This window comes from Antechinus flavipes, chromosome 1, assembly GCF_016432865.1.
Source record: "Antechinus flavipes isolate AdamAnt ecotype Samford, QLD, Australia chromosome 1, AdamAnt_v2, whole genome shotgun sequence".
NCBI lineage: Eukaryota > Metazoa > Chordata > Mammalia > Dasyuromorphia > Dasyuridae > Antechinus > Antechinus flavipes.
The window spans coordinates 117,952,526-118,240,883 of record NC_067398.1 but is presented as its reverse complement, the minus strand read 5'-3'; the positions used below and the strand labels follow the sequence as shown (position 1 = coordinate 118,240,883).

General features: G+C 36.2%; 3 protein-coding genes and 1 pseudogene across 5 annotated transcripts; 3 read left to right on the top strand and 1 right to left on the bottom strand.

Annotated features, from left to right (window-relative positions):
* The first annotated feature begins 153,435 nt into the window (after positions 1 to 153,435).
* C1QTNF3 (C1q and TNF related 3) lies at positions 153,436 to 182,949 on the top strand. 2 transcript variants are annotated; one of them, XM_051989545.1, is made up of 6 exons: positions 153,436 to 153,841; positions 158,678 to 158,783; positions 165,427 to 165,581; positions 171,288 to 171,417; positions 175,186 to 175,285; positions 178,602 to 182,949. In XM_051989545.1, the coding sequence occupies exons 1-6, from the start codon at positions 153,551 to 153,553 to the stop codon at positions 178,759 to 178,761; spliced, it is 942 nt and encodes a 313-aa protein (XP_051845505.1). In that variant the 5' UTR covers positions 153,436 to 153,550; the 3' UTR covers positions 178,762 to 182,949. The 2 variants fall into 2 exon arrangements, with proteins under 2 accessions (XP_051845505.1, XP_051845512.1); XM_051989552.1 differs by having other exon boundaries at positions 153,438 to 153,634.
* A 12,715-nt stretch (positions 182,950 to 195,664) lies between these two features.
* On the top strand, positions 195,665 to 211,618 carry AMACR (alpha-methylacyl-CoA racemase). 2 transcript variants are annotated; one of them, XM_051989521.1, is made up of 6 exons: positions 195,665 to 195,786; positions 199,031 to 199,304; positions 200,225 to 200,368; positions 202,446 to 202,606; positions 205,747 to 205,933; positions 210,848 to 211,618. In XM_051989521.1, the coding sequence occupies exons 2-6, from the start codon at positions 199,061 to 199,063 to the stop codon at positions 211,255 to 211,257; spliced, it is 1,146 nt and encodes a 381-aa protein (XP_051845481.1). In that variant the 5' UTR covers positions 195,665 to 195,786; positions 199,031 to 199,060; the 3' UTR covers positions 211,258 to 211,618. The 2 variants fall into 2 exon arrangements, with proteins under 2 accessions (XP_051845481.1, XP_051845472.1); XM_051989512.1 differs by lacking the exon at positions 195,665 to 195,786 and having other exon boundaries at positions 198,638 to 199,304.
* Positions 211,619 to 211,724: 106 nt separating this feature from the next.
* Positions 211,725 to 276,041, top strand: SLC45A2 (solute carrier family 45 member 2). Its single transcript, XM_051989499.1, has 7 exons — positions 211,725 to 213,444; positions 214,264 to 214,443; positions 243,301 to 243,641; positions 251,305 to 251,448; positions 263,196 to 263,319; positions 269,876 to 270,081; positions 275,794 to 276,041. Exons 1-7 carry the CDS (start codon positions 213,060 to 213,062, stop codon positions 276,013 to 276,015), a joined length of 1,602 nt encoding a protein of 533 aa, XP_051845459.1. The 5' UTR covers positions 211,725 to 213,059; the 3' UTR covers positions 276,016 to 276,041.
* Positions 276,031 to 287,237, bottom strand: LOC127544346 (relaxin-3 receptor 1-like; annotated as a pseudogene).
* Between the last annotated feature and the right edge of the window lie 1,121 nt (positions 287,238 to 288,358).

Here is a 288,358-nt window from a genome sequence, read left to right as displayed (position 1 = left end):
TTCCCTTGTATGTGTTATGTGTGCCGTACTCTGTTGCAAGGTCAATGACAGCTCTGCCCTTGACAATACCTTCTATTACTAGAAAGAAGGGACGTAAAGCTAAACTGTTAATAGCCCACTTGTTCATTGGAGATAGATCTGAAATGAAGATAAACTATCTCTCAGATTCCCTTATTCTCTTGAGTGTCCCTGTATTAGAAATTATGGGGACTATGACAATCAGAAAGTCCCAAAGTCCTTGGCACTGTCAAATCATACAGCAGAAACTGATATGGCTTTATAGTGGAAAGGACACAAAAGAAAGTATATTATCATTGACTTTGCCAATGTACCTGAGGACCATGGGGCTTTTCCATGTTATTTGTTGGCTGAAATCACTTGTATGTGTTGTCTCTATTAGAAAGTGAACTTCTGGAGAACAGAGATTACCTTGCTTTTTCTATTTGTTTCCCCGTCACTTGGCACAGTGCTTGGCACAAAGAAAATGTTTGATAAGTTCTTTTTCATTCATTCATTTATTCATACTCCTACATTATTATAAAAGTTTCCTAATTGATACTATTATCATCTATATTTTCCCCTTTCTAATACATTCTGCACACAATAGCATTTCCTTGTATCATTGTTTAAAAAAGGAAAAAAAATCTTAAAAGGGCTCCCCATTGTCCACAACATAAAATCTAAATTTCTAGGGGCTAAGAAACTAATCAATTGTATGAAAGTGAAAGCATTCAATATAGATTCATTTTAAATTGGTTTTTCATTTATTTTTTCTTGTCTTATTGTTTGCATTTCTAATATAACATTTTTAATTGCATTTTATTTTTCCTAATTATGTGTAAGGGCAATTTAAACATTATTTTAAAAAATGTTTCTCCCTCCTTCCCTCTTCTCCCTCTCTCTAAATAGTAAACTATTTGACAAAGGTTATATATATGCAATCATGTAAAACATATTTCCATATTAGTCACATCATGAAAGAAAAAACAGAATAAAAGAAAAAAACTTTAAAAATAAAGTTAAAATAGTATTCTCTGATTTGCATTTAGACACCATCAGTTTTTTCTTTGGATGTGAATAGCATTTTCTTTCTTGAGTCTTTTGGATTTATTCTTTGCTCTATTCATTCTTTAAGATTAGATTATTTAGTTTTTAATTAATTTTTAATCTGTGCTTCCAAGACCCTTTATTGAATACATTATATATTGTGGTCTGAAAAGTTCATTCAATTTTTTTCCATTTTTATGTCCTAATACATAGTCAATTTTTGTTTGTTCTATTTCTTTTTCTGAAATGGGACTATTCAAGCAATTTACTTCCTCCTCTGTTAATCTGGGAAGCCTATATTTTTGGAGGTAGTCATCCATTTCACTTAGGTTATCAAATTTATTGGCATAAAGTTGGGCAAAGTAACTCCTTATTATTTCTCTAATTTCCTCTTCATTAGTGGAAAGTTCTCCCTTTTCATTTTTAAGACTACTAATTTGATTTTTCTCCCTCCTTTTTCTAATCAGATTTACCAAAGGCTTATCTATTTTATTGGTTTTTTTCACAGAACCAACTCTTAGTTTATATATATATATATATATATATATATATATATATATATACATATAATTATAATTATATTATATATAATTATATATATACATATAATTATATATATACATATATATAATTATATTATAATTATTATATATTGTTATATTATATTATTATATATTATTATAAATATATAATTATATATTAGTTCAATAGTTTTTTTAACTTTCAATATTATTAATTTCTCCTTTTAATTTTAGAATTTCAAATTTAGTAGTTGATTGGGGGTTTTTAATTTGGTCTCTTTCTAGCTTTTTAAGTTGCAAGCCCAATTCATTGATCTTCTCTTTCTCTATTTTATTCAAGTAAGCCTCTAAGGATATAAAATTTCCTCTTATCACCGCTTTGGCTGCATCCCACAAATTTTGGTATGATGTCTCAGCATTGTCATTATCTTGAGTGAAATTATTAATTGTGTCTATAATTTGCTGTTTCACCCAATCATTCATTCTTTAAGATGAGATTGTTTAGTTTCCAGTTACTTTTTGGTCTATTTACCCCTAATGTTTTGTTGGATGTAGTTTTTATTGCATCGTGATCTGAAAAGAAAGCATTTACTATTTCTGCCTTCTTGCATTTAATTTTGAAGTCTTTATGTCCTAATATATGGTCAATTTTTGAATAGGTTCCATGAACTGCTGAGAAGAAAGTATATTCCTTTCTGTCTCCATTCAGTTTTCTCCAAAGATCTATCATACCTAATTTTTCTAGTATTCTATTTACCTCTTTAATTTCTTTCTTATTTGTTTTGTGGTTTGATTTGTCTAATTCTGAGAGTGTAAGGTTGAGATCTCCCACTATTACAGTTTTGCTGACTATTTCTTCTTGCAACTCTCTAAACTTCTCCTTTAGGAAGATAGATACTATACCACTTGGTACATATATGTTTAGTATTGATTTTGCTTCATTGTCTATGTGAAAGTGCCATGAACAATTGAGAAAAATGTATGTTCTTTTCAATTCTCATTCAGTCTTCTCCAGAGGTCTAATTTTTCTAAAATTTCACTCATTTTCTTAACTTCTTTTTTTATTTGTTTTATGTTTAGATTTATTTGTTCTGAAAGGGAAAAATTGCTAGTAAGAGTTTTGCTGTCTATTTTGTCATGTAACTCATTTAACTTTTACTCAGAGAATTTTCATGCTATGCCTTTTGATACATATATGTTTACTATTAATATTACTTCATTGCCTAAGGTACCTTTAAGCAAGATATAGTTTCCCTTCTTATCTACTTTATTTAGGTCTATTTAGGTTTTGCTTTTCTGATATGACTGCAACATCTGCCTTTCTAAGTTCAACTGAAGAATAATAGAACCTGCTCTAATCCTTTATTTTAACATTATGTATATCTTAATGTTTCAAATGTATTTCTTATAAATAACATGTTTTTGATTTCTGATTTCTAATCTATTCTTTTATCCCCTTCTATTTTATGAGTGAGTTTGCATGATTCAACTTAACTGTATTTCCCTCCATTCTATTTTCTTGTTTATTCTCCCCTTTCTCTTTTCCTCCCCTTCCTCCTCCTCTCTCCTCTTCTCATAGTGAGTATAGATTTCTATACCCAACTGAGTTTTTAATTATGTGTGTGTGTGTGTGTGTTCTCCCTCATTGAATCAGTTCAAATGAGAGTTGCCTATTATGTTTTCATTTTCCCCTCTTCTGTAAAAATTTTACTTGTGCATCTGTTTTATGTGAGTTAATTTCCCCAATTCTTTCTCTTCCTTCCCCTTTCTCTCAGGGCATCCTTCTTTTTCAATTCCATTTATATGAGATCATTGGTACATAATTAACTTATACCTATGTTTTCTGTCATTGTAAGATCCTTTTAAGTGCCCTAATAATAAAATTATGATTTCTTTTTCATGTCTGCTTTTTTTATGCTTTTCTAGAGTCTTATGTTTGAATGTCCAATTTTCTATTGAGGAAGATTTGATGTTCTTTTTTTAAAAAATACTTTTCTAGAGTCTTATGTTTGAATGTCCATTTTTCTATTCAGCTCTGGTCTTTTCATCAGGAATATTTGATGTCCTCTATTTCTTAACTGGTTTTTTTCCCCCTACAACTTTATACTCAGTTTTGAGGATGGGTTACTCTTGGTTGTATTCTTAGCTTCTTTGCCTTCTAGAATATCATATTCCAAGCTTTCCACTCCTTTGATGTGTAATTGATAAATTTTGCATGATTCTGACTAATATTTGAATTGGTTCTTTGTGGCTACTTTCAGTAGTCTCTACTTGACCTGGAAGTTCTGAAATTTATATTTCTTGTATTTATAATATTTCTTGTAGTTTTTATTTTGGGATCTGTTTCAGGAGATAATCAGGGAATTCTTTCAAGTTCTATTTTGTCCTCTAGTTCTAAGATATCAGGACAGTTTTCCTTTATAATTCCTTGAAAAATAATGTATAGGCTCTTTTTTCAGTCATGGCTTTCATTCTAAAATCCTCTTTCCTTGATCTGTTTTCCATATCAGTTGTTTTTCTGGTAAGATGTTTCATATCTTCTTATACTTTTTCGTTCATTTTACTTTTATTTTATATATTTTTAAAATATCTCATTATCTTTCACTTGCCCAATTCTAATTTTTACAGAATTGTTCTTCAGTGAACTTTTGTACCTCTTTTTCCATTTGTCCAATTCTACTTTTTTAAGGAGCTATTTCCAACATTGTTAATTCTCTTTTCATAAATTTCTTCCCTTGCTCTCATTTCTTTTCCCAATTTTTCCTTTATCACTCATTTGATTTTTATCATGTTTGTGTTCTTTCTTTAGTTCTTTAACTTTTAGTTGATGGAACGAGATCCTGAAGAGCATTCGAGGGTATAAAATCAAGATCACAATTGAGGAGTTTTTCTTGGAAAAGAAAAGCAACATAACCTTAAAGAGAAGTTGGTTAGAGATACAGAAAAAGTTTGGGAAGGAAGAAGAGTAACATGGAACTGTTGGAACTAGCTGCTTGCTTTTTTTTCTCTCAGTAAAACTAAGATGGTCTCATTTTATTGGGATAAAGGAGGAAGGCATGAGGTCTTTCTAGCTTTCTTTGCATTGAAAGGAAACCTTTATAAGATGCCGCTACTTATTGTAAAACAGAAAAAAAAACCAGATTATCACTAGTGCTGCCTTTTGTTGACTTTACATTAGAATTTTTCTATATCCTCTGGAATTCTTCAAAAGCTAGATCCTTTGAATTTCCCTCCAGGGTGACAAACACCATGTGATCACACCATTTTCTTTGGAGAGGAAGGAGCTGATAAAACTATTACCCTGTGTCCTAAATTTGGAAGTCTTTGCCAGAGATATAGAGTTGTCATCTTGGGGCTGTCTCAAATTTCTGGATTTAAAGTTTAGAGTGAAATCTCTTTAGTAGTTAGATGGTGGAACTATAAAAGATATACCTTGTTTATGTAATTACTGTGCAACTAGGGATAAATCTCATGACCTGTTTGAGTTTCAGTTTTCTCATCTGTAAGAGAGGAATAATAATACTTGTACCTCCTACCTCTAGATCAACTAGGTGTTACAATGGATACAGTACTGTGTCTTAAGTCAGAAAGACATCTTCTTGAGTTCAAACCTGGCCTCAGACGCTAGCTATGTGACCCTGTTCGCCTCAGTTTCCTCATCTGTAAAATTAGTTGGAGAAGGAAATGGTAAATAATTCACTACCTTTGCCAGGATAACCTCAAATGGGGTCAAAAAGACTTGGACACAAATGAAAAATGACTGGAAAACAACAAAAACCTTTGATTTCAGAAGATTGTTAAAAGGAAAGACCTTGGTAAATGTTAGTGAACAATATTAGTACTTTAATCTTCCCCTTAAAATTGTATATAAATTAAATTTCATTTTAAATGTAATAGGAAAGTTCTGTATTAAAAGATGTTCCCTCTGGTCATATAATACCTAGAGTATTGTGTTCAATTCATAGCATTTTTTATAGAAATACTTTTTAAACTGGAGCAATTTCAGAAGGGACAAAGAGGACAGTGAAGAATCTCTAATCAATGTCACATAAGGAACAATTGAAATAGGTAAGAATTTTTAGATTGGAGAAGACTCAGGAATACATAATATCTTTAAATATTTAAACAGTTATAATGTGAAGGAGATGATAGATTTATTCTGTATTATAAGCTTAGAACCAATGGATGAAAATTACAGGAGGCAGATTTTGGCTTAGTATAAGGAAAAACTTTACACTGAACAAGGGAATAAGTTGTATAACAAGATAGTAAAAAAAAAAAAAAAAAAAGCTACTTGTCAGGGAAATTTTAGAAGATACTTTTGTATTGGGTGGGAAGTTGAATTATCTGACCCCTGAAGCTCCTCCTATCTTTTAAGTTGCTATGATTCCATTTATTTTATCATGAATTCTTTTGTAAAATAAAATGAAAACCCATAAAAACCTAATAATCATTCACTAACATACATGCATATTGTATATACATGCATATATGTAGGTGGTATATTAGTAAATAATAGATTTTTTTCACATATTGAGCTTTTTTTTTTAAGGGTATACCTGTGGAAGCATACCAATTTAAATATACCATTAAATCTGACTGAAAGTAATTTAATTTTTAAAAAATACACAAAATTCTGTTCATGTTTGGAGTTACATTTGGAAATTAGTAATAAGACCTTGCATTGGCATAGTCAAGAGAGAGAAGACTTAAGAAAGATATCATTATTGTCTTCAAATATCTGTTATACAGAACAATTCTGTGACATCTATAGAGCCAAATATCATTGTTCCTATTTTCTAGATGAAGAAATTGACGCTCAGAAAAGAAGTGTTTTGCCCAGGGCCACAAAGCTCTCTGCTGCCAGACTCTTCCATGACTGACATGGGAATGAGGTACTTTACATCTTTAATAGGTCACATTTAGGGCTACCTTTTCCAAACCTAAGAAATAGAAATGGCAGCACCATTCTCTGGTATATATTAAGGACATTGCCTAAAAGAGTTTGGGAGCTCCTTAGGGAAGATGCTAAATTAACAAAATAGTAATCATGCAAAAGACATCTTGGGGTCATATGATGATCAATTCTGATGGATGTAACTCTTTTCAATAATGAGATGATTCAGGATAATTCCAATGGTCTTGTGATAAAAGAGCCATCTATACCCAGAGAGAGAACTGCGGAGACTGAGGAGGATCACAATGTAGTATTTTTACTCTTTTTATTGTTGTTTTCTTTCTCATTGTTTTCCTTTGTGATCTGATTTTTCTTGTGTAGCATAATAGTTGTGGAAATAAGTATAGAAGAATTGCACATGTTTAACATATATTGGATTACTTGCCGTCTAGGGGAGGGGGTGGGAGGAAGGAAGGGAAAAATTAGAATACAAGGTTTTGAAAGGGTAAATGTTGAAAATTATCCATGTATATATTTTGAAAATAAAAAGCTTTAATTTAAAAAAAATTGGGGTCCATGGCACAAAGTTGGTATGAGATCGTTCTGGTGCCGCCAATGTGATAAAGCACCAAGTGAGTGAATGCAGACTCCCCTTGGACCAAACTGCTGAGCTAGTGAGGACTAGAGAAAGACTTGAATATCATATAACCAATGAAAAATTCATCTCCTATTCAAGCTGAGCAGTATGACAGGCTGCCAAAAAAAAAAAGCAACTTCTTTTCCTTCGTGGTGGGAAACCTTCTGGTGCCTGATGAGGTCCCTGTGGTTACATTAATGCTCCATCTGCTCAAGTGGAGACCTGAGAGCTCCTCTGGCAGGATTTGTTTCCCTTAGGTGGAGCACCTTTCTCCCACTTGGCAACCATCCTTATAGTTTCCGAAACAAATCTGTGCAGAAGCACGCTAAAGCTGAAGGTTTTCTGGACAATTCTGGACAATCAGGACCCCAGGTCTGGGCCAGACAAGTGAAATAGAGACCCTGGCCTTGGGGACGGGGTGTGGGGAGGGAGCAGATGGACAACAAGGGATGCTGCCAGAAGGAAACACCTGTCTGAGATTTCAGCTGTGGGATTCCCTACAGTCTGATTTTCAGCCAAAAACTGTGTCAGACATGATGATGAGGCACACCCATACACAAATGTGCCTTGTTCAAGAAAACCTAATCTGGACAATTTTTCTTGAGGCCATATTAGTGATTCGGTCACCAGACAACTCATTCCCAATCCCCCAAGCTTCATCTGGAGTCCCCTATCTTTTAAGTTCCTTGTCTCCTCTTACACTAGTACCTAGACTTAGTCAAGGAACCGTTAATAGAGATAAGTGACCTTAATGGTCTCCTAGTCCAACTCCCTTATTTAACAGATGAAAAAATCAAGGCCTGAAGATATTAAGTGAGTTGCCCAATATTACACATGTATCAAGTGGAAAAGCTGGGGGGTCAGACTCCATTCCTGCAACTCCAAGTTCAATGTTGTTTCCATGACCTCGTGCTACCTTGGTGATTGATTCCAAAAGCTGTTGCTTGATTTTCCTAGTCCCTTCACACTTTAGCATCATGGAAAGTATGTTACTAAAACTATGTTAAGCCATTACATAGTAAAGAATCAATAAATTTCATTGCTAAGTATTAGGGAATGTTTTTTCTTTAAGTGGGGAGAGGGATATAAATCAGAGATTGTCAGTCTTTTTTCCTCTTGAAGATTCTTCCAACCGGTGGATAGGTGAAGTAGTAGTTCTGGTGATCAAGATGCCTGTGAACTATAATAGTAAGATAGGGTAAGGTAGGTTTGTGGGGTGAAGGGAAAGACAAGGATGGAGATAATCTAGTTACTGCCAGCCCAGGGAATGACCACATCCAGATTCACAAGTTTCTAGTTACTATTAGAAGTTAGAGAGTTTTTTCATTTCAATTTGGAATCCATGACTCTTATATAGGGTAGAGTCTACCATGAACATCCTGTGTGAGCTTGGACAAGTCATTTTTCTTTTCCAAGTTTCAGTTTTAAACAAAAAGAATTGGAGTTGGTATCTTTCACTCTGAAATGTTTGTGCCTATGTTTTGTTTTTGTTTTGGCACATATCTTCCTCGTAAGCCGGATGTCAAGAAAAGGCTCATCATAGGGCCACTAATTGATGCAGTGGATACAGCCCCAGTCCTGAAGTCAGGAGGACCCGAGTTCAAATCTGATCTCAGACACTTAATTCTTCCTAGCTGTGTGACCTTGGGCAAAGTCACTTAACCTCAATTGCCTCAAGGGAAAAAAAAGCTAATCATAGGATTCAGAAAATATCTTCAAAACTTAGACTTTACAATATAAAACCTTTTCTTCTGATAGTTTCAAAAGTATCCCCAAGATGTGAATGGTAATAAAACCAAACATTCAGGTGACATAAGGTATTATAAAATGCTGCTTAAGTGTCTGGGTTTTTTTAATCTTAGTCTCTTAAATAGAATTCGTTTTATTTTATTTGAGAAACTACTGTGGGATGTCTCCTTGGTGAGAGACATCTGGCAACTACAATAGATTTCATGTATAGGCAGAATAGGTGGTTTCCTAGGTGATATCATTTGAAGATAGCTCTGGAAGATTTCATGCCCAAGAATATGTCTTCTACCATCCTGATATTGTGCCTAAAATATTAGAGATTCATTTCTTTGGCTTAGGATTTAGCTGCTCCAAAAGGGCCCTTTCAAAATGTAAACATTCCTGGGAATGGTAACATATTAAACAACTATCAGTCATAAATACCTGAATATTTTATTTATATATTTATAATTTGCTAAATATAATCAATCATTATTAACTAGTTTAATTTTTATTGGAAATATTAAAAATCAATTTATTGAATTAGCCTAGCAAAGTGAAGAGGGAATGGGAGGTTGGATAGGTAAGGAGAAAGATTAGAGAAGATGAGACCCTTTGAGAAAAGACAAGATGTGGGTGGGTAACTATGGTAGGGGATCCAAGGGGCAAATGAAGTCATTGAAGAATGAGGGGGCACTCAAGACAAATGATGTACTTCAAAAACAGAGAGAAGTATGAACTTTCATACAGTAGAAACCATGGATACTTGCTGAATCATATATGCTCATGTATAATTGCTCCTAAGCATTGTTAGTCATCTTGGGAGATCTCCATATACTCTTTTTCAGATTATATTTAGTGCTATTCAGTGCATGAAAAAAAAAAAAAAAGACAGATAACTGTTGGTCTTTGACACAATTTTTCATTATACATATGTGTGTTTCAATTAAACACTTACTTATTAGGCATCCATTGTGTGCAAGACATTGGTTAAAATAATAACATTTACATACTTTTTTACCTTCGTGACTTGATGGCCCACTGTACAATTTGGGGTTTTTTCTCACAAAATCTCTTTGGCTCATGTCTCCATTTTGGGAGCATCTGCCTCTGACATGTCTCATGAAAAATTTATGACTCATTTTTCTCTCCAAAAATGGGTATTCCCTTTTAATCATTCAGTCAACTGAGACACTGAACATAAGTACCAAGCTTTATTTAGCTTGATACTATCACCATCATCAACAACCCATTTAACAGAGTCATATCACAGCCTCTTGATGGTCAGGAAAAGTTTCTCCCCATTCCCACAGGGAGTATACCATTCTTCTGACTTACAATATCAGCTTTTGTAACTCAGCATTGCTAAAGAATCAACCAACAATTCCATCCTGGGTGGGGTTCTACTCTCCCCATGGGAAATATAGCCAGAATTGGATTTTGAGGGTCATCCTCCCCTAAAGACTTACATTAACTACAAATTATTCAGTAATTTTCAGTTGTGTCTCATTCTTTGTGATCCCATTTTGAGGTTGTTGTTGTTGGGATTTTGGGGGGAGGGTTAGGGATTTTTTTGAAAGGCACCAGAGCACTTTTTCATTTCCTTCTTCAACTCTTTTTCCTGATGAGAAAACTGAGGCAAACGGGTTAAGTGACTTGCCCAGGGTCACACAACTATTAAGTATCTGAAACTAGATTTGAACTTTTCAATGTCAGACAGACATCTCTCTGTCTCTTTCTCTGTCTCACTCTCTGTTTCTCTGTCTCTGTCTCTAATTGTCTTTGTCTCTCTTTGTCTCCCTCATCTCTCTGTCTCCGTTTCTGTCTGTCTCTCTCTGTCTCTTTTTTTCTCTCTGACTTCCTTTTATCTTTGCTGTGATGCTCCTTGTCAAAACTGTCTCTTTTGCCTCTTTATATTGTTGAGATTCCACTTCTCTTGCCATTTTTTCCTTATGAAAACTGTCTTCTTCCCTTCATTCTCTTGTCAAAATTCCATCTCTATTCACAGTTGCTTAGATACAATGGCCTGAAGCCTCTCCTCCTCTCCCTGGACCATCATTTTCCCTTAGTATGAATAGAGTGCCAGCCCCGGGAGAGTCTCTGCCACCATTTTCTCTACTTTATCTTGGCTCCTTTGTGCATACTTTCCCCTGCAGGGGCCACATAGATATTCAAAGCTCTTTCCATGCACATGTGTAACACAGCACTTCTATTTTTTCTCCTCACAGAACAGAGGTTCTCTCTGATTTAGAAGCAGATTCCTACCTGTGTGTTTGCTTTAGGTATCTTTATGAATATAGTAGGAGACTTACCTTTCTCCTGCTTACATATGCACTATTTCATTTGAAAGTTCTATCAATCCCATGATGTATCTACTAAAATATTATTATGTTCACTTTGCAGATATAAAAATCAAGACTTAACTTGCCCAAAGATATACAGCTAGTAAGTGGCAGAACTGGTACTCAGATACATATCTTTTAACCCCAAATCCATTTGCTCCTAAATTTGGTTTGTATTGCTGGATCTAGAATCAGGAAGCTCTAAGTTCAAATCCAGCCTCAGACATTACTAGCTATATGATTCTGGGCAAATCATTTAACCTCTGTTTTAGTTTGCTCACCTGCAAAATAGGGATCATAATAGCACCTAGTGCACAGAGTTGTTTTGAGGATCAAATGAAATAATATTGGTAAAACATTTTGCAGACCAGCAGGCAGCATATAAATGTTTATTATTATTCACTATTAGTGTTATTTTTAATGGAGGTAACCTTGGGCAGTTGAAGACTATGGCTATGGAGCACAAATTCCAGTAGATTTTATCATTGTGGAAAGATTGTGCAGAAGCCTAGGAATTGATGGTGTCTTATGTCTTAGTCTTATTCTAGCTAAATTGAGAAACACTCATGGGAAGCAGGTGAGTTATTAAGTGAGATAGTGTTTGATTATGGTAACTCGTGATACCATACGAGTTTATTAATTATTGCATTTATTAAATTATGCAATCTCCATCGATGGATGACCTCATTAATAAAAGAAGCAGATTATTGAAGTATCAGTGCCAATTTACATCAAATTTCTTAATCTTTTCTGTGGCATGGACCAATTTGGCTGTCCAATGAAACTTAGCTTGAATAATGTTTTTAAATGCATAAAATAAAACATGTAAGGTTCTATAGGAAACCCATTAATATGGAAAATAGTTAGCAAAATATTTTTAAAAGTTCATGAAGCCCAAATTAAGACTCCTGATTTCCAAATCAGGATATGCATGGATATGCACTTTGATCTCTTCTCTAGGGATTTCTAAATGTACTTGGGACTGCAACAATCTCCGTTTGATTTTATTCTCATGATTTAAAAAAATTGAGATAAATTAAAAAGAATTCTCCTTTGGAAAAGATGTTGGAAAATTTCCCAACACCTCTTGACATCGGTAGAAACACCCTTGGATATTGCAAAACCCAGGGTGGTAATTACCACTATGAAATATGCCATAAAACTTCAGCTAAAGTGCTTGACTGAGTTCCCTTAAAATTGGAGAATCAAAGTAAAATGGCTACTCATTCAGCAGAACCATGAAACCTAACAATTTCCTGGCCAAGCTATCCCCTACTTAAACAGTCTTGGAAGCAGCCATCTCTTTCTTCTGATCACCAGGGAATCAATCCAGTAAGTACTGGATTCAGTCCCTCATATTAACATCTGCCTGAAGCAAATTCACTCAGAACTTCTCCACTGACCCAGATTTCCTCTGAAAGTCAAACAAGAAAAGTACAGAAAATTGTAGGATAAGAAAAATTTCCTCAAGTTCATTGCCTAATTTTTCAGGAGACCAGCTCCTGTCTTTTGGGCCCTCAGTCCATGGACCACTGAGCTAGCAGATAAATAAAATCCGGTATGATTCTTTGACTTCAAAGTCAATTTCTTCCATGTGTGGAAAAGATAGGGTAGGGTGTGGGAAGGGGATGGGAATTGGGGATAGAGAATAATTTTTTTTGCTGGCAAGGGAGAGACTATATGACCTAATGGATTTTTTTTTTCCATTCCTAACTTCAGGGATTCCATGATTAATTCAGACATCTGGTTTACCTCTCCAGTGAGATACCATTTTATTAACTACCGTGTAGGAAACTGTCTTGTTATCCCAGACAGAGAAATAGTCACTCCCTGCTTCCTCAAAATGTTCAATTCAGCCAAGCTAATAACTTTCTATAATTTTTTCTAACTGGCCTAATTCTGACTTCTTTGTAAAGAAACTCAAAAGGACCTGTCAAAAAAGACCTGGAAAATGGTGTGTGTGTTTTAAACAAGAGCAGAAATTTATGTGGAAAACTCTTCTTGTAGATACTGGAAATTTCTGGGCATACAACCAAGCACATATCCATGCTTGTAAACAGTATTGTTTTACTATTATTGATATAACAAACAAGCACTTTCATGTTTGCCACAGGCTGTGTGTCATTTGTCTGTTTTTTGGGACAGCTTGTTCTGATAGGTCTGAGGATGCTAAGGGGTGGGGAGGAGTAATTGAATATTCAAGTCAATTTAGTTTAAATCAATCCAACCTACATCTATTAAGTGCCTAAAATGTATTATTATGCTAAACACTAGGGATATAAATACAAAGATGGAAAAAAAAAACCAGTCCCTGCCCACAAGGAATTTGTATCTTTACTGAGAATAACTCTGTTCTGGAAATAATGATGGAGACTGTGACCACGGAAGTCCGGTCCTCTACAGATACTATTATTTCCAGGGAATGGGGGTGGGATTAAAGCAGGGGATGATCTAAGTGCTGACAGCCTTCTTCCTAGCAGAGATGGTTTGCAAAATCTTGAAAAACCCTAGAGCATAATGGGGCTCTAGGGATAAGCTTAACCCCCCAAATTGCCTCATTTTCCTTGCTTCTAGGAAGTGAAGTTGTATAACTCAGGAGATAATTGTTTCTGAATCAGGAACAAACTATTCTTTGGCTTCGGGATGTAGAGGGAGGGAGTGGCTATCAGATCTTTGAGGGTATAATAGGGAATGTGTGGTGGTGTGGTGTGAGTCTTGCAAAAACTGTATCAGGAATGGACTTTTCAGGAGCAAAATAGAGTGATTTGGGTACTAGGTTGCTACTTCAATGCACCTCAGACACCTAGATCAGTCCAACCAAAGATCTAGGCAAGGGAGAGAGAAGGAATAGGATAACTTCTTCCTCTATCCCTATAATGACCTTGGTCACATTCTCCATATGGCGCCAGGATTTGAAAGCTAGAGTCCTAGACTATACACTGACTGGTTTGGAGAAACAACCTGAGAAGAGAAACTAAACTCTTTTTTTAAAATGATATTTCCCCCAGTTACATGTAAAGATCATTTTAAACAATCATTTAAAAAAAAATTTAGTTGCAATTTTTTTCTCCCTCCCTCACCTCTTCCCTTTCCTGACACAGTAAGCAATTTGATATAGGTTATACATGTTCAATCATGCAAAAAATATTATCATATTAGTCATATTATGAAAGACTGTCTGACTTCTTATAAGCAGATGCAATAGGTTGTCATCCAAATACAAAGAAGAGATGCATGGACTATATACTTAGCTGTCTACTCTTTTCACCACTTAATCTCTCTCCTTCCTAACTCTTATTTAAGATTTTTGAATTCCACTCAGTCAAGTTGACTGATATTTGTTGAGTATATTCTTAGCTATGAAGCCCTGTATAAGCTATTACAGGGTGGGGAGGGATCAAAAATTTAGCTTTAGACTGCGCTTTCTACCAACTTCCCTTGTAATAGGGTTTGCATATTTGCAGTCTTCAAATATTTGAAGTACTATCTTGTAGAAGGGGGATTGGGCACATCCTCTTTGATTCCAGAGGTCAAAAACTAGAAGCAATGGGTGGAAATGCTGTGGAAGACAATTTAGGCTTGATGTCAAAATTAGCCCTGTCCATTAAGTAGAACAGACTGTCACAGGAGATTTCCCTCAATGAAGTCTTGAAATTAATGCAGGATGATTGTTTGTCAAGTAAAGTTTTTGTTGTTATTGTTGCTGTTGACAAGTTGTGTCCAAGTCCTTTTGATCCCATTTAGGGTTTTCTTGGTGAAGATACTGGAATGATTGCTATTTAGTTCATTGACAGATGAGGAAACTGAGGCAAACAAACAGGGTTAAGTGACTTGTTCAAGGTCACACAGCTAAGAATCTGAGGCTGGATTTGTATTCAAAGAGATGACTTTTTCCAATGCTAGCCCCAAGTCTCCCTCGACTGTATCACTTAACTGAAAGGACTTAATGTTGTACCTAATGGCTATTGTTTTCCCTTATTATTCTGAACCTGTCATTCTGTCACTTAGTAGAACTGAGTTTAAATCTTGATTCTGAAAATGGCTAGTTATGTAACTAGGAAAGTTAGTCCCTCTGACTTTAACTTTTCTTTTCTGTAAATGTGAATAATTCATATTATAGAATTCATATGGAAGAGAGACTTCCTGTAAATGAGAGAGTCCTCCAGATGCTTTAGTTTGTGGCTGACGTTGCACGGATTACATCAGGGCATGGCACATTGCAGAACCACTTAGATGACATCTGTAAGTATTTAAAAGAATTTGATATCACCATCTACATATCAAAAACCAAGTGGATGAAGAATACCTTTTGTCTATATCAGGGGTTCTATGTGAGGTTGAATCCAGTCCTATTTTATTTAAAAAATGTAAAAATCATTTATTTAGCCCTTGGGTAGTACAAAGACAGGTTGTAGTGCATAGTTTACAGATCCTTGGTTTAGACAATGATATAAAGGAAAGGAATAAGCATTTATAAAGTTCCTACTTATGTCAGGCACTGAGCTGAGTGTTTTACAAATATGATCTTATTATCTAACATAGTGATATCATTTTTATCCTCTTCAAGAATAAAGAGAAACAACTAACCAAACAAAAAATATCAAAATACCCAGGTTTTCCTCAATATAAAAGTTTTGGAAAGAATACTGCACTGGGATTCATAAAATCTGGATTCTAATCAATTGTAGCCACTTGCTAATTATGTGATATTGGGCCAATTACTTAACATTCTGGACCTCAATTTTCTCATCCATAAAATAGGAACTAATAATACCTGCCCTATTTACCTCCAAGATATATTATGAGGATCAAGTGAGATAATATATGAAAGTACTATAAATTAGAAATTATAGGAACATCTTATACCATATTCTATAATAAATTAAAAATAGATATGTAATCTGAATATTAAGGGTCATATCATTTTTTAAAATTAGAAGAAAATAGATTGTACACTTATCACAGCTATGTGTGGGAGATGAATTTTTTACCAAATAAAAGATAAAAGGCAATTAAAAGATAAACTAGATAATTTAATTACACAAAATTGGAAATTTTTCATATAAACAAAATAGATACATCTAGAATTAGTCAAATGGGAGAAAAATCTTTATATTGTATATCTCTAAGAAGAGTTTGAGATCAATAGGCAACTAGGTACACATACATGTATCTATACAAAGATACATGTATGTATACATGAATAAATATGGGTATGGATACGTGTAACTATTCCTACATATATGTATCTACACACATATGTATATAAATTCATAGAGAAATGGATTTGTATATACACAGATGTATGTTTATATTAGCATATCCATAATGCATATATGTATACAAACACATGCATGTAAACACATGCATGTAAAAACCAAATGTCATACATACTCTAATAGAGAAGTGGTCACAAAATATAAACTAACAGTTTTCAAAAGAAAAATTGAAAACTAACAATAGCTATATGAAAAAAATAATATAAATCATAAAAAGTAAGAAAAATGCAAATTAATGCAATTCTAAAGTTTTACTTCATATTCAATTAATTGACAAAGATTGATAAAAGTTGGGAATCATTAAATGAGAGTGTTGTGGGGAGACAGGCAAGCTAATCCTTGTGGCTAGAGCTGTGATGAAATACAATTCTTCTGAAAAGAAAATTAGCATTATGTAAATAGAAAACTAGAATTTTTTTAACTTCTGATTCAGTATTTACACTATTAAACATGTATGAAAGGTTCCATATTCACTAATATATTTATAAAAGCACTTTTCCTAGTAGTAAAGAAATTGATTTTCTCTTAGTAGGGAATGACTAAACAGATTGTGGTTCATGAATGTTATAGAATATTTTTGACTGGTTATTTCTGGAGGCAATCCGGTTAAGTGAGTTGGCCAGAATCGTGCAACTAGTAAGTATCTGAGGCAGGATCTGAATTGAGTTCTGACTGATTACAAGCCCAGAACTCTATTCACTGAGCCACCTACCTGCCCTGATGTTATAGATTATTAATGTACTGTAAGAAAAAATAAGCATAATGAATTACTAAAAGCATAGAAAGACTTAGATGAATTGATGCAAAGTGAATTAAACTGAACCAGGAATACAATATGGATCAGTACAACAATGTCAATGGAAAGTATCATGACCACAAAACAATATAAACTGAATATTTACAAAAGCACAAAAAGAAAAGCATAGTCACAAAGAAGAAATGTGAGAAAATATCTTCTTTAAACCCTACTGCTTTGTAGAGATGAGATTCCTTTGGTGTAGAACGTTGCATATAATGTTGCATTTTTTTCAATATTGATGAGTTTTGATGAATTTTTGTTTTTCTTCTCTTTAAAAATTTGTTATTAGGCAGGGGCATCTTAGGCATTCCTGAGCTAAGGATGATTTTTATGTTTTTAAATAAAGTTTTATTGAATTTCATAGTTTATTTAAAATGTTTGCCCCTTATAACAAGGGATATATCTTTGGAATAAGGGATTCTTTGAGCAGAGGGTACTATATAGGGTGAAATTTGAGTTATTATAAAACAAAACATTCAAACTGGGTAATTTTTTAAAAAGTACTATATGCATGTTGTTGTTTGTTTGTCCTCTTGACATCTGGGAGGTAATGCAGTGGCATGCAAATGAATTGGGAGAGTAGTGCAAAGTCACCAGTCTCATTTTCTCCTCCAGAGCCTTCTGGGTCCATTGGCAAGATATAGATCAGGACAATTGTAGATGGCCCTAGAAGCAGGGGGGAGATGTTGACCTTTTAAAACTAAAGTCTTTAACAGGTCTCATTTTGACAATCCCAGTCAGTGAGTAATTCTAGATAAGAAAGGAGGCAGAGAATGGCCTCTTTTACCTAGTCCAAAAAAAAAAAAAAAATTCATCTGGGAGGGAGAGACCTTCAGGATTTCTGGCCAAAACAAAATAATTGCTATTACATTCACTCTGAGCCAATCTGGACCCAAACAACACCAAATGGGACTTGGCCTAGAACCTATTTTTTGATCAATTAATGAGAGCCAGAGCTATTTGGGTTTAGAGTATGGTCCTAGCCTGTAAATCCCAAGATATTATGGGAGGTTTCAGCGATCAAAATTTACATTTCTTTGGGCAGAGCACTTGTAGATAAGGATATGATACCTTATGTGGACAGAGGGAAGGAAAGACAAAGAAGAAAGAAAAAAAAGGAAAAAAAATATTTTCCTTTCTTTTTTTTTAAATTTTATTTACACATAAATTCATTTTATACCATCTAAACATCTTGCTTCCATTAATTTATTTAAATCTTTCTTGAGCTTGTTATTTTCACTCTGTATAGTGTTTCAGTTCTCCAGCTGAGAAACTTTCTTAAATAATGATGGCCTTAGAAGAGTGAGGGAGTGGTTGTCTAAGTGGTGTGATTTAAGGGAATATTGGGGATGGGCCAAGGGGCAAGAGCTGAGAGAGAATAGAGAGAGAGAGGGAGAGGGAGAGAAAGAGAAAGGGGGAGAGGGACAGCCAGCCAGCCAAAGAGACAGACAGAAAGAGACAGAGAGGGAGGAAAGGAAGGAGGGAGGGAGGGAGAGACAGATAGAGACAGAGACAAAGCCAGAGAGGCAGAGACAGAGAGATAGAAACAAAGACAGAGACAGATTCAGAGAGAGACAGAGATAGGGAGACAAAGAGACACAGATAGAGACAAAGACAGAAAGACAGAAACAAAGAGACAGAAAGAGCAGGACTAGATAGTAAAATTTACGTAGGTGAATTCTTGGAATGTTGATTTCTTTTAAAATTCTGTAAGCAAAGTTGAATTTATATAAATCCAGAATTGTCTGTAATAAGAAAGCAATATGAAAAAATGTGTTGAAGCTTCATTATAAAGAGCTTTTAATTGCAGAATAGAGTAATTTGCATTTTATCCCTGAAGCAGTATGGAGCCACAGAAGCTTTTTGATTATTGGAAAAGACTGATCATTCCCGTGTTGAGGAATATGAGTTTGGCAGGCATGTGAAGGATGGATGGGAGAGTGAGTGGACTGGATGCAAGGAGATTAATTAGCATTTTGCAGTAGTCAAGGTAAAAGGTAATGAGGACCTGAGAAAGCCTGGGGCCTCTGAGAGTAAAGATAAAAGGGATGAATGTAAGACATATTGTGGGGGCAAAACTGATAAGACTTGGCAAATGATTAAATATGTCTGGAGTAGGGAAAGAAGAGAATCAAGGATACTGCAGACTGCAAACCTGGATGTGTGGAAGAATGATGTAGGGGTTGGATTTAGGGGGAAAGCAATTAATCAATCTCTCAACCAGTATTTGTTAATCATCTACTGTCAAACTCCTTTGTAATTTAGTTTCCTCCTACCTTTCCAGTCTTCTTGCATCTTACTATTAAGGGTCTGTTCTTTGACTCAGTGAATCTGGCCTCCTGGTTATTGCACAAACAAGACATTCCATCTCCTAGCTCTGAGCATTCTCTTTAGTTTATCCCCAGTGTCTCTGCCCCAGGAATGCTCTTACTCCATCATTCAGACTTCTGACCTCCCTGGCTTCCTTTAAATCACAGTTAAAAATCCCACTTTCTACAGGAATTCTACCCTAATCCCTCCAAACCCCAGTGCCTTCCCTCCATTAATTATCTCCTATTTACTCAGTATATAACTTACTTTGAATATATTTGTTTGCATGATGTACTCCTCCTCCCTTAGATTAAGTGCAGGGAATTTCTTTTGCCTCTTTTTTGTGTTCCTTAGCATTGTGCACTGTGCCTGACAGTTGGAAGGCATTCAATAAACATTAATTGAATAAATGAATGAATGAATGAATGTGTCAGGTACTGTGCTAGGTGCTGGGGTTATAAAGACTAAAATGGAACCCCTTCTGCCTTTAAGGGGATTATATTCAATCATAATACATAAATAAATATATACAAATTAAACCCAAGATAAATTTTAGGGAAGAGGCAGTTAAGATATCAGAAAAAGTAATGAGCTCCATTTTTGGCATATTGAATATGAGATGCCTTATGGGGTATCCAGATGGAGAAATAAGGCAGTAGGTGATGGGGATCTAGACAGAAATGATGGCTGGGTATACAGATTTGGGAGTCATATGCCTAGAGATCAGAACTGAACTCATGGCACCTGATGAGATCATTAGAGAAAGGACAGAGAAAAGCAGAGGTTTCAAGAGAGAAATCTGGGATATGCACACACATGGGGGCAGGAAATAGTTGGTGATTCAGCAAAAGATACTGAGAAGGATTAATCCAACAGATAAAAGAAGAATTAAGAATGAATTGTCATAAAGATGTACAGAGGAGAAAGTATATAGGAAAAATGGATAGTCCACAATGTCAAACAATAAATGAAAGTCAAGAAAACTGAGAACTGAGAAAAAGTCATTCAATATAGAAATTAAGATTGTTGTAAACTTTATAAAGAACAATTTTGGTTGAATTGTGGGATTTCAAAGGCAGATTGCAGGTGGTTGAGAAGTGAAGAAACAGAAACTTCAATGGTTTAGATGGTCTAGGTGTGGCTAGGAAAGGTAGAAGAGATACAAAATGACATTTTTCAGAGGAGGTGGCAAGATTAAATGAAAGCTTTTTAAGGATGGGGAGATCTGGGCATGTTTGTAGGCATCAGAATAGAGTTATAGAAATTGGACATGGAAGGAAAATGATTGATTCAGGATGGGATGGAATCAAGGGCAAAAGGAAAGGGTTTGGCTATGATGAGAAGAAAGATCACCTTCTCAGGGATTGTTAAAAAGAAGAGAATGGGGAGTTTTGTTAAGATGTAGAATTGGATCCAAAAAGGAGCTTATAATGGATGGTCTTGATTTCCCTTAGTAATGTGTAATATGACATCCTTTGTTTGGATGGGGGTCGTGGTATTAGTTGTCTGAAGAAAAAAAGAGAAGGTTTGGAACAGATGGTACGGAGAGTTAATAGAGCCTATTAGGGAGGAGTGAAGGAATCACACAATACAGCTGTGAGGGCCCAACTGAGATTAAATAACATAAATTTGTAGTTGATCCAGTCAGCATGGTTATGTGACTTTCTCCAGCTGTGTTTAGCAGCAGAGGAGAGAAGAAGGTGAATGATGACCATAATTGTTGCTTGGGGGTTGAAAAAGATTGAGCAGTGACTGGAAAAAAGGGCAAAAAAAATCTAGATCATAGGACAGTGTAAAGGTTAACAGGCTAACTATAAGAATCAACATGGCAAGCAGAGGAAAGTGAGATCAGAATAGAGATAATGCACTGGACAAGCATGGAGAGGTCAGGGATGAGAGGTTGGAAGCGGAGGAAGTCTAAGTTTTTTGGAGGATTGAGACCCAGGGAGACATACCAGACAGGAGGCTATGACCAGACAAAGGAATATAACTTTTGTGGAGGCTGACCTGATCAAAAAAATGACTGCCTTTGGATGTGGCTGAAGAATGAAGGTGAAGGTCGGGATAGTTAAGGAGGTTGATGAATTGGGAGGTCAGAGGATTTTTTGCTGGTCCCACCATGCATTCACAGTGTGGGTTCAACCCTTTCCACTGACTGCTCCATAAGGGCAGTTTTCCTCAAGCTGGGAGGGGAAACTGAACTGGGGGAATGTAGAGCTTGTCCAAATTCAGCTCAAAAGTATTTTGCATTTTAACAGGATGTATATTAACCTAAATGAAATGCTAAGTGGTGGCATTTCAGGAAGAATTTGAGTTATTTGGAAGTCTGGGGAACTACCACTGTAGCCCTGCAAACTCACCAAGGAATTTAACCCTCAATCATTCCTGTACCTCAATTATTCCTGCATTTTACAGTTTTTTTTCCTCCCTTCCTCCCCATTTCTGAAGCTAGAGATTCTCTAAGAACTCTGAGTATTTTTTTTTAAGAGTCATGACCTTTGAAAATAATAATAATAGATATTTACAAAGTACTTTAGGGTGTTCTAAGTGCTTAACACTGTCTTTAGGGAGCATCAAATGATTCCTGAGTGGTAGGTATTAAAGTAATCAATTCCTTTTGATTCAATAAACATTCATTAAGGTATGTAAGATGTTATGCCAGAAAGGAGGATGGACTGATATAATCTGGCTGAACTCAGATAAGTAATTGTAAATTAATTTGAAGAAGAAGTGAGTACCAGGAGAAGCAGGAAAGATTTCCTTTATGAGGGGAGGACTGAATTGCGCCTTAAAGGTATATAAACTAAGAGAAAGCTGAGTAGGGAACATATTAATCAATTTGCATTTATTAAGAAAGCATCTAGGTAGTAAGTAGAGCACTAAGTCTGAAGTCAGTCAGAACTGTGTTCAAATATGTCCTCAGACATTTATTAACTGTGTGATTTCAGGAAAGTCAAGCTTTATTTGTCTTAATCCCCTAAAGAAGGAAATAACAAACTACTCTATTATCTTTGTTAAGGAAAACCTTATGGATAGTGTGGTCCATGAGGTCACAAAGACATGAATGAACAACAATAATAAATATTCCAGGATACTGGTAAGATAAAAAAATTAAAATAAAAAAAAAAAGTAAAATAGTCCCTGTCTTCAAAGAACTTACATTCTAATATAGGGTAATATCACCTCTAGGGAATGATGGCCAGAAAAGGGAATCTGGTTTAAGTTGTTGCAAGGAGCGTGTAGATTTGTAGGATGTTTGATCAGATTAGGGAGTCTAAGAACAATAGGTAGAAAGTAGGAGAGGTGAAATGAATATGGTGACAAGGTAGATGGAAAGATGCCCAAGACAGTGAATGGATGGCATGTGCTGCATGGTCTAATCTTGGTGGGGATGAGGGAGAACCAGAACTGGGACTTGATATAATGGACTTTGTACCCACACTCTAACTGATCAGGACAGCTGAAAATCAGGATGGGAATTCCAAAACTAGGTGGCATAATTTCCCCAGGTGATAGAGTGAATAAAACTCCAACAAAAAAGACCCCAGTTTTTTAAAAACTAGGTTGGTCAAAAGAAGGGGAGACAAGTAGGGAGGAACACCGACAGGATTATCTGTCTTAAATAGGCCTTTTATTGTCTTAAATTTATTTGCAGTAGTCCCTTTGAATTCCTTGTCCAATTTCTGGCGTACCCTCGCAGTTACTGTATCCAGTTAGAAGAAAGTATTATGATGTTACTCTTTTAGTTATTTTTCTCTTATAAAAGAACCTACTTGTATCCCACTTCTCTGTGGATTCATTAGGAACCACCCACTTTATGGCAATATATTCTCTAGGGACTTGACATGCCTTATGGCATCTTCCTCCTATTCTGATCTTTTTCCTTTTTAATTGTTAAAAATCCCATATGGAAATTAGTCCACTATCAGCAGCATAAATAAAATCTTTGTCTCTTGATTTGGAGATGGTTTCAGGCTACAAATTCTTTAGCTACACTTCTTGACACTGGCCCCAAACCCCAATATTTTGAGGATCCCCAACATTTGGTAGACCATACAATGCAAGTTCTGAAACACCAATATATTTTTGAGAGTCCAGCACTTCTACATCCCTATACCCCATCATTTGGTGACCCATACTGATGAAGTTAATGGCAGAGAATTGTGGAAATCCCCTTTGGGTCGGAGGCACAGGTTCTTCATGAAAGAATTCATGAATCCCAAAACATTAATTGGCAAAAATGGAAATTTATTGTTGGATAGAAAGCCAGTTTTGCTAAGAGACTGATTTCTTTAGTGGCAAAGTCCCATTAGGGAAATGGAGGCTGGCACTGAGAAGAGGATGCTTCTCAGTGGGCAGGGTCCTTTGGAAATTCTTCAAAGAATGAGTTCAGAAATTGCCCTTTAAAAAGGAATCTTTGAGGTTCAGGTTTCAGGTTGAAAAGAAAGCCAAAGTCCCCAGATCTAGGTGCTTATCAATATCCAGCCCAGATCTCCAATTGGAATTTAAAAAGGTCTAGCATCCCCAAAAGATCAATGGAATGTTTTTTGATCAAGATTTCTGATTGAATAACGACAATTAACTTGTCTGGGGATAAGGAGGGCCTGAGATTCCAATCTCCCTTCTTTAAGATCAAAAGGGAACACAGTTTCAAAATGTGAATTTTAAAGCAAACATAGTTTCACTTCCCTTTCAATATGAGGAGACCTCTGAAACCCTAGCGTTTTGGGGAGGTTCAGTGTTTGGCATCCCATACTCCATCACAGGGACTTCAGGCATAATCTCCAGAAGATTTTGTCTAGAGTTATCCAAGATGAGGAAAAATATGGCAGATAAGGCAGAGAAGGAAAAATGGCAAAAGACTAAGGGTAGAAACCTGACTAGGATGTGAAGCATGGTGTTTTGGGTATCATCTTGAATATCTCACTGTTTTGTTCTCCAAGGGGTAAAATATATATGAATCCTGTGGCCTGTCCCTTTTTTTTCTTCAAGGAGCATACTGCATCAGGAAATTTTTCAGGGGAGACGTAGTGTCTAAAGTCTTGACTTCAGAAACTCTTGAAACTAGGGTTGCCCATGAAGCAGTTCTCAAAGGTTGTATTGCTCATTATATTTCCATTTGCTTCCAAAAAGCCATATTCCAGAATCACGCTACCTGAGGAATTCACAATTCTTGCTCCTCTGTATAAGAGATGGAGATTCAGGACCAGTGTCCTTGAAATCCCCTCTCAGACCTTGAATAAACAATGTCTCCTAGAACTATGTGGAGAGCCATTTTATTGGTGAAGAGACTGAGACCTAGATAAGTAAATGATTTTCACATATTTCTGTAGTTGAACAGTGCTAAAGGGAAGATTCTAACTTACCACAAATGATTTTCACATATTTCTGGAGTTGCAGTGTTGAAGGGAAGACTCTTACTCACACCACTTCTCTAGACTCTTATACAACCTGCTTTTTGCCAACTTTCTCATGGTGAGCACCTCTGAACTTGCCTAATCTGGTCTTCAAACAAACATAGTTCATTGTGGAGCTTTCCACCTTGAGAGAATTTGCAAGAGGGAAACTGCTCCCAGAATATCCTTTGTAGGCCCAGGGACCCTTCCCCATCATCTCACTTTAAAAACAACTTAAAAACATTACTATTTACTTGATAATTATAATCATCCATCATTTAATTCATACCCTGATATCATTTTGGAGTCTGGTGTGTGTGTGGTGGGGTCTATCAAACTGGAAAGATTTTGAGTATGATTAGTAATGGAGCCTTCTTGTTTTGTTGTTAAAGTCCAGGCAGGCCACAGGGTGATTTATTATTTGACCATAGCATTTAAGAAGACATTGAACTATAAAATAGAGAAATTGAAATCTATAGGATATAAAAGTAATCTAAATTAAGGAAATTCTAGCATTATAGGGTATAGAGCTGGAAAGAACCTCAGAACCAGTAAGACCCTTTATGTTACAGATGAGGAATTAAGGGAATTAAGTGACTTGTTCAAGGTCAGAGATAGAATTTGAACCAATTTTAAAGCCAATATTCTTTCCACTATTTATTGTACTATTTCACTTTCAGATCTTTAAAGTGCTGAAAATTTTGTAATTATAAAGGGTTTGGATAAATAGGTTTTTTTTTAAATGTCCTTGATTTTCCAAGTCTGAACTCCATAGTTGGAAAAAAGTGGGAGTCAAGAATAAATGATGTCATATATTGGAATCACTAAAGAGAAAAGGTAAAGTATTTGATCCCTTTCATTTCTCATTTTGGCCAAGTGCTGAAATATAATCACAAGGATATTTTCTGGCAAGGCACCTATAATTTAGGTTCTGTTTTCCAGAGCCCCAGAGACTCCTCCCTCCCAGCACATCAATGTTTCTGTCCTATCAGTTTTCCTCAAATAGACTCCTGCTTGCTAGCTCTCGGCATCTGACACATATCCCAGTTCATTCACACTTCGGAGATGCCATATGTTAACTCACAGTCATGCTGTAGCATGAGGTTAAAAAAAAAGCTTACTCTGCCTCCACTGTTACACCCATGATGTCTCTTCCAGCGGAACTGTTTAGGATTGAGAACAGCTTGCTTAATACAAATGTGTCTCCCATCTTTTATGGAGCTGACATTTTCTCTTGATATGGTGTACTCTCTACCGACATTGCAGATAAATTTTTTCCTATTTAGAATTGGCTGTTCTTGACGCTAAGTGAAATGAGCAGGACCAGGAGATCATTATATACTTCAACAACGATACTGTGTGAGGATGTTTTCTGATGGAAGTGGATTTCATTCAGTTCCCATTGATCAATGATGGACAGAAGCAGCTATATCCAAAGAAAAAACACTGGGAAATGAATGCAAACTGTTTACATTTTTGTTTTTCCTCCCAGGTTATTTCTACCTTCTGAATCCAAGTCTCCCTGTGCAACAAGAGAACTGTTCGATTCTGCACACATATATTGTATCTAGGATATACTGCAACATATTTAACATATATAGGACTGCTTGCTATCTAGGGGAGGGAGTGGAGGGAGAGAGGGGAAAAATCAGAACAGAAATGAGTGCAAAGGATAATGTTGTTAAAAAATTACTCTGGCATGGGTTCTGCCAATAAAAAGTTATTATAAATAAAAATAGAATAAAAAATAGAATTGGCTGTTCTGATGATAACAGAGCTAGTCCCTTTTAAGAGCATGGCATCCATCATCTCAGTTAATTTTCAGCTAATTGCCTTGCAGATTCTTACACATCACCTGTAGGATTATAGAATGTCCTGTGTTCCTCTTAGCTTTTGAAGGCCAACAGGGAACAGCAGTTGAGAACAATCTATCTTGAAGAATTAATTTCTAAAGTCTGGAGATCTCTCTCATTCCCATGTATTTAATTGGTCACCAGACTTATTTCTAGCCCTCAGTTACAGATTGGAATACAACTCACATAAACAGGTAGAGCAATTGATTGGGGTCTCACTCTTCCAGAGTGTAAATTAGCCAAATCTCTCCCTCTGGGTACTAGGGGAATCCCTGAAGGGTTAGGATATCTCTTTCTCTATCTTTGAGTCCCCATTCCAATGCCTTCCCTCACTCTTTTTTTTTTTTTAATCATTTGTGACTAGTGTCTCAAGTTCCATTTAACCAATTAATCTGACTTCATATTGACTTCATAGATTCAATACGAATAGAAATATAAAGATTTCACTCTAATACCTAGGACACATATTCTCACCCATATCACTTCAATTCCTGGAGAGACTTCCAACTTAAAGTAGTTTCTAGATAATTGTTCCCACTAAGGTCATACTCAGATGTGTAATAGTATTAGCTAGATGAGTAGTTATTCTGGACTGGACTCTGAAAGACATTACTCTGGAAGGTGGACAGTCTGACTATCCCAGACCTGCAGGTGGCCTAATGTTCTAAAGGTAATAGCCATTTCCAGTGTCCTTGACCTTGAAATGAAACAAGAAGCCCATATTCTTGGCATTTATGTTGGCCTTGAATGGGGAAGACTCAAAGCTTCTCCTTTTACACTACTTATGCTCTTTTCATCAGAATACAACCAGGCATGGAGTTAGACAAAAAAAAAAAAAAAAGGAAGGGTTGATCTAACTAGTGCTTTTGTAATGTATCCCAATTTCAACTCCATAGCTAATCAAAGAAGCTTCTCTTCACTATGTGGTGAATAGATCAAAAATATGTAGAGAATATCTGTCCATCTTCCAGGTAGGATGTTCATTAACTGGGCACTCTGAACCTGTTCATAAATGCTGGGTATATTGGTCAGTCTCTTGTTAAACAAAAACCCAGCTTCAAGAAAACACAACCAAAGGAAGTAAATATTTCTATTTGGAGTCCTATAGTTTTGGAGTTTTTTAATCTCATGGAGGAAGATTTTGCAAGAACACCTTATAAAGATGTAAAGTATTAGAGGGAAAAACACATGTATAGATAATTTAGTAAGAAAACCAGTTAAGACAGATTGTCCCAATGCATTTAAGGATAAAACTAGGAGCAAAAGCAATACCCTCAAATGAAAAATATCTGCAAATATTTCTAAAATAGACTCTTTTTTCCATCAGTGACATTGAAGCCAGTCAGGAAATGAGAGATTATATGACTTATCCATGGTAACATATCTAGTAGACATTAAAGACAAGACTCAGAAATTCCTGGATCTTTCTGCCCAACTCTCTATCCACTATGCCATGCTTCTTCAACCCTTCTCCTTTCAAGAACTTTATCCCATTTAAACTCATAATATGTCTCCAACATTTCCTTTGCAAGTCTGGAATCTGAAGTAGAATACCATATTAGTAGATTATAATGGGAAGGAGAGTAATGTTGGACTCTGTTTGATTGAAGTTTTCCTATCTTAGTACTCCTCTACTTCCTTTTCTTCTTTCCAAATCAATTTAATTTCCCCCAGTTATTGGAATTCCTAGTTATAGCTCTGCAACCCCCTTCCCACTTTTGAATGCATCCACTACCCCCATATGCAGTACATTTTAATTTCTATTATGGCAGGCTGCATAGCTTATATTTTAGTTATATTTTAGTTATATTTTAGGTGGCTAACTGTAGGGCACTTTTGAATTTTTTTTAATAAAGGGCAAAGGTTAAACAATTGACATCCAAATCATTGTAGATTGTGCTATTAATTAGTGATATTAATAGTATTAATTAATTAATATTATAGGGGGCAACAAGATGGTGTAGTGGATAGAGCACTGGATTGGAAAAGATCTTGATGTTAGGAAAACTTGAAGGCAAAAGGAAAGGAAGATGGTAGAAGATAAGATGGTTAGATAGTGTTACAGAAACAATGAACATGAACTTGAACAGACTTTTGGAGATAGTGGAGGATGGAAGGGTTTGGCACACTGTAGTTCATGGGGTCACAAAGAGCTGGACATGACTGAACAAAAATTATATTATTTACTTAGCATTTCTTGATAACGAGGATGTATTTCAAAGTCTGAGAGTTGAGTCAACATAATGATATAGAAAAACCTAGACTGAGAATTGAGAAATCTAAGATGTAGACCTAGTTCTGTGGCTAACTACGTGTATGATCTTCAATAAGTTAAAAGTTTGGGCCTCAGTTTCCTTATCTATAACATTTAGAGAGATGTACAAATTTATCTCTTAAGGTACCTTGCAACTCTAAAAGATTGTGATTGTTCTTAGCTATTACCTTTCACAATATGTAATACAAGTCTTCTTAATCAGTCTCACAGTGTCTAAGGGATTTGGATTTTTAAAAATATCTTTAGAACTAGATTTCAATACAATTCATTTCCTTTAGATTCCTATGTATTTTTTCTTTTATTCATTTCAAAACATTCTTCTGAGAAGGATCTCTCATTGATGCCAAATTGCCAAAAAATGGGTCTATGACACCAAAAAGTTTAACAGCCTCTGATCTAATGGCATGCCTGTGCCTACAGATAATATTTTGCAGATGTCATTGATTTATTCTCTGATAGATATTTGAATGAATGTTATATCTGGAGCTAGGGGACTTGAATTTAAATTCTTCTTTACATACTCTATCTATATAATCTTGAGCAAATCAGTTTATTTCTCTGGGTCTTAGATCGCCCTTCTTTAAAATACAAACACATGATGGTCTCAAATCTCCCTTCTACCTCTAAATCTATGGTTCTAGAGTCCTACAAACTGGTTTAAAATATTTTTAAAGCAAAGGATTAAATTTTAGGACTCTACAGTATCTTTAAACATATTAAACCTTAAACACATTAAGCAGGTATCTAATTCATTTTGGGGGGAGGTGAGTCAATTGAGGTTAAGTGACATGCCCAGAGTCACACAGCTACTAAGTATGCCCTGGGGCATCTACCTTCCTCTACTTAATAAATTTTTAAACAAATTAGACTGGGGTAAGGTAATTCTCTTTACATGTAGCCATTTTCAATTCTAATAAGGAGGGAAGAGTGCACTTTAAGGGCCCAGTCAGAAAAGTCAGTACAAGAACTCTTAGTATAACAATCTCCAACTTAATGCTGCACTGGGCCATCACAGACTTTAATTCTTACTTTCAACAGATGACCACTTTTTTTTCAGACTTATAAGAAAGCAACATCTTAATAATCTAAAGTAGTGACTAGAAATGCAACTTCCTTTCTAGAGATTTCTTTGGCAAATATCTATTCTGAGCTCCACATATATTGTTGCTAACACCTGCAGTCCTATTTCTCTCCATCCCACTCACAGATGGCTTTCATGGGTGATCCAGATGGTAAGAATCAATTTCCCTTGCTTTCCTGAGAAAGTAGAAAATATTTTTTAAAAAAACAGATAGATAGATAGATAGATAGATAGATAGATAGATAGATAGATGATAGAGAGGTAGAGATGGACGGATAGATAGGTAGCTAAGTGGATGGATAGGTAAATAGGCAGATAGATATGTAGGTAAGTGATTGACATTCAGATAGGTTATGTAGTGAGGTAGATATATGTGTGGATAGATAGGCAAATAGATATATGGATAGATAGGTAGATGATAGTCAATTATATAGATACATAGAAAGATGGATGGATATGTAGATAGGTAGGTAGAATGTGAGGCAGGAATTGTCTTTTGTCATTCTTGATATATAGCACTTAGATACCTAGTAGGTGCTTAATAAATATTCATTGAGTATTGACTTACTGAGAAACATTCCTATTGTCCTTTGGCATAATTAAGCTTCTAATACTTCATTTAATACTTCAATATTAAATTCCATAATTTATAGATATAGAACTTCAGTGAGAGAATATTGGTGTTAAAAAAAAAAAGTGGGTTTCATGAGAAGTTTGTGTACTAATGAAGATGAAGAGGTCAGAAAAATAATATATACAATGACTACAAAATATAAATGGAAAAAAGGGGGGTAAAGGGTAACTAAGCGCTATAAAATTATTATTATTTCTCTCCCTCCTTTGCAAAGATGGGGGAGTATAGGTGTGAAACATTGCATATACTGTCCTACATAATTGATACAACAGTTCATTTGGTTGAAATTATATTTTTCTTTTTCTTTCAATCTTTATTATATTGGATAAATTTCTAAAGAAAGGAGGGGAGAGACTATATTTAGAAATGAAGTTGCTACAATAACAAAATATGTAAATAAAAATAGATTTGGGAGGGTTAGAGTTGGAAGGGTTAGGGTTAGAGTTAGGTTATGGACAATTTAATATCAATTTAATATCATTTTCTAAAATTTGAATCAACTATCTTACTACCTCTTATTCAATTTGGGGCCCAATTTATTCTTCTTCTGTTAGAATAAGAGACATTCAATTCAACCATGTTAACCACCTTCTTTTTGCCAGGCATTGTGTGAGGTGCTGGGATTTCAAAGACAAAAATCAAACAGTCCTTTCCCTTCTGAGAAAACAAAAAATCCACATATCTGTGAATACAGATCAACACAGTCAACACAGAACTACATGAAGTAAACACAAAATAATTTGTGGAGGTGGAGAATAGCACTAAAGCTGAATAGATGAAAAAGAAAGAGTCTCATGTAGGAGGTAACAGTTGAAAAGAGCTATAAAATCTAAGAGGGATAGGTGAGGAGTGAGATCATTTCATGTACATATTTCAATGCAAAGTTGGGGAGACACAAAATGGAATGTCAAGTCTAGGAATGAGCAAATACTGTACATTAGTGCAGCTAAAACATAGACTAGATGAGAGGGAATAACTTGCAATAGACCAGGAAAGAGAAACTTGGGTCAGGATATGAAGGCCTTTAAATGTCACACTGAGAAATTTGCATTTTATTACAAAGACAGTAGGGAGAGCCTGGAACTAATTTTTGAGGAGACTGATATGGTTAGGTAGTCCCATGCTTTAAGAATATATATATATAGCTAAGTGGTGAATAAACTGCAAAGAAGAATGACTCGAAGACTTGAAAAATGCTGAGGAGGTAGATTTGATAAGATTTTGAACCTCAGTGGATGGTATAGAAGAGACAAAGGAAGGCATCAGGATGATTCTGGAGTTGTGAACCTTGGTGAATTGAAAGATGGTGATACCCTTAACAGAAATAGGAAAAGTGGGTTACAGAAGAAAGGTAACGAGTTCTGTCATGGATATATTGAGTTTTTGATGTCTTGGGGACATCCAGGTAGAGATATCTCTTCAACAATTAATGATACAAAATTATTGGTTAGAGGAAAAATGAAAGATGGCTGAGTAGAGCTGAGAGTCATTTGCATAGAGCTACATGAGGCAATTAGGGGACACAGTAGATTGAGTGCTGGAGCTGAAGTCAGAAAGACCTGAATTCAAATTCAAATTTTACTATTTGTGTGATCTTGGACATGTTACTTAACCTCTGGCTGCCTCAGTTTCCTCATTTCTAAAATGGGGATAATAATAATCTCTTATCTTTCAAGATTACTGTGAGAATACAATGAAAATATTTTTATGATGCTTCTCAAACTTTAAATCTAGATGCTATAAGAATAATTACTATTGTTTTGAAAATAAAAATAATAATTATTATCATAAATGATAATTGAACTTAATGAATATGATGAGGTCATTGAGAGTGTGGAGACAGAAGACCCAGGAGAGACATGACTAAATCACTGAACAAACTGTCCTTTCAGTAACCTGTCACAATCTGGGCAGCAAGCATTCTTCACTGATTCGGTTTTTGTATGTGGCTTGCTAGACTGATGATGTAAGTCACTGTGGGTCTTGTTAAATAGGCATTGTAGCATTCTAGAGTTCAAAGTAATCAGCACCAAGTTGCCCACAAACAGAATTATCTGCATAATCTCACCATCTACAGCTAATCCCTCTTTTTCTCTGGTCTCAGCATAGGATATTTTCTGGTCTGGTTAAAACCCTTGACAAACATATCTTCCCTGTGTTTGATAACTAGGTGATAGTCATCAGAGGATCCTTAAATAAAATTATCTTTATGATTGTATTTATTGTAGACTTTTTGTAATATACGCCTTTCTGGAGAAGAACTTTTTAAATCTGTGTTTTCCTATTCTACAACAAACAGATTTAGGGGGCTTTTGTTTTTTGTTTGGGGTTTTTTGTTGTTTTTGTTGTGGTTGTTGTTTTCGTAATAAGCAAAAAAAAAAAAAAATAAACACATTAGGTTCTCATAGGCTTTAAACATAGCTGCCAATTATGTGACTCTGAGTCTCTTTTGAATCATTCACAAGAAAATGCTTGCTCACTTCACATATCTGAATCAACAATACCTTCAATGAACCCATTTCTATAAGGACTTTTTTAGAACTGAGTTTAGTAAAGGCATATAGATTGGTAATTAGTAATGACTTCTTGGTCATTTGGGAGGGGGTAATAATACTGCCTTTGATCTTTTCCATTCTTTTGGAATTTAATCTTGGAGACATCTGGAAAATTGATCCTGGACTGCCTTTAAAATGTATTGTTTCTTATTTCTAGGAAAGTAATTGTTGTTGGTTCTTCATTTTCAAAGAGGATCAATGCCATTATGGGGTGATACCTTGATTTGCTTGTGAATTGGATTTAAGTGAGGCAGACTTACACAAAGTCAACAGCCTTCTTCTCTTTTCCTAAGTCATAGAAGTTCAGTGGTAGGGCAAAAGTCATAACTGTTGCCAGGGTTGTTGTAAATGAAATTGGTGTCTTCAATGTCTGACCAAGCTGTTAAGTGTTCCACAATACCTGCTTCAGCTGACTTCATGGTTATTGGAACAAATTGTTCTCATCCACCCATTCCAGCCAAGGGAAGTCATCACATGCTTAGGGTAGATGCTTCCCTAACTCACCAATAGGTTTGAGGTCTATAGAGATATAGATCAGGAGAAGCTGGAGTTTAAAACTCTAAATCTGAATTCCAGCTCTGCTGCTTATTGTCAACTCTGAGTCTCCCATTTATTTTTCCCTATTTAATAGTATTTTATATTTTTCAATTACACATAAGAACAGTTTTCAACATTTACTTTTATAAGATTTTGATTTGCATTTTTCTCCTTCCTTCTCTTTCCTCCTCCTACTCCAAGATGGCAAGCCATCTGATATAGGTTATAAATGTGCAATCATATTAAATATATGTCCACATTAGTTATGTTGTAAAAAAAAAAGAATCAGAGCAAAAGGGGAAAAGCCACAAGAAAGAAAAAAATGAAAACAGTATGCTTTAATCTGCATTCAGATTTCATAGTTTTTTTCTGGCCATAGATAGCATTTTCCATCATGAGTCTTTTAGAGTTGCCTTAAATTATTGCTGAGAAGAGCTAAGTCTATTAAAGTTGATCACTACACAGTGCTGTGTTTCAATGTTCTTTTGGTTCTGCTCTCTTCACTCAGAATAAGTTCATGTAAGTCTTTCCAGGTTTTTCTGAAATTTGCCTGCTCGACATTTTTTATAGCACTACATTCATATATGACAATTTGTTCAAGTGATTCCCCAATTGATGGTCATTTCCTCAATTTCCAGTTTATTGCCACCACAAAAAAAGCTGATGGCATTTATGATCATATATAAAATTAAGGTCTTAGACTAGATTATCTCTATTTCATCTTACATGAAAATTCATCTAATTGTCCCCATGACAGGTGATGTTTGTACTTTTATCAAGTTTACAAACCTTTCCTATGTCAAGATGAAATAGAATCTATGAAGAATTCAAAAAGTTCCTCCAAACTAAATTAGCACACTTCTTGTTATGTAGTAATCTGAATGTGAAGGTTGGCACAAGGAAGGTGAAAAAATAAGAAAGGTGATCGGACAAAACTAAATGACATGGAGTAGAATCAATAGACATAAATTTGGAGCTGTAAGACCCAAAGAGACTATCAGATCTGAGACTTTCACAGGTTCAGCTGCCTAATGTCTTTTGGAACAAATTCTTCTCATCTACCCATTCTGAAGAGGGAAGACTTCTTATCCTCCGTGACAATGGCCAACATCTTTGATTAACATGTACAGAGATGAACATAAAAGAGAAGATAATAAAAATGTACGGTATAGATAATAATTGTTATGTGGGAGCGGTCATGGAAGAGAAAGATCTGGATCATTTGAATCAACAAAGCAAAGGCTCACACTGAAGGTCCTGATAAACCATGGTTTGTATGGAGTTGGACGACTAAGATGCTGAAGTGACACAGGTTGAAAATGGAAGAGTGAAACACCTGTGTGCCAAAAATGTAAAAGACACTCTAACAACATGTATGATCAGAAAAGGAGAAGAGTTGGTCATCAAATGATCATAGAAGATAATTGATAGATAGTCTGAAAGTATTCATAAGGTAGTAAATCACCCAGAGGAATGTTTCCAGCATCTTAGGTTGATATTCTAGGAAGGATGTAGTAACTTGTATTGGGGAGGGAAAGGCATTGGGTGATTTCATCGACAGGAGAGACTCTCAGTAAAGAGATTTATTTATAAATAGGTATTTATTAAATGCCTATTATGTGTTGGGCAATATTCTAATCCTCTGGGGATATTTTTTTAAGAAAAAATTATCTCTGTCCTCAAAAAACTGACGACTAGTGGAAGAGACAACATGCAAACAATGCATTACTTCAGTATGTATACCATGTATATGGAAGGCAATCTCAAAGGAGAAGACACTAGCAGCTAGGAGTTGCAGGAAGGACTTCCTGAAGAAGGTGGGTTTTAAACTGAATATTCAAAAAAGTGTGGGATATTAAGAGAGGAAAATGAGGGAACAGAAAGTTTTAGGCCTGAGGATAGGACAAATTTTTATAATTTGTAGTCTTAAAGAGTCACTTCAGGGAACTGAGCGGTTAAGTAATTTGTCCAGGACCATAAAGTCAATATGTATCAGAAGTGGAACTGGACCAGAGTTCTAATACTCCATATACCACTCTCATGGAGGATTCATGAATGAGAATCACATAGGAGGAGGCTGTATTCTGAGACAGGAGAGGAAATATTCATAAGTATGTTACTGAAAATCCACCAATATGTTTTACATTGGTCTCTGACAATTTTATGTATGTAATTTTTATCTCTCCTATTAGTCTCAGATTTCAATTTCAGTCAGGGATTGTTTTATGTATTTTAAATAAATACTTGTTGAATTGAATTGAGTGAATTTTCCAATCTGATCAGTTAGTATTTTAAAAATGAAAAATAACCCATAACCTAAATTATTATCATCCCTGATTTTTTGTTGCTGTTGTTATACCATAGGCTATTACATGATTTCTGTCTAAAGAGCACCCCCAGGAGTATTTTGGGAAAAACCAAAATTACTGATGCCATATGATTTTTGCTAGTGGCCCCTATTACATAGTACTGGAATGTTCAGTCAACACACATTCCAGAATTCCGTGCCTACACACTCTGGCTCCATTTCAGAATGGCTGGTATACTTGAAGATGGGTGTGCTGGTAAATAGCCTCATTTTCAAGTCTTTATATAACCAGCTTATTGTAGGATTTTCTTTTCTCCACCCACCTAAAGCTCACTGCTGTCTCAGTTTCCAGCATGTGCTAACACGAGCTTTGGCTCAATAGCTTTGAGAACTTCAGTGTCTTTTGAATCTCTTCTGAATAGTAAATTTGCTGTCTCCCCCAAGATCTTGGTCCACTTCTGGGGTCCCTGTTTGTGGTATCATTTCCTTGGCTACAGATGGAGGAAAGCAAAATAAAAAAGACTCAGTCATTTTAACAAGAGCAATACACTGTATTCAATCTACATAGTGTGTGTTTGCATGTGTGTAAAAAGAGAGGGAGAAACTCTAGGTTTCGGGTTTCAGTTCAAATGTGAAATTCAGTTCCAGTTTATCCAAAGGTTTCCTGAGGTTTATAAGTCTGTCCAAGAAATCTGGCCCCAGTTTATTACTTCATACTGAAATCATGCAAAACTCATGATCTCATGAGCTTGGATGTGAAACCAGGTGAAACTCAAATAGCTTAGAGTGCACTTTTCATAGAAGCTGGGGTCATCTACTCTTGACTTGGGGAACACGGAGCAACCAATGTAACTGGTAACCAAACTGAAGATTCTGGGGAAACCTGGGCACAAGACTTACAGAAAAGTGAAATGGTTCATTTTCTCTCCGTTTTCTTAATGCTGTGCTTTGAAGAATGCTTTAGGAAGCTCTTGAAGATCTCTCTTTACCTTTTCCTGGCTGAAGCAATTACCAATTAATTTTTTGCAATTGTAGTCATTTACTGAGGTGACCAAACATAAATAAATACTATTTAAATTAATTTTCCTTCTCTGTGATATTGTACCCTGGTCCTGATCTGTGTTGTTATTGTATTATCATCAGAAAGCACTCTTGGACATATATTCATTTTTTTTTTAATCTGGCACTGCATGAAAGGAATCTGTTCTTTAGGACAAGGGTACCAAGTCAGGAGATCAGGACTTATAGATAGATCCCAAACTATTACCCAGCGGCCATTGTCCCATTCCTTTATTTACTCAGGGACTTTGTTGTCAACTGTCTACCAATCTCAGTTCTGCCATTGTCAAACTTTCAAAATCAAAAACAATTCTTCTAACACCCCAACCTCAAACTGTGGCCCCTGGGTCTAATAATTTATAGATAAGTTAGACTAGATTCCACCGGGATTCTTAACTTTTCCTATGTCACAGAGCATTTTGACAGTCAAATGAAAACCGTGGAGTCTTTCTCAGAATGTTTTTCAAATATACAAAATAATAGGATTACAAAGGAAACCACTTACATTGAAACATATTTATCTTTCTACCTATCATCTCATTGTGTCTGTCTTTTGCTGTCAATCTCTATGTATCTATCTTTCTATCAAACAAGTTCATTTACCCCAGATTTAACTCCTGGATTGCTTTTTAGGCAACTCCCTACACTGGTCTTGATATGCAAAGGTTAAGGATGAGTAGCTTAAGCCTACTCCCAAGATATAAATGTTATCCAGTTTGTGCTTGATAAGAAAGCAGCAGAATCAACAATCCTAATTTCTTTGGCCCTTTGTCTGAGCTTGCTACCCATCCTTTACCTGGACAAGTATTTGTTTCTTATATCCTTTATCCTGATTCCAGCATGGTAATCTCTGATTCTACAATTCAATCCTTCTTTTTCCTAGAAAGCAACCTTGCAAACTACCAGACGTGTCTGTTTGGACTCTAGGACCAAGATGTATACATATGTTTCTAGCATATCTAAATGAGTATATGTTAATCTTTATATATAGCTACATCTAGATACATTTCTTCTTCCCTTGTCTCTTCTTTTTAATCATACTCCCCTTCATAAATGTATTCTCTTATTTCTGTTCTTTCTTTCCTCCATATATATTTCCTCCTTATACCTTTTATCCATCCTGATTATAAAGAACACTGTAGTTTGCTCAGTGCTCATCTTGCTCTGCCAGAGATGTTTCAAATAGACACAGGGAGACCCATATGTGGAAGAAAGGGAGAGCTGAATTTCTGAGTAAGTAGGAACCTATTTTCTCTTCTTATCATGAGCAGCTAGCTAAAGGGGCATGAAAAATATCCCCACATTTCACCGAAGAACAGGTTCTAATGAATTTTGAGATGTGTTAGCAGCTACTTTCAACTTTCAACTCTGTTCTTTTGGAATGACCTTATCTTCTCACAGATCATGAAATGTAGGCAGAATTATGATGGGAGCAAAGTTCTTGGTTGATGCTCTCTTCTACCTCTTTGTTTGGTAGTAGCAGTATTCTTTTTAGCATTCCCAATTTCCCTCTCTCTCTCATCTCTCCTTTTTCAGAATTTCTTTTTCTTCAGACCCTCTTCTAAGATAGCCCAATGGCCAGGTCAGTTCCCCACACTTTCAATTACTTCCTATCCCTCTTCTTGACCCCTTCCCTCACCCTCATAAAAATTACTGGGTTTGTTTCCCTCTCCCTTTGAATCCTGCTTTCAACTAGATTATCAAGGGTACAATTCTCTGCTTTTGTGTTATCAAACTAATAGATCACCCCCTCCTAAATAAATCAATACCTTAATCTATTTCAAAAGTAAACAGTAGGAATTTCAAAACTGATGGCAAGTCAGTGGGGAAAAAATTTTCTTGTTAAGTTAGTCATTCAAGAACTTCCTATCATGCTACGGCTCTGATTATCTACTGTTCCTACAATGTAATTCTGACTATTCTTCCCTAAACATCTTTTCCCCCCAAAGATAATGGAGTCTCTTGGTTGGCTAGACACCAAGAAGTCAGGCTCTTAGAAGGAATACATCACCCATTCATTGTTCACTCCCCAGTCTTCACCATCCACTGGATGCTTGCTTTCCCATTTTCCATTTCCCAGGCCTAGCAAGTTTCACCTGAAACAGGACAATAACTCCTTCAGGCTCACGGGGAATTGAGACACAGCTGCAGATCTCAGATGTTTCCATTATCTGAGGGTCAAGGAATGAGACTAAAGTCCATAGAGACTCAAAGCTATTCAGGATTTTTAAAAGGTAAGTTGGGGAAAGGACCTGTGAAAGATGGTTGGCTTCCTACAACAAGGTCACCTTGTGTTTATAAAGTACTTCCTCAAGGCTTAAATTGTAACTCCATGTGTTTACTCTTTCTAGAGTTGTTCAAACTCAGGTTCCTAACCAAAAGGATTTCAGTATTTATGTAAGAAGAAATGATTAAGGGAGAAGTCATTTCATCTCTGTGAGCTAACTTAATTTTCTCATTTGAAAAAGGGTACAGCAGAGTTATTGTGAGGCCCAAGGGTAAAATGTAATTAAATGTCAGTTATTAACAATAATAATAGATAATAGGAAATGGTTTCCTTGGACATACAGAGACTCACTAAAATGCATTCCCTCAGATAGCAATTGAGCCCAATATGTGGCTTTTTAAAAATTTTCATCAATTTTTTAATAGCTTCAATAATTTAATTGTTTTTATAATAAAGCAAAAGAAAAGCGATGCTTAAAACTGATTACTTGGCCTATTCTCACCTCTTTTTGGCTTACATCTCTTGACAGGCAGCATCTCTTTGATCCACAGTTGGGTTTAATAAACCTTCTTTTGTGGTCTTGGTCTTTCCCTTTTAATTGGCTTTGTAGGATGGCTGCTGTCCCTTTGCTTCCCATCACAAGACCTTTTCTCTCAAGTGATCCATGAGTTGTTTTTCTTTTTTTACTGAAGCACTTTTCAAGTCTGGTACTTGCCACAGTCTCTTCAGCCGGTTCTGCAGATTTGGGGGCCATTCTTCATGTTGGTGGCAGCATTACCAGCAAGAAGAGCCTGGGCTCCTCTTCTGATCAGTCATGTAACAATGTTGATCGATTAAAAGTCACAGTGTTGAACTAGATGTGAAGGCTTACCAAGGAAATATTCTCTGTCATCTAGGACATGGAATTCAGTATCTAGAACTAGAACAGACTTCTGAGCCATCTAATCCAATCCCCACCACCATTTTACAGTGGAAGAAGCTGAGACCTACAGAGCTAACATGACTTAGAGAGCTAACATGACCCAGAGAGCTCAGGATCAAAGTTCAAAAAGTTAGGCTTCAAATCCTGTTCATCCAACATTCCAAACATCCAAATCCAACATTCTCTTTCAAGCCTCCACTGGAGTGTGGTTCTATATCATCAGATGTTGTTGTTGTTGTTGTTGTTTTAAATATCCTAGGCTCGGCATGTTTAAATGAGGACTTCTCCAATCTTTTTTTAAATAGTATTTTATTTTCCCAAATACATGCAAATATAGTTCTCAACATTAACCTTTGCAAAATGATGTGTTCCAGATTTTTCTCCCTCCCTCCCATCAACTCTTCCCATAGACAGCAAGCAATACACTAGCAGGGGTCCTCAAACTACGGTCCATTGGTCAGATTCGGCAGCTGAGACATTTATCGCCCTCACTCAGGGCTATGAAGTTTCTTTATTTAAAGGCCCACAAAACAAAGTTTTTATTTTTACTGCCCTCCAACAGTCTGAGGGACAGTGACCTGGCCCCCGATTTTAAAAGTTTGAGGACCCCTGGGAGAGGTTAAACATGTAATTCATGTAATTTGTATTTCCATATTCATCATGTTGGTCAAGAAAAATTGGATTAAAGGGGGGGGAAATACAAAAAGAAAAAAAAAGCAAACAAACAACAGCAACAGCAACAACAAAAATAAAAATAAAAATCTCTCTTGTATTCTACATTCAGTTTCCATGTTCTCTCTCTGGATGCGATGGCACTTTCCAAAACAAGTCTATTGGAAATGCCTTGAATCACTTCATTGTTGAAAAGAGCCAAGACTTCCCCAATCTTAACTCCCAAACCCTTACCTCTTCTGAACTTTCTTTTTACTGTTGAAGGTATTATCATCCACCCAGTCACCCTCAGTTCACTAGCTAGCTGGCACAACAGACAAAAGGATCTAAAGTCAGAAAGATGTCTTTTCCTGAGTTCAAATATAGTCTCAGACACTACTAGCTGGGCAAGTCATTTTACTTTGTTGGCCTCCATTTCCTCATTTATTGAATGAGCTGAAGAAGGAAATGACAAACCACTTCAGTATTTCTACTAAGAAATCCTCAAAGGGGGTCATGAAGAGTCAGAAACTACTGATTAACAAGAAAAACTTCATAACAGCTTTCCTATGTGTCCCTTTCTCTCTACTTACATAGCCACCATTTTGGTTCAGGATTCTCATCACCTTTTACCTAGGTTATTGGAAAAATCTCCTGACTGGTCTCCCCACCTCAGGCTTCCTATTCCAATGCATTTAACACATGGCTATTAAAGTAATTTTCCTAAAACGTAGGTCTGACTATATCAACCCCTTACTCAGTAAACTCAAGTGGCTTTTTATTACTCCCAGAATCAAAAATAAACTCCTTCATGGCATTTAATACTATTCATAAATTAGTTTATTTTTACCTTTAAAATCTTTTTAAGCTTGACTCCCTCCTACTTCATGATCCAGCTATGTTGGTTTGTCCAATTTTCATTGCTTGCTTGTAACCCTCCATCCCTCATCTCTGGGCTTTTGCTCGCTCTGTCTCTAATGTCTGGAATGCTCTCTACCATCCCTCTTTGTTTCCCTGACTTTTCAAAAGTTTCTTCTTAAATTCTACCTTTTCTAGGAAACCTTTTCCCAATTCAAAATATTTATAACTCTGATAGGTGATATTTTCAGAGTATGAAATAAGACATATTTCTTTTTTGGAAGGGACAAAGCCAAAGTGGGAATTTGGTTTGCTTTACTTTACATGCTTGTAATAGGGGTTTTGTTTTTCTTTCTTACTCGTTTTGGAGTGGGAGAATGAGAAGATGGATTTAAAAATAAAAATTTAATTTAAAAAGGAATGCACTAATGTACTTGATGACAGGAAATACTATTACCCTTCTTCATATACCCAGAGTTTAGTAGCGCAGTATCTGGGACATGATGTTAATAAATACTTTTTTGGTAGATTGATTAAATAATCTCTCACATTTATTCAGTGTTGTTTCACCTATCATATCTCACAGACCGTCCAGAGGAATCTTCAAGATTTGTAAGAAAGGACAGGGATTATTTTACAGATGAAGAAACTGAGTCTTGATGACTTCTGGTCAAAGTTACTTGACTCCCTATTTTAAGACCAGGATCGGCTACAATAGATATGTCAAAAAAAAATACAGGATCATAGATGATAACATTAAGATCTGGGATGGAACTAATCCAGAATTCTTATTTTTACAGGAAGACTATGAGATCCAGAGAAGTGATGTTTAAGTAAAATGAAAAGTATATGTGGCAGGGCAGTGAGAGATTGTAGTGAGAACAGGCCAGTTCTTGTAGTCAAAATACTCAGGTTATTAAACTGTTTTTGCACCTCTAGAGAGGCTCCTCTATAAAAAATGTTTTTTTCTTTTATGGAAAACACATAAAAATAATTGCACTCAGACACCACTAGGTGGCGGAGTGGATAGAGCCCAGTCCCTGGAGCCAGGAGGACCTAAATTCAAATTTGGACTCAGTTACTGATTGCATGATCCTGGACAAGTCACTTAAATCTGATTGCCTCCTCCCTAATAATATAATATTATATAATTATAACTTCATTATAATAATATATAACATATTATATATTATTGTATATAATATAATATATAATTATGATTTTATTATTATATAATAATAATAATTGCATTCCTTTTCTTACAGCAGAGTTCTGAGAAAATTGATTCTTGAATCTGAAAGCCTCCTAGAAATGTGTATTATTATATATAATACAGTCCTTTTTGATCCAGAACTGGAATTTCCTTCATTAATGCTGATTGACAACTATTTTGCCATTTATAGTCTTAAAAAGTTGCTTAGAGCACTTAACAATTCATAACATAACATAAATGTTAGCATTTATATAGTGCTTACTATGTGTCACAGACTGTGCTAATTAGCTTTATAAATATCTTATTTAATAATAATAACAGCTAACATTTACATAGCACTCACTATGTGTCACGGACTATTCTAAGAGCTTTACAATTATCATCTCACTTTATTCTCACAAAGTCCTGGGAGACAGGATAATAATACGCCCATTTTACTGGTGAAGAAAAAGAGGCAGAGGTTAAATGACTTGACTAGGATCATACAGCTGGGAAATGTCAGAGATGAGACTTAAAGACAAGCCTTGCTTTCCATTCATGATGCGGCTTTGTCTTTCATTGTATAGCTATACATATATAACATATATGTATAAAACACGTACAGAGCTTAAAAAAAAAGAAAGAAAAGAAGAGAAACTTGTTTCTGGCACTGTAACTTAAAAGTCACAAAGGTAATGACAGCTTTGACACTTTTGGAAAAAAGTTATTATAAATTATCATAGGAGCTGAAGAAAACAAGAAAAATGTGTTATTTTATGACTCAGAGCAATTAACTATGGAATTCTGGGAAAAGAAAAACTGAAATAAACTTCTAGTACTGAAGTCTCTGCTGCTTATTATCTGTGTGAGCTTTGATAAATCACTGAATTTCTCTGAGTCTTAAGGTCTTCCTCATATGTAACCTAGAAGGTCCCTTCTAACTCTCAGTTCATAATGTTGGATTGGTGAACATATAATCTGTCCTCATATTACCAAATTTGAATTGACTAGTCATCTGAACATGTTCAGAACTAAAAGAAATGGCAGGCAGGATAATCCAAGTTATATTTTGTAATAAAATCAAAAAAAGGAAAATGTGTATGAGTATGAGTTTTTTGAGAAATTACTGGGTAATGGATAGAAATTACTGAAAGGCATATTTAAGGTTGAGGTAAGGAAGAACTTCCTAACAATAATCATTATTGTTGTTTCGGTCATATCTGACCCTTTATGACCTAATTTGGGGCTTTCTTGGCAAAGATACTAGAGTGCTTTGTCATTTCCTTTTCCGGTTCATTTTAGAGATGAGGAAACTGAGGCAAGCAGGGTTAAGGGACTTGTCAAAAATCATATGGTTAGCAAGTACCTGAGTTTGAAATTGAACTCAGGAAAATGAGCCTCCCTGACTCTAGATCTGGTGCTCTGTGCCCTGGGGACTATCCAAAATTGGAAGGCACTGCCTTGAGGGGTAGTTAGTCCTCTTCTCCTCTACCTGTTTAAGATTTTTAAGAACAGGTTTGACCAAAGCAGATTCTTGTTCTGACTGAGGTTGAACTCTAGAGACTTCCAAGATCATTTCTATCTCTGACAATCTTGGATTCAATGATGCCCAATGCTGCCCTAAATATGATTTTGGGCCAAGTTCTTCCCATTTTTGGGACTTAGTTTCCTTACTTTCTTTCCTATAAAACAAGAGAGTTAGTCTCAATAATCCAGTGGACTGAACATTGACACTGGAATCGGAAGCCCTAGGTTCAGATCTTGTCTCTCTTACTTTTTATTTGATGTTGGTCAAATCAAATTATGGTCTTCAATTTCCTCATGTATAAAATAAGGAAGCTGAACTAGTTGGTTTCTGAAGCCCTCTCTATCTCTTGATCTTTTATGATCTTAGGAATTCTAAAATTGCTTTCAGCTCTGAAATAATTATATTATGAGATTATTATTTTATGTTATATATTGTATAATATTATAATGTAATTATATAATATTACATATTAATGTTATATTATAAGTAGCTAGGCAGTACAGTGGATAAATACAGTGCAAGGTCTGGAATCAACTTTCTAAATTCAAATCTGGCCCCAAACATTTACTAGCTGTACGACCTTGGGCAAGTCACTTAACTCTGCTTCAGTTTCCTCATCTGTAAAATGAGCTGCAGAAAGAAATGACAAACCCCTCCAAGATCTTTGCCAAGAAAATCCCAACTGAGGTTGCAGAGTCAGAAAAGACTGACCCACAATAGATGTTATATGCTATATAAAATATATATAAATTTTATGCTGTGTAATATATTATCATGTTATTTTGATCTGCAATGATTATTATCTGTGTTCACAAAGGCCCTTAATAATAATCATCAAATCACAGGATCCTAAACCAGAGGTCATCTTATCTAACTCCTTTCTTTTACAGATTACTCATCTGTGATGAAGCTTTGGGAAGTTTATTGAGTTGCCTTAAGTAAATGCATACCACTAGGTCTGTGCCAGGGGAGGTTGTCTCAAGAGGCTTAGCAATTTAGAAATTTGTAAAAGGGTCTCGGGCATGTCATGGCATTTCACTATAATATTTTTTCTTATGGAGTTTAAAGGTTGGGTGTGGGAGAGGTGCAGGCTGGAAGAGGCTGATTCACCCCACTCATATTTCTAATTGCTATGTAAAGTGCCACTTCCCTTGCCTCTCTAGGTTTTAGCCAGGGTGATAAAACTCCTTGTGTGTGAAACACTGACAAATCATTCCAGAAATATGGATGGATGTTTAAAAATTGAATGTCAGTTGCAGGCTCCAAGCAAGTTGTGTCCAGTTCTATCTGTGGGTCTGAAAGCACCCACTCCCTCATTTCTGGCCACAATCTTCATTCTATGTGCAGCCAGCACTGGGCATAATGAGCTTCATAAATACTTAAGCACAAAAACCAGAGCTAGACTTTAATGTTTGTATAATTCTTGAGTCCTTTCCAAAATGCTTTCACATATGTTCTCTAACTGAGGGCTATGAATGAATCCTCTCCATCAGCCCTAGGGAGGAGGAGAAGTATGTCCCTGATTAGAATCTTCTACCTTTCTCACATTGCCGAAGGTTGCCTTGCCCAGCTTCAAGCTTTGGTGAATAATTGGAAGAGCAGAACATAAAGCATTGTTTTAAAGTTCATTATTAATAAACAAAGTAAAACCCCCCCATATTATATTATGTGAAAAGCAATTGCCCAGCTTCGAGCTTTGGTGAATGATCCGAAGGGCAGAACATAAAGCATTGTTTTAAAAGTTTATTGTTAAAAACCTCACTATACTATATGAAAAGTAGTTGCCCAACTTCAAGCTTTGGTGAATGATTGGAAGAGCAGAACATAAAGCATTGTTTTAAAGTTCATTGTTAATAAACAAAGTAAACCCTCCCCCCTATATTATATTATGTGAAAAGCAATTGCCCAGCTTCGAGCTTTGGTGAATGATTGGAAGAACAAAACATAAAGCATTGTTTTAAAGCTCATTGTGAAAAACAAAGCAAAATCCCACCATTCTATGTGAAAAGTAGTTGGCCAGCTGGTGTTGGAGTAAAGATTCTAGATTTCTTCCCTCTGGGAGGGAATCATGGTTAGAAACCCCATTGCTAGAAATTATTGCAGGAGTGATGTTGAGTTTCTAAGGTATTTTAAAGAGAGATATGTCACAAAGTGTAAATTTCTAGATGCTCTAAGAAAAGCCGAGCACTAATGGCTTGAATCATCATAACTCCTGGGTCGATCCATGACATGGTTTTCACATTTTCTGTCTGATGGTAATTATTTTGGACAAATTATACCATAGAAGCAGGCCTCCAGGCAAAAATATGAAACCGGAATGGGAACAGGACCCTGCAGAGGGTTACACTCTCCTGCAATGAGGGCTGGTCCATGTGCTTGACAGATGTTTAAAGCTCATCTAGACCCATGATCTCCATCTGGCGGATCATGCTAGCTCACGCCTGGACTTGGCTATAAATAAAGTAACTTCAACCTGTGTCTTTCATTGCTTTTGATACTTCTGAGGAGCCCCTTTGGCTTACTCTAGCTGAGTGTGACTGGTATTCTGTTCCAATTATGTCCTTTAAAAAATTCAGTTGAATACTGCATTTGATATAACTAATCTTATTTTTTCTCATGAATACTTGTGATGGTCTCTCTGTCCTAAAAGGGATAACTTGGGCCACATATAGCAAGTGACCTTTCCTCTCACAAGACCCAGACCTCAAAAATTCCCCATCTCACAGCCCATTTTTAGAGAGACCTTGCTCTCTAGCTGGAGGCAAAATAATCACCAGTTACTCCATGGCTATGTTTTCAAGGGCAGAATTCCTACTATCTTGGGTCATTTAAAAATCCTCCTCCTCAGACACCAGCCTAATAGTGATCTAGGGCCATAGAAGAAAGGTCGATTTCTTCTGCTCCCACCACAGTCAGCACACAGGTGGTTAATAAATGCTTCATGTTGTAAATGAGAAGTCAAAGCCTTTCCTGGAAGGAAGTTGTATTCTCTTAAAATGTATCCCAATACTTGTTTAAAAAAAAGTCCAGGATTGGCATGGATTCTGTCAATACAAAGTTATTATTAAATAAAATAAAATTTAAATTAAAAAAAAATAAAAAAAGTCCAGGATTTATTAAAATAAGGTCAGGTGCAAAGTCAGCCTGGAAGAACTTTTGGATTCTTCATGAAGATGACTTGTCTGTAGGGCCATGGGTTTCTAGAGAGAGGAAATATTAGTACCCTACACTCCTCTTTTTGTTTTAGTAATTATCACCAATTTATAGGGAAGATGGATAGTATAGCAGATAGAGAGCACTGGATCCAGAATCAGGAAGACCTGAATTCAAATCTGATCTGAGATACTTATTATCTGGGCAAGTCACTTTATCTCTGCCTCAGTTTTCTTATTTGTAAAATGATACTAAGTGACACTTAGTAGTACAATGCTAAGTGATACAGTAGATAAATTACCTGGCTGGAGTCAGGAAGAACCATCTTCCTGAGTTCATGTCTTACCTCAGACACTAGCTGTGTAAACTTGGGCAAATCACTTACCTCAGTTTCCTCATCTGTAAAATGATCTGGAGAAAGAAATGGCAAATCAATTTAGTATCTTTGCCAAGAAAAACCCAAATAAAGTCATGAAAAATTGGACATGACTGAAACTACTCAACAACAACAAAATGGAATAATAATAGCACTTACCTCCCATGAGTTGTTGTGAGGGTAAAATAAGATAATATATGTAAAGTACTTAGCACGGTGCCTGGCAAATAGTAGGCACTATATAAATGTTATTATTGTTATTTAAAAATGATTAGGTGACTTCAGCTTGTACACTCAATTCAACCTTGATATAAGTGATCTTTAAGTAGTTTCAGAAAGACCTTAAAAATCCTTGAGATGATTGTAGATTCTCATTGGGAATCAATTCTATGTCTTTGAATCTTCACCATAAAGATTTTTTCTAGTTCTGATCTGAAGTAGCTTAATAGATGTTCCTTCACTTTCAAGTTCTTTTTCATAACTCCTCTAATTAAACTGAGACATACTTTCTTGAATGATTTTATTTATTTATGTTGTCTTGTCCTCTAATTGGAAAATGGGCATTTTCATTTCCACAGGTATCATGGTGGTGTCTTTGAATGCCATGGTTCCAGTGTGACTTTCTAATTGACTTTTCTCAATGAAAATGAACAGAACTGACCAAGGAGAAGGAACAACAGGAAATACTGGCTCCATGAGGTGGCAAAGATGGAACCTTGTCCAAAGATCCATCACTGCCTTTTCACCAGTCTGCAGAAAGTTTCATAAAACCTGACTGGAAAAGCATTATGGATAGCATCCTAAAATTGCCTCCATAAGCCAAATCCAATGTTGTGTCTGTTTGCTGCAGAGCGTGGGGTACAAGCAAGGCTGCTTAGTCCTTCAAGGTTGGAGATAGCAGTGAGACCAAACTCTCAAAAAATAAAAGTACCCATAAGACTTTTTAAAGCTTAATATACAGTATTGTTGTGCCACAGTTCTCTTGTATTGTCCTGACTCAGTTTCCCTAAATTGGTTCTGCCTCAGTTTCCCTAATTGTTCTGCCTCAATCCCCTTAGTTGCAAAACCCCACTCTGATTCACGAAGACTGATATAATTCAGGGCTATTTGCTCTAAGGTTATAAATTATCAATGTGTAAACTCAAAAAGGGGGAACCTAGACTTTCTGTCTGTAGTCAGACACTTTCTTAACCCCCAGCTTGTGTCCTACTCCCCAACCTGTCAGAGCCGAGTTGATGTTTCTGCCTGGAGATTCCTGCTCACCAGAGTTTGGACTCCACCCTCACCCCCTCCCCAGCCTTTGTTTAGCTACTGTGTGTAAATATGTCATTGAAAACTCACATTGGCAGCTAGATACTAGGTGGATGCTAGAGGCTGGCTGAATGCTGGTTGGATGCTGGCTGGATGCTGGATTCTTGGAGATGATAGTCTCATTCAGCCCTGGGACCAAACCATGGATCCATTTGGTCCCAGTACATCTCTCCCTTTTAAATAAATTATTAAAAACTCTCTAATCTCTATCTTGCCTCAGTTTTTCAGGCATTACAGTATTAACATTTTCTCCCTCACTCTCTCAAGTTTAGAAAATCAACAAGACAATAAATCAAGCCCTAATTTGTAACGTTTGCTGATCCTAAGCTATAAAACTAGCACTGAAAGTTTAATAATCAGCTCTTTAATCTTAAGAGCTTTAAGAGCTGACTCCATCATGCCCCTAGCTGTCTCTCTGGGTTCTAGGGGAACATTCAACAAGTTGCTATGTTTTTGTGTAACACTGTCAGCTCGAGCCTCTATTCTAGTGTGTTCTCCCCCAAATCATTTGCCAATTATTATTTTCTCTCTTATATCATTGATACTGTTGAGGTTGGGAAGGGGGACCCCAAAAATCCCAGACTGGTTTTACAAGGTGTCTCAAAAGAATTTGCAGGCTTGAACATTTCCTAGTCAAGGGGTGAAGTTTTATTGAAAGTAATGTACACCATTACAAAGCAGACTGAATCCTAAGGGAATCCAGTAAAGAAACAGAATCAAGGAGAATCATTTTATCCAACTTCTACCATAGATATACTAATTCTATGGCTTAAAGGCTAGGGAGTCTATCATTGCCATGTTAATTCTACAGTCCAAGGGTAGTGCTAGGGAGTACTCTCCAGATGAATTAAGGGTGGTCTCTGAAATTTGATTATCACTGACCAGATCATCAGTCAGCAATGAACTGAGTAGTCTATTCAAAACTGATTAGGTGTAGGAATTTCCTGAGGCAGACTCCAAAACCAAAAGTTTTAGGGTTTCCTATTACATCAATACCTTTGTTGATTATTACCCTAGTATCATTTAACCAATTAACATCAATGAGCTTTTTAAAAGGATATTTACTTAGAAAATATAACCAAAAAAGGAGTATAATTATTTCTCAACACTCAGGAGTACATTATCTCTTATATTATCTCACTCCCTGGGGACACTGGACTCATACTTAATATGATTGCTACAAGGACATTACCCTGCCAAATTCACTTCTGAATACATCATGAACAAAGGACAGACTCAATTCCTTATTTGTGGGACTCGGCATCATTGGTTTGGGGATTTATCCCCTGCTGGGCGGAGTCCCAGGGATGTCCTGGCATATTTGGCTTGACTTTCTGAAGATTCTAGCATTAAACACAGTATTAAATCTCTGGCAACTCACTATGCTAACCTTTTGAAGCTCACAAAGTTGTATCCTGGCCCTCATGTATTCAACATTTGTTCAACTCTCTCAGCAATAGCAGCACTTGATTTAGACTTCCATGCTTGCTTTGGGCAAAAGAGTACCAAGAGATCACCTTACCTGGACATCACAACAGCTTGAGAGACAGAAAGGTCCCTGTAGAAGTCTCCTCTTTGGGTTTTTAGATCTGGCTTATCAGCTAAACAAAAGTTATAGCACAACTATGCATACTCTGAAGTAGAGAGGAGGATCCCTCATTGGATGTCATTGTGAATGTCCAGAAGCAGGCTCACCAAGACTTCCCAAATGGTTCAGCAGCGAGCAGAGTATGCTATATACATCCTCGAGGATAGGGTCTTTATTGTCTAGTGATCTGTTAAAATTATATATAGAGATAAATAAAGATATAGATAGAGATATAGATAGATACACATATATAAATGTATGAATATGTATTTATGATTTTAGAACATGTGACCCAAGGCTTCTGATTAATGAATATTCATCTCATCTTGCCCCTTCCCAGTTATCTCCATTCCACCACATACACCTTCTCTCCCCAGTTTCTTCACTAAAGAAAAACAATAAAACTCTAGCTCTGAGACGAATAATCATATCATTTCTATCATTCTTGTGAAGAGATGTGTCAATCAATTATCCTGTGATCCCCAAACATTCCCTCCTTCTTCCCCATACAAAATACTTCTCCCTGGTCACCACTTCCTTTTATGTATTATATAGTAAGCACATTATAAATGCTTTTTCATTCATTCATTCATTCTGGCATTAATTCATTCATGGAGCAAGCAGAACAATATGAAGGGAAGAAGGAGTCATTAGAAAGAATTTCTAGCAGGAAGTAAGTTCAAATCCAGAAGATGAAGAGAATTATAGGTATAGATGGTGGAAAGGATTGAGATGAACACTGGGGAGCCCAAAGATCTGTGGACAGGAAAGATCAGGTTGTACTAGAAGGGATTTAGAGTAGAAAGATCATTCATGTTGGGGAAGAAAAGACACTGTGGGAAGAGAATTTGTTGGATTTTGAATACCAAACTGAAGCATTGAGATTTTAAGCAAGAGTCTGTATGGAACCACTTTGAATCTTTAAGCAAAAAGGACCAGGATGGAAAAGGTGAAAATAATTATTTTGGGAAGCTCTGGGTAGGATACCTACTATCACAAAAAGACTACACATAGTTCAGCTGCCTGGTTTAACTGTAGCATTGAAAGCCTATACTAGAGTAGTAAGAGAAGAAATAGAGGGGAAGGACCCACCTGAAAAATGTCTTAAAATAAAAACCAGAGCCACTCTGTGATCATTCAGACAGTAGACATTAAGTGCTTGCTGTATGCAAGGCAGTATTCTTATTTCTGAGTGTATTAAAGGTAAATATGACATAGACCTTCCTCTCAAGATATTTATGATCTGATAAAATAAAAATGATGTTTACAGTCTATTAAGATATGAAAAGAGATGCACGTTAAATATAATTCCTAGGTTTGTGAATTTCAATTGTGAAATTATCAGCTAATTATAATAAAGTATTTCCTATGTGCTAGAGCAGAAAGGTGACATAGTGGATAAAGCTCTGAGCCTGGAGTTAGAAAGACTTATCTTCATGAGTTCAAATCTGGACTGATTCTAGCTGTGTGACCCTGGACAAGTCCCTTAATTCTATTTGCCTTAGTTTCCTCATTTGTAAAAAGAACTAGAGAAGGAAATAGCAAACAACTCCATATTTTTGCCAAAACAAAATAAAAAACCCTCAAATAGGGTCATGATGAAACAGACAAAGCTGAGAGAGACTGAACAATAATAAACATGCTGGACTTTGGAGACTTTATTTTTCTAACTGGACCTGTATTTTCATTTGTGTAGATAGGAATCGCTCTGTTAAAAATTCCTTTACCAATATGGATCAACACCTTCTCTACAACTTAAGAGTCTTAGAAAATTATCTGGTGATCCATTCTAATAGGCATGTCTCTCTTCAACAATGAGATGATTCAGACCAGTTCCAATGATCTTTGATGAAGAGAGCCATCTACACCCAGAGAGAAGGCTGTGGGAACTGACTATGATTTACAACATAGTATTTTCACTCTTTTTGTTGTTGTTTGCTTGCATTTTGTTTTCTTTCTCATTTTTTCCTGTTTGATTTGATTTTTCTTGTGAAGATAATTGTATAAATATGCATTGATATGTTGAATTTAACATTTCTATCATGTTTAACATATATTAGATTACTTGCCATCTAGGGGAGGGGATGGGGGAAGGAGAGGGAAAATTGAAACACAAGGTTTTGCAAGGGTTAATGTTGAAAAATTACCCATGCCTATGTTTTGAAAATAAAAAGCTTTAATAAAATAAAAACAAAAAAAGTTATCTGGGACTCTGAAAGATTAAGTGACCTGTCTAGTCAGGGTCATATAGTCAATATATGTCAAAGATGGGACTTGAATCCAGGCTTTCTTGACTCTGAAACCAACTCTTTATCTATCTTTATCACAGTTACTACCTCTTCATAAAGACAAAAATGAAACAATCTCTGCCTTTAATTCAACCAATTTGATTAATGATATTTGGTGTCTTTCCCTATCTCTAGGAAGTTTCGTCTCCACACCTCTATTGTGGAATAAGATTTTTTAGTTCTTTTTGGGGGGAGGGGAAGAAGAGAGGCAATGAGGGCTATGAGTAGCCCAGAGTCACATAGCTAGTGATTGTTTGAGGCTGGATTTGAATGCAGGTCCTTACTGATTCCAGAATGGGCACTCTAGCCACTTTGCCATTTAACTGCCCAAGATTTCCTTAGCTCTAAAGCATTTGGCAATCCTTAGGTAATGTGCCAAGAGCAATACTCCTAAATGCAACCTGAAACAGATTTTTTAAATGCTGTTGGGAAATATTTAATAAAGCAAATAAAAATATAGTAGAACATAGATAATGTTAAAATGTGGTTTTCTAAGTCAGTATGTGAACTTGCAAGAATCCTTATGTATGGTTTAGTGATTGTTTCTATTTGAGTTTGGCACTACTGCCCTAGAGCACATATTTTCCCCATTATCACACACACAAAAAAGAGTTCTTTCAACAGCCATACTCAAGGGCACAAGAATTCTTGTTCCTGGCATTGTTTTCATTCTTCAACTTGACCCAAAATGTTGTTTCTGGGATGAAATTTCATGATCCCTGTTCAGCCAAAGAATGCATTTTTTCTAAGGAATTTGAAAAACAAACCATCTTATCATTTCTACATTCTTAGAGAGTGGCCCAAAATGGAAGTAGATGCTTTATCATGATGACTGCTGTTTAGTTAGTGTGCGTGTCAGTGCCACTTTTTAATCAATACAAGACAAAAGGAAGCACTGCAATCCCTGGAAATCCATTTAGATGCAAAGAAATGCATTTAAAATTAACCATTAATTTAGTGTTAAAGTCTCCTAAACATGTACACATACACACTACCAACCAAAACAGGACGAATTTTTAAAAGGCAAAATTTTAAATGCCTACATATTATTCTTATTTGCAGATGTAGGGGGCTGTAAGTAAAGAACACTATAATAATGCTCTTGGTTGATATTTTGTTTAGTTTTATTGTATACATACATACAGGAAAATAGTTCAATAAAACTAAATATATGCATATATAAACATACACAACATATATATATATATATACACATATATATACACTATTGTATAAGAGGACCCTCTTTTGAGAAGAGGATTTATGTTGGATAATGAAGATGATAGAACAAAAGACAATAATTAAAAATAAAATACATGCATGATGTTTGAAAATACTCATAAAATACTATTAATAATAGTATTTATAAGAAGAATATTCATATAATACTTTAAGGCTGGCAAAGCACTTTACATACATTATCTCATTTATGTATCATAAAATGTTGATATGGCTCCGCTTTTTAAATGAAGCTATTTCTGCACACTGGGGAAACTTTAGAGAAAAACCCCATCATTGTGCATTATAGTGGAGAGACTACTGAACAATCAGAAGACCCTAGTGTGGGACTTGGCTCTCCCAGTTCACTACCTGCATGATCCCTGACAAACCACTCAAGCAATGTGATCCCCAGTTTCTTCATCTGTAACAGAGCAATAGCTATATTTGTATTATTTATCTCACAAGACTATCGTGAGAAAAGTGCCTTATAAAATTTGTAAGTGTTACAAAAATGAAAACTATTATTAGCATTATCACCATTGTCTATGTTATTGCGCATAGAAATATGTTTAACTTGGATATGGTTTAAATGTTGCACCAACTTTAATAATTCCTTTGGTCCCCACTAAAGTCAAGCCTTCATTTGCACTTCAAACATCCTGAAGCCCTGGCACTAGGGGCAACAGTAAGTTGTAGCTTCTGGGTAGTAATCTCTTGGAAAGATCAAACAATCAAAAAATACATTCCAGAAAACTTGACCAAACCAGAAACCTCCAGCCTCCTTGAGACAACAGACTCCCTAAGGCTCCCCTTTGATATATTCTGAGCACCCATTACATTGGTGATCATGCAGATTTCTCTGTTAATCAGCACTCCCAACCTGGCTTCCCTGACTCCAATGAGACTGAACATGAATCCACACAGGTTTGAAAGGCATCCTCAGGTGATTCCTTTATTTCCTGGTTCTAAAAGATGATGCTTCTGCAATTCAAAAGGCATCAACCCCTCCACACTCTGCTGGGTCTGCTGCAAACCAGCCTCAGCAGGAAAATAGCACGATTGCCTCTGCTTTGACTGAGAGTCCAGTGAAGGATTTCAGGAGCAAACTGCACATTCATTTCTGGATTTGATCTTCCAGTTTTACATGTTTTTCTACCAATATAGATTGGCTCTGATTCTCCAGCTGATCTTTTTAGAGAACTGCCTGGGGTGTATAGAGGGGAATTGAATGGGCATTCAGATGTATTACTGAATCCAAGGTCGGTCCTTTGAACACATTATGACGCTTCCTTGCAGCCCACTCATGCTGCAAACCAAAGAGTACAGATGTTATCCTATTGCCTGAGATAATGCACATATTTTTTCAAGTGTGTTTATTTTATATTATTTTATTTTTATCATTATTATAAGAAAGAGAAACAAGAGGCTGGTAGATGGCACAGTAGACAGAACAACTAGCTTTGGAGTTAGGAGGACCCACATTCTAATCTGGCTTTAGATTGGCGACCCTGGTCAAGTCCCTTAACTCTGCCTCCAAAAAGGAAATGGAAACAAGGAGAACACTACTTGTAAGAAACTTTTTTAAAATAACTTTTTATTGATAGAACTCATGACAGGGTAATTTTTTTACATTATCCCTTGCACTCGCTTCTGTTCCGATTTTTCCCCTCCCTCCCTCCACCCCCTCCCCCAGATGGCAAGCAGTCCTTTACATGTTGAATAGGTTACAGTATATCCTAGATACAATATATGTGTGCAGAACCGAACAGTTTTCTTGTTGCACAGGGAGAATTGGATTCAGAAGGTATAAATAACCCGGGAAGAAAAACAAAAATGCAAGCAGTTTATATTCATTTCCTGTAATGACCGCGTATTTAAAATCAGCCGGAGTCAGGAATTCAGGTTAAGGGAAAAATCTTCAATATTTATTGAAGTGAAGAGGTGAATAAAGATTGCAATAGCAAATATAGGCAAGAAAGATTGCGATAGCAAATATAGGCAGTTGCGACAGGAAGCCAGCTAAGAGAGAGCGACGCGAGCCGAGCCAACTGTGGCAATGGCAATCTCAAAAGCCTCTCCTCCCCTTCCTTTTCCACTCCCCTGCCTCCACCCACCAAAATCGTCATTTCCTATACAACACATCAGGACTTGCACAAAGAGTGGGTGGGGGCCATTCTTTCTCCAAGCTTATGTATTAATAGAGTATGGTCCAATTACATTTAGCCTCATGTGCTTGGGACCTCAGTGCATCAACTCAAGCCTCAGCCCATTACAATTTCCCAGTGTTCTTTCTTTGGGTGTAGCTGCTTCTGTCCATCCTTGATCAAATGAAACTGAATTAGCTCTCTTTATCGAAGAGATCTACTTCCATCAGAATACATCCTCAAACAGTATCGTTGTTGAGGTATATAATGATCTCCTGGTTCTGCTCATTTCACTCCGCATCAGTTCATGTAAGTCTCGCCAGTCCTCTCTCTATTCATCCTGCTGGTCATTCCTTACAGAACAATAATATTCCATAACATTCATATACCACAATTTACCCAGCCATTCTCCAATTGATAGGCATCCATTCATTTTCCAGCTTCTAGCCACTACAAACAGGGCTGCCACAAACATTTTGGCACATACAGGTCCCTTTCTCTTCTTTAGTATCTCTTTGGAGTATAAGCCTAGTAGAGACACTGCTGGATCAAAGGGTATGCACGTAAGAAACTTTTTGTAGCGTGGGACATTTGCATGTGGAAATTCATTTCTGTGAAGAAATCTTTTTCTATTTCTAGGGTAGAAAAATAGTTTATTTTTCTATGGAGCATAAAAGCTCATACATATACAAAGTATTTGTGTGCTTTTTGGACACACAAACACACACATACACAGAGTCTATGAAGTCTGTGCCATTCACTATGTTGAGCATTGGCTGATCTCTCCAGGGATTCTGACTTAGACCAAGGAGCTGACAAAGATGAGTTTGAAGTGTTTTTCGTGGCTTTCACTTTTTTTTTTTTTTTTTGAAGATTACAAACTAGAAACTTACATTTTACTTTTTAGAACAAAGGACAATTTCAGCTTTAATTTAGCCAGGTGAGACCTCATGAAAGTAAGTGGTAGCCATTCAACTTGTAAAGAGCCAAAAGATAAGGTTACCTAAAGCAAACAGTTCAGGGTCTGGAAAGGAGGCTCAGTCTAGATGCTCCTGAATAGAGCAACACCTGATCACAGATGGAGTGCTGGAAGGGAATTCAATGGTCTAACCCCTTTGTTTCGTTTGACTGTTGTACAGTCATTGTCCAACTCTTCACGACTCCATTTGGGGTTCTCTCGGCAAAGATACTGATGTGAACTATCTTCCCCTGTCAGAAAGAAGCCCATCTGGCTATTATCAGATATAACCAATTCCAATAACAATATCCTGTTTGAATAGAGTGACTGTGGTGATGAAACTCCTTTGTCTATCCCTCAAACCTCTCCAAGTCTTTAAACAACTTTTAAGATAATGATTAGCATAATTTTCGACAAGAATGGGGGTTGCCAGGGGCATTCCATCTAGCTCTTTGACCCTCCCTCTTGAGTTCTTGCCTTTACACCTGGGATACCTCAAACTACAGCCAGTGGGCCAGATGCAGCAGCTGAGGACGTTTATCCCCCTCATTCAGGACTATGAAGTTTCTTTTTTTAAAGGCCCACAAAACAAAGTTTGTTTTTACTATAGTCTGGCCCTCCAACAGTCTGAGGGACAGTGAACTGGCCCCCGACTTTAATATTCAGGATGCATATGACCTGTGAGCAAGTATTTTCTGACCTTCAGTTCCTTTATCTGCAAAATGGAAATAATAATATTGCATAACCTGTAGGCTATAACTGTTTTATAAACTTTCAAATGCTATTTGTGAGCAATTATTATCTCAATAATCTGAGCTTAATTAGCTTAAATGCCATTATGTTTCTTTCCCCCCCTCCCCAGAAAGTAAAACAAAAGGGGGGAAGCAGAGGGGTAATTATGAATACTCAGGAGAGATGTATGTCCTAAACCTCAGAGTCAGAAGGGAACTCAAGGTTCTAATCCATCCTATACTTGAACTGGAATCTTCTTTAAAACAGTCTCCCAATATGGTCATCAAGGGCCCCTTTGAAGATCTCCTGGAATGAGAAACTCATTGCTTCCAAAAGCCAGTCACTCAACTTTGGGACAGTTTTAATTATTAGGAAGCTTCCCTTTACACCTAGTTGAAATTCTGCCCATTGTTTTTAGTTTGGTCTTCTGAACCCAGCAAGCAAATTTAATCTCTCTTCCTTATGTCACAGTTTCTAATATTTCAAAATAGATATCTGTCTTTTCTTCTCCAAACTAAACATTCCCAATTCCTTCAATTGATCCCTTCTGGTACAGTTTCTAATCTCCTCATCACCTTATTAATCCTAGCCCAGATAAGTTTTGATCCCCTTTGATGTTCCCATAATGTGATCGCCAGAATTTAATACAAGACCCCAGAAATATCCTGTCCTGGAAAGAGGACAACCAGAACACCTTCCTCAATCTGGACAGTGGACTCATATTAACATAGTCCTGGAAACTGGGCATTGGAAATAAAGTATAAAACCTAGCCAGAACAACAAGGGAATGGGAAGCTGAGAAAGGATGCTTTGATTCCCTCAGGAAAAAAAATATTTGGTTCCAGGAGGCCACAGTTATCCTTAACCACAGGGACTACAGTACTTGGAATGAAGAATAAGACAATCTTTAGAATTCCCCTTTTTAATTTGAAGAGAGGAAAAAAAAGACAAAAATCTAATCATTTGACTCCCCCCTAAGGTTTCTAAGCTACCACCCTCTTCCAGGAACAGATGGTTCAAATTCGTTTTGGATCAGTAGGGCAGATCCTTCTGAGATGGTCACCAAGACCACAGTGACCTTCTCTGAGCCTTTCCTTCAGCCAAGTTGTATGCTTGTGTATTTATTTGAGTTGTGCCAAGAGATAGGGGCTTTCAGGCAACATCTGGTTCCCTAAGAGTTTTTGATTGTTATCCTCAGCTGAATCATTTCAATCATATGTTTGAAATACAAAACAACCTTTCTTACCTTTTACATTTGTTAAAAAAAAAATGTAAAAACACATTCTTTTTTTCAAAATTCTTTCATGTACCTGAATGTATGTGAGCTTCACCCCAATACTATGAGGGACATTTTGCAGATCATCACTTTGGAGGATACAAATATTAAATGATTTCCCTAAAGTCCCATAGATAGAACTTTAGCTAGGGCAGAGCCACAGGAGTTGGGATCTAAAGCATTAACCTTTTAGAGGATCAGAATTCAAGGAAGTGAGGGAAAGACAAGTGGGCGGTTTTAGGGATGTTGGTTAGGGTTTCAAATATGCTGGAGCTACAATTAGAATTTCACAGAACCTATCAACGGCTACAATAAAAAGCCATGGATCCTGGAATACTATATACTGACAATCAAAAGGACTACGGTTAAGCTGAAAATATATACAGCAAAATTAAGGATAATATTGAATGAAAAAATGAACATTCAACATACTGTCAGACTTTCAGGATTTTGTCAGAAACTAACCTGAACTCAATAGAAAATTTAGTGTATAAGAGCCACTATCAAAGACTAATTTCAAGGAACTCAATAAGGAAATTTGAAAACTGTTTTTATTCTGTATGTTGAAATGTATTGGGTAGTCCAGAAAAAAGATTGGAGTAGAGCTGAGTATGATGGGACTTTGAAAAACAAAATCATGCAGAAAAACAGAAAAAAAACCCAATAATCGTGAGATTCATTAATAATGAGGTTTATTTTTCAAAACATATACATGGATAATGCTGCAATATTAGCCCTTGCAAAACCTTGTGCCCAGTTTTTACCCTCCTTCTTCCACTCCTCTCCCCTAGATGGCAAGTAGTCCAATATATGTTAAATATGATAGAAATATATGTTAAATCCAATATGTGTTTACATAGTTATACTATTAGCTTATTGTACAAGAAAAATCAAATCAAACCAGAAAAGAAAATTATGAAGAAAATAAAATGCAAGCAAACGACAACAAAAAGAGTGAAAATGCGATATTGTGAACCACATTCAGTTCCCACAGTCCTCTCTCTGGGTGTAGATGGGTCTTTCTAGGGTGTTAGATTTTATCAAATGCTTTTTCTGCATCTATTGAGATAATCATATGGTTTTTGTTAGTTTGGTTATTGATATAGTCAATTATGCTAATAGTTTTCTTAATATTACACCAGCCCAGCATTCCTGGCATAAATTCCATTTGGTCATGCTGTATTATCTTGAGGATGACTTTCTGTAATCTTTGCTAATAATTTTGTTTAAGATTTTTGCATCTATTCATTAGGGAAATTGGTCTATAATTTTATTTCTCTGTTTTCATCTACCTGGTTTAGCTATCAGTACATGTCTATGTCACAAAAAGAATTTGGTGGGAGTCCTTCTTGCCCTATTTTTTCAAATAGTTTGTGTAGTATTGGAGTTAATTGTTCTTTAAATATTTGGTAGAATTCACATGTAAATCCATTTGGCCCTGGAGATTTTTTCTTAGGGAGTTTATTAATAGTTCTATTTCTTTTTCTAAAATGGGACTATTTAAGTAATTTATTTCCTCTTCTGTTAATCTGGGCAATCTATATTTTTATAAGTATTCCTTCATTTCACTTAAGTTATTAAATTTATTGGCATAAAGTTGGGTAAAATAAGTGCTTATTATTGCTCTAATTTCCTCTTCATTGGTGGAAAGTTTTCCCTTTTCATTTTTGAGACTAACAATTTGATTTTCCTCTTCCTTTTTCTAATCAAATTAAGATTTTTAGTGAATTATCTAAGATTTATTTGTTAGTTTTTTCATAAAATCAATTCTTAGCTTTATTTATTAATTCAATAGTTTTTATTTTCAATTTTATTAATCTCCCCTTTTATTTCAAATTTGGTATTTAACTGGGAGGTTTTAAGTTTGTTTTTTTCCCCCTAGCTTTTTTAGTTGCAAGCCCAATTCATTGATCTTCTCTTTCTCTATTTTATGCAAGTACACATCTAGAGAAACAAAATTTCTCCCAATAACTGCTCTGGCTGCATCCTACAAATTCTGGTACATTGTCTCATTATTGTCATTCTCTTGTATGAAATTATTGTGTCTATGATTTGCTGTTTCACCCATCTGTTCTTTAGGATTAGTTTATTTAGTTCCCAATTGATTTTTGGTCTATTTTTTCCTGGCCTTTTATCAAATATAATTTTTATTGCATTGTGATCTGAAAAAAAATGCATTTACTATTTCTGCCTTTCTGCATTTGATTTTGAAGTCTTTATGCTCTAATGTATGATCAGTTTTTGTATAGGTTCCATAAAGTACCAAGAAAAAATGTACTCCTTTCTATCTCCATTCAGTTTTCTCCAAAGATCTATCATATCTAACTTTTCTAGTATTCTATTTACTTTTTTTTTTTAAATTTTTTATTTAATAATTACATTATATTGACACTCGTTTCTGTTCCGATTTTTTCCCCCTCCCTCCCTCCACCCCCTCCCCTAGATGGCAAGCAGTCCTTTATATGTTGTATATGTTGCAGTATATCCTAGATACAATATATGTTTGCAGAACCGAACAGTTCTCTTGTTGCGTAGGGAGAATTGGATTCAGAAGGTATAAATAATCCGGGAAGAAAAACAAAAATGCAGATAGTTTACATTCGTTTCCCAGTGTTCTTTCTTTGGGTGTAGCTGCTTTTGTCCGTCATTTATCAATTGAAACTCAGGTCTCTTTGTCAAAGAAATCCACTTCCATCAAAATATGTCCTCATACAATATCGTTGTCGAAGTGTATAATGATCTCCTGGTTCTGCTCATTTCACTTAGCATCAGTTCATGTAAGTCTCGCCAGTCCTCTCTGTATTCATCCTGCTGGTCATTTCTTACAGAACAATAATATTCCATAACATTCATATACCACAATTTACCCAGCCATTCTCCAATTGATGGGCATCCATTCATTTTCCAGTTTCTAGCCACTACAAACAGGGCTGCTACAAACATTTTGGCACATACAGGTCCCTTTCCCTTCTTTAGTATTTCTTTGGGATATAAGCCCAATAGAAACACTGCTGGATCAAAGGGTATGCACAATTTGATAATTTTTTGGGCATAATTCCAGATTGCTCTCCAGAATGGTTGGATTCGTTCACAACTCCACCAACAATGCATTAGTGTCCCAGTTTTCCCGCATCCCCTCCAACATTCATCATTATTTTTTCCTGTCATCTTAGCCAATCTGACAGGTGTGTAGTGGTATCTCAGAGTTGTCTTAATTTGCATTTCTCTGATCAATAATGATTTGGAACACTCTTTCATATGAGTGGTAATAGTTTCAATCTCATCCTCTGAAAATTGTCTGTTCATATCCTTTGACCATTTATCAATTGGAGAATGGCTTGATTTCTTATAAATTTGAGTCAGTTCTCTATATATTTTGGAAATGAGGCCTTTATCAGAACCTTTAACTGTGAAAATGTTTTCCCAGTTTGTTGCTTCCCTTCTAATCTTGTTTGCATTAATTTTATTTGTACAAAAGCTTTTTAATTTGATGTAATCGAAATTTTCTATTCTGTGATCAGTAATGGTCTCTAGTTCATCTTTGGTCACAAATTTCTTTCTCCTCCACAAGTCTGAGAGATAAACTATTCTATGTTCCTCTAATTTATTTATAGTCTCGTTCTTTATGCCTAGGTCATAGACCCATTTTGATCTTATCTTGGTATATGGTGTTAAGTGTGGGTCCATGCCTAATTTCTGCCATACTAATTTCCAATTATCCCAGCAGTTTTTATCAAATAATGAATTCTTTTCCCAGAAGTTAGGGGCTTTGGGTTTGTCAAACACTAGATTGCTATAATTGACTATTCTGTCTTGTGAGCCTAGCCTTTTCCACTGATCCACTAATCTATTTCTTAGCCAATACCAAATGGTTTTGGTGACTGCTGCTTTATAATATAATTTTAGATCAGGTACAGCTAGGCCACCTTCATTTGATTTTTTTTTCATTAATTCCCTTGAGATTCTCGACTTTTTATTGTTCCATATGAATTTTGTTGTTATTTTTTCTAGATCAATAAAATATTTTCTTGGAAGTCTGATTGGTATAGCACTAAATAAATAGATTAGTTTAGGGAGTATTGTCATCTTTATTATGTTCGCTCGGCCGATCCAGGAGCACTTAATATTTTTCCAATTATTTAAGTCTGACTTTATTTGTGTGGAGACTTTTTTATAATTTTGCTCATATAATTCCTGACTTTCCTTTGGTAGATAGATTCCCAAATATTTTATGGTATCAACAGTTATTCTGAATGGAATTTCTCTTTGTATCTCTTGCTGTTGGGTTTTGTTGGTGATGTATAAAAATGCTGAGGATTTATGGGGATTTATTTTGTAGCCAGCTACTTTGCTAAAATTATGAATTATTTCCAATAGCTTTTTGGTAGAATCTCTGGGGTTCTCTAGGTATACCATCATATCATCTGCAAAGAGTGATAGTTTGGTTTCCTCATTGCCTACTCTAATTCCTTTTATATCTTTCTCGACTCTTATTGCTATTTACTTTTTAAAATTTATTTATTATTTATTTTGTGGTTCAATTTACTTAATTCTGAAATAGCAAGGTTGAGATTCCCCACAATTATAGTTTTGCTATTTATTTCATCTTGCAGCTCTCTTAACTTCTTCTGTAGAAATTTAGATGCTATGCCACTTGGTGCCTATATGTTTAGTATTGATATTTCATTATCTGTAGTATCCTTTAGCAAGATAAAGTTTCCTTCCTTATCTCTTTTAATTAGTTCTATTTTTGCTTTTGCTTGATCTGAGATTATGATGGCTACCTCTGCTTTTTTTTTACTTTGCCTGAAGCATAATAGTTTCTGTTCTAGCTTTTTAGTTTGTGCTGAATGTATCACTCTGTTTTAAATGTGTTTCTTGTAAATAACATATTGTAGGATTCTGGCTTTTAATCCAGTCTGCTATCTACTTCCATTTTATGGGAGAATTCACCCCATTCACATTCACAGTTAAAATGACTAATTCTGTATTTCTCACCATCTTATTTTCCCCAAATTATGCTTTTCTCTTTCATTTCTCCATTTCCTTTCTCCCCAGTATTTTGCTTATGAGCTCCATTTGCCTCAACGAGCTCTCCCCCTTTATAGTCCCCTCCTCCTTTCTTACATCTTTCCCCTACTATTTCTCTCTTCCCTTCTATTAGCCTCTCCCTTTCCTTTTCTTTTTCCCCTTCAACTTCCTTATAAAGTGAGAGAAATTTCTCTGTGAAACCAAATATGTCTGATGAGAGTAAATTCACACAATGTTCATTCCCCTCCTTTTTTTCCTTCAGTTACAATAGGTTTTTTTTTGCCTCTTTGTGAGATATAATTTCCCTCATTTGCCCCTCCTTTCCCCTTTCCACCTCACTTTTTATATTATAATAGTAAAATCAAATTATACATGCACTCTCTATGTATACCCATAACAGAGATAGAATTTTCAAGAGTTCTTTTCTTTTTACCTTTTTATGCTTCTCTTGAGTTCTATGTTTGGAGGTCAAATATTTTGTTCAGCTCTGGTCTTTTCATTAGAAATATATGAAATTCACCTGTTTCATTGAATGTCCATCTTCTTTCCTGAAAGAAAATGCTCAGTTTAGAGGGGTAGTTTATTCTTGGCTGCGTTCCACATTCCTTTGCCTTTCAGAATATCAGATTCCAGGCCCTTCTATCCTTTAAAGTGGAAGCTGCTAGGTCCTGGATAATCCTTATCGTGGCTCCTTGGTATTTGAATGGTTTCTTTCTGGCTATTTGTAATATTTTTTCCTTGGTCCAATAGTTCTGAAATTTAGCCACAATATTTCTTGGTTTGGGTTCTCTTTCAGGAGGTTATTGGTGAATTCTTTCAATGGCTATTTTACCTTCTGATTCTAAGACATTGGGATAGTTCTCTTTGATGATTTCCTGTAAGATAATGCCTAGGTTCTTTTTTTCATTATGGTTTTCAGGAAATCCAATCCTTAGATTGTCTCTCCTAGATCTATTTTCCAAATCAGTTGTTTTCCCAAATAGGTATTTTACATTTTCTTCTATTTTTTAATATATTTTTATTTGATTTGATTGATTCCTGATCTCATTGAGTCATTCATTTCCATTGTTCAGTTGTGATTTTTAGTGAATTATTTTCTTCATTGCCTTTTGTAATTCTTTTTGTATTTGGCCAATTGAATTTTTAGATAAGTTGTTTTGTTCAATAATTTTTTTCCCCATTTCGCAAATTCTGTTTTTCAGGGAGTTGGGTTTTTTTTTTCCATTTCACAAATTCTGTTTTTCAGGGAGTTGTTTTTCTCTTTCCATTTTCATTTTCCAATAGTCAAATCTATTTTTTAAGGTGTTATATACTTTTTCCATTTCAATAAATCTATTTGTAAGGAGTTTTCTTCAGATAATTTCTGTGTTTCCTTTTTCAAACCATTGTGCAAAGTTCTCATTTTTCCCCCCATTTTTCTTCTAGCTCTCTTTTAAGATCCTTTTTAATTTCTTCCAAGAGAGCCTTGTGAGATGAGGACTGATTTATATCACCCTTTGGGGCTTCATATGGAGACAATTTCCTTTTAGTGACCTCAGAGTTTGAAATCTGTTCTTCTCTTTCACCATAAAAACTATCTATGGTCAGATTTCTTTTTTTGCTCATTTTTAAAAAAAGTTGAAGTCTGCTTTTAGGGCAAGAGAAAGAGATTGTCCAAGCTTCCTTTACAATTAGCAGTGGCTGCACTGAGTCAGTGCTGACTGACTTCTGGTGCATGGCTAGGATCCATGAAATTCTGGTGTTTTGGGGTTCACTATTTACCTTTTGTGTTTGTTTTGGATGTTTTATAACTTCTCTGCTGATCCACTGCTAGCAACCAGGGCAGAGTAACCAACACTGCTGTAGATTCTTTCCTGTAGATTCTCCAGCATGCAGAGCCCACACCACCCCGGATTATGAGCTGTCTACACTCAGTGTATGTGCTCAATGTGCTTGCACTTGGTCAGCCTCCCTCCGTGCCTGATTGAAACAGACCTTTTCTGGAGATCTTCAATATTATCTTCTTCTGGTAATTTGTTACACTCCCAATATTTGTGGGTTCTGTCAGTCCAGAAGTAATCCAGAGGCTGGATTTGCTAGTTAGTCTGAGTGTCGTGAGAAGAGCTTAGAAAAAGACATGTGTCTTCTCTGCCATCTTGGCTCTGCCCCAGCTAGTATGTCTAGTATTATTTTCTGTATTATTGTGTTAAGGTTCTCTTTTTGGTCACAACTAGGTTTTTTTTTTCCTTTTCCAAGTCTTCAGTAGTTGAGGTTTCTGAAGAGAATATAGAGATAATAATACTATGGGCTAGTCCTTTAACTCAGTTTCCTCATTTGTCAAATGATCTGGAGAAGAAAATGGCAGACTACTCCAGTAGTTATGCAAAGGAAACTCCAAATGATGTCAAAATAGAGTTGAATATAACTGAAAATGACTGAACAAAAAAAGTAATTGGGATAAGAACTCTGTTTAATAAAGATAGCTGGGAAAACTGAAAAGCAGTCTAGCAGAAAACAGGTTTAGAACTCCAAAGAGCTATTTGGCAGCTTTGAAAGGTTATATCATAGACATATTAGAAGAACAAAGAAATATCTTTTACAACTATGGATAGGAAAGAGTACATGAACAAAAAAGAAACAGATTACAAATAATAATAGAGGTGATTTTAATAACTCAAATTTAAAACATTTTCTACAAATAAAATCAAGGCAATTAAAATTAGAAGTGAAAAGATTAATTTGAAAAAAATATTTGTGGTAAATTTCTCCCCCAAAGATTTGATATCCAAGATATTTAAATCCATAATAAAAAATATTCCCCAATAGATAAATAGTAAAAGAATATGACCAGAAAGTTACCAAAAGAAGACATACAAGTTATCAACAGCTATATGAAAATACTATCAAATCACAAACAATTAGAGAAATTCAAATTAAAATAATTTTGAGGCTCCCTTTTATTTCTATTAGATTTTTAAAGACTAAAAGAGAGGAAAATGACATTTGCTGGAACGAGGGAAAACCTGCATACTAATACACTTCTGATAGAGTTGTGAATTTCTTCAATCATCCTGAAAGCTTCTAAATTCACCAAACAGTATATATCCTTTAATTCAGTAAAAATGTTACTATTCCTATGTCCTAAGGAAGTCAAAAAAAGAATAAAGAGACCTATTCCTAAAAGAGTATTTGAAATTATTCTTTTTGTTATATCAAAGGACTGAAGACTAAGAGTTGTCCATCAACTGGGGTGGTGGTGGTGGCTGAATAAGTTTTGAAATGAATGTAAGGAGATAAATGGATCTAACTAGTTTATCCTAAGAAATAATGAAAAGAGTGGGTTTAAAGAAACCTTGAAGAATCTATGTGAGCTATTACAAAGTGAAATGATTAAGGGAAGCATAACAATTTATATAATAAGAACATTCCAAATAAAAACAACTTTGAAAGATTTAAAGAACTATGTTCTATGTAGTGAACAGCCTTGATTCATTCCAAAAGACCGATCCTATAGATTCAAAATGAAAAAATGAAATACACTTTTAGACATGGACAATGTGGGAAGTTTGTTTTTCCCGATTTCATATATATATATGTTTTTTTTTTCAAAATTAGAAGAGGAGTTGAAGGGAGAAGGTGGGTAAGTGATAGTATTGTCTCTTCACCAAAAAGGAGGAAAAAGAAGAAGAGGAAGAGGATGGAGAGAAGAAAAAGGAGGAGGGAGAGGAGGATGAGGAAGAGAAGGAGGAGAAAGAGGAGGAGGAAGAAGAAGAAGAAGAAGAAGAAGAAGAAAGAAAGAAAGAAGAAAGAAAAGAAGAAGAAAGAAGAGAAAAAGGAAAAGATCATCAAAGCACCTTTTCAAAAATGTATAGAACAGAAGGAAGACCAGAAGGAAACATAGAGAAAGATGATTGTTTTACAAATCACATGTTGAATTTGTATAGTTTCTGAAGGAAAACCAAGCTGCTCTTAACACAGATTTGTAGTTTCATAAGCACTTCTTTTGTTTTTGTTCTGGTTTGTATATGGAATTGACTGACTGAATGAATGAAAGTACACTTATTAAGGACTTATTACATGCCAAGTACTGTAAGGTATAAGTATTTGGGATACAAATAGAAAAGCAAGACAGTTTCTGCTCTCAAAGATCTCACTTTTACGTGGTTTTAGCTGCAAGTCATGATCCTTAGAATGCATTGGCAAAGCAGATGGTAATGATTCTCTTTTAATGTAATTTCCTGTATCAGACTATATCCATTTCTTTTTAAAAAGTAGTATTTTATTTTTTTAAAAGCTGGTTTTCAACATTCACCTTTGCAAAGATAGTTTTCAAGACTCACCTTTACAAAGCCTTGAGGTCCAAATTTTTCTTGAATACAAATGAGAATAGAAAGGAAAAAGAAATTACCATGTACACAAAAGATCATAAATTTCTATTTCAAGAAAATCTGTATAAAAATACTACACAGTGTTTTCAAAGCTTTTCAGCTTTTCTTTGTTTTCATATTGGTTTTCTTTCATTCTGTGCTATGCAGTTTTTATTTTATTGCCCCGCCTCCATCCCACTGCCATCCTGAGAAAGGCTACAATTAAAATAGATAAGTAGACATAAATATTGATATTATAAAAATACACATATGCATTCATACACATATGTTAGATGGAACTATGCTGTATTTTCTTCTATCTGTTTCTATGAAAGTAGATAGCATCTTCCTTCATAAGTTCAAATCTTTCCATATTTTTCTAAATGAATCAGTTTATCATTTCCTACACTATAGCAATATTCCAACTTGATTACATTCTATCTGAGAGTTTATCTATGAAAGTTTCCCCCCAATTTTTTGCATTCCTTCTATTCTTGGCTACACAGGTTTTATTTATACAAGAAATTTTAAATTTAAAATAATTGAAATTATCCTTTTTACACTTCAATAATACTCTCACCTTATAATATAGTTTAAAGTCTGATACTCTTAAATGTATTTCCTTTTTACTTTTCTCCCAGTTTCTTGGAAGTTCTTAACCTTTTATTTTTCCAAATGAACTTTGTTATTATTTTTCCTAACTCAATAAAATAATTTATGGCCTGACTTCTTAAAATGCATAGATACTTCTGAGAATTTCGTGATTACCCAACAAAAAAAAAAAATGTTTTAAACCAAATCAAATAGATTTCTTCATCCAAAACAAAAGGAAACAAAAACCCAAGCAAGCATTACATATAAGAGGGCAAAAAGATTAAAATGGCTGTTTTTTGGTACATATTATAAAAAACTCTCAGAGATTATTTGGCAATAAGAATCCAATGGCTAATCTAAAATTTGAATCTGTAGCTCCAGCGGCCTTATTCATTTCACAATAAAGTCTCCCTAACTATTTCCTCATATAATTATTTACAAAAACACTTTTTTTTTTCTAGATTGACTACAAGAAGTTTTTTGTTTTTTTTTTTACTTTAAAAGAAAACAGGACTTGGGAGCTAGAGGATCTGAGTTTCAGTTTTGTTACTTATTAACTATGTGATCGTGAGCAAATCACTTTACTTCTCTGGTTCTCAATTTCTCATCTGTAAAATAAGGTCATTGAAGGTTTTGAACATGGGAGGCAAAAGGAGTTAGTGGGATATAGTTAGAAAAAGCGAAATTTGAAGAATGAGCTGATTTAGGGGAACGATAAAGTGATTTGAAATCACATTGAATTTGAGGTGCTGCATCTACCTAGAAGTATCCTGTAGATGGCTGGTAGTGACTCTGTAGCTTAGAATGGTCGGGCCACTTAGGTGGCACAGAGGGGTAAAGCATTGAGCTAGGAATCAGTAAGACTTGACTTCCTGAATTAAAGATCCTGTATCAGACACAGCTGTATGACCCTGGGCAAGTCACTTAACTCTGCCTCAGTTTTCTCATCTGTAAAATGAGCTGGAGAAGGAAATGGTAAACCACTCTAATAAAAATTTCAAATGGGGTCATGAAGAGTTGGCCATGACTGAAATGACTGAACAAAACCAAAATCGATTTTAAAAAAATTAGACTAGAAATGAGGGTGGAGACATAGATTTGTTAGTCATTCACTAGAAGTGAGAGGAATTGGGAAAAGGTACTTATCATTCCCAGTGGATTGAGTCAAAAAAGAAAAAGGAGATTAGTCAAGGATTAGAATTTTAGGAAATAACCATTTCAAGAAATTGGAAAGAATGAGGAGCCAGAGGAAGACACAGAGAAGGGCTATTTAAAAGGCCCTTTTAATTAAGATTAATTTTAATTTTAATTAATTAAGAAAGTATGGTTCCTATAAAGCTAAAGGACATTTTTTTTTTGGTTGCCATCTACAAGTAAAACTCATTTGTTTTCATCTATGGGTCAACAGGACGAGTGCTGGATTTGGAGTCATAGAACCTAGTTCAGCCATTTACTACTGTGTTCTTGGCAAGTCATCTCATCTCCTTAGAAGCTGGTTTTCACATTGTAAAATGATAGGATTGGAAAGAGCAAGAGAAAGTTTTCTTTCAGTTCTAAATCTATGATCTTAGGATCTCCTACATTCCTCACATGTATAAGCCATCTTTATTGGTAATTTCATTTTTTTCGTATCTTATCTTAGAATAGTCATTGATCCAAAGTGTTAATTCTGTATAAACTTAATGATCTGATTCCTTAATCTTATAAGCAAGAAAGTTGAGATTTGAGGAAAATTCAGTAGATGTTCCAAACACAGCAAAAACAATATAGGGTCTCCATAAATATTAAATAATTGAAATGTTTCTCTTTGGAAATATAATTTTTTTTCTATCTTACTAAGTTTTTTGAAGAAATAGTGCTATATGAATTACATAGAGAGATAAATATTTTTTCAACATTTCTGTGGAAATGAGATCCCACTGATATAGGTACTCCCTCTGCTGGTGGAGAATGCAACCTGTTCACACCTCATCCCAATATGAATTCTTCTTCAAAGACCTAACAAACATGCTGGCAGGACTATTCCTTAGATATTTTAATAATTTGTGCATGTGCTTGGCATAATGTGCCCATCTTTTACCTCTCATTCTCCTTTTAAACTCATACATTCCCTGATTTGCCTTATTTGACTCCATCAGTCAGTAAATATTTATTAAACATCTAATATATGCTAGTCACTATACTAAGTTCTGGAGACACAAAAGAAAGCAAAAAAAAAAATAATCCCTGACCTTAAGGAAATAATAATCTAATGTCAGAGACCATAAGCAACACAAATATATATAAACAAGTTATAGAGAGGATAAGTTGGAAATAACTAAAAGAGGGAAAGCATTGGAATTAAAAAGGGTTGGATAAGGCGTCCTGTAAAGACTGAGACTTTAGCTGAGACTTAAAGGAAGTCAGGGAAGCTAAGAGGAGGAAATGAGTAAAAATATTCTAGACTTGGGAACAGCCTGAGAAAATGCCCTTGTGCTACTTCTTGCAAATGCATTGTCATTGGCGATATATAATATACAATTTTCATTCAAATCTACATGCATTTATTGATATCTATACTGCCTTCCACAATACTTTATGCATTGGTATATGAAGACAACAATGAAATTGTCCTTGCTTTAAGGGAGCCTACCATTCTGCTGGAGAAAACCAATATGTGGATTTATGGAAATATATTTTTGAAACATATTTTTAAAAATAGATTTAAAAATTTATATTTAAAATAGAAAAATCTAAAGATGTATTTAAATATATTTTAAAACCAATATATATAAAGTATATCTTTAAATTTATATTTTAAAATATAAAAATTTAAAATTAACATAAAATATAAATTTATATTTAAAATATTTTAAAAAAACAAATCTATTTGAGGTTGCCATGAGAGAATGAAAACAGCTAGAGTTCAGGAAAAGCAAACTGTAAGAGATGGCATACAGGCATTTTGAAGGAAACTAAGGATCTAAAAGATAGAGGTGAAGAGGAAAAGCATTTCTAATAAGCACAAAATTACAGATATGAGACAGGGAATGCTACGTACAGAGAAGAATCATCTGGTCAGTTTGTCTAGAACATAGATTATATGAAGGAGAGTAATGTCCAGCAAGCTTAGAAAAGTAGACTGGAAATAGACTGTGAAAGGAATTAAATGTCAGGGAGAACAATTTCACATAGACAATAGCGAGCCAAGGCAGTTACTTTCAAAATGGATGGTCAGATCTTTGCTTCAAAAAGGTTATTTGGAGGCAGGATATCAATTAAAAGTCTATTGCAATAATTCAGGTGAGAGTTCCTGTACAAGGTTAAAGACCATGATAACAGAGGAAAAGGAAGGCTCTAGAGATCCTTGAAGATGGAAATAAAAGGATTTAGCAACTAATTGTGCATGGGAGTTGGTAGTAGTGGTACTTTGAGAACAAAAACAGTCCAGGATGATTCTCATGTTTCAAAGCTGGAAATATAGAGCATCCAATAGAATTAGGGAGGTACATATTGTGGTGGGAGTTATTGAGTTCCTTTTTGGACGTGTTGAATTTAAGATGCCTATAGACATCCAGGAAGAAATTTCCAACAATCAGTTGGTGCTATAGGACTAGAGCTCAGAATAGAAGATGAGGACTGGATCTGGAGATGTGGGAATTACTCACACAGTAATGAGTGAAGAGAAAGGACCACATATAGAGCCCTGGAATACAGTTCAACAAAGCAATCTGGGACATATTTATAAACCAGAAAAAGAATGTGAAAAGTAGTAGTCACAAATGAAGAGAGAACCAAGAGAAGCCAGTGCTATAAAAATCAAGAGATTCTCTAGGAGGAGAATATTGGATTGCCAATATTGTCAAAGGCTAAAGAGAGATCAAGGACTAAGAAAATAATATCATTTTTTTCAGAGATTATTGATAATCTTAGAGAGGGCAGTTTCAGCTGAGTGATATGGTTGGAAGCCAGAGTGATGTGGGAAAATGGAGCTTTTGAGGACAGAAAGATTTTTCCAGGACTTTGATGTCAGGGAATGACTGAATGGAAAAAATAAAATCTTATTGCTATCTTTTGTTTTGATATAGCCTAAATTTCCTCTTATATCTCTTCCAGAGATCTATTTCATATAAAAAAATTTTTTTGAGGGAAAGAAGTCATCAATTCAATTAATAAAATGGAATAAAATATGACAGTATAAGGAAATAATCATTTGTGAAGTGACTACCATATACTGCACCTTGTGTTATTTTTGAAATATTATTTCATTTGATCCTCACAAAATTCTCAGAGTTTTATTATTAATCCCCATTTTACATATGAAGGAACTAAGGCAGACAGAGGTTAAGTGAGAAGCATCACATAGCTAGTGTCTGAGGCTATATTTGATCTTCCTGACTCTAAGTCCACTGCTTTATCCACTGTTCAATCTAGCTATCTCTGTATCTATATATCTATCCACAATCATATGTACAATACATACATGCCATTATCTATGTACACATATTCTATCATAGGTATATATACACATGTATGCATATGTACATTTAATATTCTACACATGTGGACATGCCCATATACACACCTCTACAATGGAGTGAGGAGAGATAGCTTCTCATACTCATCTTTGGCACCATGCTATCCCTTTATAGTTTTGTAATCTCCATTATAAAAAAAATTTTGGTAGTTTTCTTTCATTGTGTAGTTTTATTATATATTTTATATTTTATTTTCCTGAATTCGGCTTTTTTATTTTACATCAGTAATCATTATGATTTTCAGTTTATTACAACATAGTAATATTCCATTACATTCAAGTAACACAATTTGTTTAACCATTCCCCAATTTTTGGACTTTATTTCCAATTTTCTGCTACCACAAAAGTGCCATCGCAAATATTTTGTCATGTAAGAGACCTTTTTTTTTTGTGACCTTCTTGGGATCAAAAGTAGAATCTCTGGGTCAAAGGATATGATATTTTAGGTACTTTATTTGCATAATTACAAATCGTTTTCCAAAATGATCGTGCTAATTCACAGCACCAGAATGCATTAGTGTGTCTATCTTTCCATAACTCTTCCAATGTTGACTGTTCCTGCTTTTCTTCTTTTATCTTTGCCAATTCTGGCAAAGATGTACATGTCCCCAAACATAACCTTATCTGGGTGTAAGGTAAGATTTCAAGCTTATCTTGCTTTGTATTTCTTATTATTAGTGACTTGGAACATTCTTTCATATGGTAGTTAATAATCTGCAGTTTTTAGAGAACTAATTATTCACATCCTTTGACTACTTACTTTCTATTGATCTCAAATATTTCTGTTAGTCCTCTATATATCTTGATGTAAAATTCTTTTCAGAGGAATTTGATACAGAAAGAAAAGCATTTATGTACATTTAGTAAATATGAAACATTGAGAATACAAACACAAAGTCAGAGATGTCCTTGTCTTCAAGAAGCTTACACTCTAATAGGAAGAAACAACACATTTTGGGGGAATAGAGGCCAGAGAAGGGAATTTTGGTCTAGGAGGTCCCAGAATAGGTAAGTGGAACAAAAGGAGAGTAGATTAACATACATCTTCTGATAACAATGACAGTATTGATTTCTAAAAAAAAAAAAAAAAAAAAAAAAAAAAAAGGGAACATCTAAGATGTTGGGACATGGGTTTTTCTAATAGAGTTTTTAAAATGTAAAATAAATTAAATATAAGAAAGGAAGGAGGTTGGACCACATGATCCTTCCCAACTCTGTAGCTGTTCTATTTTGACTTCTCTCTAACTTAAAAATCCCTGGAGCTCTGATCTTAGCTTAATAAACTGCAATGAGTTATCTCCAGGCTTAGGAAAGTAATACACATGCTTCCCTTCCACACAACAATGCTTGGCTTTGAGGTATGACTAGAAGACTTGCTTGTAAAGTCCTTCCACATGCTCCACCACCCTTTGAAAGCTGAGCTCTGCTCCCCATGGGGTGTCTGGCCAGCAGCTAATTTAGATTGCCTTTCTGATCATCTCTGAACTGGGTATTGCAAATACACTTTAGTTCAGCCAACCACAAATGAATCTGACATCACAGGCCAGCTGTGCCACAGACCTACTTCTCCCATAGACAAAGCAAGCCTTTAAATCATTTGAAAAATGCTGCTGAACAGCACCCCAACCAAATGATTTGTTTTTCTATTGATCTTTAGTCAATTTTGCCTTTTCTCAAAGAATGACCTAGTGAAATCATACTCCATTCCCCCTGGATGCTTTCCATCAATCCAAGAAATTTTCTATCCAAGAAATGTATATGGAACACCTTATTAATTAAGGTGCATTAAGAGGTTGGGGGCCAGCAAACAAAAACTACTGGAACGTCTGAAGATCAGACCTTTCTTGCCAGACTTTTCTGTTCTGCCTGGTCCCCACACTTAGGGTACTGATGAAGTATTTTCCTATCTGTCCCAACTTACATTGAAAGTTTTTTTTTTTAATTATATTTCAGGATCACATGGTAGTTTACCAAATTTTCTGCTACTGCCTAGATAGGAAGTGGCCTGAGAACCCAGAGGGCAGTAGTCTAGTGGAAGCTCTTCCCCCTGAAAGCATCTTCTGATTTCCCTGTTTCAACCAAGGCTAATCGTACCAGTCAAACTGGTCTTTTCCTTCTGCCTTACACATGGGACACCATCTCTCCTTCTCTTCATAGACCTTTTAGTCAATGACTTCTTCCTTACTCTTTTTTACTTACACCCCCTTACTTCCTTCAAGCTCAAGCTCCACATCCTATATAATGCCATTTTTGATCTCTCCAACCATTGGTACCGACCCAGCTTAAATACTAAACCATTAAGGGTCTGGATGTCTCATCATGGATAGAACATTTATGCTAATTGGTTCCACTTAAAAAAGAGTACTTCTAGATGACCTTACATATTTAATCACACATACATACATATTTATTTAAAAACAAAAATTATACAACATAACATGGCTCAAAGGTTATTTGCATAAAACTATCTTCATTAATAGGGATTGTTTATTGAATGATTCACATGGGGAGAGGGGGAGAGTTGGTGAGTGTCTGGTCTTCTTGCTTTCAGCTTCTAGAGAGAAGGCATGATGTTCCAGCAAGAAGTCAACATGTAGATGAGTTGGAATCTTCTCTGAATTGTGTTTTGTTATTGACTTGGATGAATGTATTTGTTCATAATTTACTATGTGTGTTCCTTATGGAACTGGCATTTGGCATGTAGGGAGTCAAATTCTGGAATTCTCTTTGTTTATTAAAGGATTAAAGGATGAATTTAAAAATAATTTCTCCTAGACTAGTAATATTTAAAGGAGTAAACATAATACTACCCTCTCTGTGAGGAGAGCAAAGTAGACAGTCTCTGGCCACAATCTCCTATTTACTTAAATTGCTGGAATCAAAGTCTCTCTTGGAAAAGCATGGAGGAAGATGCTTTATAGATACCCATTCATTCCTCCTTATAAGCCAAATGTAAATAGTCCCATGTGAACACACATAACCTACATGGAGAAGAATATAACAATCACACCCTTTACACTATTAAACCCTTTGGTCCTGTAACCACAGCTTCTGATTTTGTGCAAAGTAAACACAACATTCAAAAAATAAAGAAAAGGGTACAATGTCAAGTAATATAATAGACTAGTTGTCAGTGTTCCCACAATTAAATAACATGGCAAAGTGGGAAGACACAAAAAAATCAGGATAGGACTGGGCCACACAACTGGTTGTTATGGTGCCCGCCAAAATATATGTGAATAGATGCCATCTTTCTGTTCTTATAAAAAGGTAGCTTAGCTCTGCCAGTATATCAGTATATCTGTGGCACAGAACCAACAGCTGCTGTTGGGGATGTATGCTGCTCCAGATGGTGAAGATTACCTGCCAACTTGAGACTAAATCAATGCTAAATGAGTTGTAGGAATCCTGGGTAGTACTGGTACTGAGATTTTTTCAGTGACCCACACTTGAACTCTTGAAGTAATTTTTGACTCTCCTTTACAAATCCTGGCAATTCTTCTGCCATTTTTCTTGGGTCTTCTCTTTCCTTTCTATTCACATTGCTACTTTCCTACTCTAGGATTATAATGCTTGCCAAATTTTCCTGCCTCTAATCTAGCCTGTTTCTTTCCAGATATAACTTTTAATCTTTTAACAATATAGTTGACAAATTTAATTTTCATAAAAAACATTTTATAATATCAATTCTCTTTTCATCACTCACTGTCCATTGTAAAATAGGACCATAACCTTAGGAAGGTGATGTCATGACTTGCAAGCGAATTGGATTTAAGGGAGGGAGAGCTGTACAAAGTTACCATCCTGAATACAGAGAGGACTGGCAAGACTTACATGAACTAATGCTAAGTGAAATGAGCAGAACCAGGAGATCATTATATACCTCAACAACCATACTGTTTGAGGATGTATTCTGATGGAAGTGGATCTTTTAGAGAAAGAGAGTTAATTCAGTTTCAATTGATCAAAGATGGGCAAAAGCAGCTACACCCAAAGAAAGAACACTGGGAGATGAATATAAACTGCTTGCATTTTTGTTTTTCTTCCAGGGTTATTTTTACCTTCTGAATTCAATTCTCCCAGTGCAACAAGAAAACTGTTCGGTTCTGCACACATACATTGTATCCAGGATATACTGTAACCTATTCAACATGTAAAGGATTGCTTGCCATCTGGGGGAAGGGGTGGAGGGAGGGAGGGGAAAAATCGGAACAGAAGTGAATGCAAGGGATAATGCTGTAAAAAATTACCCTGGCATGAGTTCTATCAATAAAAAGTTATTAAAAAAAAAAGTTACCATCCTTACTCTCTCTTCTAGAGTCACCTGGATCTGTCTAGTGTCAAGATATAATGAGGACAACTGGAGATGTAAGATGCAGTGGGAGACCTTGGCCTATTTAAGGTAAGATCTTTCACAGGTTTCAGTTTGTCTTAGTCACTTTATGATGTTAAAGTGACTAAGATTGGATAAGAAATGAAGTAATGAATGGCCTATTTGATCTAGTCAAAAAAAAACCAATCTGGGAGAAGGGAAAACCCTTAGGGTTTCTGGCCAAAACAGAAACAACTGCTATTTACATTCACTCTAAGCCATTAGAGCCCAAACAATTACTAAAAGACTTTTGATGACTCTACCTTATTTACTAAATGAAGTCAAAACTTGTCTGCCTGAATTCCTGGTTTTATAGAATCATAGAATCTCAGGAGTAAAATGGACTTAGAGACAATTTAACTCAACTATGTATCATTAAAAATCTTCCCTATAATATTCCCAACAAATAGCCATCTGGTCATCAAAGGAAGGTCATTTCAATTTTGATCAGCCCTAAATGTTAGGCAGTTTTTCCTTATATCATAAGGTTAGTTTGAGGACATGTACAGAGCTGTCCTCATGTTTCTGGCCATGTGTGATTCAATACTTGGGATCACTGAGTATGGGCCCCTTACTAATTATGACTATATATGAAAAGCGTACTTTTTCAAGAAAACTTCTTCTCCATTTAGAAGCCAACTCTTCCACTTAGAGGTCAGTTCCCCCAGGACTGAACATGGTCCAAACTTGTGTGGGTCCAGAATTGAGAGGTGCCAAATAGTAGAGGAGAGGATGAGTAGTTCAATGCCTTCTATCCCAGTGGTAATTATATTGTCACAGATGTATCTGTGCTCCAGAATCGAGAGATACGTAGTTCTAGTTTCTTCCCTATTTCTTTTTCTTCTTATTCCATATTTCTCATATGTAATGGCCTCATGTATCTACCCCTTATTGAACCATTTTCCATTTTGTCTTTCTTGTATCCAGGGGCTTTTCCAATCTTCTCTCCACAGGGCCTGGTGTCCGTTATTTTGAAGTTTTTTAGCTACCAGAAATTTTACTTGACACAACTGGTTGTCTCTCCAGTGGTTCTACCACTGTCTCATATCAAGGTAAGTAAGACCAACAGATTGATGTTTGGCAGCCAGTTATCCATAGAACTACAGCACTGACAGGGTCCGGTGGCCTCAAGGCCATTATCCCATCATTCCCACCTCAAGCAGTCCAGACCCAAATTCATCTGGGACAAAGGGACGAAGGTCTCATCTTCTGGAGCTGCTTTAAGCTGATAAGGGGTGTAGAGCAGGCCCGGCCTAGTGGAGTCCAGATTAAGGAGGGGAGACAAGTGATTTATAGGTGGTGTGCTGAATGTCAGAAGCAGGTATCAGGTGATTTCAGGTTGATCAAGCAGTTGGAATTTCACAGCTTGGAATCTGGAAGAAACAATTCTTAAAAGTAGATCAAAAATTCAAGGACCAAATATGAGCAAAATAAATAAATGAATGAAGAAAAGTAGAGTTAGTATGGAGCTTACTAGGGAGTAACCAGGAACCCCACCCCAAAAAAGACTGGGAGGAAGGAGATGAGATTATCATGAATGACTCTCATCCAGACTGCTTTTCCTAGAATAAATGCCAAAGAATTTTCCTCCAAATTCCTGCTTTTGTTTCCTCAAAGGAGATGGGGCAATGGGTGGAATAGTGTGGCCTTAAGTGAGTAGGATCTCCTTTGGCAAAATCTCTTGAGCCTTTTCGGTCTTACAAGGGCAAACTTTTACCCAATTAGTACAGTGTCAATAAAAACCAAAAGTAGTTTGAAGCCCCTGCCAAGGAGCATATGTGCAAAATCTATCTGCCAATCCTTCCCTGAATATGTACCCTTCTCCAGATAGGCCTTTTTAACAGTCCTTTCAGAATATACTTGGGCAAAAACTGGGCAGACCTGACATATCTGTTTAATTGTTTCTCCCAGCTTGTGACCAGTAAAAATAGGTTTCTCAAGGGTTTGGAGTAGCTTGATATAGGCCAAATAGAAGTTTCCACTGGTTCATCTCTGGGATTAGAAGTTGACTTGAAGGTGTTTGAAACTACTCAGAAGGAAAAAGGGTGTACCCCTTTTCGTTCCATATAACCCCCTGAGTATGCACAACATGAAAGGCATATTTAGAGTCAATATAGCTGTTCATTCTCATTCCTTTCCCCAATTCTAAAGCCCTGGTATAGGCAAAAATACTTTGAACCTGATGAGGAGTTCCAATGACTGACCTAGGATGAGCTTAGAGGCTTCCTTAGTTAGAAAGACTACGGCAGCCATTGCTCTGGGCAGGAGGATCACCCCAAAGACATTAAGTTTTTTTGAGAAGTAAGCAAGGAGTCTGGGATCAGGTCCCAGGAACTGAGTCAAGACTCTAGGAACTGACCCCACCTTTCATTAACACACAAAGTAAAAGGTTTTAGGTAGGGCTAAGGTGGGGGAGAGGTCAATTTAGTTTGCAAGGTCCCAAAAAGCCTTGGTCTGATCAGAATGTGATAAGATTGCCTGCTTCATCTGCAGTAAACAAAAGGAAGGTGGGAGTTAATTCATGGTCCAAATACTTAATGGACTGATAGGCAATGTGGGCCTTCAAACAAAGACACTCTCATCCCAGGAAGCCAGAAAGTTAAGGGTTTTTTATGAAAGTTAAGGGTTTTTTATGACTGTAGCCAGAGAAGCCACCATGCTCTAATTACAGAAATTTGCTATAAGAGGAACAAGCAAGGATATGATTGTAATAGTGTCAAAACTGATTCTTCAAAAACTCAGCCCAAGAGCACATGCATGACAGGATAAAGCTTTCTTAGTTCTGAAAAGCAATCATGTAGTAATAACTCCACCTCATAGCCAGACTCAGGAATAATCAGATGGGAAACAAAGAAACAGAACTGCAAAACTGAGTCAGAATGATCCCACCTTAAGCAGAGGTTAAGATTGTCCTCCCAGCTCTTGCCCAAATAAAACATCCTAACAGTTCAGGAAGGCATCTCTTTGAGTAACTTAGGGCATTTCTTCCAAATGGTGGGTTACTGACTTAATGATCCATCAAACAATCATATTCAAATTTGAAACTCATAATAATATTGGTCGCAGTCCCAAAAGATTTCATCTCAATAGCAAATTTTATCATCAGATTTTAGATCCTAAACTATCTATCCCATGTGCCTGTAGAGCACAGCCGAAGCTAGATTGTCAGGTTGGAATCCTGCTCTAAATACTTCAAGAAAGCTATAGTTAATATTTGTTATCATAGTCATTAAACAAGGAGACTATTATGCACTTAAATAAATATTAAGTAATTTGCTGAAGACAGATGGAAATCTTGGTTGAAATAATCATTTTCAGAGAACTTACAGTTCTAACAAATCTCTTAAAAGTTTTTTGCATTGCTAAGCAGTAAAATCTTGGATACAACATCAAAAATGACCTTACCTTCATGCAAATATCTAGTATGTCATTTTTGATTCTAAATTTTAGATTAACTGAAAATCCCAATCAAAAACCTCCAGAAACCTAATGATGAAGAGACTGGAACCCTACACCCAGAATGAAACTTTTCCAAACCCAGAAAGTTCACAAAGCGGAGGTTGAAGTCTACTTCCCTTGCCTGTATAATCCCACTTTAGAATGCCTGAGGCCGGCAAAGAGAACAACCTTGTAAGGTGGGTGCCTTTCAAAGCCAACTTAACTTGTCCAGGGCTATACAACTAGGACACAGATAGAGATCAGTTCATGGTCCCATCCTTTGGAGAGGTAGTCTGGTCTGAAATCCAAATTATGTCAAACTCTTGAGACTTACCCTCTGCAGAGGAGCAGTCTCACCTTACCTGCCTCACTAGAACTCCCAGTCATGTTCCTGGGGCCAAAATCCTCCCCACAAAATTAGTGGTTTCTCTCCTAACTCTGCTATGTTTCTCAACCCACTTCTCCTTAGAGCTAACTCTCCCCCTCAGGATTCAGCCCCACCAGCTAAGGACATGCCCCAACCTCATGGGGGTGTTTCCTTTTTTCTGGCAAAAAAGAAGTCCCTTCCACTAAAGAACTAAATTGTTCTAATTCTGTTTGTCAATGATCCTAAAGTCCCCTAGCCTAAGGAATATTAAAGTCCTAGAAACTTTTCTGACTGCCAGATAACAATCTGTTGGTCAGAGATAACAGGGTTTCTGAGACAAATGGTGCATACCAGACTACTCCTCAGTAGCATGTCAGTGACATGAAGAACATATTTCTCTATCTTTTCTTATAAATTTATCTTCTTGCTCCTGTTCTTTGCTAAGTCCTTTTGGAACTTAACCTGCTTCAATTGATGTTATAATTATAATAAATTTTGCCCCTTGACTTGAAGATGGTTTCAAGCCTCATGACACTGGTATGTAACCCAGGGATCTCCTTTTGAACCTGAACACTGGCCTTATTAATAAAATGACTAAATTACTCAGAACCTATGTCTCTCTTTTTTTTTTTTTTGAATTTTTTTTATTATGGCTTTTTATTGACAGAACACATGCATGGATAATTTTTCAACATTGACCCTTGCAAACACTTTTGATCTAACTTTTCCCTTTCTTCCTTCCACCCCCTCCCCTAGATGGCATAGTCCCATACATGTTAAATGTGTTAAAGGATATCTTAAATTCAATATATGTGTGCATTTTTATACAGTTCTCTTGTTGCAGAAGAAAAATCGGATTTAGAAATGTAAAAATAAGCTGGAAGAAAAACAAAAATGCAAGCAAACAACAACAAAAAGAGTGTAAATGTTATGTTGTGCTCCACACTCATTTCCCATTGTTCTTTCACTGGGTATAGCTGATTCTAGAACCTATATCTTTTGAGCCTTTTTAATTATCACATTGGTAACATCTCTTCCACTTATATCATTATTCCTAAAAAACTATTGCTGTCTCTTCCCACACTACCCTCCACCCTCATTTTGTTGCCTTATCCTCCACATAGCTTCTGTTGAGGTTTTTTAATTAGTGACTTGAAAATGGATTTTCTAGGACACTGGCTTATAATCAAGAATATAGTGGTGTAATTTGGAATTTCCTTATTATTAGGTCAGAGAGTTGTGTAGGACTGACCTTCAAATCAGCTTCAGACAAGGGAAAATTTACTCTTAATCTATGTGTAGGGGCTTCCAGACATAGTCATGGAGAAATATTTTGACACACAAATTGAATCTTTGTGTGTAGAAACAAGAGTTCTGAAGATGGCCCTAATGAGCAGAAACCTAGAAGATAATAAGCAGAGAATAGTTTTGTGACCAGAAAAGAAATGGAAATGTCCAGCAGACAATGGAGACACTATAGCCAGTAGACTATTAAGTGCTCAGCAATAGATAGAACAATGGATTCAAAGGAGAATGTCAGTAATTCTGCCTCATCAGAGGTATGAGTTTCTCCAGCTGCCCATGCAACCTGGCCAGGTTCCTGATGTCTATCTTGCATTTGTCTGGATATTTGGGTTCCTGATATATGCCCCTTCATCCAGTTGTCCTGGCCATACTTGACTTACATGTATCAAGTCTCCATGTGTCTTTTCTGGTCTTATATGTTCTTTATGTATCCTTATCCAATAGATATATGAAAACTTATGGAAGATTACAATCCATAAATATATAAACAGTCTTTTCTTATCACTTTGTTTGATAGTATTGTTGATTAAATATATCATATTCTGAACTAATGTGTTCTTTGGCTGACTGGTAAAAATAAACATATCAGAGCTTTTGAACTATGTATAATTGTGATTAAGATTGAAAAGAAGTGGCAAGAATACATAAAAGAACCATACAAGAAAGATCTTAACATTACTGATAACCAGTGTGTAATTACTGATATAGAACCAACATCCTAGAGAATGAAGTCATATGGACCTTAGAAAGCATTACTATTAGCAAGGATAATGGAAGCAATAAGATTCCAGCTGAGCTATCTAAAATCCTAAAATACACTGCTACTAAAGTGCTGTGCTTCAATTGCCAAAAAATTTGGAAGACATAACAGTGGTCACGTGTTTGAAAAAGATCCATTTATATCCCAATCCTATAAAGGGACAATGCCAAATAATGTCCAAATTACTGAACAATTGTGCTCATTTTACATGGCAGCAAGGTTATGCTTGATATCCTGCAAGTCTAGCATCAGCATTTTTTGAAGTGAAAATTTCCAGGAGAGAAAGAAGACTGATTTTTTAAGAAGCAGAAGAACTAGAAACCAAATTGACAACATTCAACTGGTTTATAAGGAAAAAAAAGGAATTCCAGGGGAAAAATCTACTTTAGCTCCATTGTCTATGCTAAAGCCTTTAATTATATGGATCCCACAAAATATTGCAAATTCTCAAAGAGATGGCAGTACTGAATAATTTTACCTGTCTCCTGAGGAATTTGTTTGTGATCCAAGAAGCATGGAATAATTAATTGGTTTAAGATTGGAAAAGGAAGTATTGAGGGATGATTCTGGGAAGATAAAAGAGTAGATTAGAAAATTCCAAGCATTTCAGATTTCTCCCACAAACAAAACAAAATTGCACCTCAGGGCAAACATAGACCAATGAAAAACAAATAAGACTTGGAATAGGGATTCTACTGGAACAACCAGATTGAAGAAAGATCCCAGGTCTGTGATTTAACCAGTATGAAGTGCAAATACCTCCAAGCTAACTCCACACAAACATTTTTGCTCATGTGGGTCCTCTTCCCTCCTTTAAGATTTCTTTGAGATATAAGCCCAGTAGAAACATTGCTAGATCAAAGGGTATGCAAGGTTTGATAACTCTTTGGGCATAGTTCCAAATTGCTCCCCAAAACGGTTGGATCCATTCACAATTCCACCAACAATTTATTAGTTTCCCAGTTTTCCCACATCCTCTCCAACATTCATCATTATCTTTTGCTGTCATCTTAGCCAATTGAAGGGGTGTGTAGTGATATCTCAAAGTTGTCTTAATTTGCATTTCTCTGATCAATAATCATTTAAAACACTTTTTCATATGACTGGAAATGGTTTTAATTTCTTCATCTGGAAGTTGTTCATACCTTTGACCATTTATCAATTGAAGAATAGCTTGAATTCTTATAAATTTAAGTCAGTTCTCTATTTTAGAAATGAAGCCTTTATTAGTACTCTTGAATGTAAAAATGTTTTTTCCAGTTTATTGCTTCCCTTATAATCTTGTTTGCATTAGTTTTGTTTGTACAAAAACTTTTCAACTTAATATAATCAAAATGATCTATTTTGTATTCAGTAATGATCTCCAGTTCTTCTTTGGTCACAAATTCTTTCCTTCTCCACAGATCTGCGAAGTAAGGTACTCTACATTCTTCTAGTTTGCTTATATCACTCCTTATGTCTAAATCATGAGCCCGTTTTGACCTTATTTTGGTATATGGTGTTAGGGATGGGTCAATCCCTAGTTTCTGCCATACTAGTTTCCAATTTTTCCAGAAGTTTTTGTCAAGTAGTAAGTTCTTATACCCAAAGCTGGGGTCTTTGGGTTTGTCAAACATTACTTTACTATAGCCATTGACTTCTTTGTCCTGTGAACCTAACCTCCTCCACTGATCAACAACTCTATTTCTTAGCCAGTACCAAATAGTTTTGATGACTGCTGCAATTTGGTACAGCTAAGCAACCTTCATTAGCATTTTTCATTAATTTCCTTGAAATTCTTGATCTGTTGTTATTCTAGAAGAACTTTGTTATTATTTTTTCTAGATCTGTAGAATAATTTCTTGGGAGTTTGATTGGTATGGCACTGAATAAATAGTATGTTTTTATTATATTATTATATAATATATGTTATATTATATATACATATTTTTTATTATATTGTCTTGGCTTACTTGCTATAGCACTTGCTATTTTTCCAATTGGTTAGATCTGACTTTATTTGTATGGAAAGTGTTTTGTAATTGTATTTGTCATAAAGCTCCTGATTTTGCCTTGGCAGGTAGACTCCCAAATATTTTATATTGTCTATAGTTTTAAAATAACTGTAGATTTCTCTTTGTATCTCTTGTAGCTGGGATTTTTTTTTGGTTTTTTTTTTTTGCATTTTATAAAAATGCTGATGATTTATGTGAATTTATTTTGTATCCTAAAACTTTGCTAAAGTTGTAAATTGTTTCTAGTAGTTTTTTAGTTGATTCTTGAGAATTTTCTAAATATACCATCATATCATCTGCAAAAAAAGTGATAATTTGGTTTCCTCATTATCTATTCTATTCCTTTAATCTCTTTTTCTTCTCTTATTGCCAATGTTAACATTTCTAATGCAATTCTGAATAGTAATGGTGATAGTGGGCAACCTTGTTTCACGCCTGATCTCATTGGGAATGGTTCTTGTTTATCCCCATTACATAATGATACTTGACAATGATTTTAAATAGATGCTACTGATCATTTTAAGGAAAATTCTATTTATTCCTATACTCTCCAGTGTTTTTAATGGGAATGGGTGTTGGATTTTATCAAATGCTCTTTCTGTATCTATTGAGATAATCATGTGATTTTTCTAAGTTTGCCTATTAATATAGTTAATTATGCTAATAGTTTTCCTAATATTGAATCAGCTCTGCATTCCTAGTATAAATCCTACTTGGTCATGGTATATTATCCTGGGTGTAACTTGCTGTAATCTCTTTGCTAATATTTTATTTAAGATTCTTGCATTAATATTCATTAGGAAAATTGGTCTATAATTTTCTTCCTCTGTTTTGACCCTACCTGGTTTCAGTATCAATACCTTATCTTTTCATAATAGGAATTTTGTAGGACTCTTCTTTTCCCTATTTTTTGAAATAGTTTGCATAGTAGTGGAGTTAATTGTTCTTTAAATGTTTGGTACAATTCACATTAAATCCATCTGGCCTTGGAGATTTTTTCTTAGGGAGTTGATTAATAGCTTGTTCCATTTTTTTTTCTAAAATGGAACTATTTAAGTAATTTATTTCCTCTTCTGTTAGTCTAGGCAATCTATATTTTTGTAAATATTCCTCCATTTCATATAGATTATCAGATTTATTGCCATATAGGTAAGCAAAATAAGTGCTCATTATTGCTCTAATTTCCTCTTCATTGGTGGAAAGTTGTCCCTTTTCATTTTTGATACCAACAATCTGATTTTCCTTTTTCCTTTTTTCTAATCAAATTAACTAAAGGTTTATCTATTTTGTTGGGTTTTTCATAAAACCAACTCCTGCTTTTGTTTATTAATTCAATAGTTTTCTTACTTTCAATTTTATTAATCTCTCCTTTTATTTTCAGAATTAAAAATTTGATATTTGATTGGGGGGCTTTTAATTTTTTTTCTAGCTTTTTTAGTTGCATTCCCAATTCATTCATCTTTTTTTTTCTCTATTTTTTGCAAGTAAACATCTAGCGATACTAAACTTCCCCTAAGAACAGCTTTGGGTGCATCCCATAAATTTTGGTATGTTGTCTCTTTGTTGTCATTTTCTTAGATGAAATTATCAATTGTGTCTATGATTTGTTGTTTCACCCACTCATTCTTTAGGATCAGATTATTTAGTTTCCAATTAATTTTTGTTTTATTTTCCCCTGGGCTTTTATTGCATGTAATTTTTATTGCATCATGATTTGAAAAAAAAATACATTTACTATTTCTGCTTTGCTGCATTTGATTTTCAGGTTTTTATGCCCTAATACATAGTCAATTTTTGTATAGGTTCCATGTAGTGCTGATAAAAAAAATTATTCCTGCTTGTCTTCATTCAATTTTCTCCAAAGGTCTATCATACCTAACTTTTCTAGAATTCTATTTATCTCCTTAGCATCTTATTTCTTTTGTGGTTCAATTTATCTAGTTCTGAGAGAGCAAGATTGAGATCCCCAACTAGTATAATTTTGCTGTCTAATTCTTCTTGCAGCCCTCTTAACTTCTTCTCTAGGATTGGATGCTATACCATTTGATGCATATATGTTTAGTACTGATTTTACTTCATTATCTATGGTACCCTTAAGCAAGATGTAGCTTCCTTCCTTATATTTTTAATTAGATATATTTTTTGCTTTTGTTTGATATGAAATCAGGATTGCTGAATTTCAACTGAAGCATAATAGATTCTGTTCCAGCCTTTTACCTTTACTCTGAATGTATCACTATGCTTTAAATGTGTTTCTTGTAAATAACATATTGTAGGATTCTGGCTTTTAATCCAGTTTTCTATCCATTTCCATTCATCCCATTCAAATTCACAGTTAAAATAACTAATTCTGTATTTCCTGCCACCTTATTTTTTTCAAGTTATACTTTTCTCTTTCTTTTCCCCCTTTCCTTCCTCCCCAGTATTTTGCTTTTGACCAGCACTTCCCTCAAACAGCCCTTCTCTTTTACAGCTCCTCCCCTTTTCTTATACCTTTCCTGTACTATTTCTGTTTTCCCTTCTATTAGCCTCCTCCTTCCTTTCCTCTTTCCCCTCTTACTTTCCCATAAGAGGAGAGAAATTTCTCTATGAAGCTAAGTATGTCTGATATTTTCTCTTTGAGCCAAATTTGATGAGAGTAAGATTCACTCAATGTTCATCCCTTTCCCTTCTTTCCCTCATTTATATTAAGCCTTTTTTGCCTCTTCATAAGATGTAATCTACCTCATTGTGCCTCCACTTTACTCTTCTTCCAGTATAATCCCCTTTCCACCTCTAGTTTCTTTTTTTTATTACCACAATAAAATCAAATTATACCTGCACCCTCTAAGTATATCCATAACAGAGATACAGTTCTCAAGAGTTTTTTTCCTTTTTACCTTTTCTATGCTTCTTCTGAGTTCTGTATTTGGACATCAAATTTTCTGTTCAACTCTGGTCTTTTCATAAGAATTAAATGAAATTCACCTGTATCATTGAATGTCTATCTTTTTTCCTGAAAGATAATGATCAATTTTGCTGAATAGTTGATTTTTGTCTGCAATCCAAGTTCCTTTGTGTTTTGGAATGTCATCTTCCAGGCCCTTTCATCCTTTAAAGTGGATGATAAAGTGCTAGGTCCTGGGTAATCCTGATTGTGGTTCCCCAATATTTGAATTGTTTCTTTTTGGCTGCTTGCAGCATTTTCTCCTTGATCTGATAATTCTGAAATTTAGCTATGAGATTCCTTGGAGTTTTCATTTTGGGATCTCTTGCAGGAAGTGGTGGGTGAATTCTTTTAATGGCTATTTTACTCTCTGGTTTCAAGACAGTAGTTTTCCTTGATGATTTCTGGAAAGATGATGTCTAGACTCTTTTTTCATCTTGGTTTTCAATAATTCATAGATTACCTCTCCTAGATCTATTTTCCAGGTCAGTTGTTTTTCCAGTGAGATATTTTACATTTTCTTCTATTTTTTTTTTCATTTTTCTTGTTTTGTTTGACTGATTCTTGAAGTCTCATTGTATCATTCACTTCCATTTGTTCAATTCTGATTTTTACTGAATTATTTTCTTCAATTAGCTTATTTATCTCCTTTTGCATTTGGCCAATTGAACTTGTAATTGAGGTGTTTTATTCATTGAGTTTTTTTTCCTTTTAACAAATTATGTTTTTCAAGGAGTTTTCTTTTTCCATTTCATTAAATTTATTTTGTAAGGAGTTATATGCTTTTCTCTTTCCTCAAATCTGTTTTGTAAGATGTTATATGATTTTTCCATTTTACTAAATTTATTTTTAAGGAGTTTTCTTTAGATAATTTCTATTTTTCTTTTTTAAAACTCTCTTGCAAAGTTCTCATTTCCTTTCCCCATTTTTCTTCTAATTCTCTTTTAACATTCTTTTTGAATTCTTCAAAGAGAGCCTTGTGAGATGGGGACCAATTTATGTCACCCTTTGGGCCTTCATTGAGAGATGATTCCTTTAAGATCCTCAGAGTTTGAGGTATGTTCTTCTCCTTCTCCATAAAAACTATCTATGGTCCGAGTTATTTATGATTTTTTGCTCATTTTTTTTAAAGGTTAAGGTTTGATATTAGGGCAAAGGGGAAATTGTCCCAATTTTCCTCTATAGGCTACAGCTATTTTAAGCTGGGCCAGTGCTGACTGACTTCTGGTGCTGGATGGGTGTGGCCTGGTTCTGTGTTATTCTGGGGTTCCGAAGCTTACTATTTGCCTTTTGTATTTGTGTTGGATGTTTCACAGCTAATCTGCTGATCCACTGGCTTATAACCAGGACAGAGTAGCCAGAGTAGCCAATGCTGCTGTATTTTGACTAAGAGCCTCTGAATGAATTCCTCAGCCCATGGATGCTACATCACCCTGGCTCTTTGCACTGGGTTTGTGCTAGGCTGCTTCCCACGTGCCTGATTGTAATAGACCTTTTCTGAAGTTCTTCCAAAATATCTTCTGCTGGAAATTTGTTGTACTACAAATATTTATGGGTTCTGTCACTCCAAAACCAGTTCAGAAGCTTGATCTGTTTTTGATCTGAAGGATGCCAGAAAGAGCTCAGATAAAGACCTGTGTATTCTCTGCCATCTTGGCTCCATCCCCTTGAGATACAGAGTCTTAAAGAAAACAATTCTTTGAAAATTAAAATTGGTCAAGGAGAAGACAGTAAAGCAATAAGAGACTAATAAATAACAAAACAAAATATAAAGATTGTAAAAATAGAAGAGAATGTGAAATATCTTATAAGAAAAATATCAGATCTGGAGAACAAATTAAGAAGAAGAAACATAAGAATAACCTGAAAGCTGTGGCCAAAAAAAAAAAAAAAAAAAAAAAAAAAAAAAAAAAAAAAAAAAAAAAAAAGAACCTTGATACTGTAATAGAAGAAATAATAAAAGAAAAATGTTTTGAAGTAATAGAACAAAAGAGGAAAGGAAAAAAAAGAAAAAAATCCACCAATCACCACCTTAAAGAAATCTTACAAGGAAAATATATAAGAATATTACTGCTAAATTTCAAAAAGCCCAGATCAAAGAGAAAATTCTACAAGAAGCAAATAAACAAAAAATTCAAACATGCTGGAGCTACAATTAGAATTGTACAGGATTTATCATTAGCTACAATAAAAATAACTTCAGGTCTTGGAAGAATATATATATATATATATATATATATATATATATATATTCTAAAAAACTAAACCTACAACCCAGACTATCATATTTAGCAAAACTAACCATAATATTGAATAACAAAAAAAGGACATTCAGCAAACTTGAATATTTAACTTCCTTAAACCTGAACCAAAAAAATTTTAACATATAAGAGCCAACATAAAATATTAATTTCAAGCGACTCAACAAGGACACATTGTTTGCATTTTTACATGTAAATGTAAACCATATGTTTAAGATTGGCATCAGTAATTGGGTAGTTCAAAAGAAAGATTGGGACAGAGCTGAATATAATCTGACTATAAAAAGCAACATTTTCTAGGAAAAGATAAAAATAGTAGTTATACAAATGATATGCAGAGGAAAAAATCAACACGGAAGCATTAGAGGGGGAAGTAATTCTGAAAACCTACTCATATCAGGAAAGATTTAAATATGGAATAATATATACATACATACACACATATATGCCCCCCATACATATATATTATATTATACACCCACACACACACACACACATATCAGATACATATACATATATAGATATAGATATATACCATAAAAAGTATAGTATCCTCCAAAATGTATAAAGAAATTTGCGTAGGAGAAATAAAAAAGGTGGGATATAGGGAGGTGTGCAAGATTTATGACAGTGGAACAAGGTGTATAGATTAATGGGAAAGAAATAAAGAGGGAGGGAAAGGATAACATGAGTTAAAGTAGAGTATAGAAGGGTGTTTAAATTAATGGAGTGGGGAAAATGTGTAGATGAATGGGAATAGGATAAAGAAAGAGAGAAAAGTTGGGGGAGAAGATAAGGGAGGGATCCATAGGTGAAGTTATGACAAGGCAAGTTAAAGAGTAGAATTAAAGTAGAAGAGTTAGAATGGATAGGAAATAAAAGATATACAGAAACAATATAACAAGAATCAGGACTATATTTTATTAGAAAAGAAGAGTGTGGCTAGTAATTATTGCTCTTAGACAAGTCAAACTTTAAGATTCAATCAAGAGAGAAATCTACATTATATATCAGCCATTTTAATATCATTTTAGATGCATGTCTACATGTGTATAAATATGTATATATGTGTGTGTATGCCTGTAACTGTACACATGTGTGTATATAGTTATATATTATATGAGTGTGAATATATTTGCATATATACATGTATGGGGGGGTGGTCCATCTTTGACTGTAGCCTGCTTGGAAAAGGTAGTGGGGATGAAAGGGGAGAAAATAAAATTTAAAAGTGCACAGCAGAGAAGAAAGCTACAAGGAAGCAAAGAAAAGATGGACAGACAAGAATATATTTTCTCCTATTATTATATATGCTTTCTTGAAATGGAAATTTATTATTACATATTTTTAATCTTCCTTAATATTCTTCTGGGCACATGACAATGTTTTGTTTTGTATTATTATTTTCCTTTTCTGTCTTTCTTTTTCTATTTTGTTTTTTCTTATTTGATATTTAGTTTTAAATAAATATTTTTTTAAAAAAAGGAAAAGGAGTGTGACGATACTATATATTATACTTTTATTTATTTAACTTATATGCAGAATACATCATGCAAAATGTCAAGCTGGATGAATCAAAAGCCAGAATTAAGGTTGTCAGAAGACATAACATTCAGATATTACTTTGAGGGTAGAAAGTGAAGAAGAATTAGTAAGCTTCTTGACAACTGGTTCCATCACTTCCTGGTAAATAGAGAGAGAAGAAATGGAAAGTGTGTCAGATTTTATATTCTGGAACTCAAAGATCACTGCAGTTGGCAGCTACAGCCATGAAATTAAAAGATATTTTTTCCTTGGAAGGAGAGTTATGACAAATCTGTATAGCATAATAAAAAACAGAGATATCACTGAAGAAGGTTCATATAGTCAAAGCTATGTTTTCTCCATTAGTAATGTATGGTTGTGAGAACTATAAGGAAAGATGATCTCCACAGAATTGAATTATGGTTCTGGAGAAGACTTTTGAGAGATCCTGGGACAACAAGGAGATCAAATCAGTTAATACATGGTAAAATTAATTCAGATTAATCACTGAAAGGCAAACTATTCAAGCTGAAGTTATAATACTTCAGCCTCATAATGAAAGGATGAGACTGACATTGGGAAAGATTGAATACAAAAAAGAAGACACAATAGGATGAAATGGGTAGGTAGTGTCATAAAAACAACAAACTTGAGCTTGTTCAAACTTTAGAGATAATCGAGGTAGAAGGGGCTGGGGAGTTATGTTCATGGGGTCATGAATGACTGAATAACAAACAGCAAAATTGTTTTAAATGAGATAATTTTTCTGAGAAGTGAGAGGTGCAGGAGCTGTATTAACAGCTAGACAAATGATTGAGATATTAACAACCACTGACATATCTACTTGGTCATTTTTATGAGAATAATTTATACTTGTGAAAGGTATCCTTGATGACATTGATGAAACTATAAAATGGAATGAGTCATTCTTTTTCATTCAGTTTCTTACAGAAGATCATATAGTTTCAAAGAATACAAGATAGTACTGTATTAATTATTTTTGGTTGCAAAAGAACATTTAACTAGGGAGAGTAAAGCATAGTTATAAAGGCTCTCCTCCAACAAGGAATGATTTCCTGCATATGCCAAGGTTATTTCAGATTGTGTATTCCAAATAAGACACAAAACAAGGAGATACAAGTTTACCATAAGTCTTCACTTAATGAATGTGAACTCCTTGAGAGAAGGCATTATTTTTCTTTTCTAAGTGTATCTTCAGCTCTTAGCACAGTGCTTTGCACACAGCAAGTTCTTAATATATGCTTTTCCTCTTATTAATTCACTTACTCATCCTTTTACTAATCTCACAGACGCTATTCTGAGCAAGATCTAAATGAAATAAGAATTCCAAATAGTGAGGTCCTTTAGTTTCTCCTTTTTGCAATGGATATAATTATTCCATCAAGCCCCAAAAGATAATGCAGATTCTTCCTTGAAATTTGTTATTATTTAAAAGGGATTAGCCTAATGATCCATATAAAGAAATCCTAAAAACCATATGAAGATGTCCACTGGTCACACAATGCCATACAATTGGCAGTCCAGTACACTGAATTAGCACATCAGTATATATAGAATATATCAGGGATAGACATTACATAGGAACATTATTGAATAGGAAAAGGAAAAGTTGGGTGAATTGTATTTTAGAAATTGCATTTGTGTTTATATATACATATATATATGCATATGTGTATTTATATATACACACATTATATATATACATATACATAAACATATGTATGGATGTGCATGTGTATATATACACGCAAACATGGTTTTGTGCTAGGGAACAATTTAGTATTGTTAAAAATACTGTGATCTTCTGTATTATATTCATGTACATATTCTTTATATAGATATTTGCCTTGGGTTTTGTGCTATGGAACACAGTATAGGGTTTTTTATATTTGCAGATCTTAAAACAGTACAGTTTCTGAATAATCACTGTTTCATGTGACCCAAAATATGACAGAAAGGTACATGGCAGGTGCAAATTTGCTGCAACATATTTTCAATGAGAAACTGAAAGAAGTAAAGTAAAGCATAAGTAAAGTGGCCCAATCATGGAGTAAAAGTGAAAAGAGACCCTAGATGAACAATTCTAGTAATGTACTCCTCAAGAAAGGTGGAAAAACCTAGAAAGGCTCTAGCACTTAGGGAAGGATCCTCTCTGAAGGATCTATCTAGAGCTTGGACAAGAATTGCATAGACCTTCAGCAGGATGAATACAGAGAGGCTTGGAGAGACCTACATGGACTGATGCTAAGTGAGATGAGCAGAACCAGGAGATCATTATACACTTCGACAACGATATTGTATGAGGATGTATTCTGATGGAAGTGGATTTCTCTGACAAAGAGACTTAACTGAGTTTCATTGGAGAAATGATGGACAGAAACAGCTACACCCAAAGAAGGAATACTGGGAAAGGAATGTGAACTATTTGCATTTTTGATTTTCTTCCCGAGTTATTTTTACCTTCTGAATCCAATTTTCCCTGTGCAACAAGAGAACTGTTCGGTTCTGCAAATATGTATTGTATCTAGGATATACTGCAACATATTTAACATATATAGGACTGCTTGCCATCTAGGGGAGGGGGTGGAGGGAGGGAGGGGAAAAAACGAAACATAAGTGATTGCAAGGGATAATGTCGTGTAAAAATTATCCTGGCATGGATTCTGTCAATACAAAGTTATTATTAAATAAAATAAAATTAAAAAAAAAAAAAAAGAATTGCATAGACCTTAAAATCTGGGATGGGTTATGATTTTTACCAGTCGAGGAAATGTCTATATTGTTGAGATCATTCATCTATTGGACTAGTGAAATATAGCTAAATTCAAATTGACCGATCTATCATGCTGGAGACTGTTGAAAAGATCCAGGAGACTTGGTTTACTCTCATGGCTATCTTAAGAGAAGTATCTATGGGGTTCTATCAGTCAATATTAGTGCTAGTGTTAAACAAAAAATTTTAGTGTAGGTATATTTCATGGCAAGGCCCTCCCTTTCCCCATGGACCTTGTTTGAGTTTTTGTCCCCAGATATTTTTTGGAAAATGTTTTTGTGACTTTACCATATTAGCAGATATTTTTGTTAAAATATTGCCTGGCTTTTTGTTAGTGGGAAACACATCCCTGGGACTGACAGTAAAAACTATGGGTTACCCATAGTATCCTAAAAGTAAGTCTACTATTGAATAGTCTGTTAGTGGATAAAAAGTCCCAGCGAGAGAGCCACAATTAGAAGGAGAAGCACATAAGGTAGGAGAATATCCATGAGCTGAGGAAAGATTGTTGATGTAGCAAAAAATGAGATTCTGCTTTTTACTACTTGTCTTGAATTTCAGCAAATTATCTTATCTCTCGTCTTATTTGAGTTATCTGTAAAAATGAAGTTTTCTTAAAAGATCTTTTAAATTCCCCTTAAAATCATCCTGATAATTTAATCCTTCCTGATACTGAGGAAAAAAGATGCTAGCCAAATTATATATATTCATTATCCTTTACCACAAGATGGCAGTATTTTAAAACACTCAAGTGGTTTCCAAACTTTCCCCTTTGGAGACAATCTGTTTTAACCAGTTGAATTCAGATCTCCCTTTAGAGCTCATTCTTGGGTTTCTACTATAATGATATTTCTTAGTTCCTCTTAGTCAATAAAAAAGATGCATATCATGTACAAATCCCTATGCCAGCTGTTCAGGGGCTTCCTATAATTTACAGTCTAATTAAGGAGATAAGCTACAGAGTCATAATAATATAATCAACAATTTATTTACATAAATTACACAACATAAATATATTTAATTTATTCTTCATTGTTACTAGTACCTGATTCACAACTTTTTGTTTTAGAGTTGCCTGATTTGCCTAGGTCAAATAACCAGGATGTGTCAGGGGCAAGAGTTGAACCCATTTTCTCTTGATTTTCTTTTGGGAGCTGTTAGACTATGTGAGCATGGGACTGGAGAAAAGGGAAAGGAGGAAAAAGTAAGAAGACAGAGGCAGATGAGAGTAAACTTCTCTTTGTAGGATGCCTCAGCATCTAACTCATCTTCTGATTAGACTAGAAACTAACACTGGGACCCCACGGTGGGGGAAAAAACATTGCTTTTTGGTGATTTTTTTGTTGGTTGGTTGGTTAGTTGGTTGGTTTTTTGGTTTTCCAGAAGTCACAGTGGAGAAAGTCAGGTCTAGTTTTGACTAATGACCTTTTTTTTTTTTTTTTTTTGAATCTGTAGTTGTGAAGGAATAAGAAGAAGCAGGAACTATTCCAGGACATCCAGAACTAGGATTCAGAGGGCCCTTGACACTATGAGTTACCCATAACCTTGGGCTAATCACTGTCTTCAACTCAGTGTCTTCAACCGTAAAATATAGATCCTTATTTTACAACAAAGAGTTGTTCTACTTTATCTCCAGGATTTATGAAAGGCTCAAACAACAACAACAACAGTTCTTTCACCATCTTCCCTCATCCCCTAACATTTCCCTATTCTATCCTCTCCCTCTGCTATTCAAACTCCCAGTATTGTCCCTTCAGAGCTCAAGACCTAGATGGGGATTCATGAGAACAGGAATACAAGCCTATGATCCAACCACTGATGCTAGAGATCAAAGTTGGTTAATTTTGTGAAGACCTACAACAACTTTTAGAAATAACATCAAAAAGATGTCACATTCTTCATAAGGAATTGGAAGCTAAAATAAGAAATCAAAAGATAATTAGAAAAACAGTCAAATTTGACCTTGGAATACAGAAGGAAGCGGGGCAAACTCTAATAGGGTTTTATCAAGATAATTCACTGGTTTCAACAATCTAAAAGATGACTCTCTTGTTCAGTCATTTCAGCCATATTCAATTCTTCATGACCCCATTTGGCATTTTCTTGGCAAAGATGCTAGAGTGCTTTGCCATTTCCTTCTTCAGCTCATTTTACATATGATGAAACTGAGGCGAACAGGATTAAGTAGGCCCAGGGTCCAACAGGGTCTGGACAGCATACTAAAAAGCAGAGACATCACTTTGCTGACAAAGATCCATCTAGTCAAAGCAATGGTTTTTCTAATATTTGCCTGTGAGAGTTGGACTATATGGAAAGCTGAGTGCCACAGAATCAAGCTTTAGAATTATAGTGCTAGAGAATTATGGATTTTTGATAGTCCCTTGGACAGCAAGGTGATTAAAGACTAAAGCTGGAACAAGTATTTTAACTGCATAATAACAATACAGGACTTGTTGGAAAAGATTGATGCTGGGAAAAATTGAAGACAATAAGAAAAGGGGATGACAAGGGATGAAATGATTAGCTAATGTCATGGAAGCAACAAACATGAATTTGAACAGACTTTGAGAGATATTAGAAAATAGTCATACAAGACTGAATGAATGAACAACAACACCTGTAGCCATAGCTGTGTAAATGACATTGGGAATGACCTTCCAGGATTTCTACCTTCTGCCTCCCAGATTACTTTATGGCTATGGCAGAAATCCCCCCTCTCCTCCCACATTAAGCATGATCTATGTTCCATGGCAGAGAATAATGAGCAAGACCTCTCTTTTTCCTCCCCGCCACCTTTTTGCTTTGGGAGGGTCAGATGAGCAGACATGGATACATTATGATTATTATATTATCTTTCCCTGCAAACCCATCCTTCTTCCAAACCTCTCTCCTACTGTTGAAGGAAACACCATGTTTTTTGTCACCTAACAACCGTAGAGTTGCCTCTGAGTCCTTACTCCGTCACCCAACACATTCAATCATTTTCCAAATCTTATTTTTCTATCTAATACCACATCTGTCAAGCAGTTCCCTTCTTTTTACTTATGTAGTCACTAGTATAATTCATGCTTTCATGATATGATTGAACTATTGAAATCTTATTAATCAAGTCTCTCTGATTCAAGTCACTTCCACTCCAGTTCTTTTAGCTACCAAAGTGTAGGTCCAACCATGTAATTTCCTTGCAGAGTGAACTTTATTAGCGCCCTATCAATTCTAGGATTATATATTCTCTCATCTTTATCTCTTCCTTCTTTAATTTATATTCTTACATAAGGCATCTAACATGTATAACTATTAACATATTAGTAAATGTAAATTATTTATCAATAAATATAGTGTGTGCTAATTCTTTTTTCTAATAGGAATGCATGATCAAAAAGGTTTGGAAGCCACTATATAGCAATCTTGTTTCCCAAGGTATAATTCTTTGAATGCAAGTCAAAAGCCACAAAACTGCATGACTGAAAACAAATATAAGATCCCCTTTCATTCCATCTAAGGGAATGCATTGTACTTCACAAAAATGACGTGACTGTGCCATGTGCAGTGGGACGTACACTTTGATTCATCTTTGTACTGAGCTGACCTCACTCTTTTGCCAGCTTTGTGGGTTAAGAAGCTGTAATTTGAAGCTCTGGAAGTTCATTGATCTGTACCAGGACTCCAGCGCCCCAGGTCTTATTGGCAAATACTTTCAGCTTCACCATTGCCATCTATTTCACCCCCATTAAATCAAGAATAAGTAGAGATTCTCCAGGTGGAAATAGATACTCCAAAAGCTATTTTCCTTTGCTCACTTAAGAAAGAAATGGGGAAAGTAAATTTTGAAACCAAAGAGGAAGTTTAACTGAACTTTCATGTGTTATGGAGTGAATGGTTCTGCACAGGATCAGAGCCGTGGGGGTGGCAGGCTTGCCCTGACCCCTAAGGCACTCCTTCTGGTGCATCATTGTGCTCTGGGACAGAATGCCATTCCTAGAGAGTAGTCAGAACAACACGCCTTGTTTCTATGGGCAGATTTTGTGTTTTGCTTATTGTGTGGGCCCTAAATGCTTGCTGATCAATGGGCCACTGTCTGGCAATTAATTGACCAAAAAGGACCTGGGCAAAGTTGTCTTGAGAAAGCAAGGTTTTGCTAAGAACATGAAAGTAAGCTTCCCTTTGGGAATCTGGACTAGCCTGTTCTCAGGCATCTCTGAAGAGTCCAGTATTCTGCTTGGCCAAACAAACAATTGCTGGAAGCTTTCTTCTTTCTGATCTAATTCCTCTATTTACCCCACGACCCCAACCCCATTGATCTCTCCAAAAAGCAATGGAAATGAGAGAGTAGATAGAGCAATCTACCCTCAAATTACTGATCTGTAAATCTTGACTATATGTACAAAGTGCCCAGAAGGGAGGGAACAAAAGTAATCAGGATGGTCTGGAAAAGAGCTATACCCTTTTTTGATTTTCAACCTTAAATACAAATTGTTCCCTTAATCAGCACCAACATAAGAGATGGTAGTGAATCAAGGAAATAGAAAGAGCATAGGTAAGCATAAAGCACCATCCTAGCATGCTTTGGAGGCATTTAAAAAGTATCAAGAACTAAGTTAGACCCTCAGCATTCTCTCACTCTGATTATGCCTTCACTCCAAAGACCTGAGTCTCTACCATTTCATGAAATGCCAGATGATGCTTACTTCACTCCTGGCTTCATTTTTCATTTTCTGGATGTCTTTATTTCCTCACTTTATCCTTCTCCATTCAGTGTCCTTTTTTGTACTATCTTCCCCTCTTAGAATGTAGATTCTCTGAGGAAAGAGACTGTTTTTTGGTTTATATTTTTATTCCCAGTGTTAAGCCATCTCTCTCTCTCTCTCTCTCTCTCTCTCTCTCTCTCTCTCTCTCTCTCTCTCTCTCTTTCTTTCTTTCTTTCTTTCATCTCAGAAGTTATAGTAGGGCATCTGATATATCATTTTCTTTCCTCCCAGTATCAGCTAGACTTAACAGTCACAAGCTGCTTCTCAGTTTAGACTGTGTCTGGAGATGAAGCCTGGGGGGGAAAGGAACTTTTTAAATTAAAATGTCAGATTCAGTAATTCTCTTCTTCTACAAAGTGTACAATGTAGATCAGTACAAACCCCAAAGTCAGTTGATTGTGCATCTTGAATAATTGCAATTTCCATTTGAACCAGTCAATTCAACAAACATTTGCTACAAACATAAAATTTGTAGGGCAATGAGAATATGAATATCAAGATGAAATAATCTTTATCCTCAAGGAACTTATCTTCTACTGAAGAGATACAGTGTTTGCACAAATAAACACAGGACAAAAATTGAGGAGGTAAAGAGCTCTTATACCTGGGGTGACCAGAGAAGTCTTTCCAAAGGACTCTCCATAAGCTATGACTTGATTCTGAGTGATGCTGACAAAAAGAAAGCACATTTCAGGCATGAAAAAATTGTTTGTGAAAATACTTGGATATGGGATTAGAAGTGAGTTCAAGAAAGAGCTTAATAGTTTGGCTGGAATGTAGAAATCATGAAAGGAAAAAGGAATCAAGTTTAGAAAGATAGGTAGAAGCCAGACTATGAAGGGTCTGATATGCCAACTTGAGAAGTTTGCATTTTATATTCGTGGATGTAGCTTTTGAGTGGAAGAGTAACAAATCCAGATCTGTACATTAGGAAGGTCATCTCAGCAGCTGTATAGAGTGTAGACTGGAAAAGGCAGAGACTGGAGGTGTGAAATCCAATAATGAAGCTATTGCAATGTTCCAAGCAAACAGTGATGAGAGCCTAAACTATAGCAGTATATGTGACAGAATTAGGTAAATCCAAGAGATGCAGAAATGGGATCAGCAAGACAAAAACTGATTGGTTAAATAAGGCAGTGTGATGAAACTTCTTCTGAAAACATACAGACTTTTTTAGGCTAAGAAAAGAATGTAAATGGTGATGGTTATCCTTGAGAATTGGCAGGGCATAGAGGTAAGACAAAGGAATGGGCAGCTAAAGGTGGATGACAACTGAATTTCTTCACTTTAGGGTCAAGAAATTAAAGGGGAAAAGTGAGATCACCCAAACAGTCCTGAAGGAAAGAAAGCATACAAAGACCAAAAGTTGTGGTGCTGACAAAGATAGGTTTAAGAGTAGTGGAGCAGAGACAGAAATTGAGGAGAGGAAATTGAGATCAAAGAAGATAATTTCAAAATTCAAAATTCTGGAGGCAACAGTTATGAGTGATGATGAGAGCTAAATGATGACTAGCCCTACCAATGATTGAAGTAGAATAAAGTTAAGGAAGTTGATGGATTGGCTTGTTTGAGAGAAAACCCCGAGTGTGAAAGTAAGGTTTGAATTGGGCAGAAAGTCTATAAGTCAATTCCTGAACTCCTTTGGAAAAGAGAGACAAACCTAGAAGTTGTCAGGTGTGTTATCTGTAACAAGTATCTGGAGCAGGTAGTATGCATGGATGAGTGAAATTCAAAGGAGAAGAGATTGCTAAATGATGGTGGCAAATGTGGCACTTGGGAGCAAGGGATAGTTGATTCATCCTGGTCCTGTGTAGGTGCTCAGCATGACAAGATAAACTGAAGATAGCCAATGATGAACCATCTTCAGGAGAGAGACAAGATTCTGTGAGTAAAGAAAGATAGAAGAGTATGAAAAGTAGAGAATAAGAATAAAGGAAATTTCCTAAGGATTGAGTGAGGCTTTTTGAAGTGACACTGGAAAGGAAGAGTCCAGGATGAAAGGAATAGAGAAAAATTGTATTGAGGTAGATGGAAATGAGAATGTGAGGAGAGGAAGCAAAGGAAGATATTCCTCTTCCAAGGTAATTTTTTTTAAGCTTTTTATTTTCAAAACGTGCATAGTTTTCACCATTCACTCTTGCAAAACCTTGTGCTCCAAATTTTTTTCTCTCTCTCTTTCTCCCACTCTCTCCCTTAGGTGCCAAGTAATCTATGTTAAATATGTGCAATACTTCTATACACATTTACATAATTATCATGCTGAACAAAAAAATCAGATCAAAAAGGAAAAAAATGAGAAAGAAAATAAAATGCAAGCAAACATAGCAAAAATAGTGAAAATACTATGTTGTGATCCACACTCAGTGTCCAGAGTCCTCTCTCTGAGTGCAGATGGCTCTCTCCATCACAAAACCATTGGAAATGACCTGAACAACCTCACTGTTGAAAAGAACCACGTCCATAAGAACTGATTGTCATATTATCTTGTTGTTTCTGTATACAAGGTTCTCTTGGTTCTACTCACTTCCCTTAGCATCAGTTTGTGTAACTCTCTCCAGGCCTCTCTGAAATCATCTTGCTGATTCTTTCTGATACAACAATAATGTTCTAGAACATTCATATACCAGGTAAAGTGCCAGGTGGTTGGGGCTTCTACCTTCCAAGGTTTGGTGATGATGATGGATGGCATTAGTGTGGAGTTCCATCTCTAAACACTGGGGAACCAGCATTGGCAATGGTGGAGAGTTTAGTAGATTGTCTTAGTTTCTTAAGAGCTACACTAAACTCACACATGGTATGAACTCAGTAATTACAGCTCAAGATGGCTGGTTATAAGATACCTCCATATGACATCCCATTTGTCTAACACACAATTAGCTCTGTGTGAGATCCAACATCCAAAGATCCCTGATCTCAATTATCCCTGCATCAAGACTACAATCATTACAGTCTGATATTTGAGACTCTGAATCAAGTGGTATAAGACCTTATCAATAAGATTGATAAGAATCAAGTGTGAGAGACCTCACAGAATTGAATTGTGGTGCTGGAGAAGACTTCTGATCGACCCTTGGACAGCAAGGAGATCAGTCAATACTTGGTGAAATTAATTCAGGCTAATTACTGGAAAGTCAAATACTCAGGCTAAAGTTTAAATAGTTTGGCCACATAACGAAAGTATGAGACTCGTTGGAAAAGCCCCTGATGTTGAATGTAAAAAGAAAAGGAGACACCAAAGGATGAGATGGATAGATAGTATCATGAAAACAAATGAACTTGGACAGACTTAGTAGAGGATAGAAGATCTTGAGGGCTATGGTCCATGGGGTCATGAAGAGTTGGATATAACTGAACAACAACAAATTTATGACTATATAGAGCAAGGATAAAAGTTCCACAAACTAAGTATACTGTCTCCTGTATATGTGAAGGATGTAGAAGATCCTTACCCAAAATGACTACTCAGAGATCACTTAGTAGAAAGCAGAAAGGTTGTTTATTAAAACCTCTGGAGGATGAGCTGTCCTATCACAAGATAAGAAAGAGAAAGCTAATAGGGCTAAAGAAGTAGTAAAGATGCACAGCTTTTATACAAGATATTACATCACAAGTAAGAGAACACTGAGAAGGGGAGGGGGAGGCATCTCATTGGTTGTTGCTATTTGGAGAGGTTGGAATGGAAGGTTTCTGTTTCCCCCAAATCACCTGATTTCTAGGAAACAGAAAATCAGGCCTTCAGGCTTAATCAAGCAGATAATGGTCAAACTAATAGATTAAATATCGATAAATGTCAAATACTGATAAATGTCATCAGCTCAGATTAAATAAAATATGTTTATAGCTGGCCAAGGCTCAAGTAAATATGGGACTGCACATATTATACAGGTCATAGGGGAAACACAGAAATAATGAAAATAAAATACAGAAAAAGAATTCATACCTTCCTGTAAGTTCTTCACCTTATCTCTCTATTCCACATATAAAGATACTTGATACCTGGAGATAATGGTTTCAGACATTACACACATGCTAAACTTGGGTAATGCTCTCTCCTGCATGTAAATTAAGTTTCTTGGCGAGAGTTCACTCACCCTTGAGGCAGAAAATATTGAAACATACATTGGGGAATATAGTTGACCAAAGCATAACTCTTGACAATGGGAATCCTTTTCTGCCTTTGCAAAGTACTCATCAAGTTCACTCTGTGCCAACTGGGCATAGCATAGCATAGCGGATGGACAAATTTCTCCCATAATAGCTTAGCAGCCACGATGATTCACAATGGGCTGAATCAAGGAGGTTCCTCCTCATGAATTCAGCTACTGCTGCCATTCAGTTTGGGGACCTTTGATGGCATTTCCAACATTCTGAAGCTCATGAAACCAAATCCACTTCATCTTTGATACTCATTCACCTATTATCAGGAAAGAATAAACACAAAGAAATAAAAGAAACAGAAATGTCAGCTATTCATAATCACAGCAATGGCTTCCACCTGGAAGCTCACTGCGAACAGTTCTATTCACTTGAAGACAGCCAGAGAGAGATTATAAACTCAAAGCATTTATATACATACTCAGTTCGGACTCAGTAGCAAATTAAAAGACTTTATCACCACTTTATATATTGTCCTCCTTCCAGCTTTATCTATATTTTATTTTGAAAAAATTTGGTTTAGTTGCATTTCACACCCAGGGTTTTTGAAGATTCATTTTCCATTTTCTCCTTCACTGCTTTTTGTTACTTATGAAGCTTTACTATATTCCTACAGGGTTTTTTTGGTGGGATGCTTCTCTGAGTATATACAGGCTTCTAGTTGCCTTTTTTGTTAAGGTGTTTACAAGAGATTGCATTTGGATTCCTTAATCATCACTCAGCACATGTGAGAGCTGGGCTCCTTAGCAACTATTCACAGGGTCGTCTTAACAAGAAGTGCTACATTTTTTTTTTTAACATTCTGTTTATACTATTACTCCCCTGCACATACCAAACACTCCAGATACACTGAATTACTTGTGACTACTTCTGTGCCTTGGAAAGTGTATCTTCCCTTTGTTCACTCTTTGAATTGCTGCTGTTTTTCAGTCATGCCAGGCTCTTCTGTTCACCACTATCATCCAAAAAGAAAATTGAGGTAGAGTGAGTTTAAATGACTAACTCAGAGTTACAGAGCTAGAAAATATTTGAAGGTAGATTTGAACTCGGATCACCCAGTGCTCTATCCATTGTTCAATAATAAGTAATGACATTAAAGTAAATTATCTTTGTGATCCCTTCCAATTCAGAGTCTGTTATACTGTGATTAGATATTCTCTAACAACTTTTACTACTCTAATATTTGGTGACTCTACGATTTTGTGATTTATGGATACAAAAGTAGCTTTTATCCCTTCAGCAGTCTTAAGATGTCTCAAGCAAGGAGACAGATATGCCTGAAATGTTTCATGTTCTCCATCCATCAAGGAGGAACAGATGTTCTTGGACTTGGCACAAAGGATGAGGAATCATTTGGAAAATAGGAAATATTTACCAATAGATCATGAATATTCTTGATCTTCAATTCTAAATACAGGCTTAACTCATTCTATTGGGAGTTTGTCCAACAGCAGAACTGCATATTAGAGTCAAGGATTTTATTGAATAAAATATTTGCCAATATATCATTAATATTCTTGATCTTCAGTTCTAAATGCAGGCTTAACTCATTCTATTGGGAGTTTGTCCAATAGCAGAACTGTATATTGGAGTCAAGGATTTTATTCATTAAAAAGAAAATTTGTGCAAATCGATTGTAGAGTAATCATGGAAACAACTTCATTTTTTAAGGTGCAATGAACTCACTTATCATGAACTACTATGTAGATTATAGGAAAGATAATTATCTCACCGCATGTCATTGTCAGACCTGATTGATGTGAGCACTGGTTTTGCTGAATTGCTTCCTCCCTACCCCTTTTTAAAAATCCTTATTCCAAGTAAAAGAAGTAGAGGACAATGAATACATTTGTAAATGAAGGTGATCCAACAACAAAAAGGTAAGAACAAATTATATTTTTTAAAGATGATACTGTGGTATTCTAATTAATTCTTTTCTAAAACATGACTAGCATGGTTAAGGGTCTGCCATATTGGGAAAGCCTGCCATAGGAGGATTGTTAGGGTGCAAGAAAAGAAGGTAATTAATCTAGAGAAGAGAAGATAGCAGTGACATGAGGACAGTCATTTGAAAGAAACTTGTCTGGCTGTGGCTCAGGAGAACAGAATTAAGACCAGTGGATGAAAGGAATGGGAAGCAGATTTAGGTCTACTGTAAAGAAAACCAGGTCCAGCATAGAGTGGAGCTGCTTTTGATGGAAGAGAGAAGTCATTAAATAGAAACCTCCAAGTGGATGTCCACTTACCTGGAATTTTACAGAGGCATTCTTTTCGTTTATGACTCAGGTTCCCGGCCTCTGCAGTCCTGTCTCATGCTCAGATTCTGTGATTCTGAACTACTCCTAACCAGCCTCAAGCCCTGTAATCAAAGTAGGGGGCTTCCTGAAAGAATGTACCATTAGCCTGATGTAATCTAAAATATCTTCTGCATCTGGCAAGTCAAATTAAGAAAGCAGATGGATGGAAGCTAATTATGGGACTGGCCTTAAGGGAAATTGTAGATCAGGTGAAATTTGTCTTCAGCATCCCCTCCATCACAGCAACTTCCACTTGAGAAGCTATTAGGGAATTAGGGAGATTCATCTTCATGAGTTCAAAGTCAATGTCAGGTACTTACTATCTGTATAACTAGCAAAGTCACTTAACCCTGTTTGCCTCAGTTTCTCATCAAAAAAAAAAAGGAAATAGCAAACCATTTTAGTATATTAGCCAAGAAAACCTCAAAATTGGGTCAGAAAGACATGGCTGAACAACAACAATCTCATAGAGTTGTTATAAAGAGAAAATAAGATACATGTAAAGTTTAAGGCTGATCTGGAGGCACAGAAAAAAAAAAAAAAAAGAGAAAACTGATGGTGGTTTTAAATAGAAGCACCAGAGGGCACTCTCACCATTCTGAAAGAGAACAAGTCTTTGTAATAGCTAAAAAATTTGCATTTTGGAGATGGTTTTATCTTGATTTTTTTTTTTTAATCTAGACATATTTTTTAAACTGTCTTTAAAAAACCATTCTTTGGTTTTTTAAACTATCCATCTTTTTGAGCTCTCCTAATTTAGCTTTTTGACCAGCTGAGATGCAGATGTTTGTTTAGGAGTAGACTCTAGTGGAGCATGTACTATATAAATGTGCTAATTCCACATCTTGGCTGATCATGCTGAATCCACCAGGGCTTGATTATTTGTTGCTGCAGACAATGCATGTGATTCCTATTTCCAACAGACTAAATCTGTAAGCTTATAGAAAGATGAAAGAGAAAAATGTGTATGAACTGGGGGATTGGAAAATAGAAGAGAGAAGGGGGGAGAGGAGTGGTTAAGTAAAAACTATCTCCATTGGGTTAACAGCTATAATCCCTACTACCTGGAAGCTGAGTTTGACAAATCTCTTGAGTTTGCGAAGTCTTGAGACAAACAGACATCTGCACTAAGTATAGAATTGATAAAATGAGCTGCTGGTAGCCTGAAGCCATGGAGCTACTTAACTGGGCACAAACCTGTTTAGGTCAAAAGTAGAGTAAGTCAGTAAAGCTTTCCTGCATGTGTGAGACATTGGCCCTTACCTAAATTAAAATCAGAGACCCTCAAGTTAAAAAGCCAAACAGATTTATTACAGTCTCGATCCCAATAAGGTGTCCTCAGTAGAGCAGTGCAAAACACAAGGTGCAAACACAGGATTAAATAGACCCTAACCTAAAAGCCCTCATACCCTTTCTGACTTTTCTCCCATTGATTGAGGAGTCCAGGTTTACATCCTAATGTGGAAATATACTTAGATACTAAAAATCTACCCCAGAAACAAATACTAGCCAATGATATGATCTTTACCAATAATGCTAATGAAAAGGTCAGTTTTTAGCTATAGTTCAAATTGTTTTTGCAAAGTCTCAAATCACAATTAGGGCATATTCTTATGAGAGGTCTCCACTCAGTTTATCCTATTCATGCTGATCAGTGCTGGGGTTGAGTCTGTGAAGGTGATTTCCATAGATAGGCAGATCTAGGCTCAAAAACAAAGACAACTCTACTGAGCCAATGTTTTTCCCCAGCCGGCTTTCTTTCCTCTTTCCACACTAAATAAGCCTGAAGGGGAATTTAGAACTGACTTACTGAAATGGTGTCTTCTAAATTCCCCAAAAATGAATTAAAAAGGAGGATATCTCAGAGTCATTTTTTTATCTTAAAAATTTCCATTTACATAGCATTGAGTCTCCAGTGTGATGGACATTGAATGAACTAATTCATTGTGTAGACAGTGTGAAACTCAATGTTGATCAAAGTTTTTCCACTTTCACCTCCATTCTATACAATCCCCTCATTTTTCCTCCTCAGTTAAAATTTCCTTTTACATGTATCGCTAGACACAAGCCCCATTGCAACTATAGCCAAAACCAATGTTTTCATTCCAGCTTTAGATAAAAAGGCTTATACTGAGGTACTGAAATTTTTCCCTTTGGTCTTTGAATTGCTGCATTAGAGTCTAAATTAATTCACCTTCTTCTCTCATCCCCAGGGTATATCTAACCATAGGGTAAGGAGCCTATAGTGGTGAGATTAAGAATTTCTAAAAAAAATTTCCTCTCTCTTGAATATATTTTCCCAAACCTGTCTAAATTTTTTTATTTCTCTTTTTTAGAAATTTAAACCTTTACCAATTGGGAAATTCACAAATATCCCCTTTTAAAATGTAAACAAATTTGAGGGAACTAAGGATGATCAGTTATCTGCATCTAAGTCTAAATTAGTTTAATCAGTTGAGGGAGTTGTGGTTTGAGAAAATCAATGAGTAGGAAGGGAAAGGAACCAATTTTGAATCATTAGACTATGGGGATTAGAGAATAGGTGGAGGGACTCAGTGGTTAGCTTTGAACAACCAGATGGCTGATTAAAGGCATTGAGTACCTAGAAGATGGAGAGTGAAAGGTAATAGAAAGAAAATGAGAAAGGTTTGAAGAAAAAATAACAAAAACTATAAACAAAAACATGTGAAATGTAACATTAGCTGTTTGGAATTGTATTTCTAAATGACCTTTAGAAAGCCCTTCACCCTTCCTAAACCCCACCTTTTAAAAATTTAACATTTTATTTTCCCTTCAATTACAGATAAAAATTTAACATTTTATTTTTTAAAAATTTGAGTTCCAAAGTCTTCCCCTTACTCATTGAGAAGGCAAGCAATTTGATGTAGTTCTTATATATGTGCAGTCATGCAAAATATAATTCTGAGGAGACTATTTCTAAGAACCAAGTTGGTAGAGTAAGCAGTAAATTGCTGTAAATCTCCTATGTTTACTTTCAGGCAGCCAAAAAATAATGTCCCAAGATAGTCCTGGAACAGTAGAATCAGCAAGAAGATGAGATAAAACAATCTGTTAGCCCAGGAAACTTTGGAGATCAGCATGAGGGCTTTGTCTCACTTTGGTAAAGGGGAGGACAAAGTCCAGGAGAGGAAGCTTCCCAGTGAGCCCCACCACAACAAACAGGAAATCCTGAGTCTCACTGGTGTAAGAGGCTTACACCAATACCAGACTCCCATCTACCTTAGCATAGCCAGGGAGCCAGTCAACTCCAGCTCTGGAAACCAACACATGCTTCTGTGTATTGTAGAGCAAACAGGGAGTCTCCAGAGGCCAGGAAGGCACATGCTTCATTGTAGTGCCCCTATTTTAACAAGGGGAAATGCAGAAATACCCACTAGGTCTCAGACATGCCAGATATGACCACTAGGACCCAAATTTAGTACCAAGTAAGCTGCCAGATATCCCTACAGCCTCCAGCAGCTCCTCCTCATACCCTCAGCTCAACACCAGACATGAGTGTCTCTCATGAGTCTCAGGACCACATCAGTTCAACACCCAAGTAAACAGCCAAGTTCTGCAGCCATTGGCACAAGAACCCTGAGACAGTACTCCTTTCCTGGGAGCAGAGCTCACATTTTAAATAAAGGGAAAGGGGAAGAAAAGGGGGGAAGATGAGCAGAAGACATTTAAAAAAAAAGAAAAGAAAAGAATCTGATCATAGAAAGTTATTATGGTGACAGAGAAGATCAAGACACAAACTCAGAAGATAACCATGTCAAAGAGCCTATGGACAAAACCCTCAAGAGAAATTGGAAGTGGACTCAAGCACAAAAAGAACTCATGGAAGAGTTCAAAAAAGGAGCTTAAATCATATAAAGAGAAGTAGAAGACAAATTAGAAAAAGAGAGAATTATGAAAAAAAAGAGTTAATGGCTTGGAAAGCTGCTTAAAAAATAGACTTAGCCAAATGGAAAAAGAGATATGAAAATCCATTGAAGAAAACAACTCCTTAAAAGTTAGAATTGGGTAAATGAGAGCTAATAATTCTATAAGGCAGCAAGAATCAATGAAATTCAAAAGAATGAAAAAATTGAAGAAAATGTAAAATGCCTCATGGGAAAAACAACTGACTAGGAGAGATAGTATCAGAACCACTAGATAATCTAAAAGCCAAAATCAAAAGAATGACCTGTACAACTTCTTTAAAGAAATTATCAAGGAAAATTGTCCTGAGGTCCTAGAACCAGAAGAGGAAATAGACATTGAAACATTAAAGGAATGGAGGTCATGGAACATGATATTCTAAAAGGCAAAGAAGCTAGGACTACAACAACACTAATCAATTACCTAGCCAAATTTAGCATAATACATTAAGAGAAAAAAAATGGGCATTTCATGAAATAGAAGGATTTCAAGACTACATAAGAAGAAGACAAGAACTAAACCAAAAATTTGACCTCCAATATCAAGTCCCAAGAGAAACAAAAACTGGTAAAAAAAAAAAAAGGGGGGGGGGAAGGGGGACAATCAATAAAGGATTCAATAGAGCTAAACTGTTTATATCTCTATCATACTTGCATTTCTTAAAAATTGTATCACTAATAGTTCAGTTAGAAGGAGTATACATAGATACAGGGTACTTTCTTTTTTTTTTTTTTACAGTAAAAACCTCATTTCTCAAATCTCTAAAAATCTGAGTCAAATTTATAATATAAGACATCCACCAATTGATAAATAGCCAAATAATATGAACATGTAGTTTTGAGATGCAGAAATCAAATGTATAGACATATGAAGAAGTGTTCTAAATCCTAGCTTCTTTTTTTAATATTTAATTTAATTTTATTTAATAATAACTTTATGTTGACAGAATCCATGCCAGGGTAATTTATTTACAACATTATCCCTTGCACTTGCTTCTGTTCCGTAAATCTTAGCTTCTTAAACTATGGTTTGTGACTTCCATATGGGTTCTCATAATTGAATGTGAGGGTTGTAAAATTGTGGTTTATTATCAGTAAATGTTTGATTTGTATACCTATTTTATATACTTACATCCAGGGTCACATAAAAATTTCTTGGACAAAAAGTATGAGTGGAAAAAATTTAAGAAGACCTGCTCTAAATCACTTTTGATTAAAGAAATGCAAATTAAAACAACTATGGGGTAGCACCTCATACATCTCAGATTGGCTAATATGATAAAAAGAAGCGTGATCAATGCTGGAGGGATGTGAGAAAATTGGGACACTAATGCATTACTGATAGAGTTGTGAACTGATCCAACCATTCTGGATACCAATTTGAGACTATGCCCAAAGGGCATACCTTTTGATCCTGAACGTTGGTTCATTAGTTGTTGTCTTTCGTTCTTGAAAAGGATCAAAATGATATCACTATGTTAAAGTCTAGTTACAATGCATCTAGCTGTGGCTAATCAGACCATTATGTACTTGGAATCCACAGGTTGGATACAAAGAGTCCATAAGAACATTTGAAATGGCTTCTTTAATTTTGTGCATCTTCTGTTTCTTCTGAGCTAATCCAATTCTGTTTGCTCATAAAACATAGCACCTTCTCTGATGAGGGCACGCCATGCTGAGCAGTCCTGTGCCAGTGTCTCCCATATCATACAATCGATTCTAAGCTCATGGTACAATGGTAGTGTGACTGACTCCAGATCAGAAGGCAATGTCATGTCACTGTCAGAAGGTATATGAATGTAGTGGAATACTGTTGTACAATAAGAAATTATAACAGGCAGACTTCAAAAAAAGACTTAATGAAGTGATGCAAAGTGAAATGAGTAGAATCAGGAAAATGTTGTACATGGTATATAGCAACATTTTGTGATGATCAACTATGAAGAACTCACTTCTTCTTACCAACACATTGATCCAAGATATATACAAAGAATCATGAAAGAAAATACTATCCATATCCAGATAAAGAATGGATGAACTCTGAATACAGATTGAAGCATATATTTTTCACTTTATTCTTTCTTGTGGTTTTTTCCCCCTTTTGATCTGTTTCTTCTTTCACAACTGTGACTAATATGAAAACAGGTTTTTTACATAATAGCATATATAATAAAGTATATCAAACTGTTTACCATTTTCAAAAGAAAGAAGGGAAGAAAGAGAAGAAGAAAAATTTGGAATTCAAAATCTTGTAAAAATTAATGCTAAATTTTCTTGACAAATAATTGGGAAAAAATAAAATACTAATAAGAAGTAAACACACACATATTTCCATATTAGTCATGCTGTGAAAGAAAACAAAATACAAAAATAAACCCAAAAATAATAATAATAAGCATAAAGAAAAAGTATGCTTTGATCTACATTCAGACTCCATTTGTTCATTCTCTGGAAAGAAATATGATGGAGTTGGATAGAATTTTCATCATAAGTCCTTCAAAATTGTCTTAGCTCATCATATTGCCGAAAATAGTTAAGTCCTTCATAGTTGATCCTCACACAATATTGCTTTTACTATATACAGTGTTCTCCTGGTTCTGTTCATTTCACTTTGCATTAGTTCATGTAAGTTAAAGCCCTTTCTTCATAACAACCAATGAAGTGCAAGAATTATTATTCCCATTTTATAGATAAAATTTGTCCAGTTTAAATTTAAACAACAACAACAACAAAAACTTTAGCTACTTCACAAAATGTCCTGTGTCAGCCTGGGCTTTGGGGATGAATGCCTAAAATTCCTGCTACCAGGGAGGCTTCAGCTGCGTGATTTTTTGAGTTCTGGAGTTCTGAGCTATAGTTGACTGATCGGATAGGATAGCTGCAATAGGGCTGGCATCAATGTGATAAGCTCCCAGATCGAGCTGACCTTAAGACTGCTTAAAGAAGAGGTACATTGTCCCACATCAAAAGCAGAAGAAGCCAAATGTCTGATGCAGATCAGTAGGTAGGATCAGTTTGTGAGTAGAAACTGTACTTCCAAAGTGAGCAAGATAAGGAGATGTAATCTTATAGAAAAAAGCACTCTGTCCTCAAGAAAGAAGTCATCACATTTCTTTCTACCTTGGAGTTCACTCCAGTCCCTACTTCTGTTACTGTTCCCTTCCAGACTTCATTGCTCTAATCCTTCCCACAGCTTCTTGAAATGAATACTTGGACTGTGAGTTCTTACATTTGATTCATTCGACTAATAGTACAAAATGCCAAGCAAACTCAATTTGTTGGCTCTCTATCACTAAAGATGCAGCTTTAGCTCTCCAAATCATTCCTCTTCTTAAATACCCTCTTTGAGAGTACCACAGCAGAAGCATGGAAGTGACCTAAACAGTTCAAAACATAACCTGCTCCTGAATGAGGTTAACAGCATTTGGATGATTTAAATGAGCTTTCGTAAATGCAGAAGAAGAGGAAATTATGGACCAGTTGTTGTACTTTATCAGGCTCTCAACTATCAAGAAATATTCTTTTGGGTAAATCATATCCATCTCTATTATCAGAAGGGTTCTGTCATAGGTCCAAATCAAATGAGACTTCAAACGCCATTTAGCTTAACCACTTCATTTTACAGATGAAGAAACTGAGGTCTTGAGAGATGAAATTTTTCTCCCAAGATCATATAGTTATGAGATAGCCAAGTTGAATTTTAAATCTGATGTATGGTTGTCCTATCCATATGGAGAGTTTTAGGCAGAGAAATGGAGGGAGAAAAAAGGCCCCAAGAAAAAGATCCAAAAATTGAAAGTATGACATTATTAAAGGTGATGATAAAAAATTTCCTTCTGTTTAAATTTTAATAAAATAGAGCACTGGGTTAGATGTGTTGCTAGAGTCATTAGCTCTTTGTGTTAAATTTTAGATAAGTTAATATCAACTAGTATATAACTGGCATATAGTCAGGAATATCCTGCTGGCCACCAAAAGATGGTAGTTCTCCTAATAAGCCCAGATGATGTCATAAAAGGCCTGTAGCTTTGGCTAGAGGACATAACAAAAGAAAACTGCATCTGGAGACATGAAAGATAAGAAACAGAGGAAGAAAATTCTCAGCCCATACCAGAGCAAGGTTCATAGTTCATAGTCTAATTCTGTGCATTCAGAAGTGACCTGGGGGCAGGAATCTAGGCTGATGAACCATGAAGTGCCCAGAATGGGAGAAAGCTGAGATGCTTTGAGAAGTAGCCCCAAGAAAAACACAGAGAAGAAAGAGTCAGAAAGTGAATGATAAAGAAAACAAGTGGGGAAGAAGAAAACTCAAAGACCTTGAAAGTAAGCTGATAAATCAACAGGAAAAAAACCGAAAGAAATAAGGGTTCCAGATCTAACAAACAAGTACAAGCCTTTATGAATGCATACAGCAAAACAAAGAAAACACTTGAGGAAACAGAGGGTCCTGTGGGATGTGAGAACATGGAACCATAACAAACTTTCCTAAGTGTTTTAAAAGAGAAATGAAAATTGTGAGAGCAGAATTTATGTCTTTCCCAGTGAAAATAATGACAGAATAGAATAATAAAATCTTCAAGAATAAGTCTCACCAAAACATGTAAACACCTTGGGAGTTGCTTCTATTAGTATCCCTGGTGCTTAGCACAGAGTAAGTACTTAATAAATGCTTGTTCCATTTTTACATTCAAAGGTTCTGATAAAGGTCTCTTTTCTAAAATATATAGAGAACCGACTCAAATTTATAAGAATCCAGGCCACTCTCCAATTGATACATGTCAAAGGATATGAACAAACAATTTTTAGATGAAGAAATTAAAATCATTTCTAGTCATATGAAAAAGTGCCCTAAATCATTATTGATCAAAGAAATGCAAATTAAGACAACTCTGAGGTACCATTACACACCTCTCAGATTGACTAAGATGACAGGAAAAGATAATGACAAATGTTGGCGGGGATATGGGAAAACTGGGACACTGATACATTGTTGGTGGAGTTGTGAAGTGATCCAGCCATTTTGGAGAGCAATGTGGAACTATGTCCTAAGGACTATCAAATTATGCATACCCTTTGATCCAGCAGTGTTACTACTGGGCTTAGATTCCAAAGAGATCTTAAAGGAGGGAAAGGGATCCACATGTGCAAAAATGTTTGTGGTAGCCCTGTTTGTAGTGGCCAGAAACTGGAAACTAAGTGGATAACCATCAATTGGGGAGTGGCTGAGTAAATGGTGGTATATGAATGTTATGGAATATTATTGTTCTGTAAGGAATGACCAGCAGGATGAATACAGAGAGGACTGGCGAGACTTACATGAACTGATGCTAAGTGAAATGAGCAGAACCAGGAGATCATTGTACACAGCAACAAGATCATACAGTGATCAAATTGGATAGATGTGGCCCTCTTCAACAATGAAATGATCCAAGTCAGTTCCAGTGATGTTGTGATGAAGAGAGACTGTGGGAACTGAGTATGAACCACAACATAGGATTTTCATTCTTTTTGTTGTTGTTTGCTTGCATTTTGTTTTCTTTCTCATTTGTTTCCTTTTTGGTTTGATTTTTCTTGTGTAGTAAAATAATTGCTAAATATATATGTATATAGAGGCAGCTAGGTGGCACAGTGGATAGAGCACCAGCCCTGAAGTCAGGAGGACCTGAGTTCAAATCTGGCCTCAAACACTTAAGACTTCCTAGCTGTGTGAAACTGGGAAAGTCACTTAATCTCAAATGCCTGAATATATATATGTATGCAGATATTAAATTTAACATATATTTTAACATGTTTAACATATTGGATTACTTGCCATCTTAGGGGAGCGAGTGAGGGGAAGGGAGAAAAATTAGAACAAAAGGTTTTATAAGGGTTAATACTGAAAAATTATCCATGCATATGTTTTGAAAATTAAGAAGCTTTAATAAAATAAATAAATAAATAAATGCTTGCTCTTTTCTTACCTCCTTCCATATAAGAATTTTTCTCTCTCACTGCGTCTAAACTAGATCATGGCAATAGCTTCTGAGTTAGTATTCCTGCCTCAAGCCTCTTCTCTTCCTATATATTGCTTACCAGAAAGATTTTCCTTCAACATAAATATGACCATGTTGACCCTCAATCAACTTCAAAGCCTCTCTATTGCTTGAAAAATAAAATAATATTTCACTTTTTACCTTTACCTTTCACAACCTGTTTTTCTGTTCTGATTGTACAATGATCAAACTATCCACCTCTCTGTTTCTTATAGGAAGTTTGGTGATACAATAGATAGAACATTGAGCATAGAAAAACCTGAGCTCAAATCTGACTTTAGAAACTTCCTACCTATATAATTTTGGGCATGTCACTTAAACTCTGCTTACCTCAGTTTCCTCATTTGTAAAATGGGAATGATAATAATAATGGCATCTACCTCCCAGGATTGTTGTGAAGATCAAATGAAATGATTGTAAAGCACTTTGCACAGTACCTGGCACATAATAAGCACTATATGAATGCTAGCTATTATTATCTCTTATCTTTGCTGCAGCCATCTTCCATGTTGGAACATCTTTCTCCCTCACAGAATTCCTCTCTTTCTTCAAGATACAATTTAGAGACCTTTTCCTGATTCCCCTTTCTAAATTGCTAAGTATTCTATCCCCCAAACAAAGCTACTCTGTGTTATTATCTTTATTATTCTATATTTATTTATGTGTGCATTTTTGTCTCTCCAATTAGAATGTAATCTCCTTGAAAGGAGGGATTGTTAATTCTTTATACTTATATCTTTCATACCTGGCACTAAGGAACCTGTTGATTGTTGCTGAATATGTGCCACTCTTTGATTTTCTTTTTTTTTTTTTACAATAGTTTGTTTGATATATCATATAATGCTTGCAAGTATAATATTGACTCTAGTGTGCTAAGTTATCCAATTAATTTTTCCAGGGGTTCTGGGTGGGGGTTAAGCTAGGAGTATGTACAAAGACACACTCCTTCCACCCCTCTTAACTGGACTTCTTAAACTTTTCCCACTCACTATCCTTTTTGCCCAAGAAATTTTCATGCAACTCCACATCTACAGGTATAAAAAATAGGCATGTATACAAATCAAACATTTATTGATAATGAATCATAATTTCACAACCTCCACATTCATTTACACAACCCCATATGGGGTCACAACCCACAGTTTATGAAACTGTTCTACAAAATACAACATAATTTTCTCCTATCAGCATCTCTGACATGACTAAGTTTTTAAACAAGGAAGTCTCTTGATGAAGCGGCTGTTCAGGAAGAGCTGAACTCTATGAGGTTCAGTTTGGATTGAAAAGGGAAGAGGATGGAGATATGGAGAAGAATATTAGAAGTTTCTGTGGTCAATGAAGTCCTAGTCTAGGATAATGACAATAAAGCTGGAAAAGAAAGGGTAAATAGGAAGCACATTTTAAAGAACAAATCTAGGTATCTCTTTCCTGCATTTAATATTGCATTAGGCAAACAAATAATGAAAGCTTTAAAAAAAAAAAAAAGGTCAGATATAGGAAGTTAACCTATGGATTTCAGAAATATCCTATGGTTCTTAGACTTTCCTAACCTAGCGGTAGTGTGCATAGTAGACAGAGTACCTGGCTTGTAGTCAGGCAGAAGGAAGGAATACCAAATCTGCTGTCAGACACTACCTGTGTAGCTCTGGGAAAATCACTTAACTTCTCCAGGTCTCAGTTTCCTCATCTGTTAAAATAAAGGAGTTGGACTTGCCCTCTAAGGCTTATTTTAGCTGTAAATCTATGCTCCTTTGGGAACACCTGACAGCCTTCTAGGAAAGGTGGTTTGTTTACTCAGAATGACAGCTTGTTGACCATCATTCTTCCAAGACCCATCTGTGCTTGTTATTCAATATTCCTCTCCAGTAAAACATGTTGTTTTGTTAAAAATTAATAGAAAAAGTTGGCTATCGGTCCTTATCCTAGAGTGGCAGATGGTGCTGATCAACTATCTCTACCCGGGGCCATTCCAGACTGAGCTTCTCAGCTGATGGGAGCAGCTGTGTGATGTGCTACAGCTGGAACGTTTTCTTTTTCTGTATGGGAAGGGTCTTGTACCCAGGACAAGGCAGATATGGGAGCCAAGTGATTTTTATGGAATCTTAGGGATCATATACAGGCACAGATGGTGCCCTGGAACTTAGAAAAGACTCTCCCAAAGGTCTATATTTCTCTTTCCCCCTTTCCCATCCAGGGAAAGATTCTAAATTCTTGATGGCTCCCCTAAGATGGTGAGAATTTCCAATTCCTAGGAAAAGGACAAATTGAGGAAGAATGAATAGTAATATGAGTGTTATTTGAAAGTCTGCCTTCTGTTTATCACAAAGCAAATAGATCACTGCAAGAAAAGAAGGGAAGAAGGAGGGAAGTTATCTGCAATTCAAGAACTAATTGCACATATACATACACATATAAATGCATACACACATATACACAAAGCTGTCACATATACATATATATGTATATCTATTTGTTCATACATATATACACACATCTAAATAGGGAAAAAAAAACAGACAAGATTCATAGTTGTTTATCCTTTTCTTGAAAAGGGATAGAAAATCCCTTCTTTACTTGTAAAAGGGGTTTGTATCCCCGTCAGCTCAAAATCCTTCCTGATGTTCAATTGCTATCTTCTTTAATTTCAGTTCATTTCCTCTTGTCCAGTCTTCCATGGATAATTCTTCATCAACATCCTCATAAAAACTTTTCCTGACATAGGGCTAGGAAGTAGACAGTCTGTTTGGTTATTTGAAAATAAGTTTCCTATTGCTAGTGGATCCAGCTGCAAAATGATTTGTCTTACATTAGCAGGTAGAAGCCAACTCCCTCACCCAATGGAAAGTCTCAAATTTCTAGCAAGTAACCCAGTATGCTGCATATTTGCCCTTTATGTGCAAGGCAAAACGATTTTTCCAGATGCTTCTGCAAAAGCTGGAGTCATCTCAAAGCAAGCAGTTCTCTGAAAGGGACGAGAGTTTTTAGGTACTGAAACTCATGCTAATTAGCATTTGACCTATGATTAATCACTCAACAAACATTTATTAAGTGCCTACTATGTGCCAGGCACTGTGCTAGGTTCTGGGGGATTCAAAGACAAAGGAAAAAAATCAATCCCTACTTCAAGGAGCTATGAGGGAGCCTAAGGGAATAGCTTGATGTAAGTAGAGATGCCCCAAAATTAAACTCAGAAAAATCATATTTCTGGCTATAATTCAAGAGTTTTGGCCATTAGTATATCACTTTAATACAACTTATTACAACACAATACAACTGAATAAAAAGAGTTTAATTCCGTTTAATTCCCACATGGCTGGGACCTAGAACCATATTGTGGCTCATTCAGAAAATCATATTTTATAATTCCACTGAGCAAATGTTATATACGGCATAGTGCTTGGAGTGGGTGTACAAAGAAAAAAATAAAAACATGGTCCTTGCCTTCAAGGAAAGCTCCTGTAGGAGTTTATATGTAATTGAAGGATATAGCATGTATACAAATAAGTAGGCTACAAGGCAAATTGAAGCAGTAACGAATAGATGGGGGCAAAGGCATGATAATAAAAAACTGAGATGAGATGGGAGTAAATTTTTTTTGAGGCAATCAGGAACTTGTGCAGGGTTGAACAAGTATTTGAACTCAATCCTCTTGACTTCAGAGCACTACCTAGCTGACTTGAGAAAGGAGGAAATTTTCAGGCAGAGGTGATGCCTTTGAGGAAGGCATAGAGGCAGGGAATTTATGGAGCCAGAGACTTGAAGCTAGAATGACAAAGCTAAAAAGAGGAATAGTATACAATAAGTTGGAAAGATAGGTGGGCCAGATTGTGACTAGTTCATTGTAGTCTTTGATCCTAGCATTTTTATTTTTATAAAAAACTTACAACCTTACTGATGTCACTGTCTACCATCTATCCTGTGTCACAGAATTACCTACTGGGAACATAGAATCTGAATATTGCACAGAATTTCAGCAACCGCTTTGGTACAATATAAAAAAGACCCTGAAGCTAGAGTCAGAGACATGAATTCTAATTCTGATATCATCTGTGTAACATCAAACAAGTCACTTAAACTCCCCCTCTCCCTCCCATATAATACTCTGGTCTTGTTTTCTTATCTATAAAATGAAGGATTAGAGTAGATAGTCTTTGAGGCTCCTTCTAAAGTTATGATCTATGATCTCATGATTCTATGATTTGGTTCAATTAATTTTGCAAAAAGAATTCTCATCATAAAATACTTACTAGATAACGACTACCTCACAAGTTCAGCCTATATTTTCCTATCTGTCAATCCAACCATATATGTATACATATGATCTAATATGTACATATATGTGTATATAGCTAGTACACTAATCATATTAAACTAATATGTATTAGTAATTACTCATATAATATTATATATTAATGTAATAATATTATACTAGTTTTATATATAGTTAGTTGTGAAATCTGAATTGGGGGGGATAAGACCCATCAGACAATTGCTTGCTTCTTAGCTGATGCTGTGTTCCCAATGAAGACTCTTACTGAGAATAATCATGAAATGGACTATGACTCTTGACACCTATTTTAATATTTTTTCTTATCCTTTAGGAGTTTTCTGAATGATCTAGATTATAAGCACCATCTCTCATATGAGGTACTAAAAGATAGATTGGCTTTGTCAAGCAATCCTTTTATAAGATTCCTAACACATCTATCTAGAACTTAAAGATGAATGAACAAGAATTTATTAAGGGTGTACTATGCACTAGAAACTGTGATAAGTGTTTGAAGAGTCACTCTAATCATATTTCTTCATTTTTTAAAGCTTAAGAAATGGACCCAAAGAGATTGAATGTCATGGATAAATCAAGTATGTGGTATCAGAAGCAGTATTTTAAATTAGACCTCTAATTCCAGATCCATTGTTCTTTCTATTGTGTAGCACTGCCTTACTATACAATAATTTGAAGTTGCATGAAAATTCCATTCTTAAAGAATAAAATGGGATGCATTAGGTCAAGACCTGCAGCTGAAGAGCTAGACACAATGATCACTAATCCTATGGAGCAGAAGTAAGCTGCAGAGACAGTTTAGACAATTCCTACCAACTGTTCAGATCCACTAAATAGATTGCCTTGTTATATCATGTCTTTAAGACAGGTTAGACAATTCTCACCAACTGCTCAGATCCACTGAATAGATTGCCTTGTCTTTGGCTGGAAAAAACCCTTAATCATCAATTTTACCCTTTCTTCATCCATCCCATGGGAGTGTCCCTGAAATATTTCAGTTTCAGTAAATTATCCCATGTGTGTGAACAACTGCAAGGACAAGAAACAGCTGGAAGCAGCAATGATAAATCTTTATGTTTGAATTATTTGATTTGAGAAGCTCTGTGTTTCTCAGGAATTAAGTCATAAGCCTGTCTAGCATCCCACAGCCTTTGTCAATAAAATGCCAAACCCAAACCATAAAACCCATTAGGTTGATTTAAAACAACCAACAACTTGAGCAATTCAACAACAACAACAATGAAATCAGGTAATCTTGCTGAATATATAATATAATAGGTAATTGCTTAACTCCATTTCTTATTTCTCAATATAGCATCATTTATTATCTCAGAGACTATAGGATCCCAGATTTAAAATTGGAAAGAGGACCTGAAAGGCTATATAATTCAACCCTTTCATTTCATAAGTGAGTAAACTGAGGCCCTTAACCAAGTACAAAGGTAATAGATGGCAGTCAGGATTTACACCCAAATTCCCTGATTTCAAATAGAGGGCACTTTTTATTATACTATGAAGTTTTTTTTTACATAAAAATAGCATACACTAGATGTTCAGGTATGGTTCACACTCACACTGATAAGAGGGTTAGGTCTTTATTATCTATTCACCCAGGAGGTCAGGTCTTCAATACATGTGAAGGGTACAAGCTATCATTTCCCTATCCCAATTTTTTAATTGTAACCAGCGGCCAGACTTGGACAGGAGACAAATAGGAGATCTTGTTCCTCTCATGGCTTCATAGAGACATTGTCATGTGGTGAAAAGAGAGAGGGCTTTTGAGTCAGAAATCTGAGGATAGAATAAAGAATCTTACTTCTTTGATGACTTTTTTAAGAAGTTAATTGGTTAGATGGTGACTTTTTAGAAGTTAATTCACTTCTTTGGAATGGTTTCCTCATTCTTAAAATGGTGGAGTTGGACTAATGCCTTCAAAGATCTTTTCCAGCTGTAAATTTATCATCCTATGATTTCTGTGCAGCAGTAGAAACCACAGCAAACTGGGAATCAAAAGATCCAAATTCTTGCCTTAGTGGATCACAGTTGGAATGGATCTCAAATGTCATCCCTTCCAACCTATACCTGAAATGGAAAAAAACCCAATTTTTTAAACAGTTGAGCAAAACAAATTCATCATAACTATCACATCTGTCAGGATATTCAGCATTTCACATCCATAATCCCTTACCACTGCAATAGAAAATGTAATTTTAGAAGCCTTTAAAAAATAAAGATTATTAAGTACATTTTTAAAATTCTGGGAGAATGTTGGTTAAACAGATGTCTCGGATAAGTCATGAGAGTTGTGATGGTAAAGGATTCTTCTTAATCTCCTAAATACAATTTTGATTACTTTGATTTGGGTAGACAAACTTAAGTGACAATTTTGATAAGGAGAAGACTTAAGAAAAACATGAGGGCAGGAAGAAGTTTACTAGTTTTGCAAAATAAAGACCAATACCAACCAGAACGTTGCTGAAAAATTTCTATTTATGGAAATTTGTTAATGATTTATGCTATCCAAAAAAATGGAATGATCTACTCTAAGAGGTCATGGAGTTTTCAAAATTGAAAAGATTGAAAGATGGAAAAAACAAACAAACAAAAATACAGGAACAAAAGCAACCTTTTATATAACACCACACCCCAAAATCTGGCAAGATACACAATATTCTGCATCTATAATCCCTCACTTCTGCAATGCACAGTTTTTTAAAGCCTTTTAACAATACAGATTACCTCATTTTTTACCTCATTTTTTCTATTTTAAAATATTATTCAATATTTCATTTTCCCAAATTACATGTAAAAATAAATTTTAACATTCATTTTTAAAATTTGAGTTTCAAGTTCTATTCCTTTCTTTCTTTCCTCCCATCTAATTGAGAAAGCAAGCAATTTGACATAGGTTATGCATGTGCAGTCTTACAAAACATTTCTATATTACTCATGTTGTGAAAGAAAATAAAAAACAAGAAAAATAGGTTTTTTTTTTTAAAAAGTATTCTCTTTGCTACTTACTTTTTTGTGTTTTTCTTGAGTCTTGTATTTGGAAATCAAATTTTCTATTCAACTCTGGTCTTTTTATCAAGAATGCTTGAAAGTTTCTATTTCGTTGAATATCTATTTTTTCCTCTGAAGGATTACACTCAGCTGTGCTGGGTAGGTAATTCTTGATTATAATTCTAAGCTTTTTGCCCTCCATAAACATATACAAAGCCCTTTGATTATTTAATGTAGAAGCTATTAAATCGTGTGCTATCCGGACTGTGGATCCATGATATATGGATTGTTTCTTTCCGGCTATTTTACATTTGTTCTACTTGACCTGGGAGTTCTGGAATTTGCTAAAATATTCTTTGGAATTTTTACTTGGAAATCTCTTTTACGAGGTGATCAGTGGATTTTTAGAATTTCTATTTTACCCTCTGGTTCTAGATTATCAGGGCAGTTTTCCATGATAATTTCTTGAAAGATGATGTCTAGTTCTTTTTTCTTTAATCATACCTTCAGACCATCCAATAATTTTTAAATTACCTTTCCTGGTTCTATTTTCCAGGTCAATTGTTTTTCCAGTGAAATATTTTACATTTTCTTCTATGTTTTTCATTCTTTTGATCTGATTTGATTGTTTTTAAACATCTTACAAAATCATTAGCTTCCACTCACCCAGTTCTAATTTTTTTTACTTTAGTTTCTTTATTTTTCTTGCTTTTTTGTTTTCTTTTACAATATTACTAATAAAGAAATATATTTTCTTTTAAAAATTTTTTTATTATAACTTTTTATTAACAAAACATATGCATGGGTAATTTTTTACGACATTATCCCTTGCACTCACTTCTGTTCTGACTTTTCCCTTCCCTCCCTCCACCCCTTCTCCTAGATGGCAGTCTTATACATGTTAAATATGTTATAGTATATCCTAGATACCATATATGTGTGCAGAACCGAACAATTCTCTTGTTGCACAGGAAGAATTGGATTCAGAAGGTAAAAATAACCTGGGAAGAAAAACAAAAATGCAAACAGTTTACATTCATTTCCCAGTGTTCCTTCTCTGGGTGTATCTGATTCTGTCCATCACTGATCAACTGGAACTGAATTAGATCTTCTCTTTGTCAAAGAAATCCACTTCCATCGAATACATCCTCATACGGTATTGTTGTTGAAGTATATAATGATCTTTTGGTTCTGCTCATTTCACTCAGCATCAGTTCATGTAAATCTCTCCAGGCCTTTCTGAAATCATCCTGCTGGTCATTTCTTACAAAACAATAATATTCCATAACATTCACATACCACAATTTATCCAACCATTCTCCAATTGATGGGCATCCATTAATTTTCCAGTTTCTAGCCACTACAAAAAGGGCTGCCAAAAACATTTTAGCACATACAGGTCCCCTTCTCTTCTTATTTCTTTGGGATATAAGCCCAGTAATGACACTGCTAGATCAAAGGGTATGCACAGTTTGATACCAGTTCTAATTTTTAAAGAATATTTTATTAATTAAACTTTTGTACCTCCTTTTCCATTTGACCAATTCTACTTTTTAAGGAATTATTTTCTTCATTAAGCTTTTATGCTTCTTTTTCCATCTGGCCAATTCTTCTTCTTAATGAGTTCTTCTCTTCATTGGACTTTTGTAACTTCTACCATTTTGCCTGTTCTGTTTTTTAGCATTTTTTCCTTTGCTTTTTTTTTTAAGCTTTTTTAACCTCCTTTACCAAGCTGTTGACTTTTTTTCCCCATTGACTTTCTTGCCTCACTGTCTTTTTTCCCCCAATTTTTTCCTCCACTTCTTTCCTTTGATTTTTAAAAATCCTTTTTGAGTCTTTCCAGGACCTGAAATTATTTTACATTTTTCTTTGGAGTTCTGGATATAACAGTTTTGAGTTTGTTGTCTTCTGAGTTTGTGTATTGATCTTCCCTGTCACCACAGTAACTTTTTGGTGGGTTTTTTTTTTTTTTTGGTTACCGTTTGCTAATTTTCCCAGTCTATTTCTTAATTTTAACTTTATGTTAAAGTTTGGTTCTGTTCCTGAGGGGAGGGGGCACTGTCCCAAACTTGAGGATTTTTTGTGAAGCTGTTTTCAGAGCTAGTTCTGAGAGTAAGTTTTCGGTTTTCCAGAGTAGTATAATCTAAGAAAAAATGTGTTTCTTACTATCCTGGTCTATGCTCTAGTCTGTGAGTAACCACAAGCTCTCTTTATCACCCTGAAAATGTAACTAGGACCCCTGCTCCCTTAAAGCCACAAGCTCTGATGTATTAATGCTCTTTCTTGCACTGGGATTATAACCCAGGACTGTACCCCTACTCTGAGTATGGATAATACAACAGGGTCCTGTACCCAGTGCCAGGAACAAAACACAAAAAAACCCCTGTAATCACCTTCTGACCATTTCTCTATCCACTTTACTATCTGTGGGATGAAATCTCCAGGAGCAGCTACTGTCCCAGCCACCAATGATTCAGTTGTCCCCAAGGCCCACTGCTGTTTTGTGGCCAGTACTGGGTCGGTCCTGGTCAGGAATCAATTCCAGTGAGTCCCTTACAAGAGTTTGCAGCATCAGGTTTAATATTCTCTCTGACAAAAGTCACATCTGTTAATATGTGCAGAATGCATCGTAGGACTGTTCCTTCCCAACCTCACTTGAGTTAGAGCTGAATTACATTAAAAACATGAAAGATTTCACAACCTGTAATAGAAATATGCTCCACTTTCACCCCCTGCAACAGACCTTTTCTGCTGATCTTTAATTGTCTTGGGATGGAAAACTTTTTCATTCTGTCCTTTTATGGATTCTGTCATTCCAGAATTTGTTTTGAGGCATTGTTTAAAGTTGTTTGGGGGGATTTTGGAGTCCCTGTTTTTTCTCCACCATCTTGGCTCTGTCCCTATATTAACTGCATTTTCAAAACTCTGGAAACATATCAATGTCAAAGTGTGTATTCTACAACAACAAACAGCTTGAGATCATTAAAAGCATTACCCTATTCTGCAAACATATATTGTATCTAGGATATACTGCAACATATCCAACATATATAGGACTGCTTGCCATCTAGGGGAGGGAGTGGAGGAAGAGAGGGGAAAAATCGGAACAGAAATGAGTGCAAAGGATAATGTTGTAAAAAAAAATTACCCCGGCATGGATTCTGTCAATATAAAGTAATTATTAAATAAAAATTAAAAAAAAAAGCATTACCCTATTTCTCAAATTCTAAGTAGATTACTTTCTACTTCCAATTCAGTTCCCATTCAGCTCACTGTCCAACTGCAGTGCTAGTCCATTATACATTTACTGATGACCTGATTCATTGGCTCTCAGTTTAACTACATGTCACAATCATGTGTTAGGTATTCTGTATCCACTGCTCTCCCCCCCACCCCCCCCCCGCAGTGTTTGAAAAAAAATTTGGTGGGCCTTAGAGTTAAATTAAGAAGGTCCTATTGTTTTCTGAAGCTTGAAGAAATCAACACAGTGTGGTTTCTAAACAGGGGGAATCTGTTGAAACTCTCTCAGTGCTGATGCTTTCTTATATTTGGATTTTGTCTAGGACAACCTCCATGATAGTGACAAGTACCTTTTGTGAGCTTATATCTCCTTATTTTATGCTTCACTTAATGCTGATGTTCATTGGGCCATTTAAGAAAGTTATCTCTGGGGTCCCATTTGTGGTGAAGTCTTTCATGATTTTAATGTAACTTAACCCTAAGTGAAGTGAGGTTGGGAAGGGACAACCCTACGATGCATGCTGCACATGTTAACAGATGTGACTTTTGTCAGAGAGAATATTAAACCTGATGCTGCAAACTCTTGTAAGGGACTCACTGGAATTGATTCTTGACACACTGAAATAAACACCTGAAAAAAGGGCTTTAGGAAAGTGGTATAGAGAAAAAAAAACTTTAAATGACAGATACACATGGGAAAGCATTCCATTATGTTCTTGGATTTGCTTGAAAATCTCTGAGGAAGATTATTTCCTCTCTCCTTGGTTGAGTTGGGGTCTTATTTCACTTCTTGCTTATTAAGTCATTATTCTGTTTTTTAATTTGTAGAACACTTTTTTGCTTGCTATTTTGCTTTGATAAATGAATTCACCTATTAGTTGTTGTGATGGTCTTTTGTGTAATCAACATTAGGTAAATCCACCTCTTCTTCCCCTTAAATAAAGTATAAATCCTTTAGGAAAGATGGGAACTCATTTTTGCCCTGGATCTGATTGTTCCATTGATGAGGCACTACTTCAAGTTTATAGCCAAATTATATGCTTGAGTTGTCCTTCACAAAAAGAATTTGGATGGAGAGAAAAGTAGCTGGAAATGAGAGGGAAAGGAAGGAGACAAGGGGAAGGATGGAGGGGATGAACTTGTTTCCCTGGATAGAGAAGACTGTGCCTCTACCCAGCCACTGTGGAGGATTGTTATATGTCAAGAAACTGATGCTGGATGAAGACATTCCCTAAGTCATGGAAGACAGGTACTATTATTGTCTCTAATTTATATGAGTAAATTCAAGATGAGGGATATTAGTTGATTTTTTCCCAGCTTTGCACAGCTATTGTGTCTGAAATAAGATTCAAGTTCTCTCCCACTTTCTCTTTCCTTTACAGTTTCAATTCTCTTTCTGTGTCTTTCTTATATCATATTGCTTCTGTACTTAATATTTTGTTAGCCTAAATATTTGCCTGATAGCTAAGAGCTATTTTATATATTGGGTTTTTTGTTTTTGTTTTTGTGAGGCAATTGGGGTTAAGTGACTTGCCCCAAGCCGCACAGTTAGGAAGTGTTAATGTCAGTTCCTCCTGATTCTGGAGTTAGTGCTCAATCCACAGCATCATCTAGCTACATATTCTTCTTTAAATAAATATGAACTATATCCTAACATTCTCAAAGGAGAATACAAGTGGGGGCCTGGTTGAAACATGGGTTACAATGAAATGACTCCCACAGTAATAACCAGCAATGTTTCTTAGGAAAAAGCAAAAGTTTTTATGTTATTGAATAACTTCCAGTTTACTTTTTTTTTTCCTGAAGCAATTGGGGTTTAGTGACTTGCCCCGGGCCACACAGCTAGGAAGTATTAAATGTCTGAGGTCAAATTTGAACTCAGGTCCTCCTGACTTCAGAGCTGATGCTCTACCCACTGCACCACTTAGCTGCCCCCCAAGCTTACTTCTTTAAAACCACATTCATGATATGAAATAGTGAGGAACTGAGATTTCTGAAGTTTTCAATCTTCAGTCTCTCACTTTTTGATCCTGAAGCACATTTTTTCCATAGTTTTAAATCCTATCGATTCTTCTCCTACCTCTATACAGATGTGCACGCATATACATACAGAGATAAACACATAGACATACACAGAGAGACATCCATATCCACATTGAAGATATTATTGATCAATGAAAGAGATAAAAATAAAAAAATAAAATATATTGTTATAGAATGCCCAGAGTTGAATAATGTCTTAAGAAAAATTTAATATATATCATTCTGCCACTAAAAGGTGGCCACTATTTTTATATCCAAGACTGGAGCATGTATTCATAGACCCCTTTCTCTGACTTGAGCCCAAATGTTGTGGTTGTGGTAGAATTAGAAACAACCAAATGTGCAGAGTAGAATAGGCTAATAGAGCTAGCTATCTGAGACAAAGCCAAATAATAAATATCTGCCAAAGCCCCCATTATTGAGCGCTACAGGGTCCCTCTGCAAAAAAGGAGTGGCGACCTTGTTCTCAGCCACATAAAAGATTTGTCAACATATCCCTAGTTATCTTTGTGAGCTCTTTTGTTGATGAAGTAGACCCTAAATCCCTTCTACTTTTTTTTTAATAGTGTAGCCAGTCAGGCAATGAAAATTTCGTCTTCTAGACAGTTGTCTTGTACACATTTTTATGTCTCTCCTTTAATTTCCTGGCAGAAAAAGAATTGGGGCCAGTGCTTGGCTGAAAGGGTGTGTCTAATATGGAGACTGTGAGCTACAGAAAGGCAGAGCACATGCTGTGGTTGCTGTGGTTTCTTCAGTGGGTTATGAAAGTTTGTACTTTCTAAAGTTAAACTCACTCTCTCAGACTTTAAGTTGGACCAATATAATGGGGGGTTTGGGGAGGTGGGCCAGGAAGACAGCTTGCTTGCCAGGTGAGATTTCCAGCTTCTCACTGCTCTAGTATGCATTTATGACCAGTCAAGCCTCATTGCTTTTCCTCATCCCTTTCATTTTGTAGACTTTTTTCTTAAGTTGTAATGTACTAAATTCTACCAAAAATGTTATTTGAGTTCCACTGGGAGTTTGGAAATTTACTTAGGGTAGGCTGTAAAGACAAGATGCCATGAAGACTTGGCCTTAGCCCTTTATGGAATAATATAGGTAGATATTTCTCTCCTTCTCCTCCTCCCTAATAGTAATGTCCAAAATTGACAGATTCCAGATTCCAAGTACAGAGAGCAACAAGATCTTACAATATTTCTGAGAAGACGAATTATGGACTTGAAAATTAAGAGGGAAAACAACAAATGTTAAGCTGAAGAAAACACCAAACAGTGTCTAACAGGGAAAGTAATATTATGGGAAATAAAAATCAGAGGCAATCCAAAAATCAGAGGTAAAACATAGACAACACGTTCTCTGTGAACTAATAGCATGCCTTAACTGCACAAGGTTCTACATTCAAGAAAACTGGACACATGCATAGAACAGTCCAAGTCACTCAAATTCAGCTTCATGTCTGGCTCAGATTCAGAGCTTGGAGGCCAGAACAGAAGGTGAGAACAGGAAGCTTAAAGAGAGGTAGGAGAGAGGAGTACTGAAGTCTTTCACAGAAGCGCTAAGGGTTTTGCCCAAAGAACTTTAAACTAAAAGCCACCATTAACACTGTCTTGTGTGGAAAGAGAAGGACTGTTCTGGTTGTAGTTAAGGAAATCTTACTTGCCCCTAATGAGCCAGTTTCCTAAGGACAGTGATAGCTTGTGTCTAGTAGTTCCTAAACTGAACAGTGATACTTGCCTTGCTAAATGTTATAATCTTCTGATAAACCTCCCACCGTTGCCCCCACCTCCCACCCCCTGCTAAAAACATCTTCAATTCATCTGAACAAAATTTTAAAAAATATTTTATTTCTTCCCAAATATAGGTAAAGATAATTTTAAATGTTCTTTTTTTTTTTTAATTTTTGAGTTCCAAATTTTCTCACTCCTTCCTTCACGTCTATTTTCCCTAAGATGATAGCAATTTGATATGGGTTATACATGTGCAATCATGTAAAACATATTTCCAAATTAGTCATGTTTGAACAAAACTTTTCTGTGTGAACTGATTTATTGAGCAAGTCAAAATCTGTTTTAGGGGGATGTGTAGATACAATCTTGAATTCACTATTGTTGCTAAACTTTTATGATTTTATCTTTCGTACCCCCCAAATTTTATTTTTTCTCCAGACAATTAGAAGACCTTCTTCCAGAAGGTCATCTCCAGTCTGAGAATCAATAACATTCTTTTTATGAGATCTGCTTTTTTGCTTTGCTCCATAAAAGATGAGATACAATTACATCTTAAGAGGTTGGAGCCAAGAACCCTGTTCATTCTAATCCAGATTACTCTACCCTCTATCCATTTTTGAGGAGATAGTGTGTGAGGTACCAAGAAGAAATGCACATAAGGATGATACATCAAGCACTTTCTTATTCATAAACATACGAGTGTGCAGCTCGCTGTCCCATCAGTCCTATAGGAAAGGACAGGGCAGTGGTGGTGGTGCTGGCATATGGTGAGATATGTGTTTGATGGAAATGACAGAGCTTTGGATTTCTGTCCATTGTTGTTACTTGGTATTTTCACAAAGACTTAGAAGAGGGCAGTTAATAATTGGATGGCCTGGGCTGAAAACTCTTAACTTACCAATCACAAGAACAATATGATTAACAAAGTTTGCTAATGTTGCATCCATGAGATGAAGTTTACTAAACTAATTATAACCAGGAGGTCCTGATTTGAATTCCTTGCCTAAATAAAGTTGACTAAACCATTTATGGGGTACATAGGAACTTTTTGTTCAACTTTGTTATACAGAGACAGGTCAATCAGTGCTCAAATATGGACTCACTTCTGTCAGCTAGGAACTAGAAATAAGTTGATTCTTATATTATTCCTGTTGTGCATTCTTCTTGGTATTTCATAATTAATTTCTTTTAAATAGCTTTTAATAAGTCAGTGTGTTGTTAAGGAGCAGAGAAAAGAATTGGATGAAGAGGACCCTTCTTCCCTGATAATTTCTAGGTTTGTAAGAACCCTAAGAAAGAGAAAAGTAGCAAGAGTAAGTATCAGTAAACCATGACCTGGCCTGCTTGGCAGAAAAACAATGGTGTCATGAGATGAACTGACTAAAACCACAGGTATTTCTTATTAATAATATCAGTTGACAAGAATTTATTATATATCTATTCTTTACCAGACATTGTAGAAATGAAGTAAAAAATGAAGTAATTTCTGAACATAAAGAATTTATATTCTAAATACTACTTCAGATCTTCAAAAGATCAATGATGTATTTGCATGGGCATTTCTTCCACCAATGAAGATTGTTACCCTGCCTCATTTTAGTAAACTGTCTCGTGAACTTCAGTGGCCAAAAAGTCATCTGGCGACCAACCTCCTTATGGTGAGTTTCTCCAGACTTTGTCAGTCTGGTCTTTGTGGAATAGGCATGAATCTGTCTATGGGTAGAGTTTGCTAGGGCTCTTGCTATGACATCCCTAGTTCAGTTCCTCCCTGGTTGGAGCTATTGAGCTATTTGTATAATTTAAATTTGTGTGTGTGTGTGTCTGTCTGTCTGTCTGTTTATGAATCCTGTTGAGTCATGTCTATTTTCTACTGCATGGAGTTGCATAAAGTTTTGTCCTTGCTATACTAGTCCTTTGAGTGTCTGTATGGGAAGCAGAGAACCTCCTCTTCTTCCTCCCACTTTTTACTCACATCTGAGAAATCTTAAACTCTTTACATATGTGCTAGATGAGTTCCTAAAGAAGTTTCAGATGGGTTAACAAGTCAAAAACAAAAGCTGATCCTCTTAGTCTGTCCTCACGATTGAATCCTATATAGCTCTGAATCTTTGGGGAGGAGGTAAATTGATCCATAGGTTACATTTATGGTGTGCAAAGTACTGTACTAGGACTGGAGAAGATACAAAGATAAATATGATCTCCTGTAGAACAAAAAAATATGAAACTCAACAGATGAACCTTCAAACTCAATAAATGAGTTAATGAAAATAGTTTACCTTTAAAGAGCTATTTATAATTTTCAAAATATTTTCTCCATTTACCCACATAATAGCATCATGAAAAGGATAAATATTACTAACCCTAGTATTACATTATAAAACTCAGAAACAAAGGGGTTGATTATTCAAAGCCACACAGCTAATTAATAATGGACCATGGATTACAACTCAGAGCTCTTGTCACCTAATTTAGTTTTCTTGCTGGGAAATAATATACCTTACTGAAAATGGAGTGAAAGGGAAAAAGCATATTGGGCCCCTTTTGATTTTTTTCAGTCATAGCTGGATGCCAATAAAATACTTTTCAATTCTTATGGTAATTCTCATGACCATAATGGTTAGGCCATGATGATTACACCATGGTCTAGGAACTACCCCACTACTGTCAGAGGAAGAAGGAATGATAAGTATGGTCCTGGTTGTTCATGGAGCAGTGCACATAACCATCAGGGCTTTGCAGCTGTTGTCCAGCTGCTATGGTTCAGGGGTGAGAAAATATTTATGTAGTGTTGACTTCATAAGTTATTACATTTGGGAAATATGAGATTTTTGTGGAGATTATTGCCAGGGAGCTACATCTGCAACAGGAGCTTTCTAGCTCAGGCTATCTATCATAGTAGAGGTGTGGATTACTGTCAAAGGATTAACAAATAGTTCTAAGGCCTTTCATAAGAGACTGAGAGTCCTTTCCCACTCAAGGAACATGAAGGAAAGAAGGAAGGAAGGAGGAAGGAAGGGAGGGAAGAAAGTAAGGAGGTAGAAAGGAGGGAAGTAGGGAGGGAGAAAAGGAGGAAGGAGGGAGGAAAAGAAGGAGAAAGGAGGGAAGAAAGAAAAAAAGGAAAGAAGGAAGGAAGGAAGGAAGGAAGAAAGGAAGGAAGGAAGAAGAGAGGGAGGGAGAGAGGGAAGGATGGAGGGAGGGAAGAAAGGAGGAGAGAACGAAGGACAAAAGGAAATAAGAAAGGAGGGAGAAAGGAGGGAGGGAGGGAGGAAAATAATAGGAAAGGAGGGAAGGAGGAAGAAAAGAAGGAAGAAAGAAAAAAGGAAAGAAGAAAGGAAGGAGGGAGGGAAAAAAGAAAGGAGAGAAGAAGGAAAGAAGTTGTGAGCACTGGAGAGAAGGCTTGAGAGATGCAAAATCTTCATTCAGGAAATATAACAGAGAATAGCCCATTTAGAGTGAATCCCTTGCCAATCAATTAAACAATAACTTAACACTATTTGTAGTGCATTGCTAGGTGTTAGTGATACAAAGATGGTGTAGAGTAATTTGATTCTAATCACATATATATAATAAAGATGTGGATAGGGGCAACTAGGTGGTGCAGTGAATAGAGCATCAGCCCAGAAGTCAGGAGGATCTGAGTTCAAGTCTGGCCTCAGACACTTAACCCTTCCTAGCTGTGTGACCTTGGGAAAGTCACTTAACCCCAATTGCTTCAAGCACAGAGAGGAGGCGGGGGGGGGGGGGAGGGAGGAAGAGGGAGAAGATGTGGCTAAGCAAGTAGAAGATAATGACCTTATTTCCTGGACTTAGCATTTATTTCTTTTTTTTGTCTTTTCATCCTCATTTGCATTGGAAACCTGAAGAATTGGGAGGTAAAAAAATTGTGGGAGTCCAGAACCAGAGAATTCTTAGCAGTTATTGAAAAAACATATTCGAAACTACTTAATAGACACACTTGATGTGAAACTAAGCAAGGACGCACAAGAAATTTTTAATCCTTAATCAAAGGGAGGTTTCTGGCAGACACCAAGCCTTAGTGAGGAAGAAGAGGTTAGAAAAATGTCTGAGCCTGTCGGCATTAGCTACCTAGCAGGGTTTTGGATGCCAAAGAGTTTTGCACCCAAAAATTTCATTTTGGAAAGGAAATGCCTTTTTTCAGACAAGGTTCTGAAAGGCAGGCTTTCTTTGGGGACTGACGTGAGCAACTATTAAGTGTCATGCTAAGTGCTTTCATGTTCTCTAATTTGAACCTCACAACAATCCTGTGTGCCAAGTATTGTTGTTATTATTCCCATTTTATAGTTGAGGAAACTGAGGTAAAGATCATATTAACAAACAAATCAATCAATTAACATTTGTTAAGCAACACTATGTGCCAGGATAAATTGGCTAAATGTTATTTTAACAAATATTATCTCATTTGATCCTCATAACAACTGTGGGAGTTACTGTTTACATTTCCATTTGGAGAAATTGAAGCAAACAGAAATTAAGTCAATTAACCAATAAACATTTATCAAGTAATTACTATGTCCCAAGCACTGTGCTAATTTGATTCTCAAAACAAACCTATGAGGTAGGTCCCAGTTTACAGTTGAGGAAACTGAAGCAGACAAAGTTTAAGGGATTTGTCCAGAACCTAGATTTGAGTTCACATCTCCTTCATTCCATGTTATGAGCCAGAACTCTGTACTTGAAACAAGGATTCTTACAAGATGCTAACTCAATGGAATTGATAAGACAATGGTTGTCTAGTTTAGCATGAGGATTAATAGTTCTCTAGTTCAGTATAACTGATTTAATCTTACCACAAATAATGGTTCCCTAGTGACATAATGATTGGTTTATACTCAGTATGCTGTAAATTATCTAATTATAATAGAGCATCTAAACTGGGACAAACAGCCAGGGGTCAGATTCAGAGAAGATAGAGGACTGGAGGTGGGAGCTCAAGCTCTGGGAGCCAAGAAGAGAGATTCACTCCATCTCCCATCACCATGGTAGCTGGCCTGTTCTCCTGCATTTCCTTCATTGAGACCAAGCTAGCCCTGTCCAAAGGCAAGGAGACAATAAAATATTTGGACTTAACACCTGGCTATTCTCGTAGTGATTATTCTACTGAAAAGAAGGTTGGTCCAGAGACCTCCAGAAAACCAACCGGAACATTACAATTTCAGGCCTAGAACTCTATCCACAATGCCACCTAAATGCTTCAAAACTGACTATAGCTAATCCATAGGTTTTAAGCCAAAAGAGAAATAGCAAACTCCATTCTTCTGGGTAAAATGTGGGACTTCCACTGATATGTGAGCTCTTCCACATATGTATTCTCTTCACACATACTTCCTTTATAGGTTTTCCCTTTATATATTCTCTATTTCCAATCATAGTGTAGGAATTTCCAGAAGAATATGGTCCAAGTTTAAGAGGGAAGGTATTTTACTACAAGGTGATGCCATAGTGCATAGAGTGCCAGGGCTAGAGATAGGAAGACTCATTTTCCTGAGTTCAAATCTAACCTCAGACATTTACTAGCTTTGTGACTCTGGGCAATTCACTTCATCTTTATCTGCCTCAGTTTCCTCAACTGTAAAATGAGCTTAAGGAATTGGCAAACCATTCCAATATCTTTGTCAAGAAAATCTCAAATAGAATTATGAAGAGTTGGGCATGACTGAACAATTTTATTGATACTTTTCCAATTATAGTATTTAATTCAATGACTGCTGTGAATTAACAAGAAAAAAAACCCCATCAGTGGAAGCTTATGAACTGTTGTTTTGAGAGGCTACAGATATACAGAATGAACACCCCTACAAGTGTAAATGTAAGTAGAGAGCAAAGTCTTTGAGCACAGGGTCTATTTCACTTTGAATCTGCATCCCCACTCTTTAGCATATTGACTGACACATAGTAAATACTCAATAATGTTGATTGGTTGGAGTACCTCAAGTGCTGGAACCAAAAATCAAGTCTCGGTCCCCAGGGTTACTCCATTCATCTATTTAGAACTTGGACCCAGTGTTAAGTCCTGACTATCTCTTCTTACCCTTCTGACTATGAATTCTCTGAGGATTACTTTTCTTATCTTTAAAATGGGCTTAGTAACATTCATCATACTTTCGTAGTGAGTTGGGAAGAGGGCATTCTGTCAGTCTTAAAGCACACCAGAGCTGAGAGTTATCTTTCCTCCAACATTCTCTGGCTGTGTAACCCTGAGCAAGTCACTCAAATTGTCAATACCCTAGGGAAACCTTCAAGACTACAAGAAAAGATAAGTTGCTAATCAGCATTGATGAGGAAGAGATCACATCCAGGAGCTCTCCATAGTGATGAAATTATTTAAAAGGGCCCCTGGGAACTATATTTCTGCTATAAAGATGAATTAAGTATACATGTATACCTTGTTCTAGAAACTAGATGTGGAAAGGACATTGTACTAGAAAAAGGGTAAAGTGGGGGTACTACATCTCATGAAGAGGCAAAGGAAACCTATTATATCTGAGAGAAAGAATGGAGGGGGATGAATATAGTAGGTATATTACTGCCTTCAGAATTGGCTTTAAGAGAAAAATTTTAGACATATTCAATTTATGGTGAAACTTCTCCCACCTCATTGAAAAGTGAGAAGGGAAAAGTGAAAAGGGAAGGAATAAGCTAAGCGGAAGGGAATATGGAAACTGGAAGGGAAAGGGGTAAGATAGGGGGAGGAACTCTAAGGGGAAGGGAGAGATACTAAAAAGGGAGGGCTATGAGAAGCAAGTGGTGCTCACAAGCTTAATACTGGGAAGGGGAGTAAGGGGAAAGAAGGGAGAAAAGCATAAACAGGGGTTAACAAGATGGCAAGCAATACAGAATTGGTCATTCTAACCATAAATGTGAATGGGGTAAACTCCCCCATAAAGAGGAAGCAGTTAGCAGAATGGATTAAAAGCCAGAATCCTACAATATGTTGTTTACAGGAAACACACCTGAAGTAGGGAGATACATGCAGGTTAAAGGTAAAAGGTTGGAGCAAAATCTACTATGCTTCAGGTGAAGTCAAAAAAGCAGGGGTAGCCATCCTGATCTCAGATCAAGCTAAAGCAAAAATTGATCTAATTAAAAGAGATAAGGAAGGGCACTATATCTTGCTAAAGGGTAGCATGGATAATGAAGCAATATCAATATTAAACATATATGCACCAAGTGGTGTAGCATCTAAATTCTTAAAAGAGAAATTAAGAGAGCTGCAAGAAGAAATAGACAGCAAAACTATAATAGTGGGAGATCTCAACCTTGCACTCTCAGAATTAGATAAATCAAACCACAAAATAAGAAAGAAGTCAAAGAGGTAAATAGAATACTAGGAAAAATTAGATATGATAGATCTCTGGAGAAAATGTAATGGAGACAGAAAGGAATACACTTTCTTTTCAGCAGTTCATGGAACCTATACAAAAATTGACCATATATTAGGACATAAAAACCTCAAACTCAAATGCAGTAAGGCAAAAATAGTAAATGCATCCTTTTCAGACCACGATGCAATGAAAATTATATTCAATAAAAGGGTCCCTGGGGCAGCTAGGTGGTGCAGTGATTAGCATACCAGCTCTGAAGTCAGGAGGACCTGAGTTCAAATTTGGTCTCAGACACTTAACGCTTCCTAGCTGGGCAAGTCATTTAATCCCAATTGCTTCAGCAAAAGAACAAAAAAGAAAGAAAAAAAGAAAGGCCCTTGATTCCTTCTCCTTCCCAGTTTCTTTTACAAGATAATGGATGTTGGTTAATTGTTTGTAACTCTTTTAAGCATAATACAATTTTCTTTTGCCTCTCTTGATATCGTGAATTTCTAATTTTGCTTTGTTCATTAACATGATTGCAATTCTTGCTTTTTTTTTCAGATCCACTTGATGCAAAGTAAATTTCTAGCCTTTGATTTTCCATCAGTCATTAAGTTTTTCAATCATGTCTGATTCTTCATAACCTCGTTTAGGATTTTCTTGGCAAAAACACTGGAGTAGTTTGTCATTACCTTCCTCAGTCTAAAGAGGAGGATTCTGAAACAAACAGGATTAAATGACTTGCACAGGATGACACAGCTCATATGTGAATTCAGAAAGATGAATCTTTCTGACTCTAGGTCACCACTTAGCTGCCCCTTTCTTTCTGTGTGTATTTTTCAGAAGCATTGCATATTGACAATGGATGGTTCATAATTTAGGGAAAAGGTTACTTGTCTTTGAGTTAAGAATAAGTTAAGAAATCTGGGTTCTAAAAGGTGAAGAATTTCAAGGGAATTAATGAGAAAAAAAAAAAAGCAAATGAAGATAGTCTAGCTGCACAGATCTAAAGCCATATTATAAAGCAGTGATCATCAAAAACATTTGATATTGGCTAAGAAATAGATTAGTTGATTGTAGTATTCTCTTCTCTAAATTATAATGTTCTCGGTGAGCAGGTTTCTTGGGGGGCTTCTGGGAGCAGCCTTCGTTTCAGTTCAGCATAATAATCACATCAAATGCAGCCAGGAGTGAAAGTCTTTATTTTCTCTTTCAAAATAGCCCAGTTAGCTTTCTTAGAGGCCTATCTCTCTCCTTGGTTCCAATAGCTCTTGCTGCTAGTCCTTTGGCTCTTCCAGCTTCAGCCTCTAGCTCCCTCTGAATCCAAAGCCTCCAGCCAGCACAAAGGTGGAAAATGGAATAAATTGATTCCACCTCCAAGAGAGTGGGCTTGTGAGCTTCTGACTTGTGAATCTCCCGAAGTCAATCCTAGTTGAGGCTCCTAGCTTATATATGCTCTCTAAAGGTGTGAACTCTAGTGTGTGAACTAATGTGTGAACTCTCTTAAAGGTGTGAACTCTAAAGGTGTGAACTAAGTACATAAGCATTGTCTCTATCAATTCCAATGACTTAGCACCTTATTTCAAGTTCTGGCCCATAACAGTTAATTAGTGGAATAGGTTAGGTTCACAGGGCAAAATAATCAATGACTATATTAATCTAGTGTTTGACAAACCCAAAGACCCCAGTTTTGGGGATAAGAATTCACTATTTGACAAAAACTGCTGGGAAAATTGGAAACTAGTATGGCAGAAACTAGGCATTGACTCACACCTAACACTATACACCAAGATAAGGTAGAAATGGATTCATGATCTAGACATAAAGAATATTATAAACAAATTAGAAAAACATAGGATAGTTTATCTCTCAGATTTATGGAAGAGGAAGGAATTTGTGACCAAAGAAGAACTAGAGATTGTTATTGATCACAAAAGAGATAATTTTGATTATATTAAGTTAAAAAAAATTTTGTACAAACAAAACTAATGCAGACAAGTTTAGAAGGGAAGCAATAAACTAGGAAAACATTTTTACATTCAAAGGTTCTGATAAAGACCTCGTTTCTAAAATATATAGAGAATTGACTCAAATTTATAAGAATTCAAGTTATTCTCCAATTGATACATGATCAAAAGATATGAACAGAGAATTTTAAGATGAAGAAATTGAAACTATTTGTAGTCATATGAAAAGGTGCTCCAAATCACTAATGATCACAGAAATGCAAATTAAGACAACTCTGAGATACCACTATACACCTCTCAACTTAGTTAAGATGACAGGAAAAGATAATGATGAATATTGGAAGGGATATGGGGAAACTGGGACACTGATATATTATTGATGGAACTGTGAACAAATCCAACCAGTCTGGAGAGCAATTTGGAACTATGTTCAAAAAGTTATGAAATGGGGCATTCCCTTTGACTCAGCAGTGTTTCTACTGGGATTATATCCCAAAGAGATCTTAAAGAAGGGAAAGAAACCCACATGTGCAAAAATGTTTGTGGCAGCCCTTTTTGTATTGGCAAGAAACTGGAAAATGAGTGGATGCCCATCAATTGGAGAATGGCTGAATAAGTTATGGATGATCATCCATATCAAGTATGAATGATATGGAATAGTATTGTTCTGTAAGAAACAATCATCAGGGTGGTTTCAGAGAGGCCTAGAGAGACTTACATGAACTGATTCTAGGTGAAATGAGCAAGCAGAACCAGGAGGTCATTATACATAACAACAAGACCATACAATGATCCGATGATCAATTCTGATGGATGTGGCTCTCTTCAACAATGAGATGATTCAAACCAGTTCCAATTGTTCAGTTCTTCTTTTTCTTCTTTTCTTTCTTCTTTCTTCTTCTTCTTCTTTTCTTTCTTCTTTCTTCTTCTTCTTTTCTTTTTTCTTCTTCTTTCTTTGTCTTCTTCTTTTCTTCTTCCTTCTTCTTCTTCTTCGTCTTCTTCTTCTTTCTTCTTCCTTCTTCTTCTTCTTTTCTTTCTTCTTTTCTTCTTTCTTCTTCTTTTTTTCTTCTTTCTTCTTCTTCTTCTTCTTTTCTTCTTCTTCTCTTCTTCTTCTTCTTTCTTTTCTTCTTTCTTTTCTTCTTTTCTTTCTTCTTTCTTCTTCTTCTTCTTTTCTTTCTTCTTTCTTCTTCTTCTTTTCTTTTTTCTTCTTCTTTCTTTGTCTTCTTCTTTTCTTCTTCCTTCTTCTTCTTCTTCGTCTTCTTCTTCTTTTCTTCTTCCTTCTTCTTCTTCTTTTCTTCTTCTTCTTTTCTTCTTTCTTCTTCTTTTTTTCTTCTTTCTTCTTCTTCTTCTTCTTTTCTTCTTCCTTCTTCTTCTTCTTTTCTTCTTTCTTCTTCTTCTTCTTTCTTCTTTTCTTCTTCCTTCTTCTTCTTCTTTTCTTCTTCCTTCTTCTTCTTTTCTTCTTTCTTCTTCTTCTTCTTCTTCTTCTTTTCTTCTTCCTTCTTCTCTTTCTTCTTTTCTTCTTCCTTCTTCTCTTTCTTCTTTTCTTCTTCCTTCTTCTTCTCTTTCTTCTTTTCTTCTTCCTTCTTCTCTTTCTTCTTTTCTTCTTCCTTCTTCTCTTTCTTCTTTTCTTCTTTCTTCTTCTTCTTCTTCTTCTTCTTCTTTTCTTCTTCCTTCTCCTCTTTCTTCTTTCTTCTTCTTCTTCTCTTTCTTCCTTCTTCTTCTTCTTTTTCTTTCTTCTTTCTTCTTCTTCTTCTTCTTCTTCTTCTTCTTCTTCTTCTTCTTCTTCTTCTCTTCTTCTTCTTCTTCTTCTTCTTCTTCTTCCTCTTCCTCTTCTTCCTGGTTTGATTTGATTTTTCTTGTGCAGCACAATAATTGTATAAATATGTATGCATATATTGGATTTAACATATTTCTACCATGTTTAATATATATTGGACTACTTGCCATTTAGGGGAGAAAGTGGGAGGAAAGAAGGGAAAATTGGAATGCAAAGTTTTGCAAGGGCTAATGTTAAATATTTGTCCATGCAAATGTTTTGAAAAATAAAAAGCTTTAATAAAAAAAGAAATCTGAGTTCTAAGACTAGCTCTGCTGTGTGTTCTAGAGCAACTCATTTAAACTCAAAACTTCAGTCTCGTCATCTTTCAAATGAAAGGTATTGTGGGCTAGCATAGTAGTAGCACTGGAATGGTCACCAATCCTCCCCATCAACTAAACACAATCACACACACACACACACACACACACACACACACACACACACACACTTCTATACCACCAGCCAAAACTATTGTGAGAAATCATAGTGCAGACCTAGGGCAGATTAAGTTAACTTTGTTAGTAATTATATTAATCTAGGTCTTAGCACTGTCCTTTGAGCAAAAAGAGACTTTGCTAGGGAGCTTCTGAAACTCTATCTGACCTCCATAGGAGCTTTTATCTTCCTTGTCAGGGGACATTTGTTTTTTAGCTTTTTTTTTTTAACTATCTTGAGAATTTCTTTTACCTGAGGGCACTGAAATGAAACAATCTGTTTAAACCAGAGATTCTTAACTTGGGGTCCATGGCTAGATTTCAGTGGTTCCAGGAGCTTAGATAAGAAAAAAAAATTTTTCACTAACCTCTAAATGAAAGTTAGCATTTTTCCAATTATGAGTTTTTAAAAATTATTCTGTGAAGAAGTTCATAGTTCTCGCCAGATTGTCACAAAACACAAAAAGTTTAAAAACCCCTGGTTTCAATCTTCAAGATTTGAGTGATGGATTAAATCAGATGAGAGTAAGACTGAAGGAAATGATTACATGTTCCCTTCCAGTTTTGACATTCTATGATTTTACAAAAGAAGTATCTTCCCTCTCTTCACACATCCCTATTCAGTTCCTAGAATTTCTGGGAAATTTTCTTTCCCAGAATGGAAGCATTTTACCCTAATGATGCCTGGTGTGGCTCTTTCCCTTAGACTTCTTTGATCCATGATTGTTATACTTAGAAGTTGTCCCTGCTTAGAGCAGATGCTTCCACCGGACATCATTTCAAACAGACAAATCAACCAATAGAACCCCAGTGGAATAAACTCAAGAAGGGCATAAAGAATTCTTCCTGAACTGAACTACCATGGAATACAGTGCCTTATTTTCCTTACTTTGAAGTTCCAAAATGAATACTTTTCTTTTGAGAATTAGCTTTAAATTTTATGAAAAAAGGTTGAGTGGGGAGCAACCCCCTTCCCACTCTGCCCTCCTTGTGTGGTTTTGGGCAAGGAGCCCTGAATCAGCATTACTCATGTGGAAACATTTTGTTACTTAAGTTTTCAAGCAGCCCCTGGAACAGACTGTGGCAAACCATGAAAGCAGGCATGGAAGCTGGAAAGGTCAAGTCTGTCCTCCAATTTGCTGAATCAAATGGTTAAGTTGCATGAGGGATGAATAGTTTTTCAAGGAGCCACTCCTAAGCTTAAAGAGTCCAATAGCTCCAAGATGTTCTTCTGGGTTTTTTTCTCTTTTGAAAAAAATATATATATATCACTGCAAAAATCTTCATACCATTCTAGCAGAGGCCATGCTCATTTCTGTGATATTCTCATTTTAGTATTTATGCTTCTGAAATAAACACAAGCTGCTTTGATATTGGGGCACTTTATCTCTGATATTAAAAAAAAAATTAGGAGGCAACAATGATATATAAAAGTTGAAGGAAAGAAAAGGATGGAAATAGCACATTTTTTCATTGACTCATGTAGAGGAAGAAAAGTTGTTTTTCATTCACTTGGAATCTTGATATATTGAAAATATCTACTACTAATTTTGTACAATAATTAATGGCAAGGAATGTGGGAGGTTTTAGGGCAGCCAGTTATTCTCTTCCATCTCAGGAAGCTTTGGGGAACAAGGAGAAAAGTAAAAAAGAAGTAAGCACCTCTTTGGCACAGTGAATAGGATGCCAAACTTATATTCAGAGAGAATAAAATCCAAATCCTGCCTTAGCTATTTATTAGCCATATAATTTTAATTTACCTTGATCTCCTTTTCCTCATCTGCAAAATGAAGGAATTGAACTCAATGGCCTCTCATCTCTGTAATTTCAACTCTAAATCTGTAATTCTAAGATTCTATCACTTCTTTGGGGCAGCCAGGTAGGGCAGTGGATGGAATGTCAGGCCTGGAGACAAGAAAACTCTCAGTTTTCCAGTCTCAGATACTCATCAGTTGTGTGATTCTGGATAAGTCCCTTAACCCTGTTTGCTTCAGTTTCCTTATCTATAAAATGAGCTAGAGAAGGGAATAGTAAACCACTTCGGTATTTTTGCCAAGAAAACCTCAAACAAGCATTACAAAGAGTTGGACATGATTGAAAAATGACTAAATGATCCCTTTTTCCTGTCTCTCCTTCCTCTTGTCTTCTGGTATGTTTCATTAAGCTCAGGGTAGAATCATTCAATGATCAAAACATCTATTCATTCACCCAAAGAATGATTGACTGATTGACCAAATGTCACTGACCACTTTTCAAGTAATTTACACTTTCAAGTAACTGTACTAAATTAATGGAGTATACAAAGTGGTATAACATAGCACTTGTCCCCAAGGAGTTAACAATCTAGTATGATGGTGTGGTTGCCAGTTTAGGGGATTTTAAACAACAAAATCAAAGTTTCACATTACGTTCATCTAATTGCAGGTTTTGTGGAGAGCACATAAACAGATTTAATATACATACTTACCATACAAAAAAAAAGATAAAAGATATGTAATATCTTTCACCTATTTGACAACCTTTGCATGGAAGGGAGTAATGAAGATGTAGAGAGTTTGCTGGTTTAATCCTTTAAAACCAGCTTGGTCCAGGCAATCAAGTAGTTCTGGGTGGCTCTGAAGTATTAGAGCTATGAAGTTTTATATTGGGTAACCAAAGAAAGATAGATCCTTCAATGTCTGATGAGAAAATTCTAGCTGGTTTTGAATGTTTTAAATCATGAATAGGTCAGATTAGCCTTAAAAAAAGAGTGAGTAAAATTCCCCTGGAGTAGGAGCTTTTGCTTTCATGGACATTCCTTAATCACCCCAGTTGTCTTTGTTCTTTAGGTAAAAAGGATGATCTAATGGATTTCATTGGCAGGTGGGATTTGTACACATAAAAAGTAATGATATGATTAAGTAGACCATGCCAAGTATCAAAAAGGGAGCTTAAATATCAAGAAGTGCCCTTGGGGCAGCTAGATAGTGCAGTAGATAGAGTACCAGGCCTGAATTCAGGAGGACCTGAGTTCAAATGTGACTTCAGACACTTAATATTTCCTGGGTGTGTGACCTCAGGAGAAAAAAAGTGCTCCAGGAGTTCAGAAGAAAATGTGATTACTTAATTCTGTAATGATCTGATAAGGAAGGCTTATGAAACAGGGAGTAGGTAGGTATTTATTTCAACATGTCAAATCTGAAGTATTTATATCACTGACAAACAGTACCACATATACAATTTTCAATGAAGGGAGAAATATAATTTTCAAACCTTTCCTAAAGGGGAAAAGTCTTGTGTGGTTTCTGTACTCTGTTACATAGGAGTAGAGATCATTTGACGTCCTCATGTAAAATAATTTTTCTGTATTGACTTTATAACAACCATTTTATTAAAATAGGTGTCAGAATCTTCATGCTCAAACTAAGACATTATAGTTCTAGTGCTATTTGATTAATTCCTGTTATATCTCTGCAAAATTCCTTTTATCAATTTTAGTCCTAATGTTTGCTGAGCAGTTTAGTAGTTTGCCTGATACAGATCTTTCTCTATTCTGTCTGTCCTTTGATATATAAATCTTTGCTTTCCCATTTTCTTTTCTTTAAAATTCCAATTGTATCTACCTGCCTTATTCTATGTAAGGTTTTTGAAAATGTTACTTGTTGCCAATTTGGTTTTTGTGTATCATATTCCAAGCACATAATAAACTGGTTACTATAATGTCTTTGTGTGTTGATAAATATGATTGGTAGCTGTATTTTTCAATTTGTCTTTGAATATTTTATATTATCTTTTACTTTTCAGTTTTGCCACTTGAAAAAAAATGGGAATGAGCATAACTGTTCCACTATTGAAATGCAAATTCCTTTCTAAATTCCTCTGTCGTTCTCCTTCTTATCCTCCAAATTTACTTATTAGACTCGTATTCCCATTCTCCCTCCCTCCTTGCAAAATTTACTTTACTCAGGAACCAAGAAGTTTACTTTCAGAATAAAATCTGATAAACTAATTTTCACTAAAGTATTAACAACTCAGAAGCCTTTAAAATGTTGATCCTCCTAGGGAAATTTCATAGTCTCCTAAGAATTCCCCAAACTGTAATCCAACCTATTTTACAGAGTTGGTATGAGGAAAGTCTTTTGTAGACCTTAAAGTACCAGGCAAATGTGAGGTGTAGTTATTGTCAATATTACTGTAAGACATTATCAAATCTAATGCATAAATCAATCTTTACATCATTCCTGACAAGTGGTTGTCCAATCTTTATTTGAATACCTTCAGTGATGGGGAACTTTTTACTTACAAATCAGCCTATTCCATTTTCAGACAGGTCAAACTTAGAAAGCTCTTCCTTTTATCAAGCTGAAATCTGCTTCCTTACAAGTTCTACCCACCGACTTTTGTTCTGCCCTCTGAAATAAAATAACATAAACCAACAATCTCTAATTCCTATTTCATAAACTATCAGTTATGCCAATGCTATATAAAGGTGGGAGATGCAAAATGACAGGGACAATGGATAGAAAGAACCAAGAAATGCAGGTTCTAGTCCCAACTCCACTGCTAATTAACTATATGAATTTAGTTAATGAATTTAAATTCTCTCTGCTTTAGTTTCCTTATTGGAAAACTAAGAAGTGCACTAGATGAGCCCTTCAATAAACATCTTAAGAGGCTGTGAACTTCAGAACAAATTTTAGTCAGAGGATTTAGTTTATATCCTCCCTTCTGATGCTTACTATTTGTGTAACATTGGGGAATTCATTTTATTTTCCTAAGCCTCAGTTTCCTCACCTGTAGAATGAGGGGATTGGACTCATTGACCCAGAGGTCCCTTCTAAACTGAGATCTATGATCTTATAATTAATCTAGACTCAAGTAGGGAGAGTGATAGATTTGGAGTCAAAAAGATCCAAATTCAAATACAGTCTCAAATACTTAGCCTTGTGATGCTGGTGTACAAGTGAATTCATGCTAGAGTTACCCAAGTATTCAGATAACCAAGAAGAGCTGGCTATATTAACTAAGATGGGGCTTGACATACCAATAATCCTTTGAGGTGACTGAGAGTAAACCCTTCTAGAGATGCAGAAAATCAGCAACTCTGAAGCCAATTAAGCTTATACCAACCTTGATGGTTTATGAACCTTCAAGAAATATCCTTATCTTCAGAACTGCCCTTAACTTAGGTTACAGGGCTCTCTGACACATCCCTATTTTATGATTTTTGAAGATATCCCCTTATCTTATTGTTTGTATTCAATTTTTTCCCCTATATTCCAGATCCATTACTGGGGTAGGCTGTTTAATATAGGCCGTCAGATCCCATGCACATGTTTTACTTCCCGGCTTGATAAAAATCTTCTTTAATTTCACAGTATTATCCTCCTCTTATTTTCTTCCTTTTGGTGGAAAAAGGACATTTAGATCTTGAGAATTGCCTTTTGCATTATGCAGGTATCTTCCCCCTCTGAGAAAAAAGAGATCTAAATTCCCTAAAGAGAGCTTATGCCTCAGTTTACACTGGGCTAGTCATTTAATTTCTGTCTACCTCAGTTGGGTCATAATAGTATCTACCTGCCAGGATTGTTCTGAGGATTAAATTAAATAATATTTGTAAAGTGCTTTGCATAATGCCTGACATGTAGTAGATGATTAATAAATATTTATTTCCTTTCTCAGATGCTGCAGATCTGCCAATGTCTTCTAGTGATATTATTGGTTTCTCCAAGTGCATTATCTGTCAGATTCTTGCCCTGTGTGTACATTATTTCCACTGGACACTGCTGCTGAAGTTTTTTCTGGCTGCTGTGGATATGTGATAGTGGAGCTCCTCCTTATTTTCAGCTTCAATCACAGTTCTTATCTATAGTATTATATTATGAGAAGTGTGAGTTCTATCCAGCTTTTTCATTTTAAAGTTCTAAGCATTTTAGAAAAAACAGCAACCTCTGCATTCAGCCAAAAGATTAGAAAATTCCTCCCTAGGCAACAGCATGGGTCTTGCCTTAGAGCTGATTGATTGACTGTTTTCTAAAGGGCTTGATGTCTGAGACAAAGAATCTGTTGGAGAAGAAAAGCCCTTCCTAGTGAGGTTCTTTTAAAAAAAAACCAGACTATTTTGGGGATAAAGAGGGTTGGAGGGAGAAAGCCAGGAAAGTTTTCTTCAAACCAGTAGTATATTGGCAAATATTGAACAACCAGCTTTCGAGGGGAAAAAAAAAAGTATGATGTAGAGAGGATTTTTTTTCTCCAGTATGGGCTGGACTAGGTAGCTTCTAAGTTTAATTTACAGAATAAGAGAATGAAGAGCTGAAAAGAAGGAACCTCCAGAGACATCTAGTTCAACCCATCCTCATCCCAAAGGAATCCTCACTGTAACATACTAGACCAGTAGTCATCCATCCTCTGCTTGTGAATCTATGAGGAAAGGGACTCCACTCCCTTCCCACAATGCTTTGCAACTTCCCCATTAGTCCTTATTCTGCTTTCTGGCATTAACAAGAATAAGTCTAATCCTTTCTTCATAGGAGAGTTCTTCAAATCCTTGAACAATAGTTATCATTTCTCCCTCTGAATCATATATTCTTTAAGCTAAACACACCCTATTCCTTCAAACAATCCTTATATGACCACTCAATTCAATGAACATTATTTTTAAAAACTATTTTTAAAGATTAGATTTTTCTAGATGAAGCGCCAGGTCTGGAATCAGGAAGACATCTTCCTGAGTCCAAATCTGGTCTCCACTACTTACTAGTTGTGTGTCCCTGGGCCAGTCCCTTAACCCTGCTTGCCTCAGTTTCCTCATCCATAAAGGGAACTGGAGAAGGAAATGGCAAACCACTTGGGTATCTCTGCCAAGAAAACCCCGATTAGGGACATGGAGAGTCAGACATGACTGAAAAAAAATGACTGAATTGAATCTTCAATCTTCTTACCCAGACTGGGAAAGACAGCGGCCACTTTGCTCCCTTTCTGACCTGAGCTGATTTTTTTTATTCTCACAAAACCTGGTGGCTCCCTTCTTCTAGGGGGCTTATCATATTCATTCCAATCAGCTTAGCTCATTGTAGCTCAGAAGTCAAGTCTCCCCAGTAACAGGACTTATAGGAGTGTATTACCACACCCAATTGAATAAGCGTTAAGCACCTACTTTGTGTGGCACTTACTAGGCAATGGGAAATCAAAGACAAAACTGAAATCATCTCTGTACTCAAGGAGTTTCCATTTTCCTAAAAGAGCTTGCCTCATTTGGTAATCTCAATAGCTCCCATAATGATTTTCATTTCTATATATCCACCCTAGCTTGTTTCTTCCCCTTTATGGTCCAGAACCAACAACTGCCTTTTGGTCCATTTCAACTGGTATCTCATAGGCATCTCAAACTTAATGTGTCCATAACATAATGCACTATTTTTTTTTAAATTTTATTTTATTTAATAATAACTTTGTATTGACAGAATCCATGCCAGGATAATTTTTACACGACATTATCCCTTGCAATCACTTATGTTTCGTTTTTTCCCCTCCCTCCCTCCTTCCCCACCCCAGGATGGCAAGCAGTCCTATATATGTTAAATATGTTGCAGTATATCCTAGATACAATACATATTTGCAGAACCGAACAGTTCTCTTGTTGCACAGGGAGAATTGGATTCAGAAGGTAAAAATAACTCGGGAAGAAAATCAAAAATGCAAATAGTTCACATTCATTTCCCAGTATTCCTTCTTTGGGTGTAGCTGTTTCTGTCCATCATTTCTCCAATGAAACTCAGTTAAGTCTCTTTGTCAGAGAAATCCACTTCCATCAGAATACATCCTCATACAATATCATTGTCGAAGTGTATAATGATCTCCTGGTTCTGCTCATCTCACTCAGCATCAGTCCATGTAGGTCTCTCCAAGCCTCTCTGTATTCATCCTGCTGGTCATTCCCTACAGAGCAACAACATTCCATAACATTCACATACCACAATTTACCCAGCCATTCTCCAATTGATGGGCATCCACCCATTCTCCAGTCTCCAGCCACCACAAACAGGGCTGCCACAAACATTCTGGCACATACAGGTCCCCCTCTCTTTTTTAGTATCTCTTTGGGGTATAAGCCCAATAGAAACACTGCTGGATCAAAGGGTATGCACAGTTTGATAACCTTTTGGGAATAATTCCAGATCGCTCTCCAGAATGGCTGGATTCGTTCACAACTCCACCAACAATGCATCAGTGTCCCCGTTTTCCCGCATCCCCTCCAACATTCATCACCATCCTTTCCTGTCATCTCAGCCAATCCGACAGGTGTGCAGTGATATCTCAGAGTTGTCTTAATTTGCATTTCTCTGATCAACAGTGACCCGGAACACTCATGTGAGTGGTAATAGTTTCAATTTCTTCATCTGAAAATTGTCTGTTCATATCCTTTGACCATTTATCAATTGGAGAATGGCTTGATTTTTTATAAATTTGAGTCAGTTCTCTATATATTTTGGAAATGAGGCCTTTATCAGAACCTTTAATTGTAAAGATGTTTTCCCAGTTTGTTACTTCCCTACTAATCTTGTTTGCATTCGTTCTGTTTGTACAAAGGCTTTTTAATTTGATATAATCAAAACATAATGCACTATTTTTAAAACCTCTCCTTTTAAACCTTTTAAACCTCTCCTCGTGCTAACTGCAGTGTTATTGTTATAGTGTTATCGCCATTCTCCCAGTCACCCAGGTTGACAACTTTGGTATCATTCTGGACTCTACTCTTTAACTCACCCCACATATCCAACCCATTGTAAAATGTTTTCATTTCTATCTTTATACCTCTCATATATATTGCCTTTTCCTCATGCATGTAGCCACAATTTACTTGTCCCTCTTCTCCATTTATCGGGATTATTAAAATAACCTTCTAAGCAAGTGATCTCTCTTACAATACACTCAATTCTCATCTGCCAAAATGATTTTTTCTCCCTTAGTTGTTAAATTGCATTTCAGTTGGGTCTTACTCTTTGTGACTCCATTTGGGGTTTTCTTGGCAGAGATACTGGTATAGTCTATCATTTCCTTCTCCAATCCAATTTACAGATGAGGAATTGAGGCAGACAGAGCTAAGTGACTGATCTAGGATCATATAGATAGTAAATATCCAAAGCCAGATTTAAACTCAGAAAGATGATCCTTTCTGACCTTTAGGCCCAATCAATGCTCTATTCACTGTACCATCTATTGGCCCCTTTTCTACATTTGTTTAGATCTATATCACTTTCCTGCTTAATGAATTTGAATAGTTCTCTATTACTTTTATTATAAAAACATAGACTCCTATATGCTTTTTAGAGCTCTTCATAAGTCAGCCTCCTTCCCTACTTTTACTGTCTTCTTGAACATTTCACTCTCCTTCAGAAATCTATGAACCAACAATGTTGACATATTTTCAATTCATTGTGATTCCTCTTAACTGAAATGCTCTGTCCCCTCCCTGGTTTTGCTTAAGATTTAACTCAAATCTTAGCTTTTACAGAAGGCTTTTCCCAGTCCTCTCAGGTGTGAACACTTTTCCTTTTCAGATTCCTTCAATTCTGTATATATCTTGATTATTTAGATGCTATTACCCACCATTAGAAGTCGAGCTCCTTGAAAGCTGGAGCAAATTTTTACCTTTCTTTATATCCTAGCATTTAGTATAACATCTGGCACATGGTAAAAACACTTAGCAAACACTGGTTTACTGACTCAGTAAGGGATTCTACATCAGAAACACCTTCTAAGCAAAAAGAGCTCTCTTTTCATCTTTCCCCCTGATTTCTGTTAAATATATTTAACAGGTTAAGAAGGCAGATTTTTTTCAGAAAGCAGCATGGCTCTGTGTCTTCATTTGACAGTTAGAGAGTGTCGGTTTGGGCTTGGCTTAGAAATCTGGAAATCTGTGGGGGAAAGAGAAAAAAAACAGACTGTGTCTGTCATAGAAAAACCGACACTGAACACAGAGGCTCAGCCCGAGTCTGAATTCAAGTCAGTGTTTAGCGCTTGCCTGCCTGCCATTGCTGGGGTCTAGTGAAGGGATACTAAATTCTCACAAAGGGTGGAAAGTGTAGTAGAACTTGAGGTGGAGTCAGGACTCTGCCCAGGCCAAAGATTCCTTAGACTTCTGTTCCTGGATTGCTCTTGGTGCAATCCCCTTCTTTCTGATTGAATCGACACAGTTGTGTCTGATTTTCCTGGCAAGAAACTGGGTGGCTTTTTCCAAAAGATGTTTCAGACAGTTAATTCTCAGACTCTCCGTGTCTAATCAAGAAAAGCAATCCATTAGATACGTATTCTCCATTTCCCGCCTGGCTCTGTGTGTGTATGTGTGTGTGTTTTCACACTTACATTGAACCACATACTCACGAATGAGAGCTGTATGTACAAATCCCTTCTGCCAGCCTGTGTGGGAAAGTAATGAATGGGGGCCGTTCTGTGTCAGGAGACATGACCGATGCTGGAGGAAGGATGCTGTCACTCTGGCATCCTCGCAGCTTTATTTACGATACGCCAAAGTATAAAACCACAGGGCTGGCTGGAGCCTGGCTCTCCAGCCTAGGATCGCCTGCAGGGACCACGCAAACTGAAACCTCCAGAGAGGTCGTCTTCTCAAGAGTGCTTGGGCTCTAATTTTGAGAACTATGACAGAGAAAGACCTCCTCCATTGGCACCTGCTGGCTTTGTTTCTCCTCCCTTTTTGCCTGGGTCAAGATGAATACATGGAGGTGAGCGGAAGAGCTAATAAAGCGGTGGCAAGAATAGTGCAAAGCCACCACCAGACTGGCAGGAGGGAAAAAGTGAGAGAGCGGAGCCATCCTATAGCGGGGACTGTGGATAATAACACGTCTCCAGATCCAAAGTCCCTGAGGCCAGAGGTTCTGTCGCACCCCGAGTTAAATGACCTGGCCCAGATCACCTCATACAGGGTCCAGGTACTCTGAATTCCTCTTCTAAAGCCTAACTTTGAAGTTTAATGAGGTTAATAATTTTATGTTAATAACTTTAATATCTTTTTAAAAAAATATATGTATTATTTTACCAGAGGCTGCTAGGTATTCTAATTTAAAAGTGTTTCCTAAACTGCTTATGGGGATGGGAAGTGGCTCAGTGGGGAGGCCGGTATCTGTTAGAGCACCAGCAAGGTGATAATGATGTGGTTTGATAAGAAGGGGACAAATGGTTTATTCACTGGGGTGGGAAGAATTTAATACAGAAGAGCCTCCTTTAGTAGAAAGTGGCCAGCTCTTAGCTCTGTAGTTTCTCTCAATCTATTTATCTATCTATGTCTATCTAATCTCTCTGTCCCTCTGGCTCTATCTCTGTCTCTGTCTCTCTGTGCTCTTTCTTGTCTCTTTCTGTCTCTGTTTCTGTCTGTCTCTGTCTCTCTGTCTCTGTCTCTCTCTCTTTTTCCACCCTCCCCCACTTTTCTCTCTCCCTTCTCCCATCAGTCCTGCATCTGATCTGGTTGTTTGTGTAGAAAAGGAAGATTGTCAATACCTGCAAATAGATAAAATATTCAAGATAATTCTAAAAAAGTAGTGAGGGAAAACTCTCCTCTCTGAGTTTATTAAAGAATAATTGCATGTAATACCATGGATCTCATAGTGACTACTTTTCTATGTAATTTGATATGTATGCAGATCACTAAAACCTCAGTACTTGTTTGGAAAGCACCAAATTTAAAATGAGGGCTAGTAATGTCCATGTCCCAAGTACAGCCTTAGAGACCTGAGGTGGTATCTGACTCAGTCTGATAATTAAGGAGATTTCTCTTTTTTAGAATCCCTGGCCCTCAGAAAACCGCATATTGCCCCTCTTTTGGGGGGATAGAACTTCAGTAGATGGGACTCAGATGACACTGACAATGTAATTTGGAACCTAGATGATGGGAATAATGATTTTTGAATTAACTGGGAAATGTACTATTTTCATTAAAGAACAACTAGTCAATGGCTCTTTTTATATTCTCAGTGCATAGCTAGTGTTTTTTGTTTGGTTTTTGTTTTTAGTGTCTGACACATAATAGGTATTTTAAAAAGCATTTTTGATTAATTTATTACAGGTAGTAGGTTATGGTATGAGGGCTGAGGATTAAAGGTCAAGAATAATTATTCCCGTTTATGAGACATTTTAAATAAAACAGCTAACTTTACTAGAAAAATGCCCTGTTTCTATTCATTTAATAGCATCAGATAAGAAGAAAATACAAATTTATTAAGCACCTACTATGTACCAGGCATTATATTAAGAGCTTTACACATTTCTCATTTGATCTTCACCACAAGCTAGGGGATGGCAAAGAGGATTATAGTTATTTTTGGTTTTTAAATTCAGGGATAAGAGAGACTGCTGCTTACTAACCTGTCTCCAGTTAAGAAATTAGCTGTGTATGTTCCAGATCTCCATGGTTATGTAGTACAGTGAAACAGAACTGGATTTGAGATTTCACCAACCTAACTTGTTGCAGTTTGTCATATAGTAATTAGAGTTGTCAACCCACATCTGCCTCACTTTGTCTCTAGAAGCTCAAGTATTGTTGACAAACCAGAACTAATAGAGAGGACCCTGCCACCTCAAGGGCAAAGTCTGCATCAAGCCACTGAGAAAGAATAGAACTAGAAAATAGAACTAGCAGATGTTAAACGTCAGAAATGAAATTTTAGTTTTCTGTATTCTTGGCAGATTATATATAACACATAAAGCTCTGGGTTTGAAATTCATGAGGTTATACAAATAGAGCTGAGAGGGAAGCTTAGAGGGCTTTCTAGTTCCAACCTTTAACTCATCAAATGAGGAAATTCAGGCTTGGCTGAGTTAAATGACTATGTCACATAGGTAGTAAGTATCAGAAGATACTAATATTTTGACTCCCAAACCAATAATATTTCAATTACTGGAGAATCTAGATTTGATTACCACGTCTTACAACTAGTGTGGTTCAGACAAGTGGCTTCATTTGGGGCTCCATTTTCCTCACTTGTAAAATGAAAGGGTTGAACTAGATGATCTTTGAGATTTCTTCAAATCCCATTATTTATGTGGCTAAGCCAGTTGTAGTTAATTAGCAGGAAAATCCCCTATTTTCCTGAATGACGCAAAAAAGTAGCCAGAAAAGATTTAAAAATAAGTGTAGTGATTGAAAATGTGAATTGTTGGTTCCTCCCTCTCTAGATTTCTAGGAATAAAGTTGTTACTATTTATTTTACATTTATTTTTAAAATTTTGAGTTCCATATTCCCATGTGGGAACTTAATCTTAAAGGGTTGCTTTGTAATTCTGGACATATAATCCATACTTCTTTGCCTGAAGCAGTTAGGCTGAAGCCTACTGGAAAGTCCATGCTTAGACCAGCTAGATCTCCTGAGATTCCATTTAGCTCTATGGTCATTCAAAAGTCCCTTAAACGCTTTTGTAATTAGCCAGAATTTTGAAGGAAAAGACTACCAAGGAGAAAACTTCTGCATGTAGATGGCATAAGATCATAGGTTTAAAGCTGAAGGAGAGAGTAGAGCAATTGAGTACAACCTCCTCATTTTACAGATGAGGAGACTGAGGGCTATTTAAGACCTAGACCCAAGGTCACAGAAATATTAAGTGTCAGGGGAAAAATTTGAACACAACTCCTCTTACCCTAAATTCAATATTCCTTCCTTGAGCATTCCCACAAGGTTGTGTTTCAAAACTATAACAGAACTATGTTGACCTGCTTAGCCTGTTTTCTCAGTATAATGCTGTTCCCATTATTCCTGCTTTGTGGGACAACTTTTGTCATTACTGGGTCTGGGTACATTTAAAATGCCTCCAGTTTATTACCTGAGGCTCATTTAAAACTTTTGTACATGTATCTCTCTTCCCCTACAATTTGTTTTTGACACAAACCTGAATTACTGATGGCTAAGAAAGCTGGTAAAATCCCTCCAGGGAAATCTGGATAATTACTTTTCAAATTACAGTAAGCTTTGCCCTCACATGTGGGATGACTTAGTTGACATCTTTGGCTCCCTAAGCTGCCCAAAATCTCCCTACTGCTCCTTAACCAATCGAGTGGGGCTAATTCTTTTCCCACTGACTTGACAACTGGGGGCCTGGCAAGTGGCCACCTCTACACAGGGTTGATGCTGGCTGGAATAGTAGAAATTTTCTCTGGCTGCTGCAGGGCCTGGAAATAATGTTCTATTCTCTCTTGGGGCAGCTTAATAACAATCTTTTACGCAACAGGGGGGAAAAGATGAAGGAGATAGGAAAAGTTTGTCTCCATTTCTGAATAAAGGCATGATGAAATTAAAGACACTAAATGGCCTTCACTTTTATTTCTAGCTCAGAATGCTTTTCTGAAGCATCTTTAGCTATCATAAGGAAAAAAGGCTATGAGAAATTTTGAGCTCATTCTCAATGGAGAGACGACTTTCTTTTTGTTATTCTTGATGGGAAATTCCTTAGCAACAAACATTATTTTAGAGAAACCATTGTAGTATTAAAACACACATAGGAAGTCTTTCATATAACAATTTTTCATATTTTACAGCTGATGTGGGTTTGGGGCTCCTTCCTAATGATTTGGCAAGGAGCACTAAGCCTCCAGCTTTTCAAATGCCTTCTTGGAATCACTCTACTCATTTGTAAATCAAAATAGAAAGATGGAAAGGATCATAGGATGGTCAGCCCTTCAAGATCATCTGTCTCATCCAGTCCATTTATTACTACTAGAAAAAATTGAACCTCAGAGAGGGAAGAGTCTCTTCCAAAGAAAACATCCCAGCTCATTGGATTAAGACTGACATTTATAAGAAAAATTACCAAACAAAAATTAGAAAGCCAAAGTGGTCTCAATGTGAAATTAAAAGTGTTTTAGAATTTTTATTTTATTTATTTTTATTTTCTTCCCCTGGAGCAATAAATGCTATTTATTTAGCATGGGACAGCGGTTACAAAACAGGTGTTTTTGTTATCATTGGGCAGTTTATTCCAAATAGCTAAGATGTAAGAAAGGAGATGTTTCTATAACTGAATAATATTTTGATAAGTATCTGTTGATATTAATGGCTCTTACATCCAGGAGAGTCATTTCTTCAGGCTGGTTGACCATCTGATGGCCTAGATCCTGGGGTCTAGGATTCTACATGTAGCTATGGAAAGGACAGCTAGTTCAAACTCCCCTTCCTCCATCTCACCTCACCTAGAGATGAGGAAAATGAAGTTCAACCAGAGAGATTGTCACTTGCCAAGATCACATACTTAGCAAAAAACAAGGCTAAAATTTGAATTCAAGTCTTCCGCTTCAAATTCAATGCTCTTAAAGATCTCATCAGACTTTAACTATGCAAAATTATTTCTTGTTACTGCTGATGTCAGTAGTAAAAGGAATACTTTTTCCTGGAGTGTCTTCCCAGCTACTTTTTTATGAGTTCCTTTATAGGATCACAGGATGTAGAGCTAGAAGAGACCTAAAAGGTTATCATATAGATAAGGCAGGGAATGTGACTTGCAAACCATACCCTCCCCCAAAAAAATCTAAAACTAGTAAATAACTGAGTTGGAATTCAGTCTCAGATCTCTAACTTAAAATCCAGTTCTCTTTCTACTACGTATTGGTTATCTTGTTCACTTTTGTTTTCTTAGGGCCACAGAGTCACTAAAATTGCTGCCTCCTTCCCATTTGCTTTATTAACCTAGAATTAGACTTCAACACATTTAGATGCCAAGGCCAGATAGAAATCAAGAATGAATAAGTAACTTCAACTGAAGTTCTGTTCTGTATCTTTTTAAAGACATCTCAAACTGGAGCACCTGACTGCAGCAAGTGTTGTCATGGAGATTTTGGTTACCGAGGCTATCAAGGCCCTCCTGGACCACCTGGCCCCCCTGGAATTCCAGGTAAGGATAAAAAATGGAAAGCACTGTGTTTTATGAGTCTCATCATTGCCAGAGATAGAGGCTGAGACCTACCCTTTATTCTAAGAGGTGTAGAAGTTAAAAAGTACAGTAGAGGGGCGGCTAGGTGGTGCAGTGGATAGAGCACCAGCTCTGCAGTCAGGAGGATCTGAGTTCAAATCTATTTTCAGACACTTAACGCTTCCTTGATGTGTGACCCTGGGCAAGTCACTTAACCCCAATTGCCACAGCCAAAAAAACAAAACAAACAAACAAACAAAAAAAAAACCAGTAATACAAAAAGTACAGTAGAAAATAGGTTGGGCAGAAGGAATAGCATTTAAAGTAGAGAAAACTGCAGCCCCTACTATCAGTACTATCCCTGTGCCACTTATAATTATTTTTTGTGACTAGTCACATATGTGGCTTATTTCCTCACGTACATGAGATGATCTTAGAAGAGACCACATCTTATGTTCATTGTATCTTCTAGAATTTTTAGCAATATGCCTTTTGTATAGCAGGTACCGAATGAATAAACTAATGTTTTTTATTTTAAAAAATTATTTATTGACATTTTATTTTTATATAACATTTTGCTCTATCACTCATTTATACTTAGACCGGAGAGCCATGTCTTGTGACAAAAATTAAAAAGAAAAAAAAAAGCAGTTCAACAAATTCAAACTTTACAACTTCTGTGCCTAATAAAAGTAGCCAGCATTTATAAAGTACTTTACAAATATAACTTCACTTTATCCTCACAATAACCCTGGAAAATAGGTGTTATTAGTGTTCCCCTTTTACAGAAAAGGAAACTAAGGCAGATAGTGCTTAATATGGGTCTACTGGTTCTCAGAGGTCTTTCAGACTCAGTAGAGTGCTCTATTCACTGTGCCACCTTGTTGCCGCTAATAGCTGCCTTCTAGTAAGTTTCATATCCAGAGTCCTTAGCATATTGACTTCTCATTTCTTGCCAGCTTCTACATATTATTTTGTGATCTTGTTCAAGTCATCTCCTCCCCTCTGGATCTGAGTTTCCTCATTTGAAATGAAGATTGGACTAGATAATCTCTTAGGGCTTTCCATCTCCAATATTTTCTGTCTCCATCCTGAGTTTAAAATTAACCCACTCATCCTTTTTTTAAATAAGATTTTTATTTTCAAAATATATGCATAATTAATTTTCAACATTTACTCTTGCACAACCTTGTATTTCAAACTTTTCTCCTTCCCTTCCTCTTATCTCCTGCCCTAGAGAGCAAGTAATCTATGTTAAATATATGCAATTCTTTTATACATATTTCCACAATTATTATGATGTACAATAAAAATCAGATTAAAAAGGAGTTGTTATCCACATTCAGTTCCCATAGCTCTCTTTCTGAATGCAGATGGCTCTCCATCACAAGTCTATTGCAACCGGCCTGAATCACCCCATCTATCACATCTATCAGAATTGATCATCATATAATCTTGTTGTTGCTGTGTACTCACCTCACTTAGTATCAGTTCATGTAAGTCTCTCCAGATCCTTCTGAAATCATACTTTAGATCATTTCTATAATGTCCAGGCTAGCTCTCTGGAGGGCCTCAGAATCAATCAGAGTCAGGATCAAAGTCTTTGGTCTTTAGGAGGAGAAGTGAAGGAATCTGGCAAGTGGCTCATTAAAGATGAATCCTGGACTCTGGAGTCTGGACCCTGAAGGCTTCCCTCTGCAACGTGCTGCGGTAGAGAGACTCTGACCCTCTCCCTAAGCCCTCCAATCCTTGCTTCTGATTACCTCACCACATCACATTCAGCAAGCCAATTATGAGAAGAGCCATTATATCACCATATCATTTATATGCTTATAGAACCATTATCTCAAATTGAATATGTACTTAGCCCTAAGTACTCTGCTATCTTAGATTCAAATACATTTTTTCAGAGTTCTACCCCTCTACAATTTCTTATAGAACAATAATATTCCATAGCATTCATATATCATAACTTATTCAGCCATTCTCCAACTGATGGGCCTCCACTCAATTTCTAGTTTCTTGCCACTACAAAAAGGACTGCCAAAAATATTTTTGCACATGTGGGTCCTTTTCCCTTTTTATGATCTCTTTGGGATATAAGCCCAGTAGAGACTGCTAGATCAAAAGGTGTGCACAGTTTGATAGCCCTTTGGATATAATTCCAAATTGTTCTCCAGAATGGTTGGATCAGTTCACAACTCCACCAACAATGTATTAGTGTCCCAGTTTTCCCACATTCTCTCCAACATTTATCATTATATTTCTTCCTGTCATCTTAGTTAATCTGAGAGGTGTATAGTTAATCCACTAGTCCCAATGATGCAGGAGAACATCACCACTTAGGACATCAAAGCTACAACACATTGACTCATTCGAAAGCTGAAGCACCATCTAGATCTGTGATTACTTTACATGCACACTGTGCTCAGAATGGAATAGTTTAAGTGTGTCAACAATATCTAATCTAATCAATATTTATTAAGTGCTTAGTATATTCCAAGGACTGCGCTAAACACTGGGAATGCAATTAATAAAAAAGAAAGAGAGTCTCTGCCCATGAGGAGCTTTCAATCTAGTGGGGGAAGTGAACAAAGAGTCAGGAAAAGAAATGGCTAAATAAAATAAGAACTCCAGGACAATATCTTTTTGTTTTTTAGAGCTAAAACCAGGTTGGGCAGCAGATACAGAGAAGAGTAGTACTATTTAAAGTATTACATTTCCTTAACATTTGAGAATACTCTTTTAGTTTATGTTCTTGTCTAGACACTGGTTATCTAGAGATTTCAGTCTATTGCATGAGCTACATAGGTTCTGTGCTACTTTGGATATTTAATGTATTACTTACTGTTAGATTCCTGTGCTTTTAAATGTCTCTCCTGCCAAAGGGAAAGAGGGTTGAAATTTCATAATCAAAAAGACATTGGGGGTAGGGGTGGGAGTTGGGAGGCTTTTTTCAAGAGGCTGCCATTAAAAGAGACAGCCCTTGAGAAGTCAGATATCATCAGCCAACACTTTGTAGGCTTTGAGAACTGCAAGATTTTTGAGCTGAAAAAGACCTTAGAAGTCATTTTAGTCCAGCTCCATTACTTAGCTAGGTGGGACACTGGGTAAGAGCATGGGTCTTAGAAGCAGGAAGATCTGAATTCAAATCCAGTCTCACACAATTAATTAGCTGTGTGATTCCAGACATGTCATTTAACCACTATCATCTTTGTTTTACTCATCTGTAAAATGGGGATAATGATATACCTACCTCACAGGTGGTAAACCTTAAAATACTATATAAATATTGATTGTAATTATTATTATTATACACACATAAAATACACATAATGCAGGTTTTCTGATGCCAGTTTCAGTAACCAGTCTACTATAACAAATATCCCAAGTTGTTTAATTGGGTCTGACTCTTCATGACCCCATTTGGATTTTCTTGGCAAAGAATATGGGAACAGTTTTCAAGTTATTCAGGGAACAGATTAATTAGAAGAAAATAGAGGCAAAAGAGACCTGAATATATAATGTATACTGAAGATACACTTCAGTGTGTCATGGGGCAAGATTCGACTGAGCTCCTCCAAAGCTATACCATATTGACTTCTCTAGGACTTTTCCATTTTAACATTCTGTGTTTCTATGATGTACCAAGAATTTGGTTTACAATCCATGAGAGACAATAAGCATGCATACAAATAGCTAAACTTAGGCAGAATGGGAGTTATATTTAAGAAAAGTTCAAAATGCCTCAATACTTGAGAAGAGATAAAAATCATTAAGAGGTGAAATAATATTCACATTTCCATGACATTTTAAGAGTCCTAAAGTGCTTTCCTCTTAAAAATTATTCAATGATATAGGTCCTAAAAGAATTCTTATTCTATTTCAGTGCCTAGCACAATGTTTGGCACAGTTACTAAGTTACTTAAAGCAGTTACTAAGTATTTAATTGACACCCACTTTACAGATAAGGAAACTAAGGCTCAAATAGATTAAATTACCCAGAGTCCCACAATGAATAAATGTTAAAGACAGATCTTCTGACTCCAACTATAGAACTAAAATAAAATTCTTTTTTTCTCTTTTAATTTAGTATTTTATTTTTCTCTAGTTACGGGTAAAATAATTTTAACACTCATTTTTAAAACTTTAAGTTCCAGATTCTTTCTCTTCCTCCCTCCCTACCCCATGTCTTTGAGAATGCAAGCAATTCAATATAGATTATACATTTATAGTCATGCAAAACATTTTCATAATAGTCATGTGTGAAAACAAACCAAAAAAAAACCCTTCACCAAAAATAAAGAATATAAATACAAAAAGTATGGATAGTATTTTTCATCATAAATCTTTCAGAGTTGTATTAGATCATTATATTGCTGAGAATAGTTATATCTTTTATAGCTGATCATCTTACAATATTACTGTTTCTTTGTACATAGTACATTTCCCTTTGCATAAGCTCATAGAAGTCTTTCCAGGTTTTCCCAAGAGCATCCTGCTCATCATTTCTTTGCACAATAGTATTCCATCACAAATACATATCACACGTAGTTGGTGGAATTGTGAATACATCCAGCCATTCTGGAGAGCAATTTGGAACTATGCTCAAAAAGTTATCAAACTGTGCATACCCTTTGATCCAGCAGTGTTTTTACTGGGCTTATATCCCAAAGAGATACTAAAGAAGGGAAAGGGACCTGTATGTGCCAAAATATTTGTGGCAGCCCTGTTTGTAGTGGCTAGAAGCTGGAAAATGAATGGATGCCCATCAATTGGAGAATGGTTGAGTAAATTGTGGTATATGAATGTTATGGAATATTATTGTTCTGTAAGAAATGACCAGCAGGAGGATTTCAAAAAGGCCTGCAGTGACTTACATGAACTGATGCTGAGCAAAATGAGGAGAACCAGGAAATCATTATACACTTCAGCAACAATACTATACGATGATCAATTCTGATGGATGTGGCCCTCTTCAACAATGAGATAAACCAAATCAGTTCCAATAGAGCAGTAATGAACTGAACTAGCTACACCCAGGAAAAGAACTCTGGGAGATGACTATGAACCACTACATAGAATTCCCAATCCCTCTATTTTTGTCCGCCTACATTTTTGATTTCCTTCACAGGCTAATTGTACAATATTTCAAAGTCGGATTCTTTTTGTACAGCAAAATAACTGTTTGGACATGTATACATATATTGTATTTAATTTATACTTTAACATATTTAACATGTATTGGTCAACCTGCATTCTAGGGGAAGGGGTAGAAGGAAGGAGGGAAAAAGTTGAAACAAAAGGATTTGCAGCTGTCAATGCTGAAAAATTACCTATGCATATAGCTTGTAAATAAAAAGGTATAATAAAAAAATAAATTTAAAAAACCAATTACATATCACAACATATTTGGCCATTTCTCAGTTGATGGACAATCCCTCAATTTTCAATTCTTTACCCCCATAAATGTAAATATGCATGGTCATATAGATCTTTTTCCTTTTTGTTTTTATCTCTTTCGGGGTACACAGAGACCCAGAAGTGGTATTTCCATGTCAAAAATGTATGAATAGTTTTATAGTCCTTTGAGCACAACTCCAGATTACTCTATAGAATGGCTGAATCAGTTCATAATTCCACCAAAAGTACATTAATGTCTTATTTTTCCCACATCTCCTCCAACATTTGTCATTTCCCTTTTTCTGTCCTATTAGCCAATTTAATAGGTATCTAGTAGTACTTTTGATTTGTTTTAATTTGCATTTCTCCAATTAAAAATGAGTTAGAGAATTTTTTTCATATGGCTAATAGATAGCTATGTTTACTTCATCTGAAAACTATTCTTATCTTTTAATCATTTATCAATTAGGAAATGACTTATTTTTTTTTTTTACAAATTTGACTCAATTCTCTTTGTTTGAGAAATGAGGCCTTTCTCAAAGAAATTTACTTCAACCTTTTTTTCCCCAGTTATTCTTGCTAGCTATATTTACCCCTTTTCATTCTATTCTCTCTCTCCTTTTACCTTGTACCTCCTCAAAAGTGTTTTGCCTCTGAGTACTTCTTCCCTCAATCTGCCCTCCCTTCCATCACATCCTTCCCCTCATTTATCCCTTCCCCTGCTATTATCCTGTAGGGTAAGATATATTTCTATATCCAATTAAAACAAAATTCTTAGTATAGAAAATACAATCCATATTAAATTGTTACTGTGTCTATAAGTGGAATGAAGAAGAAATCTCAAGCAATTTTATAAACTGGTTTTTAGAAATTGTATGAACTCTTGGATTGACTGTTCATAGTGTTTGCTTTTTTTTTCCTCAACAGTAAACTCAATTCTTATCCCCTGATGGCTTTTAGACGTTTTAGTACTTGGTGAGGTCTAGGCAACACAGAATTGAAGAGGAACAACATTTGTAATAGAAAGATCTATTTTAAGATATTAACATGATCTTCATGGAGCTGTTTTGATTATCTCTTGGTATTTTCAATTTCTGACATTTTGGTGGAAAAGTTCCACCTTGCCTGTTGGTTTCATTAAGGAAAGAAAACCCATGAGCCTGAAAATGAGTGCCAACTTGGCAAGTACAAATATTCTCAAAAGTCTTCTGGTTATTTTAAGGAAATCATGGAAACAATGGCAACAATGGAGCCACTGGGCATGATGGAGCTAAAGGTGAGAAAGGAGACAAGGGAGATCTAGGCCCCCGAGGAGAGAGAGGACAGCATGGCCCTAAAGGAGAGAAGGGGTATCCTGGCATTCCTCCTGAACTGCAGGTAGGTGGCTTGTAAGAACTGAATAAGATCGAGGCACTATTCAGTCTAGGGGAAGAGTTCTAGAGGAGGACTCTCTCATTTGGTCTACCCTAGTTCTCAGGAAGCTGGGTACATGGGACTTTTCCTCTTCAAGGGTCAGAACTTTTCTGAGATTCTGATTCATATGTCTATAGTGCGCATTTAATATATGCTTGTTGATTGAGGAATTAATGTAATATGGCTCCCAGGACAAAATACTCAAAATGTGCTTCCCCTTTTTAATGCAAGTAATTACATAAGTTTTTTGTTATTATTGTGTCTCACTCTTGATTCGTATTGTGTTTGTGATGCATTATAAACTGAGGCTAGATGACAAGCCTAAGAAGATAATATTTTATGGGAATACAGGCAAAATCAAGCACAATTTTAAAAACTCCTCTGTTTGGGTAGAGGATAGAAAAGATATGGAAATATGTTAACCAGCTGGTAAAGCTGGATGAGAATTAACAGTGCCCTTCTTGAGTTCTGGACTCGGCTGAGGAGTGCACGGTGGGAAATGATTTAGAACCCTGCTAAGCTTGCTAAGTTGGTAATTTTCAACTCATCTTATTAGCCAAGGAGCCAGGGGTGGAGTTGGAGGGAAAAGTTGAGGGAAGAAAGGAAGACATCACTGGGGGTGACAGAGCAGGGGACATGGAGCAGAAACAGCTGTGGAAACCTGGCTGGGAGTGGGGGGGGGGGAGGAGGGGAGACAGGCACAGCTGTGTAGAACTGGAGCTGATGTGGCACTGTTGAGTAGCCCAAGACACTGTTTTCTCTTTCCAGGCTATGGGGAAAGAAAGGTAGTCAAAATGAGGGGAAAGGCTAAAGAGGTGATGGCAAAGCCAACAATTTGTAATCTCCCCAGCAGTTCCGTGCCAACTGTACTCTTTCTACACATGTTTCTTTATTCTGTATAACTTGATTGAGGAATTAATGTAATATGGCTCCCAGGACAAAATACTCAAAATGTGCTTCCCCTTTTTAATGCAAGTAATAACAATTTATAACTGTACTCTGGAATTAGTTTTACTTCTTAAACTTCTAGAGAGATCCAGACATGTGTATTTCTTTATTTCCATTAGTGTGTGGCGTGAGTGTTCAGGGGACAGATCTGGAAACAACAAGGAAAGTCATAACTTTTCCTAGTACAGGGCTGAGATCCCAACTTTTGTTAGACCCAAGCCAGTCTTTTGTTAGAGAATTTCTTCTAACTAGGAGCATAATTAGGAGCCATTCATTTGCTTCACGGCTATAGTCCCAAGGACAGAATTAATATGAACCCAGACCTTTCAAGGACTCATAGTGACAATTAGCATTAGAGTTGCATTAAGGAAGGCAACATTTTCAGAACTTAGGTGGTGATAGTCCTGCTCTACTCTTCATCATATTCTTTACCTTTGGTTAATAGATCATTGCTTATAAGTCTATATAGATATAGTCATTATCAGAAGCACAAATATAGTATACAATCTACAATTGACTATACAGTTCATTCTCCCTCCCTTCCTTCTTTCCTTCCTTCCTTCCTGCCTCCCTCCTCCCCTTCCTTCTTTATGAAGACTGAATTAGTACCCTGGATACTTCAGAATCAGTCAGAGTCAGGATCAGCAAAAGCCCTTGATCTTTATTCTTTGTAGACATGAACACAATGGCAATATGAAGCCAGGAGTGACTCTGCTTTCTTACTCCATCCCCTCACTCATCTTACCCCATCCAATCTCTTGATCAAGCTTGCACAGCATAGTGGGCAAGGCCATTTTTTCTCCAAGCATATACTAATAGAGTATTGTCCAATTGGTAATTGACCTTAAGTGCTTTGACCACAGTGCATCTGCTCAGAGTTTTCAGCCCCATTATACTTCCTCCCTTCCTTTTTTCTTCCCTCTTTAATCTCCCTCCCTCCCTTCCTCCTTCCCATCTTTCCTTCCTTCTTTTTTCTTCTTTCCATTTTTCTTCCTTCCTTCCATTTTTCCTCCCTCTCTCCTTTCCTCTATCTTCCTTTCCTTCCTCCCTCCTTTCTTCACTCCCTTCTTTCCTCCCTCTCTCCTTTCCTCTATCTTCCTTTCCTTCCTCCCTCCTTTCTTCACTCCCTTCTTTCTTCCCTCCCTCCTTTCTTCCCTTCCTCCTTCTCTCCTTCCTTCCCTCTTTCTTCTTTCCTTCCTACCTGCCTGACTTTTTTGAAGTATGATGTTAACAGACTTGATTATTTTTTCTTTTACCTGAGATTTCAAACTCTTTCTGCTAATGCATTTTGGCGATTTCTAGTCTTTGGGAGCAGAGTTAAATTACTCTGTTAGATGACCAGAGCACAGCTAGTCTGTGTCAGAGGTGGGATTTGAACTCAGATCTTCCTTACTCCAAATATATTAAACTCTCTTTCCACTGATCCACACTGCTTCATCACCTTGACTAAACTGCCTTTGCTTATTAGCATATTCTTTCCATAGCTCCAACTAAAAGTAGAATGTCTCAGCAGTTGGCTGTGAGAGAATCTCAGGCAGAAATCCAACTAATGGTTACTTTACCATTCTGCCTATCTCTTTTCTCTTATTTTCTACTGATCATACTTCAGACACTACCTCCCATCTTGTTTACTACCTGGAATCCTCTAATTCCAGGTCTTTTCATTTCAAGCCCAGTGCTTATTCATTGAGCAACATTGCCTCAGTCAAGTGTATTCTATTCATCAGAATATCTTTTGAAAATTATTTAATTCTATGAAACAAGAAATTCATTACCTTTTTGTAGGTCACAGACATACACATAGGTGAAGCCTGTGGATCTCTTTTCACAATAATGTTTTAAAATGCATTAAAAATATCTACTATAAAGGAAATCAATGATATGGTAATAAAGTTACATTCATCAGGGTAATAATCTCTGATCTAAGAGGTATCTTTTTAAAATTCATTTTAGGAAAACTCTTTTAATGTCATAATATTTGCAGAAATATATATTAAAACTTCTTAAACAAAGCTGAAATATTAACTATATAAATTATTTTCTAGCCTTTATTCTGGCTTAGAGATTGATTTACATGGTCATATTAGTAAAACCGACCAAGAAATTCACTTTAGTTTGTTTTAGTTCACAATGTAGTAGGATAATACCACTGATGGATTAAAATTATTCCTTATAATTTCCTCTGACTGAGTTATCAATAACTTTCATATATCCATAAATATTTCATTTATACATTGTGGGGATCTTCTTCTTTAAAATATTATATAATATATGATGGTTCTCTCTGGGGGAGACCAGGTTTCTTGGGGAGGTTTTCTGGAGGCAGCCTTAGTTGCAGTTGAAAGTAATAATCACCTCAAAACACAGCCAGTTGATAAAAGTTCAGATCTTTTATTGTCTCCAATATAGCCTGATTAGTTTTCTTAGAGGCCTATCTCTCTGCTTGGTTCCAAGAGCTCTTGCAGCTTTGTCCTTTGCTTCTGTCTCTGCTCTCTTCAGCCGCCAGCCAGTCAAGTGGAAAATGGAATAGATCTCTCTTGCCTCGGAGAGAGGGCTTCTGGCTCTCAATCTCCCAGAGTACTCTGCTTCTGTCCCAGTGTGCATCTAATTCAGCTGAACTCCTGGCTCACAGCTTCTTCACTCTGAAAACTTTCTTGATTCGCCCACTGAAGCTCTATTTATGCTCCTTCAAGAGAGAGGGATTGTGGGATGCGAGAGAGAGATTATGGGTTTTCTCCCATAGTGCTCTCTGGCCCTAAGAGCTTCAAGGGAGGTGTGAATTCACAAAGTCACACAGTTAACTTTGTGAATCTCCATACTTGTGAATTCCAAAGAGTAAAGGTGTGAACACAAGCATTGTATCAATTAGTTCTATTTAGTACCTTGTTTCAGGTTTTGGCCCAAAATATCAACTCTAATGAGTTAGCAATTTGTAAAGATTCCAACAATACATGATTATAATCTATTATGGCAATCAATGTTGGCATGTAAATGACATCTCTGATGCTGATATAATTTACAAACAAAAACCGAATATATGTAATTCTATGATTTGTATTGGTAGGAGTGACCACTGATGAAATCAGTGCTAAGGGTTGGAGATACAAAGATAAAAAAGACACATCCTACCTCAAGGAGCTAATTCTGTTTATGTTTGTATAAAGTTTTAAAATTTTCAGGGGACTTTCTTATATATTATTACATTTGGCTCTTAAAACAACCCCCTGCTATAGAAAGGGTAGATATTATTCACATTTTATACATGGAAAAACTGAGACTGAGCAAGAATAACTTGTCTATAATCACACAGCTGGTTAGTATGGGAGTCAGGTTTTGAAACTAGTTATCTTGCATCCAAATATACCTTTTTTCATAATACCATACTCAGAAGATCTTGATTATCTTTCTTATCTGCCATCCCTTCTCTCTTCCCATTGCTGCCACTCTAGCAAAAGAAGTCATCACGATCTACCTATATTGCCTCAATGGTTTTCTAACAGTTCTTCACACAGAATGTCTCCTTGCTCTCATCCATCATTCCTATTGTTACCATACTAATTTCTATGCACAGATCTGATTACATTACTCCACTGCTCAAAAATCATCATTGGCTCCCTGTCGCCCCAGACAGTTCTCTAATATTATTTGGGATATCGTTGCCAAACTATATCCTGGGAAGAGAGTTATTATTTGTCTGTTAAATTCCTGTGCTGTTGTTTTTCAGCTGTGTCTAACTTTTGCATCCTATTTGGGATTTTCTTGGGTAATATACCAAAGCGATTTGCCATTTTCTTCTCCAGCTCATTTTACAGATGAGGACACTGAGACAAACAGAGCAAAGTGATTTGCCCAGCCTCTTGAGCTACACAACTATTGAATATCTAAGGCCAGATTTGAATTTAGGAATTCCTCACTCCAAGCCTAGCATGCTATGTATTCTGGCAACATCTAGCAGAGCTGTTAAATTCCTACCCATCTTTTAAATCCCAACTCTGATCTTGATTTCCCTCTGTGAAGTTTCCTTATTTTTCCTCCCCTGCCCTAGTGGCAACCTCTCAGACCTCATGCAATGTTTTGTTCCTTTCTGATGTACTACTAATCATGCATTATTTCACATCAAAGTTATCATGATGTTGGTATTATAGCTCTTGATAGACCCTGATCTCCCTGAAAGAAATTGTTTCTAAACTTTATATTTCCCCCAGAGTCAAGCCTGGCTTCTAACTAGACTATATATAAAGAGAAGGCATTAGTAATTGGTAAGAAAAAAAAATACTGAATTCTCCTCTTAAACCTTGAATCACTGAAACTGGGTTTAATTTCAGACCATATCATTCACTTCTTACATAATCTTAGATAAATTCTGTAACTTCTCTAGGCTCCAATCTTCTCATTTGTCAAATGAGGGCATTAGATTTGAGGCAGTATGGGCTATAGAATATAATGTTCAAAATGGAATAAAAAGCCTAGTTTTAAATTCTATATTGGCACTTCACTAGCTATGTCTGTCCCTGGGCAAGATACTTAATTGCTCTGTGCCTCAGTTGCTTCTCCTGAACAATTCAGAGATTTGGAATCCAAGGTCTCTAAGTTCTCCTGATTCTAAATATATGACCTTTTTAACTGAATAGAAGAAGAGAAGAATTGAGATGAGGTTGGGCACCCAGGCTTCTTTTCATGTTCCTCCTTTACCCCTTACCTTGACTAAGGCTATTTCCACAGATTGCCTTCATGGCATCCATGGCTACTCACTTCAGCAACCAAAACAGTGGAATAATCTTCAGCAGTGTGGAAACCAACATTGGAAACTTCTTTGATGTCATGACTGGGAGATTTGGGGCCCCAGTGACAGGTGAGTAGATTCTGTTTGTTTTTAAGGAAGGAATTCTTTGTCTCAAACTTACATAAAAGAAAAAAAGAGCAGTTTATTAATGACTTTTTGATGGGTCTCAACATAGAGGAATTTGAAGTAGACATTAAATCACAGAATCAATCACAGAATCTGAGTGGGAAAAAGAACATTTAAGGGGACATCTAAGCCAACCTATAACCCAAAAAGAATATCCTCTACTATAGCAGAGGTATATATATACACCTAGCACTCCTGAGCCTGATAGAATCAGATTAAATTGTAATTAGGAAATAGTAACAAAATAAATAAAAATACAATAGAACATAGATAATATCAATAAATGGTTATCTAAGTCAATATGTGGCTTCAGAGGTCCTTATACAGTTTAATGGCCCTGATTGTATTTGAGTTTGATACAGTAGTCTAGTCCAGAGATTTTTCCACTCACAAATCCTTTTCACCCAAGAAATTTTTATGTAACCCCAGGTATAAATAGGTATAAAAGTCAAACATTTACTGATAATAAATTATAATTTCATGACCACTACATTCAATTACAAGACACTAGATAGAGTTGCTACCCACAGTTGAAGAAGCTGGGATCTAGTCTATAGCATCTCTGACAAGTAAATAGCTATCCAGTCTTTGCTTTAAATCTTCTAACGAGGGGGAATCTATTATCTCCCAAGGAGGTCCATTATAAAGATATCCACTCCTCATCTTTTCTCATAAAGAGAAGTCCTCCTTTCACCAAAGAGATGAGAAGCCAGTGGTAGGCAGCCTTTAATTTGCTCCAAACCTATCACATTTTTTTCTCTCTCCCTTTGAATTACCCTCACTTGCCCACATTTTTTTTCCTTCCAGAGAATGAAGTTTTGATTTTCTATTTAAAAACTTTCAACAATTCCTCATCATTTGCTTAATTAATCCTAAAATCCCTAGCTTACCTTACTTTATCCTTTAGATCTCTGTTAGCTCATTTGCAAAATTAAAGGGATAGATGGATGATCCCTGGGATACTTTCCAGTTCTAATACTGTCTATCTTTCTTGATCTGCCACTTAAGATGTGATATTGGGTCCAATTTGTTCCTTGTCAAATATCATACAAATACTTGCATCCCCTTTCTCATGGAGTTATGACAAACAGAGGTGTAACCAGACAAAGATAGGAGCTTTATTCCCAGGTCAGAGAATTGAAAAGCTAGCATAAAGTACCATCCCAGAAAATGTTTAACAGGTTTGGTGCACTAGACAGAGTACTAGGCCTAGAGTTAAAAATGATCTTGGACTTTTGCTATCTGAGTGATCCTGGGCAAGTTACTTAATCTCTGCCTCTCTTAATTTTCCCATCTATAAAATGGATGTAGTAATAGCACCTACTACTCTTCCCTAATTGTTGTGAGGATAAATGCTAGTTATTATCCTCTTCTTCCCCTACTTCTGGAGTTAGTGTGGAAGCCTTAATTTAGGGTACACATCCCCCTGAAGCAAGTTTCCATTTTTCACCCAAGATAAGCTTAATCTTCCTATCTATCCATTTTTCCTTTTGTCCCAGACACAAAAAAATGTCTACGAATGGCAGAGATCAGGAGAAATTCAATTCAATTCCACTAAAGAAGCATTTACTAAATGGCATTATCAAATCATATAGCCATCATCACTTTTTCAATTTTATTCAACCCTTTAAAAAGCCTGTGAAACTATCCACCACCTTTTCAGATGTGTGCTTACCCTCTTATAAAGCCATCCAACACACTCCAGTCTGCTAATGTGACATCGGTAACCTTGGACTATGGCTTGGACTGTGATTCAAAAATACTTCTCTCCTTTCCTTACTCCACCCCAACCCATGCATTGATTTATATATCAATTTTAACAAGATTTTCTCCTTAACCTCAAAGCTATGCTGTTTTCTTCTTATTACTATTAGTTCATTGGAAGGATTTTATAGTCCAGCTCTTAAAATTTTTGTTCATTTTTAATGACATGGAATTAAAGATAGCCCTAGGCTTTTTGAAGAAAAATCAGTCCTTTGGTGCATTTTTAGCCCTTTTTGAAAAGACATTAATCTAGTTTTGAAACTGTTTTTAGTTAAGTTGTGTCTAACTCTTTATGACCCCATTTGGGGTTTTCTTAGCAAAGATACTGAAGTGATTTGCCACTTCTTTCTCATTTTATAGATGAGGGAACTAAAGCAAACAGGGTTTAATAATTTGCTCAGGATCACATGGCTAGAAAGTGTGTGAGATAAGATTTGAACTCAGGAAGGTGAGTTTTTCTGACTTCAAGTCTATCACTGTGTCATTCAACTATCCAGATTTTAAGTAATAAGAATTCCTATGGTTGGATGTATTGTGAGTACTTCATTGATGGTGTATAATTTCATGCCTTTCCAAAACAGAACAAAAAAATTACCAAAAATCTTTCTTGTAAGATGTTTATAAATTGTTTGGGCTAAAGGGGATTTTAGAGCCTATATGGTACAACCTCCTCATTTTCCAAATGAAGAAACTTAGGTCCAAGATGATGATTTCCCTACATATTTCATTATATCAGGACTATAACAACTCCTTTTCTAGTCTAAGACCTATAAAGCCTTAATTCAACCAGTTCTTAATTATCAAGCAATTTCTAGGTGCTTGTCAGACAATACGATCTCTATTGCCAAGCTTAAGCCAGTTCACTTTCCTCACCTTAAGAAAGACTCAGTTCGTGCCCAAAGGGCTATAAAACTGTGCGTACTCTTTGATCCAGCAGTGTTTCTACTGGGCTTATATCCCAATGAGATCTTAAAGTAGGAAAAGGGACTCACATGTACAAAAATGTTCATGGCAACACTTTTTGTAATGGCAAGAAACTGGAAACTGAATGGATGTCCATCACTTGGAGAATGGCTAAATAAGTTATGGTATATGAATGTTATGGAATATTATTGTTCTATAAGAAACAATCAGCAGGATGGTTTCAGAGATGCCTGGAAAGACTTACATGAATTGATGCTGAGTGAAATGAGCAGAACCAGGAAATCATTGTATACAGCAAGAACAAGATTATACAAAGATCAATTCTGATGGACATGGCTCTCATCAACAATGAGATGATTGAGGCAAGTTCCAAAGATCTTGTGATGAAGAGAGCCATCTGCACTCAGAGAGAGGACTGTGGGAACTGAATATTAATCACAACGGAACATTTTCACTTTTTTGTTATTGTTTGTATGCATTTTGTTTTCTTTCTCTTTTTTTCCTTTTTCATTTGCTTTTTCTTGGGCAGCAAAATAAACTGTACAAATATGTATTCATATATTGGATTTAACATATATTTTAACATGTTTAGCATATTGGATTACTTGACATCTAGGGAAGGGGATGAAAGGAAAGGGGGGAAAATTTGGACCTTACAAGGTATTGTAAGGGTCAATATTGAAAAATTATTCATGCATTAAAAAAAAGAAAGAGTTCATAAGAAACATCAGTTCTTCAAAAGATGCTAGGGTAGGAGTTTGTCTGTGAATGCAAACATTTAACTTGTAATGAGTCGAGCAGCATAATAAAGAAAATGCCATGGCCACCATGGTCCACAAGACTGTGAAGAGGCAGACATAACCAAACAATAACATAATGTTATATTTAACAAGATAGTAATAAAATGCCCTATTTGTCTCCCCTTTAGAACTTTTTGTTTTCTTCTGTGTAATTTTTTAAAATCTTTGATTGTTTTTTCTTTTTTTTTGTCAATTCAATCATTTTCTGTGCCATCTTTTCCAGGGGTCTATTTCTTTACCTTTAGCATGATGAAACATGAAGATGTGGAAGAAGTGTATGTGTATCTGATGCACAACGGCAATACAGTCTTCAGCATGTACAGGTACCCTGGCTTTTCTATCAAAGTTCTTGAATGTATTCCTGTTTGAGAGCTTCTGAAGAGTTTGTCTTGGCAAGATCTGGTTTCTCTTTTCCCAGAACTTCTGCTTCATAGACTTATGTAGGTACTCCTATGTTTATAGAGACTTAAATCTTTTGAGAATTGCCCCATTTAAAATCATAAGCAGCTTGAACTGCTCAGAAGAATCAGTTAAATTTTCAATGTAAGAACTTATTCGTTGGAAATCAACAAACATTGCAAATCAGGGTTTGATTTGTTTTGTTGATTGTCCAAACTTTTTTTTAAAAAAATCATGGAAAATGTATAAATAATACAGATTAAAATCTCAAGTGTAATCATTGGACACTTCTCCATCCCCACTAGACCCTGCTGATTGCTAAATGTTACCAGCATATTCCTGGTTTTGAGGTAAAGAATCCATTGAACTTAAGCAGATTTTGGCAGCCACTACTAATGGCACCATGACTAATTGACAAATGGAGATTTACTAGTTAATGGTGACACAATTTGTCATTAAAAATATTGCATTTAAAAAGAGATTATGAGAAACTGGTTGCAAGTCCCAACCTTGTCACATGTAAGCAGTATGACTGTGGACAAGTTATTTCATCTCTATCTGCCTTTGTTCCTCTCTCTATTAGAGTTAATACCATTAAAATTATTTGATAATCCACTTGTAAAAAAAGAGACAAGCAGAAATGTTAGATAAATTAGTTATTACAATTTCTTACTTTAAGTATCTTTCTCAGTCTTCACTTTCTCTTCTTTCACTTTCTTGTTCTCTTTATCTATTGAAAAACATTTGTTCCTTTTTCTTCCTCCATTTCTTTTCCTTCTCCCTTGGCCAAGTCATAGCATTTTCAGTCTGCACCCTGCCACATTCTTGGTTGACACCCAGAACTAAAATGGCTTCTGGGTCCAGAATTGAAAGGTGATGGGTTTCAAAGTTAGGTCCCCTCCATGACAGCTCCACTGCTGTAATGAGCAATATAGTAACAGGCTCTCAGAGGGACCTACAAGTCTCAGAATAAACTGGGTGCCATGTGTTAAGGACCAACGACTTGGTGCAGGATGATTGCCTTAATCCTCCTAACCTTGCTCTAGAGAAATTCCAGGTTTCCAAGAAGACTGATAAGTGTTTTTTTGAAGTTAAATCTAGGAAACATTTATTGAAGTCTACTATATGCCGGGTACAATATTAAGCAATTGAGGTACAAATGCCAAAAGCAAAACCCCAACATTGCCTTCCCTTAATGGAATCTCACATTCAACTGGGCGGATATAAGACATATGCAGCTAAGCATAACTCAAGGTAATTTGAGGAGGGAAGGAGGGGTAGAAGAAATGAATGGGGAAAGGCATTCAGTGATGCTGTAGCCCCTAAGCAAAGGCTAACAGGAACATAAAGATTCTGAAAGGTAGAGAGAGGGGGAGGTCCAAGTGTCCAGGGCTGAAATGTTCCATTCACTGAAGGCATACTTAAGACTACTTTAAAATGGACCAAGTTCCCTAGACAGATATTTTGCTTCTATTTCCTAGGTATGCATGGGCTTTCTTGTGGCATCTAGGTGACACACAGTGAATAGAATACTGGGTCTGGAATTACGAAGAGCCAAATTCAAATTTGAATTCATATATTAGTTCTGTTACTTTGGGAAAATCATTTGACCTCTGTATGTCTCAGTTTCTCCAACTATAAAGTAATAGTTCCTCCTTGCAGAATTGTTGTGAGGATAGACTAAGATAATTTTTGCAAAATGCTTAATAAGTGCTTATTTCCCTTCCTTCTTGAAATAAAGCATACATTTTCAGGGCCAGGTTTTAAGAAAATCTGCTTCTGAGGATTCCTTTATTACCTTCATTCCATATATAAAATTAGTTGTTAAGTCTTGTCAATTTTATCTCCATAGCATTTCTCACATTCATCCCCTACTTCCCCTCACGTATCTTCTATTCCAGTTAAGAGCTGAATCACCTCTCAATCTTACTTTTAATAGCTCCCAACTGGTTTTCCTATTTCAAATCTCTACCATCTCTAATATTTTATCTGTATAGCTTTCAGATTGATTTTCCTAAAGTACAGATCTGTCCATGTCACTTCACTGTTCATTAAACTCTGATGACTTCCTGTTATCTCTAGTATTCAATACAAATTCTTCTGACATTTAAAACTCTTTACAATATGACTCCAAACTACACATCCAGATTTATTTTATAGTATTTATTCTCCTTAACACACTCTTTGGTGCATTCAGCTTAGCCTTCTAGGCTGTTTGTATCCCATCTCCATACCTCTGCATAGGCTGTCTCCCTATCTAGAATGCCCTTTCTTTTTATCTCCAGCCCTCAGAATTCTTAATTTTTTTCAAAATATGGCTAATTTTTTTCCTCTTTACTATTTGCTAATCTCTCCCTTGCTAAGAAACCTCCCCCCAATTACTTTGTGTTTATTTTATATATATTTTGCATATATTATTTTTAAATGTGCCCATTCTTCCTCCCTCTTTAGGTTGTAAGTGTATTGCAGGAAAGAGCTTTTTCATTATGTCATCGTTTCATCTGTTTCTCACAGTAGATACTTATAATTAATATATGTTTTCTTATTTTTTTTATTATTGGTATAGGACAGGGTGTTTTAAACTTTTTCCACTCACAACCCCTTTTCATCCAAGAAATTTTTACATGACCCTGAGTATATAGATACATAAAATAAATATACAAACCAAACATTTATTGATAATAAAATTTTGTAACTCCTACATTCAGTTGCAAGACCCCATATGGAATCACAACCCACAGTTTAAGAAACTGGGCTATTCTGAGCCATCTGGCACTTCTTTAGACACTAAGACTACTCCTTTGTTAGCATCTTGGTGTTACTGCATTAGCAGGGGATACATCTCTGAGAGGGAGCATTGAGATTTTGATGTTTCTGTGCAAGTTCCCCTCAAAATATATCTTAAACAAGCCAGTGCCAAGTATTATTCATTCTTTTCTCTGTCAAAGAATAAAACAAATTAATACACACTTAAGCTTTCTCCTATTAAAAAAAATTCCAATTATTTCTGGTACAAAATTGAAATAACTATATTCCTACAATTCAGAAGCCAAAACTCTTTCTGTAAATTCAAGGACTAAAAAGTTACAGCATAGGACAATTTTCTGACTAGATTTTTTATTTTGCCCCCCCTTCAACTGATGTCTTAAGAAAACTGACAGGTTCTTCTTCTAAATTGGTCTAAATGGGTTACTTTTTGAAATGTCAATTGACAATAAGATCTTACTTTTTTCCCTGTAGCTATGAATCAAAAGGAAAATCAGATACATCAAGCAATACTGCAGTGCTGAAACTGGCCAAGGGGGATGAGGTTTGGCTACGGATGGGGAATGGGGCACTACATGGAGATCACCAGCGCTTCTCTACATTTGCAGGCTTCCTGCTCTTTGAAACTAAGTAAAAAAAAAAAAAAAAAAAAAAAAACAAGAACAAGAAGAAAAAGAAAAAGAAAAAGAAAAAAAAGCATCTGCATTGGGGGGGTGGGGAAGTTTCATTTTCCATGGGCGATAATTCTTATGATATTTCTTACGGTCTAAGGAAGATTTGAGAACTGTGGAATAACATGTCAGGATTAACAGAACAGAACAGGATGCTTTACATAGACAAGCATCATCACAGGCAGGTAACCCTTTGGGAGGCCATGATAGATTTAGAGGCCTATATATAAATGATAAAGCCTGCCTATAAAAGTCACCAAAGACTTATTTAGCCTGGGCTAGAAAGGTCAGTATGTTAAATCATATTCTACCAAACACCTGAAAGGGAATTCATGTTGGCCAGGGGTGAGGGGTGGGGGGCAGAGAGGACTGTTTAAAAGTTTTTTGGCAAGAAGAGCTTTAAGGATCATTCCATATCATCTGAGGCCTTCACACTGATCATTTCAATATAAACCAATGCTTGCCACAGCCATATACAGATACTTGCCTAGACAAACTGGTCCTAAGTAAGCTCCTGGTGAAAGGACAGAGAAATTAGAAAGTCCCTAAGGATTAGCTCCTTGGAAGATTCAACATCAAGGTATAAGTTGCTCTTGTGAGAGCCTGTACAGCCTGTGAATTCAGCTTGAAATCATTTCAGAGCGCAGCAGGTTTCTCTTAAGAATTAATCAATCAATAACCATACTACGTGCCAGGCACTGTGCTCAGTGATATAAAGAAAAAAATGAAGCAATTATAGAAAAATGAATTTAAATGTAAATTAAGGAAGAAATGGCAAGAGCTTTAGGGTTCTGTTGAGGATGGGGTCAGCATAGCTCTTCAAAGGTCCAGGTTCTGCCACATGGAAGCTCAATCATCCATTCTCATGAAACAGTAGCATAGTCTAACACTGAAGAGTGAAATCTTTATGATCTAGCATTTATACAAGAGTGGGAGTACAGGTGCTGAGGAAGAGATTTGTCATGTACCAATGACTTCTAGAAACAGAGTCCAGGAAGTCATTTGAGTTATTGAAAGTCTAGATTCCAAATCATCCCTTGACTTTTTTAAAGGTCTAAGGTGAGATAGAAGATGGCAACAACTGAAATGAAATTTTGTGAGAACAAATGATTCAACTGTAGAAGAAAGAGCAGGAGCTTGGTATTGATGGGGGTTGGAGCTAAATAGGAAGCACCAAGATTCTCAGGACCTACATGCCAGGCAATTTGGCAGATTCAGGGAAGGTCCATCAGGAAGTGACTTTCTGATCTTGTGGACTGCAAATCAATGAATATAGCACAGTTGTTTAAGAGTCTTAATCTTTTTTAACCCTATAGCTACAATTCTAAGAAGATAATTTAAGGTAGCTTTTATTAGGACTCTTAATGTAGCAATATTATTCTAAAATATTCTCAAGGCCTCATAATTATTCAATTTCTATCTTGTCTTTAAATGTGTTTTCTTTACATTTTTATTGATATCTTTTGTTTTAACATCACCTTTATTTCCAACTAGATACCTCCCTCTTTTCCCACGCATTGAGCCAAATTTTATAACAAAAAAAGAGAAAAAGGTTGATCAAAACTAACCCAATCTCCCTTTAAAAATTAAAAAAGTATAGAGAACATTTTTCTAGACCAAAATTATGCCTCTCTACTGGGTAGTAGTTTTTAAAAAGGATCTTTACATGATCCAAACTTAGGCCCATCATATAATATTTTTGATGTTTGACTCTTTATTCTTAGTGCTGGGGTTTGGCATCCCTCCAAAGAAATTTTTTTGGGGTTAAGAATAGACACTAGGTGATTCTAGTCTAAGGAGTCACATGAGAGAAGCAAGATTGCAAACATCCAGTCTCTAGATACTATAGGTAACAAATAATACTCAAAGGTTTTTTTTTTCTTCTTACAAAATCACTCTGATAACCACTGCCAATTTATATCCCTTCCAAATACAATTATTCTAGGGTCTTTAAGCACATAAAATGAAACTAAACAAGTTAGCCTAATAAAACCTAATTTCAATTGCATTTTAGATGAAAAGGAAAATGAAACATGACTATAAGATAGAGAAACAATTAAAGAAAAAACAAAACAAACACCTCAGTTTACCAGAACCATAAATGTATGGAATGCTTTTGGAAGACCTTCTACTGATTACAACAATGCCTCCAGAGGTCACATAATTTCTTTATCTCCTTTGTGGAATCTGTTTTAAGAGACAGTTTATGAGAAATCAATTAACCTTACCATTTTATAATTAATGCTAGATTTCTTTTTAACCTTAAAAGGATATTCCCTACCTATCTATTACCAGCTTGATTCCCTACTTTTTTCATTAAATTGGACACCAAATGGCTTTTGGATTCTGGAAATCATATCCATCTACAATGAAAGCATTTCTATCTGCTTTCAAGAGTATTCAAGAAATTGTCACAGATTTTAAAAGCAATGTCTAAGAGATTCTCTAATGATCTGAAGAAGGGCAGCATAGAACTGAGGACTATTTTGAAAAGAGTAATTGTTATTTACATGTACAAGTTCTGATTTTTTTAAGTCAATCACATAAAATAGCAGTCATAACTTGTTCTGTGAATGCTTTAAAACAACTATTGTGCTGGGATAATGATGTATCCCTGATGCTAGGGAGGCAGAGGCTTCTTCATCGCTTGAACTCAGGAATTCTGAGTTACAGTGGCTAAGCCAATAAGATGTCCAAACTAAATTTCATACAATATGGTGAGTCTCCAGGCTACCAAAGGAATGGTAAACAAGTCAAGGTAAAAAAAAAATAGGTCAAAGCTCTTAGGCCATCAAGATTGGTACTAGGATTTGAGTGGCCACAACACTTCTAGCCTTGAATATATATGGAGATTTAGCCTAACAAATAATAATAATGAGGAAAAAAACTTTTAGGGATTAGAAGGAAGGAATGGATAGATGAGTACTATGGAAATACAGCATCACAGAATTTGAGTTGGACGCGGCCTTAGCAGCCACCTAGTTGAATCTATACCAGAAAGGGAATCCTCCCACTACAGTAACCAAGATAAAACCTGGAAGGATGGTTTGAAAACTGTCCTCTAGTAAACACACACATATTTGAGTTACCCCATAATTATTCTTCAGGCTTGGCCATAGTATACAATTGCTACCCCATTGAGCTCATTCCAAGAATTGTCAGCAAGAGAATAATAGCAATTCTCCTCTTGTTCTTCACTTCAGTTGATACATATATTCTTGAAAATCTCCACATAAATGAATTGTCAAATTGAATAGAAATTTAAATTCATTAGAAATCTTAGGAGTCATTGAGTGAATGAATCTCTTTTTAAAGTGAAAAACCATAACTGGATTTTTTTTTAAAATCAGAATGTGCTTTTATTCCCTACTGGGGGGGAACCAAAATTGGATTTCCCAAGATGTGACTTTGAAACCAATAGCTCCATAAACATGCTATCTAGAACCAGAGGACCACATCAAGGCTATCCTAATAACCTTCCTAATATCATTTTCTATGTTATGCCCTTTTGAGTTTCCAGATAGACTTTCTAAAATACTTTTAAAATCTTTCCTTTGACGCATAAAAATGTGCATGCTCTTTTATATATAGTGATTTTAAAAGTGAAGGCATACTAGCCATAATATACTTGACATTTTTGTGAATTTTTCTATACCAATATTATAGAAAATTTTCTTATGAATTTATTGTCAACAAGTGTAGTGAGAAGCTCTACAGAGCTCCAAGGAGTTTCCACAACCACAAAGTATATTGCATTATGAATAAAATGTCTTATTGGCATTTCAAGTTGCCTCCAACAAAACCTCTGAAGCATATTCATGATAAATTTGGGCTATAAATGTTATGAGCCAATAATATATAGCAATGCATGTCAAGTAAATATGTATCAACACATACACTGTTTCATTTTTGTTAAATGTGCTATTTCTTGATATTCTAAATAAATATGCAGTTATAAAACTTGGTGACTATAGCACTGTTTACATTAAAATAACCCAAGTATAAGATATAGCCAAGTATCATAGAATGTATCTATATAAGTGTACAGACAGGTCTTAGGAATTGGGTTCCCAACCCAAACTATCAATAGATCACTATATTGTTTTAGCACATAGTTGAAACCTAATAAATGTTGTTTTTAAAAATTGTAACTTCATTCTTGCATTTGTAAGTTTGTTGGCTTTTAAGAAGGAATTAGTTAATAAAGTCAATTCTCAACTTTTGAGGGGATGATGTTCCTAGAAAACGATGCAAAAGTAAAACATGCAAATGTTGATCCATTGAGTCTATAAGGAATAGGAAGTTAGGGTCCTGCAACTATCCAAAACTGTTATTTTTCACTAGAGATTTCAAAAAAATCTTTCTGCCTATAATTCTTTATTATAAAATATTTTGACAATATTTACTTTTCCCATCACAGTAATCATGAAATAATCTATAAAATGTAGTACAGAAATTTTTCTTACAATTCTCTAGAATTTTATGACCCTTTGTGCTAACATTTCAATAAAAAAAAATGTTCTCAGACAATATTTACTTTTCATAACACATTAAATCTATAATATAAATAATATATAGCAAATAAAAGTATTTTTTCACCACATCAGATGATGGTACGAAGACTATATGTTAATATAGTTGTTGTAAATGTCCTTTAAAAACTTAGGGAGAGGTTGCTGGGTCTTAGTTGCTATTGTTGGAAGACACTTGAGACTGATGAGGTCTTAACATCACCTCCAACACTCTGTCCTTTATGGCATTGGTGAAGGATATACAACCTTGATCAGATCAACAGAGGCATAACTGCAAAATAAAACTTAAGTTTGAAAGGCAAATATTCAACAAACATACAGAGAGCTCTTTGTTATAAAATGGTAAGGTAAACAAGATCAGTGAAGTCCTTAAGGACATACAAACTGCTTCAAAAACTTGAGTAAATTGTGCCTTTAATTTCCCCTCCACTTTTCTATGCATAGGTATGGATGTATGCAATTGCCCATGCAAAAATGAAAATGAAATTACTAATAAAATCACACATATCCTTGAAATCAAAAAAGTTAAAACATGTGAACATTGAGGATTGACTGTACTTGTGTCAACATGGAATTTGGGGAAATGAGAGACACTATTGAGAAGAGTGAATCCTTGTTAGAAGAGAAGAAAGGAATAGGACGGGGTGGTAGCTTTGGAAAGAGAGGAGGAGGTGTTGAAAAGGAGAAGAAAGGTCACAGGCTCGACTTTCCATGTTTAACAATTTTTCATGGGGTCAGCCTGTTCAATCAGCAAGCAATTTTAAAGCACCTACTATGTGCTAAGCACTGAGTTTGGTGCTAGTGATACTAAGCAAGTCTGCCTTAATGAAGTTTACATGACAAAGTTTAGAGATCCTAGATTTGGAAAAAAAAATATTAATTGTATAATAACTCTAGTTCTGTTTCTGCTTCAATGTAATTTTCTCCTGATGCAATATCATAGACATTCACCTTTTGCAACAACATTAAACATTGTAATAGGAATGTCCTATATGGAAGGAAGGACCAAAGTTGTTTTGTTTTTTTTAAACTAGTAAGAGAATTCTCCCCACCTTCCAAACCAACCAATCAGAGAGCTAGGTTGAAAAATAAAATGCACCACCATACTGCCACCTAGTGCAAATTTCATTAAGAAGTTGAGAAAGGAGCAAGAGCAACCTTTTTGAACAAATTTCTGTTGAATTCCAAATGTGGATCACAGTTGTTGCTAACTGTACAGGCTGACCAGTACAATGCTTGGACTTTATCAAATGGGGGGGAGGAGGTGTTTGGCAAATATGGACAAGATGAAGAGGGGAGGGGATAATCCAAAGTTGTTACCAAGACACCATTTTTCCGAATATCTACCCTCAACAAAAATCATAATAATTTTACTTATATTTATATTATACTTATATTTCCTTATGATGTGTGCATGTCTAGATGTGTATATATACACACACACATATATAGCCACTGTGCCACTGAGAATATATAGATACTGCCTGTGTGTGTATATGTATATACACACACATTAGTATGTGTGTGTATATATATATATATATCCCCACTTGAGCACACCTGCTTCTCATGAGAATCACTGAATAAAGAATTCTTTTCTCATTCTAAAAGAGCATTGGTTGTAACAGTACTCTTGGAAACTGGGGAAGCTATCCTGGTGGATTCCTTTCCTCATCACAGCTGGTGCCTTTCCTGTTTCTGTAATCATAATTGTCATTTTCTGTTAGAATTGGGATTTTAAAAAATGAATCTTCCTTTTCAGTATTATTTTTTAGACTGTCTTTAATAAATACACCTATTTGGAAATGGCTAATAACATAAATGTATTTGTTCCCCAGGTGAAAATTATCTTGTGATTTTTAATCAGATGGTAGCTGCCTGGGGACTCAGCTCTGAAAAAGTGAAAGAATAGAGAAGTCAGTTCAGCAACTGACAAAAATATAATTGAAGGGAAACACAATTTCTTAAGTCAAAAATTGTCTGATCACAGAACAATAGACTGGTAATGAAAAGTGATATGAGGCCTCGCTATATTTCACAGACTAAGGGATAATTTCCCACATTCACAGGAAGATCGTGTGCAACAGTGGAAAGAGCAATAGATCTGAATATTCCAAACTCTCTCTCTTTCTAAGGCTGTGACTTTAGGCAATCAAGGCAAGCATATATTTTAAATATCTTTATGTTTTATTTTATTATATTTTAAATATATTTTATATACAAGGCACTAGGAATACAAATACTTGACTTCTCAGGGTCCTGATTTCATTGTCTACAAAATGAAAGGATTGTATTACATGACCTCTAAAATTTCTTCCAATTCTCAATATTCCATCCCCTATTATGGAATCTGCCTTCTTTGTTTAGGTGCCTCACTATTTCACTACATAGTCAAGAGCTGTCTAAAATTTGTTACCATCAATCAATTCCTCAATCAATTAACAGGCATTTATTTAGCACCTACTATATGTTAAGCACTGGGGTTTGAAGTACAAATAACAAAATGATCTCTACTTTCAATAACTGTTTAATCATGTCCAGCTTTTCACGACCCCATTTGGAGTTTTCTTGGCAAAAATTCTGGAGTGATTTCCCATTCCCTTCTCTTGTTTGCTTTATGGATAAGGAAACTGAGGCAAAACAGGGTAAAGTGACTTGCCTAGGATCACCCAGATTTTAATTCTCTAAGGTCAGATTTGAAGTTAGGAAGATGGCTCTTTCTGACTCCAAGTCCAGGGCTCTATCCACTGCACCACCTAGCTACACACACACATACACATAGACACACACATATATATTATATTCTGATAGGAGAGGCAAGTATGTATAAAAATATCTACAGCATGTTTCTCTGTTGAGGACTACACTTAAAAGTGTGGAACCCAGAAAAATCTATAAAAAAGGTTCAAGAGAATTGCATCTTGAACAAAGTGGTTCAGTACTCCAAGGCCCCACCTCCACCACCCCCAGCTGTGAATCACAGCACATTAGAGAAATTAAAAGATGTTTTAGTAATGGTTACCTCACTCTCTGAGCAGAACTGGCCTTTAGGAACTTCTCTGACCCACACTGGCATTCAGGATAAGAGTCTGGAGGTCATTTTTGCTGATGCAAATGTTGCTTGCAAAAGAATGTATGCTTTTCTTAAAACAATAATAATCTTTCTGTGCTTAGAAAATATTCTTGTTGGAGGGGATGTGGGAAAACAGGGACACTGATACATTGTTGGTGGAATTGTGAACACACCCAGCCATTCTGGAGAGCAATTTGGAACTATGCTCAAAAAGTTATCAAACTGTGCATACCCTTTGATTCAGCAGTGTTTCTACTGGGCTTATACCCCAAAGAGATACTAAAGAAGGGAAAGGGACCTGTATGTGCCAAAATGTTTGTGGCAGCCCTGTTTGTAGTGGCTAGAAGCTGGAAAATGAAAGGATGCCCATCAATTGGAGAATGGTTGGGTAAATTGTGGTATATGAACGTTATGGAATATTATTGTTCTGTAAGGAATGACCAGCAGGATGAATACAGAGAGGACTGGTGAGACTTACATGAACTGATGCTAAGTGAAATGAGCAGAACCAGGAGATCATTATATACCTCAACAACGATACTGTTTGAGGATGTATTCTGATGGAAGTGGATCTCTTCGATAAAAAGAGCTTTAATTGATCAAAGATGGACAGAAGCAGCTACACCCAGAGAAAGAACACTGGGAAATGAATATAAACTGCTTGCATTTTTGTTTTTTATTCCCGGGTTATTTATACCTTCTGAATTCAATTCTCCCTGTGTAACAAGAAAACTGTTCGGTTCTGCACACATATATTGTATCTAGGATATACTGTAACCTATTCAACATGTAAAGGACTGCTTGCCATCTAGGGGAGGGAGTGGAGGGAGGGAGGGGAAAAATCGGAACAGAAGTGAATGCAAGGGATAATGCTGTAAAAAATTACCCTGGCATGGGTTCTGTCAATAAAAAGTTATTTAAAAAAAAAGAAAATATATATTCTGTATAGATATTAAATAAATCAGAGGCAAGAGGCAAAAGAATAGAAGTAAAAGACGGTAACTGCCTTTCAGTCTCTTTGTATCTATACAATTTGACCTTAAAAAACAAAAAGCAAAACAAAAAACTAACAGAAAACATTTTTCCTATTCATCCTCTTCTCTCTGCTCATATGGCTATCACTCTAGTTCAGGCCCTCATTAATGTTTGTGGGACTATTACAATAACTTGCAAATTGAATTAATTGACTCCAGTCTTTGCCATCTTTGACTCACCTTTTACATGGTTGCCAAAATGATATTTTTAACACATATGTTTAACTATGTCATTCTCTTGCTCAAAAAACCTTGATAGCTCCCAAATGATTTCAGGATCAAAATATGTAGTAAGAATAATTAACTGACACCCTTTCCTCTTCATTTGTGGGAACTTGGGCCACCTCTGGGAAACCATGTATGAATTTCAGTGATAACACTTAAGTAATTAATGTACAATTACGCATTACTTTCATACTATAAATTTCTTCTTTTCTTATTTAAATCATGGTTCTGAGCAGTAATAAACTTGTACCCTTCCCTGCTTTGGGATAATGCAATAATTCCTTGATTCCTTTGATGACAGGAGGGGAAAGGAAATTGGACACTGAGCAAAGAAAGACTACTTACTGAGTAACCTTGAAATTTCCCAGTTGAGATTTTTGAATTTTTGTCTTTTTCTCTTTGATACAAATGTGATAGGACTGTCTCTCTGGGACCTCTCACAAAAACGATAAAAGCCTCCTAATGCTAATAATCATGTTTTTTCACACATGGCTAAGGGCACCTGTGCTGTCTAGGTGAAAGCCTGGGCACTGGGTCTCTCACTGCTTTTTCAACTATTTCTTTCCCTAGTCACAGATAACAAGACAGAAATTCAGAGATGAATGTTTCCAAACTAGGAAATGACCTTGTGAGTTTGTAGGAAATCCTAGGGAGGAATCCCAGTAAGTTTCCAGCATGTCTTTGTGTAAATTTGTTTGTTGAGAACTTTGGAAATCGCTTCCAGTTATCTAACAGAATCTTAGGAAACATTAGAAAGATTGGCCATCCTCCTGGTACCTTAATTAATGAACATAAGGAATTATGGTAGGCCTATGTTTAACCTGGAAATCTGGCTAGTTCCTAAAGGAATAAATATTCTCTTTGATGGACCTTTTGTGAATATAGCATCCTTGTACCTGAGGGGGGCTACTCTGTTTCAAGGATCATGTATCAACTGAGAATATGTAGCTTAGTGCCTTCTTTGTTCTCAGCCTATCAAAACCCCTTAGTGGAAAGAGACTTTGAGAACTCAGTTTGAAAATTTGGTGCCACTTGCCTAGCAAAATCTCCTACTGGAGACTCTAGATAGCTGTGACCTGGGTTCTCTTAGCTGCTGGAATTCAGATGTTGGTTTTCCTCATAGTGTATGTATATATGATGTATGTTGTATATTATCTGTTAGTTATATTGTCTTGGTGGTCACCATGTTAATTGAGCATTACTTTCATACCATAAGTTTCCTCTTTTCTTATATCTTGTTTAAATCATGGTTCTGAGCAGTAATAAACTTGTACTCAGCCTCTTTAAGACTACGTCTATTGGAGAGGACTGGCGAGACTTACATGAACTGATACTAAGTGAAATGAGCAGAACCAGGAGATCATTATATACCTCAACAATGATACTGTTTGAGGATGTATTCTGATGGAAGTGGATCTCTTCGATAAAGAGAAGATCTAACTCAGTTTCAATTGATCAAGGATGGACAGAAGCAGCTACACCCAAAGAAAGAACACTGGGAAATGAATATAAACTGCTTGCATTTTTGTTTGTCTTTCCGGGTTATTTATACCTTCTGAATCCAATTCTTTCTGTGCAACAAGAGAACTGTTTGGTTCTACACACATATATTGTATCTAGGATATACTATAACCTATTCAACATGTAAAGGACTGCTTGCCATCTGGGGGAGGGGGTGGAAGGAGGAAGGGGAAAAATCGGAACAGAAGTGAGTGTAAGGGATAATGTTGTAAAAAATTACCCTGGCATGGGTTCTATTAATAAAAAGTTATTTAAAAAAAAGACTATGTCTGTTGAAAGTGAATTCCCAAACTAGATTAATCCTACAGACTTTGAGAAGTCAGAAGGTTTTAGTCTGTCAATAAGGTGCTGGTTGTTCTGTGGAAGGTGCTATGTAAAACTATTACAATGTTTGGAAGAGAAGATGACCACTGACAGGACAAGCCTATTTGGTTTGCTATATGACATGGACTTTGAAGAAATTGTTCAGACTAAGCTGCAATGAAGTGAAAGTGAAATGTCTATTGATCAGTCCCACTAAATGTCTTATTTAATGTCACATACTAGTAAAACATAACAGGAATTATAGGTTATTGTGTGATGTTTGTGTCTGTATCAATGAATACTTCAAAATATTTTATATTTTTAGTATTTCTTTTGTATAGAGGAAATAGGTGTTCTATAATTGTCCTACCTTAAGACTGAGTACCTTTGTTCTCCCTTTTGAGGAGTCCTTAAACTTGACTCAAATCTAAAATATGACTTTCTCTCCACCTGCAGGTAGAGGAAATAAAATCAGAGAATGAGAGAAAGAGTCTGACTTCTCATAAGAAACCAGATTTCTTTAGTTCTAAAGCCAAGTACCATGTGGAGGCCTCTGGAACTGGGGTCCCTTACTAGGACTCCTCTGACCTAGCTACTATTTGTAAAGTACTTTGTAGACCTTAAACTGCTACATAAATATTAGCTATTGTCAGGCTCTTCATGCCAAGACCACCCCTGTATTTTTACTATTAGAAGCCTTGTTTTCTAGAGCTAAGGCAACAATAGCTGTATGCTGAGCTTGCGAGACAATCCTGTGTACCCACCCTCTGGATGAACTCTGCTAGAATTGTTTCCACACTAGTCCCAGCTGGTACCTGAGCTCAGAAAAACACCTTCAAAATTAGACTATGTTCTGGTCCCGAAGAACTGCTATGAATCAAATTTGTTTCAAACTGTTACTTCCTCTTTGTCACCACTACAGCACACTGCCTAGCCACTGCTCTAAGGCTCAAGGTGCCGCTTTGCTAAAGCTCCTCTCTTAGGGGGGGCCTGGGCAGATATATCTAGTTTCCCTCCTCCAATGGAATAAAGAAAAAGACCATTATTAGCTTTGTTTTTATTATATTTCTTAAAATTAAGTGGTTGTGATAATCTATATCAGCTCTTTCATATTTTCAGAGTTTTTATTATTATTGCTACAAATCCAGACTCTTTTGTTTGGCCCTCGAAACTCTTCCCAGTCTGGCTCTATCTTTCATTCTACTTCATTATTACCCTTCTGGTACATACTCTATGTACCAAATTGGCCTCCTGCTATGTACAGTTTTCCACCTCCAACCTTTGCATAGACTCTCCTGGATTCCTAAAAAACCTAGAAGAAAAAAACATTCAGATTTTTGGGGGATTATTCCATATAAATTTGTAGTTACTTATCTGTATACATATTGTCAGCTTCCAGTAGAATGTAAGCTTCTTGATGTTAGGGACTGTTATTTTGTTCTTTGATCTATTTACTCCAAGTGACAGCTCTTCTCTTCCTGACTCCAAGACAAGTGTTCCTTCTATTGTATGCTGTCTCCTCTTGAAAGGCCGGGATAAATATCTCTTCATCCCTTAACTTTGTTCTGCCAACCAAGTTATTCAACAGGTAAGGCCTACTAGGTACAAAGTACTACATGAGGAGCTGGGGACATAAAGATAAAAACAAACCTGTCTATATTTTCAAGTAAACCATATTGGTTCATAGATTTTGGACTAGAAAAGTCCTTAGAGTCCAACCATCTCATTTTTACAGGTAAAAAAATGGGGTTCAAAAAATTGCTGGGAAAACTGGAAAATAATATGTCAGAAATTTGGGCATAGACTTACATGTCATACCCTATACCAAAACAAGTTCAAAATGGATACATGATTTGGGCATAAAGAATGATACCATAAACAAATCAGGGGTGCAAGGGATAATTTACCTATCAGATCTTTGGAGAAGGGAAGAACTTATGGCCAAAGAAGAACTAGAGAACATTATGAAAGCCAAAATGGACAACTCTGATTACAAAAGATTTTGCACAAACAAAACTAACAGAAACAATATTAAAAAGGAAGTGACTAACTGGGAAAAATCTTTACAGCCAGTATTTCTGATAAAGGTCTCATTTCTAATATATATAGTCATGTCAAATTGATAATAATACAAGTCATTTCCCAATTAATAAACAGTCAAAAGATATGAACAATTTTCAGATGATGAATTAAAACCATTTCTAATTATATGAAAAAATACTCTAAATCACTATTGATTAAAGAGATGAAATTTAAGACAACTCTGAGATATCACTTCACACCTCTCAGATTGGCTAAGATGACAGGAAAGGATAATGATAAATGTTGAAGGAGATGTGGGAAAACTGGGCCATTAATGCATTGTTAGTGGATTTGTGAAATGATGCAACCACTCTGAAGAATAATCTGGGAGCTATGCCCAAAGGGTTATAAAACTGTGCATACCCTTTGACCCAGCAGTGCCATTACTGGCTCTGTATCCCAAGGAGGGAAAAGGATCTACATGTGCAAAAATATTTGTAGCAGCTCTTTTTGTGATAGCAAAGAATTGGAAAGGAAGTAAATGCTTATCATTTGGGGAATGGCTGAACAAGTTGTGGTACATGAAGGTTATGGAATATTATTGTTCTATAAAAAATGATGAACAAGCTAATTTTAGAAAGGCCTGAAAAGATTTACATGAAGTGATACTGGCGAAACAAGCAGAACCAGGAATACATTGTACACAATAACAGCAAGAAAGTATAATGATCAACTACAAAAGCCGTGGTTCTTCTCAGTGGTTTGGTGATCTAAAGCAATCCCAATAGACTTTGGACAGAAAATGCCATCTGGAACCAGAGAAAGAACTAAGGAGACTGAATGTTGAATAAGAAATCTCCTTATTAGTAGTAAGTTCATTTCAAATCATTGTAAGGACATGACTTTCCCCATATGAACCTAATTCCCATGTAAACTATGAGAACCCAATCGAAGAAGGACATGACTCCCCCTGTGAGGACTTGACTGCTCTCTCATCCCAAGAGCACATATTTTAACTCTTTCTCCTATGAAAACCTGACCGTTCCTTGACCCATAAGAACATATATTTCAACTCTTTCCTTTTTAATCTATAAGACAGGCATGTACCACCTGTGTTTTAGCTCCAATTATATGATTCCAGGAACTCGCCACTCCTTGGAACTGTTGCTGTTGATAAGGACTGGCCCCCTTATCAATGCAACATTTGATTATAACCACCTGGAGCCCTAGTTGGTGCGTCCTTGTCTTAGATGAGGTCTTCATTTGGCCCAAAGCCTTCTTTGTTTGGACCCCTATAAAGAGTGGGCAAAGCATTCTCCACTTTGAAGCCTCACCTATGGAGATGACGATCTGCCTAGGACTTTCCCGATCGAGACTCACAGGCTGAAATATTGGGGCCTTCCCAGCCATCCAATTAGAGTTGAAGCTCCCTCGATCGTACTGAGTAATGTATTCCCTCTCTTTCTCTGCTATTCTAATCATAATCCTTATTATTCTTTGCCTCTTGTGTACTATTTGCTGTATGTGTTGTTATTGCAAGCATTCTATCCCGTGCATTGTATAATTAAATTTTACCTTTACTTTAACTGAGCCTGAGAGCGTCATTTATAAAAGCGGATTCGAACCTCTCTTAAAAATCATATAACATTAATATAACAATGTAAATCAACATGTACCATGTTCACTTCTTTTTTCTATTTTTATCTCTTCCATAGTTTTTCCCTTTTGCTCTGATTTTTCTCTCCTAATATGATTCATAAAATAATATGTATTAAAAATAAACTTTTAAAAATGGGGTCCAGTCAGGATAAGTGACTTGAGCAAAGTCAGTGTCAAAGGCAGGATCATTCATTCATTTATTTACAACATCCATTTCTAAAATTTTGAGTTCCAAATTATCTCTCTACAGCCTTTCTCTATTTCTTGAGATGGCAAAAAATATATCTATTATACAAGTGAAGTCATGTAAAACATTTCTATATTAGCCATGATAGAAAAAACAAAAATAAGGAAAACAAAGAAAATGGGGGATAAAAGTACAGGCATACCTTAACAATATTGCAGGTTTAGTTCTAGAACACTGCAATAAAGTGACTATCACAATAAAGTGAGATCCACAAAATTTTTTTTCCAATACACATAAAAGTATATGTTTATACTATCCTATAGTCTATTAAAGTGTACAATATAGCATTATATCTAAACAAATGTATATATAATTTAATTTAAAATATTTTATTGATAAAAATGTTAATCATCATCTGATCTTTCAGTGAATCAATCGTTTTACAGGTGCTTCAACATTAATGCCTGCTTATGAATAGGTTGGCATGGCTTTGGCAATTTATTAAAATAAGATAACAATGAAGTCTGCTGCAATGATTGATTCTTCCTTTTGCCTGAATATGGAAGCAGTTGTAAGATTTTAATTGGCCTAATTTCAATTCTGTTGCCTCTCAGAGAAGTCCAGAAGACAGAAAAAGAGAGTAGGAACAGTAGGTTCCCATTACCCTTTCTGTGGAGCAGTCAGAACATAGACAACATTTATCTATTAAGTTCACTGTCTTATATGGGCACAGTTTGTAGTTGATATCAAGGATCACTGATCCCAGATCACCATAACAGATATAATAATAATGAAAAAGTTTGAAACATTGAGAGAATTACCAGCATATGACAGAAACCGAATGTGAACACCTGTTGTTAGAAAAATGGTTCCAAAAAACTTGTTTGATGCAGGATTGTCACAAACCCTCAATTTGTAAAAATAAAAACAAAACAAAAAAAAAAAAAACCTATCTTTGAAGCATAATAAAATGAAGTTCAATAAAATGAAATATGCCCCTACGTTTTAGTCTGCACTTAGAGAGCATCAGTTCTAGCTCCCTGGAGATGGACAACATTTTTCATCATCCCATGATGAAACTGTCTTGTATCATTTTATTGATCAGAATAGCTAAAGCTTGCCCAGTCTATCATCATTATGATACTGCTATTATTATATTCAATGAAGTTCTGGTTCTTTTTGCTTTACTTTGTATCAATTCAAGTAAGTTTTCCCAGGGTTTTTTCTGAAACCATCCCCTTCATTTTTTTATATAGCACAACAGTATTCTATCACAATCACTTACCACACCTTGTTTACTATTCTTTCCATTTCTTTGCAAAGGGAGGGTTACATTTTACTTTCTGTTTCACTCATTTTTGGATTTAACATTTACCCATTTCATGTCTATATGTAGGCATGAAATCTTCCAACTACATTGTAAATTTCTTTGAAGGGCAATATCTCTGATTAAACCCATGCATTCCAGAGTATGTCTAGCACAGTGCCAGTACACAGTTCACTCTTAAGTCCTGTTATGGTCCCAAAGAAAGAGAAGCAGGTAAAGAGTCTGAGGTTCCTGATCCACTTATTACCTTCATGGCTTGGAACAAATCACTCCATCTCTCCCGATCATTATTTCCACTTCTATAAAATGAGGGAGTTATGCTAACTGGCTTTTAAGGTCCTTTCAGGTTCTTATGAATTATGCCAACAACAAGTGTTCCCACTCTGCCAATAAACCAGCTGTGACTTAGTCTCAATAAGCCTCAGTAACTTCATCTCTAAGATGAAAGTATTTATTAGATGATCTCTGGAATGTCTACCATGAAATCTTACATCTTCCCTCCTATGGTTTAGTGGAAAGAGTTCTGGATTTGGAGTCATAGGGCCTGGGTTCAAATCCCTCCTATGATAATACCTGAGTGACCTTTAGTAAGAAACTTTTATATCCCAGGATCTCAGTTTCCTTAAAAATGAAACAGGGAAGGATAGACTCTGAGATCCTTTCTAGCTCTAGATAAATAATAGTTCTATTTTTTAGCCTCTTTCCTACACCCTTTTTTGTAGTTGATTTAAAATTTTGTCTAATCTTAGCTCTTATGTCACATAACCATTTTATATATCTAGAATGGTAAAATAAAGGAATAGTCTTGACTATGGTTTTGCTTATACAATTCTGAGAACAAACTTAGGGAGGTCTATTTTGGTTGGCAGTTAAAAAAGAAAAATGTTGTGAAACCTGAATCTATTGACTTTAAGATTAAAGTCCCTGAGAGTAGTTATAATGGGGCTGTGTACTTGGGGAGGAGCCACTAATGCTTCTGACAAAGCAACTGAACTCCAGCATAAATTTTGGATCATGATTGCTATGAGGACTCAATCATCTTCTCTTGGAAGCACAAGATCTCTTTGGGCTTGTATCTGCTGAAGATAACTTAGAAGGTAACAAGGTAATGCTAATTGGGCTTATGTCATATTTGTTGTCAAACAAAATCTTTTTTAATCCCCAAACTAAGTAATAGTATCTTACATGTCTTGTTAGACTTGAATGCAAGGGAAAAAACCCAACTCTGATGAGAAGCTTTTCCAAAATTAATACTTTAAGAAATTTACATGACATATGGGAATGTATTCCTTAAGCCTTTGTACAGTTAGATCATAGATATGGAATGTTGCTATTTGTTACCATGTACCATTGATAATTTGGTTTCACTGAATTGCTTTTATTCTCTTTTTAAATTTTGTGACAAGGGAGGACTCTGAATAGAAGGAAGAGGTATATATTCAGAAATTAGAGATACAATAACAAAGATAACCTCTATCAGATTGTTTACTATCTTGGAGAGGGGGAAGATGATAGAGGAAGTAAAAATTTGGAACACAAAATCTCATAAAAATGAGTGCTGAAAACTATTTACATGTATTTGGAAAAATAAAAACTATTAAAGGGAAAAAAGAAAAATTTGACAAGGTCAGTGAGAGGGTATGTGTTTTTGGTCTCAGAAGCAATAAATATGGGGTCATGATATCAATGATAAAAAAAAAAGGAGACAAGAAGGAGAAAGGAAGACAATACATAGACAGATACAGAGACAGCAACAGAGAAAGATAGAGAGGTAAGACAGAGAGAAAATTTATTAAACATTTACTATATACCAAGCACTGTCCTAAGTACTGAGGATACCAAAAGAAGAATACAATTCTTAGAAAAAGAATACAATCCTATTCTCCAGGAATTTACATTATGGAAACAACACATAAGGGGAAGATGAAAGGATAGGGAAGAAGGAGCAGAAAAGGGAGCAGGAGGTGAGGTGAAAAGGGAAAACAAACTTCTCAAGATATAGTAAGCCCAGACAGGGGATATTAGTCAGTGAGTAGGCCCCAGAGCAGAGTTGTTCCATTCAATAATCATTTACAAAAATAAATAGCACTTCCTTCAAGGAGCTTCCTTACTATCTAATGGAAACTGCAAGTATGACATATACTGGTTTTACCAGTTCAAGCAAGGAGTGTGTTTGTAATCTCAAGAGCAGTAAAATCAGAGGTATAACATGTATGAATAATGAACAAGTAAAAGCAATGAGGATAGAGCTGGGGATGGAAGGCAGAGGGAGAGGCAGAAACAAAGACAAAGTTTGGAACTTGTCCTTTCTGATCAAATATTTAACCTCTCTGCACCTGTGCCTTGATATCTGATATTTGGGTTATTATGCTGTCTTTTGCTCTGATTCCGTAGGATTTCACAAACCAATCTATAAGAAAATTTGGGAAAGCCAATAGTTCTTCCTATAGGAAGAGGCTTAGTTCATATTCCTGGGTTCATATTCCTGTTCTTAGTAGAATTAATATTTAAGATGTGACCTTGAACAAATAATTTAATTCTTCTAAGCCTTAGTTCCCCAACATATAAAATGATCTCTATATAAAATATGTATAATATATAAAACCATCTAATTTGGATTAGATGAACTCTAAGATTCCATCTACCTAGCAACATGCTAAAAATATTTAAGTCTATGAAAAAAATTACATATATAACTATGACACATTTTTAAGTATTATGTGCATTAACATTTTTCAATGTTCCTAAATCTAGACAATCCACAAAACAATGACTCAATTAATAGCATTTGTGGTTTTCTGAGATGCAAATGCTCATCTGGAAAATTCAACAATCAAGGTCATATGAGCTAGCTCCAGCATAGTTATACTTCCACCTCCACCATAAATCCTCTACCTGCATTCACAAAGAATTATAACTGTTATAGAGATAGGGATTTTCATCTCTATTTTGGGGATTTGGAGATTTGGGGAAGACATCTGAGTAAAATAGATCACAGAGTAGATCTCTTTGAATTTTCTTCCAATTTCCCTAAATTCTCCCTTGCCAACTTCCAAATATTTACAAGTAATTTGTTATTTGCTATCTGGCAATTAGAGCTCCAGTCAAGGTCTTATTTATCTATGGTAAAAGAACTTGCACTGACTATAAAGTCAAAAGAACTGAGATCCAACCTTACTCTGAGGCTTTCCTATCTTCCTGACCTTACGCAAATCATTGAGCCTCTGTCACTGATAAAATGAAAGGGAAAAACTGAAAGGGAAAGATATCTAAGGATCTTTCTAACTCTCAAATTCCATGAGATTCTGTTCCAGTCCTATTCTTGTGCTTCACTGAGTTGGGGTATCTATGATTTATCTGTGCTCCGGCAAGTCCTGCCAATCTGAAGTGCCAATGGGCCCAGAGGCTTGGGACCATTATGTAACTGTGCTAAGGATGCTGAGACCCACAATTTTTTAAAAATTTTTTAATTTTTGCCCATAGCCTTATGACTCATGAAGCCTTGTTGAGGTTTCGGGTTGTAATTTGTTTAACACATCCAAATAAAATCAGTTTTTGAAGTGTAGGCAACTGGGCAACAGAGTACAAAGTGCTATCCTGGATTTGGGTTCTTGCTTCTGACATATGTGACCTGGGAGCAATTTACTCAACCTTTCGGCCTCAGTTTTCTCATCTGTACAATGAGGACAGTCAAAGCACTTATTCCATAGAGTTGAATAAGATCCTTTGTCTGTGCAAAGCCCTTTGCAAACCTTAATGTTATATATGTTATATAGTCGAAGAAAACAACCGATAGGGACAGGCCCTGTGATCTTTTTGGTACCTGGAGCTTCTGGGGAATAAGTCCCTCTGGCAAGGCAGATAGGCACCTCCTCTGCCACTAGAAAGCTGTTTAATGGGAGGGGAGGGGAGGGGGAAGGGCAGAAGAGGCGGGGAAAGAGGGAAGAGAAAAAAAGGAAAAGAGAAGTGGGTGGAAGGAGGAGAAGGGGAGGAAAGAAAGGAGGAGGTAGGGAAAAAGGGAAAAGAAAAGGAGGAGAAAGGAGGAAGAGAAGGGAAGGTGAAAGGGGGAGGACAAGAGGACAGGGAGGAGAAGGAAGGAGAGACGGGGGTAAAGAGGGAGGGAGGAGGAGAGAGGTGAAGCAGGGAAGGGAAAGGAGGTGCTGTGAGAGGTTAGAGAATACTCATACTCAGTCTCTACAGAACTGCTCCTCGCTCTACTTAAGGTCGTTAGACTTCACTTTGGCCACTGCGCAGGCGCTCCCCCCAACCGCGCGCAGACGTACTAAGGGAACAGCGTTGGCTTCATGCCTAACTCTCAGGGGTCATTTAATGGCTGTCCCTCCCGGCAGGAGGCGCCCTCAGACCTGGAAAGGTCAACTATGGCTCTCCAAGGGGTCCGCGTGCTGGAGTTGGCCGGCCTGGCCCCAGGCCCCCACTGCGGCATGATCCTGGCCGATTTCGGGGCTCAGGTGATACGTCTCGACCGGCTGGGCCACCAGGGCACGACATGGATGGCCCGAGGCAAGCGATCCTTGGCCTTGGACTTGAAGCGGCCTGCGGGGGCGGCCGTAATGCGTCGGCTCTGCAGGCAGATGGACGTGGTGGTGGAGCCCTTCCGACCAGGTGAGAGAGAGATCCGTCCCCGCCCAGACTCCGCCCTCCCCTTCCCTTTATCCCCTTCGGGCTCGCCCCCTCCCCCAGCTTTTCTCCTGCCGGGGCCACCTCGCTGCGCCCTTGCACCTTACTCCCTCCCTACTTCCTCCTTTCTGCAGTCCTCTGGGTCCCCTCCTCCCCCTCTCCCCAGCGTCCTCCTCCCTCCCCCGCTGCCCTCTCTGTCCTTCTTCCTCGTCCCTATTCCTTCCCCTTCTCCCTCCACCGCGCTCCCTCGCCTCTCCCCAACCCCCTCTGTGCCCCACTCCCTCCCCTCTGCCACCTCCCCACTTCCTTTGCCCGAGGGTGGGTCCGCTTTGTCCGCGAGCAGACTATCCCCTGGTTAGTTAAAGGACCCCCACCCTCCTTATCTGATGCCTGAGGACTTTAGGGGCTAGCTGGACCCAATGAAGTGCTGGAAAGAGCCTTAAGGAAGCTTAGGGATGGACCTCAACTTTATTTTCCTTTCCCTAAATGACTAGAGATTAGAGAATGTTTATATCTTTCTATCTCCAACACCTTGGATATCTAGCCGGGGTGCTATACTTGTCAAAAGATTCCTCGTGAAAGACAGTGGTCTTAGAAGTCAGAAAGACTGACTTTAAATAGATAAAACTCCAACTATATTAGCTAAATTAATACATAAAGTGTCGTATATAAATTTGGAAAAAATACGACTTTTCAGATCTCTCGTCTTTGAACCCATCTAGATATGCTGACATTAAAATTCATTTCTCTGTCTAACCAAAATATATTGCTAGTCAGGTTTCGCAATTACCTCGTTGGAAAGATGATGATTTTTAGCTCTTAGGACTGACTGTTCAAGCCAAATTTGAGTAAACATAAATAATCGTTTTGTCGTAGATTATTTGAAATGTTTACATTCTACTTAGGTGTCATGGAAAAATTTGGACTTGGTCCAGAAATTCTGCTAAAGGATAATCCAAGACTCATCTATGCCAGATTGAGTGGATTTGGTCACTTGGGAAGATTGTCTAAAGTAGCAGGTCATGATATCAATTTTTTGGCCTTGTCAGGTATGTTGGGGAATGTAATTCAGTTTTGGTTTTTACATTTTATTTATACCCACCCAAGGTCAAAGGTTTAATTCAGTTCAGCAAGAAATTAGAAATATGATGATCAAGTATTAAATCTTCAACAGTCTTAATTAGAGAAATAGTTGTTCAACAAGGGACCAGTACAGAAAAACCCAGAAATTATTAACCAGCATTTTGTCTCGTCGTTGATCAAAGAGAAATGACTGCTCATGGCAGCATGATTTTAGAGTATGTTACTTTTTTTTTTTATTTTAACATTTTTTTCCCTTAGTTAAATGTAAAAACAATTTTTAACATTTGGGTTTTTGTTTTTGTTTTTGTTTTTGTTTTAGTTTTTGCTTTGTTTTTTAGTTCCAAATCCTTTCCTTACTTTCTTACTCTCTCCCTTCCCTAAGACAGTAGCCAATCTGATATAGGTTATACATGTACAATCATGTACATTTCCACATAAATCATTTTGTGCAAGAAGACTGACCAAAAAAAAAAAAAAAAAAGCATGCTTCAGTCTGTGTTCAGATAACATCAGTTCTTTCTCTGGAGGTAAATATTTTTCATCATGAGCCCTTTGGGATTGTCTTGGACCAGTATCACTTCATGTCTTTCCAGATTTTTTTGAAATCGTCCTCCTTGTTATTTCTTATAGAACAATAATATTACATTACAATCACATACCATAACTTGTTTAGTAATTCCTCAATCCATGGTCATCCATGTTCAAGTTCTTACCACAAAAAAGAGCTGCTGTAAATATTTTTGTATAGATAAGTTCTTTTCCTCTTGTCTCTGGCTCCTTTCTTTTATGTACTCTCATCTATATAGCACTGGTATTGTTGAATTAAAAGTTATGCACTATTTTATAGCCCTTTGGGCATAGTTTCAAAACTCCAGAATGGTTGAATCAGTTCACCAGTCCACTAACAGTGGTGTCTCAATTTTCCCATATTCCCTCCAATATTTATCTTTTTTTTGGTCATATATAATAGTAATTTTGAACATCTAGGGGAAGATATGGGAAAGCTTCAGGCAGTATTGATTGCTCCATAAAAGCTGTTGAAGATAAAATCATTTTTTGAGAACTCAATGTAGGATTCAGCTAAACCAATCTTCCAATATTTCAAGGATGTATAATTTCATTGATGTTCTGTCTACTAATGGATACTGAATTTTTTTCACACAATCCTTCTTTGATTTAATGGACAGTCTTTGATTTGCAGTTGTTTAAAAATGCATTACTTTGTTTTGCCATGTGATTATAGCATATTGCCAATGATGAAAAATAGAATAAAAAACTTGATTGAAGTTATGGATGATTAAAAAGGGAAGTGGGCCTATTTAAGATTGAGGGATCACAGTGAGACACTTTGAGTGTCTCCCAGGTGTCCATGATGTATTAAATGAACCTAAAGAAGTCTGAAAGTACTTTGTCTCAGTCCTCTGAAGGGGGAAAGGGAAGGGACAAACATTAAGTGTCTAGTCTACTACATGCCCATTACTATTCCAAGTGATTAATATCTTACTTGATTCTCAGAACAACTCTGTGAGATAGATGCTATTTTTTCCCCATTTTACAATTGAGGAAATGGAAGCATATGGAGGCTACATTGCAAAAATTGAGTAGGAGAAGTAGAATTGTGGAAAGAGTCCCTGAACCTGTAAAATTGTCAAGTTTAATTACATTTGATCTTAAACCAGATGAGCCAATCAGATAAAGTGATGCTTTGATAAATGCTTTTTTTTTTTTTTACTGTTCTGTGGAATAATAGTGTTTATTAATGTCCTAAACTCTGTTAGTAAAAATATAAAAGATGGCACCACAAGCAACTGGATTAGGATTTGAGAAAACACAGGTTGATTTATAAGAAATATTGAGAAAATTATCCTTTATTTGTCTTTACAAATGAAAGAGAAGGCTTTCTTCTGAATAAAAAAATAGCTTTTTTTGAAAGGCTAAAATATTTTTGATTTTGAAAAGCTCAGATTTTTATTTAAAACAGGCTTAAATTCACAGGGTAATTTATCTCAGTCGCCTGACTTAACTTTCTTTTTAAATGTATAGGTGTGCTGTCGAAATTAGGGAGGAGCAATGAGACTCCTTATGCACCTTTAAATCTTCTGGCTGACTTTGGTGGTGGTAGTTTGACATGTGCATTGGGCATTGTGCTGGCTCTTTATGAACGTACCCAATCCGGCAAAGGTCAGGTCATTGATGCAAATATGGTAAGTTTCCAAGTATTTGATGCAAATTAGGTATCATAACTACTAGCTTCAAAGGGAAAATAGCAATGGCTTAAGCAAACTGTTTAATTAGTGGAAAAAATAATCATGCATACTATATTGGCATATTAAGATTCTGAGACCGTCTACCAGTGGTCCTCAAAGTCCAAAGAATTGTTGGGTTATTTTTTATTTCTAATATAATAAATAGTTATAAATATAACCCATGTGAACAAAAACTCTTTGAACAGATCCTCGATAGTTTTTTTTAACAACATGAAGATACTGAGAACAAAAGTTTGAGAACCACTGGCTAGTCCAACAGTCTCATCAATTGCTTGCTGTTATTCTACCATTTCTTTTTGCCTTTCCATAAGATGATTGGGATGCAAAAGGTAGAGAGAGATCATCATGGAAGTTTCCTAGTTGATAAGAAATGTCAACAAGGGTTGTTGTTAACTAAGTGTGTTCTACTTATTAGCTAACAGGCAGTTAAAGTTAGAGAAAGCTCAAAGGCTGATAGGAGCTTCTTTTTATTCCTGAGGCAATTGGGGTTAAGTGACTTGCCCAGGGTCACACAACTAGGAAGTATTAAGTACCTTGAGGTCAGATTTGAACTCAGGTTCTCCTGACTTCAGGACTGGTGCTTTATCTACTCTGCCACCTAGCTAGCTACCCCAGAAGCATTTCTTTAAAAGAAAAAAATTAATTTTGAAACTGAAAAGCTTATCTGGACCTTAGATAAAACTCTAGAACTCTTCAAGTTATATCACAGATATTTCCTAATATATATGACTCTTCCCAACCAAAGAGCCCTTCCTTGCAACAGCCAAAAAAACCAAAAACCAAAAAACACAAAGTTGCCTGAACTATGGTGTCCATTGATATATACAACACTATACACACCTTGACCACCACTTCTCCATAAAAAGGGAGGTGCATTTTGTTAATCTCTATGTCAAAGACTCACCATTACAATTATTTAATTCCTTTCCTTGTAATACTCTTATTACTGTATCCTATTTTATGGGAGCAATCTATGAAACGTGAATACAAAATGGGACTCAGTTCCTTTTCTGCTTCTACAAGTGAAAAGTGGATGAATTCTGAGAATTCTAAAGTTTTTAGATTTCCTAGAAATATTAATCTAACTATTGATATTTGTGATATAATAGGAAATGTGTTGTATTTGACTTCAGAGGACCTTTGTTTGAATTCTAGCTCTACTTTGTGCTATGTATATAATGTCTAGTCATTCACTTCCCTTTTCTAGCCCATGTGTTATGGGCCAAAACTCTGAACTTGAAATGATTCTTACAAGATGTTAAGTCAGTGGAATTGACCCACTGGCCCATAACACCCATGTTTTCCTCATCTATCAAGTGAAGTAGTTAGACCTGACATCTCCAAATCCATGATCTTAGAAGATGCTTACATGACTCTTTTGAAGGAAATGACAAAGCCAAAATAGAGAATACTGAGATCAGAGCCTTGGAGAATGCCTACATTCATGCCAGGGAAGAGTTTTTTTTAAAAAATCAGTGGAGACAAAAAAGAAAAATTAAAAACAGGTTGGAGAAGGATGAGAGTCCAAAGGAGTAGACTCATATTTATCTAATACATATTAGATATTTATCTATAACAACTCATATTTATCTAACACTTTAAGGACAACAAAACATTTTTAAAATACATTGTTTCATTTAATTCTTACAACACCAGGACGTCAGCACTATGAACAACTCTCCTCATTTTATATATCAGTTATTTGCCCAAAGTCACAAAGCCTAGTGAATTTCTGAAACTGAATTTGAACTCTATTGTTCCTAACTCCATTATGCCACAAAAGAAACAGGGAGACAAAGTGGGGCAAAGACTTGGAAAAGACTATTTAATTTGATAGTTGGTAATCTTTGAGACAGTAGTTTTGGGAGAATGTCAGGGACTGAAATCAGATTACAAGAATTTGAGTGAGTGGATGATAAAGTAGTAGAAGCAATATGTGTATATTTCTTTGTCAAGAAATTTAGCTAACCGCAAAAAAGGAGGAGATGGTAGTTGGAGAGTATAGTAGGGCTTAGAAATAATTTCTGGGGACAGCTAAGTGACGCAGCAGATGGAGTACCAGCCCTGAAATCAGGAGGACTCAAATTCAAATCTGCCTTCAGACACTTAATACTTCCTAGCTGTGTGACTCTGGGCAAGTCACTTAATCCCAATTGCCTCTGCAAAAAAAGAAAGAAAGAAGTCATTTCTGCTATTTAGTGTAGAAGCAAGCAGAGGAAAAGAAGATGACAGAGAGGGGATGATCAATAGAACAAGGTTCCATAGGAAAAGAGGTGGAATATAATCATTGGCACAGATAGAGGATGTTAACCTTTGCAAGGAGAAACACTTCCTCTGAGATATGAATGAAAACATGGAAAAGTTTGGAGGTGTTGAAGGACATTGAAAAAAATGCCTTTTGGATGGTCTTGAATAAAATAAGAGGCAAATTATCTGCTGAGAATATGGAGGCCAGAAGTTATCCATTGTTTGTATGAAGTTTCCTAGAGTGACTAATGTACAAAAACTTGTAGAAAAACAGAATTTTACTATACAATTTATGGAAAATTCAGAGATTGAAGTCATAACAACCAAAAACAAAGAAATGGTTAGGTCATCTGTAGACAGCCTTTGGGGCATGGGGCATGGAGATATTCTTCTCCAATGAAAATAATTCCCTGCTGGACTAATCACAGCTTCCTGATTCAATAAGGAAGAGATCCTGCTGAGTAGATAGCATGGGGAAGTGAGTAGGCACATGGCCAAGGTTTGAAGCACACTTTGGACTCATCCTAACTATGAGATCTTGAGCAAGTCACTTAATGTTTCTCAACCTTAATTTCATCTTTTGTAAAATAAGGGGATTAGGGTTGATGACCTCTCAGGTCCCTTCTAGCTCCGAATGTATTTAAGTTCCCTTAAAAACAAGTCCTGTTTTTCTAATGTGGAAAATATTTCTCTACCAATTCTTAGAGGAGTTCCCCTTCTGTTCCCCAAACAACCCAGTCTAATGAAGCTAATTGTGTTTTTCACAATGTGAACAATCTATATCACCTATTTCATTTGTAAACCAAATGACACTTATTCTTTTTTTCCAGGTGGAAGGAACAGCATATCTAAGTTCTTTTCTGTGGCATTCAAAAAGTGTAGGACTTTGGAGCCAGCCTCGGGGAAAGAATTTATTAGATAGTGGAGCACCTTTCTATGAAACTTATATGACTAAAGATGGGAAATTCATGGCTGTTGGTTCCATAGAACCTCAATTCTATGCATTGCTGATTAAAGGTAATGAGTTTTGGGAAATCTTGTTTGGTTGTTTGTTTTATGTAAAAGTATATTGGCAATATAGCCGAGAGCTTCTTTTGAGTCTTAGATTATTTTGAAATTTGAATTTAAACTCTTGGTTTCCTGTGAGTTTATATTCTGAATAACCAACATATGTTATAATTTACTTTAAAATTTAACTTTAAAGCCTATATTTTTCCCAACTTAAATTTACACTTAGTTCTTAAATTTTGAAGAATATTTGAGTTACTATTAAGACCCTTTTAGGTACTTAAAATATCTTTCATTTAATTCAACATATATTTATTTATTACTGTACTAATGTGGTAGGGTACAAGCTTGTTGTGGTGACTTCTTATACCCAGGAGAAGCCCTTATTCTTGCTTTATAAGTTGCTCACTTTTTCAAATACTTTTAAACAAATCCTGATTTTATTTGGGTAAATATTCTCTCTACCAACACATATCCAAACTCTTCTTCCATGCCTTAGTGAATCATAACTGTAACCAAAAAGAAAATCATCACCTAGTGAGCAAACTTTTGGTGATCAAACTATCTGAATTTAGCTAGACTGTTACTCAGATAATGGGCACACAGCTTGTCATTTCATGCTAGTACTTGCCAGAAATTGTACTCTGCTGGCATTGGAATAGTATTTAAAAGATGAAGTCATCTATTCATCCTGTTCTTTTATAGACCCCAGAAGTATTTGTAAGTTGGGTGATTCGACAATTTATAATCATATATAGAATTTCAGTTATGGTATTTTAATAATGGTATATGTCATTGTACTATTCTTAATACATTTCCCATTTCCTCACATTAGTAAGCCTGCTCTTCAAATTTTGCTCACTAACTGAATAATTGTGCTAAAGGTTATTTCATTCAACTATGTTAGAATCTTTTTAAGTTAAATCTTCTTTCAGAGATAAATCAATTAAGATGTGTTTAAAAGAACTAATATTATAAACAGTATAAATAAGATAAGCTCTTTTTAGCATAATATACTTGTCTATTTAAAATGGATGGCCTTAATGTTACATTACATTGGTACAGCTAAATGGCATAATGTATAGATTGCCAGGCTTGGAGTCAGAAAGAGTTGAATTTCAAATCCAGCCTCAGAAGCTAACTAGTTGTGTGACACTGGGCAAATCATTTAATCCTGTTTGCCTCATTTTCTCATCTATAAAATTAGCAATAACAACATTGCATTAAATAGTTTTAATCAAAGCTATTAGCTTATAATATGAGGTATGCTTATTTGCCAAGAATCATAAAAAATCTTTAAAATAATTGGTGTTGATACTAATTTTACCAACTTTTAAGTGAGAAATGCAAAAAGAAATATAATGATTGATCTAAACAGCCTAAGTCCTCTTTCTTTTTTTCTTTCTTTTTCTTTTCTTTTCTTTTTTTTTTTTTTGCTGAGGCAATTGGGGTTAAGTGACTTGCCCAGGGTCACACAGCTAGGAAGTATAGGTCCCTTTCCATATCACTAACATGGAAGCCAAAAAAGCTAATGTGATAACAGGGCTAAGTGTGTGTGACTGCGTTAGAACCAAGGAGGTCATAGTCCCACAGTATTCTGATTTGGTGACGCTGTAGTCGATGTGCATTGTGTTCTAAGTGCCACGTTTTAGGAAGGACACCTGTTGTCTGGGATAGTGTCCACAGGAGAGTGATCAGACCTTAAGGATCATGCCATACAAGGACCTGAAGAGAGTTGGCTTTAAGAAGAGAAGACTGAGATTGGGGAAGGAAAGTATCTTCAAGGATATGAAAGATTGTGATGTGAAAAAGGACAGATCTGTTTAGTCTGGCCTCAGAGAGCAGAATTAAGATCACTGTATAGAAGCTGCAGAGAGTTAGATTTGAACTCAGTATTAAGAGAAATTCCCTGATGTCAGTGTTGTACAGAAGCTCGTATTCTCATTCACTAGAGGTTTTCAAGAAATGGTGAGAGTGGAGGGGATTCTGAGGTCCCATCCCATGCTGTGTTTTTTGAGTCTAGAATTTGTAAACATGTAAATGAAATAGATGATCAAACAAAACAGTTTTGCTGATAGTATTTTATACACTGAAGCAATTCATGCATTTGCTATAATCAATATTTTGGGGTATCAAATCAATACCTTAATCATTTTTTTTGAAGAATAGATTGGAAGAATGAGTAATAGATTAATTTATATTACTATTTCCTGAACAATGTGTTTAAAAACTATCCATTTTGAAAGAATCCCTAGTGCATTGTTGTAATGTCTTGAGTTTATTTTGTGCTTATTTTGAGGAAGAAATATTGGCAGTTTTTTAACCTAAGTATAGCAATTTTGATAAATAGAATTAGAGAAATAAGGAGAGATGGATATGTAGGTGTATATTTATATAGGTGAATGTTGTATGTGTATATGTGTGTGTGTGTGTGTGTGTGTGTATGACATGCTTATGAAATAATGGAAAAAATTTGTAACACATCAGAATTAAAGCAAATGAATTTTGTAGCTTTCATATTAGAATGCCACTTAATTGAGCCTGTCTTTGATCAAAATATTTTGGAAGTCTTCTTCAAAGCTCTCTTCTCAGAACCTCTGAGTATTCCCAGTTGTGGCAAATGTTTGTCCTTTAAGGATGTCCTCATTTTATAGATTAGAAAACTTAGACCCACTGAGGTTAAGTTATTTGTCTAAAATCACATGGCTAGTAAAATGGCTCAAGTACCTAATTTCTTCATCTATAAAATATGGAGGGAGTAATAATACATTAGTTTCACCTTGGTTTCTTTGTATAAAGATCAGATATGGTAACATAGGTCAAAGTGTTCTGTATCTGCAAATACATTTCAGAGTAAAGTAGATACTTACTGTCAAATTACTCTTTGCATATTCTCCCATAGTCATCCTATCATAGTTCTCATGTTTAATTAAATAAAATCTTTCAAATGAATGAGAGAAAAGCAAAATGGTTTACCACAAATGGGAGATTCTTACTGTGCCTAGTGCTGCTAAGATAAATTGGATGGCTTTGTAGGTCTAAAAAATCTTCCTATTCCCAGATATGGGCAATGCAAAATTAAATTTCTGGGTTTTTTTCCAAAATTAAATTTCTCTGATATTCTACAGATAATTTATTTTCTTATAGTATACATGATTGTATTTTATCCATGATTATGGTGATCCTACTTTGAAGCTATTATATGTGTACTTTTATTCCTTTAAAACTAAGATTGTTAGGGATAAAGTTGTCTGTCATATATTTTACAAGATTTATTCTAATTTTAAAGAAAATATTGTCATTAAAAAATAGTTTATATATATATATATATATATATGTCTATACATATATAGCATTTGTGTAGCATATATACATATATTAGCATTTGTGTAGAAAATGGATTCCAGAGGAGACTGGAAGTAGGAAGATATAGATATGAGCTCTACAAACTTACTTGTTGAACTTGTATAATTAGGTGTTTGAAGGTCTGGGCTTCCATATGACTCTATAATATATATATATATTTCTTCCTAGAGAGCCATCTCTTAAAACAAAGAAGTTTAGAAAAAATCAAGAAAAAAAGAGAATAAGAAAAAAAAAAAAAACCTGACAATATATGCATGTTTCACACCTGTGGACATAACCACCCTCCCTATACATATTTCACCCTCCCCCCACCTCCCCTCCCCGAGCAAGATGAGGGTGGGGGCAGGTGGTATCTACTCATACATCTTCTTTGGAGCAAGTTTTTTCTTTGTAATTTTCCAGCTTTTTTTTTTTTTTTTTTTTTTGCTGAGGTAATTGGGGTTAAGTGACTTGCCCACAGTCACAGAGCTAGGAAGTGTTAAGTGTCTGACATCATATTTGAACTCAGATCCTCCTGACTTCAGGACTGGTGTTCTAATCTACTGTGCCACCTAGCTGCCCTCAGCATTTATTTTTGATAATTTTATGGTGATCCTTTTTATTTACATTATTATCATTGGGTATATTATTATCTTGTCTCTTCTTCAGTTTCCATTACATCATACTTTTTTTCCTATGTTTTTCAGTTTTGGCATTATTCATCATTTTTTATACATTATATTTTATTTTCCCCAGTTACATATAAAAGAATTTTTTACATTTGCTTTTAAAACTTTGAGTTCCAGTTTTTTCTTCCTCCCTCCTCTCTCCCCTTTGAGAAGGCACATGTAAAATTATATAAAACATTTCCATAAAAGCCATGTTGCAAAAGAAAACTTAAATTCCTCCTCCAAAAAAAACCCCTCAAGAAAAATAAACTAAAAAAAAAGTATGCTTCAGTCTGTATTCAGAGACAATCATTTCTTTCTCTGAGTATGGATAGTATTTTTTACCATAAGTCGTTCAGAGTAGTCTTGGATACCACAATTTATTCAGCCATTCCTCAATTAATGAGCATCCCCTTAATTTCCAATTCTTTGCCCTGAGAAAAGAGCTGCTATAATTATTTTTGTAGATAAAGGTCCTTTTCCTTTTTTTTTTTTTTTTTTTTTTTTGGTCTCTTGGGATACATAGTTAGTGGAGGTATTGGTCAATGGATATGCATATAAATCATGTAGTTTTAATTAAAAATATCAAATTATAAGTATTGTAATTATAGAGAATTATCTTATTATGAATAATTTTTTAAATTAACATTTAGGATAACATTGTACTTCTGCAAACAAAGAGAAAACTAAGCCCAGATTGGCTGTACACTATTTTTTTAAACAAGACATAATCATAATATATGCAGTTGGCTCTCTTGTCGTGTACTATGCACCTAAGACAATATGCATATATATTGAATCTTTTTTGGGGTAGTGACAATCAACTTACAGCTCATTATAATTAATGGTATGGCTTAATGAGTACTAAAGCACAGTCAGTAAATAAGACTGTCATATTTTTTCTCATCAGGACTGGGATTAAATTGTGATGAACTTCCAAATCAGTTGAGTATTTCTGATTGGAACGAAACAAAGAAGAAATTTGCAGATGCTTTTGCAAAGAAGACACAGGCAGAATGGTGTAAGATCTTTGATGGTACAGATGCTTGTGTGACTCCCATTCTGAGTTTGGAAGAAGCTGCTCTTAATGAACATAACCAAGAACGAGGCACTTTTTTCACTGATGAGCTTCAAAATGTGAGTCCCAGACCTGCTCCTTTGCTTTCAAGAACACCAGCTGTTCCTTCTACCAAAAGGGCTCCATTGGAAGGAGAACACACTGAAGAGATACTTCAAGAATTTGGGTTTAGCGAGGATGAGATTAATCAACTTAATTCAGATAAAATTATTGAAACAAGTAAACCCAAAGCTAATCTGTAAACTCGTAATTATAAAGCTTAGTAGATTTGAAGAATGAACTTCTGATGCAAGATGATAATTAACACTTCATACATGGAAATAGGAAATTATGATATTATATTTGTTGTTATGTTCTAATCAGAATAACTAATAACTGAAAAATTATTTGAGTTGTACAATTATGCTAGAATTCACTACAGATTTTTCCATAGGGACTTTTGGCTTAAGAATGTTGTATTTTTAGGATAATGCTCACAACAGATGATTGTATATAAAAGATGCTTTTTAACTCATTTTTTGAATGTTTTTGCTAATGTTAAGAACATGGAAGTGCCTTTAATGTTTTCAAATGAATTAAAAGTCATTTTGCAAAACATAAAAATCTTATTTAATAAGGTTCAGTGATGCCTTAAGACAAAAATAGAAAAAATCCAGGGCCCATCATCAAGTCTAATTTGTACCTGGAGCACCTTCCCTCTTTGAGAAGCAACTGAGCAAAAAAAAAAAAAAAAAAAAAAAAAAAAAAAAAAAAAACCCTACTTCATAAATACACAAAAAGGAATTTAAAGGTTTTCCTTAGCACCCTCCACCACAGTCTACCTAATTGTATATCATAGAGACATTTCCCTAACACCTGCAGGTGTTCTCCACTATCTCCACTGATTCTTTCAAGAGCAATGAAAATCTTCCCCTCTGCTTCTTCCTTGTGTGTTTCTAACTAGTGAATCACTTTCCTTTATGTCTTCCTGCCCCCATCTACTTTTGCTTTTTTTAGACTGCTCTTCCAACTTCCCCACTAATCTCTACTCAATAAAGGTTGAAAACACAATTGAGCCATATGTCATCCCTCTATCTTGAACTGGAAAAACCCAATGTTCATTGTCATGAGAAAAACTTGGAGAAAGCACTTCACCAAATACAAAGATTTAGTTCTCCAGCCATAATTCAGTGGTTGCCGTGGAGATTATGGAAGAAGGTGATGGATTTTAGGGAATACCATCTACTTTATTTTATTGTTAGTTATCTCTGCTGCCCTTTGTTATTAGGAAGTACCAATTTTCTAATGTTTCCCCAACATTTAGTCAATTTAGTAACCATAACTTTGAAGCCAATTAGGGCAAACAGAAACCTTACATCTTGATACTGGGCATCATGATGCTGCTGTATATGGCATTGTACCTCAACAGAGATGCTGTTGTTTCAGGTAAGTGAACTTCATGATCTAGCCAGGCAAAAATAATTTTTGCATATTATTGTGAAATGGTAATAATTTGTTTTATCCTTTAAATGGATTTTGATCAAAACAGATCATATCTCCCAGGCTATGAGAAAGCTGTTATTTGGGAGTGACAAGTTCTAGAGCTTTGATAGTTCTTGATAATATTTACTACATCAGGAAACTCTGAAGTTAGGAAAACTAATCCACTGTTTTTTTTTAAGGTCTCTTCAACACAAAGATAGCTTTAGGAAAAATATTTTTTTGGTGGAGGGAGGTTTCTGCATTTTGAGTAATATTTTTAATTGAGAAATGACTAAGAAAATTAAAGAAAACCTTTCTCAGACTGTTCAAACATTCCAAGGAGCCAGAGGGGACTCATTGCTCTAATCTCCGTCATGCTTTCCCACTCCCCCTCCCTTCTTCCTTGATCATAACTTGTGATCTTGGAGGCATGAAAGAATTTGAGCCCTTCCCCCCTCCTGAGCATCTCCTCCTACTACTTCCTAGCCAGCCAGGACCCATGTCAAAAAGGGTCTGTTGTGCAAAACTTTGAGCTACTCCCAGGAGGTGGTGGTATTGTAGGGAGGAACTTTATTTTCCAGGCATGAGTGACAGCAGTAGGCAGACTAGGATTCAAAAGTACACATCCCTAGCTAAATTTGGCGTCTTTGACCATACTGAATCCCCTAGAAGATCTACAGGCAGACTTATCATGCATAGCATGGCTATGTTTGGCAGGGAATTTTGCTATGCTGTAGAAGCTGCTTATGTGACCCCAGTGCTGCTCACTGTGGGCCTGCCCAAAAGTCTATATAGTATGGTTTGGCTCATTAGTCCCATCTTAGGCTTCATGCTGCAACCAGTAGTGGGATCAGCCAGTGACCACTGTAAATCCAGTTGGGGCAAACGGAGGCCCTACATCTTGACACTGGGCATCATGATGCTGTTGGGTAAGGCATTGTACCTCAACGGGGATGCTGTCATTTCAGGTAAGTGAACTTTATGATCTAACTAGGTAAAAATAAATTGGTATCTTATTGTGAAATGGTAATAATTTGTTTTATCCTTTAAATGGGTTTTGTTCAGAACAGATCACATCTCCCAGGCTATGAAAAAGCTGTTGTTTAAGGTGACAAGTTCTAGAGCTTTGAAAGTTCTTGATAATGTTAAATGCATCAGGAAATTTCCACTTAGAAAATTATGTGTATAAATCCTAAATAGAATTATCAATTGAGTTTTCCTTTTAACTTATTTTGTCATTGACTCTACCCATCTAAATAATTGAATCAAATACGTATTTTCAGCCAATCAATATAAACACAAAATTAATAACCACTGTCATTTAAATTAGAGACAAGACAAAGCTGGCAGAGTACAAAAATGTTAATCCAAGGAGGAATTTTTGCAAAGTCAAACTTCTGCAATAGGTCTATGTCCTTTGCCCTAATCATTAAGATGCAGTTTGAAATGTATTTTGTTAAATGTTTCATACAATGTTAAAATTGGAAGGAAGCTTACAGGACTAGTCCACCCCCTCACTTTTAAGGGAAATAGTTGGAGACTAGAGTAGTACAAGTCCAAGACCACACACTAGCAGAACTGAGACTCAGTAGTGGATAAAAAATTTCATAAAGAAAGGATTGAAAGATGTAAAAACAGGACATATCACTGCAGCTATTCAGCTAGATGACAGGTTGCCTCAGTAGGTATTTTAAATGAAAGTAAGACCATGGCAATCCTGCTGGATTGTATAAAATATCCTTTGCTGAAACTAAGTGGTTGGAGAAATATTTTTGTTTCTTTTTCAGCTATGATTACAAAGCCAAGCAAAAAACTGACTGACTGGGCCATAAGCATCACCATGCTGGGCGTAGTGCTCTTTGACTTTGCAGCTGACTTTATTGATGGCCCCATCAAAGCTTATTTGTTTGATGTTTGCTCCCATCAGGATAAAGAGAAGGGTCTCCATTACCACGCATTTTTCACAGGTATGGCATGAAAGTGCTTTCCTTTTTTTTTTTTTTTTTCTTTTATTCTTCCATAAAGGGGAGGAGCTTTGTGGGAGAAGAAAATAAAGTGTGGTTTCAGTTTTCTTTCTTGGCTTTGTTAATCTTTTTGAATGAATAGATCAGTTGATCTGGTGCCACTATCACGAGGGCCTTGTCTTCAGATCCATTTTTCTGGAGAAGGTCAACTTGTGACTAGGGCTGTCAGATTTTCCGGAAGGAGAATGATACAAGGAAATCCATAAATCATATTTTTAATGAAATGAACAAAAACCTTCAGCTTTTTACATATGTTGCATACAGGTATAATGTTTTCAGATTTCTATTTGGATAAACAGCATGTAAAACTTCCATACTTTAAGAAGAATACGGGCATACAACTTGCTTATTTGAAATCCAGGACTGTTCTTCCTTTTGGGAGGTGGATAGTATCTTTGCTCTCCTTTTTTCCTCGGTTCTGGGTCATGGAAAATAGAAAACTTTATGTAGAATATTCTGGTCACATCATTCATCTCAGTGATACTTCTTTTGTACTAGGCAGTAATTAAGGGTTGAGAAATAATCATTTTGTAAGGAGGACATGTTCAGTTTTGTCTTCAGGTTTAATGACCTGAAAAGTTGTAAAAACATTGACAGAGATTCCAATATATATTAATTGTATGCCATAATTTTTTACCAGCTTCTGCTGATCAGGAAAAATGTTCCAATGGTAATAATAATCAAGAAGCATTTATTAAGGAGCTTGTTGTACGAGGTTGAGGTGGGGGTAGTAATAGGGAGTAGACATAGAGGAACCCTGGCAGAAATATAAGATATTCCATGCCTACAAGAAATTTATAGTCTATTTAAGGAGATTCAATTCAATTAAACAAACTTTTATGAAATGATTACTTTGTTCTAGGCACTGCTGATTTATGACATTCGTGCATGACATAGTTAAATCACACTATTTTGTTATTCAGTCCTTTTCAGTTGTGTCCAAGTATTCATGATCCCATTTGGGGTTTTCTTGGCAAAGATACTGGGATGGTTTGCCATTTCCTTCAGATCACTTTACATATGAGGAAACTGAGGCAGTCAAGGTTAAATGACTTGCCCAGAATCATATAGCTAGTGTCTGTAGTCATATTTGAATTCAAGAACATGAGTCTTCTTGATTCCAAACAGAACACTCTGTTTTTGAATTAACTAAAAATTTAATGTCCTGGTGGTTAATCTAGTAATCAAAGAGTCATAACTAATTCAGAGCTTTGCCTGAAGGGCTGAGGAAGGAAGGAGGCTGGAAAAACGGCTGGAGTTGGTATACTGGGTCTTTTTGATCTACAAAAAGATAATAATTAAATCCTTTCCAGAAAAGGAGAAATTACAGAGAGAAAGAGGGTTTGAGGCAGAATTCTGATAGATCCATGCTTAGAAGCCAGAAAGAAAAGGATGACTCAGAATGGAGACTAAGAATATAAAAATGGGGATAAAAAGTTTCTAGGAGGAGGTACTGGCCAGCAAAGTCAAATACTGAAGAAAGCTCAAGAGGATGAGAACTGAGAAAAGGTTGTTGGACTTAAGTAGTGAGGAAAGACATCCCTGATAACCTTAGCTAGAACAGTTTCAATCTGAAGCCTGATTATAAGGGTTTAAGAAGAAAGAAGAAGAAAAAACAATGAATTCAATGTTTTTTTTTTCTTTTTCATTTAATTTTTTTCAATTAGCATTTATTTTATCATCTTCCTTTTCTCTATTCCAGTTGGGCAAAAACAAAACAATAAACAACCCCTATAACAAATATGTATAGACAAGCAAAGCAAATTCCCATATTGGACATGTACACAAATGTATGTCTCAATCTGCATCTTAAATCTCCCATCTTTCTGTCAGAAGGTAGATAATCTGTTCAGCCTTAAAGATTAGAAAACCTGGGTAGGGAGGGAACGAATTGTTAAAGAAGCAACTTCTTCAGAGGAAATGGGATGTAATAGATCAAAAGCACAAGTGAAATAGTTGACTTTGGTCAGAAGGACTCTTTTGAAACTGAGGAGAAGAAGAGAGAATGTGGGACAACATTCAAGAAATTCAAATTATAGAATTATGAAAGAGGGAATTTATGATGATTCATCACAACTTTCTCTGTAAACTATAAGTGAGGTCCTCTGAGATTAGAGGGGGAAAGAAGATTGTAGTAGTGTTTTGAGAACAGAAGAGGTTTGGAACAGAAACTGAAGGAAGTGTGACAGGTAGTAAATCAATTGGTTTGCATCAGTGAGGACCAACTTAAGATAATAAATGTTTTTAGTGGACTCGGCATGGCAGTTTCCTCCAGCATCAGGAGAATAAGAATAAAAAGATGGCCAATAGGAATAATGCAGGGTTGAAATTTTTAAGGAAATGACTAGTGATGGGATAAGGGGGCAAAGGATTTGAAAGTCAGTAACACTGTAAAATTGAACTATATGATTATAGCATCAAGATAGAAGAGAAAGGAAAGTGAGATCAAACAGGGAAGGAGATTAACTGAAGATTGTGATGAGGATGAAAAATAGGTTTAGAAGAGATAAACTGCAGCACAGATGGAATAATAGGAGATTATGGTTAGAGAAATTTGTGAGTTCTGGATTTTTGAGACTAAAAATTTGATCATAATGAAGTCAAATGTATTCTCATATGTGTCCATGACTCTAGTCACGGTGATGAGATTAGTGGTATGAGTGAGGAGGTGTGAGAATTGGGGTGGGAAATTCCCTCTGGTCAGAGGCTCAGATCCTATGCAAAAGAATTCACAAACCCGAAATCTGTGTAGCAAAAAAAAATTTATTGGCACTGAGAAGCCAGCTTACTAGGAAGACAGATTTCTTAGTAGGCAAAAGGTCCTGTTAGGAAGATAGCAAATGTTAAAACTAAAAAGAGAATATCTTTACCAATGGGCAAAGTTAAGGCATCTATTAAGATGTTTGCAAAGATATCTGGGAATGTAGCCCTAGATGTAGTGTGGCTTGCTTTGATCTTTGGCCTGGAGATGGGGACCAACTCCTGAGAAATTCATTTTCATTTCAACTTAAAATTGAATGAGATCACTTAACTGGGAGAGTTGTTTGTGGCAATTCAATGGAGGGTGATTGATCTCCAATTGAATGAAACCACTTAACTGGGAGTTTGCAGGCTTCTGGGCCCCGCAAAAGATTTCAGTTTATGTCATCCCCCACCAAGCAGTCCCCCAATTCATTTGGGTAACAGGACAAAAGTCTCATCTTCTGTAATTGCTTCAAGCTGGACAAGGGGCGTAGATTTATCCCTAAGTTCATTGGAGGTTCAAACCAGGAGGGGAAGTGCAAGATATGAAGACAGCAGCAGTTAAGGGGTGTTGTGTGTCCCAGTCAGTCATCCCATGATCTCCAGGCTGAAGGAATAATTAGAAGTTCATAGCTTGAAGCCTAGAAGAAACAAATCTCAGGAGCAGATTAAAAGTGGAGTGTTATCCAGGGTAGAGATGGTAATGTTTGGGAATGGGGCTTTTGCAAAAAAAAAAAAAAAAAAATGCATCAGGTCCCATCTGTGGGCCACCTGGAGGATGCTGATGTTCCACCCAACAATCCTGAACGCCCCCCACTGCCCCAAAGCTCCCTAGCTGAAAGGCTAGAAAAGAGAAAATGCTAGGAGTAAAGTTCTCATCATTGGAGTGAGAAAAAGGTAGAAGAGTGAGAGTGAGAGAAAGAAGGATGCAGACAATTTCACCCTTTTTTCTCTAGTGTGTTCTGAGAAGTAAAAATTGGACTATTTGTTGCTTTGTAAGGAGCTAGGTAGGCCAAAGTGAGGTATGATTTCTTTTAGCAAGCACTTTGATACCTCCTGAGCCTTCTCTGTCCTGCTGGGAAAAGCTTCTACCCAATTAGTAAAGATGTTAACAAAACCGAAAGCTTTTTGAAACCCCCTGCAAGGGGGCATTTGCATAAAAACTATTTGCCCATCTTCCTTTGGGTATGTGATCCTTATCTGAACAGGCTTCAGGAGAGGGGGTGGGAGAGAGGGGGGGTTTAACAGCTTCTTCAGTATTTACTTGGCCAAATTGGGCAGACCTGCCTGACTGTTTCTCCCAGCTTGTGACCAGTGAAGCGTTTCACTAGGGATTGAAGAGTATTTCTTCCCAGGTGTGTAGCCTGATGAAGACCAAAGATCAGTTTCCACTGACTTGCCTCTGGGATTAAGAGTTGGTTTAAGGGTGTTTGAAACCAGCCAGAAAGAGAAAGGATATATTCCCTTTCTTCTACTTTTCCTGTGAACTATAGGAAGGGGTATAAGAAGCAGAGATCTGGGGAATTAAAGGTGCCATAGTCAGGGGTAAATGGGCAGCAATTTTAGCAGCTGAATCTGCAAACCTATTCCCCTTGTCCTGAAGCTAATCTCCTTTCTGGTGTTCTTTACAAAATATGACTGAAACCTCTCTGGGTTTGTAGACAGCTTGCATTAACTGTAGAATTTCTCCTGCATATTTAATGGGAGAATTTTTTGCTGTCAAAAGACCCCTCTCTCTCATCTAGCCCTATAAGCATGCAAAAGAGGAAAGGCATATTTTGAGTCAGTATGGATGTTCACTCTCATTCCCTCCCCCAATTCCAAAGCCCTGTTAAGGGTAATGAGTTCAGCCTTCTGGGCAGAAGTCCCAGGAAGCAGTGGCTTAGCTTCTAGGGTGCCATTGAGAGTCACCACAGAATATTCTGCCTTTCCCCATTTTCAAGAAAGCTCACTCCATCTGTAAACCATTCGCTATCTTGGTTGTCAAGAGGAATGTCCCTCAAGTCAAGTCGACTGGAGTAGACAGCATCTAAAGCTTCCTCACAATTATGAATGATGCCTCCCCCCACCAGGTGGTGTCAGGGAGCAAAATGGCAAGATTAAGAGTTTGGCACACCTAGAGAGTCAGGTCAGGGGTGTCCAGCAGGAGAGCCTGATATCTATTAAGCCCCCTCCCTCCCCACCAGCAAGCCACTGATGCCCTTTGGCTTCTAAAATGCTCTGAACCTGGTGTGGGGTTAAAGCCTCTAATGGCTGTCCCAGGGTGAGTTCTGAGGCTTCTTTAATTAGAAGGGCCATAGCAGTCACTGCTCTGAGGCAGGAGGGCCATTCTAGGGAAACCGAGTCTAGTTCCTTTAAGAAGTAAATGACAGGTCTGGGGTCAGGTCCCAGAGCCTGAGTTAAGACCCCCAGGGCCTGGCCCCTTTTTTCATCCACATACAGAGTGAAAGGCTTTTCTAAGTTGGGTAGGGTCAGGGCAGGGGCAGAGGTCAGTTTGGCTTTCAGGGTTTTAAAAGCCTTGGCTTGATCAGGTCCCCATTCAAGGGGAAGATTATCAGGCCCTTGAATCGAATCATAGAGAGGCTTGACAATAATCCCAAAATTAGGAATCCAGATCCTGCGGAAACCAGCCATGCCGGGGAAAATGAATAGCTGCTTCTTTGAGGCAGGGTCTTGAAGAGAGAAAATGATCTATTTTCTCTCCTCAGGGAGAGGTGGGGGTGAGATTGTGGCCCAAATATTTGACCGACTGGTGGACAATGTGGGCTTTGGGTAAGGAGACCTTGTAGCCCCTCGAGGCTAGAAAATGTAGGGTTTTGATGGCAGCATTTAGGAACTCCTCTTTGATGGAACTGTAGATGAAAATATCCACATATTGGATGAAACTGCTGCTAAGCAGCTCCAATTCCATTAAATCTTTAGCTAGTGTTTGATGTGTGAACCATATCGGAAACCTTGGGGCAAAACTGTCCAAGTTAGTTGGTGGGGAAATTCCCCTGGCTTTGCCCATTTAAAAGCAAAGAGGAATTGTGAGCTTTTATGCAAAGGTATACAAAAGAAAGCATCTTTAAGGTCTAGGGTGCAAAACCATTTTGTGTCCCCTGGAATCTGAGTAAGGATTGTATAAGGATTAGGCACTATAGAGTGAATTGGAATGGTGGCTTCATTGCCCTGAGGTCTTGTACCAAGCAAAACTCTCCATTAGATTTTCTAACAGAAAGAATTGGAATATTGCAGGGAGACTCATAGGGAACTAGAAGTTTCTACTTAAGAAATTTCTCAATCAGAGGTTGCAATTCCTCCCTAGTCTCTGGCTTTATTGGCTATTGACATTTATGGGGAAATACATACAACTTATACCTACAGCTTAATTAAGGCTGGGGTGACATGGGAGGCCTTCCCAGGAATTCCCTGTTCCCAGACAGAAGAATCTAGTTTCTCCCAGATTTTAGAGGACATATAGGAGAGTTTTGGGAGCAGCACAAAAAGGTCACCTGGAGGTCTGAGAAGAGAAAATTTGGTGCCCAATTTTGCCATTAAATCACGACCCAATAAGGGAGCAGGATAGGAGGGAATAATAAGAAACAAGCGTTTAAATGATAGGTCACCAAGCTGGCAAGGCAGAGGAGAGGAATCAAGACAGTTCTTAAGTTCCCCTGCAATCCCTCTTTTGGGGGAAGGAGTAAGAGAGATCAGAGTTCCAGATCGAGAGTAAAGACATCCCCCTCATAGCAAAAAAGAAATGCAATTGTCTTACTGGCCATATTTGGGGATAGCCAGGGTTCTGATGTTGTGGTGGAGTGAGAGGGAGCTTGACCAAGCCCCAAACTCCTTCTGGAGAGCAGAACATTGATGGGGCAGCTTGTCTCCTGTAGGCAGTTCCTCCTCCAGTGCCCCTCCTGCTTGAGTTCAGGACAAGGACTGGGGAGTTTCCTCAAACAGTTTCCATGATACCTAGAGCATAAAACCTCTATAGTTCCTGGAAATGTCAGCAGCCAAGAGTAGGGACTTTTCTCCAACTCTCGCTTTAAATCTGTTGTCTCTCTCCTCAGCTGCAGTGTGATCCCTATCATTAAAGACTCCAACAATTGTTTGTAATAGAGGAGGTGGAGAAGTTTGAGGGCCCATAGCTGGCTCCTGCAGCTTCCTCTGTATATCTGGAGCAAATTGTTTAATATTAACATCTCCCCAGGACAGTTGAAGAAGAGCATTGGCCTTAGACCCCTCAAAAAGTTGGGTGGGGTCCTCAGAGTAATGGTCTGGGAGAGATTTGACATTGAAAGAGTTACTTCTGCTCTGAGTGTCCCTCCCTGAGAGTCTGCTGCTTCTTCCAGGGGGCAGAGGTTAAAATCAGTATCCTGAGGTGGAGAAAAAAGGCTGGGAGTCTCAGAATCTGGTTCAAGTGAGGGAGATAGAGTTAAAAAGATATTATCAGACATAAGGTCCTGTTCTGGAAGGGATTCAGAAGTCTCCTGATAAGGACTGCATAGGGATTCTAGAGGAGTAGGAAGGAGGGAGTTTGATTTCCTTCTAGCAAATTTAAGCAAAATTAAATCCTGCAATGCTGTTTTAATTTAAATTTTTTAGTTTTGAGATATCTCAAACTGAATTTGTCTCTGTTTTTTAAGGAAAGATCCTTAGAAACAGAGGTGTTCTGTCCCATTTTGTCACACGCCTTAGTTTCCCTGATTCTAGAGCTCCTCCTCCTTCTCTAGGCGCCCCTAGAAATGGAGAGATGACAAAGTGCTCCCTAATTAAGGGGACTTTTGTCAGAGAATGCAGGAATTCATTTCAGGCATCCCTGAAAAAATTCTGCTTGAGCTTAGAGCTCTAATGACTCAAATCTTCCCAGGTATTTGAGTGTCCTAGCTATAGAATAGACAGCAAAAAAAAGGCTTTATCACTTCCAGATTCTCTGGGATTTCTGGTCAGGGAACCAAAATGATGATGTTAGTGGTAGTAGTGAGGAAGTGCAAAAATTGGGAAGGGGAATCCCCTCTGGTTGGAGGCGCAGGTCCAATGTGAAAGAATTCGAAAATCCAAAATCTGGGGCAAAAAAGGATTTATTGGCACTGAGAAGCCAACTTGCTAGGAAGACAGACTTAGTGGACAAAAGGTTCTGTTAGGAAGATAGCAATGGTTAACACTGAGAAAAGAATATTCACCAGTGGACAAAGTCTGTTAAGCCATCTGCAAAGATATCTCTGGGCATGTAGTCCTAGATATATTGGGGCTTGCTTTGATCTTTGGCCTGGAGATGGGGACCTACTCCTGAGAGACTGATTTTCAATTCAATTTAAAATTGAATGAGATCACTTAACTGGGATTTTGAGCCATTGAGAGTTGTTTGTGGCAATTCAAAGGAGGGTGATTGATCAAGATCTCCAATTGAATGAAACCACTTAATTGGGAGTTTGCCAGCTTCCAGGCCCCCCAAAAGATCTCAGTCTATGTTAACAGGATATGAAGCTGATAAACCAGGAATCCAAAATGTTTGAGGAGATATAAGCATATTCAGCAAAGCCCCAGAGTAAAGAAAGGAATTGGGGTGAAGATTGTGGGCTGGCCTGTCTTAAGTAAAATGGGACAATGAAGAAGATAATGTATAGATAGTCCCAGAATCTTGATCAAGTGATATAAATATACTGATGGAATGAACTTCAAAAGAAGAAAGGTTGCCAAGTGATGGTGGTGGGAGACGAAGGAAATGGCATGGAGACACATGAACTATATATACCCTACATCCTGTAGAGGATGGCCAGGGATGTAGTGTCTTCTGGGAGAGGTCAGGTTTCTCTGATTACTAAAAAATAGAAACTGAGAGAAAGAGCAGTTAATTAGCAATAGAATGGAGACTAAGTTGCAAAACAAGAGCCTGCTGGCTTTGGGAAAGGAGCCTCATAGGAAATTCCCTATGGATCCCTAAGGATCCAATTAGTGTGTAGAAGAGGAAATATAGACCTGCATTGAGTCATTCATTTTGGCTACCTCAGCGTATAATGATGATCAGAGTGGGGATTAAAGTCGTTTCGAATAAGATGTAGAATATGATGAGTTCTTGTCAATGAATAAGTGGGTCCACTTCAAAGAGGAAAATAAAAAACAAAGAAAAACTTCCCCAAAACCTAAGTTAGCCTAGACTGGAGTGAACATCCTTGCCAGATTGTGAGTTTCTTATTGGGGAGTGGGGAGAGGGGCTTATGAGGTTGTAAGATTCTGACTTCTGACTGTATGAAGTCTAAAATATTGATGTACAAGGCATTTGTTCCTCACCAAATATCTTGTTGCCACCTCATATCAAATAGAAAAGCATTTTGTTCAAAGTAATTATTTTCAGATTTCAGGGATGCCCAAGTTTGTAGCCAATCATGTCTAGACTTGCTTCTTTTCCCTGAAAGGTTCTGGGAAGCACTGCCTGAGTGAGGACACGATCCAGCACAGTGAGGCACTTGTTTACTGAAAGTCTGACTTTCCTCTGATGTTCAAAGGAGTAAATTTAACAAACTGCATTGCTGGAACTTTCCCCACAGTGATATATAACAGCACTTAAGCTGTGTCCAGAAAACAATTTCATTTCAAAGGGTGAAGGTAGAGTGCATTATGGGGAAATGATGTGTTTAATAAATATATGCCACAATCAACTCTTCATTTTCCAATAGGTAATCTGCTTGGTTAACCAATCTGCTTAATTATGTTAATCCCTTTACTCTTCACTCCTCTGGCCTGCCTCCATGTTATCAGTTTGCTGAGGCATGAGAAATGAGGTGAGAGATTCCCAGGCTGGTGGGAATTTTTGCTAAAGGTTTTTTTGCTAAAGAATTTGCAGTCCTGGTCTGCAGACAAGGTTTGTGGCAAAATGTAATGTTCTCTTGTTGGGTTTTCTTGGGGTCTTTGGGAGCAGCTTGTTCAGTTCAGTAATCACCACACAAATAGCCAGGGGTTAAAGTTCATTTTTATTTATTGTTTCTTTCAAAGTCTTGTCTCCTTTTCTGGGGCCCGGTTAGGTTTCTTAGAGGCCTATCTCTCTCCTTGGTTCTAAGAACTTGAGCTCCCGCCTCTCTTCTCTGCCCTCTGAATCTCTCCAAATGAATCCTGGCTGAGGGTCCTAGTTTATATGATCTACACTGAGTATAAACCAATCATTATATCACTAGGAAACCATTATATGTTGTAGGATTAAATCAATGCTAAACTAGATTTAACCATTGTCTCCTCAATTCCACTTAGTACCTTGTAAGCATCCTTTGTTTCAAGTTCAGAGTTCTGACCCATAACAGCAAAAAAAATGGGTTTATTACACTGAGAAACAACTTCTCAGTGGTCTCTTCCAAAAGGAATTTAGCAAAGATAGGTTTTTAGCAAAGATGAATTTATACCGAGAAACAACTTCCTCAGTGGGCTAAATCCTGGAAGGAATTTTAGCAAAGGTTTGGGGTTCAGTCATCTTTTATTAGCCTTCTATAGTTTGAGGCTAGGGAGATTAAGGGCTAATTTTCAAATCAATAAAGGGTGGTGATTGTTTCCCAGACCAAAGTGATTATCAGATCAATGGGAGTGGCAGATTCTGATGGGAAACAGATAACTTTCCCAAAGGAGATTCAGGTAGGTAGGGATCATTTTTAGGAATTTCCCCAGGCCAGGGGGCCCACCCTCACAAAGATTGGGGAGGCACAGAGTCTTTATTACATCAAGTTGATATGTGTTCAGAAGATACAGATTTGTTTTAATATCAAATTAGACCAACCGAATAAGAAAGCTCTGCTATATCTTATGAGTTCCATCCAGAGTCACTCTTTTTACCTTGCAGATTTGTTGAGAGGATCAAATGGGGTGTAAGATATGAGAAAGTGCTTTGAAAACTGTAAAATGCTATATAAATGTAAGATTTTAATGTTAGCAAAATTTATATTTATATCTATATATACATACATATATAATAGGTTTTTTACATACAAAGATAGTTTTCATCATTCATTATTGCAAAATCTTGTGTTCCAAATTTTTCTCTCTCCCTCCTCACCTCCTCTTTCCCCTAGAAAGCAAGTAATCCAATATAGATTAAACATGTGCGATTCTTCTAAACGTATTTCCACATTTACCTCATGTTAGCAGTAGTTTCTAACAAGAACAAAAGCCTCAGGAAAAATGCTTTAGCAACTATTCTTCACTGCTTTATATTAGTAACTCTTACATTAGTAAATCCTCAAATCTTGAGGTTAGCACTATATAGAAGAGTTATCACAGATCATAGTTACAAATTTTTCTTTGGACTTCATAGCAGCTCTCTGTGCATCACTGCCTGGATGAAATTGTTGTCGAGGCATTTGAACTGCATCCTACCTTTCATGACCCCATTTATGGTTTTTCTTGGTAAAGATATTGGAGTGCTTTGCCACTTCCTTCATCAGCTCATTTTACAGATGGGGAAACTGAGGCAACAGGATTAAGTGATTTGTCCACCATCACATAGCAAGTCTGTGTCTAAGGCCAGATTTGAATTTGGGAAGATGAGTTCTTCTGAGTCCATCCCTAGAATTCTGTGCACTATGGTGTTACCCAGCTTCCCTGGGATGAAATTAAACAGAAAGTATTACATAATTCAATGTTCCATGGGAACATTGAGTTCAAACCTTAGCTGCGATTTAATTCACCTTTCCTCCCATTTTATAGATGAGGAAAGTGAGATCCAGGGAGGCGAGGTAACTTTCTAAAAGTCACAGAGGTAGTATAGTAGCAGAGCTGGGACTCAAATCCACATACTCTATCCAATGCTTTTTTTCACTGCATCATATTGTCTCCTACTAAATCTTGAACTGATCTTTCCTTCTCTGGTATATCCTTCCTCAACAAATTTATTCAAGACAAATGAATATCAAGCTTGTTTTTGAGCACTTTTAGGGAAGAAGAGGGCAGCTGGGTGGCACAGTGGGTAGAATGTTGGGCATGGAGACAGGAAGACTCATTTTCCCAAATTCAAATCTGGTTTTAGATACTTAGTAGTTGTACAACACTGGGCAAGCATCCTGTTTACCTCAGTTTCCTCAGCTAAGAAAACTCCAAATGAGGTCACAAAGTATTGGACAAGTTTGAAATACCGAACAACAACAAAAAGGAAGGCGACCCCTTTACTCCCTTTGGTAAGCCATGGATTGTATTGAATTGAATCTTCTCTGTTCCATTTTTGTATGCCATGTCTCTTGTACAACTGCTCATTAGTAATACATTGCAACCTATTCACATTCATCTCTTCGTTGCCCTTTAGTTAACCTATAATATAATTTTTCAGGGGCAAGTATTCCATGAATCAATGATATCACATCTTTGGAAGACTGTGTTAAAAACTGGAACTTTCAAGGAGAAACTTGAGATAATTAAAAACATTGTAAAATTTCCCAAAGAAAATCCAGCCTCTTTCTTCCTTCTGTTCTATTCTAAGTCTAACTTATCCATCATAATGTTTGCCAAAGACACATGTACTTAATGAGGAGCTCTATGCATTGTCCAACTAACCACATATCATAGCTTGGAAAATAGTATTTCTTCATCCACGTGGTTTTTCCTGTGAAGATAGACTGAATTCTTATGAATGACTGTGGGATTTTATATAGAGGAATTTATAATGTTCTGGAACTTGAAGCAGATCACATAACATGCAAATACAAACATGTAAAAGGCTCAACTATTTGTAATATGTAGACTCTATACTCTGCTTCCTCTAAAAATGTAGTGAAGACATTTGGTGAATGTATGATGAATTCATTGCTTGCTATTATTAATTTTTAATTTTCATTATTTTATTTATTTATTATTAATTATATTATTGTAATTATCATAGATTTATTATATAATTACAATTAATAATTAATTAATGAGAATATTTATTATTTAATTATTATTAATCATTAAAGTTAACTTGGAGTTTCTTCTTTCAAAGAACCCTGTATGTTTTTATCTATGTAAGGGAGACATTTTATTTATAAAGCTTTTTTTATTCTTAAAAAATATATAAAGATAGTTTTCAACATTCACCCTTGCAAAGCCTTGTGTTCTAAATTTTTCTCCCTTCCCTCCCCCCATCCTTCTCCTAGACAGCAAGTAATCCAATTTAGGTTAAACATTTTCAGTTCTTTTATACATATTTCCACATTTATCATGCTGCACAAGAAAAATAGGATCAAAAATGAAAAAAATGAAAAAAAAAAGTTGAAAATATTATGTTGTGAACTACACTCAATCCCCATAGTTCTCACTCTGGATGCAGATGGCTCTCTCCATCATAAATGTATTGGAATTGTCCTAACTCACCTTAATGTTGAAAAGAGCCATGTCCATCAGAGGTGATCATCAAATAATCTTATTGTTGCTTTGTACAATGTTCTCTTGGTTCTACTTACTTCACTTAGTATCACTTCATGCAATCTCTTACAGAATATTTCATTATATTCATCTATCATAACTTATCCAACTGATAGGCATCCACTTAGTTTCCAGTTCCTTGTCACTACAAAAAGGGCTGCTACAAATATTTTGCACATGTGGGTCCTTTTCCATCTTTTATGATCTCTTTTGGATACAGGCCCAGTAAAGACACTGCTGATTCAAAGGGTATAGTTTGGGCATAGTTCCAAATTGCTCTCCAGAATGGTTGGATCAATTCACAACTTCACCAATAACGTATTAGTGTGTCCCAGTTTTCTCACATCCCCTCCAACATTTATAATTATCTTGTCCTGTAATTTTATTCAATCTGAGAGGTGTGTAATGGTACCTCAGAGTTGTTTTAACATGCATTTCTCTAATCAATAGTGATTTAAAGTATTTTTCCACATGACTACAAATGGTTTAAATTTCTTTATCTAAAAATTGTTCACATCCTTTGATGATTTATAATTGGAGAATGGTTGTATTCTTATAAATTTGTATCAATTCTCTATATATTTTAGAAATGAGGCCTTTATCAGAATCGTTAGATGTAAAAATTTTCCCCCAGTTTTCTGCTAGAGAGACATTTTATTGAAGAAGAGAGCTTGCCCCACAATGTTTTATTCTACAATTTTAAAAATATAGCTAAGATATAATAAGTAGAGTGGGATCTAGTATTCTCCATACCTTTTACACAGTTGTTTGACTGAAAGGATATGGAATCTTACAAAATAGTTTTTTTGTGACAACCTTTCTCTTCTCTTCTCATATCTTCATAAAGGGTGTCCTTATCTATCTCATTTAGATTTGATAAAGAAGAGAAAGCCAATTGAAACAAGATTTGACAGCTGAAAAATAGAAAAAAAAAATAGAAAACAAAAAAAAAAAGAACAACTGTTGACATAGACTACTTATTATCATCACTTCCTATGGAAATTTAACTGCCTTAAATCAATTGCCACAACAGTAAACAGGAAACAAGCTAAGAAACCACAGTGTCCAGCAACCACTTTTTTCTCTTAGCCAAGCAGAGAGAAATAATAATCAAGGGATTTATTATATGCTTAATTTAAAAATATTTCTGTTACACAATTAGTGTCACACAATTAGTTAGATCTGAACTCAGGTTCCCCTGAATCCAGGGCAAGTGCTCTCTATTCATTTTAGCCATCTACTCCATCCAACCCCAAAACTTGTAGTCTTTTAGCAACCATCTTTCCATTGTCCCTCATAAAAATGAAAGCTGTGTTTTATTTTTCTTTGCTTTCTTGATTGTTACATCCAAAGCAGCCAGCCAGAGACTGTACATAGCTATATTGGTCCTTAGTAGCAGATAGAATTTGTTGCCAGCACTGTACTAGAGACCTTTCCACCACTATAGGGTCTTAGAGTTGGTTCACTGCTGACAAATCCTTTGAAGGCCCAAAGGCTCCTCTGTGCCATATGAGGTATTATATATGTCCTTTTTTAGTTTCTGATAAATTACTTTTGTAGCCTACCCCACAATGAGATAATATAATATATATATATATATATACATATATATATATATATATATATTTTTTTTTTTTTACTTAGACAACTTCATAGCCATTGAATGTATCTTGGTCACTTATAGATGGAAAAATAGATTGAGCATTTATTAAGTGTTTAATATTAACTATGTACTGGGTCAAGCACTTGGGGGGCTCAAATATAAGCAAAAAAAGACAGTTTCTACCCTTACAGAGCTTATAATCAAATAAAGGAAAACAACACATATATTTTAGAAATGAGGCCTTTATCATAACCCTTAGATGTAAAATTTTACATCTAGACAAATGTGGATTTCCATTTGATTAGAACTCCTTTACAAATACACACCACCTACATGAACTGATGTAAAGTGAAGTAAGCTAAAAAGTAAGCAATGTACAAAGTAGCAGCACTATTATATAATAATCAACTATGAATGATTTAGCTATTTTTAGGATTACAGTGATACAAAACAATTCCAAAGGATATGTAATGAAAAATGCCTCCTACCTCCAGAGAAAGAACTGAGAGAGAGAAAGAAGTGTCTGAATATAGGTAGAAGCATATAATTCTTTTACTTCCTTTATTTGAGTTTTTTTTAAAACTCTGTTTTCTTTCACAATATGAGTAATATGAAAGTATGTTTTATATGATTGCTATTATAACCAATATCAGATTTGCTTGCCTTCTCAATAAGGGGAAAGGGGAGGGAAAAAGAATTTGGAACTCAAAATTTTAAAAAAATTAAAAATTGTTTTTACCTGTAATTCAATATTTAAATTTAAAAAAATGTAATCAAAGAAGAGTATGTAGCATAGGTGGCTCAATGTAACCTCATTTCCATTTCTCACCCATTCCCCCAAAAGCTCCCTATAAACAAACAAACAAAAAACCACCCAAAGCTCCCTCTTATTTTATTGGTAGTGTTTTAGGAGAGTTACTTTTGCTTGTAAGAATGTGAATGGTCTAATGCTGGTCTTGTAAGATTTGCTGATCTCAGTCATTTTCCCAGAGTACCATATTTGTGATGACAGCGTATTTTAAAATCAGCCGGAGTCAGGAATTCAGATTAGGGGAAAATTGTAGATCTTTATTCTTAGTAGAGGTGAAGAAAGATCGAAGGTGAAGGGGGGATCGGAGGTGAAAGGGAGGTCGGGATAGCTATGTGAGCAGCTGTGTCAAGACGCCAGCCAGCAGTCTCTCTTTCCGCTTCCTTCTCTGCCCCCCTGCTTCCACCCACCAAAATCGTCATTTCCTATCCAACATATCAGGACTTGCACAAAGAGTGGGTGGGACCATTCTTTCTCCAAGCATATATATTAATAGAGTATAGTCCAATTACTATTTAGTCTCATGTGCTTGAGACCTCAGTGCATCAACTCGAGCCTCAGCCCATTACACATATTGACACATTTTCTGTTGTTTTATGTTTTTTGGTTTTTTTAAGAAGAAAATCACTTAACATTTGTAAGCCTTAGTTTCTTCAGCTGTAAAATGGGGATAATAATAGTATATACCTCACAGAGTTGTTCTGAGGATTACATGAGATAATGTATGCAAAGCACTTTGCAAACCTTAAAACACTATATAAATAATCCCTAATAGTAGTAGTAGTAATAAGTAGTAGTAGTAGTAGTAGTAGTAGTAGTAGTAGTAATGAAAGAGGAAATAAAGAAAAGGGAATAAACATGAGGGTGTGGGGAGGAGGGGGAGGAGAGGAGGGAGGATTGAATTTTATTTTATTTTATTTTTTTTAATTTAATTTTATTTAATAATAACCTTGTATTGACAGAATCCATGCCAGGGTAATTTTTTACAACATTATCCCTTGCAATTGCTTATGTTTCGTTTTTTTCCCCTCCTTCCCTCCACCTCCCCCCCCCCCCCAAGATGGCAAGCAGTCCTATATATGTTAAATATGTTGCAGTATATCCTAGATATAATACATATTTGCAGAACCAAACAGTTCTCCTGTTGCACAGGGAGAATTGGATTCAGAAGGTAAAAATAACTCGGGAAGAAAATCAAAAATGCAAATAGTTCACATTCGTTTCCCAGTGTTCCTTCTTTGGGTGTAGCTGTTTCTGTCCAACATTTATCCATTGGAACTCAGGTCTCTTTGTCATAGAAATCCACTTCCATCAGAATACATGGGAGGATTGAATTTTAATTCTCTGGTGGTCCAGGATGATCTATAATTACTCCTATTGATTAACCAGAAAAAGCCTTAACACATTTGGTCCAAATGACAAAATCCCTATTATCTCCCCAGAAACTCTTTAATTTGCTAACTTAGATTCAGGTATGCTTTTCTGTTATCTCAGTTTTAACTCTCTATCCCAGTTCAATACCTCATCACATTGAATGGAAATTGCTCTTATTTTCTAGTGTGGAGGTTCAAAAAGAGAACCCAAAATATTGGGGTCACAGACCAGGTCAAGAAGTGTCTCAAAAGAATTTGCAGACTTGAACCCATCTCCAAGTTAAGGGGCAAAGTTAATTGTAATTGTAATGCCAATTGAAGCAGGCCAAGCTCGACAAGAATTTAGCAAAGAACCAGGAGCAAGAAGAAAAATTATAAGACAGAAATCTGGTTCTTCATGTCACAATATGCTAATTTTATGGTTTAGAGGTAGAACTGAGGAGTGGTCTTTTATGCATCTCAATATTGAATTTTATGGTTTAGAGGTGGATGGAAGAGTAGTCTGGTATGCAGGTCATCATTTGTCTCACAAACCCTGTTATCATTGACCAACAGATTGTTATCTGGCAGTCAGCAATATTTCTAGGACTATGTTATAGGACTATAGAGCCAGAAGGCTTTAGGATCATTGACAAACAGATTGTTAGAACAATAGCACTCCAAAGGTCTGGGAGCCTCAGGATCACTGTTTCTAGAAGCTGCATCCCATCACTAGCATCATATACTAGTTGTTGGCTTTCTTTAACTTGAAAGTTAAATTGTTAACAAGTAACAATGCAACTTATGTGCATTGACACAAGTGCAATTTTGTGTCAGTCATTTTTTTCACTAATAATCCATGGATTTCATTATTTCTTGATTATTGCCTGCATTCCTGAGACCAGGTTACTTCTCTGTTCTCAATTCAATTTAATAAGCATTCATTAAGTGCTTATGATAGGCAAGGTAATGTGATTAGTGTTGAGTCCAGAGAGATTAAAAATGTTAAAGCGTTTATGACCTGATATCTGCATTCTGGTATTGGTATTGTATTGGACAGTATTGAGTACAAAAACAATCAGAGATTCTCAGAGTAAGAAAAAGTAAAAAGGGGTTTATTATGATCTTTCGAGACAGGTTATGTCCCATCTGAAAAAAAAAAAAACAAAAACTTGTCAGTAAAAGGAGCTCAAAGTAAAAACTATAGAACATAACATAAAATACCATAAATGCAGAACCACCCACCCCACCTGGCCTTTGCTCATTACATTCCAGGCTTACATTCTAATCACAGAAATCTAACCCAGAAATAAAAGAATAAGTTGCCTTTAAAAGAGGTACTTAAATGCTAATTAAGAGGTAGTGGGAAACAGGAAAGAACAAACACCTGCAACTTTTTAGCTATAGCTCTATTTGCTATTATAAAGTATCAAGTTACAATTAAGATATAGTTTAGGACTATATTCCCATGAGAGTGTCATCATTTAATTAATTCTACACAGTATTATTGCATCTGGTGTTATGGCAAACCATAAACCCACTTTGCTAAGTCATTTAACCTCTTGGACTTAGTTTTCCAATTTTTAAAATGAATAGATTGGACTAGATAAACTCTGAAGTTCTTTTAAATTCTAACATTTATATATTTGTATTTTTGCAAGCAAATATTAAGAATATAATAAAAATTTTAACTAAGAAATAAATAAAAACTTAAAAGAAGATCCTTAAATCTGAGGTCTAGAGATTGATTGCTTTGACCAATAAGTGAAAAAGAGACTATTGAATCCTTAGGTATCATAAATCAAAAATAATTCTTTATGCTATGTGGATGCTTTCATTTTATAATCTTAATCTCTTTCAAGTTTTTGCAGAGAATATTACTTTTTATTTTCCCTACTCTGAAGCAGCTCTAAGAGGATGTGGGTAGAAAAGAACCCCCCCCCCCAAAAAAAAAAAAAAAGAAGAAGAAGAAGGAAGGAAGGAAGGAAAAGAAAAAAGGAAAGACTTGCTTCCTTTCTGAGTGACCCCAGGCATTATGCTTAATTTCTTCAAGGCTCCATTCTTTTCTTACTCAAATGACTCCCTTATAGAACTTTGAAGTTCCTCAGAGATCAATCATCTAGTCTGCTGTTCATTTTATAAATTGTAAAACTAAGATCCACAGAGATTTGCCTAAAACCAAGCTGTAAGTTTATAAGAGAACAGTCAAATGTTAGATTGCAAAGTTGTTTTTCATATTGATATCCTCATTACCCAAGATAATAGCTTTATACATTGGGGACTAGTTCTTTGATTTCACTAGTATAAGGAACTCTGAGTGGCAAATTGTTTTATAATTTAGAGTCATAGAGAATTGCTTGCCAGTACTGAAAGTTAACTGACTTTCCCGGGTCATATAGCAAGTATCAGAGACAGGTCTTGAAAACAGGTCTTCTTGATTCTAAGGGCAGCCCTCTATCCCTTAATGCCACATTACCTCCTTGCAAACTAGAGCAAGATATAGGAGGCAGGTTTTATTTTTATTGCCTAGTGGTTACCTAGACAGTACACCTAGACAGAAAGCAAGTACTTGAAAACTGATTCCTCGTTTGATGTTCTTTCTTCGATAACACCTTGCTTTTCATGTTCCAGAGACTCTGGAGGTCAGAAAAAGCAAAAAGGGATTTATTACAATCTTGTGAGAAAGGGCAGCTCCTAATAGACAAGGTGTTGTCAGTGAAGGAGTGCAAAGTACAAACTGCAAAACACAAAATTAAATAGACCAAAAGTCCCCACCCACATTCACTTTTCCCATCTCTCCCACCTCCATCCTTTTCTCCCATTGACTGGGGGAGTCCAGGCTTACTCTTTAACACTGAAGTCTATCCCAGAAATAAAAGAATATTAGTAAAGAGCAAACTCTTAATTCAAATTTCCCTAGAGAACTGCTATAACAAACAAATATTCTTGAATGAGAGATATCTGTTACCTGAACTCCCAAAGCCTTCATCACCTTTAAAAGAAGTACTTAAATGCTAATGAAGAAGTGGTGGGAAACAGGAGGGGAAATATTCCTCCAAGACAATTGAACACCAGCAGTTTTTTTAAAGATATAGCTCAGCTTGTTATTGTAAAGTCTCAAGGCCATATTCTCATGAAGGTCTTCACTCAGTTTATCCCATACAATAACAAATAGAAAAGAATGTGAAATATCTCATAAGAAAAACAACCAATTTGAAGAACAGATCAAGATGAGAAAACATTAAAAAAAAAAAAAAGATCTTGAGACAATACTATTAGAAATAATAAAAGAAAATTGTCCTGAAATATTAGAACAAGAGGGAAAAGTAGAAATAGAAAAAATTCTCTGATCACCACCCAAAAGAGGAAAACCCACAGGAACATATAGCCAAATTCCATAACCCCCAGATCAAGGAAAAATTTTTATGAACAATAAGAAAAAATAATTTAAATACGGCAGAGTCACAATTAGAATCACATGAGGCCTAGCAACTACATGTATATTTTGGAACACTGTATATTGAAGAACAAAAGAACTGACACTACTGCCAAAAATATCACACATAGCAAAGTTAAGCATAATCCTGAATGAAAAAAAAAAAGGATATCCAATGAATTGTCAGGCTTTCAGAATTTTATTGCAAAAAGACCTGAACTTTATAGAAAATTTTATATATAAGATGCAAAAAAAAAAAAAAAAATATGAGGTAAACCTCAAAGACTAATTATAGGGGATTCAATAAGGACATTTTATGTTTTATACATGAAAATGTAAAGTATGTTTAAGATTATCATTAGTAATTGGGTAGTTCAAAAGCAAGATTGGAGTATAGCTGAATGTGATGTGATTCTAAAAGGAAACAGGGATTTGTTGGGGAAGAAGGGAATGGCAGTTCTGGAACCCTACTGTTATTGGGAATGAGTTAAAAAGGGAACAATACATATATATTTTGAAGGGTATAAAAGTCTTCTAAATTCAAAAAGTGATAAGAGAATAAGAGAGTAGGGAGGTGGGGAAAGGACAAGAGAGGGATTTTTTAAAAAATTTTTATTTAATAATTACTTTATATTGACAGAATCCATGCCAGGGTAATTTTTTTTTTACAACATTATCCCTTGCACTCGTTTCTGTTCCGATTTTTTTCCCCTCCCTCCCTCCACCCCCTCCCCTAGATGGCAAGCAGTCCTTTATATGTTGGATATGTTGCAGTATATCCTAGATACAATATATGTTTGCAGAACCGAACAGTTCTCTTGTTGCATAGGGAGAATTGGATTCAGAAGGTATAAATAACCCGGGAAGAAAAACACAAATGCAGATAGTTCACATTCGTTTCCCAGTGTTCTTTCTTTGGGTGTAGCTGCTTTTGTCTGTCATTTATCAATTGAAACTCAGTTAGATCTCTTTGTCAAAGAAATCCACTTCCATCAAAATATGTCCTCATACAATATCGTTGTCGAAGTGTATAATGATCTCCTGGTTCTGCTCATTTCACTTAGCATCAGTTCATGTAAGTCTCGCCAGTCCTAAGAGAGGGATTTTTTAGAGGGAACTCTACTCAAATCTGATTGGGGTTAAAGAAAATAAAGAGAATAACACATCCGGAAGGGAATAAAAGTTTTCTGATTTTATGAAGAAATAAGAATGTAGGGGAATAAGATGGGGAGGTATAGAAGGATATGGAGATTAACAGGAATGGAATAAGGGTGAGAATGTTGAAGTTTGAGAAATGAGGGGTAAAGAATACCCAAGTAGCAATGGGGTCCTCAGGCCAGTGTCACAGGGTTTTTTTTTTTTTTTTTTTTTGTGAAAGAATTCGCAGGCCCTAACTGCAGGCGAGGTTTTTTTGGGGGAAAAAAAATGGGTTTATTACACTGAGAAACAAGTTTTCAGTGGGCCAGATACAAAAAGGAATTAGCAAAGGTTTGGGGTACAGATTTTGATTATATTGGGGTTTTTGGCCCAGTGTTAGGGAGCAATTTCCAGATGAATTTGAGGAACTAGTTTTCTTTTCTACTTTTTTTTTTTTTTAATTATAGCTTTTTATTTACAAGACATATGCATGGGTAATTTTTCATTGATCCTTGAAAAATCTTCTGTTTCAACTTTTCCCTTTCTTTCTCCCACCCCCTTCCCTAAATGGCTGGTAGACCAAAACATGTTAAATATGTTAAAGTATATGTTAAATGAAATATATGTATACATATTAATAAAGTTATCTTGCTGCACAGGAAAAATCAGATTTAGAAATAAGGTAAAAATAACCTGAGAAGGAAAACAAAAATGCAAGCAGACAATAACAGAAGGAGTGGAAATGCTTTGTTGTGGTCCACACTCATTTCCCATAGTTCTTTTGCTGGTTCTCTTTATTACTGAATAATTGGAACTGATTTGATTCATCTCATTGTTGAAGAGAGCCCCATCCGTCAGAGTTGATCATCACATAGTATTGTTGTTGAAGTATATAATGATCTCCTGGTCCTACTCTTTTCACTCAGCATCAGTTCATGTAAGTCTCTTCAGGCCTTTCTGAAATCATCCTGCTGGTCATTTCTTATAGAACAATAATATTCCATAACATTCATATACCACAACTTCTTCAGCCATTCTCCAATTGATGGGTATCCACTCAGTTTCCAGTTTCTTGCTACTACAAAAAGGGCTGCCATAAACATTTTTGCATATACAGGTCCTTTTCTCTCCTTTAAGATCTCTTTGGGATATAAGCCCATAGAAGCACTGCTGGGTCAAAGGGAATGCACAGTTTGATAACTTTTTGAGCATAGTTCCAAATTGCTCTTTGGAATGGTTGGATGCATTCACAACTCTACCAACAATGTATCAGTGTGAGGAACTAATTTTCTATTCAGTAAAGGGTAGTGATTGTTTCCTGGACCAAAGTGATTATCAGAGCAATTGGGAATGGAAGATTCTGATGGGAACTAGATAGCTTTCCCAAGGGAGATTCATTTTTAGTAATTTTCCCAGGCCAGGTGCTCCACCTCTCACAAAGATCCAAGAGACACAGAGTCCTTATTATATCAAGGGGACAGGATGAAAGAGGGATCCTGGAGTGGGGGGTAATTTAAGTAATAGGAGGGCAATGTAGTGGGTAGAAGTAAAAAAGAGGAGTCAGAAGGGATAGGGGGAAAAGCACACACAGTATAATAATAAAGATCAGGAATAGAATTTATTAGGTTAAAAAAGCAAGGTCAGTAAATATGATTTCAAGCAAAGTTAAAGGTAAAATAGATTTAATCTAAAGAGAAAAAATAGGGACTATATGTCAGCCATATTAATCAATATTGTTCATCCACATTAATCAATATTGACTTAGAGACTATTTAAAATAACTAGACAATATAAGTTTGGTATTTTGCTGTGATATAGAAAATGATGAACTGGTGGATTTAGACAAATATGGAAAGACTTGGATCTATGAGAGAAGGTGCTATCCACCAGCAGAGAAATAAGACAAATAAGCATAGTACAGTCATACAGAGATGTATATGAATATGAATGTATATATATGTATGATTATAGATACCTATATATATGTATGAGTATATGTGGATATATGTATTGTATATGTGTGTGTCTATGTAGAAACATATATGTATGTATGTCTATATATGTATATGTGTATATATATATCCATGCTTAATTGTAGCCTGAGGCAGCGGGGAGAAGAATAAAGCAAAAAGTGCACAACAGAGAACAAAAGAAAACCCACAGGGAAGCAAAGAAAATTTGGACAGCTCTGAACACAATGTGTAACAGTATTGATATGGGTTGTGGTCCCTTTAAGAAACTAGATTTATTTCTTTCTAATTCCTAATCCCATAATATCCATTCAGGAAGCTAGGACCTTTCATTCACAAATCCTGATCAAAAGCATCCTTTGAATCCCAATAGAAGATCCAGGCCTGTCCCAGCCCCCACCCAGATCTGAGCCAACTTGGGCTGTCCCAGCCCCCATTCTAATGATCTGCTCAGGTTTCCCAACCCACACCAAGCAAACTCTAGCCCTCACTGAAATCCAGTGAGGAGCCAATTTGGGACTCCAACCATGGGCCCCTTTAGCTAAATCTCTCATTATAAAAGAGCTAAACTAAAATCCTCTCTTTGCAGAGGGTCGAAACATGTCAGCACCATGCCCGGCACTAAAGACCCTCTGTCCACTGGAATCCTGTTTCCGGTGCCCTCCTCTCTTTATCCTCACCTATTTCCTTAACTAGACTTTAACCTTACTTCCAAACCCCATAATAAACCTGTTTTATCAATCTAGGTTTTCGGGCCTGTAAATTCTTATAGGGAACTCTTGCGCCATTACTAGACCTCATTTAACTCCGTATCCTTACACCGAATCCAAAGGAGTTGCAGGGGAGCTCTATTTGACTCCCTGTACCCCGAAACAGCCACTAGACCTCAAACTCTAATTTCATTTAGAACCCCATATCTAGACCTTATCAGTATTTATTATGTAGGGTTTCTTGAAATAGAAATTTATTGCATTATATTTTGAATCATCTCTCATGTGTTGCTGTGCATATGGCAATGTTTTTTTTTTTCTTTTTCTATTGTGTATTTAAGTTTTAAATAAATTAATTAAATTTTTTAAAAGAAAAGGGAAAAAAGGTACAGGAGAGGACTTTATGAGTCTTATAAAACATCAAATATAAATAACCTGTTAACTGTAACAATACACAAGAACTTTCTGATGCTGACATACCAGACAGTAAAAACTGAAAAATTAAGTAAATTAAATTATTCACAGTAATGTACATAATACCAGTTGATATTTTAAAGTGAATTTCAACACATTCAAGCATCTTTAAATCCATCTCAGTTTAGTTGAACATGTGAAAAATAATTAAATCTGAACTACCTTCAAAAAGTATATCAATGTAGGATAGTAAAAACCCTAAAGTTCAACTAAGAATAGCAACATTTATGCAAACACTTTAATTAGAAAAATGACTTCTGGGGAAAAGCACAGGATCTATCAGAAGAACACATACAATGTACTCCTTGACACTATTTATTGCATTAGGCAGATCAGAGGAGCCCCTATTATATCCAATTCACTTCAAGCATTTAATATTAAGCACCTATTGTATGTCCAAGGCACTTTGTCCAGAATATGAGGACAAAAATAAAGGGAGTCTTGACCAACAAAGTGTCTTGCTTTGTCCTAAGGTGTTAAACAACAGGTACACATATAAATAAATAGAAATGCGTGCAAAGTAATTTTGATATGGTCAATAAGAAGAAGAATAATTAAAGGGATCAGGAAAGGTTTCATATAAGAAATTGCTACTAAGCTGAGACTTAAATGAAAGTAGGGATTTCAAGAGGCAGAAGTGAAATAGAGATGAGAAAGAAGTGGGGGAGAGAAAGGAGAGAGGGAGACAGACAGAGGGGAGGGGAGAGGGAGAGGAAGGAAGAGGAGAGAAAAGGGGGAGACAGAGAGAGATAAAGACAGACAGAAAATATTTCCATCATGCTGTGCAAGAAAAATCAGATCAAAAGGGAAAAAAAAAAAAAAAACCATGAGAAAAAAAAAGCCAAGTAAACAAACAACAACAAGGTGAAAATACTATGTTTTGACCCACATTCAGTCTCAATAGTTCTTTCCTTGGATGCAGATGGCTCTTTCCATCACAAGTCTATTGGAATTTGCCTTAAATCTCCTCATTGTTGAGCAAGTCAATCACAATTGATCATCACATAATCTTGTTGCTGTATACAATATTATCTTGGTTCTGCTCACTTCCCTTAGCATCAGTTTATGGAAGTCTTTCCAATCCTTTTTGAAATCAGCCTGTTCATCATTTCTTATGGAACAATAATATTCCATGACATTCCTATACCATTGCTTATTCAGTCATTCCCCAACTAATGGGCATCTATTCAATTTCTAGTTCTTTACCTACAAAAAAGGCTGCTACAAATATTTTTGCATATGTGGATCCTTTTCCCTCTTTTATGATTTCTCTGGAATACAGACCCAGGAAACACACTGCTAGATCAAAGAGTATAGTTTGGGCATAGTTCTAAATTGCTCTTCAGAATTGTTGAATCGTTTTACCGCTCCCCCAAAATGCATTAGTGCTCCAGTTTTCCCACATCCCTTCCAATATTTATCATCTTTTCCTGTCATTTTAGCCAATCTCAAAGGTGTGAAGTGGTACCTCAGGGTTGTCTTAAATTTCACCTCTCTAATCAATAGTGATTTAGAGCATTTTTTCATATGACTAGAAATGGCTTTAAGTTCTTCATCTGAATATTATCTATTCATATCCTTTGACCATTTACCATGATCATTGAATAATGACTTGAAGTCTTATAAATTTGAGTTAATTCTTTATATATTTTAGGAATGAAGCTTTTATCAGAAATACTGGCTGTTAAAAAAAATTTCCCACTTTTCTGCTTCTCTTTTAATCTTGGATGCATTGGTTTTGTTCGTGCAAAACTTTTAGAATTTGATCGTTTGGCTTCTTAGTGCTGAAGTTTGGACTATGATATGGCTCATCTCTCAATTTTCAGTCCAATATTTTTTTCTGTTCTTTCAGAGTGAACAACAAAAAAAGTTATCACAGACTTTGGGCTAGATTATGCCCTAAGTCATAGGTTATCTTGGTATAGATAGGCAGTTTTTTTTTTTATGTTCAGGAAGCATTTATTCAGTGTGTGCTATGTGGTGGGCACTGGGAATGCAAAGACCAAAAATGAAACAATCTCTACCTTTAAAGAGCTTACATTCTGTCATGAACACATACAACTATATTAAAAATATATGCAGAATAAATAGATATAGAAAAGATCCCATTTCTTAAAATTTAGGAAAATGGAAGTACTACTTAAAATTTTTTGAACCAGATTCTGACTACCAATAACAATTTCTACACAGGCAATTAGATTATCATGGAGGCCATTACACCTGTATCCAAGAAAAGGGAAAACTCGACTGCTTGTTTGCTTTACTCCATGAATAGTGGTTCTCAGCTCTACAGCTAATGTTCTTTGCAGTATTAGACTGATATTCACAGCTGATTCCATCAACCAACCATAAAGGAACCACTGATGTTAGTAGAGGAAATAAAGATTGTTTGGGTGCAGAGAAAAGAAAAGGAAAAGCTGTTAACTGGTGGGTTGTGGCCAGGACAATAGCCATTCTCTAAGAAAAGCTGTGTTTTGTTCAAGGGTTACAAAGAAAAGATCTCTATGAACTTGAGCCTGTAACATAGAGCTCCTAGAAATGCCATAGCTGACACAAAAGGGTTGGTTGAGAAAAATCAAGGTTTGGGAAGGTTAAGTATAATTTCTTGTGTATAAATGGGTTGTAAACAGGGCTACAAATTCTTACAGTAGGTATCTCAGAGAATCAATAATGAGAAATGAATTAGATAAGCAAATTAAATAAGATAATTAGTTAATAAACTGAGATGGTGAAACACTAATAACTATAAAAAATATGTGGCTGTAAGTTACTATTGCTTTCAATTCCAAGTAATAGTACAATCTAAGAGGCTGAATTAGTTTGACAGTCAATAAAACTAAATTCTACTCTTGGCCCTATCAGTGAGCTGTTTCAGCTGCTATATTCAAACAGTGGCTATTATCACATACTCACTCCATACTATGGAGAATTATTGTGAGATTCTATGACTTTAGAAGTAAATATGAATATACTTTTTAAAGTGAAACAATTCTTTTCTATTGGGAAGGGTTTTTCCAAAAAATAATAAATTAATACTTTGTTGACTTAAAATAATACTCTTGAGTCTTGAAAAATATTAAATTTTCAGTGTGAGCATTTATACTAGAGAAATTCAGTAAATGGTATAAATTGAGGCCTGACTCAATGTTTTATTCTTTAGTCTTAAGAAAGTGATGAAAAAAATGTTAATAATCAAGATTTGGAGAAAATGTTAATAATTCAGGTTAAACATAAAAATGTGTTCTGTATATATCTTTTCACAGAGAGCCAGTTGTTCAATCAATACAATCCTGCCTATAAACCACCACCTTTCTATCAATAGGATACAATGCTCAAGGAATGAGCTTAGAGCACTGTAATACTTGATCATAGTTATTTAGACTATAATGGTTAGTCTTGTATTGATCTTCCACTTGTTTTGTGCTTATTCTTTTGATTTTGCTCCAAAGTATCTGCATCTTGAAGGAGATTCAGAAACAATTTTAGATAGATAGATAAAAAGATAGGCAAGTAGTGTATTTATTATGCATTTAATATGTGTTAGGTCTTATACTAATTGCAGAGTATATCACTATAACCTCAGAGAGCTTAAATTCTGATAGAGGGAAGACAATGCAGAAAAAGATATTAGAAATGTTTGGGAGGAGTGGACCCATAAGGGAACGGTAAGGAGTCAGTACAAGTTTGAGGTAGGGAGAAATGGCTAAAAAATAGGAGCAACGGTGAAAAGATTGTTTTCTTTTAGCATATTTACTGGGCATATATTTGGTCCTCAATAAATATTTGCTAGAATTGAATTAATGCTAAACAATCGATCTAATCACTAAAATCAGAACTTGAGTTGATCTTGCAAATTGTCTTATCACAATTTATGATAAGATTCTTGTCTTATCACACAGAATCCTAGGCTGGAAATGAACTTGATAATTGATCTGGTACCTTTGCCACAATTTACAAAATTTACAAATTAGGAAATGAAGGCTCAGGAATGGACAATGCCTTGCTCAAGGTCACAAAGCTACTTAATGAGAGAGTTGTTACTAGAATTCAGGACTTGGGGCTCCCCACTATAATTCTTTACATGTTTAAACCACTATTAATTGCTACTCTAAATGAATGTTAATATAATGGAGGGATGAATAAGGTATAATGGAAAATGAATACAGATGTATTATTAATATCATCATGATATTTCTTCTTTTTCTTCCCCAGGTTTTGGAGGTGCTCTCGGTTACCTTTTGGGTGCTATAGACTGGAGTAATTTGGAACTGGGAAGATTACTGGGCACAGAATTTCAGGTCATGTTCTTCTTCTCGGCTCTGGTGTTTACCACTTGTCTCATCATACACTTGTGTAGCATCCCTGAAGCCCCACTCTGTGATAACCAAGAAGCCAGCATGCTACAGCACAACCCACAGAGTCCTCTGCTGATGCAGAATGGAAACTGTGATTATGGTTCTCTAGAAAAAGTCAGAAATACTTATATGAAAACAGAGCAAACTGAGCTAGCCACAGCAAAACTGGAAGAAGCCAGGGAAAATAATGAAGAGCAGGTGAGGATGGAAGTCCTTTTGTTTTTGTTTTGCTCTAAACTGTTTTTTCCCTATTCTGGCCTTTCTATCTTTTCTCTCTAAATGTTAAAAAAGCTTATAAAGTCAAATGGGAACCTACAACTTCTTGTTATTTGTCATGAAATACCAGCTAAAACTAGGCTTCTCCTTAGTGCTAGATTAAAAATTCCCCAATTAAGCGAAAATAATGGCAATTTCTCAACTATAGCTTTTCCTTTGGCCATCATATTTCTTTCCTATTCTAGCACTATTAGAATACTAAGATTTTGGGGGCACCAAAAAAGATGATAACTTTGAATGGCCAGATCAGGTTATTGTCTGCATGGCTTATAAGAGAGGAAGAAGAGGACATGTTTCTATTAAGTGTCTATCTCATTTGATGCTTAAACAATCTTGGGAGATAGGTACTATTGTTATCTCCATTTTGCAGTTGAAGAAACTGAAAGAGAGAGAAAATAGCAGATAAGATCTAATAAGTGTTTGAGAATAGCTTTGAACTCATATCTTTATGACTTCAGGTCTAGTGTTTTGTTCTAAGTGTCTAAAAATAAATACAAGATAGTTTGAAAAGGGAACTAGAGTTGTACCCTGAAAAGAATAGAGGAACTAAACTATATTCTAGCCTTTGTCATCTCTTGCTTGGACTATTGCAGTAACCTAATGGAGTTCTAAGAATACATCCTCTACAATGTATAGAATACTACATGGTTCCCAAATCTAGTCACAGATGTGGTGATTTCACCCTCCTGCTCAAGAAATGCCAGTGGCCATCTGATGCTTCTAAGATAAAACACTAACTCCTCTGGCAGTTCAAATTTGGCTTCAGACACTTACTAGCTGTGGGACCATGAGCAAGTCACTTAACTGCTCTCTGCCCCAGTTTCCTCATCTGTCAAATAAGGATAAATTAAAAAAATAGTTACTATCTCCTAGGATTGTTGTGAGGGAAAAAAAACAAAATAATACTTTTAAAATGTTTTGTTCTCCTCAATCTGGTTCCAGTCTTTCTCAGATGATTATTCATTATTTCATATTATTTACTTTTTCTTTTTAAAAAGAAATAAATAACTATTGAATTTTGTAAAAATAAACAAAAATCACGAATTTCTCAAGCCATGAAGACCTGATATATATACATGTATATATGTATACACACACACACACACACACACACACACACACACACACATACCCATACACATAAATAAATATACATATACATACTTGCATATATTTATACTTATCTGGGGATAAGATATTGCTCTATTTTTAATTCCTAACTTGAGTAGTGCAGGGATTATGAGCCTGGAGTCATGAAAATCTGAATTCAGATATGGCCTCAGACACTTACTTACTGTGCTCTGTGCAAGTGACTTAATCCTGTATGCTTCCATTTCTTTGTCTACAAAATGGGAATAATAATAGCATCTACCTGAAAGAATTATTGTGAGAATGAAAAGAGATAATTTTTTTTATTATTAAAGCTTTTTGTTTTCAAAAATATGCATAGATAATTTTCAATATTCACCCCTGCAAAAACCTTGTGTTCCAAATATTTTCCCGCCCCTCCTCCCACTCCCTCTCCTAGATGTCAAGTAATCCAATTTTTTATTAAACATGGGTAATTCTTCCATACATATTTCTATATTTATTATGCTGCACAACAAAAACCAGATCAAAAAGGAAAAAATGAGAAAGAAAACAAAATGCAAGAAAACAACAACAAAAAGAGAAAAAATACTATGTTGTGGCCCACATTCAGTCCCCACAGTACTCTCTCTGGGTGCAGATGGCCTCCCTCATCACAGAACCATTGCAATTGGCCTGAATCATCCAAATGAGATAATATTTATAAAGCACTTAACTAAATGGTACATAACAATCACTATATAAATGTTTATCCCCTTCTTTTCCAAAGAAAAAAAATGAGAAAGAAAACAAAAAGCAAACAAACAACAACAAAAAGGTGAAAATACTATGTTGTGATCCACACTCAGTCCCCACAGCCTCTCTCTGGATGCAGATGCTCTCTTCATCACGAATCTATTGGAACTGGTCTGAATCACCTCACTATTGTAAAGAACCGCATCCATCAGAATTGATCATCTTATAATCTTGTTGTTGTTGTGTATAATGTTCTCTTGGTTCTACTCACTTCACTTAGCATCAGTTCATGTAAGTTTCTTCAGGTCTTTCTGAAATCATTCTGCTGATTGTTTCTTATAGAAAAGTAATATCCTATTACATTCATATACCATAACTTATTTAGCAATTTTCCAATTGATGGGCATCCATTTAGTTTCTAGTTCTTTGCCACTACAAAAAGAGCTACTACAAATATTTTTGCACATGTGGATCCTTTTCCTTTTTTCCTGATCTCTTTGGGATATAGGCCCAGGAGAGATACTGCTGAATCAAAGGATATACACCATTTGATAGCTCTTTGGGCATAGTTTCATATTACTCTCCAGAATGGTTGGATCAGATCCACCAACAATGTAATAGTGTCCCAGTTTTCCCACATCCCCTCCAACATTTATCATTATATTTTCTTGTCATCTTAGCCAAGATGTGTTCCCACTGAAGATTCTTGAGAAGGAATGTGAAATGATAAGACCTGTGTATTCCAAGAAAAGTATTTGAACAGGTGTTTAGAAGATACTTTGGAGAGGAGAGAGCCTGGAAACAGAGACCAAATAAAGTGTTTATTGAGAAGTTATAGGTACCCTGACTAAGGTAGTAACTATATATGTATATAAGGGAAAAGCTGTCTATTGAGAGAGGAATTGGCAGATGATTAGATGCATGATGTAAAGAAAAGATAGGTGAGTGTCTCTAAGACAGTGAACTTCTACAAGAACCAGTAAGTTTGAAGGTGGAGTGGGCTTGGTCTGAGGAGATCATGGATATATTGAATTTGAGGTGGTCGATATCCAGGTGGCCATTTGCAGGCAATTAGTAATTCAGGACCAAAATTTAAGAGAGAGACTAGAGTTAGATATATTATATTTTATGAATCACAACAGCATTTATAAGCATTTGAAAAATGTTGTTCAATCTCAGTCCTGTCCAATTCTTTGTGACCCAATTTATGGTTTTCTTGGCAAAGATGCTGGAATGGTTTGTCATTTCCTTCTCTAGTGGATTAAAGCAAAGATTAAGTTGACTTGCCCAGAGTCACATAGATAGTGAGTGAATGAGACCACATTTGAACTCAGATCTTCCTGGCTCCAGGCCCAATGCTCTATCTATCCATTGAGCAAACTGGCTGTTCATACAGCCTACCCAAGGTATATTTGCTTTTTTTTTTAATTGTGCTATACCAAAGTATAGATTTTGTTAGAGCTAAATGAGGCTCAAAAATACAATGTTGGTGTTCAAAGAATTTGGGGACTCTTTAGCATCCCAAGCCTGTCCCAGTGAACACAGAAAGAACTACCACTAGTCTAACACACTTGAGTTTGAGTAATGAAACAATTATGTGGTATTATATAGATCAGTCTTCATATATTGACATCATGTATTAACTAACTTTTTTCAAGAATAAATGCCAAAAAAAAAAACTATAAAAAATGAAGTTAAGATACGAGAAGATCAGAGAGAAGACAGCAGAGATATCACTGAGAAATATGTGGCTTTGAAACAAATACAATGAAGAAAAAACAAAACCTCATAAAGGTGTAAGCTGGAGGAAGGGGAGTTTGTGCTGAATTAGTGAAGAGAATGAATTACAAGTTGAGCTGCTACAATAAATGTGGTGTCATTGCTGCTGCTACTAGTGACAGAAACAAAAAGGACAACATTTCTGAGTGCAGATTCTGCTGGGACAAGCTTTGATCATTGTGATAGGGCCATAAGATTGTAGGTGAAAAGTTGGTAATGGATCTTAGAGATAATTTAATAAAACCCTCTCTTTTTACAAGATGACCTTGAAGCCCAAACTTGTCCAAGGTCACAAGGCAGGAGATAGCAAAAAGTCAGGATTTGAACTCAGGTTTGATGATTTCAAATCAAGTGCTCTTTCTTATGCTATCCCCCTTAATTTAAGCTTTCTCCTACCAGAATAAACATGCCCAATGCTTTAATCAAGTTGTCATCTGGATACTATAGGCAGGTCTATAATCCTGTTTGGCTCAGTTTCCTTATCTGTGAAATGAGCCAGACATGGAAAGAGCAAACTGCTAAGTGAAATGAGCTAGACATGGAAATAGCAAACTTGACAAAAGATGTCAAGAAAATCCCAAAAGGGGAAGGGAGAGCATGTAGAGTCTGAAAAGATCTGGCTCCTGAGATGCTAGAGTCCCCAAATTCTTTGAACACAAACATTGTCTTTTAAAGCCTCATTTAGCTCTAACAAAATGTATACTTTGGCATAGTACAATTAAAAAAAAAAAAAAAAAAAGCAATGTCTGTCCTAAACTGTTGTGGCCAGACACAGGGACTCAGATGTGCTCTGACTGGAGCAGTCTTGCTCAGTTTTTTCAGACTCTTCATGCTCTCCCTTCCCCTTTTGGTATTTTCTTGACAAAAATGCCAGAGCAGTTTGCCATTTCTGTCTCCAGCTCATTTTACAGATAAGGAAACTGAGGCAAACTGCGTTATAGACCTGCCTAGAATCATAAAGCTAGTAAATGTCTGAGGGCAGATTTGAACTCAGAAAGATAAGTCTTGCTGGCTCCAAGCCCTACACTGTACTTACTATACATATTTATTCCTTCTTTATCCCTAGAAGATTCTTTTATTGCATTAGCTTTGTTGCTTGTTCCATTGTCTCACATTAAGATGGCAGGCCATTAATCATCTTTTTTATTTGTTCTCATTAAAACACATTTATTGGTAGAAAAAAGTATTTTTTATACAACCAAAGTAGAATGTTCTGAATAGCTTGACTATACTACATTTCTTTAAGATGTACTCTTGTAGACAAATGGGCATTTCTCTTTGGAAATGGGCTTTTCTCTTTGGCTTCTATTAAGGTTTTTGCCCAGACTAATCTGGGCAAATCACTAATCCATCCTCCCTCTCCCTACCTCAGCTGTCACATCTTTTTGGACAAATTATTGTGCATCGATGCCTCTTCCATATTATACTAGGGAAATTGTGTTTTTAAATCTAAATGTAAAATTTCATACATTGTAGCATAGTAGATAGAGCACTAAACTTGAAATCAAGAAGACCTGAATTCAAATTCTACCTTACACATGTACAAACTCTGTGATACTAAACAAGTCTATTAACTTCTCTCAGCCTCTATTTCCTCATCTGTAACATGATGATAATAATAACACCTTCCACATAGGGTTATGAAGATCAAATGGGATCACACAGGTAAGATGCTTTTCAATCCTTAAAGTATTCTTTAAATGCTGCCTATTCCTATTTATTTCCATTGAATTTCATCTTTATCATCAGAATCCAATGTTCTGTAGCCTTTCAGGATCATTTTGAATCCTCTCTCTGTCATCTAATAATTTTTGTTCTCCACGTTGCATTTATCTACAAATTTGATAAACATGTCATCCATGCCTTTACCCAAATTAAGGCTAAAAATGTTGTTATTGTTGTTGTTGTTTGTTGGGTTTTTTTTTTTCTTTTTGATGAGGCATTTGGGGTTAAGTGACTTGTCCAGGGTCACACAGCTAGGAAGTGTTGAATGTTTGAGATCAGACTTGAACTCAGGTCCTCCTGACTTCAGCACTGGGCTCTATCCACTACATCAACTAGCTGCCCCTAAAAATGTTAAACAGCATAGATTCAAACTTGGATTCCTCAGGCTCTCCTTCCAACTGACACAGAACCTTATATGACCATTCCCTGTATCTAGTCATTTATTTAAATCTCCATTTGTCTGAATTTTACCTAATGATACCATTGTCTAGCACACATCTTCCTATCTTTTCTGCAAAACTGTAAAGAAAACAAAACAAACCCTACCAAATACTTTGATAACATCTGAGTAAATTATATCTGCCTAATTTCTAAATGTAGTAACCTGTCAAAAAAAAAAAGTAATTTCCTCCTAGGGGCAGCTAGATTGGAAAGTGGATAGAATACCAAGCTTGAAGTCAGGATTCATCCTCCTGAATTCAAATCCAGCCTTACTAATAATTCTGTGACCTCAGTTTCCTCATTTGTAAAGTGATCTGGAGAAGGAAATGGCAAACTATTCCAGATATTTTTGCCAAGAAAATCCCAAATGAGCCATGGACTCAAGAGCAACTATTTTTTAAAGCAGTAATTTTTTCACAATGAAAATGTCTGTGTAATTTGAAAATCAGTCATGATCCCTTGCATTAGAATGGAGCTCTGAATTTTTGAAGGTTTATGCTGGATATGATTAAACCTCATCTCCAATCCTAAATATCCTTATCTAGCCCACCATTTCAGTGGGTATGAGCCTGTGATTGTGTGTGCTACTTTTCCTTTTACTCTTGATTACCCTGATTACTTAATGTAGCCATTGCACCCTTCATCAAACAGTGATTAGTGGACTCTGGGAGACTTTAAAATGCACTCGAAACCATTGTAAAATCTCTTGTGACTTTATCAGGGAAATTAGGGAACTAGGGAGAAAAGGGTAATTTAATTTTCATTTTCATTTTTAAAACCCAAGGGGAAGCTGACATAATGGTGGATTAGAGTTCATAGAACTGAAGCAGCATGGACCCTTTGTAGATGGAAAAGTCCTCAGAGGATAAGAGTTTGAGGTTTCATTTTATGGATTTTTCAGGAGTAACACACTAATGCTTATCTGTGTGATCTGAAGCTTCATTAACATATTCAAATCATCTCACACTTGTTGGTAAGATAAAGTTAACAGCCATGTCATCTCTGAATTCTCAGTACCATTTGATGTTCTGCTGGTCTTATTTCAGGTATCTAGAACTTATGTGAGGTTTTCATATCATGGAACCAAAGTCCTTGACAGCAGAACCTAAGTGGCTTCCCTGATTCAGAACATGTTATCAGGATGTGATTTTTAATTAATATATGATATAATTTGTAAATTATGCTCCTTTGATCTTTGGGATGGTTTGTCTATGACTTAGAGATTCCTCTTTGCAATCTTACTCCCTAATATTGTTCCTTTCATACTGGCTATTTATAAATTTATTATTATGCCAATTGAAGGTGGCAAAAGGTAGTCAAGGGAACCAAATCAAAATATAATTTTACCATAAGACAATGAGCAAACTGAGGTTCAGAGACTGATCTGTGATCATATCACTAGTAAAAAACCAGAGGTGGAATCTCAACCTGTGTCTAAGTTCAGTGTTTGCTCACTATCTTATCTTGTCAGCTCTAACTTTTGGGATGTAGGGAGGCTTTTTTTGGAGGGGGTAGGTTCATTTTATAAATGATTAAACTAAAGTTTAAATAAATTAAGTGACTTGTCCAGAATCATACAGCTAATGTCTCAGAATTTCCCGACTCCAAACCCAGCATACTATATCCACTATGCCATGTATCCTTTTAAGGAAATTTCATAGATATAATAAGTTAATATTATAACTTTCTCATATGTAGTTTTCTCATATGTAGAGTGATGGGATTGGCTATGTAATCCTTAAGATCCCTTTCAGTTTAAAATTGATGATGCTATGATCTTATAAAGACCTTACCTTTGCTTCTTGTTTTGTCCTAGACTCAGAGCAAGATGACCATGAAGTCTTTGCTGAAGGCTATTTTGAGTATGCCTTCTCACTACCGCTATCTCTGTGTCAGCCACCTCATTGGATGGACAGCTTTCCTTTCCAATATGCTCTTCTTCACGGATTTCATGGGACAGGTAACACTGACATCCACTCACATAGACCAATCAATCAGCAAGTAATTGCTGAATTCTTATAATGCTGTATTTTATTGTGGATATAAAACAACAACAAGGCATAAGTCTTCAAACAAATCAGGAACACTCTATGTAAACATTAAATTCAGTTTGAGATTAGGTGTAAAGTTCAGATAAACCTAAGTGCATCAAGGAATGAGCTTAAATAAATGAAAGAATAAATGAATGAAAAAGCATATCTTAAGTACTTGCAATGTTCCATATACTGTATGAAGTGTTGAGCACACAAAAACAAGCTAGTAGGACAGTTCGTGCCCTCAAGGAGCTTAAATTCTAATGGGGAAAAGACAATATATATCGGTGGCTGAGGAGCAATATTTTTAATAGGAATATCACAAAAAATGATGCTTTCAATCATAAGACAATTGATTGACATACTTTTCAGGTATGATAGTATTCAAATTCTGTCTCAGAACTAAAGTTAAAAAATTAAGGGAAAGGCAGGAGAGAAGGGTACATGTTTATCATCATGACAATGGTGGATAGTGTGGTGGTTCTAAATCTGGGACAGATATGACGAACACTTACCAATTAGAAATTAAGAGGATGGAAGCTCGACTTCTAGGTCAGAGGTGGAGGCTAGAGCATAGGAACAGGTTGAAAATGTCTAAGAAATAGCCAAAGTATCTATGTGCAATTCATCATATTCTATGGGCTCAATGTGCCTGGGCCCTCTATATGTTTTTCCTACCTCCTTGTTTTCCCAAATTAGTTTCAGGGGCTGACAGATCCCAGTCTCTTCCAGGTTTTCCTACATGCAAAGCAGCATGTAGACATGCTTTTTCATTCATTTATTCTTTCATTTATTCAAGCTCATTCCTTGATGCACTTAGGTTTATCTGAACTTTATACCTAATCTCAAACTGAATTTAATGTTTACTGTACCATAGAGTATTCCTGATTTGTTTGAAGACTTATGAATGACTATCCCCATTTGTCTCCACAGGGTCTTTCTTAGGTTTTGTAGAGCAGCAACAGGGAAAACTCCCCACCAACTACATAGTGTAAATAAACATGGTGATTGAGTTGTCAGATTTTCTTGTCTGAGAAATAGCCTTCCCTATTCCCTATTACTAGGGAATAGTACTTCCCTAGTAAGTACTAGAGTTAGCCCCAATGCCTTTGTGAGTTTGAAATTTCTTTGATCAATGTGGGTATGCCCGGTAATGACTTTTTAAGAAGACAAAGATAAATCCTAATTGCTTTTAAGAAATTATGGCCACCGTGAAAGTGATCAACATTTGGGCACTTAGTAGGCTGGATTCTGCTTAGAGGTAGCACATCTATATGTGAAAATAAGGCTGCTTTTACCTTTTGACCCTTTCCCTTATGCCTTCTTTCTTGTTTACAGTTAAAGGTAGAAAAAGGATTTCTTTCTCCTTCATTCACCAATTATCCCAGAGGTAGTAAATGATGGCTTGAGAAAGAATTTGCAGATGGTGAAGGTATGGAGCTCATGCAGGAGGAGACATGCTTGTCTACTGACCAGAAAGAGGGAATTCATAGATAATGTTCTCACATACCAAACTCTTAGGTGGTAGATAGGGAATGTTCATTTCCTAAGCTATTTTATGTCGGAATCTAATCTTCCATCCAGAGAAGTGAGATTTCCAAAATGACTTCAACCTCATAAGTAACACCAAAATTTAAGGGGTCAAAGTCCTGATTTTCTAGAAAGCAATAAAGTCACTGAAAAGCATTCCCCTTGGAGAAAGAAAAAAGATTGCCCATGTATCCTTTGTAGAGAGAAGATCAGGAAAGGTTAAAACCATATTGAAAGGAAGGGAAGAGAGATCAGTTAATCAATAAGCATATATTAACTGCCTATTAGTGCCAGGCACTGGAAATACAAAAACAGAAATGAAATAGTTTGTGCCCTCATGAACTTACAATCTAGTAAGAAATTTCTGTAGTAATTCAAGACTTTGCCATTCCCCATTTAAACTGAGTTGTTTAGATGATTAGTGCAGGTCAGCTGGGGAAAATTTGCTTTCTAACAGCTCCACAGTATGTTTCCCATTTGGGAGAACCAAAGCTTTAAAAATAGCATTATAATACTAAATTTTTGTATAGGTCTCTGGAGAAATAACAAGGAGACTCTCTGGAATGTTGAGGTGTTGACTATTTAACTGTCCTAAAGTGTGATTGTCTTTGAGGGATCTGAACCACTGCGTAGTAGTATGAATCAAGGAGGGATTTCTAGGACTCCACTGGAAAGTAGGACTTAGTAGAATGTCAATGTTAAGTTTAGTTCTTTTCTTAGAGAAAGCTTGTGGGCTATTTGTACATTTTATTTTTCTCATGCTGTTCATGGGCTTCTGTTAATCCATTGTAACTTCTACATTTTCTCTGGAGCAAAATAAAGGCCTTTCTCTACCCATATACACTTGTTTCCCTTAATATTTATATGGGAGTGTTTTTACCCATATCTATGGGGAGAAACAAACATAAATTTATTTAGCGCTCTTCCTGGAGGAAATTCTGGGTAAAGACAAGAAGTAGAAAGGATAAAATGAAACTTTTGAGTAAACTAAATGATCATATCTAATCCTCAGGAACCCAGAATTCTGGAAATGGGAATTATAACCTAGGTCATAAATTATGTCTATGACTTTCATCAGGTTTGAGTATCCTCATTTTCTCATCTTATTCAGGATATGTCAGAAAGACCTGAGTTCAAATGTATCTCAACTACTTACTAGTTATATGACCATGGATAAATCATTTAACCTTTTTCTGCCTCAGGTTCCTCATCTATAAAATAGAAATAATAGTACCCATCTTCCCAGAGTTTTTGAAAGGTTAAAATGAGGTAATATTTGGAAAGTACTTATCATAGAACCTGGAACATAGTAGGAGCTTAATAAATGCTTGTTTCTTTCCTTCCATCTATGATTTTGGTTCCTTAGAAATTGTAGCTATAATTTGTAACCATAAAGTATCACCAGTAAAACACTGTTTTCATAAAAATGAGCTTTTGTGTTCAGAAGTATCTTGGGCTCCACTTAGTTTCCCAGATGTGATCCAGTTCACTGATCTTCTCCTGTATAATTTTATTGCCATTTGCTATATTTATTCAAGACACATTGTAGTATAGAAGAATTCAAAGCAACTTTCTTGCCACTTACAAGGGTAACAGCTATTAGCAAGGATAGTTTCAGTATTAGTAGTTTATGATGGAAGTGAGCAGCACATAGTATGGTAAAGGGAATCCATGTTCCAGTCAAAGGCCTGAAGCCCCTGAGGAATCAATCTAATATATCATTTGAGACAAAGAGATAGTATGATACCAATGAGAGACAGCTCTGTTGTTTATAAAACCAATAAAAAGACAGTATTTTCTAAATTACCAAAAAATTAGATTGTAAGCTTCTTGAGGGCAAAGATTGCCTTTTGCTTCTTTTTGTATCGTCAGTGCTTAGCACAGTGTCTGATACATGATAGGTACCTAATAAATGCTTATTGACTGAAATAAGAAGGAAGGAATTCAGAGCAGGGAAATATGAATGAAGAGTAAAGAAATAAGAAAATTAACCCTAACAGTACCAAAAAGTTAAAATGGGAATAATTAGTTAAATGAGTTTTTACATATTTAGAATAACTCATAGGCTATTTCATATTATAATCTGGAAGCTAGAATTTCTTCATCTAGTCATTTTTTCTCCTAAGTAAACTGCTAGGTCAGTCTTTTTTTTTTTTTTTAAATGACTGCAGATTTTATTATGAAAGCCCTGAAATGTTCCAGGCTTACAGCAATCCACACAGTACTGACTATAAATGAGAGCATCTGGAGAAGATCACTATTTTTAATAATATCCCTCTTCGTTTTGGACACTGTATGGGATAGCTTTCATGATAGCCTGAGCCATTTTGGAAAGCATATGTCTCCCTGTTTTATGTCTCATTTGTTATTACTAAACTTAGGATCACCAAACCAAGGAATGTCTGTAGTTTCTTTTATCAGAGCATCTTGTATGAATTTAATAAAGGCAAGAAAGAATATGGGAGAAACCCCAATGGAGTAGAGCCTATAAGTCTACTTCTTTATGTTACTGGGTTACATGTTTTCATGATCAACAAACACAGGGAGAATATTCTGTTCTCTATACCCCATAGTCATTTATGAGATCATGATGATATTGTTAACTATAGGAAATTACCTGTGAAAATCCCTTCCCTTCAGATATTTTCAGAAAGAATTCCTTCAATGCTTACATAGATCATGCTTGTGAAATTTTCTAGGAACGAGAGTGTAGATATACAGAAACATTGAAGAGAAACTGGGCATATAGTTTGGGAGTTGTAGATGTTTGCTTAGTAATCTGTTTTAAGAAAAATGCCATGTAGACCTTTTGAGAGGACTTGAAAATGCATTTTTTAAAAAAGAAATAAAATATCTCTTTATGTTTTTAAATGTGTCACCTCCAGTATATATTTTTTGTAAGTGTATTTGAAGGTCCAGCTATTTTTTCCTCTTCATTTTCTCAAGTATCATTTTGTCTGGATAACATGGTGCATATAGCAGTGAACTTGGTATCAGAAAGACCTGAACTCAAATCCTGTCTTAAATACTTCTTAGCTATATAGGCCTAGTAACTGCTTTCTGCTTCAGGTTTCCATCTGTAGAATAGGAGCAATATAGTCCCACTTCCCAGAGTTGTGAGGATGAAATGAAATAATATTTGTAAAAACCTTTGCAAAATATCAAAGTGTTATATAAAACTTAGTGGTCATTATTATTATTAAATTTTTATTTTATATTGCATATTGAATGTTTAATCATTACAGTCCAAATATGTTGTTGAAAATATGTTGCTGTAAAAATACTAACAAATCTATTTCAGTTTGTATCTCCTTATTGCCTTCTTTCCAGTTTCATGAATAAATTATCTTGGCATGATTTGGCTAAGTAAGTTTGAGTCTCTTTCTAAGTTTTCTACAGGATCATTTTTCTTTCACTATTTTTTGCAGTTTTATAGAGTATATTGCTCATAATACTCTGTTATTCTCTGAAAATAAGCTTCAGTTCAGTGCTGTTGTATAGGAGAGAAGAATAGGATTTAGGAATTCATTGATATAGGGATATCAAGTTTGGACACTCTCTACCAATGAACGTCAGTATAGTCTGTCAGAGAAATAGTCTTAGAGAATCTTACCGGCACTGTAATCCTTGATAGTTGCTTAGAGCACTAAGAGACTGTGTCTAACCCCGGGGTTCCACAATCAATATGTCAAACATGAGACTTAGGTCTTTTATTTCCAAGGTCAGTTCATTGTCATTTCACTTCATTGTGTTAGAAATAGTCCAGATCTAAGGATGCCCCCCCCCTCTCTCTCTCTCTCTCTCTCTTTCTGTGTGTGTGTGTGTGTGTGTGTGTGTGTGTGTGTGTGTGAGAGAGAGAGAGAGAAAGAGAGAGAGAGAGAGAGAGACAGAGAGAGAGAGAGAGACAGAAGCAGAGAGAGAGACAGATACAGAGATAGAGAATTTGAGTGTAGATGTTATCTACAGTGTTAACATTTAGCTAGGTCTATGTACATGTTTGTTTCTAGTAGATCAAATCCAAGAAATATATTTGAGATGGGTTCACCATGAAATTCTCCCATTGTACTAGTTAGCATCTGAGTGGTCAGGTGGCAGGGCTATATTCCAGTTTCCAAACAAGGGAGGCATGAGCTTATTGGCTGCCATGATAAAAAATGCTTTATTGAAATTCTGAATCAGCTAAAGAAGATTGCGTGCTGGGTTTATTTCTAAAACTATTGGCTGCACTTCAGGTTCTTGTAATTAGCTTGGCTATCATAGAATGCCAAAATTTCCTCAAGATATTAGACTAAACCTCAAACACCATCTTAATGGCTTACAACTACTTCTCCTAAATGGTATGTTTTTGACCTGCTCTGGAGAGTTTTCATGAGAAATATAGGTAAGATTGGGATGGGGAGGATGTAGAGAGAAAGAGAATTAGGTGCTGACTTGTGATGGGATGACTTCCATTGCCATGTCTCATGTTGTGATGTTTAAAAAAATTCAAGAGACATAATTTGTGGATAATTAATCCACATCAAGCAACTTATTAATAAGAGAAGTCATGGTACTTTTGAATGGCAAAGATTCCTCAGCTCACAGTTTCTATGCCTTTGGAAGAATGAGTGTAACTGAGGGTAGCAAAAAAAAATTCTGATTAGCAGTTAATGAAAGAATGAATACTACAATGAGAAGTGGGTTCACTTCAATAAGGGGCTGAGAGATTGACATAATGTTGTTCTTGGACCAAAAGACTATCTCTATACCCAAACTACTCCCAGTCTTGGGAAATCTAGATAAAGGATCTACCTCCACCAAAACTTTCTTGAGTGAGTAGAATACAATGGGCATCTTAGATAAGATAGTCTAGGTAGGTTAAATTGTTTCCAGAGATCATTAATATTCCTCAAAGGCTGAGATTACAACAAGAAAATAGGGACAGAAGAAAAGCCTAGATCTCACTCATAATTGGTTATTAATAATCATTTCTCTCATGTCTAATAAATGTTCAGGTACAATAAAGTTACATTATAACTGGCTTACATATGTCCAGGCATATCTGAATAAAGGTTCAGATGAACCATTGCGTCAGCTGCCCATGTAGCTCTAAATAATTTCTTAGTGCCTGGGACAACTATTTCAAAATTTGGAAAAGCACCAGTAGGAAAAACTAGAATTTGGAGGACACATAACAAGCTAGAGAAGGAAAAATAGATGGCTAGAATGAGGCATTCTTACAACCAAGGATTCTTTTCTGTAGCAAGTATTTGATGGGTATTTGACTGAGCCTATAAGGGGGAGTAGTCGGAAGAAAAAAGTAACATTGTTTGTAGTCCATGAGAAAGTATGATGTGGTGAAAAGAGCACTGAGTTTAACAATAAAAAATTTGTGTTTGATTCTCAAGTCTGCCACTTACTACCTGCATGTGACTCTTTTGTGGGCAAGTCCTTTTTTTCTGGGTCTCAGTTTCCTCATTTGTAAAACAAGAAAGTTGAACACTGGTCTCTTAGGTAATTCCAACCCAATATATGATCTGATGAATCTTTTTAAAAATACTATAATTCCTTTGTATTATTGCAAATGTGCCTCATTCCATTCATTCATTCTTTACATCCTAGCTTATTAAATGTCCCCTAAATTCCAACTTTTCTTACTGATGCTTTTATAACTTTTAAAATAGTTGGCATATACCTAAAGTACTGTTTGGAGCAACATGGTATTCTAGGCAGGGGTGTAGGATTAAATTAAAATATTCTAACAGAATGCAATAAGTTCAGCAAATGATGAAACTCTAAGTTCTAAGGTGTGACATAATCCAAGGAGCCTCATGTAATACTCAGTTGGTCTCTGTCTTGCTTGAAATATTGTTTTCTTATCTCTTGCCCCATTTCTCTGTACTCATAGATTCAAATTAGGTTGTAGATGGTAGAGAATATTCCCAGAAAAACTAGAAAAGGAAATTGCTCATCTCTGTTCTTGAGTCCCCACTCCAAATTTGGTAAATCTCATTCTTTTGTTGGACAATCTCATTCATAGTCTCATGTAGTTGACTTTTCAGTGATTACTAAAACACAGTCAAGCAACTAGTAGCTAGGTAAAATAAAACAATTTGATAGCATAGTGCAGAGTACTGGTCTTGGAGTTAAGACCTAAAATTAAATCCTGCCTAACACAATTATTAGCTGTATGATTCTGGGCAAGTTGCAATATTTCTTAGTTTTAATTGCCTCATGTATAAAATGGGGATATTAATCGCAACTATCTAATAGGACTGTAGTGAGTATTAAATAAGATAACATGTAAAGGGTTTTGCAAATCTTAAAGTGTCAAATAAATTATTATTATTATAGCTGTAGCGTAACCAAAAAAAATATTGAAGACTTTTCTACTAGCCATTATAAAGAAACTACTTTGCCTGACTGACTCCCTTCCTTCTCACATCTACCTATCAGATTAGTGGAAAGAATAAGAAAAGAGATTGATGAATGAAAAGGAACCACTGGAAGTGAACATTGCCTCCTGTTTGGTCTTCCTGGTTGGGAATCTGATTAGGGTTTTCACAGTAGCTACCAGGCCATTTCAGGCTCCATTTGATCCTACCTTCACCAAGATGTCTGATTCCATCCCTCTGGTCTTTCAGTGTATTAGTTTTTTCTTTCTGAATCCCACCTGTAACCATCCCAAGCTCTCCAGAATCTACTTTAGTCTGCCAGTAACTGTTTTCACTTTGGACACAGGAACAATGCCAGCAGGGGCCAAGATTGTAGGACTTCACCACCAAGAGCTCCCTATTTCAGAAGTCTCTCTATTTCTGGCCACATGGAACAGATGGCTATGAACCTCTAACCAGAAGGGAGAACACAGCATCTTGGCTTAGGAAAATCTCCCTTTTCTGCTTACAGAAGGATTTGAAAGGCCCTTTAAGCACTTTAGCACAGCATTTGTCAATGCTGAAGGCTCAGAATGTCACTTTTCAGCTGGTACTAGATAAAAGTGCAACTGAGAATGTATCCCTCTAGGGCAAGGTTCTTCCCTTTGGAGAAGAGAATGCCTGGCTTTAGACACAAATGTTTACATTCTGGTAAGGAGATGTGGCAGTTCTATAGTTAGCACATAGTGACTAAATAAGAAACAGTTCCAATTTCTGATGCCTTTTCTTCCTTTTTCTTGTTGTTTGCTGGGCTGACCTTTGTAAGTTCCAGACTTTCAATGTATTTTCTTATTCTTTACCCAAAGCTACTAACTGGGAAAAGGAGTGAAGGAAGGGAGTCAACCGTTCAGGCAAAGCAGCTTCTTTGGCTATCTGCAAGCTTCTCTGTGGTTTCTTTTTGTTTGTTTTACATTATGTTACAGTTTTTTAACATTGCTTTATTTTAATAAACCATATGGTTACTAAAAAACAAAAACAAACAAACAAAAACCTATAAATAAGGTTAGCCAAAAAGAACTGGAGATTTCCCAAATTCAGGATGGGACCTCAAAAGCAAAAATCAAATTTCCTACTCTAGTAATTTTAGTGAATATTTTATTTTTGTTTAAATGTCTACAGAACCCAGGCAATTACTGGGCACCAGGAGCAGTGTAACCTTGCCTAAAGAGTATGTAAAATGAATGCCCTCTAGTGAGAAAAGGTAATACTTCAACCTTTGGGACCATAACTTTTGGAACCTTATGGAGCATATAAGTCAGTCTTTCACAAAATATAGTTCACGGTAGACCACATCTTTGCACAAATAAAAGGTGTGGAAAAAATAAAAAATAAAAAGTGTAGTAAATTTTAAAAAGGAAAACAAAAAGAACAGAACAAAACAAAACAAAACAATATTTGTTTCAGTTGAGCAAAACACCATCTTGAAGGCTTTTCTCCAAGAAATTTCTTGTATGTATCAAAATTATATAAGATTCATTATAAGGCTTAACAATTAAGATACATTTTGTTTGGCAATCTTCTTATTATTGGTGTTGGCTGAGATATACAACTAGAAAACATTTGTTCACTAGGGATGTTTGCCAGTATCAGGAAGTTCTAGTGACAAAGAAGGATTTCCTATGAATGGTGAGATCTTTAAGATGCTGTTATTTTTAGATGACAATGTTGATTGTATCCATTTCTGGAACATTACAGAGCCTCCTAAAGCGCTTTTGTAATCACTCAAATTTGGCCTAGCTGTGTACACAGGAAAGGCCATATAAAAGAATACCTACCATCTAAACTATAAATTACAGTTGAATTGATAACTTACAGAGTTCATTCATATTTTAGATGGATACTGCAAAGTGACAATGATCTGGACTTAGAATTCAACAGGCAGATTGGATTGCCTTTGAGAAAATGTAAAATTAGTGTCTCCAAGCTTATCTTTAAGATGAAAATTAATCTTTTTTAACATAAATTTTTTTCTGGTGATGTTATATGACCAGAATCATGGCCATTCTATCATGAATCATGGAAGACTACATTCCACAAACAATTGAAGCTAATGGTCAGCCAAAGGGCAATGGAGAGAAGGCTGTAACATATTACAAACAAAGAATTAAACAGGAGTAGTGCCAATAATGCTATTAAAGAGAGAAATTAAAGAAAGTTAAAGAAATGCTGTTTAAGAAATTAAGGCATACCCAGTGGAAAGCCTGTGTGCTCTATTGGCATCTTTGAGAAATCAACACAGTGTAAGGAAGGCCTCCAGGACAAAGTGGATTTCCTGTGATGAAATTATGGAAGGACATAGACAAAAAGTTTACAAGACCAAATGGCCATGATGAATTACATTCTTTACCAATGGTTGGAATGCCCACACTGATGAAATCACAGAAATATCAGACACTGGAGAAGCAAGAAACAGAAGGACTACTGGGTTACCAAAACAGAAAATATGAAATAGAGAACATTTCCTGCATGAGGAACAGCCATGCTTGAGAAATGATGGTAGACATATATTCAGTCTAATATTGGGGCTGGTTCTATCAATAGACAAAGTTTGACTTCTTGTTCCAATTAGTGCCTTGGTTTATTCTAAACAACAGGGCTATTGGTTATTACCTATGGAATGCAGCTATTCAATAGAAGGTAAGCTTCTTGAGGGATACAGCTGTCTTATTTTCATTTTAGCACTCCTGGTTGCTAGATTATTGATACTTAAACTTGCCAAAGGCACCTTTGTGCGTCTGCTAAAGAGTATTTTTGCTTGCCTTAAATAGAATGAGCAATTAATGTTTGTTGATTGGTTATAAGATCTGGAAGTGATATTTTTTGTTGTTCAATCTTTTAAGTTATGTCTGACTCTTCATAACCCTATAGAGCATATAGCGTGCCACACCCTTCCATTATCCTCCCTCTCCTCCATATCTTCTGAAGTCTGTCCAAGTTCATGTTTATTGTTCTATAAGACTATTTATCCATCTCATCCTCTTTTATCCCTTTCTCCATTTGCCTTCAGTCTTTTCTAACATCAGGGGCTTTTCCCAATAAGTCTTGTCCTCTCATCATGTTACCAAAGTATTTAAGTTTTAGTTTCAGTATAAAACCTTCCAACCTTAAAGATCATCTAATCTACTCCTCTCATTTTATACATCAGACAACAGACCTAAAAATATGAAATAAAAAAACAAATAAAAAAATATGAAGTGACTGGCCCAAAACCATACCTTGGGCAAGGTCACGCAAAATAATAAAGACAATTTCTACTAAGAGGAAGAAAAGGTTCCTTTCATCACATACCAGTCTGACTGCAAAGGAAAGTATATAATTGGAGAATGATGGAATAGAAGGATGAACAGTAAGATGGGTGGACAGATTATAATAGATCTTCCTTGAAAGGTAGAAAAAGGCATTTGAATTTGCTAGAGTAGCCCTTAGGGAGCTACTGATAGTTTTGCAAGAGGGTGATGGAGCTAATATTTTAAGAAGATTAATCTGGTAGCAGAATAGATTAGGTAGGGGCTACCAAAAAAGCAAGGAGGACAGTGAAGACTCCAAGAATAGCTTCTTTTCCCAAATGGCTCATAGGCTTTATTTCACAGTGGTACAACATTTCCCATGGGGCATAACAAAAACATTAGAGTAAGATTTTCCAGTGTTCTTGGCTATGTGGTATTCTGATATCATATAAATATACTAATAAACATGCTTTACTCAACAGTTCAATTGACTCTCTTTTTCAGATTGTGTACCATGGGGATCCTTATGCTCCGCACAATTCTACCAGTTTTCGCATGTATGAAAGAGGAGTGGAAGTTGGATGCTGGGGCTTGTGCATCAATTCAGTGTTTTCCTCATTGTATTCTTGTAAGATAATCCTTCTCTTCCTCCAGCCTTCCCCATCCCTTAATGCCAAAGACAGATACAGCCTGGTTAAGGAGTATTTTTGCCTGCTGCTTTTATCACTCTGAAAATTGATATGAGGTATTTAAGTCATCTAGGTAAAGGGGGGGAGGGAAACAATTTCAGAGCTGTATAACTAAAAGATTTTCCCCCCTCATATCCTATAAAAATTTTAGTTTTTTGAGCTTTTTAATTTTAATATTACTTTTATTTCCTGATATATCCTTCTGTGTTCCTTTATCTAGAAAGTAATCCATTTCAGGGCTAGGGACTGAGATTTCATCAATATAAGAATATTGCCTCCTGTGTAAGACAACATCCTTTCCCAATGCAAATCAGCTTTTTCTCTGCAATTTTTAGTCTTCATGAGTTATTTGGTGCACTAAGTCAAATCCAGGGTCACACAGCCAGTATATGTTAGTGGTTGGACTTGAACATAGGTTTCTCTGAGTCTAAAGATGGTATACCTCATAAAGTAGAATTTTAAAACTTAACAAAACAAAACAATATAAACTGAGTCTAATAGTAAATACAATATTTCATATCTATAGTCTCCTCCACCCCTGTTCTATCCATTTGCAAAGAAATCACTTTCTATTTTGTATTAATTACTGAATCTCAAAAATAAAGCCACAATCTTCTGATCAGTGAGGAATCTGTCCTTTTGACCAAAGTTATCACAGTCAGTGATAATCTCATAAAAGAGATTCCATCTACTTATAAGATGGGAAAATGTGATCCAGATAGCAGCTCTGTTAGGTATATTTATATTAGACTATAGATTAATGACTCTATGTGAATTTGGATGGAGATCATTAGTAGATTTTGCTTCCTGGTCCTAGATTGTTCACTATTTTAAACAATGAATTAAATGAAGCCATAATATGCATAACATTTATAAATGATAGAGATCTGGAGAGCTTACTGATGTCATAGACCCAAGAAAGATCATGGTGGCCTGTTAAAGAACCCAGGACTGTAGTGTTGGAAGCCGGAGCCTTATTCTGGACTTGACTGTGCATTAATTAGCTGAATGTCCATGGAAAGTCCCTGGAGAATCAAAATGCCAAAAATGGAATGAGCTTCATTGACTATTGAATACAAACCATATCAGAAAAAGAATGATCTCTATAATAGATAGTAGAAGTGGCGCATTCAGACATTGTTTGCAGATCTAAGGTACACTTCTGGACTTTTCTCATTATTAGAAAATTTTCCCTTACTAATTTTCCCCTATGTAATGTTTACCTGCTGCTCCTAATTCTTCCCTCTGAGGGCAAATAGAACAAGTCTAATCTCTTTTTCAAGGCCGCTTGTTAAATACTAAAGACAACTTCTTTTCCCCTTTTCTGCAACTTCAACCCAAGTCTTTTCTTCTCCAGGCAAAACATTCCAAGTTGGTCTTTTTATGATATAAGCTCATTCTATCATTCTATCAGCCAACTTCTGAGATTCCTAATCTTCTATCAGCATTGGGAAAGGATGTTGTCTTACACAGGAGGCAATATTCTTATATTGATGAAATCTCAGTCCCTAGCCCTGAAATGGATTACTTTCTAGATAAAGGAACACAGAAGGATATATCAGGAAATAAAAGTAATATTAAAATTAAAAAGCTCAAAAAACTAAAATTTTTATAGGATATGAGGGGGGAAAATCTTTTAGTTATACAGCTCTGAAATTGTTTCCCTCCCCCCCCTTTTCATTTGATTTTTATTCCATTTTTATTGATTTGAAATGTTTAAGCTGAAGTTATATTTGCTTTTACTTAACATTTTTTTTTTACCATGAAGAATGTGAATTCACAAGATTTCCAGGAATTGAAGGGGGCAGGGATAAATATTTAAAATTCTTGAGAAAATAGACTATAAGCATTCTCATTTATTTGGAAGTCCTTTTCTGTTTCAAGCATGGGTTGAACTAGATAACTTTAAATAACTCTGAAATGTTGTGATTCTGATTCAGTGAAATACATGGAATAGGAATTAGACTTACTCTGCTTGACTCCAGAGGTCAGAACGAAAGAAAATAGTTGTTTCAGATAAGCAAGTTTAAGTTTATTATATAAGAAGAATCTTCCTAATGATTAGAACCAACCAAAACTGGAATGGGCTGCCTCATGTGACAGTAAGTCACAAATTCTCTCTCATAGTAGGTCATAGGTTCTTGGATTTGGAAGTGGAGGTAATGGAGTTTAATGCTCTCATTTTCCAGATGAGAAATCTGAGCCCCAGACAGATTAAGTGATTTTCCCAGATTCCTAATAAGTGTCTGAGTTAAGATTCCAATGTATGTTTTCCAAACTTCGGTCCAATCCATCATCCATTATACCTCACTCTGACTCTTAAAAAGGAGTTAGGATGCCCACTTGCCTGGAATGTTGTAGAGAAGTCTCCTATTTTGTCAGGAGTTGAACTAGATGACCTCACCAATAACCTTCCACTTTCATGATTTTGGACACCTTGACTGTTATCCAAAGACTACAATTATTTTAGTATCTCCATTTATATATGATGATTGTCACATTTATTTTAAATTCTTTTATGAGAAATAAAGCTTCGCTCATCTAATTCTAGTTACTATGTAAAATAATATTATTTCATATTTTAATAGCCCTTTAAGTTCCACAAAGTACTTTCCTAACAATTCCCCTTTGAAGTAGGTAGTGAATCCTTCTTCCTTCTTTATATGGGATAAAATAAACCCTGAGAGATGATATGGCTTGTCCAAGACCACACAGCAAGGAAGGCCCATAGCTGGGATTCAAATGTGAATTATCTGGTTCTAAGTCCAGTGCTCTTTCTCTTCCACTGAACCTGAGGATATCATGGGCTCATCAATTTAATAATTCCAACTCAGATCTATCTCATTCCAATGCTCAGTATGGTTACTATTTTGATCATCTTTCATGGCTATTGTATTTGATGACCTGCCACTTGGGCATTTCTATACCATTATCATGAGTCGGAGTGTTTCTTTTGTTTCTTTTTAAAACATTATTTTATTTTTCAATCATATGTAAAGACAATTTTTAGCATTCCTTTTTTTTTTTTTTTTTTTTTGGTGAGGCAAAAAAACCTAAATTGAGGTTAAGTGATTTGTCACCCAGATAATAAGTGTCAAGTGTCTGAGATTGGATTTGAACTCAGATCCTTCTGATTCTAGAGCCAATGATCTATCCACTACATCACCTAGATTCCCTTAGCATTCATTATTTACATGATTTTGAGTTCCAAGTTTTTCTCTCTTCTTCCCCTTCCCTCTTCTTAGAGAGTTTTTCATTTTTGAGATCTTTATATAGCCCTTTTGCTCATCAACCCAGAAAATACAGCCTCCTCTTAGAGCCACTGAGGCAGAAAAAGAGTATGTAATTAAAAGAGTGTCTTATGGCACATCAGTAGCCAAGTGAGAATCAGAATTAAGAATTAAATATTCCTCTGACAAATGCTGAGTAGTTTTGTCTAAGCTGTCGTTGCAACTGTGGTTTTTAACAGAATGTCTTTATATCTCCAAAATTCACTTTCTTTCGTTGGTGTACTCTTTTCCTGGCCTCTTTGCCTATATAAGTACATTTCATTGGTCAAAAAGAGACCCCCAGATCCTAGAAGTTTGTCATTAAATAATGATGTGTGTATATCTAATCTGACAAGAATCAGCAGTAGTAGCAACAGCAACAAAAACTTAATTAGCTTCATTTTGTTCTTCTGACCTTGGGGTAAGCTTTATACATGCTATGTGAAATTAATGGAAGAAACACATTGCCAATTTGTCATTTCCTAAGCCCTGGCTTTCATCAAAATGATCTGAAGCATTGTGACTCCAAATGAAGGTGAAACTAAGCATCTGACCTCCTAGGGGAAGAGGAGCTAAGTGGTTAGCTGGATAGATGTAGAAAATTCCATTCTAGAACAGAAGGGGAACTGTTGAAGTTTCTTCATTATTCATCATGTGTGTGTGTGTTGTGTGTGAGAGAGAGACAGACATGCAGAAATAGAGAGACAGAGAGATAAACAGATACAGAAAAGCATAGAAGATGTGTAAGAGACAGAGAAAGAAAGCGACAAAGCAGAAAGTAAGAAGAAAACAGAAAGGAGATACAAAGAGAGAGAAGGGAGAGGCAGAATAAGAAGGAATAAAAGAGCCCAAGATAGAGAAAGAATGAAAGCGAGAAAGACAGAGACAAAGACAGAAGGAAAATGAGAGAGACAGACAGAAACAGAGAGCAGAGGAAGGAGAGACAGATTAAGAAAAAGGGGAGAGGGTCTTTGAAGTGAAAGGAGAAATTAATTAGGAAGGCTAAACATAAAGACTTGAACCTAGGAAAAATCAGTCTCTTCAGGCTGAGAAGACAAAGACTGTCAAAAAACATCCCTACATGACACTCTCTTGAGTTCAAAAGTAATGACTTTGTGACCAATTTTTTTTAAAGTAGTATTTTTATTAGAGGGGCAGCAGAGTACAGTAGGTAGAGGCCTAGACCGCAAGTCTGAAAATATAGTTCAGCCTACCTTTAGGATCCAGGTTTGTGACTTAGTCACAATTGGGCAATTAACTTTCCCCTCTAAATTTCGACTTCCATTGATAGAGATAATAAAGCTATATGATGTACATTTATCCTTTTTTGTTGTTTTTTTTAAAAAATTTTAAAGGGGCAATCCGGGTTTCCCAGAGTCACATAGCTTTGCCAAGTGTCTCAGGCTAGACATTCTCTACATTTCTTACAGGACTTTTGTGAGGATATTGCTTTGTAAACCTAAAAATATAGAAATGTAAGCTTTTGTGAAGATGCAGCCTTCAGCAGTGGATAGAAAGCTATCTCTGAATTTCAGTTTCTTTATCTAACTAATTTGTTAGCATTTATACAGTGACTTTAGATTCTTGAGTACAAAGCTTATCTCATTTGATCCACAAAACAACTCTGGGAGGTAGGTGTTATTATTATTCTCATTTTATAAATGAGGAAGCTGAGACTGACAGAAGTTAATTGACCTGCTCACAGGTTGTTAAAGTTAATTGATTGCTCACACAGTATGTGACTAAGGAAAGATTTGAATTCAGGTTTACCTGATTCCAAAGTCCAGATCTCCATCTTCTCTCTTATGGAGGCACAAAACAAGATAATTCAGGGCCTGTCTCTTCCATTCTAACCTTCCTCTTCCTTAAGGGAAAAGGAAAATTTTGTGAATCAAATGCTCTAATTCAAATTCACATTCAAGTGCAAGTTCAACAAACATGTAATAAGCTCTTATCATTAGAGTACCATGCCAGATCTACCTCAAATATAAAATTTAAATAGGATATAATTCTCATTCTCATGGGGTTTGTAGTCTAGTCTGAGGATATGACAAATATTCATATAATATAATGCAGAATTTTTGTTGTTCTGCTGTTTCAGTCATGTCCAACTCTTTGTGACCCTATTTCATGGCAGAGATATTGGAGTAGTTTGCCATTCCCTTCTCTCACTAATTTTGCAGATGAGAAAACTGAAACAAATTTAAATGGTTTGGCCAGAGTCACTACTAGTAAATATCTGAGGTTACATTTGAACTCAGGTCTTCTTGACTCCAGGCCTGGTGCTCTAACCAATGAACCATATAGATGCCATAGAATAGGAAATAATAACTTGTAATTTCATAAGGGAATTTGTTACAAGTTTGTGTGTGTGTGTGTGTGTTTAATTGGAGGCCAAAAGGGAAAAAGCTAGCAATAGTGATAAAGAAAAAAATCATTCAAACATTTTAAAATTCACAGAAAAGAAGAAGAGGTTCAGGAGAAAGCACAGATAATCAGAATAATTTTGAAAATAGCAATAAAACAATAAGATCTATGAAATTTAACGGAAGTATTGTAAAGTAAAGTAAGTAACGTAATATTTATTCATCTTGCAGATAGGAAGTAAACAGCTTTACAGTCTTGAAGACAATGTAAAAAAGATTAAAATGAAAAAAGAAAATAATATGAGGAATTAAGTACTTTTTCAAAAAAAGCAATAAAATTCAGTATTAAAAAACTCAAACTTAAAAAAAAGCATTAAGAAATCCAAGAGGAATCACTACCCGTTATTCAACTCCATTAAATAATCATTAACTCTTCCCTTCATTTTGCACTGAGTACAGTCTATGAAAAGCTGATGAATTGTCCCAATCCTTGAAGCTGGTGCAGTCTTCCACACCTCCTCTACAAGACAGAGTTACTACTGAAAACACTGGTCCAATTCCACCAGGAATATGAGGTTCAAGCTTTTGCTCCAATTACCCTGGTCTCCCCTCCTTCCAGGTTTTAGTGTCCCTGTCTTCCTGTTTGCTTTTAAGCAACTTGAAAATTTGTATGTGGTCCTTCCTTTGAAAGATAGATACAAAAAAGTGATTTTCTAAGCTGTGTCTTTCAAGCCAAAATAAAGCTAAACTTTGATTCCTGACCACTATTCTCCTAATATGAATCTGCAAAGCAAGACTACTTAAAATCATTTCCTTTTTGAAGGCCAGGCTACCTATAATTTTTTTTCTTCTTTCCACAGATTTTCAGAAAGTTCTATTATCCTATGTGGGACTGAAAGGTCTTTATATCATGGGATATCTGCTCTTTGGCCTAGGGACTGGATTTATTGGACTTTTTCCCAATGTCTATTCCACTCTGGTCCTGTGTGGCCTCTTTGGAGTGATGTCGAGCACTCTGTACACCGTGCCCTTTCAACTTATTGCTGAATACCATCGGGAGGAAGAGGTAAGTCTCTGAATCTTAGCTTCTGGAAGATGGTTTTGAGAGGTCCTGGGAAAGGAGGCTGTTTTATAAGCCCTGCAAGGTGAAGCTATTGAAAAGGTCAGAGGAGTAGCAGAAATCCTGGCTAGTTTCAAACCATAGTGGCTCAGGTTCCCGACCCAGACATCCAGCCATATTAAAAATGATCATAACATCTTAAAATGCCTTGTTCACATGAGCAGCAGTCCATATTTGTACAGCACTTTCTAGTTTGCAAAAAACACTGTATATTAATGCAATCGTGTTTGCACTTCAAAACAATCCTCTAAGTTAGATGCTACCTGCATTCTTCCTATCTGCAAGATGAATAAACAGAGACTCAGAGATCATGAAATCACAGAATCATAAGAGATGGCAGAAGTCAGCTACGACAAACTCTAAAAAAGAATTTTCACTACAAATTTTCAAGAAATAGTCAGCCAGGATTTTCCTAAAGACTTTCAATGAAAAAGGAATCTTTAGACTTTGGAAGTTTGGATAGCGCTAATGTTAAGAAGTTTTCATTACATTAAACCTTACTTTGATTTGAAAGTTCCAGGTATTGCTTGTAATTTAGGGACCAAACATAGTTCCCCTCCCACATGAAATACTTGAATACCTGAAGACAATTTACATGTCCTTCTAAGTCTGTTTTCTGAACTGATATCATAAGTAATTGGTTCTAGAATTTCAATGGAAAGACAATATGACTTTGCATTGCATTAAGATCCCAGCCATCTCTGGGAATGTCCATGGGAGGGGTGATTAGACTGTGACCATCACAGACTGTGCAACTAGGTGTCATTATCAGGACCAGTAATTAGTGGGAAAAACAAGTGGCTTGAAGCAGTTAGATGAGTAAGGGAACAATTTTTTTATATGACAATGAAAATTGCATTTTACTCCTCAGCTGCTAACCATTTTTGGACCAGCTTTATCAGTAGAGCCTCTTGTAAAACTTCTAATTGTGATGGCTGTCAGGACAGCTCCAGACAAATTTGTCTCACTTAATAGTGTAACTCAGTGTTTCAGTCTTTTGCTTCTGATCTCTCCAGGCATGCAGGATGGAAAAGGAAGCTGGCTGAAAAGATCATGTTCACCTACCCTATTTATTCACTGATTAGTTCGTCTTGCCTGTCCATCTTCAATATATTCATAGAGGCACTGTGGAATAACTGCCATAAACTTGGCCTTCCAAATAGAAACACTTGCATTTAAAAATGTAGGCAAATCACTTTAATCTCAGTGCCCCACCTCCATTCACTGTTTAAGACCATAAGTTGCAGAACAATTGTCAGTCTGCATTGGTGGAATGAGTTTCCTTAGCAGGGTAATTCTTAGAGAGATGAAACAAAAAATTTAGAAAAGAAAAATTCAAATTTACATATAGATAGGTAGAGAGATAGATCATTTATTTTAAGATCTTAACTGTGCTAAGTAAGATACAAATACAACCAAGCAAAACAGTCCCTACCTGTAAGGAGCTTACATGCTAATGAGGGAAGGCAGCATAAAGCAGGAGAACAACCAGGTGGTTCAGTGGACTATTGGGTCTGGAGCCAGGAGAACCTGGGTTCAAATCCAGCCTCAGATACTTACTAGCTGGCAAGTCACTTAACTCTGTTTGCCTCAGTTTCCTCATCTGTAAAATGAGTTAGAGAAGGAAATTCAAAGCACCCCAGTATCTCTGCCAAGAAAATCTCACAGATGAGTTAGACACGACTGAACAATAACCAACACAAAGAGGGAGTATAACATGGTATGTGGATAGCCAGGAAGTAGAATGGAGGCCTGGCTCCAGGGAAGGCAAGGCAAAAGCCTTACCAGTTAGAGAGACCTTGGTGCCAGGGGAGCAGGATCTAAGATTCTTATTAGCAGAGAATGAGGATGAGAAATGAATGTCAGCCTTCTGGACATGTGCAAATCCACTTTCTTTCCTCCTGCACCACGGTTCACTTCTACCTCCACTTTCTTGTCCAAGATCAACATTTGGTAAATTCAAAGAAGAAATCCAGACATCATTTCTGTGACATATCCAAGGATCTTGGCACTTTTTTTTTTTAGGAACAGTGCCACCTTGGAAAGTCATCCCATCATTATAGTCAGATTGTCAGATATCAATAAATTAAAATACTCGGGGCCACTTGAAATTCAAGTGTAAGAAAGATTTACTGGACGCAAAGAATGTGAATGAATAAGAGAGGAAAAGATCTGATCTGATTCACTGCCCTCTTTTCTGTGATCAGAATTCAATCATGTTTTAAAGTCTGCTGCTCACCTCATTAAAGGGATTGTCTCTTCTACTTGATTTGGCTGATTTTGACACTAACAAAATGAACTAAACTTTTCATACTAAGTGCACCCTAGGGCAGGATAATGAGGTAGCTGCATCCAGCTGGTCACATCTGGTGAAATCCTCCAGTACAATACTCCACCACAAATCCATCATGTCAAGTATTTTATTCCAAAAATAGAGTGACTTCTGTAGAACTAATCATTCAGAACTTAGAAGTATCAGCTTACTCGGCAAAAGGGTAAACTGTTGAAGACCAAATTCCTAAAGGAAAATTTTCTCCCATCCAAATGTTAATATCACTTCATCTATATTTTTGTTTAAAATTGTAACTACAGGGATCACGAAAACTACCCTTGCCTTCCAGTATTTGCAAAATGGTTTCAGAGACAGTTTAAAGAACAAAGTATCATTTCCCCCATTTGTGAGGTAGAAATACACAGATTCTTCTTCTCATCTTCCCCTCTTCCCATTCTCTTCCTTCTTAACAAGTTGAAGTTAACTGCTCTGAGAGCTTGATCACATAGATCTTGTTTCTAGAAAATAAGAGTTCTTAACTACTCCCTTTACTTAGTCAACTGCTCTGCTTTTATTAAACCATCATGAAAAAAGGTATATTGTAACCAGATGCAATGGTTATGTGAGTTCATCTTTATTTGGAAATAATTTATATATTATTGCATAAATATTTGATATATTTTTCTTTCTATTTTTAATAGAAATGGAGAAATAATTTGAGTATGACTTAATATTAACAATGATTGAATTTAGAACTCAACATTTTAAAATGAATATTAAAAATTGTTTTTACATGTACTTGAGGAAAAATAAGGTAATATTAAAGTAAAAAAAAATTAATAATGCTCATTCTATACCTTCCACTAAAGACCAAAATTCAGAAATCTTCGAATAGTTTGGAGATACTGAAATTCATAACACATAAAATATGTTGTTATTCATAATATTCATGAATAACAACTGAAAGAAGCCTGAATGTAAGGATGCTCGCTTCTTCCTATGATATTTTTATAGACAAAGTCAAAACATGGAGGAACTGCAAATGTCATTCTTAAATAAGAAATAAATCAGCCAAGCCTGAGTAAATATCTCCTCACCAGTGACTCTCCCTCTTAATCTAACCTCCTGGGCCAATTCTTCTGTTGTTTAATCAATTACCGAGAGAAACAGACAAACAGGGGTCTTGACTCAAGGTGCCTGTACCCCAGGAAAAAACATCAAAAGAAGACTCCTGGCTTCCGGATTTAGAATGACAAGCTCTAACAGAAATGACATGTATTCCTATAAATAAATAGAAAATAAAGGGATGCTAATACTACCAAAACAGAGGTCGAGAGTTTGAATAGCTTCTTAAGTAAAAGAAGCACCTTTTTTTCCCCAAAGGGTATATTATAGCTCTTCAACAATAATTTATTTCTGGAGAATAGAGACAAGTAAGGGCATCAGGGTGATGCAGTAAATAAAGTGCCAGGTCTGGAGTCAGGAGGACTCATCTTGCAATTCAAATCCAACCTCAAACACTTGTTAGCTGTTTGACTATGAGCAAGTCACTTAACCTTATTTGCCTCAGTTTCCTCATCTGTAAAATGAGTGACAAACTACTCCAGTAATTACTGGAGAACCTCAAATGGGATCATGTCTGAAATGATTGAACAAGAACCTAGTGATTAAGTTAAATCCAATCACAAGCCCTAAGTCTGTTTAAATTGCCTGTTAGAGGCTACTAGTGAAGGATGGGGGGAAAAATGAGTAATGAACTAATTTAGAATTATTGTCACTGTATGTTCACTCCTATCTCCTTAGTTCGTTTGCATTTGGTACTACCATTCTGGGTAGATCCTCTGTATTGCTGTATGATGGAAAGGAGAAAGAAACATTTATATAGCACCTATTTGTGTCAGCCACTGTGCTAAGCATTGTTTTCAAATATTATCTCATTTGATCCTCACAATAACCTATGGATTAAATGCTATAATTATACCCATTATACAGTTGAGGAAACTGAAGCAAAGAGAGATTATGTGACTTGCCTAGAGCTGTACAACTAGTAAGTGTCTGAGGTTAGATTTGAATTCTAGATTTGAACCCTGATGACAGGGCTTCCTGTCTCTAGATGTGGTACTCTAATGATTAGCATTGAATCCACTGTACCAGCTGCCTCTGAGTGAGTGGGATTTATTTGGAAAATTAACTACTACATATGTAATGGCACTTAATTGTATAAGAAAAAGAATTATTTGACTTTGGGAAAGTTTTTAAGATTCTCTAACTCCCAACATTGTCAACTGTAATATGGAGACAATCTTCTCTATTTACCTTATGGGTTTTTTGTGAGGATAAAATAATACATATGAATAGTGTTTTTAAATGGAAAGTACTATACAAATGTAAGAGATTATTATTATTGTTATAATTATTGTCACCATGATTAAATAGTTCCCTGTGAAGAACTTGGAAGCTCAGGATGGCTTTGTTTTGAGGATGAAAAAAGTTGGCTTGGAAAAAGACCAAACTGGGTTTCAAGCTAACTTAAGGACTAAATTGGCCTGACTCCTCAGTCAGACCCAACAATTTTATGGAAACTGGTTGTTAAAGAAAATAATAACAACAAAGAAGGTTTATTTAGTGGTCTCTTTCACTGGATGGTAAAGATAGAACTTCAGAGTGATACAGTTATGCTGGCTTTGAGGTCAGGGCCTCTGAATTTGAATCTTGACTCTGCTACCTACATCTGGGTAACATCCGACATATCACTTCTTTGGTCTGGGCTTTACCTGCCAAATGTGGGGGTCCAAATAGATAGTCTATGAAATCTCTTCTAACTCTAGATCTGTGATGTTATGGTTCTTTGAATCTCTAGTTTTAAAACCAGACACGATGTGACTCCTGATTTGTTATTAAATCATTCAAATGGCTTCTATACCAATTACCCCTACTCAATTGACACAGGTAAATTTTTACTTTTTAATTTTGTTTTGTCCATGAATGATTTATTTCCGAGTTGGTATTTGGGGAGTGGACAGGAGAAAGGAAACTATAAAAAAAAAAAGTTTTCCTACATCTACTTGTGGTAAAGTGTGACCTCTCCTGGGAATATTAATATTTTTAAAGACCCAGTACTTTAATACTATGAAATAAATGGTACAAGTGAAAATGAATTAATATGGTGAAATGTCAGGAGGGTAAGAAGCTGGCAGAAGAGATATTTTTAATCAGGGAGATTGTTCCCAGAAGTCCTCAAATGGTACCATACAGGAATCAATTGTCTCTCTCTCTCTCTCTCTGTATGTGTGTGTGTCTCTGTCTCTATCTCTGTCTCTGTCTCCCTCTGTCTCCCACACACATTCCTTATGTGATGGACTCTTGTTCTTGTGCTCTTGTTATAGGGGCAACAAGACACAGGTTTGACCTCCAGTAGTGGCAGAGGGAAGGGAATCGACTGTGCCGCCCTGACCTGCATGGTACAGCTGGCTCAGATCCTGATTGGAGTATTCCTGGGGTTCTTAGTCATCTCTGCTGGCAGTGTGATTGTGGTGGTGATTGTGGCTTCAGCTGTGGCCTTATTTGGCTGCTGCTTCGTGGCTCTCTTTGTTAGATACGTGGAATAAAACAATAAAGAAATAGTGGAATTGTATCAATTCAACAAGCAATCTCATCCCTCTGGTTCTTTGTGTTTTGCCGATCAGCAGAAGACTTGTATTTTCTTTAAGGGAACAAAAAGAAAAGAAGACACAATTCTTATCCTTTAAGAGATTACAGTCTAGAAGGAAAGGTAAGAAAGGGGAATAAATGACCTGTTTATGCATCAATTTCCAGCAGGTCTCAGAAAAACAATCACTATGAACTCAGACACCACTTGCTCAAAAGATAGCATGAAAAGGCCATCTTTTGGTGGAAAAGGTAACTGCAGCGTTTTTGACCTTTATAGCTGTGAAACCATGACCATGATAAGAAGGATTCTCATACTGAGTTGTATATACCAGATGTGCCTAAATGTCTCCCAAAATGGACATTTTTCATTTCTGGTTTTAGGTTTATATTTTAAAGCAGAGATTAATTGTTAATTTTTTCAAATTAAGTTTGTTCATGTTTTAGTTTCTTTAGTTAGATGAATAAAAATAAGCTTTATCGTTAAATACTAAACACATATTCATTTTAAAAAATTAAAATTCCATGTGCTCTCAGTGAAATGCATATCTCCACATAGGTTTTTCTGTAGTTCTGTATATCTGTCAGACATGATTCTTATAGAACCTAAAACTCCAGGTGTGGTGGGAATTAGTTGTCTTTATTCTTTCTCCTCAATTAGTCTAGAAATATTTCACCATAGTCTTAATCTTCTAATAGAATATTTAACTTTCTAGACAGTTAAAGAAATTAAATGAAATCTGTTCATTGAGAAAACTGGCCCATTCCCTTGTGACTTTTTTCTTTTCTTTTTTTTTTTTTTAATAACTTTTTATTGACAGAACCCATGCCAGGGTAATTTTTTACAGCATTATCCCTTGCACTCACTTCTGTTCTGATTTTTCCCCTCCCTCCCTCCACCCCCTCTCCCAGATGGCAAGCAATCCTTTACATGTTGAATAGGTTACAGTATCTCCTAGATACAATACATGTGTGCGGAACTGAACAGTTCTTTTGTTGCACAGGGAGAATTGGATTCAGAAGGTAAAAATAACTCGGGAAGAAAAACAAAAATGCAAGCAGTTTATATTCATTTCCCAGTGTTCTTTCTTTGGGTGTAGCTGCTTCTGTCCATCCTTGATCAATTGAAACTGAATTAGCTCTCTTTATCGAAGAGATCCACTTCCATCAGAATACATCCTCAAACAGTGTCATTGTTGAGGTATATAATGATCTCCTGGTTCTGCTCATTTCACTCAGCATCAGTTCATGTAAGTCTTGCCAGTCCTCTCTGTATTCATGCTGCTGATCATTCCTTACAGAACAATAATATTCCATAACATCCATATACCACAATTTACTCAACCATTCTCCAATTGATGGGCATCCATTCATTTTCCAGCTTCTAGCCACTACAAACAGGGCTGCCACAAACATTTTGGCACATACAGGTCCCTTTCCTTTCTTTAGTATCTCTTTGGGGTATAAGCCCAGTAGAAACACTGCTGGATCAAAGGATATGCACAGTTTGATAACTTTTTGAGCATAGTTCCAAATTGCTCTCCAGAATGGCTGGATGTGTTCACAATTCCACCAATAATGTATCGGTGTCCCTGTTTTCCCACATTCCCTCCAAAATTACACATTATCTTTCCCTGTCACTTTAGCCAATCTGACAGGTGCGTAGTGGTATCTCAGAATTGTCTTAATTTGCATTTCTCTGATTAATAATGATTTGGAGCATATTTTCATATGTCTATAAATAGTTTCAATTTCTTCATCTGAGAATTGTCTGTTCATATCCTTTGACCATTTATCAATTGGAGAATGGTTTGATTTCTTATAAATTCCCTTGTGACTTTTTTTCTAAGGAGATACTGCTTCTTGCACCTTGGGTAAACACTGCATGCTGGTATTTAAAGTCTTGATATTTATTTGAGATTCTTATGCTAATCCATTGCATTAACAAATTAAATAGCCATTAATAGAAAATTATAGAATCCTATGAGCTTGGGGTATAGTGGTTGAGAGAGTAGTCTATGGGAAGTGGGACCCACTGAGTTAAGGAGGTATTTATATTTTTAGATATTTTTATTATATTTTAGAATCGGCCTTCTAGACTTCCTTTAAACTAGGAGGCAACTTGATCAAAGCCTGACAAGTGGGACATTCACAGGTAGCTAGAGTGTCATCTGGGGACCAAACAGTATGCTATGCCCTGTTAAATTGACTAAGTAATCTTCAACACAAGAAGTAAGTAATCACATAATAATCTTGCAATCTCTCTGACAGTAAAGAACAAAGAAGAAGCCAAGGGTCATTAAATACTTTTAACTACACTTTTTAGCACTGAGGTCAGCATTCACCAGGGACCAGTCACATCAGTAAATACAAAATGTAGACAAAATCAATATTGTTGAGGTGTTTTCTTCAATGATTAAGACTAAACCAAGAATAGTTTGCCTTAACAGAGAAGGAGGATATTTTTGGTCTCTCTAAGACAAAAACTATAGGAAGCAAATGAATCAACTGCAAATGCTGGGCCTGAATCAGATTAAATTGTAATTGGAAATTATATAACAAAATAAATAAAAATACAATAAATCGTGTATAGTGTTAACTTGTAGTTTTCTAAGTTACTGTTCAGCCCACAGGAATCTTTATGTATGGTTTAGTGACCCTTGTTAATACTTGAACTTGACTCCTTGTTCTGCAATATCCATTGCATTGCATCATTGTTAATATCTATAACATAAGCCTCTCTCAAAGAATTGTTGTAAGGGAATAGTTCTGTAAACAAAAAGCTTGCTACAAAACGTGAATCATGAATATTCCCACTTCTTATTTATTTCCTTTAATGGTGTGAGTTCCTTCAGGTCTAAGACCATTATATTTTTATATAATTTTGTTTCCCTTCCTGTGCCAAGAAGAGTGACACATATAATAGGTACTTAATAAATATCTGAATTAATATATATAAAATGATCTAGGCATTGTTCTTAGTAAAGTTCCCATTCTCTTAGAGGCAGAAGATTGAAAGTATGAGGTAATCAAAGGAAAGAGCAAGGGCAACAGGAGAGAGATGAACTTGGAAGAAAAGCAGACTACAAGGTTAAATAGAGAGGACTCTGCATTAGGAGTCAAGAGACATGGATTCTAGTCCCAGCTATCATAAACCCTGCCAACAAACCGTCACAAGCACAACTTGAGTAAATCACTAGCCTCTCTGGGTTTCAATTTCCTTGTGTATAAAAGGAGCAGAGACCTAAAGGTCTTTCTAGCCCCAACATTCTTTTTTATTATTATTATAGCTTTTTATTTACAAGATATATGTATGGGTATTTTTTCAGCATTGACAATTACAAATCCTTTTGTTCCAACTTTTTCCCTCTTCCTCCCACCCCTCCCCCAGATGGCAGGTTGACCAATACATGTTAAATATGTTAAAGTATAAGTTAAATACAATATAAGTATACATGTCCAAAGAATTTTCTGTACAAAAAGAGTTGGACTTTGAAATAGTGTTCAATTAGCCTATGAAGTTAATCAAAGATGTAGGTGAACAAAAATAGAGGGACTGGGAATTCTATGTAGTGGTTCATAGTTATCTCCCAGAGTTCTTTCCCTGGGTATAGCTGGTTCAATTCATTACTGCTTTGTTGGAACTGATTTGGTTCATCTCATTGTTGAAGAGGGCCACGTCCATCAAAATTGATCATCATATAGTGTTGTTGTTGAATTATATAATGATCTCCTGGTCCTGCTCATTTCACTCAACATGAGTTCATGTAAGTCTCTCCAGGCCTTTCTGAAATCCTCCTGCTGGTCATTTATTACCGAACAATAATATTCCATAACATTCACATACTTCAACTTATTCAGCCATTCTCCAATTGATGGGCACCCACTCAGTTTCCAGTTCCTGGCCACTACAAAGAGGGCTGCCACAAAAATTCTTACACATACAGGTCCCTTTCCCTTCTTTAAGATCTCTTTGGGAATATAAGCCTAATAGTAACACTGCTGGATCAAAGGGTATGCACAGTCTGATAACTTTTTGAGCATAGTTCCAAATTGCTCTCCAGAATGGCTGGATGTGTTCCCAATTCCACCAACAATGTGTCAGTATCCTAGTTTTCCCACATCCTCTCCAATATTCCGCAGTATCTTTCCCTGTCATTCTAGCCAATCTGACAGGTGTGTAGTGGTATCTCAGAGTTGTCTTAATTTGCATTTCTCTGGTGGATAACATTTTTCATGAATCAAAGAACTGCCTTAGGTCATTGAATGACAGAGAATAGCTAAGTCATTCCCATTTGGTCATTATAAAATATTGCTGTTACTGTAAAAAATGTTCTAGTTCTGTTCATTTCATTTTGCATCAATTCATATAAGTCTTTTCAGATTTTCTTTTCTGAGAGAATCCTGTTCATCATTTCTTATGGCACAATAGTATTCTGCCATAGATACCACAACTTGGTCAGCAATTGCAAAGTTGATGGCCAACTCCTTAATTTCCAGTTCTTTGCCACCAGAAAAACATTACTATAAATATTTATGCAGATGTAAGTTCTTTTCCTTTTTTAAAAAATCTATTTGGGATATTTTTATTGTTTTATTTCCCTCCTTTTCTCAACATAGCTAAATCCACAAAAGTTCAGTTTCTGTCCTACTAAGAATATTGCTTCAAATCTACAAAATGTTACCAATTGCACTAGATCTGGTTATCCTGTTTCTAATAGCTAATAATAGAAGAAAGACACCTTCAAATAGGATCCTGAATTGGGCTTGATGTTGTTCAGTCCAACCCTTTGTGACCCCATTTGGGATTTTTTCAGTAATGATACTGGAATGATTTTCCATTTTCTTCCCCACCTCATTTTATAGTTGAGGAAGATCAGGCAAACAAAATTTAAGGCACTCACCAGGGTCACATAGCTACTAAGTGTTTGATGCCAGATTTGAATTCATGAAGATGAGTCTTTCTGACTTCAGGCATGGTGCTCTATCCACTGAGATACCTAGTTGCTCCCCTGAATTGGGTAGTTACTAAGTATTTAGAAAAGTAAAAGATGACAGTCAGCTTTAAATTGTTTGGCTGTTTTGTTTGAAAGTGGCAAAGGCTGTGATTTAATTATTTATTGAGAACATCTATTCAAAGCATGCTAAATGTGAAATATTGAATAATAAATTATTTACATAATTTTTCTAAAAAAATTTTCATTTCTCTGATTAATAATGACTTGAAGCATCTTTTCATATGGCTAGAAATAGTTTCAATTTCTTCATCTGAGAATTGTCTGTTCATATCTTTTGACCATTTATCAATTGGAAAATAAGCCCCAACATTCTTTTTAAAAAAGTAATTAGGTGGGAAACGAATGTGAACTATTTGCATTTTTGTTTTTCTTTCCGAGTTGTTTTTTACCTTCTGAATCCAATTCTCCCTGTGCAACAAGAGAACTGCTCGGTTCTGTACACATATATTGTATCTAGGATATACTGCAACATATTTAATATATATAGGACTGCTTGCCATCTAGGAGAGGGGGTGGAGGGAGGGAGGGGAAAAATCGGAACAGAAGCGAGTGCAAGGGATAATGTTGTAAAAAAAAAAATTACCCTGGCATGGATTCTGTCAATATAAAGTTATTATAAAATAAAATAAAATATTTTTAAAAAGTAATTAGGATGGAGGGCAAGAATGACAGAGCTCAAACATACAAGATCCTTGGAGAATAAGGTAGGTCTTTTTCTAGTTTCCCTTAACCACAAAATAAGCAAATGGATGTTATTTCCTGAATAATACATATTGACTGTAGCTTTTTCCCAATATTTTCTACCCTAGATAGAGGCATAGAAGAGAAAACATCTGTAACCCACACTTATCATATCAGGTCTATGATGAAAGCAAACTCTGCTATTTTCCCTAATCCTTACTCCCAACACTACAAGTCATTTGGCTTAGCATTCAAATACCAGGGTTCAGAGGAGCAATGAACCGATCCTGAAAAGCAGATGAGTTACCTATCTGGGGTATTAATTCTAAGAATTAATACAAATAATACAAATAACTCAGTATCTTCTTTTAACCCTTTACTAAGGGGAGATTATGTTAAAGGTCTATTCCTTTTGTTGAATTGACAACTAAATCTCTGAGATTTCTGTAAAGTTTTAAATTCTGCTCACTGGAGCTAAACATAAGGACTCAAATATCTCTTCCAGACATAACCTCCATGCAGATATTTAAAGACAGTTCTCAAAACCCCACTTCTTATATGTGGGCTGAATATATCCATTTCCTTAACTGAGTCTTGCATTTAATAGTTTCCAATTCTTTTACTGTCCTGCTCATGCTTCCATGTTCACAATAGGGCAGGTATGGTCAGAGCCAGGCATTAGATTCACTGATCTCTTTCATTTCAGAATAGTCATATATCAGTTTCTAAAATTTGAATGGAAGCTATCCTCAGAAACACCTGAATTTAAATATATTTCTACCCCAATCCCACATACTGTCTGTGAGACCTTCCCCCCCATCCCCCCCGCAAAAAAAAAAAAAAAAAAAAAAAGGTCATTTCACTTCTAAGATAATGTAAGCTGAAGATCAGTAGGGAATGAATGATCTGCATTGGTAGAGGAATTTCCTCCCCAGAAAAGTAGAAATGGTAACCTTGCACAGCTCTCCCTCAAATCCAATTCACTTCCATGTCATGGTATCATCTCCCTGATGTTATATTTGTCTTTGAGAATGAAGGACAAACAACAACAATATCAATCCTTCCTGGAAAGTTTCCTGCAGAGATGAAATCATAGGTTGGGTAAAATTATATTGAAACAACTGCCAGAGCAGGAGGTTGCATCTGCCCAATGTCTAGTCCCAATTCATCAATCAGTGGGAGGATTCTGGAGGCAGTAAAAATGAAGACTTATTTGACTCTAATTTATATGCTTTGTTCTTAAGAAATTCTTCAGAATTTAGGCAAAATAAAGATTTGAAGTTAAATGATCAGTAGCAGTTCTTCAATTTTGGGATGTAGGGCAGTATCATAAGAGAAAACTACCAAGTAGATGGTTTCTAATTCCTTAAATACCTGTAACTTGACATCGACTTTTACATATGCACAATAACATTATCTCAAATCAAGATTTTTTTTTAAAAAAAGGTGTTTAAAGTAGTTTAGTTTTTCGAAAGCAAGGGGACAGACACAAGATAGCAAAATATTTGACAATTCTATGATTACAATTATCTTCTGTATTTCACTTGTCTGAGAGAAACTATCCCAATTTGGCTGGGAGAGGTCTGGTCCTTGGAGTAATGTTTGAGTTGTAATACCAGCTTTATTTACTTGTTAGACAATCCGGGTGAAACTACTTAAATTTCACCTTAAAGTTCACATCTTTTAAAATGAGGGCAATATTTGCAATACTTATCACAAAATATCAATTTATTTAACTGAGCCTTGCATCTAATAGTTTCCACTTCTTTTACCATCCTGGTCACCCTTCTATGTCCACAATAGGACAGATACGGTCAGAATGAGGTATTAAAATTCAGTGATCTCCTTCATTTCAGGGTAGTCATATACCAGTTTCTAAAATTTGAATGGAGAGCTGTCCTCAAGACTCCTGAGTGAAGGTGCCCTTCCTTAAAACCCCACATACTGTCTTGTGGTCCCTCCCTCAGCCAAAGTCATTTCACTTCTTTCTAAGACGATGTAAACTGAAGACCAGGAATGCCACACACATTACCTACTACAGGGAGATTATGATGAATACTACTCTGGAAAAGTCTTGATTATTTAACAAACTCCCTGCTCTATGCTTTTCAATCGGCCCAACAAGAGGCAGTTCCCTAGATTTACAAGTAAAGAGTTGATTTGTGCTTTGTCTTGGGGGCTAGCCTTTAAAAACAAAAAACCAAACATGAAAAATCAGCTAAATTTTTCCATGGGGAAATCCATTTCTCTTGGATAGCAAAGGGAGCATAATTTTAGGGAAGTTTTCTAGACTGAGCTTAAAGAATGAGACCTTTTTTCTGAGGCTGTTACCTCACCAGTAGCTCAATGGTTTTAAATGACAAGATTTGGGGGCTCAAATCCCACAGAGGTGGGGAGCAGAGCCCTGAGACTACAGTTTTTTCTGTTTGAGGGTAGAGAGCACTCACCAGCAGTTCAGCATTTCACTATGTTCTGGAGCTCCAAACATCCTATCCTTAGACCAGTTTTTGATGCTGCTGTCCCCCTCCCAGCAGCCATTCCAGCCCCCTCTCCTCTTCCCATCCTATCACAAAATAAAGGCACACTAGCCTTTTCCTTTCTGCTGTCCCACTTGGAAATAATTCAGATAACATTTTATTTAAAAACACATAAAAAGAACTTCCTCTTCCACCAAACAAAATCAGTTTCATTTTTGGGTATGTCTTCTGTCTTTAAAGAGGGTCTTCACTGTTGACAAGCAAAGGGCAGGTATATGGAGATCTTAATAAGACATCAAAATCGGAGCTTCTCCTTGGATCCAAGTGCAGAATGGAAGTTGTTCTGGCCATTTCCCTTTCTCCCTACTCCCACAAGTCCTGCAGTAGGAGGCAAGTTGTACTTCTCTTCTGATTACAGAAGCCCAGAGTTGGGAGCCGTGTCCCCAGAATCTACCAGAAGATTCTGCCCAGCAAGAAGATGATGAGAGAGGAATTTCTAAAGATGTCTTCAAGAGTCAACTCTGACCAGGATTTTTAGGGTCCTAAATAATCCAGGGCAGCTCTTGCCTACTGTGAATTCCCAGGTTCACAAAAAGACAATTCTTCCCAACGAGACAGTGATTTCCTTCCCTTCAGACTGAAAGGGAATCTCCTCCATTAGGGAAAAATCACTGAGTTCTTACTCTTCTGCTCTTCCTTGGAAAGGAGGACAATAGTTTGCAGGCTTCAGCCAGCAGAACATCCATTTACATAGTCTCTGAGCAGGGATAACCTTGAAATCAAGAAGGAAAAGTGGAAGCATTTCTGAGGGGCTCAAAGTTTACTTGAGTCTAATGGACTGATTCCATCTCTAACTTGTAACGTTCGCTCCCCACTCTGGTCAGTTCCCCGTCTCAGGAAACTTCTTTTTCATCTCTCCTTTGTAGAGATTATACTGTCCTCCTCTCTGCTCACCTGATCTCAACAAGAATGGGTTTGTCAAAAATCTAGAGCGATCTCTTGCCCAAAGCGAGAAAGAAGGCATAGAGCAAAGCTTCTTAAATTGTGATTCGGGACCTCATATGGGATCTTCTTAGGGGTCGTGAAATTATGATTTATTGGTAAATGTATGATTTGTATGCCTATTTTATATCCGTATGTGCCTATTTAAGAGTACAGAGCACTCACCAGCAGTTCAGCATTTCATGAAATGAATAAAAAAATTCTTGAAAAAATTTCTCTAGCAAAAAGGGGTCATAAGTGGAAAGTTTTTAAAGCCCTGCATAGAGCACCACAGTTTACCACTTGACCCAACTTTAGGTTTTTTGTTTTTTTTAGCATTTGTGCAAATGCACTTCCCAGTGTTTCTCCCCTTATCCTCTGGAAGGCCCTCAGAGCCCCTTACCAGTTTCCATCCTACACCCAACACTTTTACTGCTCTTTTCGAGTCTGTCGTACATCTGTTCTGTCTCTTCTGCCTCCTCCCCCGTCCCTTCCCCCGTTTCCTCCCCGCCCCGTCCCCTCCCCCATCCCCGGGAAATCACCTACTGCGCTCCACACTTCGGAACCTCAGCCCTCCACCTCCTTCCCTCCTCCTTCAGTAGCCGTGCTCCTCCGAGCCAGCCGTAAGGTCATAGCGGTGACCTATGCTGCAGGTCATCTGCAGGCGCTGCAGACCGCTACGCCGGGCGGACTGTGGAGGAGGGGGGTTCCAAGGAAGCGTGCGTGGGAGGGGCCGGGGTCTGCAAGATGTATTTCTTGGGCTCAGGTTTACTAGTGGCGTTGAAGGAGCGCACGTCAGAGAGCGGGGGCGAGGCGATGCGCCAGAGCAGGCTTTTAAGAGCCTTGCCAAACTCCCGCGCAGGAGATACTCGAGGGTGGGACTGAGGCAGCTGCTAGAGTGGGCCAGGCCCACGCTCACTGGGAACACGTCCCCCTGGCTCAGGAAGCACTCGTGACCGAAATGCCCCACATTCAGCTTGATTACGATGCCCCAGGTGGTCAGAGGCTGGCTGGGCGCCAACGCGAGGACAATGGTAAGGCGATAGTTCCTGATTTGGTGACCTCGGCACGCCTCCTAGCGCTGGTTTCAGTCACGCTGCTGGATCCCTTTCCAGAAGCACGTGGTTCCGGGAGCAACGCCCGCCGCCTCCGGCTCCACGGACGGAGGTCCGGGAGATGGTGCGCACGGGCTGCAGATAGCCGAAGCTGATCCCCCACCGCTGGTGGCAACCCAAAGCCCCGCAGCACCTCCGTGCGTGGTACAACCCTAGCCTGAACTGACAGTTGCCGACCCCTGGTTTATCCGGGAAGCGTATCAGAGTTCTTCAAGCCGTCACCGCGGCATGGGGCAAAGTGAGCAGCGCGCAGAGCGACTTGGCTGAAAAGCAACGGCCACTGCCCAGCCGGAGCACGCGCCTCCCGCCAGCGTCCCAACCTAGTCCCCGGGGTCGGTGGCCCTGGAGAGCGGAGGCCACTGAATGGTAGCGCGCCACGCTCGTGGCAGTGAGGAAGAAGACACTAGCGTACATGCTTATGGCTCTCACAGTAAAGATCGTCCTGCACGTGGCTTTGCCGAAGGGCCGGGAGAAGTCTAGTGCGTTCTCCACAGCCCAGAAGGCAGAGTAAGCACGAACTGAAAGGCGGGCAAGGCCAGGCTGGTGACAGAGGTTTAAGCACAACTTAGGCCAGCCCTGCTTTCTTTTCATCAGGTACAGGACCAGGAGGTTGCCCGCGGGTCCCGAGGCACATACCACTGAATATACCACAGAGGAGAATCCGCCCCCCGGCTCCAGCTGGGCCTGATGTGCCAGGACCCCGCGGATGCCTGAACGCGGGATCTGTCCTGCTACACCGTCCGGTCTCTTCCCTCATCAGCGAAGAGTTGCCGCTCGAGTTTCCCAGTTCTAGTAGATCCCAGGAGGCCAGACCGGCAAGAGACGGCCTCCTTCGTGTTGGGCCATGATTTAATGACTGCGATTGGAGCAAGTCTGATTTAATCCTTGCATTGGTTCCTCTCCCACTTTGTCAGAGCAGCTGTCACCAAATATCACAAAGGGATTGGCTAAGCGACTAGACTGGCCCTTGAAGGCTTTCCAGCATAGATTCGCCTACACCTCGAGTTCCGAGTCCAGGAGCGGGGAAAATAACCAACTCTCAAGTGGGAGCAGGGAGATAACTGAGGAGAGCTATGGAGCTGGATGGTTGCTTCACCAGGGACCTTTAAACTGAGGTGTCCGTCTGTCCTCTTCCTTTCTCGTTCTTAGGTCAGCTGCCTCAAAAGGATTGAAAGACTCGAGATTGCGACTCAAGTGCTCTTGTAATTTCTTAGTTTGTCTATTCTCAAAATAAAATCAAACCTAAGACAAACAAGCCAAATCTTTTTCCTGCTTGGTTCTCTACTGCCACAAGTTTTTCCGAGAAATGTTCTCTAAGAGAATTCAGTAAAGAAAGATCACTTCTTAATCAATCACTCCCTCACTCAGTCGCACTTGACTCCCGGTGGGTTGTAAACAACTCTCCTTTGAATTACATTTGCATCCACTTCAGCTACAGGCTCAGAAGAGCATGCACACTCATCCATCAGCGCAAAACGGGAACTTATCGTGGTTTTGAATCAGGAGATTGCAAACTAAAGTGCCTGCAATTAAATTGGGGGAATAGAAGGAATCTAAAGTTCTTGCTCTCTAAGTCTTAATTTTCTTTCTTGGAGGAATTAAATCGTGACTCGATCTTTTTGACTTTCCATTTTATCTGTTCCATCAAAATGTTATTTTCCTTTCTTTTCAATCCAACTTCCTCCATCTTTCACTCTGGAAATTCGAAAAAACGAGGGAACACCTTAAAATCTAATCTTTTCACCATAAATAATAAGAATGGTCTCTTTCTACTCTCCTACTAGTTTTGAACCCAGACTCTAATGGATATCCTGAGACATTATCCAAGGTATAAAAAAAAAAAAAAGTCTATATATAAAAAAGTCTCCTGAGATTTAAAAAGTAATTTCCTATCTTTCCCAAGTACTATGGCTATTTCAGCTGTCAACTACAGTTACATGCTTATTCTAAGATGTTAGGAAGAATTTTGAACATATTTCTTCATAGATTCCAAAATTAGATGCTTTACAGAAACAACTTTCTACTTCATCA

Excerpts from the sequence above, each read along its gene's own strand:
- AMACR (XM_051989512.1), top strand. The coding sequence starts at position 198,986 with ATGCCTAACTCTCAGGGGTCATTTAATGGCTGTCCCTCCCGGCAGGAG. Across the intron at positions 199,305-200,224 it reads GGTGGAGCCCTTCCGACCAG|GTGTCATGGAAAAATTTGGA; the intron begins GTGAGAGAGAGA and ends CATTCTACTTAG. Across the intron at positions 200,369-202,445 it reads CAATTTTTTGGCCTTGTCAG|GTGTGCTGTCGAAATTAGGG; the intron begins GTATGTTGGGGA and ends TTAAATGTATAG.
- C1QTNF3 (XM_051989545.1), top strand. The coding sequence starts at position 153,551 with ATGACAGAGAAAGACCTCCTCCATTGGCACCTGCTGGCTTTGTTTCTC. Across the intron at positions 158,784-165,426 it reads TGGCCCCCCTGGAATTCCAG|GAAATCATGGAAACAATGGC; the intron begins GTAAGGATAAAA and ends GGTTATTTTAAG. Across the intron at positions 171,418-175,185 it reads ATTTGGGGCCCCAGTGACAG|GGGTCTATTTCTTTACCTTT; the intron begins GTGAGTAGATTC and ends CATCTTTTCCAG.
- SLC45A2 (XM_051989499.1), top strand. The coding sequence starts at position 213,060 with ATGAGTGACAGCAGTAGGCAGACTAGGATTCAAAAGTACACATCCCTA. Across the intron at positions 251,449-263,195 it reads TCACGGATTTCATGGGACAG|ATTGTGTACCATGGGGATCC; the intron begins GTAACACTGACA and ends TCTCTTTTTCAG. Across the intron at positions 263,320-269,875 it reads GTTTTCCTCATTGTATTCTT|ATTTTCAGAAAGTTCTATTA; the intron begins GTAAGATAATCC and ends TTCTTTCCACAG.